The following is a 265,420-nucleotide window of genomic DNA, read 5'->3' as shown; positions in this document are numbered from 1 at the left end:
ATATAATCTAATCATATTAATGAATGGTAGGTAAGTCATGGTGTAATTTCCTTTTCAAGCACTGATATTGCTCAGATCAAGTGATAGTAGGGGAATAAAGAGGTACGCGACTGGGATTATATCAAACATCACTTCCAAAGTAGAACCAAGGGAGAGAAGTTTGAGAAACATGGACCTCCACAGGTTCCATTAAGGCAAAAGACATGTCCAACAGGAGAACATTACTTTTCTATAGATAGAGAAGGTTCTTCTATGTCTTTAATCACAGCTGATAAAGGAAGGAGAAGTGACTGTAGAGGATAAGAATCAGAACAAAAGACCAAGTGGGCAAGAAGTATTTTTAAAGACTTGGGCTCTTTGATGAAATACATTTTGCTGTACTATATCAGAAAGTATTTCTTAGTTGGACCTATCATTTCTCTTAAAAAAAGATATTTCCTATAATGTGACAAATGTACACTGAATATCCTGCTGCAGGAGAGACGGAGACAAGGCATTGCAGTTTTGTCATGTCATAAAATGGGTTATAAGTAAAGGTATTGTGCCTTGTCAATGCTTTCAAATAAGCTATTCAAATGAAACTATATTCAAAGAAATCAAAACTTGCCCTGTGACTCAACGCAGAACAAGCTATTCCCCAAGCCTTCCTTATAATGCCTACTTTAAAACAGTTAATTGCTTATGAAACAGGTATGTAACTTTAACAGCTGCCTCTGGCTGAGCCCTGTGTCTTATCTCAGTTAATCTTGCTGTGATTGCATTTGTTTGAACAATATAATCAATGAAGGAACAACACACACAAATCCAGTTTCATTGTTTAGTGTTCAACAGACCATATTAGACTGTAAAACAGACTCTGTAGTAGTTCACTAAGTACCACCAAAGCTCCCCTTATTTGTTAAAAGAAAATACCTCCATTCTCCTTATCTAGCTTCTAAAACCAGAATGTTGCTATTTTAGAACTAATTTACAAATAACGTTGTCAATATCTATTTAACAAAAGAGCTGTATCTATGAAATATCTTCTACATAGTTATATGCTTCTAGCACTATGCATGGACCTTTTTTAAACTGTTCTTTATTTTTCAGAGTAAGCATAGGTTTTTCCAAATGATTGTAAATCAACCAGTGCATTATATGCAGCAACATGCAGTAATATGCCTTTACTCTGTGGGAGAAAACAGTGTTTCCTTGTTTTCATCTTACTGTTAAGTAATGTCATCCTCTAAATGGAGTCTTCCTTCATTATGTAACAAAAAGCCCCTAAGTCTGCACCAAATATTGCAGTGAAAGCTTTTTAAAGGTCTTGTTACAAAGTTTGTGTACTTGTTAGCTTGCTGGATGTGCAAAGAACTCTTGAACACAAAATTAGAGTGGAACTGGCAGATATGAAACTCTGAATGATTCGAAGCAATGACTTTTAGACTCTCAGATATTAGCTTGCTGCATGTATGGTCCATCACTTCCCAGTAAGAAAAATAGCTTGCTTTTGTGCTTTTCTGATTTCCTACAAAACTAAGTATTTATTCTTCCATAGACTGAAAGATACCAGAAACAGTAAGTAGGAGAAAAAAAAGAATGCTAGAGACCACTTGGGGAAAAAGGAAGGAAGAAATGAAGGGTGGGAGGAAAATGGAAGAACAGTAAGTTGGGTGGGGGTGAGAGAGAACTGAGTAAAGTAAAAAAGGTGAGAAAACAAATTACTTCATCACAAAGGCAGTATTTTTAGTGCAATAAGAACAGCATTAAGTTGGGTAAATGATCTGTTGCTTGACCTCTCAAGCTTTCACAGAACACTATTTCTACTTAAATAATTCTGAGTGTAATTTTTTGAGGCCAATCTACTGTTAATTTCTTCCAGTTATACTGACAATTTCTGTTCAACAGGACTTCAACCCTTAGGATGACATCTTCTGAACTGGTAGATTGGTATGTACACCACTATATAAAGTGATTCTTCTCTTTACATATACTAACTCCTGAAAGAACACAACACTCTTCCAATGCCTAGCACTATGGGATTTAACACATGTGTGTTGAGTGGCTGGAGCTCTGACTGAGAACTCACCTGAGTTTTTTCTTTTACTAGAGTATGCTTTAATCCAGTTCAGTGGACTATAGCCAGACCTCTAGGGTTTGAGTGCTGTAAATTATTTGCTTGTTTAGCAAGGTTCTATGTGAGTCAGTGGAATGGGCATATCAATATTTACTTTCCTAACCAAAAAAGGGGCTGTTAAAGCTAAGCATGCCTTAATCGACCACAGCCATAAACATCATTAAAATCAATATGACTTAGCATATGCTTTAGTTTTAGTTACCATAAGCTTCATGTCCTCATCAGGTTTGATAGAGGTTAAGTGATACCAGTTACATTAAGGGATCACACCGATTCTTACAGAACTTCTGCAATTTTATTTTATACCTTTTTATTTATAAACACTTCTGGAAACTTGCCCAGTTTTCAGAAACTAGTTTTATTAATAGAATTTGCTTTAGAAGTGAATTTAACCTCATTTGTTATTTCCAGTTAGAGCTCACACTTGGTTTTTAATCTGTCTTTCAAGGAAATAGCAACTTCCAGGCACAAACAAAAAGAAAAGAAAATGACTAAAGGGATAAAACAAAGGAAAGCAAACTACTAGTGGGTCCTGAAGCTACTAAATCTCCTTTAGAGTGAGGAGTAAAGTAATATGATCAGCATTTGTGTTAATTTTTGGAGGTCTCAAATGTCTCCTGGTTGCTTTGAAAAATACTTCATATAGAATTCATATACTTTTTTCCCGAAAACTATCTTAGAAGTTTTTCCCCCTTCATGGATGGTGGGAATGAGAAAGATACCTCCTCCCATTCCGTTTTTATGCTACTCATTGATAGGTTTATCTGTCTTTTGGTGGGAGAGCCTAGAAGGGATATTTTTCATCTGCCTTGGACATTCAAAGGCCAATCTTGTCTAAGTACAGCTGCTCTTCCAGAGGAGTCCCTTATTTGAACAGATGGATAGCTGTGACAGACTTGCTTTACAAATTTGTAATCCTCTCACATAAATGTTATGCCAGAACCATTAGCAAGACCAACATAATTGGTGTCAGTAGATATTCCTTATTAAAAATACATTTGACTTATTAGTCTTAACACAGCCCTTGCAACTTTTTTATTTCTGTCTAAAGAATAAGAAAAAATCTGCAACAAAATGTTCCTGCAGTGAAACAGCCTTCTACCTTCCAGATACAATAGATAAAATTATTTGGCTTTTTATTTAGCTAAAGGAATGGTAGCAAGACGGCATAGTTACTGTATGTCATTATTTCCCACACCATTAACTTCTGGTGCTAGTTAGAGCTTTACTAAAAAATTTCTAAATAATTGTTCATTAGCAAAGACAGTTCAACTAGATATTTTTCCAGTAATTTTACTGATGTAATCCTGAAAAAACCCTGAATATCTGCATTCTTTCACAACATTTTTGCAACATATTTTTATTTTAGAAGCTTCATGCAAAAATATTGGAAGGGACCTGTCAAGAGACTTATTTTGAGAGTTCTTTTCACGTAAAAAATCAGAATTTGTGCTTCTCATATCACTTGAAGATATAGTATCAGGTTTTGCACAGGCAAGATTACCCATTCTCTGACAAGCTCTATTGTTCATGCACATTACTTTTAGGAAGTAAGCTTCCTACAGACCACTAATGACTTCTCAGATCCATTAGTCTGTTATGTATTATTGATTTTAAGCATTACTAATTAATGCTGTAAGTAGATTTATTTCTGCTCCTAGAGAGTAAAGGGCTGTCATCTCTTCTTACTGTTGTTAGATGAATCATATGTTACCGCTTGCTTTAGTCAGTGCCTTGCTATGTCCCCTTCCTCTGCTCTTGTCTGTCCCCTGTGCCACCGTATTGTTCTCCCCTTTACTGTGTTTTCTAACACTCAGTTAAATGTTAGGTGCTTTCCACCCACCTTCTATCTAAGAGGAATTTGCATTAAACTTGGAAAAGTTTAAGGTAGTACAAAAATGGAAAACTCATGCATGTGCAGCAGTATTTTTTCAGAGTTATCAGTTCCACGTTCATTGTTCCTTCCAGGGCCCGACTCTGCCTGCTGGTCTCCAGGGACTGCAGTCTGTTGCTGGCACTGTAGAGGCTCCTCAGTCACTGCAACAGCTCCTCATCCCATCACTTCCAGTTTCCAGAGTCTTTGCAGTGCCCAGGCATGTGCGTTTACTCAGTACTAGATTTGTCACTTTTCACTCAGGACAGCACACTGCACTGTTTGTGACCAAACCCCATACAACCAGATCCAGCTCGTCAGTCTCTTGAATTCAAAGGCTACAAACTCCAGCTCCTATCTTTTTAACTAGTAACTTACACATGGTACACATTCCTCTAGCTATCATCTGCTATTCTGCACTTTTGAATTACTTTATATGTTGAATGCGTACACTTCAGTCATCAGCACCTCCGTTCCATACAGATTATGTATCTTTGGTTATTTTCTGCATGCTATTCTACAGGTGTCTGATAGCTTATGTCTTTGGTAGACCACAGACATTTTGCTCATTGTTTAACTCATCACCTGCACTTAAGTCCCTCACTATTTCTGTTGCACAGCTATAATAATTAGACTTCAAATTGGGCTGTCAGCACTGATAATCCACACCATATTTCAAGGCTAGTTTTTTTAAATACTTAAATGGTATTTTTTGGGAAATCTTACTCAATAACAGGTTACCAAATGTCTGTAAGATTTAGTTCCCTAAGTTAATTCTCAAAAATGAGATGTTGTATATAAAAGATAGTGCAGGTGGCTGTAAAAGAAGAGTTATAGAATAGAAATTTTAAATGTACCTGGTTTCACGTGTCTGGGTGGTGTTTTTCTGTTAGACTTTGTCACCTAATAGCCATTATTTTTCTGCAAGGAGACTGAGAGTCAAGCACTCCATATGAAGTAGAGCAGAAAGTTCCTCAGTTTGGGACAGGTTGTTAAACAGGTTTTCTTGGTAATAACTGTGAAGGAAGAAGATGGAAGTAAATTTAAATCAACTGAGTAGTGTCTGTCTTTTGGTAAATAAATCAGTGTAAAGTTGTTTCCTGAATTTAAACAGTGTTAATCTCTTGCCTCATACAATACTAATTCATTCTTTCCTTGGCACCAATACCTTCTCTTTTCACTCATCACCTAGTGATAGTACATCACATAACAGAAAGAGAGTGGTTATTATCTGATTACTGTTAGTATCAACTTTTTCCTCTTGTTTATCTCCCCAGCTTCTGGACCCTACAAGAGATTTCAGAATACACAGGAGGACATTTAGGCACTCTGTTCCTATGTAAGTGGCAATCCATGAGAGACTGTCATCTAAAACTATTCTATCCACGCTACCTAGCATGTACTGTCAGATCTATACAGTTGCAAAGCAATATATTTCTAGATGTGTCGTTAGAAATACAACTGTCACTTGCCCAAGACATTTTGGACCTCAGGACCCCAATGGAATCTTAAAATACTACAAGGACTTTCTTGATGAATACTTTTTCCTTCTTTCTTGATTTCCTTTGCCTATCCTAAACCAAGAAGTTGGGGAGAGTAAGTGCAAAGTATTTTGAACTCCATCCCCCAGAGCTATGAGAACAAGTCTTGATTTTGAGGTAAATACAGTTGCTATTAATTCATGTTAATATGAATATATAAGCAATATTAACTTGGAAAATATCTATTTGCTCCCATGTAAATAACTGCAGGAAAAAGTTTGCCCTAAACTTTAGAATTTCTAGCTGCCCTTACTAGCAAACCAAAGGATATAGTCAAAAGATCCTATTTCTTTCTATCACTCTCCTTGCAACCACAAAGAAAATGGCACTTGAAAAATAATTTCTGATTTTCTCCCACTTTCATTGTATTCCTCCTTGGTCAAGCAGAGGGGTTCTGTAGCATGGCTAGAATACAAGGATCTGTTCTCATTCTAACCCAGTTTGTTCCCTTCTATGACAAGATGGAGTGCCACCATAAATGCAAGTCAGACCCTCAGGCAAATTCAAATTTCAAAAGTTGGGCTGTGGTGTTCTCTTAAAGAGCACACGGTGAACTGTCTGTTTGCACAGCAGGAAAGCTGTACTCCAGTGCCTCTGCTCACCTCTGGGAAACTCAAGTATGAAATTGTCCTCCTGGTCTCCTACTAAAGATAGACTGATTTTGACCATGAATGGGAGATGTAAAGATACAGTTAAAAATCAGGAGTACCTCTGGCAATTTAAGGGCTTCTATGATAAATAATCTGTTTGTTGTACACTTGGTTACTTAAGAACATGTGCCATGTCAGAACTGCACTGCTGGTTATGACAGGTCATTTTGTTCCTCCCTAGTATCTAGCCTGGCTTAACCCCTGCAAGTTGATCAACCTCATTCTTTAGCTCCAGCAGTAGAAGCTCTTTTTTTTTAGACTCAGTAATACCACATTCCTATAGATAAGCCACTGAAATAAGTCACCACAGAAATATGAAAATAGAGTGAAAGCAAGGAACCTATTCAAATGACACATTGCAATGACTCTGTATTTGCATTACTCTTGTTATTTACTGGAACTGTTTGGAACTTATTTCACTGGCTCCAGCACTGTTGATTTTTACTAGTTTTTCTTGCAGACGGGAAGATTCTTCAACATTTCTTTAGGAACAGATGCAGTAATTTTCCTGTATTATCTATCATTACAGTGGTAAGTCCCTTATGATTTTTTTGATGACAGTGTCCCATCATGAAGGTTTTTAGGTTTTTAAGGAGAGATTTGGGTTTTTTATGTAGCATTCTAATACATTGTTTCCTAAAAAGGAATCTCTATCAATACACAGAGTACAGTCTCCTGTATAGTTTGAACGTACAACATTTAAGTAAGAGGCTACTGTTGAAGTGGTATCCGAAGTGGTCCAAATAATAATGGAAAGCTCAAGAACAGAAATATTGCCTATAGAACATCAATAAAGACACTACTCATAAGTCAGAATATTTATTTTATCAGAGAGCATTTATTTTAACTAGTGAAATCTTATGTCTGTTAGATGGACAAAACAGATGAGTTTAAAATTGGATGTTATGAACAGGTGTGGGGAAAAAAAGTGTTCCATTGTGATTTCTTAAGTGCCAGAACAGGAAAACAACTTGTAAATGGCAGGACAAAGGAAATAACTGATTTAATTTGATTTTTAGTATATTTTTATTTTAACAAAGGAGGTATTAGTATATGGGAATATTCTGGAAAAAATATACTTTGGTTACTATTTGCTCATGCCTATGAAGTCAACAAGTTATAACTGAATCTTATCAAATTCTGTGCTATATTATTTCAAAAGTATTAAAGGAGTTCATAGTCTGTGAATGAATATCCACATGGCTAACTCCTCATGTCAGCATTCACTTTTGGGTTAGGTTCCTTGTGATAGGAGAGAAATTTTTTCAGACTTTCTTCTTCCTAAGATTTTTTTTTTTCCCTGAAGCTGCATTCTCAGCTCATCAGAGTGCAGAACTGTTATTTTTTTATCATCCATGTTAGACTTTCTGAGCCCTGCTATGTTCCTACTGCTGTTCTGGCCAGCAGACCCTGGTCAACGAGGAAGAATTCCCTTTCCTTTCTATAGCTAGAGTCAGAACAGCTGAGGTGTGACAGTGCTTCTTTAGACCACCCCCCTTCTCAAGAAAGGGCAGCTACAGCAGGTTGCTCAGGACTGTGTCCAGTTGGGTTTTGAATATCTCTAATGATGGAGATTCTGTAACCTCTTTGGGCAACCTGTCCCACCATTTCACCACCTTCATGGTGTTTTATTGTGTTCAGGTGGAAATTACTTGTGTCCTTTGCCTCCTGCCCTGCCGATCTCACTCTTCATATTAAAGCAAAATGTCTGAAACAAGATTTTCATTGTACTCTATTTGTTAACGATAATTATCTAAATAACAGTTGCACTAAACAATCAAATCCTTTCAACCAAGTTAAATCTAGTTCTTCAGAAGTATTAGGTTAGTATAGTTTTATAATAATGTGACTATTAACACAAATATTCAGGTGAAATTTTGTGGGGAAAATAGCATGTTTTTTCAGACGTGGTAAAGCTGTCTGTTCCTTTGACTTCCAGTGGCGGCTGGAAATATGAGTTACAGACCTTTTTTGGTACTCGGTCCTGCCCAGTCACTAGTACGTCATAGGGAAAATCTTTTACAACACTCATTTTTCAAGGAAATTAATAGCTAGGAAAAATTTAAAAACTGTAAAAAAGGCATTTTTTGGCCACAGTCATCATTACATTTAATAATGTAAATTGCTAACAGGAGTACTGATATCTGAAGTCCTTTTAACAGTACAGAGCCAGCATGATCAAGGGAAACTGCTGAGTTTCATCTTGGCTTATACGTTGTCATAAAAGTTGCTAGCTACATATGACTGAAAAACATTATTCCTGGAGAAATGGTAGAAATCTTAAATAATCCAGCTCAGTTGCTGAGTTCCACACACAATTTGTAAGACTCAATTGAAATGATGTACTTGTGCATTTGTAAGACCTAGAACTGATGACAGAGAGCAAAATGTATCATCACTGGGATGTGGAGCATCTGCCATTCTGTAATAAAGCTGGAATTTTCATCATTCAAATTTTTTGCCCCAGTCTCCTAAAGGCCTACTTTCCAGTTCCCAATTCTTTTGTTGAAACACAAACCTTTATTCTTATAGAAGGCCAAATGGTTCATGCTTTATCCTGTTTGTCACATACATTGCCTGCTATTGGATTTAATGTTCTTCCACAGAAGCTGGCCTAAGTTCAGCGGTGGAACAATTCATTATGACACTGGAAAACCAACTGCAAATGGTATCTGTGGGCTGGTGTGATGGGTTAACCCTGGCCAAAATGCCAGGTGCTCACCAAAGCCACTCTGTAACTCCCCCTCCTCAACTGGACAGGGGAGAGGAAAAAAATAACAACAGGCTTGTGGTGTTGAGATAAGGACAGGGAGATCACTCAAAGGAAAATGTAATTTATTGCCAATTAACTCAGAGAGGAGTAATAAGAAATAAAACCAAATCTTAAAACACCTTCCCCCCACCCCTCCCTCCTTTCCCGGGCTTAACTTTGATCCCGATTTTTCTCCCTTCTCCCGCCCCCCAGCGGCACAGGGGGAAAAACAGGGAATGAGGGTTGGGGTCAGTTCATCACACTGTTGTTTTCTACCACTCCTTCCTCCTCAGGGGGTGGTCTCCTCACATGTTTCCCCTGCTCCAATGTGGGGTCCCCTTCACAGGAGAAAGTCCTCTATGACTTCTCCAGCCTGAGTCCTCCCACGGGTTCAGCTCTTCATGAACTGCTCCAACATGGGTCTCCTTCATGGTGTGCAGTCCTTCAGAAACCAACTGCTCCAGCGTGAGCCCCTCTCATGGGGTCTCTAGCAGCAAACCTGCTCCAGCGTGGGCTTCTCGCTCTCCACGGGCCACAGGTCCTGCTAGGAGCCTGCTCCGGTGCAGGCTTCCCACAGGGTTACAGCTTCCTTCAGGTGTCCACCTACTCCGGCGTGGGGGCCCTCCACGGGGTGTAGGCAGTCCTCTGCTCCACCGCCCATGGGCTGCAGGGGGGCAGCCTGCCTCACCATGGTCTTCACCACAGGCTGCAGGGGAATCACTGCTCCGGCGCCTGGAGCATCTCCTCCTCCTCCTTCTTCACTGACCTTGGTGTCTGCAGGATGTTTCTATCACATATTCTCACTCCTCTCACTCGCTGCAATTACTGCTGCACAACAACTTTTTCACTCTCTTACATACGTTATCCCAGAGGTGAAAAACGCTGTCGCTGATTGGCTCGGCCTTGGCCAGAGGCGGGTCCGTCTTAAAGCCAGTTGGCATTGGCTATATCCGACATAGGGGAAACTTCTAGCAACTTCATACAGAAGCCACCCCTGTAAACCCCCCCTCCGCTACCAAAACCACGCAGACCCGTTACAGCTGGATTACAGCTGCACCTCTCCTTTGTGTCTCCATGTGACACACCCTTTGTTTTTAATGATGGTACTCCTGTGTTTTATGTTTCTGGTGTAGTTTCACGGATTTTGAGGAGGGATGCTGTCAAGTCAGGAAAACATGCCATTACTTCTGTTGGCATTTGCTGTAACTGTTACGGTGTAAAGACAGGCTGCGCAAGCTCTGTAGGTAAATGCCTTTCATTAGATGAACTGGCAGTGTTGGAAAAATTAGATAGTTTTCAGACACACAAGTTAATGTGTGGTAACATGTTGACAGGGCAGGTAAAAGCAGCAGCTTTCAAAACTAAAAACAAATTGCAAATAATTCCTCAGAGTTTAGTTAGAAAAGTACCCTGCACAAAAGACCATCAGCATCTTTGAGTCCTACATATGCACTTTCAGAAAAGTGCATCAAGTGACCTCACAGTAAGTATATAGGTGAAATTCCAGAACTAGCGCTCCAAAAACCATGTGCATAGATGATTACTGAAGGACTAAAATACCCAGCTCCCTGTGGGTGAACATTTCGGATAGAATGATCTCTAATATGACCTCTCAATATTGATTGTTAAGTAAAACTTGCAAAACACCTTCCAGTTTGGGAACATATATATTCATAACCCTACTGGCTACCAAAAATTAAGAACTCGGCCCCAGTGGAATGGTTGGAGAATGCAAAATAGTTGCTCTTTTTAAAGTCTCCCCTCCATTATTTTTCTGCTCTCAGTAAATCACAAAGAGCCATTTACTGCAGTAATGTCTAATGAGTGGAGGTAAGAAATTCAGTTGAAGCACCACAAAGTACCACAAGAAAAGTCTGAGAAACTGCGGGGATAGGAGACTATTCCCAACACAGCAAATGTTAATGTTGCATTACTCTGTTAGAATTCTGATTTTACTCAGCCTCTCGGTTCTTAAAGCATAATTCTTATACAAAACCCATGTTCCTAAATCTTCAGCTGGGTGCTTCAGTTGCAGGCAATTCTCTGGAATGTGAATCTCAGAGTTCTGACCATCAAACCTTGAAAATCAGAGATTTTAATAAGGCTATTTAGGATCTGTTGTATTTTTAAAAAAAATATTAAATGTTGCATTAAAATTTGTGAACCAAAAATTAATTTTAAGAGGAACTATTTTTCTTCCAATCATTAGCAAAATGGAGGGAAAGTAAGCTTGTGTCTCAGCTGGTTTGTTCTGGCCACTTTTTTGAAAGGCACTTGCATATCATGAAAAGAGCTGCTGAGATGAAAACTGGTTTTGTAGCATGACTGTGTTTTAAATTATACAAAGGTTTCCAAGAGAGGCTGTGTTAGCTTTCAGATTTCTGTGCTTGTGCTCAAGCTAAGGAGTAATTTGGCTTGGATCAAAATAACTTCATGGTTCAGACTGCAGCCCTTTTTTCCCCTGCTTTTATGTTGACAACTTGAAACTACATTGTTTCTTACACCCAGAATCCTTTTACAAACCCACAAAAGCCCCATCAATATTTGATTTAGATCATTGAAATATGGTTTGAGAGAGAGCACAGATTTGGAGAGTTGCATACTGTTGGAGGCTGAAAGAGTATTCTAGGGAAATCTCAACTTACCCTTGCACTCTTTCCTGGCATGCTGCTTTTAGCCACTGGATGTTGGGTTAGACAGATCTTTGGACTGATTCAGAAAGGTCATTGTCATAATCTTCGGTTCTTAGAGATACTTGTTAAATACCAACATCTTTCTCTAATGCAACAGATTATTTAAAAAAAACCCCAACCACTAAATGAAAAAAATCCCTCATGAGATCTCTTGCTCTAAACTTCTAAAATGACAGAAGATTCCAAATCCAGACTTAAGATCCTAAATAAATGGCCAGATGGTAAACAGGTGTTCAGGGTGATATCAGTGCTCTGTATTTGAGAAAATGTGCTCATTTATTAAGAATTCAATTTAGCAGAAAGTAATGTGTCCAGCTCTGGAGTCCTCAGAACAAGAAAGACATTGAGCTGTTGGAGCAGGTACAGAGGAGGGCCACGAAGATGCTCAGGGGGCTGGAGCACCTCCCCTGTGAGGACAGGCTGAGAGGGTTGGGGTTGTTCAGCCTGGAGAAGAGAAGGCTCTGGGGAGACCTTCTAGCGGCCTTTCAGTACCTAAAGGGGGCCTGCAGGAAAGGTGGGGGGGGAGTCTTTACCAGGGAGTGCGGTGATAGGATGAGGGTAAGGGTTTCAAACTGAAAAGGAGTAGAATTAGATTAGATTCTAAGTTCTTTACTGTGAGGGTGGTGGAGGAACAGGTTGCCCAGAGAGGTGGTAGGTGCCCCATTCCTGGAAACATTTAAGGTCAGGTTGGACGGGGCTCTGAGCAACCTGCTCTAGCTAGATGTCCCTGCTCACTGCGGGGGGGTCAAACTAGATGACCTTTAATGGTCCCTTCCAGCCCAAACTATTCCATGATTCTAATTTAGTAGTGAGAATTTAATAAGAATTTGAGACTCAGCGTCTGTCAGGGACCTGAGTGCACTAATAGGTCTTAATTGCCCTGACCAGCCCCACCTGACACTCCCATCAGCCCCTCTACTCATGGGGCTAGGGGCTGCATTTAAGCTTAGGCCTGGTCCTGCACTCCCTGCCTGAGTCTACCACAGCTATGTCTGTGCCCAGCCACAGGCCTCGCTGATCTGGCTCTGGGTATGGTCACTGACTCTGACTTGCTGCCTTTTGCTCGCTGGTTTGCCTCAGGCCTGCTTTGCTGGCATGGACTTGCCTGATAGCCCAGTCTCTCAGCTGATCCTGGCTACCATCCCCAGGTCTTCCTGGCTCACCTTGCTCATGTGCTGTGGGATGGTGTCCTGGTGCCCTGGCTATTGAGGCTTCTGCCCTCCTGATCTATTACCACCCTCCTGGCCCCTCCAGAGCAGCTAGCCTTTGCTGTTCCCTGATGTAGTGTAACACTTCTATTCTTAAATTCTTGCTTTTTTTTTATTCTTAGTTCAATTTTTGTTTCTTTTCTTTAGCGTTTGGACACCTGACTGCTCAGAACATCCCCACAAGAAAAGAAATGCTACTTTTTCTTCTCTCCAGGTATTGAACAGTGGAACCAAGTCACTTGTTAACCATCAAGAAGTTCCTCTGGAGAATGAGGTCCTGTAGTATTAAAATCAGCAGAGTGAATGGAAAAAAATCCTACATTGTTTTCCCATTGTTAAAGCAGCTCTGAAGGACTCATGCAGAAACTAGAATCTGTCAGGTAACAAGCACTGCTAAGAACAGAACATACTTTAGCTTTTGTACAGCACTAGAAACTTCTTCTGCGGCAGAATCTTCCTTGGGCAATTTATACTAGCTTTGCAGTTGCTTTGTAATGGGAAGCCAAGATCCTCAAGTGGCAGGAGCTGAGTTAGTAGAGCCATAATGACTTATGCTATCTGAGGGGGTAGATCCATCATAAAAGCACAAAACTGCTCAATTCTGTCAGGGCAATTAGACCTGGAAGCTTATTGTATGTTCTGTGGAATATATATTTTGGCAACTGCAAAATTGAGTCCTAACAGTTATAACTGTTCCTTAAATGTGAAATGTTTGTGCTCAGAAAATAGGTTTGAGTTTCTTTGGTATCTAACTTCAGAATGCTGCCATGAGATTATTTTTCTATTGCTTTTACAGAGTAACCAACATGATCACTGTTGACTTGCTGTCTGCAAGACACTGGAGCACACTGAGATCATTGCAGTTGTCTGATGATGGTAAGTAGTTGTGATTGTTGCACAAGGACGTTCCTCTGTGAACTGCAAAATAAACAGCCCTGTTCTCTCACTTTAAAAGAAATCCAAGAAAGTAACTCTGCCACAAGCCAATTAATTTGAAAAGAAAATGACCAAGTAGACTGTTCAGTGTCCATAGTCAGGAATGTAATAGCAACAGTTTTTACTAATTGCATGGTTAGGATTTTTTGAACTTACCTTCACTTAAGTTTGTGAAGACAGAAGTGACTGTCTTTTTCATTACCTCTTTTCCCTGGTAACTAGTTACAGCAAATAAACACCGAAAAAAATGTGCATTTTCACCTCCTGTGTCAAAGGCAGCAGCAATGCATTTGTTGAGTAAAATATTCTTTCTGTAGTAAGGGTAAAGGCTTAACTTTTTGGCTGAGTAGAGTTTTTTTGCAGGGGAAGCAAGAATTTTACTTGTAGTGAATTACATTTTGTTACTAAAGCTGCAAAAAGGCGTAAAAACACACAAAGAAAATGTTTTTATAAACAGGAGAAAATGCCTCTAAATGACCATTCTTTATCGAGGTGTTCTGCAGTCTTAAGTCCCATTACTGAAACTCTGCTTAGAAAAGAGCACGCTGATTTGCTTACTAGGAAAAGAAGTAGATGAATCATTCACTCAGAAATGAAATAAGGCCTGTCTAAATCTCATGTCCCTTATTATGGGATCCACTTGTTTATTATCCAGGGAGAGGTCAGCTACTTCCTACTGGTGACACTCTTAAGTCTCAGTTTATACAGGAAGAAAACTGTATGGGGGTGTGCAAAATAGCTCAACTGCTTTGGGGAATCAGGCCCATAAATTAAGTCCATATTCAAGTTCGCATGTTTTTAATGTTTTTAATGTTTTGGTGTTTCAAGCACATTTGTAGCCATCTCAAGAGAGCAGAAAGAATGCAGTGCCCAGCTTTCCCAATCACATATACAAATTTCAGAATATTCTTTCAGTGAAAAATTCTTACAGTAAGTAGAGATGACATGTTTGTCTATGTTTGTCTGCTGGGCTGCAAAATTATTACCCAACTATGTTTTCACTATTTGCAGCATCATCTGCAAGTCACGAACAGGAATGCCACTTCCATAGGGAGCAGGCAGAATTATAAAAGTAAAGTTGGAAACAATAGTTTGGCTTTCTGAGATCAGTGCCAGTGTTTTTTATCACTTCAGTTCATATAGGTTTGCTTTTGAGATGCTTGTTTAATCACAAGGCTTTCTCTTTTGCTTTTTAAACTCTGAAAAAAATCTTCAGACATCCACATTTTCATTAAAACAAACCCCTGAGCTTCAATTGACTTTTCATTGTAATCATACTGAACTACTCACCAGTTCATCACCAAAAAATTAAGCACAGTATATTTGTTAAGGAAATACATGACACTACCAGAGAATAGAAGCCCACCATGTTTGCATTACTCTCATGCCTAAAAATGTTAGGCAACTCAAAGCACTACACCAGCATAGAATAAAAAGTCTCTGCTCCAAAGAGCTTGTTATCAAAGTATAGGAAGACAAGAAATGGAGGCATACTGGCAGGAAAGTAGCAGGTAACAATAAGACAATATAGGTCAGTGCTGACAATACTGCTAGCAGTCTCTGCGTGCCTGCAGCCTAGCTATTGTCAATGTCTCTTGTTGCCATTGTCACCAGCACGAGGAACTGCATGAAGACAAGCAAATCATGCATGTTGGAAACTGTTCAGTGAATGATGGAAATGAGCATCACTGGCAGACAGGATGTGAAAGCTGGCAAGCCAGAGCTGTTGAAAGATGATAGGTAAGCTGGAGATAGATAGATAATCCAGGAAGGCCCTTGGAAGTGAAAACCAGCAATATATATCTGACTTAACAGAAAAGGGCTGGTGGGGGCGGGGGGGTGTCAAAGAAAGGGATGCATGGCAATAACAGTAAAAGAAATAGGCTGGGAGAGGACAGGATCGAGATGAAAAGGGCTCAGACTGAGCTGGACATAGTTGCACTGGCACACTTGCATCCTGTCCACAGCCTTCTGATAATTGTCCTGTACATTCCATTAATTAAGGTCAGAGAAAAAGGATGTCACCAACTGAAACAGAAGTCAGTAAGGATCCAGAGGAAGCATTTAGCAAAGTGGGTATTAATAAAGGCCACACTGCAGAGTTAAACAAAGAAGAATCTCTGTTCATTTAGAGGCCTCATGTGAACACTTGGGAAATCAGAGTCCAAGGGCTGGATGATAGCCCTAGCAGAAGAAGTTATAAGGAAACGGGCATATGGCTTTACATCTCTGTACGTTGAGAAGCTCTGGTTATAGAATTGCAGTGGGTTCTCTTCTAGCTTAAGAATTAGGTCTGTTTAATGTTGGACTTCGTGTGAAAGGTTTCAAGTAGCAGCAGGGAGAAACTCATCGTAACGTCTCTGTTCTCAGTGGTCATGACAGAATCCTGCCCAAATCTTGAACACTGTTGTAGTCTGAGCCAAATCCTGCTTCTGCTTCAGCTGCTGTTGGCTGTTTTGACTTAGGCAGGGTACTTGTCACCAAAACCTCTTAAGACTTGGCTAAAATAGCCTCTGGTATTTTTAATTTGCACTCATTCTTCAGGCTGTTTTCAGAAACAATTCACATAAAAGATTTCAAAAATTCATTGATGTTAGTGAGTGGTCTGTCCCTCCTCGTCCTGCCCAAATCCCTGGAAGCACTGAGCATAGAGCAGTCTAGAACAGCAAAGTCCAGGGCACCTTCAGTAGCTGTGAGCTGCTGAGACTTAAGCTGCAGTCAGTGATAAAGCTGTCTGCTCATTAGTCCAGTAACATAATTTTCTCCCACCCATGGATTGACAATCATGTATTTTCTTTTTTTTTTTTCTACAGAGTCACTGATGGCATTTCTAGAAAGGATAGAATTTCTTTCACAGGAATGTTGTAAGACACGACAGTATGAGCCAGGAAAAATAGCTGTATAACCATCAGGGCAGTAAATGTATTCTCTGTGGATCATTTGAAGACAATAGTGTTATTATCTAAGGAGAAAGATGATAATTCTTTAATATCAAATGAGACCACACTTTGTTTACCTTCTCGTTATCATGAACTATTATTTCTCAAACCCCAGGGTTTTCAGATTGATTGTTGTGTGTGGGTAAAAATTGCTTCTTATTGTTCCTCTTCCTTTAGTCTTTTCATCAGAGACCTGGCTGTCTCCATTACTGTTCTCAATCTCACTTAAGATATTTCTGCAGCCCTTCCCCATGACAGGCTCTAGTCAATGAGTTTTTTCTATTTAAGAAGTAACTACTACATAAACAGATGAGATTAAAAAACAAGCAATCAAAAAACAAATGGTACCAATCTTTTTTCCTAATGCAGTACAAGCTCTCCATTAGTGCTGACACAAACCTGGCACCGCTGTCTGTCACTGGCCACTGTGTGCACCTCTAATGGCAGTCAGTACTTGACTGGGGGAAAATGCTGGATAAATAGAATGTCTCTGCAATTTTATTTTCACCCCTTCTCTACCAATAACCTTTTTTTTGATCTGAGCCCTACCCTAGCTGGGAAACACACTATTCTGCTGTATCTATCTCTGCGTAAACAAATCTTTCATAATGCCTGCTTCTGGCAAAGACAACAAGGCAGTGTGGAGACCGCTATGTGCTGACCCCACGTTTCAGCCCACTGCAGACTGAGCTGCCTGTGGCACAGACCTGAGTTATTACGAGCAAGAGAGTAGCAAGAGAAGTTTCCTTTAAGTTTTGTATCTAATTATTTCCTGAAAGATGGGGAGGTTGTTCTTTCTGCAATGATACAGCAATTTTGATTCTAACTTTTCTGTTTCTTTTAAAATATTATTTGTCCCTGCCTACAGTAGGGACTAAACTGCACCAGCATAACAGCTTTATTTCATACATTTGAGAAGGGCTGGAAAGGTGAGAGCTCTTACTTGGAACTGGAAGTAGAGAAGCTTCCAGATGAAATTATTTAAGAAGACTTTGGTTCACCAGAATTCCCTGGAGAAGGGTAGGCTCTGCACAGAGGTTAAGCCATAGGAGACAGGGAAGGATGGATCTGAGAGCTCAGCCCACAAAACAAGGTAAGAAGCTTTTTTTGGAGGCACTGCAAATCCAACTTGGCTGGTCTGGAGAGCTCTCTGTGTGACTACTTTGTCTTCAGACTGTGAGGAAGGATAAGAGGGACAGAGGCGGGTTGACCTTTTCAAGCTACCTGGCCTTGAAGCCATAAGCCACTAGAGTAAGCTGTAAATACTACTGGGGAAACTAAGGCAGAGCACCTGCTAGATTGTGTCTTGCCCATCGAGTGGCAGTCTAATGCCATGTTACAGAACTAAATTCATGCTGTTGAGGAGGTCACTGATACAATCTTCTCATCTCAGTGGAAAAGACTTTTTCATTATTGTTATTTTTTGGAAAGTCTTAGAAAAAACTTGTGTTTGAGTGGACTTTTCTAAACCATGCTTTCTGGTCTGGCCATTCTGTATTAGACCAGCCCTGGGATTCTCAGTCTCCTGCTGTGGAGCTAAACAGCTTCACAGTGTCACATGCTTGCTGGCTGCACCCTGTGGTTTGTGCTTTTCCAGTTCACCGCAGATGTTGGCTACCCTATAAAATTAGAACTACCTGTGAGGTGAATTATTAACTTCTACAGCTGAGCAGAAATTGTGTTGATTTGATTTACTGTTTTCTATTTTGTCTATTGATTTTCAGGTAGTCCCAAGAGTGCACTCCCATAAAAGGCCATGCAGAACTTTGTACTCAGTTTAACAATTTTATTTACAAAGGATGTTCTTGCCTCCATGTCCCCTTGCCAAGTTACTCCAGGCATGAAGAACTAAATTTAATTTCTATGATTAATAGAGCACAAAGAAGATATATATTACACAGCTCTCTCCCTGCTTTGTTATTTGGGATGCCAAAATTGCAGTACGCTGTTTGGGAACAGCTAGGAAGTGGGAGAGTTCCCACCTGACACATCTTAGCTGTTAAAAGGCAAAAAGAACACAGATGGTTGAAACCAGATTTCTGTATAAAATGAGCAACCAGTTTTCACCTGCACATCTAAGCAGGTAAGTTTTTTGTAAGTACCAGTACAAAAGCAGGCCTCTGAAAATGCTTCTGAGAAATGTGTTTTCAGATGTTACAGCCACTGACAAGAGATACCACACCGGATACTCAGGACTCACAGCTTCTATACAGGAGAGACTGTATAAGGAAGGCTGCTATGGACTCAGATTTTATAGTGTGGTATTGCCTTTTGAAAGGCAGATACTGAAAATGGACAGGCTCTCAAGTGAAAAAACGATAACTCCTCTCTCTGTCCTATCACTTACAGGAAGACCTAGCATGTCTAGAGGGCAAGCAGAGCATATTTCAAGGGTAGCATTGTTACCCCAAGATGTTTTACAGGGTTTATCACTATCATTCTCCCCATCATAACAGGAAAAAAAATCACACAACTTATTAGCAAGCCTTAAAAAAACCACCCAACTTCCTTGCTTTGTGCATTCCTCATTTGTGGTAACTCAAATCCCAGAACTGTATCTGCACTCAGTGAAGAGTGGGAGTTTACCTTTCCCATTACTGAGTAGTCTAGTTCTCTTTCCTTGGAAACCAAGGTGATCTTTTGGAAAATTTAAGGAAGCCCAGGTGAACTTCTGTAAATATGTCTTGGGATATTAATGCCTGGCTGACCATACTCCTGGTCTAACTCTCCTGGCATTTCCCAACAGCAGTCTGTTTATCTTCTAAGCAGCAGATTACCTGTTCTTTCAGTCCACTCTGCATTCCTGCAGATGAGCTAAAACATAATTCCACACAGAGCTCCCAGCCAAAGAAGAGGACGCTGTTCCTCTTCACTCATTGTGAAAGAACTCCAATGGTCATTTGGACTTTAAATTTTACCCATGCATTATCTTTCCCTTGTCCTGTAGGTAACTTTCTCAGTTTCATGGAAGGGCCCCAGAGCCCATGGTCTTTCTGCTATGTCTGCCTGTAGTTTATAAAAAGCTATGAACAAAAGTTAAATATCAGCAGCAAGAGATGCAGGTGAAAGTCAGGATTCTCAAAGTGGGAAGGATGTTCTCATAACACTTCAGTGTGACAGAACTCAGAAAGATGAATTCTTGGCAGGTTTTCTTTTCTCCAGAAGTGACTGGAGGGCACTTCAGACCTGGGACATAAGTCAGGTGGGCTTCTGGTGTGTTTCACACACAAAACTGTGGCAGAAATGTTTGAAAACTTTAGGATGAGCCAGATGGCTTTAGAAAGTACCTGGGGTCATGAACTGATACATTTTCAAGCTTCCCAAAGATACAACAGAGGTAAGCTTTTGGTGGAGAATAAACAAGGGAGAGACAGAGGGCAAATTTCCCTCCAGATCCGTAAGTCTAGCATTCTGATAACTTTAAGTGAAATAGCCTTACCTATAAAGAAAAACAATTATAGCTCAGTAAAATACTTTGAATTGTTATCTCTGGTCTAACACTGCATATAAAACAAAAGCAAATCTGAGAGAAAAAGATGTTGTGAATTATACTCATACTTCACACCTTGTGCAGTTCTAAGACATGACCCCTCTCCTTCCACGGAAGCTGAGGCATCACATATAAGAGGTCAGCTGAATCCCCTATAGCAATTGGCTATGACACAGAATCAGACAACTGTAATCATATGAGAACATTTCCATTGACATGAATCTTAGTTAGCATAGAATTTCCAGAAATAATTTCACCTAGCTTGCAAGTGCTTAGCATTCACAAAAGCAGGCCCCAGAGGCTAAGGAAGGATACCAGCCACATCAATGGCCCTTTTTGGAGCAGCATCCACTTCTCACTGGTAAAACTTTCTTTCTCTCCTTTATACTGTATATTCTTTCTGGACCTGCTGAACTAATCAAATTAATCTATCTGGAAAGGCATGTACAACACCACCAAATCTAATGAAGCAAGAAGGCACATAGTTCCTATAATGTCTGATTTACTTTAAAAACAGCTACCTTTGTTCCATGATTTGATTACTCTGCCAAATATATTATGGGCTTCCCTAAAAATACTAAAAGTTGGACGCTTCCTGCCTAATTGGAAATGAAACATTTTCCATGCATTGACTTGTTATTAAGATGAGAGGAAATATGAAGAAAAACAAACATAATCTGTGACCCAGGGAAAAGGAAAACTTAATGTACAAGCTGTACATAAACAGATTGAGTGTTGGCATTGTGCAGAACTAAGACATAAAGCAGAAAACTAAGAGCATTTGAGCAAAGAAAATTAGAATACTGAGTCAAAACCCACCTCTAATCTAGTATTTATGCCTGTCCTTGAAGATTATATGTCTCAAACTTCATGTTTTATCAGTTTGATAAAAGCAGGATGTAACTGTATGCAACTTCTTTGAACTTAAAGTTCACACAAATGGGAGATCTCCCATTGCCTCCTTTCTCCATACTTTAATCATTAAAATGTACTTTCTGCTCTACTCCCTTGACAAGCTTTATTTGAAGATAGTACGAGCTTTTGCCAACTTAACATTGTGGCTTTCTGTAATGACATCTCCTGTCTTTTTAGTAGTAAAATGCAAAATCGTCTTCCAAAAAGGTCCTGTCCCTCAAAATGTCCAACACCATTGTTTGCTGCCTCATACCTACAGTGTTTTGTGTGCAAGCACTGTGTATGCAGGAACACAGAGTGCTGGATTTGGAGTTCACATCAATGTCTTTTGAAGTTCGTATCATTAATGTCACATCCACCACTGCCGTGATATTCACGTGTCTGATGCCACACATAGAGAAGAAGGGAAGAGCACACCCTAGAAAATGAGACCATAGAATCTCAGATATTGACAAAGTTGAAAATTGTCAGGTGATTAGCCACCGCTGGGCTCAGTTCTGTCACAGATAGCTTAAATCTGGCTTGGTTGTCTACCTAATGCTGCAGGGCAGGGATGCTCGATGGAATCTCTCTGCCTTTCACAACAGGTCTGCTAATAATTATTTTTAAGGTCTCACAGTTGGAAAGCCTGTAGAATCTAACAAGTGTCTCCTCTGGTTAATGTTGAGTGGCCTGGTGCCACAAGGTAAATGCTACCTTCCTTTAATGACTATCAAGAAAAGGGAATCTGCAGCACTATAGGTGAGTGCCTTTGATACAGCAGCACAGCTCCTGCTCATGTAATCACTTTTCCCTCAATTTAAGGTTAGGTACTGCCAATGCTAATTTAAGGAAAGGTACATGAGAAAAGGAATCCGTGCAGAGCTGGGGGAATACAGTTCCCACTGTTACTATCACAACCTTCTCACAAAGGCTTTCCAGAAACTGTTCACACTGTCTATATTTATTACCAACTGCAATGAAGCTAATAGCTTGCATTAGGGTCATTTTGATGGTGGGTGGAAGGCCTAAAATCTGTGATATTCAGGCTGCAGTACCTGCTGGAACAGCTTTTTCACACTCTGTGCCTAATTCTTTTTTGCAATTAAACTTCACTTTACCACAGTAATGGGCCTTCAACTGGGAATACAGCAATTCATACCTCTTTGCACAGTGCAATGTGAAAGAAGATTAGTGTGAGCAGGAATCTGCTCATGTATGCCCTAACTAAAAACATCTGAAAAAGCAAGCAGACAACTCTTAAAACAAGTGGTTATTTGCTGTTCTCTGCCTAATCTGTGAGTGCTTTTTTTTTTTTCACTGAAGAGCAGAAAAGGATGATGTCAGTGGGTTATATCCCTATTTTTCGTTTATTTTTAGAAATGGACCAACAAATAACCATGACCTAAATTCTACAAGACAGAAGTGCATGCAAGCACATTGTTGAATATCAGAGTCTATTGAGTTCAGACAATTTCAGCAGAACTGTACACACATCTTCTTTAAAAAACTAATTCACCGATATAGTGAAAATGAACAGTAAGGTCTAATATTTAAGACAGATAGTGAAGTCAACCTTTTAACTTCTTTGTCTTCATACAGGGATGATGTGGATATAGCATTAAAATTCAGACATAAATCTGTCAAAGGCAAAAAAGATAACAGCACTTTTAAGTGAGCATCAGTTTTATATTGTCATTAAAGTGAGGCTGGAATCTGGATGGAACAAGCTTCAAACTGGGCATGTGCAGCCCCTGCCGTCTCCTGTATTTAAATGGAAGCTGCTGCTGCTGCCTTTGCTAAGCTGAAGATGGAGTGAAGCAACCTGAAGCTCTAGTGAGAAACTCTGCACTGGATCTCACGTTATTCCAGAGAACCTAACAATCTGCTTTACACACACACAAAGAGGTAAACTGGCTGACTTTAGAGGAGAGCTTTTCTTTCTTTGTTTTTGCTCAGATTTTGTTCACCTGAACAATCAGCCTATTCAAAGGGAGATCTCCTGTCCCTCTGAGGATCTCAACAGCACAAAAATTGAGGAGTCCTTCAGTGCATGGAATGAGTTGGAAGCCAATGCCTACACTCTGATGGACCTGCCTCTTAGAGCCCCAACAGTAAGTGTTTTCTGTCACTAAAACTGTAGCAAGTAGTTCCATTGGCAAAGATGGCATTTATAGAACTGTAAATGGACATTTGAGGTGCATGTACACATTTAATGCTGTAATGCAATAATGAACAGCATAATGAAAACTTTAAAATCTTCTTTTTATTTCTTTAACTATTTATTTACAGCAGAAAAGACTGTAGAAGCAGTGTTTTTCAGCAGAGTTATATGGGCAGAAGACAGGGAGGAATGTCTAATAGCAAACTACATCAAATATGTTGCAAACTATCAAAACAGCATATTCTTGTGCATTAAACAGCTGTTGAGCAGTTCAACCACAACGCTTTTGTTTTATTCAAGACGGAAATCCCTGTCATTTCTGTACTAGTCTTTAAGTGCAGTGGCAGTGCTTATGTAAATGTTAGAGTTGTTATTTGCAGTTACCCAAGAAAGCTGTTCAGAAGGTTTTCCCAAGTAAGTTCTATCTAAGCTCTTTCCCAGTTGTTAAGTACTAAACAGAAAGAAAATTTCCTTAGAAATGTGAAGGTGAGAAACTGTTGTGATGACACTTCAGGATGGAATTTCTTTGGGCTCACAAGCCTGAACAAAAGAAGTTCTGAAGTCCTCTTCCTGGTCATGTATCTCAGTATACTATTAGGACTACAACATTTTGTTCACCTGCTGTTTATACAAAAGTCTGCTTAAAAGTAAAGACAAAAGCAATGACTCAAGCTAATTTTTAAAATTTTTAAAATCCAAAATTGAACTTAAAATCTTGATGTGGTCACACCAGGTGTTTCGGTATGGCCCACATAGGACACTGAAAAATTGTATGTAAGTTTCAAACACTCCAAAAGTTTTTATGCATATAGGATGTTGGATTGGGTGTTTCAGTTTGATTCTAGTTTATAATGGAGGACTAGTAAATATTTTATTATTTGCATAGTAAAATCCAGTCCATTTAATTTTTTTTAACAAAACCTGGATGTGTGCAGTGTATTACAGAAAAATAAACAGAGTAGTGTCCTGAGCCAAGGTGCTTACAAACTAAATTAGATGGATAACATATGAAAGAGGATAGCAGAACATAGCAGGGACAGAGAAGAGGGACTGGAGAGTGCATGGCAAAATGGAAAAGGATTCTGGGGACTGTGATTTACACTGGAAAATTAAAAATGGATTTTTTCCTTATTCTGCTGAAAGAGGCAATTAGTGTCCATTTCCTCTCCCTAGGTCAAGGGACTGTATTTTCAACCTTTGGCATTTTAATTTGACACACAGATTGGTTTAAGAGAGTTTTAGGACTGAAAGCAATATGTGCTGCTTGTGGTTCAGATCAAATCCAGAAGATAGGGTTTATCCTGTGCTATCCAAATTGCTCAACAGGACAAACATCATCTATGGAAAGCCCTGCTGTCTACTGGAAAGAGGGCTTAGCAGTTGGCGTCACCCTGCTGAAACCATAATTGAGGTGGGATTACACTCCTCTTTGTGCTGCCTGTCATCACAGAGCAAGTGCCTACAGAGGCAAGCTCAGAAATCAGAGCAAGGAAATGTGAAGAAAAATAAGTGCAGTTTGATGCCTCTTGTAGGTAGGCAGTACAAACACTGCACCTAGAAACCCTAGGAAATGACAGTATTTCTGTTCTGGCAATTTTTCTAAACTATATGATTTGTTGTAATGTAAAAGGTCCACCACTACCATTGGCTGTCCAAATCATACTGTGTAAATAAGCAGCTTCACTACCTGTATTCGTAGGAAAATTAAGAACAAAGAAACCTGATACACTGGCAAAGTTAATGTGGGACTGCCAGAACTTGCAATGTTTTGGAACTGGGCTCTAGTCCATTAAAGCATTCATTCTGCAAAACCAATGCTTACAGTTTGAAGCCAGATGAATTCACGAAAGCAATGACATAGCAGCCCCTATTAGCCTTTCCTTGTCTCGTTTTACACTAAATTAGATACAATCCATCTGATGTCCAGGCAGAAGTAGCTGAAAAATGTCCTTGTCCTAGTCTTTTCTGTTTCTGGCTTTTGAAGCAATGTCACACAAATAAATCAATTAATCAGTCAGAACCAGCATTGAAACACATTCAAATCCCCCCATGACCTTATGAGGGTTTTGTCTTTCCCTATAAGTATAAACTGAACCTTGCGTTATACTCTTGCCATTGGGAGAATGTAAGGAGTGAGCTATATCAAATATGATTTATATTGAATGCAACTATTTACATGCATGGCCTTGTTCCTACCATCATCACTGTTAACTTTGGTAGGACTTCAGTAATTAACGTCTCCAAGTAAACAGTAATTAAGTGATGCGATTTTTTTTCTTAATCTGAAAAAGAACAGATTTTTTTCCCCATAATAGTTGAACTGTATTCTTTGCATGTTGTCCTTTTTTCACTTATACACAAATATTTTTTTCATCCTATGGGCGGGGGGAGGGTTGGACTTTCAAAAATTGTATGTCCTCTACTAGAAGTTATTTAGAGGTCAGCTGGTTTGGTTGCTTGCTTGTTTGTTTGTTCATTTGTTTTTAAATCAAATATGAAATAACTGTTTAGAAAATCTTCTCTTTAGGAAAATGTGTATAATAAACAAATTCCCAAGACAGAATAGATGCAGGCATCAAATATTCCTGGGTTTTATATCTGATCTAGACTTCCTCCTAACCTGGGCAAATCACTTAGGAATCATGCTTTTTTCCTAGACTGCAAAGGAATTCCTTTGTCATTTTAACTCTCTTCAGACCAGTATCTTTCAGGGTATTGACAAACTTCATGGTGAAATACAAGTTCTGCCCTACACTGGTGTTCCTTATGGCTGATTCATTCACTTCTCTGCTCGCACCAAGCCTTAGCAGAAGGGACTGTGCACTGCTCTCATCCCGAAGAAGGAGACTGGCTCCTCAAATTTGCCCTCCAGGAAGAATTCTGCCTCCCTTGTAACCAGCTGTGGCAGCAGGCCATAAACGTAGAATAATGATGGTCCATGTTGTGCTGCAGCCTCCACAGACAAGGCCAGAACAGCAAGGATTTAGACATATTGATCTATCAAACATTTTATTTTCTCCAAGCTCCCAAAAAAGCATCTCAAGTTTGTAAGTCTCAGTCAAGTTTACTGAATGATAACTGAAAGCATGGTCAGTTTTGGTTTAGCTGATTTGTTCTAGGCAGCAGTCAAGCACTCCTTTAGGGAGAATAATGAGCATTTTAAGAAGGTAGACTGCATTAAACCTATCTGTTTCCCTCTATTCTATGTTTCCACAAGGACACAGTTAAACCTGCTGGAAGGAAATACACTAATGTAGAGCAACTTCATAACTTCTTGCCACTGACTATTAAGGCAAACAATAAGAGTAGGATTTAGAAAAGGATTACACCTATATTTGGAGGATAAAAATATCCTGCACTAAGATTATCCTTTCAAAGGGATAACCGCCCTGTTTTAGGGTACAAACCAACTGCTAGGACTGTATACTGAAAATGAAATTCCCACATCACTGTTCATTATGCATGTTTCGCAGCTCTGTGAAACACCCAGTCATGGCTAAAGGCAGACCAGTGTTTTGTCAGGAATCCTGGTCTGAATCAGTCTGGCACTTCTCAAGTTCCTAAATACAACAAAATTATCCATCTGATTCTGCAAAACTACAGTGTAAATAAACAATAAATAATAAATGACACGCCTATTAGAGATTAAAACCACAAATTCTTTTACAGTTCTAGCAAAAGGCCAGTTTTTATATACACCCAAACAACATTATAAAACCTGCTTTTAAGGTTGACTAGAATGCCGTTGTTGGCTAGTGATATGTCCTCCACCTGACCCTCAGTACTTACTGTGAAGAAATTTTGTAACATTACAGTTACTACCTTGATGTCCTCCACAGCTTCCATAACCATTTTGTTTGCTTACTTGACAAATGTGCAGTATTTATATTGACTGACAGTCAGGAAGTTGTGCTTCCCAATGAGTTTTTTCCTACAGAATTAATACCAAACTAAGATACCTACAGCACAGTTGGTCTGTGGGTATACTGGCACCCAGTGGTTCAGAGCCTCAGGTGCAAGCATCCTGTTGACTCAGGAAAGCTGTAGTCCATTGTCCATCCACTGGAAAACGTCCAACCTCTTAACTTCAGGTTTCTTTGTGTATTTGGTGATGTTTTGAACCACGTTACATCAAAAAAAATGTGTTGTCATATCACTTGGAAGAGAAATAATGAAACGCTGGCTTTGTCTGTTCATTTTTCTTACCTTCATTATGAGCTTTTTATAGAAAGAAGGCTGAACAGAAAAACATGCAAGGCAATAATGCTATGTATTATGCAATTGAATGCAATTGAAATAGTTCCGAGAATTCTCAAAGGACAATTGCTACAGTGGGGACTGCAGAAGTGGGACTTTTATTCTCCCCTGCCAACCAAGTACTCATACCGTGCGGTGACAACAGAAGACAGAGACTAAACAAGGCTAATCTGCTGGAAAACCTGAATAAAGAAAAGCTTTGGGAATTGTCTGGTTTCCTGATTATCCTGCTGACCTGATTTCCTCAAGCACTATCTTTTTCTCCGTGTCCTCCCTTTTGATGTACAATTCCCATAGAAGATCTAGAGCTGAACTTAATACAGGCACATGTTTTCATCCTCTATTAAGGAAGTTGTATGTATGCAACTTAGTGACGAATTTGAAGTGCTTAGGTGTGATCTAATCCCTTGTTGATCAACTAGTACCTTTCTTTGACTTAAAGAAGCCTTGAATCAGATCTGCATTTCTAATAAAAACCAGTGAAATTACTTTTTTTAATAGTTGACTTTTTCCTCTTAGAGAACAGACACAGTTGGACCCTGTGGTAAAACTCCCAGGCCTACAGGAAGTCCACACTAAAATTTGAGTTTATTTCTCTTTACCACAGAACTTTTTTTCCCCCATATATTTAATATTATTTATGTCCTATCACCACTCTAGTATAAATATTATTCCTTTGTTTTATTCACACTTGACATTTTTATTGACTCTGAACTTGTTTCATTCCTGAATAAGTAATTTTAAAGTCTTCTACTGTCCCTTAAATAACCTTTCCTCTCTTGTGATTTCTCTGTGTATTTGTATTTATCTTTTAAATTTTTCCTTGTCCTTAGTCCTCCACAAATTTAATTCAAATTAAAGCCATTTTAATCTGTTCTTTGTAGACAAAACAAGCTCCTTTAGTTGCTTCATTTCTGTTACCTTGATCCAGTTCTGATTAAATGGATAGCTACAGGGAAAAACATCAGAAATCACCATTCCATTAATAATCATCATTAACCCTCTGTAGAACAGCAGTTAAAAAATGTTCTGGTCACAGGTCCCCCCACCCCCAACAAAAGAACACCCAACCTCATTGATTTAAAACAGTTTTATCTCAGACTCTCCCTCTCCACTTGCTATTAGTATGGGATATTTTTTTGTTGTTTGACTGGCAGTATGCTAAGCACAGCAATTTCTACCTAGGCAAGATGCCTGTTGATGTCGATGATGTGAAGCCAACTTACACTTGCTGCAGGAACCTGAACATTCATTTAGTCAGTGTATCAACCTCAACATTTTGCTTCAATTACAGTAACAGCCAGAGCCATTTTCTCTCTCTAAGATCAGAGTATTTGTCCAGCATTTCACTGCTGCTAATGTAGAAACCCATGGAGCGTGCTCTCATTGTTGAGGATTGCTGTGGACAGATCTTCAGCACACAAGCAACGACAACCTCTTCCAGAATTCCAGGTGCTTCTGGGGTTCACCTCCTGCTACTGGCAGATTAGTTTTAAATACACACTCTCTCTAATAACTTCAGCCCAGTCTCACAGATGTATTCAGAAGTAATGTCTGCCTCTATTGTCCAAAACCACCCATTTTCTTTGATAACTGGAGTGTTGTCAACGGCATTTCTAGGTTGCATTCTAACAGTGAATGTCAACTACTAACAACTGTAGCATAAAATGGTGAACTTCATATTTACCTCTGTGTGCTTTTCTCCATTCCTAGCAGCAACCTTCTTTTTCTGGGAAGGAATGTCTCTGTATGACAGCTGTACCACCACCTGCCAGTACTTGTGATTGGAAAGAACATAACCAGCCTCATAGCACTATCTAAGCTTGGTACAGGCACAGACCTTGGTGTAGGCAACTCCCTTGTCCTGGATCCTAGGCCACAGCCAAGCTGACAGTATTCACAGCAGGCAGGCTACAAACGACTCAAAATATTTCCTATGCTTTTCTCAACCCTGGTGTGACTCTTGTAGCTCAGCAGCTGAGGAATGCCATGGCTGCAGCTTGCAGTCTTGAGCTATGAGCAGTGGTGGTGGCATGCCATTCCAGAGTGAGTGCCACCCTTGATGAGAAAAGCCTAGCTATGAAGAAGAGACAGGACCTGTCCAAGCAGATGAATGAGGACAGGGCTTGGTGTCTTTTGTGACTCCATTAGCTGGTTGGAGCTGATGCCAAGACACATTTAGGACAGTGTCAGTTGCACAGAGGTGAGTGTTTAAGTCTCCTTGCTTGACCTTATATCAAAAGGCAGCAGAACAGTGATGGTTTGGACAGCTGTTCCTCTCTCCTCAGTTTCTATCAGATCATCCTGCTTCCTGGGCGCAGCCTTATTGTTTACTTCATTACTAATCTGGGGTCACTTGGCCTAAAATACGTTTGTGTCTCCTGACACTTAAATGTTTTAAAATTATTATTGAAAATGCTGTAGTCTTCAGATGTCGCTACTGATTTTTGCTATTAGTCGATTAAGACACAAATGCTTTCATCAAGTGCTTTATCATACACTTCACAGAGAGCAAAATACCTTCACTTAGTCCAGAGCAAAAATAACCAGTATGGAAACCAGGCATAAGGTATAAAGGATTTGTGGTTTAGTTTTCTGATCTTTAATTTTTTTTTGTAACCAAGTCTTGAGGGCAGCTTGCAATTCAGTGTTGTTCAGTGGGAGAAATGAAATAGCTGTACTACTAGACATAAAAGCACGTTTATCCATAAAAGAATGTTTCTACTTAGAGAAGTCTAGCCAGTGATGTCAGAGGACAACAGAAATCATACTTCACAGGTACAGAAACCCTCCTGAAATGAAAACTACAGAAAACTTACTTGTTAAGTACTGCATTACTTGATGTTGGATGCAATTAAAAGGGTCCCTTCCTGTCTCTCTTCTCCTCCATATCCTTATCTTTCTTTTGGGAGAGAATAGATTGATTTTCTTCACCAAAATTCTAAATGATCAGTAAACATATAAACCATCCTTTGACCTTTGCACTGCTGATGGCATATTTATCCCCTGAAGACGATCAACAGCAAATGTAATTTGAAAGCAATTGGCTTATTTCAATTTTTTTTGCTTGCTGTCTTTTTGCATTCTTGACCGTTTCCTCTTCTAGGAAAACACATGCCAGCTTATTCAGTAAAGTCTGAAAACATACCTATGGCCTCTTGTTTACCCCACAGAAGATGACAGTTCAAGAAGTTCCTGGTGCCTTTCCTACAGTGGATGTCCCAGACCATGCCCATTATACAATTGGAATAGTCATTCTTATAGTGGGGATCACAGGAACTCTGGGTAATTTCCTGGTCATCTATGCTTTCTGCAGGTATCTTTCTTTTGGATTTTTTTTTTTTTTTTTAATGCTCAGATTTATGAACTTTAACAGTATTTTGACTGTGCTCTGCAAATGCAGCATAGGCATCTATCAGACTGCTACACAGACATAGTAAAATGCAGCAAGAGATATTGCTGTAGGAAAAAAGTCGCAACCTGCCATTTCTCTCTGACTTCCTCCCATTAACTGCAGCCATAGCAAAATTGTTAGCAAAATTGCAAAGAATCACCCAGATATGCCAAGCAATCAAAAACCAGCCAAAGCAGAAAACTTTTAGTGATTTTTTTTTTTTTTTTCTACTGGCTGAACTGTGTCTGCACTGAACTGACGGGATGTTTTGCACCTATGTCTCCCACATATCTTCTCTGGTTTAGATGTTTCCTTCCTCCTGCTGCTTCCTACATAGTTTCTTTTCCCCCTCTGTTCCTTACTGGCCATGTCTCTTGCTTTCACATTTCCTAACACTTGCCTTATTTCCTTTTAAAGCCACATTCCAACTTTTATATCTGAGGAAACTGGACCTCTGACAACAATGTGATATTTTCACCATTCCTGTTCACTCATCCCGTTTCTGTTTTGTCACAGTGGGGCAGAGCATTGGCATGATGTCCAGGCCAGTGAGCTTCTCCTTCATGATTGCTCTTTAGGCACTACTGTAATATACCAAAATAACAGAGATTGTATGATAATTTGGCTGTGTTCACTTAAATCAGCGTGGACAGAATTAGTCTGGGTCTTGAGCCTATATTCATGTGGTGCACTAAACGGTAGGTTTCAGTATGGGCATTCACAGTAGATACCAACACCTATGTGTGAATGGCATGGTCTTAAGAACAGAAAAGGTGTTGGCCTGCAGACCAGATACGTGAGGATGAAGTACACAAGCTGGGTTAGCTCTTTGGCTGGTCCCATACAGGAAATGCAGCCATGGCAGTTGCAGTTCCACTGGAAGACACAGCTTGTCTTCATTTGAAGATGTTATGAAGGCAGACAGGGATACTGATAGCAAAGAAACAAGTACATCAGAAGTTCAGGGAATGCATCAGCTGCCTACAAAGCAGCCTCAAGTAATGGCAAACTGTAAGACAGCCAGCTGCCTGAAACAGAAATACGTTCAGTAACTCTGCAGACTACTGAAAAAATACAAGTGGCCCACAAGCATCTACTAATATCTCCTTGCTCCTAAATTGACAGATAGGGGACAGTAGTCCTAGCAATTGATTCTGGATCAGTGTAAAGAACCCCTCACTTATTCTGGTATTTTTTTAGTTGTGTCTAAGACTGAAAATTTGCAAAACGAGCTAAAAAGTTACACTAAACCCAAACTGAGGAGCTCTCAGTTGAGCTTTTATGTGTACCCTTTAAAAGACTGTATTATAATACTATGAATAACATATACAAGCAGGATAGACTGAAGGCTGGCTCTCTTTAAAGTCAGGGTCTGGGCCAGTGAAATGAGGGTCATAGAGTAGAACTGATGTGAGTTTGCTTAATCCCTGTATTTGGAAGTCACTCTTGATGTTATCAGCGCTCCCCTCCCCCTGCTTAACATGACCCAGATCCAGAAATCCACAGAAGTATATCAACTTTAATTTCCTGTTAATCATGGATATGCAGTGCATTGGGTCAGAATACTTAAAGAACAATATGATTTATCCCTATCACTGAGCTGGTTATCCTCCAAAGTGCACAGGAGTATAAAGGTGTAAAACTGAGCCTTGCTTATGTTCTCTCATGAGGGAAAAGAGAAGCACTCTGCTCTAGCTTGCTATGTAGTGTGTCTTGGTATTTGTGAAGCTGCCAAGGCTCACAGGAAAGAGTAACAATGTAATTAACAGTGCAGCAGTGTTTAGCAACGTTCCTTCTGATCTCTGTAGGAGTAGGAGCCTTCAGACTCCAGCCAACATATTCATCATCAATCTAGCTATTAGTGACTTCCTGATGTCCATTACGCAGTCTCCAGTCTTTTTCACCAACAGCCTCCACAAACGCTGGATTTTTGGTGAGAAAGGTTTGTATATATTCTTTCTAAGATATCACTAAGTATGTCCTACCACAGTGGCAGTTAATCTATTTCCTTGTCCCCAGGTATCTTGCAGTGTTGAGACATTTCTCAACATTGTTTCAATGTTGACACAAATGTTTCTTTGAACATTTTTGTCTGTGTGCAATGAACACATTCCCACCACGGAGAGGAAAATTACACACATGGGATGGATACAAAGGCGACATTGGCAACGTAATGCACAGGACTAGTCTTGCCAGCACTCTTCCCAAATCATCCCATAACTTAGCTACGGGCAGAGTCCTACAACAAAGCAGCACCACCCCTCAACACACCAGCTTAAAAGCTCTTCTAAATAGCGTGCTCTGGGACTTGCACCTGCCAAAGTGGTGCAAGAAAGCCTGGCAAAAGTGAGTTTTCACAACAGAAATATTAACTGAACATTTCCTGTGCAGTAAGAAAACGTAGGATGAAGGTGCTTTCATTCTTCCTATATGACTGTAGTAAGAGTCTTTGCCTCTTGAACGGGTATTGACAGAGAGGAATGTCAGAGAAGTAATGTTGATGTTTTGATCTCTGATGACCAAAAGCACATTTTTTTTAGTTCCATGAAGTGTTAATTGCATGCATGTTAAAATAATAAACCAAACCAAATGCCTGCTTTTAATCATTAGGTTGTTTGAATAATTAAAACCAGCCATTAATATATTTGTAGTCTTCTTATTTACTTCAGTTATGCTGACCTTGAGATATAAATGGTTACATGATACCACAGTAGCTATAACCCATTGTTAAGCAAAACAGCTGTTTCTACAGGAGCTGCAGTAAAACTGGAGTTAAACAATATATTAATAGACTGCTGAAATTATTCCACTAGAAACATCAGAAATCAATGAGTGAAAATATGTAAAGTACCACTGTCTCCAGCAATTCAAGCACACAAAATCTTTGAGTTTATCTCCATGGATAATGCAATTAGCAAGACAGAGAGCAGTCGTGAAATAGCATTACAACTGCAGGAAAATTGAAGTTCCATTGCTTTACAAATTCCAGAAGACATTAGTCCACAAGAAACACAGACTTGAACTCTCCCAGAAAGTAATTAGCATGAGTAGATTAATTTCACTGCTACTTCTGTCATCTTCATTGAAAGGCTGTGAGCTGTATGCCTTCTGTGGAGCTCTTTTTGGCATTACATCTATGATCACTTTGATGGTGATTGCCTTGGACAGATATTTTGCCATCACAAAACCTCTGGCTTCTGTTGGAGTGACGTCTAAGAAGAAAGCCCTAATAATCCTGGTAGGAGTCTGGCTGTACTCTTTGGCTTGGAGCCTCCCGCCCTTCTTTGGATGGAGTAAGTGAAATGGAATAGAAGTTTTTTTCCCTCATAGCATTGGATTAAAGATCGCTTACAGGTATAGAAGAGGGTTGAATTAATGGTTTGCATATTAGGCTTGAATAAATCAGTTTGAAGAAAACTGATAAAATCCATATTGAAACTGAAGATCTCTACTCAAAAGAAAAAATCCAGCATGTAGCACAGCATATTATGTGACAATGGCATTTTTCCTTAAGATCATTCCTTACTGAATAAAAACCAGTAGACAAAATCAAGGCCAAAATGTATGCAGGATGTGCCTGCCTCTTATCCCATACCTACTTCATGGAACCAAATTCAACAATATAAAAGTTAAATAAATGTATTTGCGGGTTTTCTGATTACTTTTTTCCTCCCCTAAGGCGCTGTGTAAGATAGTAGTGTTAAGATAAATTTCTTTATTCGCATAAAAGAGGAATACAGTCTGAGTATTTTGTGCAAGTACATCTTCAGTAAGTCTTGACTGTGTTCCAAATGGGCAAATTGCACTAAGTGTTGGTCACATTCTCCATTCAGCCCCTGGTATCTTCACTAAGGCTTCCAATAAGGATGACATTTAGTAATAACTAACTAATTTGCTTTTGCAAATGTGAATTTTACACCTGCAAACTGGAACACAGATACAGCATCTTGATCCCTGCAACTTGTAACAAAGAGAGTTTCTGTTATTCCTTTTCATTTGAATCCACCTCACTACCATTAATTTGTTTCCTATGAGTCACCAGTTTCAGTCAGTAAATTAAAATGAACTCATCATTCAAAACCCCAGCCCATTATTGTGCTCCCTAATTCCAGAAGAGAATGGGTCAGCTCAGCTGAAGTGAGAACATAGCGATGTTTGATTTTCCCAAAGGATGCTGCAACCAACTCATAGTTACTGAGTAGAATTTCAGCAGATTCTTGTTATTGTCATTCTGGTCCCCCATAAACATGAAGCATGTTTAAGCAGGCAAACTGCAGTACTGGGAGAAGCAGCCTTCAGTTGAACAAGGAGCTGTTAGAGCAACAAAATGACAATATAGTCTTAGATTCTAGATTCTTAATTGGAGAAGGTGGAGTAATTACTTGAAGAGTGTTGTATCTTGTAATTACATTCTAATAGTACCCACAGTACTAACTCTCATATGGTAATTAGATGCATCTGAGCACATCTGGGGCAATAATTTTGAGAGTTCAACAGAAAATATCACTGTAAACAGTGATAATTAAAATAGAAACATAAAAAGACATTGCTGTTGATAATTACTTAACAGTTTGACACAGTTCGTTTAAGGAGATTATATTTTATTTCAGGCAGAATATTACATATGTATGATTTTTCTTCACTTGTACTCAACTTTACTTCAGGACAAAATTAATTTGCTCTGCACAGGAAGTCTTTCTCCCTTGCACAGTAAATGTCTCTTACCTGCACCAGTTTAAGAAAGTGGTAGCTATAGCAATCAGTTGCATTTCACTCCTTGGGAAGACAGCAATTTGGCACAGAATGGAGATATTTAAAAACAATACAGGTCTGATCCAAGACTCACCAAAGTATTTGGAGAGATACACTTTGACTATGTTAAGCTTTAAACAATATTCAAGAACCAAAACAAAATAATATTCAGTTTTAGGATCTGAAGCCTTAGACTGCTAAACATAAATACAATAGGGCAACAGAGTAAAAGGAAATAAAAAGAGGTACTTTAAATGAAGAATCATGTATCCTTTAAAACTTTTTTTCCCTTTAAGAGGATAGGACTAAATCCCATGTTATTCTGAGTATCTTTCTCTAACTTCTGCGCTCAGAATAAGAATCACTTCATGGTTTATGCCTTCTCCTATCTTTCCTTCTAGGTGCCTATGTTCCTGAGGGGCTGCTGACTTCCTGTTCCTGGGATTACATGACTTTCACACCATCGGTCCGCGCCTACACCATGCTGCTTTTCTGCTTCGTCTTTTTAATTCCTTTGATTGCTATCATATACAGCTATGTCTTTATATTTGAGGCTATTAAGAAGGCCAATAGGTAAGTAGCCAATAGTCTTGAGTTTTTATCCTTCTGTATAAGTGACTGCTTATTTTCTTAAAACAAAGAAAATCAGGAAGTTTTTCACTTTTAATTTGTATGCATGACTGAAACAGGAAACCAAACAAGAATTCTGTCAATAGTCGACACGGTAAGAAGCATGATCCTTACAAGGGCCATTCCTGATTTTAAGCCAGAGCTGTTCAGTATATTGTCTAATGATGCAGAAAAGGGTACAAGTAGCAGGAATAGAAATCTGAAGGATGAGAAAGGACTGCAGAAATTAACCAAAAGAAATACTAAAGGGACACAAGAGACACCTAACAATAGTGTAGCAACAACTATTCCACGCAAAAAATAGATGGAATTGAACTACAAATTCCATGTTTGATAAAGGATGAAAAAGAGGTAAAACATTTGTAATCTGTAGATATCTGTCCCATAGGTATCAGCATATTCAGCATATCTAGTCACATGGTGCAGAAGTACAGAGTGAGAGTAAGGTAGCAAAATAGGACCTAGGGATGCAAAGACTTCTCTAAATATATTTAATACAGCTTTGTTCAATTGGTTTGAATACCTGATTTTTGTGGAAATTCTTCTGGTACAGGACTATTTTCGTCACTGTGAAGAAATGTGAAATTTTGACATTGATTAATGCAACAAAAGTGCATTGAATTGTGAAGGACTGGTCACATACATAGAATCACGGAATCACAGAATGTATTGGGCTGGAAGGGACCTGTAGTCCATCCTCAAGGTCACCTAGTCCAACCCCTCTACAATAAGCAGGGACATCTCTAACCAGGTCAGGTTGCTCAGAGCCCCATCAAGCCTGACACTGAATGTCTCCAGTTATGGGGCTTCCACTACCTCTCTGGGCAACCTGTTCCAGTGATCCACCACCTTCATATTAAAGAACTTTTTCCTAATGTCCAACCTAAATCTACCATTTTCTAGCTTAAAACCATTACTCCTCGTCCTATCACTACAAACCCTTGTGAATAGTTCTTCCCCTGCTTTCTTATAGGCCCTTTTCAGGTATTCGAAGGTCGCCCCAGAGCCTTCTCTTCTCCAGGCTGAACAACTCCATCTCTCTCAGCCTGTGAGAGACATATGTTAACACACATTAAAAGTACATGACTTTTAGCATAAACTAGCATTAAGAGTATTTGTTGCCCCATTTTAATGAAGCTATTTACTCAATTCCCTACGTCTTTTTTTTGCTGTTGTATGTTTATTTCCCCTAGGTCTATTCAGACATTTGGATGCAAACATGGAAATAAAGAGTTCCAGAAACAGTATCAGAGGATGAAAAATGAGTGGAAGATGGCGAAAATTGCACTGATTGTCATCTTGCTTTATGTCATTTCCTGGTCACCATACTCTGTTGTTGCTCTGGTAGCTTTTGCTGGGTAATTATGAAAGTATCAGCAAAGGAATATTCAGTGAAAGCAAAAGGTGTGAAATTGTAAAAGACAGATGAAAGTCAAAGCTACTTGTCAAGTTTAGTGCCTGAAGTGCATCCAAACCATTCACATATTTAGGAGTGACATGTTACAAATGAGGCATATGCTGACTGTGATTTTTTCTTAGTCTGACTTTTAAAAAACCTGAAAGTAAAACAAAAAAAAGAAAATAAAAAGAAAACAGGAAGATTATTACTGGCAACATAACATTACTGTGCTGATGATTTCTGAATGCAGGTTCTTTATGCTAGGATATTTGATTTATCTGAACTTTATTTAGCACCTAAATGCTAAATAAGGAGCCCAAAAAGATCCACCCAGGGGCTGATTCTCTTTTCTTTCTCCGTTCCTTTTACTTTTAAAAAAAGTCTGTCAATTTTCTTGTGTAACATCAAACTGTTGAAATTTCATACATATATATGCAAGTTCAAAATTTTTGATGCTGGATATAAAAGATAGTATATATAAACTATCTAAGCATGTTCTTAATTTATTTAGTTGTCAGGCTTTTATACGGTAATTTCAACAAAAGCATGATACTATTAACACAGTATCTGTATATAGCTTGACATCAGACTATAATTGACACAATCCAGGTACAAGTAACAGATTGGGAGTCTGGATGCCTTGGCTCTATGTGGATATTTCTCCAATGTTAACACGTGAATTTTCCTGTGCTTCAGTTTAGCCTTGGTAAAATGGGTGTGACTACCTGCTCTAGAAATCAAGTGGAAGACTCCTATGACAGTACAAAACACTTTTATTTGTATTTTTCAAGCCAGAAATAAAAAGTAGGTTTTCCTAAAATTGACACAGGATAAAATAAATTTACTTATGATGAAGCATTTTGGGAGGCAGTGGTGATTTTTGTTACACACAGAAGGAAGAGGCCACAACAGGGCCTATTCTCATACATAGCTTAGGAAGGTAGATTCTTAAACACAGCACTTCTAAAATCTTATCCTTACGAAGAAATAATGCTAAGAGAAGAGGATTCTCTCCCTTAGTATCCAGAGGGCAATTCCAAGCAGCAGCAAACATTTTCTCCCTGAAGGTAAACATGTTCCTCACTCAGAAATGAGAATCAGGATGTGTCCCAGTGTCCCATTTCCTGTCACAGGGGGACTTAAATACTGGGCACCACCACTGGGGATACGTGACCAGCTAGAGACAGAGGAAGAGCAAGAAGACAAAGAAATGCAGCACCGCTACCTTGCAGCACTACTTGCTCTAAGATACCACCACCAAAAAAAAAAAAAAAAAAAAAAAAAAAAATTAGGAAATGCTTTAAGTTAACCATTTTAGCACGTAGAACTGTCAGGCTATCCCATATGACCAGCATCTATCTTAGGATGATCGAGTGCCTGCTGAACTTGATTTCTAGCCCATGTCTCACACTGACAAAAATTTGAACACTGGAAAATTTTATGACTCTACAGCATGTGACAAATGAGCATTTGCAAATTTTGCTCATGAAGACATCGGATGAGCAACACAGTTTCATTCAGCTTTTCTTCTGTTTCTGAAATGAAGGAAGAACCTTAATTCCTTTAGAAAATATTTTGAATGGGGAATACTGAGCTAGCACACAGTCATGCTCACTAATATTACTGGTCTACAGGTTGTATTCTCTGGGAATGGCTGGTTTAAACAAAAGGCTTTGCCACTGTTTGTTTCTGTTAGCTGAACTCTCCGTCAGTCTTACCAGAGCACTATCTCCCATCTCAGGGTCAAAAACTCCATCCCAGCAAGGTCATACTGTTGTATATTCTCCAGAACCTGCAAAGAATTACACCTCTAAGCAATGCTTTAGAAGTATGATGAGGAAAAACCATGTTAAAAATTGTATATAGAGAACATGCTTATCAGAGAAAAATCTTATATTAGAAGTCAAATAGCATCTCAACACTCAGACACCTGACAAAAGGATTCCAGCATTACCACTGGCAAACCACTTCCACCTCACCACAGAGCACAAATATTCCCATAGTATGATGAAAAATTTCCTCACCAGGAAGATGAGCTGCCGCCTACTTATGCAATCCTCTCTGTTGTTTGTTTGCAGCGCTCACATGACAGACCTTCTTCTGAGAAAGGATAGAGATGAAAACCTGGTTTCCCCCATAATATCACAGGAATATAAGGCTAATTGAAAGATGGAGCTTAGACTGTCTTCTCAGGAAGAAGAGCAGTGATAGAGAAAGGATGTTACCCTTTGGAGGAAAGACTAACTTATTGGGCGATTTCACTTAGAACTCTTTCTACCAACACAGGAAGAGGTCTGCGTAGCCTCTATGCATCTCCATGGGAATTTGCCTGGTAGAAACTGCCTATGAGTGTTATTGTTATTTCGGTCTGAGCTGTTCTATTGAGTTTCTTCTGACCAAGACCTTATGGGCTACTTCAAGCTATCTTCAAATATTAAGTGGCTGATAGCAGCATGGCAGATAGACATCAATCACAATTCTTTTATTCTTTAGAGTCACATCACCTGCATATATGCACAGTCACAGCAACACATGAGCGTAACATATGACACCTGAAAATACTTTCCCTTCACTGACTGTTTAGTTCAGAACAGTCAACAAATAAAGTTTGAACAGGAAAATAGATTTATTAGTTATATTTCCCTGTAATGCCTCATTCTGCACACCTGTTTAGCGACATATGACTCAGCAAGTATATCTGCTGAGTTTGGAACAGAGAGATACTCTGATAAATGCACATTCACTTATTGAAGGCTGACTTTGTCCCTAGGGTAAACACACGGGAATTACCACCATCCTGAGTCCTAGCAGTGAAGTTCTGCAAGAGAAGCCCCAAGAAAATAATGTCTGTCAGAAATGCAGTTAGGCTGGTGTTGATCTTTACTGGCAAAGGATGTAAAAATTGTTCTCTCACTGTTTGGGTTCAGAACACCCCCTTTTACTCCCTCTGGAACACTAATAAAGCATTGTCCTGTCAGTGTATAACTGCATAGACTACACAGAACTCAATACTAAATATATAATGCATTTGCATTACTCTAGGTATTCCCACGTCCTAACACCCTTCATGAACTCCATACCAGCTGTGATTGCCAAAGCTTCTGTCATCCATAACCCCATCATTTATGCCATCACTCACCCCAAATACAGGTAAGTTTACTCTTATAAGCTATGTTCAATATAGCAAAGCAAATCAGACAGTTACTTTCCCATTTTTAGGAGTAGCACCTGAACTCTGCTTCACCTGCTCATTTTACTTCTGAAAGACAGCTTTGCCCTCTCCAAGAAAACTTCTTAATGCCATATAAATGTCAGTGGAATTTGTATTTGGAACAAATTACTATGCAGATGGGAGCTAGAGGTGTTTATGGATATCGATCTGTACCTACAGATTACATGATAAGAGACACACCCACCTCAAGGAAAGCACTGTAAACTTAACTATCTTCATGAGAGATGCAGACATTTGTCAGTGTTGCAAATAGTTTATTACATTAACTAGGCCAGTAAGAGATGCAATTTAGTAAGTCAGTCCCCCTCTTCCCTATTTTGTGTGTCCTCTCCACCTTTCTTTAAGCTTTCATATTTCAGATAGTATTTCTTCTGAGTTGTAACATCTAAGGTCATTACCATAGCAGGTTCAGGTGCAGGCTGTGAAATCTGACGGATAGCAGTAAAGCCATATATATGCTGTTGTTTCACCCTTTACAAAGACCTACTGGGGAACTGGATAGAGAAGAGGTGGGCATGAACATCTAAGTGGGGAAGGCTGGAAGGAAAAGGAAAGGTAGATGAAAGAGTTTCCTTACGCTGCATATGAGGAAAGAAATACTGTAACAGAACTGCACATTTTGTACAGATAGCCAGCAAACAGATATGTAAGAGGAAGCTAGAATAGCTGCTTAGGGGAAGATTAAAATAATTCATTATGTGGTACTTCTATGAGGTTCGGTTTAAAGGGACAGAATTTTATTTTTACCCTGATTAAGCTGAAAGCAGATAAAACATCATTTTAATAGCTCCCTTCAGTTTGAAGAGTTATATTTTAATGTCCTTATCCCTGCCAAGCAATAAATTTGATTTCTGCAGAACAATGTGAATAAGTGATCTTGTAGGATGATTGTATATGAGATACTGGATATCTGGAAAACTTTTTTCATACCCAGTAATTTTCCAGTCCATGCAGCATTAGTTCATCTACCTGAATAAATGCATTGTTTATGATGACTTTTGTGCTAACAGAAAAAATCTGACTGGTTCTTCCTCTCATCCATTAGAACAGCCATTGCCACACATGTTCCTTGCCTTGGATCCCTGCTGAGAGTGTCTCCTAAAGACTCACGATCTTTCAGCAGTTATCCCTCCTCCCGACGAGCGACTGTAACCAGCCAGTCTTCTGAGATAAGTGTGCTGCAAAAAGGAAAAAGGCGACTGTCTTCTCTCTCTGACAGTCAATCAGTAAGGGAGACACTTCCTATACACCCATTTTACTTGCAAAGTAATCCATTTTCATATAGAGTCCTTCAAAGTGGTAGATTCTTTAGATGAAATGCATTACAAGGTGAAATAAAAGACAGAAGGCCGAAGTGTAAAAGCAGAATGTAAATCTTTGTATTCTTGATGGTTGGCGACACTGAAGGAAGCGTGGAAAGATGGAACTACAGGAATTTTAGAAAGTAAGGGAAGCTTGGAGTCAGAGGACCCTTGAAAGTCTGATCATACTTCTAGGATGTACTTGTCTGACCACAGATTTGGAGTCTGGACACACACAAAAAAGAAACCGCTAGTCACTAAATAATTCTGTAGTGAAAGCAAGGTTGTAACAAAACAGATATGCTTTCTGAAAGTGAAGTGGGATGTATTTAGAAACACATTAATAATCAGATTTAGACAAATCAGTAAATCCATCACTCACAGAAGACCTCAACAGCTTGCTGCTGCCAGTCCAAGTGAAACCAAATGTTTTGCACAACAGCTGAAAACGGCAAATATTTGGCATCCTAGGCTCTTTCTTGCAACCCAAAGTCACGTTACTAACTAACAAAGCACAGCAGTTATTTCATTGCAATTGTTACAAATGAAATTTCCAAATACATGAAAAGCCATAATTTTCTTGGTTATTCTTTTTCATAGTCAATGAAATAATTGTATCTAATCCAGCCAAGTGCTGAATTCTGACAGTTGTTTTTTTACACAATTTCTTTGCACTCTATATTTTGACTTCCTGGTCCAATCAAAATGAAATTCTTCTGGCTATCAGCCACCATTCAGATGGAAGGTTTTAAAACTGGCTAATAATAAAAGGAGCATTTTTATACTGCATCTCTTAAGACTGTGAATCCTGATGCTTAAAGAAACCCAACACACCACTTCAGTGACACTCTGGGTTCTTGTACTACTACTAGTGCTGGAGAAGGGGAACCATACAAACAATTCAACAATTCTTTTTGCTCAGGAAAGGACCTCTTAATACTCAACGTAAAACAGTGGAAGAGAAAACGAAAATTACCCAACATAAAAAATTCCAAGCAATTGGCATGCTTCAGTCTGGAATTTTCTATAAGCCTTGAGTACGTCTGGATTTTGTTCAGAACAATGATAGAGTCAGGATTTTCTGACAATGTATGTTTCCCTAAACTATTTCATCTGACCATAGAATACCCTGATTTATTAGTAAGTAATATCAGTTTAGCTGAAGTACAGAGCAGAGAGAAGGGCTCACGTTTAAAACAAATGAATAAAATTGCTTTGATGCTCGCTGATAATTTATTTTGGGGTTTTTTGCACCATATGTGGCTCAGTTAAGCTATAACATTTCTAGACAAACTCATAATGCAAAAAAGGCAGTACATATGCTGCCATATATTTTATGTCAAGGCTGGTCACCAAACTGTAAGCCAATAAATTATCTTTATGCAATTTTTTTGTACTCCTGTGGATGCAAAGATATTCTGCACCTTGGAAAAAACTAAAGAAACAATTTCCGCCCAGTTCCTTGCAATGAAAACAAGCCAATCTCCAGAACAGATGCTCAGAAAATAAAGTTGCTTCCATTTTAAAATTCAATCAAATGGGACTGTAAGCACTAATACACCCTATGCATAGAATGGGAAGCACAATACACATTTTTTATAATGTTGGGATCCAGAAAATAGCCTAGCCTAACCTCTTGTGCTTCAGCAGGAAAACATATATTTAGATTGTTCTCCTAGATGTTTTGTTAAGCTTTTCTAAAAAATCTTCCATGGAGACATTTCAGTCTGGAGACACGACACCCTGTAGATGCAGTTCATCATTGCTTCCCCAATAGTTAGAAAGCTGCTTTTGATAATAAAATCATTATTGTCACTATTCCAAAATAAATTATTTTTTCATTCCCCTTCTTCTGTATTCCCCTTATCCTTCCTCATAGTTACACAGAAAAAAAAATGATCCTGATCCTCCTTAGAGCAACCAATTTGTTATGCATCAAAATTCTGGTATAGCAACACCAATTGGGATTCTCTCTTAATAGTAACAGACTCATCAGGCCAATCTCTCCAGTTCCATCAAAGTTCACGTTTTTCTACACTAATTTTTATTTTCTTTCCTGTGGAAAGTTTATCAAACTACCAATAATTTGAAAGTATCAAATATTGAAAGTATCAATAATTGCTTTGAGTATTTTCAAGCAATTATATACTCTCATCTGATGGAAGCTACATCCAAAGCACACACATTGCTTATGAAAAACCCGTGCTGCATGGAAAAAATTTATATCACACTGTTATGTTTCCCTATTTTAAGGCAAGTTACACTGTCAAACAGAAAATAGGCTGGTTTGCTGTGAGCTGCTCATCACAACCCCATTAGCTGTTTCATTGTGATTCTTCATCATTGTAGCAAAAAGGCTGACAGAGTGAGGAAAAGGAACAGAATTTTTGACTTCTAGAAAACTCTGGTGGGTTGGGTTTTTTTTTAATTTTTCGTTTTCCCATTAATCAGAACAAAGTTTATAAAATCAGTGTTACTTCACGAAACAAAATGTTTCTAAATCACTGATTCTGCAGACCCCAGACATTTCCTTGTATTTATTTCTGCTTCCACCCAAGCCACTTTGGAAACTTTGGCCCTAATTGCTCCAAAGACCTGTGCTTCCTAATTGGGTACTACTATGGAAACACTGTCTCCTCAGAGCTACGAGGTACATCAGAGAAGTTTCAACAATAGACAGTAACAAAACACTATTTTGTTTGAAATTTTGCACTGCATCCTGTGGAGGTTAAAAAAAAAAAAAAAAAAAAAAAGCTGAATTTTAGACTGAATAGACTTGATAGTTTTGTTTGTACCTCTTATAAACAAAGATTTTATGAAGTCATATGCGGCATAACTTTTGTGAAATGTCTTTTATATAACATCTGTCTCTTACAATTTCTGTCTAGGTAAAACTGATTCTCATGGGGCAAGTTGGATGGAAGTCTAAGGAACCCAGAGTGATTATATTTTTGCTGTATTAATTTTAGGGCTGTACTGACACAGAAACTGAAACCCCCAGTATGTTCTCCAGACTTGCTAGAAGACAGATTTCTTATGAAACGGGTAAAGACACAACTCAAACTAGTGACATAAGAGCCAAACCTAAATTGAAGAGCCAGGACTCTGGGATTTGTGAGAAGGTAATACACTGCATAATATCTAAATTCTCTGACAACTGGTAGGTTAAAAAATCTGCACATTTCACCATAATTAATCATGAAGCTTCCTGCCAAGTAGATGGGAATAACCTATGAGTTAACAAAATGAGTAATGACTTAGAGGCTGTAAAAGGTCATCAGCTTTTTATTTCCACCCTGGTTCATTATTCAGCTGTCTTTGTTGCATTTTTGCCAAGCAACGGTGCTGTTTTATTGAACTTAGCACGGGAATAGTACATTGTCTTGTGTTTGGTTTTAAGTGTGCGTTCAGTAATATTTGTATTTCACTGTCCAAATTACTTGGTCAATCTTTCTGTTGTCTCACCATTTGCTATCAAACTAACACATATGGTGACAGGTAAAACCCAAGGCTATCTTTAGCATATCACTACTACTACAATCAGTCCTCTGCTGTCCCCTTTTTTTTTTTTATTTTTCCAATACTTTGCATTTCACATACATAAAATATTGTGACATATCTATATGTCATTTATGTCTTTCTTATCTGTGTTCATTCTTCAGACAGCTGTAGATGCTGATGACATATCCATGGTGGAACTGAAGGCCATAGAGTACACTGCTACGCCTACTGTAAGAATTATTATTTTAATATTTGGCATGCATCTTACTAACTGAGGGAACAAAAACTAATAACAATCCCAGTCTCTGAGCACAAATTATATTATCTTTTGAGATGTAAAAATCACACGATACTCCCAGCAGTATATAGAAAACATGACCACAAGGGTAGATCATTGCTGAAACTATGCACTACAAGGTTCTCCTTAAGTCCAGCTTCTTCAAGGAACTTGAATCTTGAATTCAGTAGGTCCCCTGACGAGGTCTGTGATTTCCTTAGTGGAGCATGGAAGCATTAATTTTGTTTATCTTTATGTGAATAATATACATAGTAAGCTGAGACAGCCGTTCTGATGGCCGTACCTTTAAGACAGCCATAGCCTTGTGGCAAGTACTGCTGTACAAAGTGACATTGTTAACTATTTATGTTCTCTGTTTTGGGTAGCAGCAAACATCTAAAAAATGCAACTTAGAGGAAATCAAGGAAAGTTTCCAAAACATGCCGCATCACCTATTCAGTAAGATGTTGTGCTACTGTCTGTTTCTTCTTCCACGTAACAAAGATACAGCATACTGATAAAATTTTTTTGACATCTGCCGCAAGTGAGTCAACTTGCCTTAATTCTTAATAGACAAGGAAATGAGAGAAAAGAGTTGACAGATGGAAACAAGCCAGTTTTATCTTTGAAGTATCAACCCAAATGCAATATAAACATCTTAAACTATGTCTTTATTGTTAGCAGTGATCCTCATGAGCTATTGCTACGCTCATCCTAACACTCTCGCTTTTTGGTCCTGGGCAAGTGACAGCTAACATTGCTATTGTAAAAAAATGCTAATTAATCTTTCCCTCAATTCCTCTTTTCACTTCATTCTCTAGTTTGCTTCCTTCTTCAAACTATCCATGCTGTTACCACTACCTTTTACATCATCTCTTGCCCCAATGAACCTAAACAGTCCCTCTGTATGGTGGGACTCCTTACTTGATTGAATTCATTGACTGTCTGAGCATATTCACAGCACTTTTGTTCATAGTTGAATGTGCTGTCATTAGCCTGGTTTTTCATCAAAGTAGACCAGCTCTAAGTAGCAAACGTAAAGTCTGTGCTTTACTATATTAACTTAACAGGTTTATTCTTATAAGTTATTAATGAAATACTAAAAAAATGTTCAGATCTACTTTTTCCTCCATCCTTTAAGTTTGGTTTTGAGCTAGTCATGGGCATCGGCAAAGTGCTTATCTAAATACATGCTACTTTTTCATAGATGATACAACCTGATCTCCTTGTAGATGTTTCTGTTTTCCATTTCTTTTAAATCCTTGCATCATTTAGAGAGGTGAGAGCCTGAACGGTATTGGACAAAGAAAAGGAGAGTCTCATCATGGACCATCTGCAGCCCAGATACCCAGCATTACAATAACATACAGCAATGTCCAAGGGGTAGAGCTGCCTTCTAGGTACAACTCTGGTTTCCTGTGCCCTAAGATCAACAGCCACAAGCAGAACAAGAAGTCCAATAGCTGAGTGGGTGGTGCAAGCCAAAATGTCACCTTAGCCAATACAACTATGGACCAGCTGAATCCAGAATACCTTCCTACATTGTTGTGAAATGCTCCTACAAACACACAAGACAAGCAAAGAATAAAAGCAAGAGGAGTAAGCTTTTCAGCATCAAAACTCCCTCCAGTGGTTTACTTCTTGATCTAAGTCACACTGTAATTTTATTATTTCTTCTTTATGCAGCTTATGAAACAATTTCTTTCACCTAGATTTTACTCTGCTCAGGTATATTCCACCACTGCATGGGCCGTACCTACAAGGCTCCTGGGATTAACTTGAGAGGAAAGCAAAGTATGAGATCCAAAACTGGCCTTTGTTCACTTTGTTTAGTTTAACTTCAAAGCTATTACAGAGGTAAAGCTGAGAGATTTGGGGAAAAACATTTATTACTTCATGAAGATAGTTTCTTCATTACTGTGAAGTTCCTCAACCAAATGAAAACTTAATCACATAGTCAGTATTCCCTTCTCTCATTAACAACACATTTCCCCCCACTTTCTTCTACAATCCAATTGAAAGGCAATGCACTTGAGCAGTAATTTGAAGTTTCAGTTCTTTATTTTAATATCTTAGATTCTGGAGGAAGAGAAAGGAATAACAGTGAGGATGAGGCTATGGTCCTTTCCACACTTAGCTTCTTTTTAGAGGATATGGTCCTTTCTATTCTTAGCTTTCACTTAAAAGAGCAGTTTAACCCACTCTTAGCTAACCTCCCTCCCCAGAGCTATAGGGAAGTATCAGGAAACTCCTTCCAACCTTCCTTTAGCAGGTTTCATGAGAGGAATGCAGAATTCAAAGCAATGTTTGTACTGAAATGTCTTGTCTAAGTCAATACATCTGCCTTCTAATACTTCGAAGTGGTTTACCTTTAGATGTGCTTTTCTAAAGTAAATCTTGGGAGGAGAAGTTCTCAAAAAATAGTTGTTCTAGAGATGTGTGGAATACACACCATCCCCACTTTAGCATTTCATTTTTTCCCTTCTCTAAACAGCAGCATTCTTACAGCTGAGGGGTTTTTTCCACAGTGACTAAATCCATGAGATTGAATTTATTTCCCCTAAAAGAAAAGGAAAAGAGTTATATGAAATTGTGATTTTCAGCTTTTCCCCTGGTGCTTCTTCTAGCACATGAGAATAAACAGACAACATTCATTTGCAATCCACAGCAGACTACATCACAAGAATTACGAGGTATAGAGAGTCCACAGTGCAGATATATATACCTTCTGAGCCCAAAAGCATAGGGCACAAAAAGCTATTGAAACATTTCTTCCCCATGGACCCTCTGGTAGTTCTCCCTTTGGTTGCAATAATGGTGGGAACCCAGCAAGTCATTTTGTCCTAAGTGAACTAGTTCTTCCTTATGTCACATCAGAAGAAGCCATAAAATAAAATAAAATGTAACCAGCTTACTTCTCTGAGGGGAAAAAAGGTAATCAGTGGGTTCCAGAAGATCTGGGGCATTGTTTTGGAGCAAACTTTTGGAAACTTACTTCAAACTGAGGTTTATTAAAAGGAAGGTTACCAAAACTAAAAACAGGTGATAATGACTTCTGCAGCAGCTGCATGATAGATCATAAAAAAGTGGGCCATTCAGGCTGGTAATAAACTGCCAAAAGAAACAAACTGTTCAAAATCCAGGATGTTTTTACGTAAACAAAATCATACAGCATTAGAGATGTAAAGACGCTATTACAGTTCCTCCCTTCACCTACCACAACCGGATATTGTCTCCAGGCAGAGGACAACATTAAACTGATAATATATTCAGGTAGCAATAAGGAGAAAGAAGAGAAAAAACATACCATCTTCAAACAGGAAGTGTTCAAAGATACTCATCAAGTCTAAGGAATTTTATTATGACTCGTTGCTTGGGCTTTTAAAGGTATTTAAAAACACAAAGTATGTAATTCTTCCCCTCCTTTGCATTGAAGGCCATTCACACTAGTGAAAACGGGGAAGAAATGCTAGTGAGTACAGCCCATTTCATATAAAAGGCTGAACCTGCCAAGAAAATAGGTCAAAACTCACACATGCTGCTTCATGTGTTAATAAGAAGTGCATGGTATGTGTCATTAAGAACTAGACCCTTTGCTCTTGTCATGATTTTGTTCAAGAGTAGTATTGTTGAAGACTATACTCTTCTGCATTCCCTTCCACTTTTAGAGGGTATAAAAAGAATGCTTCCATGGCTAGAAAAGCCTTACAAATCCACAGCATGTTGTTCTCTATATCCCTCAACTCCAACATGTACTAGAGATTAGTTTCTATCTATAAAAAGAACTACAGCTGTTCGTGCTCCTCTACTTACAAGAGGCTTGAAAAGCATATATTAATTAGGAGAATTTGTTTGGGAGCACCTCAAAACTCTTGTGCGTACTCCCTGTGTAACTAACATCTTTGCCTTCCTTTCACCTCTACTGAGACTATAAAAATCATTCAGGGGAAAGCCTACAAAATTAATTTCACCTGAATATCTCTCCAAGTGATTCACACTGTAACCCCAGTGGCATTCAGAATAAATCATTATTAGTTCATATTTCATCTCATTTTAGCAGCTTTATTTGTGTCATGTACCCTCTACTTGGCAGTCATTCTTTCCGCTTTGCTGTCTCTTTACACCCTTTAACACAGATGACTGATTAGATTAAAATAATTTAGAACTGAGATGATTCATGTTTCAGTTAAAGTCAACTGTACAGCCTGTTCTGCACTGGAGAGACCGCCTGTAGTTTACCATGCACTTGGGTATGTTCCAGTGACTTGGAGGTGTGAAAGGACTAAGGCAAAACTGAGGCGCTTCCCTTTGGCCTTTTGTACTACAGCAGCTGTTCACAGAGCAGCTTGCTGCCAAAGGCAATAGCGCACAGTGTTGTAAGTTAACAGACAAGCTCTTCACCACCTTGAGCTCAAATGCACCTGGGTCACAAGTGAAAATGTTTGTCTGATGACCCAAGCAATTCTGCAAAACTGCTGAGCAATTGGTCACTATTGGTGGTCCAGCAAAGAAGGTGCCAAGAGCCAGTGTGATAAAAGGCTGTTGCAAGCCAAGATTGGAGTACTGCATAAGGCAGCACTCACAAGTTGCCAATCTTTCCAATTTTTACATTCTGCAGGGATCTTCGCACCTATGTTTTGCAGTTACAGCCTCATTTTCCATACTTTTGGAAACTGTTTTTCATCCACCACTAGACTAAAAAGTGTCATCATAGCATGTGACATTGAGTAAATTTTCACACATTCTCAGGTAGTAAGAGCAGAAAAAGTATTTTTCTTGAAGTCATATGCAAAACTAACAGGAAGCTTGACATTCAGAAAACAACAAAGGCACCTCCAACGCTTTCCTGGGTGTTTCTACAGCTCTTCAGAGCATAACATGGGTAAGTCGCATGTGTTCCCATATTCCTGTGTGCCTGGTGCCATTTTTTACTTCAGCCATTCCAAGGAGTGCTGCTCCTCCTCTGATCCCTCAGTGGAAGATATTATCATCTCAGTAACTCTGACATGCCATCTGTCTGTCTCTGCTTCTGAAATCACTATTTCCACAGGGCTCTATTGAGAGAGGGCCTTTATCTGCAATGTTAGTATCCGACAATGGTATTTCAGTGGCTGAGCAACAGGTATCTCAGTTCAAACACTTGTGCAGTTGTTAATGTCACAGGAATGTGAGGAGTCCCATGTTATAAATAGGTTTATATAAAAGCAGTCTTAAACCAAAGAAATAAATTAGTACTGTCATTCCTAGCAACCCTAGACATGAGCCACAATCCCATACACTGTATGTTTCATGTAGAACAAAAAGATGACTATACCTTCCTTACCCCATTGAATTTATAGCCTAAATTCTCATTTTCAAATCTGTGCAAAGTTCATAGTTGTCAAGATTTATAAGTTGTCCTATTTACATCCCTTCTAAGGACAGTAGACTGAGTAGATCATCAGTGCAAAAGTTCCTCTAGAGCAAATCTAGCCTTAACAGTCTAATACGAAGCACAAACAGCAGTAGAGAAGAATTTTTTTTATTTTGGTAGGAAAATACTTCTTTCAGTTACAGCAGCCCTGGCAGCAGCAGGGTTCTGTTGGAGACACAGCACAGGAATTCTATGTACCTGGCTCACAGAGTAAAGCAAATGCTGCAAGAGTCATGGCAGTGTAGGAAAATGCTAGTACATTTTCCAAACACTGCTATCACCTCACTGTGTATCACTGCCAGGATCTCGTGATATTAGGCTACAAAGCTGGCCTTGCGGTGATTGGATCACATATTACCTACAAACACTTTTTGGCAATGAAATGGGCTCTCAAGATTAAGATTCACCTGAAACTTGGGGTAAACAGTAGGACCAGTGCCTGGGAAGTATGCAAAGGGATTCATCCCTCTTTACAGTGAACTTTTCCTCCCTTGCTTTCTGTTTTGTTTTTTTTTTTTTTTAAATTTATTTTATTTTTATTTTTAAACTTACACAAACAGCAGTATTGATGCAGATTTAGTACCAAAGATTTTTTTGATCACTTTCAGGAAAGTTTTAATCAATGCTTGCCAAGGAGACTTTATGTGTGAGACCCTTTTTAAAACCCACTTTCATTTGGACTACTACGTTACATAATCCATGAGATCTATGGCTCAGAAGCACAGGAATTCACAGCAAAAATGGCCTAAGTAGGTCTTCTGATGATGACTGCAACTTGAAAGATAATTAGAATTTGTAAAAACACCCATTTTAACTTCATGAGGCTCGAGTCAAGCCTTAGTATTCTATAGAGCAGAGTGAGCTGCAGCTCAGGTTAAGCTGTCTCAGCACACAAACACAGAAATAACCTGAAAGTAAAGCTCATCATATGTGCCTCTTAGTCCATTATTGTTTGGTGTTTTCTTTTATTAAGTTGTATGAGATTTTCTAACATTATAGTTTATCCTGGAGATAGTTATCTCCTACATTAGGAATGGGAAATTTTATGATGGCGCAGTCGCAGTACATGTTGCATTAGATGAATTTGTGTTTCTCTCTCCCTACAAAGAATCTGCTCTCAGTATTATCAACCAACTTCAGCATTCTACCTTATTATGAATAACTGGCTTCAGCCACTAAAAAAATGTATGACACATACGTAAAAAGTTGCTAAGGGGAACTTTTGTGAACGATGTTTTAACCCCAATGTAAAAACAAAGCCACTATTAATTTCCCTCAACATTTAGACTTCACTGTGACTTGCACAAGTGCACAAGGAGATGGTTCAGAAACAGACACAAAAATCTGAGACCACATCATTGGACAGCACAAGCTCTCCCATGTAAAGTCTCATAAAGGACATTGCCTGAATAGGCCGTGGGACACTTACGGGCATACTGACAACTGCTACATGTTTTCCACTGACTGGAAAAATAGAATGGAAAATCCATACCCTTCCACACAGTGACATGCCTGAAGGGTCATACAGAAAGTGAATGTACCTCTAATTTAACAGCACTTCCTTCAAAAGCCCCAGTGCTTTAAAAATGTACTATACATTCCCAGAAGCATCCTTTGTATTTGTATATTTGATTTTTATAAAGTTTTGCAGATGCCTACAGTTAATCATGTGCATCAACACTTACACAACCTCTCAAGACACACAACTGAAGGATTTAAAAGTATGTTAGGTCAGTACTGAAAGTTACTGAATTTTTAAAGTAATTTTCCAGTCTAGTATTTGCTGCTAAATCCATGAAACTGTACATTAATAAATCTCCTAAGTTTCATATTTTTTAAAGCCAAGGTTATTATTGACAGATAATCTGGGCTGCAAACTGTATTGTTATCAGGCCTACTGTGATTTGATGTAGAAAGCAGTGGGCACTTTGGCATAGCAAATCCTTACAAAGAGGAGGAAGGACAGTCCTGCAAAAATGCACAAAAGTTGGAATCAGAAGTTCATGATTCTATTTTTGCGTTTTTCCATGGTTTTTCTGCGTGACCTTGGGAAAATTACTTAATCTTCTCATATCTCAGTATTTCTACCTGTAAAACAGAGATAATACGCTCTTCATCATCATGAGACTACTCTCAACTAGCTTTTGCAGTTCATTCCAAGATTCACAACTGGAAATACAATTTCTTTTTTCCACTGTTCCCATTTTCTTCCTTGATGGTACGATTATCAAAAAGTCTAAACTATACTATTATATATGGAAGTCAGAGACTGTAACTAAAGTGGACAGGGGATGCATAGTAATTCATTTTCTCAACAGAAATAATTTGCAGACACCCACCACACTGCTTTGAGTTATCATTTACACATATATTTTACTTTGTAACATGAGTCAAGTAGAATCAATAATTTTAATGATAAAATGTAACTAATAAAAATATGTATCATGCAACTGTGCACATTCTTTGCTCAAAGAGCCTGATATGTAATAATGTATCCCCTTGACGAAGCTGAATATTAAAAATTACTGGATCAAATTTTGCTCTATGGTACATAAACAAAAAGGAAGACCATCTGTGGCGAAGGTGCTGAAACAGATCTATGGGGAGAAACAACCAATTAACAGGAGATGATTTAAGAGAGGAATCCTTGAAAGAGGGCCAAGACTTCATAGGTAAGGTTTGTCCCTTGAAGTCAACAAAGGCAAACAGTTGAGTATTTTTTACTGTTTTCTGCTTTATTAATGGGGCAAAAATTGTCAGTGGAAGAAAGGAGTCATTGGCCAGCAGTGTCATCCAGGAAACAAGGGCAAAATTAACAGGATGAAGCATTACAAAATCAAACCATCAAGATTTTCACAAGCTTTCCTGGATACTGCCTAGAACGAAAATCAGAGAAAACTGTGTAGTGCACCCTGCTCTGAACAGCAGACAGTTGTTTCTGTCCTGTCCAGCCACGAGCTCCCATTTTCAAGGCCAACTTCTACTTTGATGCACAAAAGAGCTCCATTAGTGTCAAAGGATATAAAGTAGGGCAATTCATCAAAGTTTGAACTCCAACAAGTGTTAAGAATACAGCGAGGCTCAGTCATAGAAGGAAGGAACGAAGGAAAGAATAAGACTATATTCTTAAAAACTAATAGAAGCTTTTCTAGTGCCTGGAGCATATACCTCAATGTTTTGGGTAATACCTCTCCCCTTATTTGTCTATATTAAACATGATATGCAAGTTCATTTAAAAAAAAGAGGAAAATAAGAAAAACAGGTTTAAAAACAAACCAAGAAGAATTGTTTTCCTCTTTGTTAACCAAAACTTCCAGATCTGAATTTAGAAGTTCTTTCCCAATGCTACTGCTCACCTTCTTTCCGTTGTGCAGACTGCAGAGAGCTTGCTCAGCTCTGCCCACAGCTCCTAGAGATTCTTCTTATTTTCCCTACCTACTCCCAGCAATGAGTGGCCAGAGGGCAAGTCTTTGCTTACCCTTTCCAAGGACCTGGCATGAAATAGCTGTTTTTCATCTCACTTCTCTTTGTAACCCTCATCTTCTGAATGCCCTTAAGCCCAGGTCTCAGGTTCGTTCTACCAGTCAGATCCTGAGGTCAAGCATTCCTTGTCACTCACCCCCAGAGACATTCCTGGAGCAGTCCAGCTTTCAAGCCCTGCCAGCAGAATCACCATATTCTTCTAGTTCTCACTAATTCACACTTCTAGTACCCCTTTCCAAGCAGCCTCAAATGCCCTCAGGTGCCAAAGCCAGCAATAATGAGACACAGCCCCCTCCTCATTTTTAAAGAAACCATGTATCCTTCCACCTTAGTGTGTAAACAGATGGGGTCTGCATTTATAATAATCTTCCAACTGTTATATAAAAATACCAATTCTTTTGATGCTGCTGTCCTCAGCTGAAGTCTCTGAGTAACAGAAGTACATGGCAGAACCCTTAGTGTGTATTGATACATCTTATTCCAAGTGCTGTTTTCCAGATGCACTGGTCAAAACTCACTTTCTGCTTCTCAGTGAAGAAGAGAACTTAATCTGATGAAGGACCGAGTTGAGGTAGTAGCATCAGGCATCTCAGTGGTTGGTCATATTCACTGCATAGATTCCTTCTGAAAATCATTCCTCTGAAAAAGAAAAAACCCACACCAATCTTTCAGGTCCTGGATCATTATGTTCAGTCAGACGAGAAATAAATTTCATGCAGTAAAAACTTCTCTTTGGGCACTGCAGAGACCATTTATTTTGACTGAAGGAATTAAAACCATGAAAACTCTGTGAAACAGCTCATGAAACTCCATTTCAATAAATTACACCCACTTTAATTCTTGCTTTACCCCAAATTGTTACAGTAGAGGACGGCCAAAGGAAGCAAAAAAGAAAACACAATTCAGGATACCCATTAGCACTGCATCAAAATAAAGTGATTGTAAATAAGTTAGGGGATCCTGAAGTGTTGCAAAACACAGTAACTTCACACAAGACACGCCTCTTCTCTTTCCCATTGGGGGCTACTATGAGAAAAGGAACTTAAGAGTTACCATCTTGTGTCAGATTTTTCCTTGCTTTCACTGACTCAACCCTCCTTGATTTTTTTCTCATGTGTAGGAGCCATACCATAGTGATTTCAGAGACAGGGCTAAAGAGGCCAAAGCATGTGTTAGAGAGCTGCATCTTGCAGCTTCCCTTTATTGTGCCGTTTCCTGAAATAGAAAGAATCCCCATCACAGCTGCACCTGCTCCATTTTTACTGGGTCACAGCACAAAGGCAATTGCTCATTAGAGCAGCTCATGAACATGGCAATAGCGTGAGCTGCCTGAATTCCAGCTTTTAAAAATAAAATTACTGCAGGAGTTCTCAAAAACCACAGCTGACTGTCCAACATCATTAGAAGCCATTCCTGGGAAGCCTAGGATTTTGGGTTTAGATGAGATCAGTGTATTTCTTTTGCCAAAAGATGGCCAGGGCCACATGCCTTACCAGAACAGCCATACAGGTAGGAATGGCATGGATACCAGTAAGGACTTAGAGCATAATGATTCTGCCACATGAGGTGGATCCTGATGGAAGCTGAGTTTCAGAAAGATGTAATTTCTCATCCATTATTTAAGGAGGATTCTCTGACCAGAAAACCATGGCAGTTAAACCACTTCACAAGGATCTCAAATCAGTTCTGAATTTGTCAGTTAAAAATGTGAAAACAAAACAAAACAAAAGGTCCCATGGCAATAAAGCAACATCTCCTACTAAGCACTTTGTGTCTTAGTGATTACTTGCTTAAGACTTTCATAATACTAGTATTTATTCCCCAGTTTTGGATCTCTCAGGACTGGAGAAAGAGATTTGAAAAGGATTCTGCTTGTGCAAAGGATATTCAATTACACTTCAGCAACTGAAACCCTTTGGAAATCCCAGCCTAAGTACTAATGCAACAGTCCCAGCTATTATAAACTCAGTGCAAATCACACTCAAAATAGGGGTTGATTTGACAAGTCAAGAGGACACCATAATATTTCTGTTTCAACATATGACTAACTTGTAGGCAGTTGTCTTTGTTTCTTCCCTCCAAGAGCTAGTGGCTTGGTTCTACTTAAGACACACTTGTCCAGCAGAATTAATTTACTTCAGTTATAATTTGACTGTTATCATTTTACCTGATCTCAATTTGAAAGACATCAAAAGAAAAAAGTTCATCACAGAGCACACATTCCATTGGAACTTTCATTCCGGTCCCTCTACAACTGCTATCCAACATGTAAAGGAAAGGGCTGAGGAACAAAATAAGATAAATGGAATAAGGAATAAGAGATTCCTGTTGACTTCTCTTGTTAACTTGTGCATTCCTTTAATCATGGGGCAATTCAATCAGGTTACTCATATAATACGATCCTGAATTTCTATCCCACTTGTCCTCCCCTAGGCCACAGACACTCATTTGGAAAGCTTGGCTGACCCTACGCAAATTTTTATTACTGAAATTGCCAACAAACCTACATAATAAATTGCTTATTTTACTTATTGTGATTGAACAGAGGTAGTTAAGAACATGTACCAGCAGTCATTCTCCAGTGGTTGCCAAGTTTATTTTAAAATCATCATTTTCTTTAACTGCAACTACAAAGTGGCCAAAGCATTACTTGTAGGCCACCATGAGAAGAGCCACTGAGCCAGTTTGCATGTTCTATTTACAGTTAAATGAAAAATTCTCAGAAAAGAGTGGGTCGTTTTGCTCCTCCTTTACTGCTTTGCAGTGAATGTAGCAGCAGCAGAGCAAAATATTTGTCAATTCTGGTTTGTTAAAGTGAGCAAGCTGGGCAGTCTTTCTTCATTTGGATAACCTAGAGGTCATATATCTCTTTGTAAATACCTCTTTTTAAAGGTTCTGGGAATGTATGTGTTAATGCTCACACAATTTTTTAGTGCTCAAAGAAAAGTGGTGCTTGAGTTAAGCACTTTTTTGGAAGAGCCAACTGGCTCACAATTTTCTCAGCTTACCCTAGTTTTCAGATGTCACAATTAAAATGGTCTCAATAAATCAAGAGGCTCAACTGAACAAATCATCAGATCAAGGCACCAAGTAATCAAACTGAACAAGACTGATACTCAGTTGACACTACTCCGTGATATCAAATATAATCAGTTCTGGCTCTATGGCATTAATGCCCTCTGTGACCTTGACAATTCAATTTACTGCAGTGCCCAAGTTTATCTGTAAATGGGCATATCGTTTACTCTTGGAGTGCTGCAAGGCAAAATTAGGAAGGTTTTGCATAAAGGTTGCAAACTGTAACCTTTTTTCCATACTCAAACAGAGGATTAGCAGTGCCTGCCTTAAGAAAGATGTAATGATAGATTAACCAGCCTTCAACTGAGAGATGCAGAGGGATACCGAGTGAAACAGGTGGGAAGAGATTCACCTTCCCCTTCATACGAACAGCATGCATTTACAACTGAATACTTAGTCAGTTGAACAGTGAGCTAGAATTAATAGGCCAACATTTATTTAGACAAACTAACTGAAAATAGATCAAGTTTAAACTTACAGAGAATTCCAGCTTTTCTTCTGTCTAAAATGGGAGCACATATTGTGTGAATATTGTGTAGTCCACACTGACATTTTGAGTCTGGATTGGTCCCAAGTATGAAAGCAGCCTGCGATACGAGTCAAGTTATCTTGCTGGGATTCATCCTGCTGACAGTCCATCTTGAATTACCTACTGCCATAACTCTGTTTTTACCCTGTACTAGGAATGTCATGCTAATAACGCAGCTCAGGGAAATGACAGGAATAGTCCAAGGAGGTTACCACATGGACAGCCTTCTTTTTTATGTTTGAGCAAAACTCTAGAGTTGCAATTCACAATGTTTTATTGTGCTTGACTCTTTGATCATTCTGTTTCCTTGTTTGTTTGCCCTTGCCTGCGGGCAACATTAGGAACTTTGCAAAACTGCTAAGATAAGGCTAAAAATGGGAATGATGAATCTCTGTCTTATAAGGGTGAAATTACCAGAGTAGAGTCACTTTAAAAATAGGATTCCCCTCTGAGCTGTGCTTGCTACATTTCCCTATGACTTCCTGTAAAATTTCTGCAAAATAAATTAATTTTGAAGATCCAAAATATTAGAGTCCTTTGGCAGCTTTTTTTGCCAACACCAGAAATTAAGCTACAATCCCACATGAATCAGACTGTTAATTTGACATATCTATAGTCCTAATTTTAAAGAAATTCCTTCCAGCCTTTTATCAAAACGGAAGTGAAAATTATGAATTGTTTTGCAAATTGCTCATTCATTCGCTAATGACAGAAGGCACAGCCCACTGAATCTCCTGCCCCCTTACACAGCCTGTGCGAAGGACAGTGGAAGTCAGAACTGCTAAGTAATAGGTGATCATAAACAGAAAGGCCTCAGTTACTGGATCTGGTGTAGTTTGGGTAAATGACAGTGCAAATGCACCTCACACCTGCACTCCTCTAAAAGTTAACACTCCTGTCTGAACAGTCACATCGAAGTCATCCTAGAGAAATTACACCTACACAGCCCATCAAAGCCAAAGGGAATATCTTGTTATGGGTTGTAATCGAGTAGAGGCTCCCAGAAAGCCACACTCATCACTAGTTTATTTCTGAACTTGGAATTGTAACTCCTTCAGCTGGGCAGGGAATGAGATCAAATGTCAAAAGCATTATTCTGGGAGAAAGCATGTCCACATCTTGTGCTGCAGTGTATTTACACACTCATTTTCCTAACACCATCATTGGTGAGGAACCCTTCAGTAGCTGCAGAGGCCAGCCTTGTTGGGCAGCAATCATTCTTTTACATTTCCATCCATATGGCTGTACCTCCAGGTTAGAGTTACTGTAATGAAACTGTGCAGATAGCTTATTAAAATGCCTCATAACCCTACTGAAATCATGTTGCAGAAATTTATGAAAAATGACGGGCTTATTTATGAGGAAAACAATCTTTCTATGACTCATCTGAGGCTGAACAGTTAATGCAACAGTTGGGGAGATCAGACTGTGATTAGAAGAAAGGACAAAGGACTTGGGAGGAAGACTTGTGGAAAACCCAGAATCAGCTCTTGACAGAACTATCTGAATTTCCCAGGAAAGGAAATTGCCCAGGCTGCAATGAAACTCATGGGTCAAAAGCAAGTCACACTGAGTAAGTCATAGAGAAAAATGGACAGCTAAATCTACCAGGAAGCTACTTTCCAGAAAGCAAATAGGATTGTTTGCACAGGATGGCCTGACCACAGTAGTCTCAGCCTTCAGCTTTTCATACTAAGTGGTGGTGGTGATCCTGAAGGTGTTTCACAGAACTATTCCAAGGCCACTGGTAGGTCAGCAATGTATTTTTGAAATGTTATTTAAAATGCAAGTTTAATACTGTCACTAGTGCTTGCTAGAAAAAGAGGACAGAGGATTTTGTCCCTCCCAAAGACAGGCACAAGTTTGTGGGAACAAGTTTGTAGGCCTTTTTAGAGAGTGCTGAGCAGGTGGAGTTCCCATACTTTCAAATTCCCTGGCCTTGACTGTCTTAATGAGCAAAACAAAAGCTAGTGGATTCCACCCTGTTTCAAAGAAGAACAAATTCTGAAGCAAAACTGATCCGCCACTTATCAGAACAGGATCATGGGCCAATTTGCAGTCATCCTTGCTGATGTGTTTACCAGGGACTAGAAAATCAGGTTGCTAAAGGCCTTGCAAAAGTTCAGGTATAAGCCCTTAAATCTAAATATGATTTTTTCTATCCCATGTAGAATGGAATAATCAAACAGATCATCAACCTATTCATAATAAAATAAACATAATTTCTCTCAATCTAGATCATGTTTTCCAGCCTAAGTCACCCATTGTGCTACTTGACAAGGCTTGCTTAACTGCAGGGGAACTACTTGTGGCCATTTTTCAGCTTTTGTTATTTAAAGAGGTCCTCTAAGAGACAGCAGAGTTGATCAGGAACTGAAAGGATGACAAAGAGCTACAGCTAACTCCAAGGATAACAAAGCACACATTTTCATTCTGATATTCATTCACACAGATCCCACCGCAAAGAGCCTCTGACAATCAAAATTCCTACCCCGTAAACACACTACTGATGGTCCGAGGAGGGTTTTAAATGCACGTACATACAGCATATGATGAAACTAGTACAGAGCACACAGAAGTGCCTAGCCATGTGCCACTCAAAGTCAAATCAGATTCTGTCCTCATTTATTCCCACCTAATCTTCCTAAAGAGAATCAAATAGCCTTGATGAAAACAGGCTATGAACTTGCACAAGAGAGAGGCTTACAGCATGGTAAAAGCATTATTCAAAGCCGAAAATGAAAAATCTCTTGAAGTTCTGAAAAAGAAATGATATTTAGGTCTTTTGTATACCAACTTCAGGATCAAATAATCACTTATGTGAAAAGCACCTCATTGCACAGTTACCCCTTGCAAATATCCTTTATTTTCATTAATGGGTACATATAGAAGTATCTATCATCATCAGAGTTGGTTAGCATCACCATTTGTAAATAAAGATACGCAAATTTTAAATAAATTGATTTCAGTAAATTTCTTACATTTTACCATACAATTTCACTGCTGCCGCAAGACTAATCTAACAGGCAACGGTTCATAGTTCTGACAACTGTGTAATAAGAAGCAATTATAAAAAAAAATACTTTGGTATTTCCACAGCTCAAGGCATCAACAGCCACAAACAGCCATTTCAAAATCAATTTCCTAATTGCTTTCTTTATTAAAAGACAAATTGAATATACTGCCATCAGCATAATCACTTTTTTCCCTATGAGATGCAGAATTGTAGCTAGGAACAAACATTGGAAAAAGTGGTATCTAATATGCTGTTGAAAAGTAAGTGATCTATAAAACTGACTGCACAATGCTATGGTATGGTTTTCTCCCTTCAACAGCAACCATCCCATTATTTTCTGCTTTGTCAGATTTTTTTTGGAAAAAAAAAAAATTTGCAAGGATTTTGTTTTTCTAATCCATGGTAGAACTGATCTGCTCTAATTGCACATTGCCTTAGATCTGAAAAACCTTTCATATAAACTACATTGTCTTGGGATAACTATTGATAACTTTAATGCTCCATGAAAAGTAAAGTATTGAGGCATTTGACAAGATGCAAAATGTTTCCTTTGGGGATGTAAGCCGACTTGTCAGTGGAATGTTTCTGCACCATTAAGTCACAATCCATATGAATATGAACTTTTGCCAAACATAAATATAGATCCTGATGTGCTGGCCTGTCTACGGGACCAAAAGTGCCCACTTAGGCATGGTGCTCATGTGGAGTAAAGTGACTTGAGGCTCCATGAGATGAGAAATAGTAAACCTCCACTGCAATTCTTTTAAGCTTTTATTATATAAAATTCTATACAATTCTCGGATGCACTGAAAAAGCATCCGAAACGGTGGTTGTGGATTTCAGCGATGCCACTGCTGGATTTACTCCCGTCCACCGTCGGGCACCGAGGCACCGTCGGACTCTCATTCTCAAGGTTTCGTTCCCCGCTGCCACTCGAGACCCCGCGCACGGGGAGGCGGCCCCGCCCCCCCCCCCCGCCCGCCGCGGGGCCAGGCGCCTGTCCCTGGTGCTGAGGGGCCGCCCCTGTGCCGGGGAACCGCCCGCCGGCCGCCCCGAGCGCGGGGCCGCGAACCGCCCGTGCTTCCATCGCGCCCCCCCCGGCACACCGCCGTGATCCCATCGCCCCCCCGGCACACCGACCGTGCTCTCCCAGCGCCCACCCGGCACATTGCCGCGCTCTCCCAGCCCTCTCCCAGCGCCCCGGGAAGGCAGGCGGGCTCCTTGGGGAGCCGACCTCAGCGCAGCCCCGGGCATTTTCGTTCCTGTGAAAATCCCAGGCAACTCAGGCGGGACACCGCACGGGCTCGACTGTTCCAGCGCTTGGGAACAGTTTTGCGGGTTTTTTTAACAAACTCATAAAGCTCAGTCATTGGACGGAGAAAACAGCTGTCTTTCGGGAAGATACTTTTGGGAACTTACCGTATAAAAAAATACATTATTCAGCATTATCTGCTGAACAGAGGGATGTGTGTAGTGGGTAGCTTAGGTCTTAATAGAACTCGGCCATCATATGAAGTTACCACACGGCTAAGTATCCCAAATTCAGGTGGGCAATTACGTTGTTTATTCTGTATTTTTTCTCGAAAATTGTCTTCCACACCCTTTGTCTCCTCTTGGGCTGTCGTTTTAACTTTTCCACTCAGTTAAAACGACCATTACCTATAAAGACCAGTGAACCACTGAGGGAAAAAAGCCACTTCCACTTTTCGCCCGGGGAAATCACCGATGTGACACGTGTTCCGACGGTGGGCAACGGGGGGCTGAGGCTGCGGGCTCCACGCTCCCAAAGCCTTAAACCACATGCCTGAGAGCTGCTGCAGAGCTGGGGCAGGACACCAAATTCCCACCTGCTCCTCCGGTCCGTTGGCAGACGAGGAGCCCGGTGCCGCGGCAGCATCCGCCTCTGGCGCCGCCTTCCAGAAGGTTCTGGGTCCCTTCGGAGGGCGCAGGCCCGCCCCGCCCCCCCCCCACCCCCCCCTCACCCCCCCTCCCCCTCCCCCTCCCCCTCCCTTTTCCCTGCCGCCGCCATTTCTTCCGTCGCCGCGGCCATGAGGGCACCAAGACGCGTAACGCGCGGCGCCCCGCGATACCTGCTCCCCCGGCGCTCAGCCGAACTGCTCCCCACAGCTTTGTGTCACGTTCCTCCTCTGCCACTAAGGCCAAGAGGTGATCCCCCTTCAAAGCCGGGTTTTTTTACAAGTGTTCGGGCACCGCAGATAACGGTTTCTCGGCTTACGGTCACTCCACAACCGCCCGCGGCGGCAAATCCCCTCACGCTGCTCCTCGCCCGCCCCGCGCCCCCTCGCGACGGCCCCGGGGAAGCCACCGCCCCGCTGGCGGGCAGTCTCCTCAGCGCGGCGCTGGAGGCGCCCGCCGGGCACCGGCGCCGCGGGCACACCACGCCCGCGCGCAGCGGAGGCGCCCGGAAGGGCCACGGGAGCCTCGGGAGGGGGTGGTGTCGGTGGCGTCGTCGCTTGTCCCGCTCCTCTCGGCCCCTGGCTGCGGGGCCGCCCTCTGGCTGCGGGGCGCGGGGGAGCGGCGGCCAGGACGGGGGGGGGGTGTGTGTGTGTGTTTGTGGGGTGTGTGTTCGTGGGTGCGTGTGACCGCAAGCGCCGCCTGCTGAGGGCAGCTGCAGCTCCTGCGGGGGCTGGTATCTCCGCCCGCTGGTCCGCTCGGGGGCGCGGCGGCGGCGGCGGAGCGGCCGTTCCACGCCTACCGACGCCCCAGCGCGGCTGCGGCGCGGTAAAGCGGTGCGTGGCTGGAGGTGGCGGTGGGCTCCCGCCCGGCCTAGAGTTACCGGTTGCGCCACCCGAGATACTGCAAGTAGGCAAGGTGGGTCGCGCCGCGGCGCTGAAGGAAGGAGCGGCGCCAGGGCGAGGAGCTGAGCTGTGTCACGCAGAGCAGAGCCGGGGGTGGCGGGGGCTGCCCGAGTCCCGCAGCCTCCAACGGCCCGCGGCTGCGTGGAGCGAGCGGGCAGCAAGGGCTCTCCGGTTAAGAGGTCAGCGGGAAGCCTCACGGGCAGAAAAACGCAGGTGTTGTGCCAGCCGAAGGCAGCTTGCAAGCAGTGACTGTGGAGTGGGAGCCACTTGCTGTCTTTAAAAGCTTCCCTGCAGGTTTAAGGAGTTTTTCTAGTGGAAAATGTTACCCAGTAAAGCCTTTACTGGGAAGGCAGAAATGAGTAGGTGAAATCTATTTTTGGGAGCCTGCTCAATTTGAGATTAGATCTTACATCCTTGTGTGTACGGGCATCTGCGTAGGGGCACACTGTTACATCAGGGTAGTGTAGTGATCCTTCAGGAATCTGTGCGATGGACAAACTGACAGCAGAGGGTCCCTCTTCTAAGCCTTGTTATACGTTCATTGGGCTGTGCCAAACCCCAGGCTCTCTGGAGACAAGCCAACACTGTAGAGGTCCTGTGACATTGATGTCATAGCTTAGTCCCTGATCTATGTGGAGCTGACAATGATCTGCATATAGCCTCTTTAGCCAGTTTTCTGTGTGTGTTCGGGTTTGTTTAGTTTTTTTTTCTTTTGCTGTTTTCTACCGTAAGCCAAAACAGTCAATTAGGAACCCCCGCAGCCCGACAAACATTACAGTAGTCATGGGGTTGCTATAAACTTTCCTGGTTTCAGCTCAGAGTTGGGGAAGAACAATAAAAACAGAACAGCAATGCATTTTGCAACCTTCTCTTCTTGCATTTGTATTAGAAACTGAGCCCTGCGTTTTAATCCAGTTGACTCATTTTGTGACCTAAAGCTGGTAACCAAAGTGCTATGGACTACGTATGTAAAAAAAAGGACATGGTAACAACAACAGATGTTTAGGTGTTCTTTACCTTAAAAAAAAAAAGAGATTTGATAGCTTGGCAAGGTAGATGCCAGAGCAGTGTTAAGTATTATGTGCTGTAGTGAGTGTCTTTAAAAACAATGACTGAAATGCCAGTAAGGTGAGAACTTAGTAACATACACGTAGGTCTTTTTGTAATATAGGGGTAGAAAAGTCTTTGTAGACAGTCTAGACAAGTATCTTTTCCTCTTCTCTTCCCTCAGTACCTGTCTCTCCACAGGTGTGGTTTCCAGTTTAACATAGTTAGCAAAAATCTTCAAATCTTTTAAAGATCAAGTCTGACTACACGATGGGGTATACCCAGTCTTTTTTGTGGTAGTGAAAAGAGGTCATGGCAGGGGAAAAAAAAAAAAGGCCACCTAGCAGGGAAAAAAGTGTGGAATGTCATTTTCCTGTAATGGTGAAAGCAGTCATGGTGAAGGATCTAGAGGTGAGGATATTCAGGCTGGATATTAGGAAGAATTTCTTTACTGAAAGGGTTGTCAGGCATTGGAACAGCCTGCCCAGGGAGGTGGTGGAGTCACCATGCCTGGAGGTGTTTAAGAGACGGGTAGATGTTGTACTTAGGACATGTTTTAGTGTTGTTGATAGAGCTAGGACAAAGGTTGGACTCGATCTTGAAGGTCTCTTCCGATCGAAACTGTTCTATGATTCTATGATAAACAGCAAATTTGATTAATCAGTGAGGTGATACTAGCAGCAGCAAATGGCCAAACAGAAAACAGTTTGAGCTGCATTTCTGAAGTCATTGTGTTACAGAGAAGGGAGATATTCCATCATTATATTGCTCTAGCATATCTCCCCGGCAATACTATGTTCTCTTGGGACCCACAAACCACTTACTGGAAAGGTATCGACAGAGCAGAATTTGGTGAAGCCAAGTGTCATAGAATATTTAGCTTCTTAAGATCAAAATACCGGACTTGGGACAACTTGATAAAGGGACTAAGAGGAACTCAGAAATACAAAGTTCTGTGAGAACTGAAGGACTTTGATTAAGTGGATGAAACAAAGCTGAACATGGAAGTACAAATAGGAGCAGCTCAACTTAGTTCAGAGCTCTGCAGCTAAGGAAAGGAGATGGCAATGAGTTCTTTTGCATTGTAGAATAGTCTTGCTTTGGAAAAAATATTGAACTTGTGGGAAAAATCTTTGCTCTTGGTAATTTTATATTCAGTTTCACATTGGCAGGGTAGGAATTCAGAGCTAAAAAGCTTTTACATCTCTAACGTGTCAGTTTCAAATTCTTTAGCACTCATTAGCCAATATAAAGTAAATATGTGTTGTTTTGTCCTGTGGATTGCGATGAAGATCAGTCCCCAAATACAGCTGTTGTTTCCTCATTATTCCATGTGGAATATAATTCATATTGGCTTAATTCAAAATTTTGGAAAACTCTGTATCTGACATCTGGTTCAAAGCTTGGGTTTTCGTCATGCATGCGTCTAGGTGAGTAGTGTCTTTACATGTTCCTGATCCATGCTCTTTGCCTTTCCGCTCTTCTGAAAGAGTATAGATAATCTTACTGGGGACAGCGCAGGAATCCGTGGGACAAAAAGAATGCATTTGTCATGAAGCTGAATACTGCCTTCTCATACTGCCACTCCCTCAGGTGGGGGAGACTGAAACATAGGCAGCCAATATTTTTGTCTGATTTTTTTCTTTAAAAGGAATGTCTATCCAGGTTGTTGAGGATTTTTATCAAAGAAATTATGTTTATTCTGCTGCAGGGCAAGTCTTTCACTTTCCTGAAGAAAGACATAAAAGGTTGTTGAAACCTGTGACTGCATGTGTCTTTTTATATGTGAAAGGTGCACAGTCTATTGCAGATCAGAAGTCTAACTCTCAAGCAATCTACTTCTGAAATGCTTAATGATACAAATGATACAACCTTGTTGCTGCAGTAACAGTAATTCAAGACTTTTCTGTGAGCGCATCAACCCCTGCAGCTAAAATATAACTGATGAATAATGTAGCCAGCTTAATGAAGTAGTAGCAACTTCAACAACTGGAATTTCCATTACTGGTTTCCTTCCACCTTAATTTAACATTGACACTAGTGGGTTTTATTTCATTTGCTTAATGGCTATGCACTCCCAAGCATGCAGTTGTAGCTTTCCTAAAGTCGGTTCACTGTAATACAACATGGTCTCCTAGCATATGTGGATTGTTTCCGCTAGTGTAACATTTCTGATGTAGTCCTGGAAGGACGGCTCTGCTCAGGCTCCGAGGGATTTGCTGGAGGTGGCAGCACTCTCCTCTGCTGTAGAGCCCGCAGAGATGGTACCCATTCAGCTTCCTCACAACTGTTCCTGTCAGTCAGCTGGGGACAGCTCTCGAGGGACCTGGTGAGCTCTGGACAGTTTTCTGTTTCGGTATCTGTAGAGAAAATGTCACCCTGCTCCTGGAATATTTTTTTTCTTTAAATGTCACTCCTTACACCAGTGACCTCATCTGACTCAGCATAGTGTCTGTCTGAAGAGAACGAACTATAAGCAAGTCCTGGATTTTGACATAGCTGGAGAATGTAGGGAAGAAGGCACACCAAGAGAAACAAAATACTGTTATTTAAACAAACAAAAAATTATTTTTGGAACAGTCTAAACAGCGGTTACGTAAAGCAACTAAAAACTAATCTAAACATCACAAGCTCCTGAAGACAAGGGGATTGTCTATTACGTACACACAGTTTGTCTCATCCTTAGGTTTCCCAGAAGGGCCTGCTGGGGTTTGTGCTGGTAGCCATACCCGTTCAGCTGGCACTGTATCTGCTGCACCAATCCAGTTCCTGTGTTGCTCCGGTTGTTTGACACAGTGAGAACACCCACGTCTCTCACCTTTGAGAACAGGGCAGGGTTGAAATACTTCCTTATTTAGAAGCTGATTGTGTTAAAAGTCTGTAGAAGACAAGTGAGACCTATGCTAAGAGCATCCCCAGCAAAGCAAGCTGTGACTACAGCATGAGCTGCTTTACTGTTTGCACTTCATTGTTTGGCACAGAGATTTCTCCAGGCAGGCAGAGGGAAAACAGAGGAGGAAAAGGACTTAGGGAGGCCTAGAGAAAGAGAACTGTGGAATATTTGTCCTTCAAAATGCACCTGGTGGTGATAGTACAGACACATGAAAGAGCTGTGGTGCTGTTGTGTTGAAGGGGAACATTGGCCAGGACATTGGCATATTCTCTATGCTTTCTTTTTTAAAAGTGCCAAGCTGTGCTGAACGGAACAAGTGACCTCAGTTTAACATTTAATTCAGATGACATTGCCCCTAATGAGATTACCACACTAGTTTCCTAGCACACCACCCAGGCTGAAGGATCTCACAGGTCCTTCAGATGTCCTAAACTGCTAAGCAAATGGCATGTTACACATGTGAAAGTAGGATAGAAGCACATAGTGTTTGATTAAACAGCATCTCTGCTAATGCTTAGCTCTGTTCAGCTTGCTGTGCAGTTTTACTCTGTTCTGGGTTTTGCTCTCCTCTTCTACCCCCCCGTTTTGTGGTTTGGTTTTGTTTTTTTTTTTTACACAAATGACTGAAGATTTAGGTATAGGAAGGTAACTTGTGCAGAATTCACAGTCCATAAAAACATAACCTCTCTTCTAATACTTTTTTTCTGTGATGCTGTCTTTACTAGTGAAGCAATGACATGCTATGTTTGTCTTACTCCTGAACCCTTGAAATGAAGCCAAGAAAGGGCAGTAGAAACATAACTGAATTCCTAGGAAAAGGAAAGAAATAGTGCAATGAGAATTACCTTCAATCTTTTGTGTGTGCGTATGACTTTTTTAAAAAATATATAATTCAGTATCAGTGTTTAGAAAGAGACCTACTAGATAAACTGGCAGGCCTGAAAACTCTGCCGTTTACTTTTGTCTTCCCTCAAAGTCATCATCTGAACATCACTGGTTCCGGACTCCTATAGAGTAGCTTACAAATGCTGTTAATGTAAATGTGCCCTAGAGGTATTTTTGAGACATCAGAAACCCATTTTGTTTTCAAGCTGTGTCTTGCTATTTGCTTTGGTTTTGGTTTGGGCCAGTTCTACTGGCTTAGTGTAACTTTCGTTCAAATCCATGTGATTTGCTGTGGTTTAATTTGGACCTCTGACTAAAAAATACGGTTACGTGGTTTAGTCTCGTGTCTATAAGGGGATTAATTATTCCCTTGTACAAATGGCTTTTCTGCCACTATGAATACTAAACAAACACTTATATTGCCTCATGAAAAAGTACTGACTGTCACCTCAGGTAAAGACTGAGGCCCTGGTAGCGTTTGCTCTCTGTGATTTCACCATCAGTTTTTCTATTATGTTTTAAGGTAGGTGTGTGGGCAGAGTGACCTATTATCAACACAAACTGTGCTACCTCACTCTAGCGTGTTACGTGATTTTGGTTGTGGTTTTGATTCGATTATCGGAGTAGGACCCATGCTTTTTTTTTTTTTTCCACTTTAATGTAACAGGAATTTCTTTCTATCTGGAGGGTAAAGGCAGGGATGCTGTGGAGGCACAGGAGAGTGGTTCTCAAGGTCCTACACATGTTGATGACTTTAAAGGGGTGAGCGTTATTTGTTTATAGCTTTACCCTGAGAGCAGAAGCTTTTTGTTTTCACCTGTAGCTCTCCCCTTCCTTCTTGTTCTCTGTTTTAGCTATTCCCAATCTAAGGCAGAAATGCTATCCAGCGTTGCTGAGCAAGGGTTATAAAGTTTTGTGGAACACCTAACAACTGGAATATAAACTATGAAAAATCAAGGAATGAATTAAGGAAGCAGTTAGCTAGCTATTTGTATTCTTAGCCTTCCACTTAAGTGTCATGCCTTTAGAAGACTTGTATCGAAATAATGAGGCAGGTATGTAGTGAAACTGCTTTTGCAACAGAAATTAAGTGCTGATTAGAAATAACCCATAATACCTCTTTCTGCATTCAGGGAGAATAAATTTTAATTTTCCCTTGAGAAAGCAAGAGCTATGGAACCAAGAGCCAAACTTGAAGTTGTGGGGTGTTTTTGTGTTGCTAAATGCATGTAGTATATAATTTTTTTCAGTTTAACAAACCAATTCAAAAGAAGGTAAACACTTTTTTTGGTGTCTTTCCTGCTACATATGAAAAGATCTATGTAAAAAGAACTTGCTGTTAGTACGTTCTATATCGTGATGCAATAAACATAGGTTCTAAAGCAGAAGTTAAAAATGACTATGTAGTTGTTCATAGCTTAGTAAAGAGGTTTGGATGTTTGTGATTTTAGCATGGGATTTTGTTTGCTTGTTTTATTACAAAATGTGTTTTACCCATAAAGTAACTGAGCATGAAGAAGAGTTTGAGAAGCCTAGAAAGATCTGTCCCCTTCCCTGGAGGCTATATTAGACCTCTGAGTCATGAAGTCTTTGCATAGTAGGTGTCTGGTTACAAACCTTTTATGGGCCCTGCTCAGCTGGGATATCAGCATCTGCATTATAGCTCCCATCTATTCTTAGGTGGTATCAGAACACAACTGAACAGGCAAGGCAGAAAGAGAATTGCTTTCGTTATGTAAAACTCTTTCCTTTTCTCATTCTGTGTTTTCATGCTTTCTCTGTCTATCCCATCCTTCTGTTCTGCAGTGCCTTACTGCCTTGTGAAAGAGGTACAAAATGGCTTACAGCGTGACTCTGAATGGACCTGGACCATGGGGTTTCCGACTGCAAGGGGGCAAGGACTTCAACATGCCCTTGACCATCTCCAGAGTAAGTGAGCAAAAAAACCCCTCATTGAGCTTGTTTAGGTTGGAAAATAGCAGTGAACTAGTCATATGTACGCTCTGACCTGGCCTAGCAAAATAGAAGATCTTTGCAGCTAGGTCTGAATAAAGGGAATATAATGTGGACTTCAACTATACCAGGTCAAGGTACAACCTGGCATTGATGATGCCTCAGGAAGACGGTTCTGGTTAGTACATTAAGAATGACGATACTCTCTCTTTTGAATAAGCTTCCAGCTTTATTTTGTACAGTGTTGTCCCTTTCTGTTGATAGGAGCCTCACTGGTGCTGTCTATTTCGAGGGGAGTAGAACAACTATGAATGGGAATATAAAGTTACTTTTGCAGAAAATAAATGTGTAACTGCTTGTAAATACGTGAAGTCTAGGTGTTAAAACTGAACAAAGATAGGGATACATGTCTCCTCTTTTGAGGGGGAGAAATAACTGGATGAAAATTAGACATGTCAAGCAGAAGACTCAATAGTTCTTCAAGTACGGTCTTAAATTATGCAGAAGCATTCCATTTGCAGCTGACAAACAGCATGTGATTTAATAATTAATTACCTGGTGTATCTGTAGATTACAGATTAGTCCATTTATTTCCTAGCAGTCCTTTTTTTTTTTCTTCTTTTTTCTGTAAGAGCAGTATTTTAAGGTGTTGCAGTGGAGTGCTCTTATTATCTAACTAGTTCAGTTTCTTAAAAGTTTTTAACATTGGATGGTTTTCAGGAAATTTGTGAGCATTTCCCTTACCTACTCTTCTCTTATCAAACTAGATAGTTCTGTGTAATTTCTGGTTTGGGAACTCTGCTTTCTTCTACCTCTTGCATCTTCCTCCTCTTGTGGTTTTTTTTGGTTTGGTTTGGTTTGGTTTCGTTTTTTTCCCCCTTTTTCTTTCTAACAGTCTCAAATCTGTTCCAGAGTGTTCAGATCTTTTTAGAGACATCTTGGTTCCTCCACAAATCACCTGCAGAAGGCTTATTTTGCAGTGCAATGACAAGAGAGGTTACTTACATAACAGTATTTAAAAGGAATACCAGAATTATTTAATTAAACAAATAGAATGCAAACAAAAGGTCTGCTCCACTGCAAAAACACCACCTATGCTACTTTGAAAACTTTTTTTTGTCATGAAAAAATACAATCTCTTGTACCAAATTGATACCCCTGCAACAATCATGATTCAGTCATCAGTGAGCTTCTGAAATCTTAACTCTGTTATTTCCTATTCATAGTGTAAATCTCTGTATTATTTGATCTCCTTTATTCTTGTGTACCGTATTCCTCTCTCTGAAGACAGAGCTGCATTTATCTTAATATAAATATGACAATGAGAGGAACTTTTCATAACCCCTTTTGCTGAATCAGCATAGTAATTGCAAAGAAGGCTGTTCCGTCAGTGTTATTAAAAACAAATAAGTGAAAAACAAGAAAAAAAAAGTCTGTCCACAAAAGTAAACTTACTTCTTAAATTTATATTAATTTCACTATGGTAAATAGTTTTGGTATTTCTTTCCTTATCCCACCCAAGGTAAGTAGAGAGAGGTGCCAACATATTTTTGTAGGCATTTTCATTACACTTTGCAGCCTGCACTATGTGGTGTTGATTATTTTTTTAATAAGTAGTTCTGTCATACCTAGGGGCTGTTAGTCAAAGGCTGAGGCTGTGGCACTTGCACTGTATATGACACAATCAGGAATGAAAAACTAGTTGTTTCCCAAAGAACCCATTATCTCAGATTATAAGGTATACTCACTATGCCCAAGGGCTGTATGATTCTCATGGGGCTTTTGAGAGCATATGATGAGCAGTAGTGAGAACTGCAATGGCTGGATTCCCAGAGGTGTGGAGGAATTACCTCTTCATGCAGCTAGCTTAATTTCCAGCAGTAGAAGTGTCAGAAAGCACTGTTGAATGTTTTGAATTCTTTCCTAGTGAAGCCCAGTTTTTAGTTGGGAACATTGCTTTGGAACAGGATTGTATTTTGTAGCCTGCCATAGCAGGGATGAGCAGGCATGCAGAAATTATTGTAACCTCTTTCAGGGGGAGCTGTAGTAGGAATGCCTGCTGGTTGTGATATTTTGTAATTGTCACACAGTGTAATACATGGCTTTTGATGATAATCTTAGTCTTTTTTCTTTAGCATGTTTTGCATAAATATATCTCCAAACAGATCAGATATTGTCCTTAATCAGCGATTTGCAGTCATAAGTGAATTGAGCTGTGAACTTAGCCATAATTGTGCGTGGGGGAAAAGGAAAGCTGTACTTACATTCTCAAGATATTTGGGTGTGGAAGTGGGGGAAGGGAGCTAACTGTGAGAAAAATCCTCTTCTTGGCAAAGGCACGCAGCTCTAAATGTTGCTAGTAGATGCCATACACTTATTTGCGGACTGGTTTTGATCCACAGCTGCCCTGAGACAGATTAGACTTTCTATGTGCAAGGTGAGTCCTAAACCCCAAACACTTCAACTGAGAGGGCCTTGTAATTGCTTTTAATACTAGATGTGCCATGGCCCTTTTGCCTACATATGTGTAGTATCCCTCTATGCAGGCAGCTAGGGTTTACGTGCGGACATGCTCATTATACTCTAACTGCCCCCAAGCAATAAGGCTGTCTGTGGGTTTAACAGTAAGAGTCGTCATTTTTCATGGAGGCTCTGCGCTCTTCTGTCATGCCGTAAGTCATGCTGTGAGATAGTTGCCTCAGCCCCTGAGAAGGATGACAGCAACTGTCAACCACACCAGGATTGTTCACCCCATTTGTAGTCTTATGCCCGCATGCTTCCAAGGGCCTTCCTGAAAGGAGAAGCTAGTATTGTGCCAGTACAAAGCTATCCCACACCTAGACATAAAGTGGGCACCCTGAACTTAGGAGCTAGAGTGTCTATTGACCTGCACTTGGTCAGCCAGCCTCGTACAATTCCCACTTAGCTTGCACTTCACCTGAGAGGCAGGGGAGAGAAACCTAAAGGTCTCTGAAGCCTACTGACAAAAGCACAATACAAGATTGTGGCATTGCTAATGATTCTCTTCAGGAAAATGCCCTTAAAACAGTGGGCAAGGAAGGGAATTAGTTGGAGCTGTTTGGCACAACAGGTCAACTTTAAAATGTTGTCTGAGATACTGTATTTTCTTCCCTTCAGGTAGGCCCAGGTGGTTAGCTCAGTGCTGAATAGTCAACAGAATAAGACACAGGAGTCACAGTCAGTCAGCTGGGTGACAGGTGATGTGTTCCCCTGAAGTTTATTGTTCTGCTTATCTGTTCTTTATCTAAAAATAAGTGCCTGACTATGGTAGAGGGGTGGGGACAGGATAAGAGGAGACAAGAGTTAAGGTCACTCTGCAGCTTTCACACTCCTTTAATAATGGCATTAGCAAATTATCTGGGAAGACATAAAGAATATTTTCCAGTCCCCACCCTGCAGACCATCCTACCCTCTAGAACAAATTCTGTCATGAGATGTCATGGGCAGGCAGGAAAACAGTTTTGACAGACTCACTATAGCTGAGCATCTGTCAGTCCTACTGAAATGAATGAGACCTGCAGGTTGTTGGCAATGCTAAGAGCTGTCACCAGTGGTGTGATCATATGCATAAATCTGGTCTTTCCAAATTGACATGGGCAGTGAAGCAGGTTATTTTATCCTAGTGCTTGCATGAACTGTCTGGAAGCCAGCAGAATTCATTAATTTTATAGACCTAATCCTCTGTAAGAAGACTTTTAGGCATAGTTAATTAGCTAAGTGCCGTGTTGCCCTGATGCCTAAGATGTTATGATTGTATGTGGATGGACGCAATAGCAGAGCCTCTTCATGTATTTCTGAATTATTATTGCTGAACAGCAAGCTTTTCTAGTGAGACAGACTGTCTTGGAGGTGATCCAATGAGCTGAAAGATATGCAAGAATTATCATCGTCTGAGATAGCAGAAATATTTTTCAGAACAGCGCAGTAACTCAGGACTGATATATTCACTCTGAGGTTATCCATACTGTTTTGTATTTTCTAGCAGACAGGTTTTTTTAAAGTTGCCTGGGTTCCAAATCAAAAGCCAGAGCCTGAAGGAGACAGTGTTTAAACAAAACAAAAATGTTAGGAAACTATTTTGGCTTTATTCTATTAAGTGAGGAAGAAGAAATCTGGTGATGATGTAATCACAATGAGGGGAAACGGCAAACAGTAATAGGAAAAAAATGAAATTAGCTGATCTGTATACTTATTCTGAAACAGCTCTTTAGGGGGGAAAAAAACCCCTATTCTAGCATTTTGCAGTTCATGTCTCTGGAGAAGCAGGAAGGCTTTTCTCACTTTGTTGGGATCTTTCCTTTTATCAGCATCTTTTCCTGGTTACTTCCTGTCCCTTCTCCACCCCCTAGCATACATACATCAGTCTCTCGCTGTGACTGCATTTTCTTTAGAGGAGCTACGTGAGACTATTCCTTTCCTGTGGGCCTATTGCATATGGGGTATCAGTGCCCCACAACAGTCAAGGGATGAGTGAAGAGAGTCCCTCTTTGCTTTTTTTTCTTCTATTCTTGAATGTAGGGAAACCTCTGATTATCTGGGTTGGGCACTATGCATTCTGCAGCTATCATTTAGATGGCCATGTGGTGCTGTATGTAAATTGTAACCAGAAGGGTGCAGTTTACCTGTATTGACTCAACTGAAGAAATTTAACAAATTCGCTTGAAATGCTGAATCCACATTGCCTGTTAAACATCTCTGGTGAATCAGACTGCTGAGTAGTTGTCCTACAGCAACAACTGCAACTGTGAGAGGTTATTTCTCATCTCCAAATGTGAAGTTCTTCACAATACTGAAAGCCATAGATTAGGGTTTATAATAGTTGGTATTCTACAAAACTAACAGGTAAATCTCGTGTCCTTTAAAAGCCTTCCTTTTCTACTGCTGTGCAGTAGAGATGTTTCCTTTTCCCCAAAAAACTCAAATGACTGTGAGTCAGCTTCTGAGAGGGGACTGAGCCATTTAATGTAATGACTGTCTTTATGTCTAGATAAACTGTAGTAATTTCTTACGTCTGAGTGGTTTCACATTCTACCAGTCTTCTCCAATTTAACTCAAATTAGTTCCTTGAGAGAAGAAAGTTAAATACTTCCAAGCTCGCTTTTAAGAACACTCTAAAACTTTCCTATCTGTTTTTGATAAAACAACTGCTCATAGTCATCAACATTTCTTTGGGATAATCTGCTTCATTGTTAGATCACTTCTTGAGCAACAGTCACTGCAGTCAAAGTTATAGTGTTCTGAATTTCATTACGTGCAGTCATTTATTATATGTACGAATGTGTCATTATCATGAGAGAATGCTGGTTACTTTAGAATGGTATCTTTGCTTTCAAACTAAGGTACAAGCCAATCCTATGTATGTTCACAGCCACAGTTATCAAAAATTATTTTATTTCTGTGAACTTGAACCCTACAAGTAACTCCTAAACTTCACGATTTAGTATTGTTTGTTTGAGATGTTCCAGTAGTCGGCATTTACACTACAAGTGACAGTATATAGAGCATTTGTATGATATGGTTACATCTCTCATCAAACACAAGTGGTATGTGTATGTTGTGGTATGTGTATATCCACAAGGAGGGAGGAAGCAAATTCTCTAGTTGCATTCTGTTTAAATAATATGTATTGAACCAGAGAAAGAGATGGGTTCTGGTGCCTGGAGATCAGAAAATCACTGAGGACTCGATTAGATTCTCTGCTCTGAATAAAGCAGAACAGAGATTTAAAGTTGGCTGTGCAGCTGCTCTAAGAGGTAGGGCAGTAATTATTCTGAGCTAGACAGCATTCCTTGTCTTGACCAAAAATACCACATCAAGTCTGAGGACTGGTCTCAATGGATGTCTCACCTGAGCCACTAACAGTTTTAAAAGAAGGTTTGATTTTAACAAATACTCAATTTTTGTAATACAAAGCAGTTACAGCACAAGATATATTATTTTTTTGCTTCTGGTTAAACAATCACGATATAAGTAAGAAGCTTTTGTTTTCTTTGTGTGCAGAAAACATTGTGAAAAACGCATGCAGCTTGTTGTATCTTTAAATTCAGGGTTTTTGGAGGAAGAGTCCTTTTATTATAATTTTTACTTAAATATTAACGTCATAATGCAATATGATTTGAATACGTATTCTGAACTCGACAAAATAACTTTGAGGAAGGATATGGAGCTAACTACAGCTCTTGGTCAAATGATTTCTCCTTTAAATGAAGTATGTGTTTGGAACTGAAAGGCAGCCCCTCTTATCTGTTTGTGTGATTCAGTTATCTCTAAATACCAAGCTCACTGCTGAAGGCCAGGGATATATTAGTCTGCACAGCTCTATTTAAGGTTGCATTTCTCAATTCTATCCATGTTTAAATTTCAGGAGAAACATTTAGCCCTGTTAGAATGTAGGCCAGATTAATAGGAATAATGGCCTGTAATAGCTGAGGTACTGGCTTAAATGATGTTACATCCTCAAACCCGACTATTCTGACACAATGCATAATCTGAGAGCTTGAAGCCCTTTCTTTATTTCACCTGCTAAATGCAGTCTCTTTGGGATGTGATCGTATCTGAATCATCAAGGCTCGTGTGGCATTATCTGTGAATAGAGTTCAGTGTATGAAATAATTGGGTTGAATGGCATCTATGCAATTACCAACTCAGTTATGCAGTCAGTATTTATTGATGCGAGCTTACTACTCATGCCAAAAAACACTGCACAGTGACTTTGCAGCTTGCTTTCCTCCAAAAGGAAGGGGAACATAACCCTTCCCTTTAACAGAAGGCATAGTGTTAACTTTGAGAAACTTGGGCCCAAGATTGGTGAGAAACCGAGAAGTTCACAAGTGAGGATAAACATAGTTGTTGTGTCTTTATGGAGGAGGAGGAGAAGGTTTCTTAACCTGAGGAAACAGATCCACAACTCAAATGAGTTATATTCCTTTTCTTCCTATTTTAACACTTAACGATGTTCCCTGGCAACTGGATATTCTGGTCTGACAAATTGCTCAGCCTCTTCCCTAGAATTCATTTATTTGAGAATATAGTTCATGTAGTATTTCAGGAAGTCCTCAGATTTACTTAATTGTTATCAAAGTTAATAATTTTGCAGATCCTTTGGAAGTGGTAAACACAGCAGGAGGTAACCATTAAATTATGAACTTAAAGCTGCTGAACTGTTAATGCTTTACAATAAAATGCACAGTAAGCTTTTTTGAGGTAGAACTTTTTATTAGTGTCTGATATCTGAACTCTGTAAATAGCTGTCTTCATAACACAGCAGGTAACCCTGTCATTAGCTCCATTCTGCGTACATTATTGCAAAGTGTTCTCCAGCCAGTGGGCACAAAGAGGGAAATTAGCTCTGCAAGTATGTTAACATTAATTCTCTATACCAGCAACAGCAAGTCCGATCTGGTCACTCTTGTTGTCTAATTAGTAGCATAAAGTGTATGTTATTTTATAACTCTAGAAAATGTGGGTATTAAAAAAACCCACACCAAAACCAAACACAAACCTTTAGTAGCACTGTGAAAGCATCAAAATGATGTACAAAATGCAACGGTCTTCACTATAATCTAGCATTCATAGTGGACTAGAGCCAGCTGAGAACACGATTTGATGTAGTTGATTTGTGTGTAACTAGAAGTTTCTGCACATAGGTACCTGAGATGTCACCATTTTAATGCATAATATAGCATTAAATAGTGTCCGGTATGATATGAGATACCACTCTTCTTTTTTCACTGGGTTTTGTTGCAGGAATAGCCAGATGCTCAATGTGCAGGCATCACGAGTCCACTGAGTGGACCGTGAGAGCAGGTAAGTCATTGATCCCCATCGAAAGATCATGAGAAGGGGAAAGGAAGGAGGGAAATTTTTGCTGAATGTGGTAAAAATCAATACTTGCAATTCTTGGGGAAGGAAATTAATTTAAAACATTGTCTGGCAATGTCAGCTATGGTATGCTTTGAAATGAATAATGCTAATTGAAAAAGAATGGCTTATATATATCACATTTTAGAGGGTTGTTTCTTTTGTACTAGTGTAATTAAAGCCTTAATAAAAAGGTTACCTGAGCAAAATCTCAGAATAGGCTTTTTGTTAAAATTGTCTGAACTCTTAAATCCTAATTTGATAAAAGTATGCTATGATACTTAATAAATGTCACTTCATAAAGCATGTCATTCTTGCTGGTGCAGACTAAGGACAAGGATGTCAACAAGTGTGCTGTTCAGTCACATTGGGTTGACCCATAATTTACATATATTTAAAAGCAAACAGATATCACCTGTCAAAATGTACTACGTAGATGATGAGAAAAAGATGTACTTTACTTAGCTGCTATCATAACTTAAGGTCCTAAATGAAATAAAAGCTTCAGCACATGAATCTGGCCCTGAAGCTTCGTCCAACCCTACTGTTGGGTATCCTTTCGCAACAGTTCTAAAAGCTTTAATTTTCAGATCCATGAAGACTATAATTTTTTCCCCCAAATGTGAAGCTGTTTCTGTGTTTTTCTAAGGGATTTTCAGGAACAAGAGCACTCAGCTCTTATTTCTAGGGGTAAGAAAGAACTTTTTTTCACCCACTGACTTCTAGTGAAAGCAGTCTGTTTCTGGAATTAGGTACCCTGGAAATAATTAATTTCCCACTTATGAATGGCTCCAGATGACAACTTGAACGTGCTTCATACAAGGTGACTCCTCTTTTTGTTAGTAGTGGCTAGCAGCCATTTTTCCAAAAAGTCAATGAGATCTTGCTCTTCTTTTAGGAAGACATAATGGGTCAAATGTCTTAAAGTCATGCAAATCCCCTGGTAAGGGTAGAGTTACTTTCTGCACCTCCCACATGCATAGCTGGTGTTGTGATCATCTATGCTGCAGGTGTTCAGTGCCTGGACACTGTGCATAAATAGTTTTAACCTTTCCCCAAAATCTTTCCAAATACACTTGATTTGTAGCAATGGCAGCTGAGGATTAGGAGGAATGCAGCCTTTCATATGCTCACACCATATCCCCTCCTTTTCCTTGCTCAGAGTCCAAATTCCAGCTGCTGCAGTATTTTGGCTCCCTTACTTGTGGCTCTTGGTTAGCCATACATGTTAATACAGATACAAACTCCTATTCTCAGGAAAGGTAACAGGCTTAAGGGCACACACTTACATCAAACAATTTATGACTCTTAAGTTTGAAGTCAGCATTAGTGACAACTAGTCTTTGTGGCATGAAGAAAGATGACCATAAGATATTGTAGTACTTATTATACCTGGTTAGGGTGCCATGCACACTTCAGAAGCCTCTGTGGGACTCTCATGCTATATTTAAAGCATCCTGTGACTTAGGAAGCTATTTTGAATTGGAATGAATGCTACATTTACCTCAAGCTTCTGGAATGGGGCATGGTATCCAAAACTCCAAAAATACTATGTGTAACCCCAGATTCTAGTACATAGTGCCAAATCAGAATGCTCTGGTATTAGGGTGAATTTGGGCTGCCTTTTCTTGATCCTGGGGGTCACTGAGACTGTCCTGCTCTATTTGAGAATGTCAGCATTCTCTCCTTACCTAGTCATAGCTAGTTCAAAAATGGCCAAGGGCAGTTGATACTGTGGCTGGTGTTTAAAAAAGAAATAGGCATCTGAAACAAGATGTTCTCTTTCATCGGAGTTGGCTAAGATTAACTACTCTAGGGAATAAATGGATAGTCTTTCTGTTAATTCTTTGACAGGAGTTGCAAAATACAAATACCCTCCTGACCTACTGTCAAAATTGCTTTCCTGTCTAGAAGATTCTTATCTCACGTACTTAAATTATCTAAGAAATTATTCAAGTTTAAATCCTATTGTCAACTGTATGGAGTGGAGCAGATGAGGATCTCTCTATTACGTATCTGCTTTGCTTTCTTGATAAGTGGTCAAAAGTCTGTAAGTGCCATCATTTTTTTTTGTACCGCAACAAACCAAACCTGTTTGAACACAGTCTCTTCTCAGTTTAATTGCGTACTGCTTGGTGCTGCTTCCATTCAGTGCAACATTTGTAAAATAAAAATACGTACTGTGTTGGCATATAGTTGTCTGTAGTTCAGAGTGCTCAGAGATGTGGGTAGCAGGCTGTTGGAGCTAAGCCCCTGACGGAAAGAGTGAACAGATTACTAGGGTGACAGAATTGTTTGGCTGTTTCATCCCTGAGACAGAGCAAAACTATCCTCTCTTTTGAGGGAGGAGCTATCCCACACTTGAGAACTGTATGCCTTAGTTGTAGCAGTTGGCTGCATGGACAAGTACTGATATTGCTGTGGAATGTGGGAGACCCCTAACATGGGCTCTTGGATTTCATCTTCTTCCATACATTCGGGATGCTGATGTGGGCTTCCTCCCTTGGCTGCCTTTCCTTGCTCTACCCGACATGTTCTCCCTCATCAGTCTGCCATCCTTTCTTTGCTCGCAGCTTTCGGTGATATTCAGATTACATGCACTGTAAATGGAGGAGCAGAGAGATGAAGACTGGATTTGGAAAGTGAAAGTGACAGACCCTTCCACAAGCTCTTATAATTTCTTACAGAATAATGAAGGGAAAGAGAAGGAGTATGCAGGATGTAAGGGTGCAGGAAGGCTTTGCTGTATCAATCATCTTTACCCTGTGTTGGGGAACCCAAGCTGTAACTAATACCAATATAATTTCTGTGTTGAGAATAGTGTATATCTCTACTGAGAGTTCCTGGAAGAGACTTTTCTCCCTTTACAACCACACATCCTATGGTCCACAAAATGATGTTTTTGTCCTGCTCATCAGCAATTCCCTTTTCCTTCATTTCTGTGCTTAAATTTCTGCAGAGCTCTGGTTCATCACCATGCAAAATGTCATTTAGACCATAATCTCCAACTTTTTCTCTGAAGAAAATACTGAGCATAGGTAGTAGGACATATTAATCTTTAAAAAAAAAAAAAAAATTAAAAAAAATTACAAGCAGGTAGTGGTTGTGAGCGTTTCCACAAGTTCTTCATGGCAAAATGCGGGAGTATGTGCGTTGTTTCTAAGCTGATGTGGTATCTTCTGAGGCTAACTTCATTTACTTGATTGAATTTCTAGAAAATATTCTTTAGGTGACCTAAAGAAATAGGCAAATCAGTGAAACAGTTTAAAAAAATCTGCCCTGCAAAGTAATAAAAACAACAAGCTTTTGTGGAAAATGTGCGTGTGTGTCCTAAATGGCAATGGAGAGACCCCAATGACTCACATCAAACAAGTCTGGATCTTCAACTCGCGCATGTCTAATATTTCTTCTTTTATACAATAAGATAACGTGTTTCTAGCTTTAGGAGTCAGAGGTGAATGAAGTGGGGGGAAAAAAAACAAAGCAGAATAAATCTTCTGTAAGCTCTAGAGAATTTGTGAATTTATTCAGTTTTAATTTCAGATCAGTTTTGTCTACACCCAATTCTAACTCCTTTCCTAGTAAGAATGGGAAGAATTCTGAGGATTGATAGTTTACATGAACAGGGTTGCTGTCTGGAAGAATATGAAATGGTTTTGGTTTTTCCCTGTGTGTGTGACTTGTCATAGAGGTTATCCCAGCTTGTGGGAACATTCCTGGCAAAAAAAAAAAGTGATCATCACTTCCACAATATTGAAGACATATTTGCAATACGATTGACAAGATGAGGAGGTGGTATATCATTTCTTTGCACAGCAAGGGACTGGCAGCGAATGGACTAGAACTTAGCTGCTTTATTTATCCCTTGAACAGGTGCAGAACAAGCAACTGCAAAAGATCTTTTATACATTCCACCCATGATTACTTGGAGTTCATGTGTCCTAAAGACAACCTGGAAACGAGGCAAGACACTCTCTTGTACAGTATTATATTTTGTAAGTACAGTGTGAGATGCTGGTCCTTCCCATGGGGAAGCAATTCAAAGCTGGATCTGAGTTTCATGCCATTTGATGATATGGGTAGATGTGTTTTCTCTTGCCACACTGAGTGTTTAGCTTAATTTGGTCTGTAGATTTTTTTGCTTTATTAAAACTCTTTATAGGCCAGGAAACAGCACAAAGGAGTAGTTTTAATATAATTTAACACTTAGAATTGTTTGCCTTGTTGACTGGACATTTGATTAGTTATACCTGAGGAAAGCATTGCTAAGAGGACTTGTAAACGATGTTACTTCTTTGTCTATGTTAGGTCTTGATCCTCCTCCACTGGTTTTGCGGAAGTTGGATTTGGTCTCAGTATTAAATGCATCTCCAAGCCTAGGAGGCCAAGGAAAAGCCCTTGCTGTGTAGTTGATTGTTGAGCCTCTCTATTCATGTGTGGATAAAGGCTTTAGGAAGAAACTTTTCTTGTTGGCATTTAATTTAGAACATCCACAGTGAATGTTCTGGCCTGAATGCCGGAAGTCCATAGTTTCAGTCTTCTTCTAAAGTATCTGCTCTCAGCCACTGTCTGAGTAGTGGCTATCTAGCCCAGTCATCCACACTAGTATGAGACTGTCCTGGGGTATACAAATGCTGTAAAGAGACATGTGTAGAAAATACTGTCTAAAACATTATCTTTTTCCACTGCAGACAATCCAATTTTATGATAACAAAATATTGTCAGGAACTGGCAAGAAAAGCCCCTAAATGGCCAAGGTCTCTCTGAAAAAAGAAGAGGGTGCACACCATCTTTTGAAGTTGTTCATATCTTCCTACCATTGCTACAACTACATTAATGTGATATTCAGTAAAAATCAGTTTTCTCAGTGTGTCATAAGAAAAAAGCATTTTTCTAGCTAAATTCTAACACCGTACAAGAGCTGATGGTGACCACCTTGAAGAGATGAAGTTGAAACATCTAATTGTTTCTTAATATTTATTTGAATATTTTTATATATTTATTAAAGCCATAATATCAAATCCCTATGTTTACTTCTGTTTAAAAAAAAAATAAAAAATAGGAAAGAAAGGGAATATGGAATCAAGTAAAAGCATGTTTGTTTAGAAAGATATCAAATCCTGAGAATAGATGGAGGTGCCAGTGACTTGCAATGTCCTTGGTACATTTTTAGTTGAGCTTGGATTTACAATTTTGGTTGCTACACAAGAAGTGTTTTCCCTGTTTTCCCTCCTGAATGTGTACTGCCTGTGAACTGTGTATTTATCTTTGGATGCAAATGAGCTATAGAAAAATCTCTCCTGCTTTTTTTCTTCTATGCCTGCAATGAACAGGTACTCTTGATATATATAATAATATAGAGATATATAGATATATCTCCTTCCTCTGTTGTTTGTCACACTGACTTACATTTTACCCAGGTTATCTTGCTTTGCTACCAGAATAACTAAAAATCTAGGCTGTTTTGATGGTATCTTTCTTACTTTTTGTCCAGTTTCATTCCTTTAGTATTCAAGAACATGGAGACTTGGCTTTTTCTTCCAGCTGTAGTGCTTTGTTTATTTTTGCTAGTCTTTTTGCATGCCTTGCCTAGTTAGACAACAGTTTTGATGGCTGTTGATGTTTTCTTCTTGGATGAATTTGCAGAACTTGTCCAACAGGCTTCACATCTTTGACTGAACCTGTGGGCACTACTGTGACACCAAGAACAAATCGCCATTGGTTTGACTGTGCCTCTTGAGACTTTCCTCTCTTCCTCTGGTGACTTGTACACTTCAAATTGCCAATAGGTTGCAGTGTGAAAATTCTCAATTTAATTAGGTAACGGAACAGAGTGCCACAGCTTCGTGCTTAGGGAGATAAGCTGCCTATAAGCTGCACTTAAAAATTGATAGTATGAATCTTAACCTCTGCTTAGCTCTGAAATATGGCTTTCATATCCTGTAGTGCCTGACATTGTCTTGAAATTTATTGACTTTTTCCTTTCTATTCTCACCTCTGACACCTCCATCTTCTGTTTTTTATTGCTAATTTTCATGGCAAAGGCTAGTGAGAGAGAGAGAGAGACTAGGACAGGTCTTTATTTTTTGATTAAAATATACATTGTCTGTTTTGTGATATGAGAACACCATGTTAAAGATGATGTGATATCCTTTTTGCTAGCTTCGGTCCAACCCACTCTTATCCTTAGCCTTACCATAAACGTAGCTGTTTATATCCTCTATGTAGACACCCAAGTAAGAAGTTACTGCAAGACTGGACAAACTGCATGAATACTGGAAATATAAGCATATATTCCAAGATAGTGAGGTTGTTAGCAAGCTATGTATATACTAATGGATATCTAGGATGCATGTGGAAATGACTGGTAACTTTTGCTGTCTCCATCTTTCACTATCAAAGCATTCGTGCTAGGACTGGGGTAGTATATTGAGGTTTAAGTTTGGATTGAGTGATGTCAAGAGAAATGCTCAACTCTGAAAGAAGAGAGAGCACTATAAGCCTACGTGCTGTCGTAGGACCATAAGGAGTCTTGCCTGGCACTATCTTCCTTTAACAATTCTCCTATGCTAATGAACACAAGATTAATCTATTTTAATTTAAACAAGGAGGTTGGAATCTTTGAGGAAAAAATAGTCCTGCTTCCACTTCAGTACTTGCTCACAATATTCATATTTGGGTTTAGAACAAAGATTAGTTGGTTTGTGTTGATCTATACGTTATTTTAAATATATTCTGGTGTTGGTAGCAAGAAGGAATGTTCCCTAGTAGGGGTATAGGAAAAAAAAAAAAGATAAATTCTCAGTAGAGTGAGAAATGATTGGGCCTTTAAAGAGCCAAAGCTATTCAAGTCATAAAAGTTTAGGTGGAATATAATTAAAAAATTCTTTTGGTTTCACATACTTTGGACTGAGTACTAAGTATCTGTGAGATGCCCAATTCCAAATGTCAAATCTCTTTTTTATTTTCTCCTAGTTCTATCAAAGTATGAAAGTATTGACTGGGTGAGATGCTATTGTTGGCAAGCCTTTGATGGACACTCCTGGAATTTCGTTGCAGGAGCCATGACTTCTGTTTTATCTGAAATCTCATTGGCTCTTGATGACAGACAGACTCTGTTTTTAGCATTGCACTGAAGGTCAGGCAAATGACTGGTTTCCAAATAGAGTAACTGAAGATACTGGAACAGATTTATTCCTAGTATAATTCCACTAGTTCTATGAAGTTACAGGGGAAATATATTTGTCAGGAGAGCCTTAGAGTTGAAGGATAATACTGCTCTTCTCAATCACTTGTGTATAAAAGGAGGTTGGAAGAAATATCATTTAACATAAAGTTAAAATTCCTTCTGTAAGAGAAATGCTACACTCAGTAAGACAAGAATATTATTTTTAGCTGGTATAAACCAGCATAACTACATTAAGGCAACAGAACACCATAGAATGTGGTATTTTTTCTAATATCTGAGAATCTAGCTTTAGACTTTTAGTCAGAGATGAGGTTGAGGTTTTCTGGCTGTGTAACAGGTAAATCTAGGAAACATATACACTGCTTAGGCTGTTTTCCCAGTGGCATTTGGGATGATTCTATAATTTATCTCAGATCTTTAATTTTAGCTATAGTTTTGGCATACCTCATATCTATAAACTGACTGTCAAGCAGACTGGTTAGATATTTTACTTCATTTTTACAAGTTATCTGTGACCTTAATTCATATACAAAGCAATAAATTGCTTTTGCAGATGGATCAAGAAATGTTAGTAGTAATTTGAGAAAATGAAAACTAAATACTGTCATACCATTGTTCAGGTATTAGGAAAGGAATAATCAACATCTTTGTAGAATGACATTGCAAAGGCCAAAACTACTAGAAACTGCAAAAAATTTCCTGTAGGAAAAACTTTGTTGCACAGACCACAATCACATTGGCTGTTTCCAAATCACTGTGAGAAGTGAAGGAGCATATGCACGCTGTTGAGTCAGCAGGGAGGTATAGCTATGGCTATAGGAGGGGCTTTTCATCTCCCACGTGGTTAGAGTGAATTGGTCAGTCTAAGTTGGGGACATATAAAGTCATAGATTTAGAGAGATCCTTTGATTTGTAAAAGCTGTTGTCTTCTATGCCACTTTGTTACACTGAATACTCTTAAGTCAGGCTTTGGAAATGTCAGTCTGTATTACTAAATATTGAAAATACTATCATAGCTTAAGCTACAAGTTTATAAGAAACAGATCCAACTTTTTTTCCTTTACTAATATCAATGTAGTTCAGATGATGGGTTAGCAAAATGGTGTATTATAATATTACTGTGCACTATGGAAATGCCTGTGCTGTGGACTGACAAATACTTGTCAATAGCTTACGCAAAAAAATACAGATCCCTCAGCGTCTTTGGCATGTTACATATTATGACAAGGTTTGCGAGTGTGCACTGTCTAACATGGATGATGTTTCCAGGTTGATTTTTATATCTATTACATAAAGCTAGAAAGGGAAGCAAAAGATGTTTTAAAGGGGGAGGGGAATTATTTTCTTAGTAGTAACTCAAGTTTACCTCAGGAGTTTCTGAAGTCATCCTTTCTTCCCACTGAGATAAGTGTACAACTCTGAAATCTGAAATCCGATCTCTCCTAAATCCATTATATCGGGTTTGGGGGGGGTTTGCTGGTAGTGGTTGTTTTTTGTTGACTTTGTTGTTAATAGATGACCATGCTTCATAGGTTTGTCATGACAAGGAGTTGCTTAAGTGAACTACAGCTAAATGTAGATAGATCCTTTTGATCCTGTGGACCTTTCTCCTGACTTCAAGCCATTAACATGGGCTTGTTATCTGCATTCTGCCAACACAGGCATCTTCAAACTTTAATCTCTGTGATTTAGGCTTATGTGTCATTCAAAAGGTTGCACAGATTGTGTGCTTTGAGTGTTCACATACTGGAGCAGAAAAGGACTGTCTGGTACAGAGAGGAAGGTGTGCTACACATTGACTTTGCAATATGGCCAGTCGTGTGTGAGTTCTGCCAGCTCTTTCTTTTGTGAAGCAAGTTTGCTGTGGCCCTAGCCATAGTCATTAGAGAGGGCTTCTCAAAAGGAAAGGTGAGATGGGCTTACAATTGTTACTTTTGACAAGAGCAGTGGCGGTATTGGTTGCTTTTCAAGAGAGAAGGAAGTGAGGGCACAAGCACCAGGCTGCCTGCAATCCTTAGTTTTACTTCCATACTCGTAAAACCAACAAACATTACCATAAAGCTGTAGAGGAAATAGAAGAGCTTTTAGAACACTATTGTAAATTAAAAGTATGTTTTCCAAATGTTGTTTGAGAAGAAATCATTGATATTTTGTCTGAGGTGAAAATGCAGACTCTAATTTACCATTACGAGGCAGCTATGCAGTCATTTGAGGTGCTACGAAGCAGTTAACAGAGAAACTGAAATACTTGCATTTACACTGAAGAGAGTAACTTTGTGCTAAGTAATGGGGAATTGGGACAATAATATTTTTGCTGTGCTAAAGCTTTTTTTCTAGTGTGTTGACAGACAGGACAGAAAACTAAAATCCCAAGAGATAGTTCTCTGGTCCTCTAAGCAAACAGGCTGGAATCACAGGAGAAATATGCACAGTGGAATTAATTTCCTGCATGAGACTCCTTGACTCGGTAACTTCCGTAACAGCTTGATTCACACCTTACTTGGGGAAGTTACTTGTAATCATGCTGTTTTGAAAGCTGTTAATCTTAGAGCAGTTCTGTTCTTTGCTCTTCCTTCTTTAGAAGGATTTATCCACTTTTGCTGTCCAGACTTTTAATTCCCTATTCTGGTTTGTTGTTGTTTTTTTGTTTTTGTTTTGTTTTGTTTTGTTTTTCCTGAGGGCTGATTATCAGTGTACCTACTAATACAAGCAGAAGAATTTCTAATTACACACTGATATAGCATAAACAGCCCACAGCCTTCTTATCGGTCTTTACATAAGACTGGCATGACTTTGTGTCATATCTGAGTTGCAGTCAGCAAAAGCTTAGCTTGACAGCCTCGTGCTTTTTCCCTCTGGACTATTGCATTGCACATTCTTACAGGGTCATGCGTGATAAAAAAGGACAAGGGGCCTCCAAAGAGGCATGACTGATATCTTATTGTCTGTGGAGCTTTTACCTCTGCACTATCACTGCAAATCTCTTCACAGAGGCTGCAACAGATGCTAGAATTATTGTCTAGACTACAGGGCAGATTAGTATAGAGCTTGAAATCCATGCTTTCATGTCAATTCTGTCTGTCTGTGGTATGCACACAGAGCAGCAGAGTTAGATGAGATGATGTTAGATGTTTTGGAGAGTGAAGACAGTGTCTTGTTCTTCTCTGACACAGCCAGAATCTTGTAAAAAGTTTTCTTTTACGTCTCAGTTTCTCCTTTTTTCTGTTTGTATTTTTATTAGGAACTGATTTTAATACCTGAATGATTTCTTTATACTGGTGTTCTGTATCATTTGCCTAAAATACTACTTGATGTCTTATTTGGCACTCTGAAACATGTTGATTCTCTATTTGCAATACTGATTACCCTGAGGTACAGGGCCAGGGAAGGTCTAGGACCCGTTATGCTAGGCACTGTACATCCATGGAAGAGAGACGTGAATGCCTCACTATTTAAAACCAGAGAATTTCCTTTAATTTCTGGTGGGTCTCTTCATCAGAGAAGACAGCTAGATTGATCTAAGCTTATATTTACATTTTCTCTGTGTGGTTGATGCATATAGCTTTCATATTGGCTACTGTTTATGCTTAATATTTCTCTCTGCAACTTTGGAAGCGTGTCCAATTTGATAAAACTTTGCTGGTAAAATGCTATTCCCAGCAGTGACTCAATATTAAGAGTGAATAATAGGGGTCTTTTTCTAGTTCTGACTTTGAATAGCTGTTGAAGAATAGCATCATTATGAAATTGTTGCTTTCTAGATATAGAATAGGAGGTTAATGTCACTGTGTGGAATAGAAATTGCTTTTACTTGAATATATGCTGGACTTGGTATGACCCAGAAGACTCATTGGTATGATCTGGAGTTGTAAAGGAGCTTTTTTTCTGAGTATTTTATGTAGGAGATAAATACACAGGAATCAGAAGCAGAAGGTAGAGGGTGAATTTCTTTTAATCGTGGAAATGATACAAAAAGGCAGAGGGGAAGGCCATTCAGAAGAAAATGCCTGTTACCAACTGAGAGAACCAGATGGACATACTCTGTGGTACTATTTAAAACATGTCTAGTAAACATTTGGGAGCATCTTCAGACTTTATTAGGCAGTTACATGTAAAATGCATATGTTGCTCCCGTATCATATATGTATGTAATCTTACAGTCTCTTGAAGAGCCGAATAATTCTATAAATAGAAGACCCATCCTAGGATAAAGAAAGATTACTAATACAGCTCCATTTGGCACTTCTGTCTGCCCCAGGAATCTCCCCAGCGGCCCAATAACCATCCAAGCATTCTTAATTTTCATTTATTTCTGCTCCTTGGTATCTGAAGTAAAGCCACCTCCTGTTGTTAAATAGGTGCATAGTCACTTTGAGAAATGTTTTCTGCTGCCACTGCAGTTGGCATGGTCTTGATATGGAGCACATCAAAGTTCCATCACTGACAGTTTTAAAATATTTTCTCTACAAATGTGATTCATAAGACTAAGCAATGTTATTGAACAAGATGCTGTGAGAGAAAGAAACATATAAAAAAAGAAACATGAAAAATAAAAACTAGGGAGGGTGGGAGCCAGTCATCCACTAAGTAATCTCCTGATTTAAGAGGGTTTAGAGAAACTTGGCCGAGATCAAACTCTGACAATGTATTAAAACTCCAAAATGCCTACAGATTTTGTTTACATGTGGGTGTACAGCTCTGAAAAATATTACTGTAAATATAACTCTGCCTAGAACAGAGAACTTTCATAATTCCATTAGTCATAATTCTGGCTGGATCTGAGATTTACATATTGGTATTGGGGAATACATCAATCTTCTTTAAAGACATTTTTGCTTTATGCATTCCAAAATGTCACTTTAACTTAGCCATTCAGATGCTTGCTTGGTGACAGAATAGAGTAATGAAGCTCATTGTCCTGCAGTTTAGCTACATCCTCATTTGAGATTGAAGTAGAGGATTAACTCTTTTCTATGTGTTTCTTTCATTCCTCATTTGTATTGGGCAAATAACTTTTACTACCAGCAGGAATCCCTATTAAAGTAACTGTCATATTTTGTCATATAAACAATTCATTGTTTAGCAATTCGTGTGGTGCCAGATGAAGGAAAAAGGACAAACTGGGCACAGAAAGGCAGACCACCTTAGACTTTCTGAAATTCTTTCTTGGTCAAACAACAACTTTCCTGCTGCCTCTTCCAAACCAATTATTTTGACATGCTCCACTGCAGAAGTTACAGTGTCTAAGGCAGCCAAGGAAAACACTGTTAAGCCAAATTTTGAACTTGATTGCATTACTTCTGTGGACTTAAATAGATGTCCTGTAAACATTTTTTCCATAAAAAATATGCAGTCAGATTGTTATAATTAGTGTATTTACCCTGGACCAAGAGAGGAAAAGTCCTAATTTGGACACGCAGAATTTTGAAACTCATTGTGGCTAGGTGTGTAGCTCATTACAACCTCTGCTTCCAATACTTCTGAGAAAAATGTCTGCAGTTATCTAGGAAGGAATGAAAGATAAAAGTACAGCTTTGAAATGGAAGTGAAGCATCCTGAAGAATAATTCTGTTATGCCCAAGCTATGCGTAAGTTACACAGCTTGATGATCCATAGGGAACCGTGCTCTGAATCAAGGATGAATTAATATCTTAAACTAAGAATCAGAACCTTATTCACCTAGATAAAGCGTGGCTAAATATACCAAGTAGGCTAATGATGATTTTCACATGTAATTTATGCAGCTAACCTTTGTTAACTAAGAGTGTTTATTAGATATGAACATGTAAGCCATTTTTAAAAATCTACCCCAAGCTCCTAAACCGCTGATCACACTGCCAAACTGGTGGAAATCTTTGATTCACTGTTACTTTCCTTCCAAGTATAATTAAGAACCCAAAAGAAATAGGAATGTAGAGAGGAGTGAGAGTTGCAGATGTATATGTAGACAGCATGCTTCAAGGCCCTGCCTGAAGCACTCTGTTAAAACCTATGTGCTCTGGAAGAATAATCCTGCCTTAGCTTGGTGCTGCTTATCCCAGTAAATGATGAACACCAAATCAAGATAAGGAAAAACAGGAGAGAAGCAGCATACCCAAAAAGGAGTTGGCAGAAACATTGCTCCCCAGGTAAAAGTAGTTAGCATTAGAGAGCTTTCAGTTTGTGTGGGGAATGCTAAGTAAGATATATCCCATCTTAATAAAGTCTTCAACTTTATTTTGTACCTACATTCCAGAGCATCCAATGAAAAATCTCCATTGTTTTAATTACAGATAGCAAAATGGGCAACGATCAATTGTGAATGAACATTTTCTGTCTAACCAAAAGGCCCCTGCAAAACACAGCCTGCAGATTTGCCTGTGATGCTGACATTGCTGGTCGTGGTTTAACCCCAGCATTCCCACTGCAAACTGAAAGCTCTCTAACCTTCACCTGTGATCACCAGGTGGGGAGCTCAGAAGGTTAAAGGCTGTCCACAGTAGCCTGGCAGCTGGATAGGAAATACTCATCACACTTCTTTTCTTGCCTTAATACTTTCTTTCAAGTATCGATTTCTGGTCATAGTCTTTGCATGTTGAAGTCCCCCTCCACACACACAAGTGCTGGTAACTCCTCAGGGAATTCAAAAGCTGCTGTCAGAGACAACAGATCAGCTTGTCCACAAAGGAGTGCTTCTGTGGGCCCCTAAAAGACTGGTGGATGAATGTTGACAAAGTAGGTAATACACCTGGTATTACTGCTGACAAGGGCTCCAGATGTCATCCTTGTCACAACAATAACTAAGTAAGTTCTGTGAATGTCAAAAAGTTTCTGTTTTTTTTTTTTTTTTTTTTTTTTCTATTGTGAAATTAGTTCTACTTTTCCAACAGTGAGTGTTGGGAATACGTTGCTGAGTGGGATGGTCAAGTAAACAGGCTTTACCATTTTAGAGAACTCTAGAGGGACTGGGAGTTTGAATAAATAATTTTCCCTCTGTAAAAAACCAAAAAAACCCAAAAAAAACACACAAAAAAAACCCCCAGTAGCTTGTCCAAAGATAATTGAGGCTGCTTGAACTATGCACTCTGCTGAATTAGGAATCATAAGGTCACAGACTCCTGCCTTTATCTGGAATGGAAATTCCCCAAGAATAGCTTTCTTTGTAGTGGTTGGGAATTTTTAAGTCAAGTTTCAGCTGAAAACTTGGGCATAAAAATAGAGAATACATGATAAGATGAAGGTGAGTGGCATTTTTTGGGTCTTCAAACACAGGGCAGTTTAAATGAAGAGCCATTAACCATAGGCAAATTAATATTAACTTGCTGAGGTCATTTATTTCTTAAAGCTCTTTCTAAATAACCTCCTTCTAAATCAGCTTATGGCTTCTCAAAGCTATGGGACTATCCTGTTAAAATCTTATTTCAATGCACCCTTCTTGACATCACATTTTCTCAACTTAGCAGTATTTTCAGTTGTATCTTTCAGGTTGCATTGGTTTATAAACAATATTGAAGTTTAATGAAGACTTTTTGTAAATTTTCAGAACATAGTATCTTTGTCTTGTGCAATGTTTTTTGAAAGATTGTTAGTTCAGATTCTTGCTAGGAGATGGTGCAGGTTGGGAAGGGGAGCTGATGAAGCAGCACTCTGCGGGGAAAGAAGGCTATGTGTTTAGCACATCCAGCTGATCTGACTTCTTTCCGACCACAAATTAAACAAGCTTTTGTGCCCTAGATGAAAGTAGGAGCCACTCTGTCAGGGTTTACTTGGCCTTCTGTTTCATTATAAGCACGATGGTTTGTAGGGGAGAGAAGTCAAGTAGGTGAAATGTTATGGTCACTGAATGTTGCATTAGTAGTTGAACAAAAATCGCTGTATCTTTCTCAATAAATAACACTGTTTCCACCGTACTAATTTGATTTTTTTTTTCTGTTCTGAAATAGCCTTGAGCTACAGACAATACCAGTAAGTTAAAACATTTCATTTCTATTATTTGACTTTGTCTGTTTACAGACACATAAAGTCTCATCAAAATTTGTTATTGTAGAGTTATGGAAAATAGTATATGGAAAAAAGACAACATTTTGAACACTTTTCAGCTTAATACTGCTATGTGCCCTGAAGCCACTGTGAGATGTGTGGGAAGGTACTCAGCTACATTTATGCAACAGAGGATTATAAAGCTGATGGATGTAAAATTCACTTAGAGGGATGCTTTTACCTTGAGAAAAATATATATGTCACTGGCTTCTATTTTATCAAATAAAATCTGGCAAGTTTTGTTATGCTCTGCAAGCTTTAAGGGGAAATTTTCAAAGGTTGCTGTACCCACCACTTTAATGGGTTAAATCACCCAAAACCAGCTTTGGCATCATCACACTAAAAATAAATTTCAATCCTTGTCCTCAGCAATAGCCACATCCTGCCTCAGTCAAGGTAAAGACACAGTAAAACAAGATGCTTCCTTTTTTAAAATTCAGATTGTGTTGCTTTTAATTACTGTTTTGTCAGACTTCACAATCTTCAACATAACAAGTTTTCCCTTTTAGATTTGAGATTATGTCAACGTATTCGAATTATTTCCTGTTGAACAAATGTGGTTCCTGTGGCTTCACGAGGGAAGTGGCATCTCTGTGTTGATTGAAAAGCTAGGCAAACAAAGCTTAAGCTATTACATTTTAACAAGTAAAAGAAACATTGTCAGTCTCTACAACTTCTATTGCTTCCTGAAACATCCAGCAGTTAATGTAACTGTTAAATGTGTCAAAGTTGCATTTTAACTGCTACATCTTTAAATTTCCAAGGAATCTGCTGGGATACTTGGCAGGATGTTATGTTATGAACTACACACAATACAGCATATTACAGAAGAAATTTGCATTGCGTGTTCTCAGGGGAACTTTGCTTCTGTTCTTTTTTGTTCACTTGGATCTTGAAAGGAATTCTTCACTCAGAAGTTTGAAGCCTGTGCTTTTGTTTATTCTCTCACAGAGCATGGATGAATGCTACAGGTACAAAACAGTTATTTTTGTGGTTAAGGAGATTGTTTAATGAGTAATTGATGCTATATGGTGGATGGTTAGTGCTGGGCCATCCAACTGAAACAGATTCACATTGGGCAATATGGCCTCTTAAAACCTTAGACACAAAAGTAATGGCATGATACCGAGCGTGGTTCCTGCAAATTTAGTTCTGATTCAACATCTCTGTCACCGTGGACATATGCTACATGCCATCTTCTTTAATACAGATGCCTTTCTGTGTGTACTATGCTAGTTTAGCCTCGGTAGGCAAAGCGTGGAGTTGAATACTGTGTACTTCTGGTTTAGAGACAGGACTGCTATTTGCTTTGTCAAACTGGCATCTTGTGTTTTAGTGATTAGAGGCAGAATTACTCCCCTGGTACTCTGGTGTCCAGAAACAAAAAAAAAACTCAATAAACAAATGTACATTTAAAGAACATTTAAAGCCTGCATCAATGTAATAAGTACTCTAATTTTCAAATACACAGGGGAAGAGTCGTGACATGTATCAGTCAGATCTGTGCTGGAACCTCAGGGCTTACTCAAAGTCAAAGCTATTTTAAGTTGCTTAATATCAGAAGTGTCTGCAGGCCACTAACTGCCAAACTAAAACTCTTAGTATTGTCTCAAATGCTCTTTTAGTCAGGCCTTATTGTTGCTGAACCAGTAAAAAGCCCTTCAAAGTTATAAAGCATTGTGGTCTTAGTTATATACAATGAAATGCATTAAGCAGAATGAACTTGGAAAAAAAAAATCTTACCATAGTGGCCAACAGCAAAAGGCATAAAGCTTTCTGTTTATTGCTAGTGCTTATGGGGAGAGACAAGACAAATTGTATGAGGAGGTCAAAAAACTGTACAGAAAGTAGAATTAAAGAAGCTGATAGCTGTGAAAATGTGAAAAGCCATATTGATAACTGAGATCTGTCTACTTGAAACACAAAGAAACGTCCCACCTTACGAAACTGCCTTAAAATGAATTAAAATTTGAAAAAGAGAAGTAGGGAAGAGGAAGGGGAACCTTTGAAGAAATTTGGCCGTTCCGATCCTGCAAGCACTTACAAGCTAAGCATAGCTTTGCTGCAGGGAGTTGTCCTGGGGAAGTCACATTACTGCTCACACATGAGACTGCCAGAATACTAAGGGTTGGTACCTCAGTTATATTCTCAGTTTTGATTTGCATTAAGGTTATTAAACTCTTTGATACCAAAGAACTTACTGTTGCTATAATGAAACGATCAACAATTATTATTATGTGACTCACTTTTCTGCTTCCATTTCATTTCTGCAAGATACACAGCACACACTATCTTGGCATAGTACTTGATGCTGAGAATAGACTGAATAGATCGAACAGCTATTTTTAGATGAAGACTGGGAGAAGGGAGATTGCTATTAGTCATACCATACAAGATTTAGAGAGCTAGCTGTACCAATACATCCTATTAAAAAGCCACATCCTCATTTTTTACTATCATCTGTATATTTGGTGTACGTAGAGGAGTCATGCTTCTAAGAGGCTAAGCTGCAAACTCAAAAATATTTCCTTTTTTCATCTATTAACAAAAAGGGAGTTGAGGCAGGGAATGGAGTGATCTTCCTTTCAATAGGGACAGGAGCATTCACACTAGCTCTCAAAAAATGCCCCAAAGTCATGCCTAGGGCAATCCCCTAAGCATTGCCTATATGCTTCCTTTCATTTCCCTGCTGAAAATCTTTTACGTTTGACTTATTTTCACCACCTGGGTCTATTTATCTTGGCAAGAAAGGCTAGCTGTCTGTTTCTTGAGGAGCCTATATATTCTGCATGAACAGCAGCCTTGTAAAGGTATTAAGTAGAAGGAAAATTTCTGGTGTTAACTGAGGTGGTGTTATTCCAGCATGGCCTGGCATACCCGCGACTGAGGTAAGCTGGATAGCTCAAGTGCCAATAGCTCTTCTGCTCTTGCAGTACAGATTGCAGCACAAGGTGTCCTGAATTGTAAGTGCTTTAGTGGCTGTCCCACAAAATCTCTGTGCTGCTGTGGCATCATGGCTCCTGGTACCCAAGAGAGGTAGATTAAAGCCATATTGGGTGTTCTCACATGTGTTGTAATCTTCCTTCCTAACTATAACTGAGCATAGCCCAAGAGGCCACTTCAGAGTGTCTCTGCAGCTTGCCAGCTCAGCTCTGTTTAATATAAATGGAAGCTCTTCAAGGTGTCAGTTGCATATTTTGCAGATGCTGTGAGTGTTTATTTAAGGCAGGTTTTGTTGTCTCATTAAAAACAAAAAACAGAAAGGAAAAAAAAAGTAAAGCCTGGTAGTAAATGGAAAACAATGAGATATATTCTCCAGGAAAATGGTAGCTGCAAAAAGGGAATTTTCTTTAGGTTTGGTTAGTGATACGTGCAAGGACCTTCATTTCCAGTTTTCTACAATCCTCTGTCTTCATGTTTAATCAGTCTTGCTCAGCTCTCCCATCTGACACTAAAAGGTATAAAGGCTGTCATCAAAGACAGTGGGATGTTTGCTCTAGGGTTATCTAGGCTGTTTCTTTCTTCGTTTCTGCTTTATGCCTTCTGGAAATACTGAATTTCTGCCTGATTACTTACCCTAGTGGGTTTTATTCCTTTTCTTTGCTGGTTTCTCTTGTCCAGAATTGTCTTCTAAGAAAACCCATGATTTCCCTTTTGGAGCTGTAACCCATTTATTGTGAGGACAGGGATGGAAAGTGACTCATTTAGGAAACGATAATATAAATTTCCTCAATTAACTTGTTCACGATGGGAGAGGAACTGAAGTCTTCAGTCCAGAGATAACTGCTTGAATTCATATGGGCATTCACCATTTCAGTGTAACTGTTCTGCAGTGGGATTTCAAAGCACATCTCTCCTCCTTTCAGTACGTTGTGCGTAAAGTGTGTAAAACAAGGAAGCTTTGCAGCCGCTCCCAGGCATTGTGAGCCCCAGTGCTTAAAAGGCCTGTGAAGATTTGTTGGAAGCATCTATACAAAAACCCTCTTGCAAAAATTTGACAGAGCGAGATTTAAATGCTGTTTTCTCCCTGTAGATAACATACTGTATTTTCTAGTGATCTTTTACTGTCTGTCCATTTCTTTTCTTGTGAAAGTATATTGCAGTTTCTGGTAAATGATCGCTTATGACCTATCTCTGATTTCTAGCTTTTCTGACGATGGAAAGGGCTAAGTTCTTTTAATATTTTCTTCTATTTCAGAGATCCTGAGGTGGAGAGGGTATTCATTCCCAGTGCTTCTGCATATTTCTAGTGCTAGTGAATACTTGATTCTCTGAAATGTTATTCTTAAATGAGAAGCAGAAAATATAGCTTGTTGATTTTGGAGTTGAGGTCAGGAAGGTGTCAGGCATAGCTCACGTCCTGGAAAAAGAAGAGGCTCTGGCTAGTGCTGTGAGCTACTGTATTAACACCTTCTCAGTTGTGTAGGCCTCCCTATGTATTTTTGTCTGCCTTGTAAGTTAGGAGTTCCTTGGAGTAGGAAAACTGTGTCCATCCATCTGTTTATACAAGCATTCTTGTTAGTATTTTAACACTCAGCCACTCAAATGCTGCCTGATCCCTATCTCCCCCTTTGGAGTGTAGCTGCGGGGGCTTGGATGGGAACACATGCTGTTCTCAAGGTGGTGCAGCAGCTGCACTTTGTACGCTGCCTCTCAGAGCTCCTGCTAAGTAGTGGTTACTCTGAACCCAGTGCAGACTTATTTTTTAGAACACAGCTGTCACTGTCATGCTATATATTCACCCAGTGTACAGATCTGCTCACAACAGAGTGTAGTAAGAATTCTCTGTAGTATATTGAAACCAACATGTGATACTCTCAGCCTGCCCACTTCCTTTAAGCTGGGGATATTGGAAGTCAGATGTCTGCCTTGTAGGAAATTTGTGAGGGCTGAAAATTCACATCCCTGAAGCAGCAAGTGCTCTTCTGCTTTTCCGAGAGAGGTGAAAGATGCTTGGCTTTTCAAGAGGAAGGCTGTGCTTGGGCTTGAGACACTAAAGTAATACTATTAAAATTAGATCTGTCAGTGGTACCCTGGCTTGGATTTTGTAAATCAATTGACAAATAGCTTTACCTTAAATCTCTGGTGAACATTTCACTGCAGCCTTAAATAAAGGCATTTGCAACCCCTAACATCTGAAAGCTATTTTGTAATCCAGAGCAAGTGAGTTAAGACAAAGGTTTTCTGAAATAGTCCTGTCTAGATCATTCCTAGAGATGTTCTAAGGAAAAAACCATTGGTGGTCAAATTGAAAAACACATTTTTGGCCTAGGCAGTACTATATTTCTCTACTTTTGTTCCTTCTGTTAATAGAAGAGAGGCTGAGATGAGAGCAAGCTAGAACTTACTGTGTAGACAGATCTGGATTTGCAGTCTAATTCCAAGGGTTAGTAATCATTTACCCTTCATTTAAAAAAACATTTCTTAAAAATTTTTAAATGCAAAATAATCCCTAAAGATTTCACAAAGTCACAGAATCTTCTCTCTGTGGTTTTGTTTAGTAAACTTTTAGTAGATCAGAGATGAATTTTCAAAGGAAAATACCAACAGATGAACACTGCATTCCATTCCTTTCTGCTGGGTCTTTAAAAATGGGAACAAGATAGTTTTGAATGTGCCTTGACACTCCAGACCTGTCTGCCCTTTATCTCCATTTGTACACTGGTATTTTGTCCCCAACAATTACTGACTGTAATGCACACAGAGAAGCCTGTTAGCTTCTAACTAAAATGGGTATAATTCTGTACTTTGATTTGAATATTTTATACAGACTGTACATCCAGACTTTAATAATACCTTCTATATATAGCTCTACAGAACAAAATTATCTACATAGTGTGCTTTTAGCCAGTGGGAAGACTAGGGGAAGAAGTAATTCTTTCCTGATACTTATTATGATTCCGAATTACAGATACAATAAACTAGATCCATCTTTTATACTTGTGAGTCTTACTGTCTATGATGCTAGGGTAAGCTGGATTTTAGAGGTAAAGTGACATCAGTGGAGTGCTGGCCCCTGAAATGGGAATTGGAAAGGTAGAGCTCTATGAAGGAATCCAGACCAGAATTTGTTACCATTATACTTAGACGAAGAGATGACTACAAATCCCTTTCATTTCCTTTTCATATAAAGGAACACTGGCTGGTAAGCTGTGGTTGAGACAGTTTTCTTATCTTTCACAGTATGGTTCTCCTGCAGCTCTTTGCCTCAGAAAGGGTGTTGCAATGGCCATAGCTAGAAATTCATATAAATCACAAAGTTATCTAGGACTTGTTGTTTAACAGATTTTTTCTGATTAATATATTTTTCATTTAGGTAGTGTTTTCTAAAAGTGTGAAGTAGAAAATATCCTGCTAGAGTAAGTGAAATCAGGTCACTAGTTACAACTATCCGCTCCCTCTAAATTTGACTCTAAGTCTAGGACAGTTGTAGTTGCCTGCTGCATCTTTATTTTAACAAATAACATTTAAACTTGGGGCTGTGAAAAGCAGAAATCAGAGAAACTGAGAGGGAAGTCAGTATGTTACAGCTATGTTAAACTAGCCCCAGATCTAGTTGTCTTTATCCTTTGTGTGGAAGCTCTGCTTCTCTGAGGTTATTTTGTTTGAAGCATCACTGGGGAGTGGAAGGAGAGATGTATGTGTTAAGTAAGAATTCCCAAATTAGAGCAGACATTTGACTTTCAGTAACTGGGTTAATGTTCAAAAACTAGTCTTTGTTCTTGATGAGAAAATGGGGGAGTTCCCAGCATGTAGAACCAGCTGTCTGGAGACCAGAAGTATCAGCATCACACAGTTAACATTTTGTGGCAAGAACTTGCATGTTTCACGAGGAGGTAAAAGAAAGTAGTGTCTTGGAAAAGTGATGTGAGAAGGTTACTTGTTAAAAAAAATCTTTATCAAGAAGGCTGAAGCTTTGGTGTCTGCCTGACTAGCAAACAGTTTATGTTAATAGAGAAAAGGGATAAACTGAAAAAGACTGAGGTGTCCTACTTGATGAATTCAGGTCTTACTGACTGATATCTGAGTTTGGCTTTTGTTCGCATTTTGCCTTTTCCTGACCTCTTATTTTATTGCAGATTCTGTTTCTTGACATATTTGGGGGACTAGATCAGTAACTGTACAAGTACATGTGGGTATGCAAATAATCCATATTCATTATAGGCTTCTGGGTTCTGTATACTTTACACAATGCAAGTCAATGAGATGTGTAGAAGCTAATGTTTGTATAATAGGTTAGGAAGACTGTACTTGCAATATGAATCTCTTGTTTCCACTAATCTCCTTCTATGAGGGTGCATTAGACTCCAGAATAAAACTCCATCATTGAAACTTCTACCAAGTATTTCTGCCCCTACTCAATTCCTTACCAGGAAAATACATCAGAGAATGGCACTGCCATCAACTCTGCTTTGCATGAGAACATTGTATCTGTGGCTGTCATTCGTTCAGAAAACATGCAACTCTCATTGCTTTTATGTCTAGTCAGAAGGTATAGAAAGCTGTCTCTTCCAGTCAGATCAGTTCTGAAATGTTATTTACAGTGCCTAATTCCAGAGTAATCTCTGTTATTAAGTAGAGTGTCTGAGTATTCACGGTGCTGTGTTCTAGCATCTTGATATTAGAGCTTGTGTTCTAGCAAATTAGCAACTCCCATTGTAAGGCTACACTGTCAATTAGACTGCCAGACTCAATATTTGAGCATCTTTAATGGGGTGATAAGAAAAGAAGTTTCCTTGCCTTGGAAAAGCAAAACCAAGCAGTCTAGGAAATTGTTTTGGAAGGACTTTTTTTTGAGTATGTACATATTTTTAAGTGTTTTGCGGTCATATTAAGTAAGGCACGTTAAGGAATTTCACTTCACACTTTATGAGAAAGAGTGTTTGGATTTCTGTTGGGTTTTGGTTTCCTTAGGAATTTAACTTCACAGTTGCAGCCTGACTGAATTGACAGGGGAATTTTGGCTCATAAGCAGACACGTCATTCTGTTATGTTCACTATGCTGAAGGAACAGAGTTTTTGATTGCAGCCTTTGTTGTAGTATTTTAGATTATTGTTGAGCTTTCTTAGAAGTGGGGAATGTCAGGAAGTGAGTACCTAAGAATAAGAGCAAAGACCTGTAGCTTATGTCTGTACCCTTTAAGTACTGAGCGCTAAAAGCAGAAGACACCTCTGCTCAATAAAATTTGTCTGGTTGATGGTATGTGAAGGCTCTTCTGTCTTTGTTTGAGTTCCATAATGGAGTCAAGTTTCATAAGTAGCCGTACTGTATCAATGTTATCCAGATGCAAGCTGAGAGGGCTGTGTAAAATTGAGGTCAGGATACCGTCCGTTCGGAGAAGATGGAATTCACAAGACATCTGGAGCTAACAAAATGTAACGCCATAGTGAACAACCAGAATTTCTGAATTGTTGTGTCAGTAGTTGGGTTTGTAGTTGGAGCATTGTAGCTTCTTATTTCTAAAAGTGCCGGTCTGTCTTTGGAGTGTCAGGTCCAACAGGTTGATCAGGTCATCTCAGGTATATAGTAATCTGTCTTGGTAATGGAGCTATAGTTGTATGTAAGTTGTGGGTAAGGTTAAGCAGAATGATTTCTTATAAAGCTCGCTATAAAAGAAGCAAAACATGTCCAAGACCCCTCCCACATGTTTATTTTCTGTACACTCAGTATAATGAATTAATTTGGGAAAAATGGCTTTTAGGAGGAAAAATACAATAAAATCATACAGTAGATAGTGGTTCATTAGTTTTCCGCTTCTGAATAATGTCTCTGTATTCTACTCCAATACAAACAGTGATAATTATCCCCTTGAGGAGGCGATAGTATGTTGTAAGGGAACCACTAGATTGGGCTTAACCCCTCAAAATGGAAGTAATGACAAGTAGATGTTGTCCTGGGCCTTTGCAGAAATGTGAGTTAGCTCTGAGTTTGTTTAATTTCCAGAAATTTTGTTGCTCCACCCATACCATAATAGATACAGCTAGTGTCATATCTGTTACTGTATTTATTGCTGTATCTATTCCTCATTGTAATTCTGGGTGAGTTCTCTATAAGGGTTTTGTGTACAGAATGACTTATCCTGATATGATTTTTTTTTTTCTTTTCCCAAACAGATCACCCCTGGCAGCAAGGCAGCACAGTCACAGATGAACCAAGGGGACCTTGTGGTAGCCATTGATGGAGTCAACACTGACAGCATGACCCATTTAGAGGCCCAGAACAAAATCAAGTCAGCCAGCCACAACTTGAGCCTCACTCTTCAGAAGTACGTTGATATAAGCCAAAGCGTTTGCATTCTAAGGGCATCCTATGAAACTTGTGACTATGGGATATAAGTGTTTTATCTCTGTCTGTTAGATTTACTTGAAGTGTTCATAGCACAGATCTGAGATGGAAAGAAAACAGTCTGCTCTGATTCTTGTAGAAATCAGCATGGGTTCTTACAGAAATCAGTGTGGTTGATATGTTGAGCATATCTGTGTTGAATTTAGCCTGTTGGATACAGGTGTGATCCCATATCTATTCAAGCTTCTGTTAAAAAATAAATCCAACAGTGATGTTTCTTTTGCTTATTCCCATATGGACAAAACACGGTGTTTTGTTGTTAATTTATGAAACAACAATCGTAACAAGTCTTATGAGTGCATGGGAGGAACCTGCCATTCACAGGGTGAATAATCACAGCAGGCTGAGAATTTGTGTTAATGATCCTGGCACCTCTGAGTTCGAAAGTGGCCTCTCTGCATCTGACAGAGTAAAAAAGGTGTAGCCTGAGTGAAGGAAAGGAAGTCAGTAGAAAATGGAGAGGCCAGACTTAGGCCAGACTTTCTCATAGAGATGTGATAAAAATTGTCTTGCCATTAGGAAAGCAGAATCTCTTCACATAACAGGTCTCTTAACTTTTCCTGGTTAATGTTGCTTCCATGGAAACTTGTTCTCAGGTCAGATAACCTTGCATAGAGATTTTCTGTAATAGTTGTGTAATATTTAAAGCTCCATAATTATGTAAGTAAAGTAACTGCTATTTTTGTTGCATTGTGGAGAAGATCATTTTTACATAAGCTAGCCAAAGACTGGTACAGAAGGCAAGTTGTAATGTGGAAGTACAATTTCTAAGACTGTACCAGAAAATGTCATACATGGATGTGCAGTAGAGCTAAGCAGTATCAGGAACAGACTAAGGGAAAAAGATCTTTAGCTGAGGTTTCCAAGACAGAGCAGAGTCCTCTAAAGCAAAATGTATGGCTGAATTTTCCAATGGCTTTGTAACTCACAACTTTGTCTTTAAGTGGGTGTTCTAGATAATGTGTAAAATAAGTATGCAAAGTAGAAAGATGCTAACAAAATTGCAACATATTTGTTAGCTTACTTGAGAACACTAGGTAGACTTATGTATTTCCTGGAAAAGAGTTTAAATTAAAGCTCTTCAGATTTTCAGATGTTCCAGATTTTCTCAGAGAAAAATCTTTGAGATTTTTCTCAAAGGGTGTAGTCTAGCTGTGTCAGTGAATGCAAGGCAGGTAGGGAGATGCAGGGAATAAGTTCTGACATCTTGTATGATGTGCATGTGTGCCTCTAGTGTGCTTAGGCAAGATTTTCAGCCAAAATTCAAGACAGACTAGGAGCCTAAATGGACAGAAATGGGCTTTATATCAGAAGCCAGAAGAAAATAGTCTTCCAAAGTTGTTGAGGGAAGATGAGGCACTATCTTGATGCATGTAGATGAATTCTCATCTAATGGCCCACTCCAGCTTCTTTTTGATCTATTCTAATGAATATTAGTGATACTATGAATATAGAAATGTCTTTTTTAAAAAAGACTTACATTGTTTTGGATTATTTTTGTATTTGAAAGTTAAGGAAAATCCTTTCTGATAATTTATTTTAGAACTTATGTCTGCTTTTCTATTGGATCCTTGTGTTTTTACATTGAGAAAAAATGTTTCTTATTGTGCTTTGGCTTGTTGCACATTTGGAGTTAATTTGCCTGAATATTGGACCTGAAAAGTAGTCCAGTGGCTGCCTCTATGGCCTGGCATTTAAAACTACAAACCGTCACCTCTCCTTCCCCACAGAGGAAGGATTCCCGAATCTGTGGCAAATAAAACCAGATTATCCTAATACATATCACAGGTGCAAGTCACTTAAAACAGTAATTTTAATCAAGTGTTGGCAGAGGTATTTCATGTCACTGTTGTGTTTTTGAACTTGCTGACCTCTAAATTACAACAACAGCAACTCCGATGGCCACATTATTAAAAAAAAAAAAAAAAAAAAAAAGTGTTTTACAGCATCCAGGACAAGTTATTTTATTGTTTAATGATCGAAGTAATTGTTAGTTTTTCTTAAAGTATTTCCAGACTGCTAAAGCTTTATTTATTGTGGTATTTGCCTACATAATTCTAATGGAAGTATCATTATTTATTGCTTTCTTGCTCTTTCTATTGTTTATTTTATTTTTTTAAGGCTTGCCTTGTCTCTTGGTTCCAAAACAGTAGTATGTGATTCAGATAATCAACTTACGTGGATAATGAGCAGCCAAAGTAAGCGGTAAAGGGCTGTGCCACAGACTCAGACATGCTTCCATAGATGTAACGTAGATGAGATAAGATCCATTTTGAAAAGAAGAAAAATGGCGTAAAGTGACATGAAATACTATTAAGCACAAATAGGTCAGACAGCTTCTTTGTTAGCAAGTAAGAGCTTTCACAGATGATGCTTTTGCTCTAAACTCTTACAATTCGTAGTATCTCCTCTTCAGTATGACAGTTGCTTTTTGATGTGAGCTATTAGTTTGCATGGGTGACCCATTCAGCCTCACTAGAGATATTTTGGAAAAGCAAACGACAAAGTCCGAAAAGTAATTTTTTTTTTAATAGTGTGTTGTTTCTTAGATGAGATGGGGCTGTTCAAAAAGTTGTGCTCAGAGGCATTAAACTGGCTTCCACTTTGCAAAATTCAGTATTTATACGAGCTAAAGACTATCAGCATGTGTTCTCAGCCAACTGACGTGTGCATAGAACCCTATTAAAGATCCAGTATCCCAATGTCTTGAACAAAAGGCATCTCCACAGTGTTTGGGAAGTTAGATTAATCTCACCTTGAAAAATCATTTTTCCTAGGCACAAATAGGTTAATTTACCTAAGTACAAAAGGATTGTGGCCGTTTAGTCATCTGTCCAGAATTTAGAACAAATATACTTTTCTTCAACAGAAATAATTTTACAAAGATTGTATTGGTGAGAAGAAGACTAGTTAATGAAAAATATGGGAGCAGTCTCTGGTGATAGTAATTTTCAACCAAGTAAGTACAAAACAGGAGAAAGGCAAAATCTCCTGAGACTTGGTTATCAGGTAAATGGCTGTGCTAAGGAATCATTTTTACTTTTTTAGTCATGGCTCGCAGCAATGAAACTGGAGTGGTGTGCTCTACTACTATGGAAAAACAAAGCTAGTTCCATAAAGATCATAGAGATGGGTACACTCAGTTATCTAATTTGCATAAAAGTTTGGAAACATGGGAAATCCTTTCAAATGGAAAAGGCATATATGTGCATTAGGAATTTGGCTGTTGTGATAGGAAAATCTAAGCCCTAAATTTCAATGATCTTGGACATTTATGCGAAGTAGTCACGTGGCTCTCCAGAATATATTTCAAGGTCATGGAACACCTTACCTGGCAATCTGTGGCTTGGTTTTACTGTTGCAGCACTGGAAGTAGAAGTGAACTTGCTTGTTCTGTAGTCTGTCGGCTATGGAGTGGAAAGTGAAATCTAGATATAAACGCTCTGAGACAGAAAGCTTTTTATTTTTCTAATGGCTCTTGGCTCTTAAGAGCGGTGGCCTTTCCTTTTATTGATCCTGGCTATGGAGTGGAAAGTGAAATCTAGATATAAACGCTCTGAGACAGAAAGCTTTTTATTTTTCTAATGGCTCTTGGCTCTTAAGAGCGGTGGCCTTTCCTTTTATTGATCCTGGCCATGAAGGTTTCATGAGCATTGTTTATAAGCTGACAGTTCAGACAGTGTTTGCTGCTACTCACTTTTATTATCACACCTAAGTTCCCTGTGGGATTTCTCTTTCAGGGTGGGGAACTGGTTATTTTTTATTTGGCTGTCAAGAAAGGCTGTATATGGTGTCATCACTTGTGCAGGACATCAAATTGCAAGACATCAAACGTAGCAGAAGGGAAGCATTAAGAATGCCCATTCATACTTGCCTGCCTAAACAATGACAGTCTGTACTTCTCTGGCTGTATGAACTCAGTTTTTCTTCCAGTACCATCAATCTGCCCTGTTCAAGGTACACTAACATCGCTCTTCAATGAGTGCTTAGTGCACAGTGCTGGCCTGAGTGGAATTCACTGTTTCAGTCAAGCAGATATCCCATTATGGGTTCAGGAGTTTGTGGATGTCAAGTTTTTTTTCTGACAGCTTCCTTCCCTAAACTCCCTGTTAAATTTGTTCTTATCACTTCACCCATGCTATGTTTTCACAGGAAACCACAAAATTAGGATGGAGGTCTCCCCAGCTATGTCAGAGGTTTGATCACGTAGCCAGAACTTGTCTTGTTGCTGGCATGAGCGAAACACTGCATTTTGACTGCTCATTTTCAATGTCTGGCTGCCTAGTTCTCCAGAGTTGAAGTATTTGGACCATTTCTAGAAAAAAAGACCTGTCATCCAGTAGTGTGGAAAGGTATGGGACCTTCCAGACCAGCTCTGCTTCCTTCAGTTAAGAAGACAAAATACGTCTAGGAAGTGAATTATCTTTTGCTGAAGAAGAGAGAGCAGCAGTGAGGGAGAAGGAAAGAAATTTCTTTGGCACTGTGCAGTATTACCCAGTAGAACTCCATGAGGCATGGTAGTATTCAGGCAAACGAGGCTGATATTCTAAAACATTAGATACTTACATTGATGCAGCTTGTTCCTTACGAACCTACATTACTCTAGATGAACCAAGGGGGGGAATGGTTCCTGTTCTGCTAGACAGTGCTATGGAAGGCTATGCTTATACTCTATAATGAGCTCAGTTGTAGTGGAAAAAGACATTGCTTTGCTTTTGATCTTTTTGTGACCTCCTGGAGTTTAGTAATTTTTCAGTATCCGTTTCTAATCAGTTACCTGATCTACGCAGCTGCCCCCAAGCATTTTAGTTGTGGGCCAGTTAAAGTTCATCTTTAACTGCTTGGTTGTCCCATAGATACTGGGCCATAAACATTACTGTCCTACAGTATTCAGTTCACAGGTGAAAAACAAAGTGCATGCAAAATCTATTTTTATTTCGTACAAATGGGTTTCTTTTTTAAATGCAATGCACGAGAGTGCAGTATTATTTGTCAACATGTTTCACTGGAGCATCTACAACATTCATTTGGTCTTAACTCAAGGAATCTGATCAGCCTCGTTGGAAAGGATTCACCAAATGTACTGGCTTAGTTTTGGAAAGTGCTGTAACATGAGCGTGCCTCATTCTGCTGGCACAAACATTCCTGTGACACTCTAAGACTCCTGCCTTGGTGTCACCCTGTGCTGCTGGAGAGGAGCAGCGGAGGCGCAGACTTTCTGTGCCTGGTGTGCATTGACACAGCCTCCCCCACCCAGGGCATGCCAATGATGCTACCGTTCACTTCCAGACAGTCACAATTTTGCTGGAAAATCATGATCTAAATAATCCTTTTCTCTAGTGAAAAGGAACGCGTCAGAGGCAAAGCTATGAGAGACTTAATGTAAATATTTAATAACGTTCCTTTTTTATGCAGCACCGAAAGATGGCTGATCCTGCAGTATTTGTTTCAGGCCTACTATAAATAAAGCATATGGTGACAGCAAACTGCAAGCAAGGGGAATTCAGTGGTTGTTGTAAACTGCTTTCTTTTGTCTGAAGCTGTGAATAGTAACGAATTCTGTGCATGTTTTAGGTCTGCTGATGGGTACATTTTAAATCAGAACCAGATTTAGCCTGCGTTTATGCTCAGAAGAATTAGAAGAGGGTATCTATCCCAGTTTAAGAGTAAATTAAAACTATATAAACAATATAGATGAAAGCATGATCTGAAATAGTGGTACTCAGACTGTTCTGTAGAAACGTTGGAGGAGATGATTAGTAAAAACAAACAGAAAATGAAAATATGGATTTGTAATTTTTTTCCCTTCTTTGAATTGATTCCATTACATTCATCAGACTAATGATGTTTTCATTCAGAGATTGCTTGAATACTAGAGGCAGAATCTGAGCCCATATGAATGTGACTTTTTTTTTTTTTTTTAAAGGCACACTAATGCTAGTGATAATTTGCTAGTGTTCATGTTCGGCATTGTGAATGTATCTCCTGAAATCCATTCTTGGAGTGATTTAAGTTTCTCCTGTTTGTTCCTGCCTTTCTGACTGCAGTCTTAAAACTGTGGAATCTGAATGCCCAGTACCAAATGACTGCTCCTTCGATGAGGCTGCAGCAACTCTTTTAAAAGAACTCTCAGGAGTCCTGCCTGGAGCTCAACAGCTAGCATAGCAGCACTTGGAAGTTTAGGAAACAAGGACCACATCAAGACCGCAGTACAGATCTCTGAATTACTGGATGCAGAAGTGAGATGGTTGTGACCATGTCAGACTGGATTAAGGGTGTGAATGCCTGCCTCCTATCAGAACACTGTTTAACAACTCAGCCTTAAGTGTTGACAAAAATGTGCCATTTGCATTCAATAACTTTTCAGTAGAAATGATGGACTCGTATTTTCAAGTACAGATATGGGCATATTGCCATAGAAATATAGCCTGAAATTAGATGATACTTAAAAAAAATTGAGTATAAAAAGAAAAAAAAATTAAAAATTAAGCTCTGTCCTTTAATCCATTCCCTTGAGTTCTACAGAAATTATATTTAAATATGCCAATATGCTTTTCAGCAGGATTTAAAGGTTAAATTAAGAAAATACTGGCTAAATATCAGAAAGAAATAAATTCAAAGCTGGTGCAATGTTAGGTATTCCACTGGAATAATTATGATCTAGACTGGACCAAGTACTGAGATCTGTGACCACGTGGACAGTCTGTATTGGAGCCCTGCACAATTCACTCAGTGAGCACTTTAGTCTGTAGGTAACTGCAGGTACCTGTACTCAGGAGAGGTATTACAAAATCTCCTTTGGAATGATAAGAAAAGCAGAGTAGTCAAACAGCTGGTTACATGCTTACTGAATTACAATGTGTATAAATTCAAAATTTTAAGCAGAGTAGTAGGAAAGGGAAAGGAACACTAATGGGACATGTGACATGTCATAGAATCATAGAATAGTTTGGTTTGGAAGGGACCTTTAGAGGTCATCTTGTCCAACCCCCCTGCAGTGGGCAGGGACATCTTTAGCTAGAGCAGGTTGCTCAGAGCCTTGTCCAACCTGGCCTTGAATGTTTCCAGAGATGGGGCTTCTACCACCTCTCTGGGCAGCCTGTGCCAGAGTTTCACCACCCTCACCGTAAAAAATTTCTTTCTTATATCTAAATCTGCCCTCTTTTAGTTTAAAACCATTGTTCCTTGTCCTATCGCAACAGGCCCTGATAAAAAGATTGCCCCCATCTTTCTTACAGGCCCCTTTAAGTACTGGAAGGCTGCAATGAGGTCTTCCCGGAGCCTTTTCTTCTCCAGGCTGAACAACCCCAATTCTCTCAGCCTGTCCTCACAGGGAAGGTGCTCCAGCCCCCTGATCACCTTGGTGGCCCTCCTCTGGACCTGCTCCAACAGCTCCATGCTTTCTTGTGCTGGGGGCCCCAGAGCTGGATGCAGCACCGCAGGTGGGGTCTCACCAGAGTGGAGTAGAGGAGGAGAATCACCTCCCTCGATCTGCTGGCCATGCTGCTCTTGATGCAGCCCAGGATGTGGTTGGCATTCTGGGCTGTGAGCACACATTACCGGCTCATGTCCAGCTTTTCATCCACCAGCACCCCCAAGTCCTTCTCAGCAGGGCTGCTCTCAATCCCTTCATCCCTCAGCCTGGATTGATACCGGGGGTTGCCTCAACCCAGGTGCAGGATCTTGCACTTGGTTTTGTTAAACCTCATGAGGTTCACATAGGCCCACTCTCAAGGTCTCTCTGGATGGCCTCCCTTCCCTCAGGTGTGTCAACTGCACCACTCAGCTTGGTGTTGTCTGCAAACTTGTTGAGGATGCACTCAATCCCACCGTCTATGTTGTTGATGATGTTAAACAGCACTGGTCCCAGTATGGACCCCTGAGGGACGCCATTTGTCACTGATCTCCATCTGGACATCGAGCTGTTCACCACTGCCCTCTGGATGCGACTGTCCAACCAATTCCTCATCCAGAGAAAGGTCTACCCATCAAATCCATAGCTTTCCAATGTAGAGAGAAGGGTGTTGTGGGGGATCATGTCAAAGGCCTTAGAGAAGTCCAGATAAATGACATCTGTAGTGACATCTGACATGTGATACTAGTTATTTTGGTTAGACATGTGACTCTAGAACTTTTGAGGGCCCTCTGCCTCCAATAGCCATGGTTTCCTCTCCAAACTTCTGATTATGCTGTGTGCTCAAAGCATTAAAAAAGACGTATCCTACTAGTGACTTAAGGAAGCTACCATGTATTACTGTGAGCTGAGAGATATGGTCCTCCCTTACTCCTTGTGAAGTAGAGGAGAATCCCCTTGCATGCCCAGTTGCCTGTGTATGCAGGTATGAGAAAACAGTAGGATTTGTTAATAGATGTCAGGCTAGCATTTGGACAGGGCTGTGAGTTACTGTCTTTGAGTAGTAACATTTAATGCTGTTAAAATTAATAAGCAGCTTTTTCCATGGAAAATGAAATAAAATATAACTGTTAGTCACTGCAATAAATATAAATCTATTCCTTACATGAGCAGTTTAATTGAGTGTAGTGCTATTTACACTCACTGCATAAAGTGTTCTTGTTAGTTTTAGAAAGAAAGCCTGGAAACTGTGGATATATGCCAAGGCTTTAAAGGGCAATGAAGTTTTCGTTAGAAGATTCTGCTTAGGGATTAGAACTGTTATCAGAGTGCACCTCAGGTTTTTTTCCCCCAAATACCAGTTTAGAGGTGAGATTAAAAATCATCGTTTTATTTGTCTGAGAAATATTCTCTGGATGAGCTAAAGATAATCTCCATGTGAATACTTTCACATATTATATTGCACTCGCCATGGAAAGTTTAAGAATGGGTATCACGGGCATATCTCACTAGAGTCAGTGGGCTGACACAACTTACTAAATACACGTGACAGTTGTAATCTTTCAGACAAACAGTTACTGGTTGCATTCTGCAATGAGGAAGTTGATACATTACCCAATATGTTACGGTAGACAGGAAGGTCACAGTGTATTACGGCTGGGACCTTCCCTTATTGATTATCATTGATTAGTTTAAGCGTGGTCATGTCAAAATGTAAATTACACACTTGAAGCTGATTGGAATGGACGATACAGTATTTTTAAGAAGTGGAATGAGGAATCGTTCAATCAGGTAATATACTAAGGCTTTACTAGATCAATCTCGTAATGTGTTATTTGTGCATGTGAGGTTTGTAGTTTCCTATGGATCTGTTCTACTGAGGTGTTTCTTCTCACCTACCAGACACTATAAAATCTGTCAGGCCTCATTCTTTTTTTCACAAAGTCTTAATCAGTGGTGCCCCATTGTTTCTTACAGCGAGAGCACAGATACACCAAGGTCAGTTTTACCTGGCTTTCTGCAGGGCATCTGCAGGGATTGGCCACCTTCTCATGCCTGTGCTTTCCCTGGCTGGTGTCTGTTACGGCAGGGCAATACTGAGCACTGGGTACAGGCTGGCCCTGTGGTGTTTCTGCATTACTGTTATGACAACTTCAAACAGTATCTGAGTACCTCAAATGGAAAGAATTCTTTTGACAAGTCCTGGCTACCTTTCTTGACTTAGCACTCTGAAGACTTAGAGGTATGTTTCCAATCAAATCTCTCAGATACAGGCATTAATGGAAGGGTCATTGAAGAGTTTTGGCTTGGAAACAGAAAAAGTGAAGGCCTAAATGGGGCGGACTGTAGTTAAGACCTAATTATCCATGTTCGCAACTTTTTCTCTCCCATATATGTCAATTAGAAATGCTCTAAAAGCCATGTGGCACACTGTAGGGTCCACATCTCAAGTAAGAGGAATTACAGGAAAATCAGCTAAGTAAATATGCTTCATTAACAGCTTCAGGAAACTAATTTGTGGTTAGGATGCTCGAAGTATCCTGAGTTAGACTTGTGTTTTTAAAAAATGTTGAGTGGCAGGGGAGAAAATAGACTTAATCTGCATAGTATTAGAGATCTGTTTGGATTTGGATGACACTTGAACTCCTCTAGTTAATAATACAAAGCTTTGTATTATTCTTTTGTGAGTCATCATATCTTTGAAGTTCGGCTGTGATTCCTTGATTCTGGAGCTGATTCTTCAGGGTGATGCTCTCCAGCAGTCCCCAGTGCTGCTCTCAAATCTGTACCTGAATGACTTTGACCCTTAAGGAAACTGTTAAGAAGCCAAGAGTTGGAGGACTGCAGTGGAGCCTGATGATATTTAAAAGGGGGTAGTCTAAGTCTCATCTTCACTACCCACATGGCAGGTGAAAATTAAAAAGGGGATGTCACTATGACTCACTTCAGATATTTTTCAGCCAAAAAACTTATATAAATATTTGATGCTTGATTCTTGAAAATTGTTATTTATTATTTACTGGGGAGAGTTGAGTCACATCTCAAGACCAGGGTATGGTAGACTACTTACAAGCACTGAATCTTTATTCAGTACCTCTTCTGCTCTTTATTAGTAATAGCTAATTCTTTGCTCTGCACTGTTAGATCCTTTCATAACCCAAAAATGTTTTTTTCTGTTCCTCTTAAACTAACAAATTATTTTGTTATTTGAGTGTTTACCTTAGATAGATTTCTTTTTAACATCTCTCAGTAGCTATAGATAATATAGTTATGAAATCATTAATAATAAATAGCTATGCTGAACTTAGAGGTTTCAAGTGAGACACTATATCTGAAGGTTATATACCATTAGGCTTTCATCACTCTCTGATTATTTTGATTGTATTTCAGCCTCTCACTTTTGATTCTGTAACACCATTCTCTGTAGCTAGGCAGTCCAAATTCTGTATTTAGACAATTATTATTGAGGTGAGAATAGTGGCTTCCTATTTACAATCAACACCTGTTTATATATTTCTGAGTATTTGAAGCACTGTGGTTTTGCCTGCACTGTGCTGAAGGTACCACTTCTATTCATCTTAATGTTTCTGCTGTTAAGTTAAAGCAAGCTTTGAGAGGAACATCTGATGCTTTTATCTGAGCAGTAGTAGCCATAGAAAACATGGAAATGAAAAGTAGAAAGTCAAAAGAACCCATATCCTCCCCATCCAATAGAATCTCATTTCAGCCTAGTTAAAATGTGTTTTACTTGTGAATCCTGTGCTGTTCAAACTGAGTTAGTATAGATAACTAGAAAAGCTGTGCAAAACTCCTGTAATGAAATCTGAAGTCAAATGTGAATTTGGATTGGGTTAACATTAAAAATTCAGGTGCGTAGCATCGTGGTTATAATCTATGGATGAATGGTCTCAAGCAAAACTAGTAAAATAGCATATTTTATCTTAAAGCAAAGCAACTTAGCTGTGTGAGAAATTTGAATTATAATATAGTGATGTCAACAAGGTTTTGCGAGCTACAGTAGATCGTTGTATAACTGAGTGATCTATTTGGTAATTCAGCATTAAAGCAAGCTCATTTTCAAATTATGATCTACCTGTTACTTAGAAACAAGGTTATGGATTTGATCTAAATTAGTGTATTTTTTCAGCAGTGTTGATGGCAATACACCTCTACTTACAAATTCAATCCATGACAGCATAAACAAGTTCTATAACTGGATGAACTTTCCTGGGGATAAACCCACATTTCTTTACAGGTTACCTGAGTTTTCGGTGGTGATAAGGAGAGGAAAGGTTTGGAAATTATTTAAAAGTAGTGCAAAGACAGGAGGAAGAGGATGGCAAGAAAAATAACCTCCTTGAAAAAAAGGTGTCCATGCTCCATGGAGGTTAAGTGTAGAGCTTGCTGTGTGCATTGGGTGAGTGCCAGGCATGTACTCAGCATCCATACTTGATACTCTTTGGAGAACTGTCACCCACAGGGCAGAGCTGCAGGGGTGCTGGCAGAGCCTCCCCATTTGCCCCTAGGAGCTGCTGGGATGGCGGACCTCCAGGGTTGGTACCAAGTCATCTAAGAGGAGGCAGCGGTAGCTCCATTCAGAAGGGAGCAGGCTGGAGGGCAGAATGTGCGGTAGTTCAAGAAAGAAGGGATTTTGCATAGCAGGAGGGAGAAGAGTTAAGAAGATGTGACAGGCACTGTGCAGATGCCATGGAAGTAGAAAGGGCCAAAGAGAAACCAGGAGAGTAAAAATCCTCTTTTGTAGTTTTGTTGGGTTTTGGGTTGGGTTTTTTTGATAGCAGCTTCCCTTTAGATTGGTGCCATTTATGCATAAGAAGTTTTTGTCTGTATTTTGCTGTGGGTATGAACATTAGGTCTGGAAAGCATAATTGCCTGTCTTGCAATCCAAGTGCAGCACAAAGCAGGGAAATAATTAACAAATCAGTCATCCAGCCGAATGCTAATATTTGCATTTGCCTTTGATATATAGAGAATAAAACTGCTGATGGAAATACTTTTCAGTTTTATTGCAGGTGCAGATGATATCCTGAGAGAGGGAAAGTAAGTCTCATCCTAGCCCCAAAGTAATCACAGTTATATTTGAAGTACTGTGAAATGTTCAGGGGTTTGTCTTTGTGGTTCTCATTGGAGTCACTAAGACTGTTTGCTGATGTCCCAGGCAGGGCTTAGAGAATTAAACCGTGGTATCATGAGACTGGAGCTTTTCTGTGCAAGACTTAGAAACAAGAAGAAGCTTCTGTTTGGCTACTTAATTCACTGTTTAGCTGAAGATTTAACTGACATATTACTGATCTTAGCACTTATTAAATGGACACCTCAAATTGATAACCATGAGTAATATTTAGTCTGTCCCATTTATGTCTCCCCTGCCCCCCACCATTGTGGGGGATGTTATTGCATTAAAGCAGATACATATCAGAAGCCAAATTCTACATGCTGTATTGTTTTGCATCGTGCTATGTGCTCACCCGCTCCACTCCAGAATGACTCCATTTCAATTAGGTGATAAGTAAAGTATGTAAAATGTTTTCTAAGTGTTCTAACCCTAATCTAATCTGCTTTATTACCTTTCCATGCATTTAACCCCTTTTCTTTTTCTAGTGGTTGAAATATTAAGATACAATTATTAAGATGCTGAATAAGGTATAAATAAGTGCTCACATGTAATAAAATGAAAGCAAAAGCTTACTGTAAGAAAATAAATGTTGTTTTTAGCTGTCATGAGAATAAGAAAAGAGAGGATAAACACTGACTGGTGAAGATATGAAATATAAAAAAAGCCACATGAAGATGAAAAAGAGCTATTTTCTCTTAGATCATGTCACCTCTCTGCGAGTACAGTGTTGTGCTCCCCTGAGGACACAGGTTAAACTGATAATGCATTACAGAACTCTTTGCAGCCCTTCCTTAGTCAGGCAGCTCCTCTTAATGCAGTTGAATTCTAATGAACTTCTGTTGCGAGTGCAAAGGTACCAGCATTGAAGTCAAGTGCTCTTCAGATAAAGATATATTTAGGTAGGTGGGAACAAGTAGAAATTTTGACAGCCGTATCAGCAGTCCTGACAAAATTGAACTGCTTTGCAAAACTATATCCATCTTGTTTTTGAGTTCCTTAAGAAAGAGAACCAGTATTGAGGGAGAGGGGAGGGGTATCTGTGGAAAGGAGGAGAATTTAAAAAATACCAGAATGATGTATTTGGTCATCATTAAAACTTTTTTGAGTTTTCATTTTGAAATCAGGTTTTTGTTTCCACTTTTAACTTTGAAAGTATAGAAGAAAATGTTTAAAAGTTGAAATCAAATTAATTGCTTCAGAAAAAGATGGAACTTTTCAACATCAAATCTAAAATTATCTCAGTCATTTGTGAAATTTGGACTTTCATCCTCCTCATAGTCCTACAAAGCAGGTACACTCCCTGAGAGTTTGCAATAAAATAATTTTGCAATCAGTGGATCAAAATGTAAACCTGGACACACACATTTACAGCAGCACCATCGTCGCTTGAAAAGCAAACTTGTGTTGCTGCAGGATTTGATTCATCTAGCAAAAGAGGGAGGAAAAAAAACTGTCCTGAACTTGCAGATGTTTTTCCTGGAGGAGTAATGGCTCTTATGTAAATAATCACTTTATTCTGTAAGTGCATACACTTTCATTCCACAAATTGACTTCACCTCTTCTGCCCTTCTCTCTGGTGCAAGCCTCTGCTAAATCTAGCAAGCCTTATCATTCTGTTTTTAAATATCAACGCTATAAACATCCAGGGCAGAGCTATGTAGGAACCTCATTGTTTTAAAGAAACGTCTTGAAACCTCAAAGTCAGTGTGAAATGAAAAGCTTGGTTGGCAATGACAGATGTAACTTATCAGTAATGTGGAAGGAATACAGCTTTTTAACGTCTTCTCTGCTCAGGTAATGAATGAGGAAAACTAGACATACAGTAAACAACGGAAGTGATGGAGTAGTCTGGTAAATAAATTCCTTTCCTGCAATATGAATATTTTCCAGTTATGCATCAAACATGCAGTGTGTGGTTGTTTGCTGTACCTCTCACTGTACGTGACAAACAACGGTTACAAGGCTGAGCGACTCTGGCACTAAAATTCATGACCAGTGTGCAGAGCAGAGGGGACACTTAGTGTCTGCTTTGCCCGGCTGTCGTCTTGAGTGTGCCCAGGTCCCCCCATGTAACTTCACAGAAGTAATGGCGTGTACCCAGAAATTACACCAACGGAAGGAGGATGATAATCTCCCCTAAATGTTTGCCTGTTTAGAAATAGCCACAGTCAGTTTTCAGCAACTCTGACTGTGTTCCAGGCTGCAGCTGATTTCTTTTCTTTCTCTTTTTTTGCTGTCTTTCATGATACAGGTGCATGTCTCATGAATATGATTTATTGTTTCTCTTTTTAAGCTAAAATGGTTGGAGGAAGGGTACGGCACTTGCTTCTGAAGGAAGATCAGTTAGTGACTTGCCTGAGGAAAGTTTGTTCTAGGCAGTTGGAGATTAGCTCTTGTTCTTAGAACTTGAAGGCTATATTTCCCAGATAATACTGGCTTAGGGAGTATATTGTAATACATTCAACTGTATCAACGTTAGTGCCTTTTACAATTTTCTAGCCTCTTATTTCACTTTGTCAGTGAATTTCAGAGGTTATTTACCTATTGTTTAACAAAATGCTACTTTTCATTGTCTCCTCAAACTGTGTTCATTTTCATAATTTCCTATTGTGAGGTAGGCATCTATGACATCATCTTTGTTTTCAGCTCTCAAAGTAGCATAATTTCCGTATCTTCTGTATGGAAATCTTCCAGTTCCTGTAAGGATTACTCCTTCTTCCTAGGTTTGTTTTGTTTGTTTACTCCTGTTTATGGAAATATTTTATGAGTGGTAGCTAAAGCTAAATACACAGCTCAGTGTGAAGCTAGATACTAAAGCAGGGATTGCCACTATGGATAAGGCCAGTTTTTGTCTAGCTCAGCTTTCTGTCTCTGATAAATGCCTCTGCTAAATATTTCAGAGGAAAATGCAACACAGCCCTCAGTAAGGAAATAATGAACCTAACATAGAAGGTCTTCCACTATCAGTCTTTTAAGTTGTGCCATGAAAAATGAGAATCTGTATGGCTGCTTATTTTTACCCAATCTAAAGCAGCTGTCGGGGTTTTGGTTGTAAGTATAAATACCTAATCCTTTCTGATATCCTGCTATTCTCATAGTCTCAGTGATGTCTTGTAACAATGAGTTTCACCTCAGGTTAATCAAGTACTCTAGGAAAAAATGTTTGCCTTTATCAATTTTATATGTGTTATCTTTTCAATTTCACTTAATGTCCAGGAACGTGGCTTTATTTCCCTTTTTCTACCAGTCATTATTTTCTAAGCCTCAATAATGTCTTTCCTTATTTATCTCCTGACTAAAGCAAACAATTCCAAATGTCTCACTCACTTCTACTTGATTTGTATGGTTTTAAGTATTTTTTTCCTTTTTGTACCTGTCCTAATTTTGAAATGTACTTTTTAAAGATGAGAATTCGGGAATAATCCTGATCTGTGGGTTGGCAATAGGAAATTACTTGTATAATTCTGATTCTTTTGACTATTTTTACATTTTTAATTTCATTTTCTCTGATGATCCCATGTGTAATGGAAAGATTTCAGAGGGATGTTTAGCACTACGCAGGTTCTCGCAACACCTCCCACAAATACATCTTCACTTACCTGAGCATCCTAGAGTGCTTCAGTTAGCATTTGTCACTGTGTTTTCTTTGTTATGTTCCAATGAAAGGGCAAACTGTGTGTTTTGAAAGCATTTTAGTGGGGTTTATTTTTGGTTTTTTAAGTGATCATGCCAAATACAGGTGAAAGGCAGGCATTTGGAGTGGAGTGATCTGCTCTTCTTGAAACTAAATTGTCTGAAATGAAGCCCATGTTTCTTCCTGCAGAGGTTTAAATTATGGCAGTTGCTACACAGTTTAAGCTATTAAATAATCTTTTGAGGAGTTGGTCTTGAGATGCCTCAGTACTGAAGTTTAGTCTCTGCATTTTAAAACGCTTCTAAATCCCTTTTTCCAGAGTGCTGCCCAAACCTGAATTTATCTAGTTGTGGCTGATTGTCATCTATGAAAATGCAGTTTGTTATAAGGTACTAGAAAATAGGTGATCTCCCAGGTCAGAGGCTGCTTCCGTAACTGGTGGCTTTTCCTTGCTCAGAAACACTGTATCAACCTTTTTCTCACATTTAAGACCTTCGTAAATGAGGATGTAGAAGAAAGATGATGATCACTAGAAAAAGCCTAGGCTATGCTCAGCACTCACTTCTGATGAAGCAGCATTTTTGTGTGAAATTAGAGGTGAAAAATAGGAGTCCAGATTGCTAATCTTTTTCCTTTTTTTTTGGGGGGGGGGTGTGTCCACAGATCTAAACGTCCAGTGCCAGTTTCAACCACAGCACCCAGAATTGACTCTCCCAGGGCTGTAATTCCCCACCAGAAGGTATGTGACACATTTCTCCTCAGCCACAGTTAATACCATTTTTATCTACCTTGGTGAAGGTAAATACCTACTACAGGAAATAGCTTTTGCCCACCCCAAATAAGTAAACACTGAGTGAATGCAAAAAACCTGCCACGATGCAATGTATTAGTGATCTATATTTTACTAATTTCTGATTATCAGAACCAAAGCATCCAGCTATCCTCTGATGTGACCTACTCTAACACATTCTGAGCAGTTTGTTTTCATCTAGGCTACCAAAGCTTCTCAAAATACACATTTGCTTTTGTAGATTCTTGGGGGAAAATCATTAGACAGTGCCTCAGTGTATGCAAATCCTGACTACAACTGAAAAGACACTGATTTGGAAAGATGACATTCAGGCATTTGAAAGCTTGCATCATATTGCGTTCTTGTCACATTATTCAAAAGAGTTGAAATAAAAAATAAAAGAGGGTAAGTCAATTCAATGAATAACAGCAAGTGGCAGAGGAAATGGATGGTTTGGGTTCTGTTGTCAAAGCTCATTATCTTCCATAAAATAAATGTTCATATTAGAATAAAGAGCATTCATTGACTGTACCTGGCAACTCATCATCTGTATCTTTGGAGGCACTGGGGAGCAAGGATACCTGAAAGATGGTATATATCCTTAGACTTGAGCACTGGGTAGGACATTTGTATCAAAAGATCAAAATACCCGGGGAATTCGGTGGTGTTCTACAGGTTTTGGCAGTTCTGACTTCAGAACTGCCAAAAAGTAATTTTTATAAACACCGTGTTTTCCAAATTCAGAGCTCAGAAAGTAACGTCATCCATGTAACTGCTGCAAATATGTTCAAACTTAACAGGAGGGAATGCACTGGGGAGAATAATTTGATTTAATTTTATTTTGTCAAATTTGAAATTAACCTGTCTGGCTATTAATTAGTTGAGACACAAATAATGTTATTTCACTCCGGATCTTGTAGACTTTTCGGCAAGGGAAGGTGGAATTAAGAGTTTATCTTGCTCAGGGTTGTTTCTGCTTATATCATGATTTTCTAAATGTAGTCTTGGAAAAAGTTGTTGGAAGAGTCACCAAACAGTACTGTGAAAATCCTAGAACAGAAACGATGGATCATGCTTTTAGTTAGGCTGGTGTTTGATTGCACCAGCAAAGTGATAGGGACAGGAAGGGGGAGAGAGTACTTATTTTCCCTCAAGAACTACACAGAAAGCTGTTAGTTTTCAAGGCAGCAAATAGACATGTCTCTTCAGGGTTATTCACCAACAGCAGACTGACAACTATCTTTTGAGACCCTCAACAGCATCTGTGCAGTGTGACAGATTTGCCTATTTCCACCATGGCCACACAAAAGCTTCCATACACAGGATTTTCGTTACTCTGTATTAGGTGCATTTCTTCTCTGGCAAGTGTCAATTTTAAAATTACTGCTGTAGGTATTCAAAGCTGTTTACACACAAAACATTTTTCTCCCTTAACTATCTACCCTGTAGAAAATTTAACTCCAGGCACTGTAGGCTTTTTTAAAGGTCCTGAAAGTGCCTTTGGTGTGAAAGCTATTAAGTCACTTCACATTTCCAATTTTAACCCTTCAGAGAGAGATGAGGTTCAAAGGACTCAACCCTTTGTCAGGAGCATGTTGTCTCACACTTGAGCATTCTGTGCATCAGTGCTTAGGACAGGTTTACAGGAGCTGTTGGAGGCAGCCTATTCAGAATGGGCTACAGGCAGTACTTGCAGGTGGAAAGAGATTTACTGGAACCTTTCTGCAGGAAAAGGGTAGCATCTAGGAGAAGGTATGGTGGAAAACAGGATATCTAGCAGTATTCAGAAAGGTTGTCTTAGGTATAGGGTCTTTGGTGCAGGTGGAAGAGGTAGCAGTAGAGTGCTGGAGTGGGGAGGTCCTTTGCTGGTCAAGAGGAGTAACATTTGTGTCACTAGCATACGCTGGTAGACAACTGTAATTTTTAACTGAAGAAAAATTCTTCTCTGAGGGTGGTTTGGAAGGAAATGAAAGCATTGAACCATCGGAGAAGTCTCAAAATGCAGAATAAAAAGTCTTTACTGAGAGTGGTATGGGCATGTTGCAAGAAGGTATGTTACTGTAAATATACTTTAAAAATCAAGGTTTCTTTGCTTGTCCCTTTATTATTTCTAGTAACAATATCACTGTAGAAATGAAGAATTCCGTGACACATAGGCAGAAGCTGTCACCTCCACATCACTGCTTGACAGTGTTTGGACTCTGATGGTTCACGTGAAAGGAATTCAATTGCATTTCAAAAAACAGCAAAAAACTACATTACAAGACATTCACGACAGTGTTGTTTTCAAACATCGAGAAGTTTTTCTCACCTTTCTCCGAGTCAAGGTTAAGGCATGGCAATGTTAGCTAAAAAATCTGCATGTGCAAGTTCAGTGTCTAGTTTAAACCATAAATTCTCTTGTACATTATTGCTGATCTGATTGCAACTTCCACTAATCTTCAAGCATGTACTTCTTCTTTGACTGCTATGGTCATGGGTTTTCATGTTTTAGAAAAGTAAGCGTATGTTATTTTACAAAGATGTAAGGAAAGTATAAAACCCCAGAGTTCTTCACTATGATAAAATATTTTCTACATTCCACAAGTAACATGTATTCTCTCTTTGCTTTCTTGAGCTGATCAGTGTTATGGATGATACAGGTTCTGCAACCATATGTATGATGTCAATTGAAGTGCAGGGCTCTTATTGGAAATAAGTTTGACTGATATGCAGTTTCACTATTTCCTTATCTGACATTAATCTCAACTTGAAACAATTTTCATTTAGTTCAGTTAAATCTTTTTTTATTTAGTAAAAAGATTTAGTCATGTCTTTTGTACAGGTGTGGTATAGCTGGAAGAAAGGGCATAACTAATGCTGAAAGCATTCATATAACAAGAAGAGTAGGCAGAGTCCAAGGATTGAAACTAAGCCATCATCAGTCAATGAGTTCCTGCAGCCTTTCAGGGGGGCACAACACAGGTGAAGAGTCAGCTCAGTATAGTTCAAAATGTTCAAGCTGAAGCTTTAAGGCTAAGCATAACTTTAACATTTATCCCTTTGCATAAAGGTACTAAGACAGCGTCTTTACTGTTAATGATACGACTATGTGTTGTCCTATTTGTGGAACAGAGCTGAACACACTTATTTCAGAGTCCCAGTGAGGATCTCGTAATACTTATGATTTGTTTCCTGCCAAATTTGGGAACCTATGGGGCGAAGAGAAAATAGTTGAAGACATGATTGACCTTTTAAGTAAAGCATAGGATGGAAGAGCTCGCTGAGCCAAAAGCTGTTCGATGGATGTGTTTGAGCAGAGTCACTTAATGCCATGATGCCTTCATTTCCTTCTTTCCTTGAAAAGTTTAAAGCAACAACTGCTTCTTGGGCAAGTTGGGAGGTCAGATTCATTATTATAGCGTTAAAATTGTTGTCCCAGATGTGCAAAAGGTGAATAAAGCCTGTATGGTCATAGCAATAGATAGATAGAACATGGGCTGTCAAAGGAAGAGGACCTGAAAAACTGGTATTGTGTCTTCCAATATAAATTTGTTTCTCACTTCTCTGATACATAAGGAGCATTTGCCTTCCGTTGAAATTGAATATTTATAAAGAAAGGAATAATAATATTTCAGAATGGAAATTAAGCTCATTCATAGCTTCCTTCTATTCCCAAATGTTTGATACTCCTCTACATTTATCAGGTTTAAGCTTATTCGCTGACGTTACACTGGGAAATTAAAATGCAGTTTTCCCCTCATAGTAAGGGACTGCTGCAGGGTCACAGCGTCTTTCTCGAGGAAGGAAGCCCATTGCTCAGGATCAGAGCCTCCCCTTCTGGTCAGCTGAAGGGTAGCATCACACTTACATAGTTTGAAATGTTAGCTTGCTTTCCCACCCACGGAGACTGAAACAGAATGGGATGAGAGCGATGGCAAACAGGGGAACGTTTGTTACAGTTGGCTGCATTGCATGTGATGTAATGCTAAAAGCCGTGCTGCTGCTCAGTATTAGAAATCTGACCTTCACATTCAGAAATGGTTTCAGAAATGCTGCCTTGATCTGCTTTTGCCACTGAACTGGAGAAAAAGAAATCCTAAAAAATCCAACCAGGAATAAACTGAATGAGATATTTTTTTGTCAGCTGCAAAAGGAAAGAGCTAAATAAACTCTGATTATTGGGCAGTAATTCTTCAGAAGAAGTTATACAGCTGCTCTGTTAGACACTTCCTCTCCCATCCCTTCCTGCTGAACACAGGGAAAACAACAACCTTAAAACTACCATGAATATTAACTCAAAACAGAGAATGCTAACCTGGCACTGCTGGGCCCCTAGGAATTCTGGTGTGGAGGTACCAGCATGCTCTTGTTCCAGCTAGAAATTGTTTGAGGAGTGAAATCAAAACTCTGTTCATGTCATAAAGGTGAGCAAAATCATCAACCATTGTGTTTTATGGCAGTCTTATAATTTTCCCTTTGCCCACTTTTAAGTGTCCAGTAACAGCGGCACTATGAAAACACATTAGAATTAAGGAAATACCTGACATTTCTCTCATTAGCGGTTGAAACTGCTACTTTATAATCAGATCTCCTTGCACATCCTTTGATTATGGGGTTTAGAAAGGAAACCCTTAGGTAAAAGCCACAGAGTTTTCCAAACGACTATAACTCTGGCATAGCCTTTTTTTTTCTCTATTGCCTCTGTATTTTTTTTTAAATATTTGTTTTGTCCCTCTCTGCTAGCATGTATAAGTCATTTGCACAAGTGGTGACTCAATTTATGAACATGGCCTTGTGTGTTTGTGCCTCTTCTACAACACATTTTTAGAGAGAATCCATGTTTTCTGTTTGTTTAACGATACTTTGAAGCTTGCAGTAGGCCACGTAAAGTTTTGTTAGTTGCTGTTTTCTGTGTCAGGGTATAATGACTGAAGTACGTAATTCAAATATATTTATTTAAAAAGGCGTAGTCTGAAAAATGCTTTTAGGATTATCTCTTTCTACAGCCTCAAGCAGCTTTTAATGCCAGCTAAAATCTCTTCCTGTTTATTACTAAGAAAAGTGTTCTCAGTTTATTTTATCTGCCTCACATTTTGATTCAAAACATCTTAAATGTACTTAATGTTATGATTAATTGTATCCTTAGACCTTTAGGGGTTTTTTTGCAATTAATATTAATCAATCAGGCCATATTATCTTGATTTTTCAAATATAAATCTCCCTAAACTTTAAATATGGAATATAGAAAAATCCAAGGGGAGAATATAAAATATTTATCTTTCTACTGAACCTTGGTATCAAAATCAGTAAATAACATTAATGATAACCAATACTAGCAAAAGTAGAAAATCACAGGCCAAATTGTTCTCAGGCCTATGTTTCATGCAAGGCTATAGGGGAGATGGATGTAAGATGTTAAAGATGGCAACTGAAAAGCAGTGCCAGCCCAAATGAGGCAAAGTGTCACTGCAGGCCAGCACCTGCTCTTGTACTGGTGTGGCGGGTTGACCCTGGCTGGACGCCGGGTGCCCACCAAACTGCTCTGTCACTCTTCCCCTCAACTGGACAGGGGAGAGAAAATGTAACGAAAGGCTCGTGGGCAAAGATAAGGACAGGGAGAGATCACTCACCAGATACCATCACCGGCAAAACAGACTCGACTTGGGGAAATGTTTGATTTATTACCAATGAAATCAGGATAGGATAATAAGAAATAAAACCAGATCTTAAAACATTTTCCCCCACCCCTCCTGTCTTCCCGGGCTCAACTTTACTCCCAATTTCTCTACCTCCTCCCCCCTCAGCAGCATGGGGGGATGGGGAATGACGGTTGCGGTCAGTTCATCACACGCTATCTCTGCCACTCCTTCCTCCTCAGGGGGAGGGCTCCTCACACTCTTCCCCTGCTCCAGCGTGAGGTCCCTCCCACAGGAGACAGTCCTCCATGACTTCTCCAACGTGAGTCCTTCCCAAGGGCTGCAGTTCTTCACGAACTGCTCCAGGGTGGGTCCCTTCCATGGGGTGCAGTCCTTCAGGAACAGACTGCTGCAGCGTGGGTCCCCCGTGGGGTCACAGGTCCTGCCAGCAAACCTGCTCTGGCACAGGCTTCCCATGGGGTCACAGCCTCTTTCAGACATCCACCTGCTCCCATGTGGGATCCTCCACGGGCTGTAGGTGGATTTCTGCTCCACTGTTAACCTCCATGGGCTGCAGGGGCACAGCTTTCCTTGCTGTGGGCTGCAGGAGAATCTCTGCTGTGGCACCTGCAGCACCTCCTCCTCCTCCCCCTTCACTGACCTGGGTGTCTGCAGAGTTGTTTCTCTCACATATTCTCACTCCTCTCTATGGCTGCCATTGGTGCTATGCAGTTTTTCTCCCTGCTTCTTAAATATGTTATCACAGAGGCGCTACCACCATTGCTGATGGGCTCGGCCTTGGCCAGCAGCAGGTTCATCTTGGATCCAGCTGGCATTGGCTTCGTTGAACATAGGGGAAGCTTCTAGCAGCTTCTCACAGAAGCCACCCCTGTAGCCCCCTCAGCTACCAAGACATTGCCATGCAAACCCAACACAGCTGGCTTTCATTGAGGGCAGATCGTGGACTCCATCCCTTCTTCAGGACCACGTACCCTGCCTGTCCCTGTGCCGCAGAGCTGGACTGCAGCATGTTGCCAGCGTTACTGGTGGGCCTTTTAACTGTGAGCATCACAGCATCTGGGTGCCAGTTATGGCTGCAGTGTATCTGGGTGCAGAGGGAGAGGCTGAAGTGATCATTCCGATGTAGCAAAAGCAATGTAGCCCAAGTTAGGCTGGATCCAGGAGCTTCTGAGATAAACCACAATTTGATATTATGGCTATAGAGAAATCTGTAAATTGCCAAGCATTCTAATAGTTTGTTGAGTATCTTAGGGATAGGTTTCTTTATCCAAAACACATAATTATGGACAAACAAAAGTGAAGAATAAAACAGCTTTTAAAACTGTACAATTCATTATTTTAAAACATGTGCTAATGGATTCCAGTACTCAGGGTTGATGCTAGGTTCAAAAGGCAAACATTAAAGAGATGTTAAAAATAATCGGTATTAGAATCTTGCTGTACATGTTCCAGTCACTGACCCTTTAGAAGTTAAAGTGTAAGAAAACTGAGCGTAAAGGTATAAAATGCCCACCTGCAACTCATGTGACAACTTACTTCCTGCATTGTGTTGCTGAAAAAGCAGTATTTTTTTTTTATATTACCTTTTGATTTGGTTTCACTAAGCTGCATTAATAACAGATCATTTATGAAACTGAAGCACAGTGCTGTGTTCTTCCAGGATGAGGTTTTGGTAGAACATTTCTAATTTGAGCACCAGCACAGACTTCCATGGGTATAGCGATTGTAGGAGAGATTCCTGTGACTTCAACTAAGACAATACATCCTGCTGTCCTCATTAGGAATATTATCTGGGACATGACTGACAGGTCATGCACTCATCATCTATGTATTCATGCACATGTTTCTTCCGGTGGAAACAACCAGAATAGAAGCATCCTATCTGTTGAGCAGTACCTGTTCCCCCGTCCTGTTACTCTACCTGCTAACCGTGCTGCATGGCCTAATTAGCATGAACCAGAGCCTACAAAAGCAATGCAATGTGAGGGCTTCAGTAACTTGAAGTGTACTCATGGAAAGTAGAAAGGTGTGGTTTAGAATCATTGTTTTTGTAATAATGGTATTGACTTTTATGTTTCTATATTATCTCAAATGATTCTGACCTCAAGATATTTTTTTTTAAGATTTCTTAATTATCCTAGAAATTAATGGACAGTGTTGTCTTTATAGAGAATTATTGCTATGGGGTTGACTAGTAGCAAGTGCTCTTTTAATGTTAAGCTTTGTTTGTTGATTTCAACTAAAACCCAGTAAAAAAGTGCCTGAGTATGTTTTGCTTCCCTTATTTGGAATCAATGCCTTTCTTCACTGAAAATCTTCACTGAAAGGTTGGATGCTTTGGCCTCAATCTATTTATTGCAAGTTTATTAATATGTTTAGAAAGCAGTAATTGCAGATACGTTATTTTTGCATGTGTTCTATGATTGGTCTTTTCTTTTTTTCTTTTCTTGGCCTGCATGTTTGCTACTACAGGAACCTGCTTGGGAAATCAATGGCAACAGAACAACCTTCAGTCCTCTAACTAACACGGCGACTGGGCCTATGGGTAGTATTTTAGCAACCAATGGAGCGTTTTCAGGCTACCTCAACAAGCAAGAGATCAGCTTTTCAAATAGCTCTTCCTACTTAAAGACTACCACAGTTAGATCTTCTGTGTCCTCTCAGTCTGTGACTCCTGACGTTTCACCTGCAAAGAGTAATCTAGGTTCAAAACTAAGCCCTGTATTGACTGATGGCAATAGCCCTATACACCAGCTGAGCCCTGCAAAGCAGTATAACAACCCTATTGGCCTTTACTCAGCAGAGACTCTAAGGGAAATGGCTGAGATGCATAAATTAAGTCTCAACCGAAGGGCTTCGGAAGGTGGACTTCCTAGAGGGTAGGTAATATGGTAAAATATTTACTATTTCAAAAAGTAATGAATTTGCTGAAAAATGAATGTAATAGTGCCTACCCTGTTGAGCATTTGTCTGGTAATCATGATTAAGGTCTGGAACAATCATTAAATTTTCCAGTACCCCCTGAAACATATACACAGTACTGTTACATAGTAACTGTTGGTCTTTGGCATCTGAATTGCAATATGGATTGGCAATAGTCACCGGAGCATGTGGAGGAACACTATGACTGAAGAAGCTGTGATCATCTCGAGGTTCTGGCATTCAGCAATTTAAGCCAATGCATGTAGTCGCATAGGACCAAGTATGACTGTCAGCCCTTATAGGAGCTGCTATAAAAAGATTGGATCTTTGGTACCTTCCTAAAGAGAAATTGCTTTGACCAACAAATCTGACGTGCCAGTCTGCTGGAGTGTCCCGCTGTAATCCCTGTCTTCATGTATTGGCTTTCCTATGCAAAATGAGTCAAAACTGCGATATTTTGAATTGTCTGGTTTGAACATTGTCTGTCTTGCATCTGTTAGCTTTGCTCTTAACTTGTGTGTAACAAGGAATGATCTCTAGATACTACCCAGATAGTTTGATCCCATGCTGTCAAGGTTCTATTACTGTACTGCGGATCAGCTGTTTTATTAGTAGGTTTGTGAAGGGAGAAGCTTGGACTGCAATACATGAGAAAAAGCAGTGAGAAACAGGTTTTCCTTCATGTATTAATTTGCAAACAAATCTCAGTTTATTTGTGTTTATTTAAAAGGAAGAGAAATTTATTATGAACGTGGGAAAAAGTATACTTTTGACACTAGGGACTTGGCTATATGAGGAAAACCAGAAAGTTCAGACAATCCACTTGAGGTCTGATAGCAAACGCATATTTTCAAGTACTTTTGTGTCCCATTGCAGAAACTCTTTCTGAGAGTAAAACCACGGGGGTTTAAGTTGCAGCAAAGTAAGGATATTTTATCTTTATTAAAGAGAATATATACATGTTCTAGATGATTCAAGCAGTTCAGATGATTCATTGTAACTCTCTTGAGTACTTGGCATTAACAATCCTAATTAACTTATCTGAAAAAGTCCTATCCTCCCTTGTCATACTGGATAATTAAGAAAGGTAATTAGGATTTAAAAGAAAATAATTTCAGTTAGTAAGCAAGATCAGCAAAATAAACCTCAGAGTGCTTCTTTCAATTTACAGTTTTCTTGAAGAAAACTAATCCTTGTCTTATTTCAACATGCAGAGTTTCCTGGGAGCATATCTCACTATCTTTCTCCCACTATCTTCACAATCCTCCTTAACGTCTGCAAGGATGAGGGTGAAGGGGCTGTATTTTGGATGACTCAGCATTCTGACTATTTCTTTGATATCAAAATTGTAAGACAGCTGCATCCATCACTCACCGAAGGCAATGTGAACCATTCTGTTGATCCCAGAGGGCATTGCGATAGGACTAGATAGTATGACAGTGATTGTTGGGGTGCAGGAAAGGTGTACCCTCAGAAAACACTTCACTGTCTTTACTCTGTTGCTTTTCCATGTTTTGTGTTTCCTTTATATATACATGTTAGTGTACACCTGTGGCAGTGCACTGAATTACAAAGCAAGGTTTTACCTTAGAACAACCATCTGAGATTTTATTTTGTTTCAGTTTGAACAAAATTTTAGGGAATTGCTGTCTATCTGCCTGTAATATCTGTAGCACTAATGAACAAATAAGGAAATTTATGAGAAATCATCTAAATGTTTTGTCAAAACAAAAGTCAACCTCTATCCTGCAGTGCAGGAACAATCTGAAAAGATGAAAAAGCCCAGAGCTACTAAGTACAAATTTTCAGGTAATTTCTCTGAGATTTAGGCAATTGTACATCTCAGTTTATGTGCAGAGTTCAACAATCCTGTCACTCCCACTCCCACTTCACTGTCACCTATGAAGTGAGAGGCTTCCCTTCTACTGCTCTGTGGAGAGTAACATGGAACCTGTAGCTACCTCGGGACGTGGTATCATCCACGATAGTCTCAATCTCATCGTGAATATATGTGAAAGTGCACAAGTAAAGCACTGTGAGCTCTGCAAAATCAGGTCTGGACTTTGTTGTGGATGTTCTTATCATATAGTACAACATGAAATGCTGCATCAAGATGATGAAATTATGTGCTTCAAAACTATGGATTTATGTCTACGTTTAGCCTGTATCCGAGGCTAAACTGTAACAGTTGCTCTGTCACCCCATGACCCCTCACCAGCCAGGGAGAGGAATTGGGAAAAGGAGAGCAGACCCATGGGTTGAAGTGAAAACAGATTTAATGAAAACACCACCAATACCAACAAAGGCATATAATGACCATGATGCTGTGGGATGGGCTACCCCTGTAGCTAGCTCAGGTCAGATGCCCTGGCTGACTCCAAACTGCTGACGGCCTGCTCAGTGTGGCTAGGCGCTGATTCTGCCCCAGCCAAACCAGGATGATTTATTATGCATTCATGAACATGCATTTAGCAGTATAGTAAAAGGGGATTGATCGTAAACTACATTTCGTGTTTCAGTTTGGTGTCCTTTTCACCAAATCGTTTAAACTTAATTGTGTGAATTGCTGTAGAGGTTTAGTTAAACCCCCTAGAAAATCCTGTCAGGAAGCTAAAATTAATTTTGAGATTATTTCCTTGATCTGCAAAGAATAACAAAGCATCCATTTCTCTGATACACTTTTATGTTAAAGCTTTATCACCCTGGCCCGGGGTGAAAAATAGAGGTGGCCTGTTAAGAGTGTGGAACTTGATGTGCTGAAAGCTCTGGAAAGGGGAATATTAATAAATACAGAGAGTGAGTCATAGCTTGTAACATGTGATTCTTTTTCATTCCAGTGTAAGTTATTTTTCACATTGTAGGTCAAGGGCAGTAAATACCTGTCCCACAAGTACGTGCCAGGTGGCTTGGGTTACTAGCTTCTTACTATGTGACCTCTGTGAGAGTAAGTTGGGTGTTTCATACATGTCCGTATTTAGAATCAAGCTAAAATAATGTGTGGCTCTGAACTGGAGGGAATTTTCTCATCACATAAGGAGAAGTAAAGCTCTACTCTTTTTGGAGGAAGCTGTAGTAGCCTCTTCACATCTAAAAAGCCTTTACAGAGACATGTGGCTGTTGAGCTGTTTGTGGTGTGTGCGCATAATGATTTTTATCTTCAAACATATTTTTATATGCAAAAAAGTGGTTCCTCTGATTAAGGTGTATTTTAGGGAGAGTTCTGCCTTTAAAATATTGTTTTATGTGTAAAGCAGAGGCCTGGATTAGGAGATTAAAGCAGACATCGGAGTCCACTTCAGAAAATGATACTATTACACTACGTTTCGTTGTAAATGAGTGCCCAGCTGTCCTGCACATACCTAAAATGGATATAGGATCACTGATGTGCTTACAGGCTACAGCTTGTTCCTAATATATCTCTACTGATTCCTGTAGCAGACTGATATATTTGGCTTAATGTAGGGTTTATAAAGTTAGAATATTCTCAAATCCTAGAGTCTGAACAACAGTAACTGCAGAAGGTGATCTGTGATTGCTGTTCCACAGAAATGCAGAAGTGCAAAGCCTTTACTGCAGCTTTGGCTCATTGCGGCGGTTTTGATCATGAAAAAGGCACCTGGATGAGCCAATGCAAAAGCACTGTATGTAAGCCCTTTTACGGTAATAGCAAAGGTTCCGGAAGGCAAAAGCAGGAGACGACAAATCCACTTTGAATGTCACTCTAACAGTATAACATTGCTGCCCAGGATTTTGTATCAATCCCAGTGTTCCAGCAGCAAGTTGGAAGGTTCAGTACCCAGTTCTGTCAACAGCGCTCTGTGCAGCTAAATAAGAAATGGGTATTCACTGATCCTGGACTCTCTTCCTTTTTCATTTTGTGCAAGATATGATGAATTACTCCTCACTTAAGAATATAAGAGCAAAATGTGGGTATTCTAAGCTTTGACAGAGCGAAGTTAAAATAAATGTCATAGCCCATTTATGCTATTCGTGCAACCAACAGAAAAGAGTTATTAGGAAATAATATAATATTACAGTCTGAGTACACTATCTATTCATCTCTCCCAGCTTTGGCCCATGTAAGGCCTACGCTGAGTTTTGTGTTGTATTTCTTTGGGATTACTGTGCAGGCCACTGCCACTTCTTGTTTATGCAGTGACGCAGGATGTAGAATGAACATGTTTTTTCATACCGTGTACATACCAGATGGAATAAAATATCTTTATATGGATACCAAAACCCCCACATAATGCATGGACTTACTTCATTTCCCATGGAATAAATTAGGAATGACTATTCTGAAATTAATTGGCTTACACCATAGTAGGCATAATGTAGGTACAGTCAGATTTAGGCCAATTGTTAAATACGAAGGCATTTTCCTTAGGTTTAGATTTAAAACATCTACCAATATATTCCTGGATATTCTCCAGCATGCAAAAGACCGAAAAATCAGTCTTGCAATACCAGCTCAGAGTGGACCAAGGAAAGCAGACTTCATCCCTGAATATTTAGTATCTGAGGGAAGAATATAATCCCTACCACTCATTTGCTATTTTCAGATGAGAATCTACCCTGCGAATGCTTCTTTCTTCCCTCTACTCCCTCCCCCCATACACTTTGATAATAGTACTTTTAGGGATGCACAGCAATAAAATTATGTTCAAGGGTCAGCCAAAATGCCATGGTACCCTACTAAGTCCTAGTGGATCAACTCTAATCCCTACATTTTTTCCTTTCTTAATCATGCTGGGGTTTTCAGGCATACATTTACTTTTGTTCGTTTGTAGACAGTCTGAAAAAAAGCTTTAATAAGCTTTTGTAAATACCTTTTGCCCTTTGCACTCTAAAAACTATTGACTTTTTCTGTTGGGTTGGTTTTGATGTTGTTTGTTTTCTTTCTCTTCTTTTAGGTCATAACCAACACTGCTGCCAAGTTAGTATCACTTCTATATAGCGCCAAGTATTTGCATTACGCTGTATGTGTGAAGATTTGTTTATTGGGGTGGCATGTTCCCTTGTGCTCCTGCTGTGTCTGCTTGCAAGTGGAAGTACTTTTTAAAAAATCTTACTGGTATGGCAAGCGTCATGGCCTGCCACTGGTGTCCAGAGGTGCTGCCTTCTAAGCACACTACGTGTTCAGCATTTCTTGGTGATGTTTTAATGCTGCAAATGGAGTTGGCATCTGGGCTTGCTCAGCTCTTGCAAGTGCTTTCAGATTTTTTTGTCTCTAAAGTCTGGGTTTAATTCCTCCTAACTCTTTAAGTAGTCTTCATGCCTTCAGGATTTCAGGAGCCTTATCTGAGCCTTTTTCAGTGTATTATTATTGGTGTATTTTTAGCCTCATCATTAAATTAATTTCCAAAGTCCCACTCCACTAAAATTCCTATTTAGGTTGGTCTGAGATACTGACATGGAAAAGATCTAAAAAGTGATTTACCTTAGTAAACATATTGCCCAAACAAGAAGCAGCTCTTGATTTGAAAATGTCACTGATGTGCTTTATTTAGGAAAGTTCACAGAGTCCTCAGCTTTGATCTTTAATTTTCTAAGGGCAAAGGATTGTCTCTAAATTCCCACTTTCTGTCTCTGAACTGAATGTTGTCCAGAAATTGCTGGAGAGATGGGGTTAAATACAGCATAAAATAAATAATTATATTAGTTAAACATCAAATTTAAACTGACAAGAGAAGGTAAAGAGTAGTAGAATACAGAAAGTTGAAATAATATTTAGTGCATATAATTTACACTGATCTGGCATTCTATGTCAGCATAAAATAAATAATTGTATTAGTTAAACATCAAATTTAAACTGACAAGAGAAGGTAAAGTGTAGTAGAATACAGAAAGTTGAAATAATATTTAGTGCATATAATTTACACTGATCTGGCATTCTATGTTGATTTTAATGAGGTGTGGGTGTGATATGCAAACAACTCCTTTGGAGTGATGAAACTCTAGACAGTTTACATTGATAATGATTCTTTTACAATTGTCTTGGAAAGCAGAAGTCACATTATAGGAGTATTTTTAATCTTACTTGCTTTGGGATTTATTTTTCCTGATCCATTCTCAGCTTGGTAGAAAAATCCCATTCATTTTACAGAGGTGCTCCAGCTGTCTCTGGGGTCTTACCTCTGCCCTTAGTCTTAGAGCACAGCACCCCTTACAAGCACTAATATCTTCTCTTTACTTCCAGAGTTATAAATAAAACTCTGCAGCTAGAAATCTGTACCCTTTTCTGTTATTTTTATAGGAATCCTGTTAACTTCAGTGTAAGTTTTGCCTTGGTATGGGTAATGTGATTAAAACCTCTCGAAAGACGTCACTGAAACTGTTCAAATGCCACCAGTGAAGCCAAAATAGCTACTGCTGCTCCCGTTGGGGACGTTTAGGCTGTTCTAAGGTTACTAGCTTTTATTTTTGCAGTTGATTGTGGAAACCAGTTGCTTTGAACTTTATTCTTTAAAAGTGGCATATTTAACCCTGTCATTCACACAGTCTTCTCAGATCTTGGGTTTAGAATCTCTTCAATAGTTCTAACAGTATGGGGGAAAAAGAACACTAAATTCAAGATCTCGAGGACCTGTGTATTCCTAATTATCACGTGATCGTTTAGAGTATTACGAAGAAAAGAGATACCATTGTTAAAGTAAGGCATGTGCATGAGTATAACAACCTGCACATCTGCACATCACCCTTCAACAGATGATGTCAGTATAACAATAGTATCGTCACAGTTGATGAGTAGTTAATGGTGACACATTTTAATGTGGAAATGTCTTTGTAAAAAGAGGATTTTCACTTTTTGAATGTGTAACGCAGCTTACTGGTTCCCTCCTTTATCATGTGTGCAATTAAAGACTATGGCTGTAATACAGCATGTGCATGTTTCTGTCTCTGTTCCTTGAGCATGGGGCTGTTAATGTTATAGAAAGCGTTTTGAATGATGTGTGACTGTATCTCTCTGATTGTCCATCTTCAGTCAGGGCACCCCACCAAACAAAAGGCTGAAAACATAGTGGATTCCCCTGGCTGGGTTCAGAGGTGGCACATCACCTTTGATAATCTCTGGAAGATTGTCAGATGACGTCCAGCTTGACTTGATTTTCCTTTTTTTCCTCCATGCCGGGTTGAGGGTTTGAATTTAACACTCAAACACAGACATTCTCAGTTTTGTCCAGGTCGGTGAGCATACGGAATCTACACTGCTGGCATCCTCCTGCTGCTGGCAGGACAGGAACAGCAGACTAGAGATCCATCTGATCTCCCTTTGGCAAGAGAAGAGCAGCTACTTCAGTGACTGACAGCTGAGGTTTAGCTTGCTCATTGAAACTCCAGGCAATACTCAGTCCTAACCCGAGGGCTAGGGCAATGTACAACTAGGTGCTACAAGGGAGCTGGGTGCTCTTTAGCAGTCTGGCATTAAACTGACTCATTCTGTTGCAATGGCAGCCTCAGTTAACTTGCTCCCGGCTCAACTTCTCAAGTAAAAACCCTTCCTCATAAATGGAGCCACTGGAAAATATGGTGGCTACTCTTCCAACGGCAGTGGTCCCGTTGATTGCAGTGTAGGGTGTTTTGATCTGAGACTGAGCATGTATGATGCAATGGCAACACTTACGGCTGGCTGTACAGAGGTTTTTGGCAGCATTAATTTAGTCTTTGTGGGGAAAGCTTTGAAGATTAAAAGGTGCAAGTACTGAATTTCACTATGATTAATAATCCAGACAAAAGTACTGGAACTTTCTAAATAATAGAGGACCTGACATCTGTTCACCCCATTGCACTTCCTAGCACTTTGTGAGACCCTTCTGAAAGAATGAATGGATGCAGTGAATAAACTGGGAATTCTCTGCAGTATGTATGTACATCCACGGGCATGCATATATACGTGTGTGTGTGTGTGTGTGTTTGTATACACTTATATGTATATATGCATGTAAGAATAGAATTTTAATATGGGTAAGTATCACATAAATAATTAGGGATTTGTCATGATTATTTTATACAATGACAACTGCTGCACATTTTTTTCTCTTTGTACATCTGTGAGCCAACACAAAAATGTCATCCCTTAGTGCAGCCAGCTTTTAACTGTTACTTGTTACTTGTGTGGTCTCTTACTCTCTGACTAGAAGCTTTTGTGGTGAGATGCCATGACCAGACATGCACACTCCTCTGGTGGTGCTTTTTCTCTCACTTAACTGTCACGCCTTTCTGCTTTCTTCCCCTCCCTCCCCTGTTGAACCTCACTCTTGCATAACCCAGCAAGGAGCTCACAGAGCGTTTCAACCCCAATGCCCTGAAGGACTCTGCCCTGTCTACACACAAACCCATTGAGGTGAAAGGCCTAGGCGGCAAGGCTACTATAATTCACGCCCAGTATAACACCCCGATCAGCATGTATTCCCAGGATGCTATCATGGATGCCATTGCAGGCCAGGCACAAGCCCAGGGTGGAGAATTTGCTAGGTAAGGTTATTTCCTTGTGCGGAATGCTGTTTCTCTGCATGGTGCGTCTAACAGTCCCTACGCGCATGACACGGCAGCTCTTCCTGGACTCTTTTTTTCTGGAGTATCTTACGTGTGAAAAGTACAAATCAACCAATCCTAGATAGTGTTTGAAAGCACTTCATCGTTTTGAAGTTAAAAAGAAGGATAGTTAGAAAATGTAACATTTCTTTTTTGGTATTTTTCCTAGAACTGGTAAACCCCACAAAAATGTATCTAGTGCTCTGTATGTGATATTGAATGGCTTTTCATTTATGATGCCTGTGCTCCGTCATAACCACTGTATTACGTGCATAACTTAGAACAGGAAAGGGGGGTGGAATTTTTATGGCTACGTGAAGAACACAAGGTATTTATTCAGTACTGGCTACTGTTTTATTCTTCAGAATGTTGTGCTGTATTATCCCTATCCCTAGTTCACACACTATACATGTGTCTTATGCACATCCTTTGGACTATGGCAAAATCCACTGATCTTTAACAATCCTGCTTTTCCAATGCATGTTTCTGGTGATCGTATCTGATAAACTTATTCGCAATTGTTATGACTTAACTGAAATTACATGTGCGATGAATGTAGCCAGATTTCTCTCTTATTGGGCATCTTTCTCCCCAAGAGGTAACTTACCTTCTTTTCATGTGACATCAAAGTATAGATACAGCAGCACACTTTAACATAGTTTCTCTTCAGTGCATTAGCTGCAGGCTTATTCAAAATGTAGATGTTTTATGTATTTGCTTGTGCTCACCTTTACTGGCCATTTCTTTTATCTTTTTTTAAATTCTTTTTTTTCCCCACTAATTTTTTGCACCAATATTATTCAGTTGTTCATCACAACTCTCCCTAGTGATGGATCCCAAACAATAGCTTTAGTTGGTTTTGACCATGACTCAGTGAATCTCCACATGTGTAAGTAGAGTCATATTTCCAAGTAACAACATACAATAAAAGAACTTCGTTCTATCCGTGTTCTTTACAGCCACGGATTATGTGAGACATTTCATGATGTATTGGCATTTTCTACTAAATGCTGTAACATTATATAATGCAAATAATAATGCTTAAAAATTTTACCTGTTTTAAATGATGTGATGATTATAAAGTTTCACTGCCGAGCATATGGATCCTTTTCATTTTATAAAGAATCTCTCAAGTGCAGTTCCAATCACAGGAGTGGCTCTGCTGGACTGGAAAACATCATCTTTTCCCACCTGTGGAAGAGACCAAAACACACTGTGTTGTGGGGAGAGGAGAATTTCCTTTCTAGAAAATCCCAGATAGGGTGGGAGGAGTCCGAAGAGTGCAACTAGAACTGGAAGATCAGCACACTTTCCCAGGGGGTTGGGGATTTGTGTTAACATGTAGAATTGTGAAGTAAAGGATCTGAATAATTAGAGAGGCTCAACTCATAGATCATAAGGTTGTGATGAATTATATGAGTATATACAGGTATCTTGAAAAGAGCCAAATGAAAGGATATGTAGATAAAAAATAAAAAAGCTTTTCATGGACTGTTGAGTCGCTGCACCAGTAGCAGCAATAGCTGTGTTAAATGCCACTAACAAAAGCTCTGTTCTAGTTTTTCTCATTTTGAACATGGAATCCACCTATCCCATGGGTGTTTTTGAAATGAGATTATTATTTCCATTAATCCTTTTGTATCAGACACTTCTGGCGGAACATTGTTCTTTGCAGATAACTCCATGTCTGTGTTCTCCCCTGTAACATTGCAAAAAAAGTTTTTCTGCAAGATCCCCTATATAAACTACTGTTTAAGCTTTTCCTTCATTTTGGAATGTGACTCCTAAGCCTGTGTTCACCTGGCCCCAGAAGGAACTAATGTTTCTATTCTTATGTGCAATCAGGTGCAGAGGACTCTAAATCTACTGTGCTGTGAGCACTAGCCTGTTTTGTAACTTTTTTTTTTAAACTCATAACACTTTGTGACTAAACAATTTTCTTAGTAGATTGTTTTATTACAATTTACACAGCATTTTTAGGCTAGATATAAAGGCACCGTTTGTGCTGATATAACAATGCCCTACCCATTGACTGATATTCTTTTGATTAAACCTGTAACTCATTTTCCTTAAGGTGTTGCTTTGACCTGTGTGATAGTCTGAACTTTAACTTGCAGTGGAAACTGAGGATGTTCTTTCGTTTGCTTACTTGGTCAAGTCTGCGATAAGATGAAGAAATATTTATATGAGAAGTTCATCATATAAAAGCAGACCAAATTGTGTACTGATTCATTTTGTCTTGATTCTCTGCCTATAATTTGGTCTTCTTTGGGCTTTTCATTTTACATTAGAAGTGTGTGTAAGATGGTAAGCATACTCAGACTGCAGAGCTAAAGGGCTTCTGTTCTTTTTGGCAGACAATAGCTGGAAACACTCCTTCTTTTATCAGCGATGAAGAATAGACAGGCTTAAGAATTCATTTTCTAGTTTGACCATTTGAAATCAGTAATGTCAGTGGCATCAGAATCAGGCTTATATCACTTAAAAAATAACCCACACATACTGGATCACCATGGAAAACATAAAGGAAAGCATATAAATCACTCATACTGCAGTTATTCTGCTGGAACTTAAAGGCAGAAAAATTTGAATGCCCTCACTTTGTATCTTTTCTCACTCACTCTATGTTGCTATGTTTTAACTAATTTTGCTATACCAAGAACCAAGAGTTAGTTGCAGTAAAACCATGTGGTCAGTACATTTCAACTACATTTCTGTCAAACCTCTTCTAAATTCCATTATGCAGTTTTAAACAAATTCAGAAGTCATATAAGCAGACATAAATCCAAGACCTTTATCAGGGTTAAGATCTAACCATTCTGGTAACGGAATCAGTAATATGATTGTACAAACTAAAGTCTCGTGTAACCTCTACAATAAGTCAACTTGGCTGGATAATTAATTTACCAATCTGCATGGTTTGTTTGTTGGGTTGGTTTTTTTTCTTTTACCTCTTAGAGCTTTTTTTTAATAGTTGGAATCAGTCTAATATCCAAAGTCACCATATTTCGTTGTATATCTGCATCAGGGGTAGAACGCTGCAGTGTTCCTAAGTTTTTACGTATTATCTACTTAAGTTAAATACGAATAATAACTCCAGGGAGTGATTCACATGGTAAACCATAGTTTATAATGAACTCCAAGAAAAAAAAAAAAATCATGTAGCTACTTCTTCAAAGAAGTTTGACTGTCTTTAAAGCTTTTTTAAATGTTATTTATGTGTGACTTGTATCAAAAAGGGGACAAGTTTTTATTGAATACTACTGAAACACCTTAGGCTATAATACGAAAAACCCTCAAAAGCTCTAACCCACTTGGAAAGAATTTTTTTCCAGTAACATCAATTTAAAGTAATATGCTTAAAGATGAATGATATTTCTGCACATACACACCCAGATGGAAAAGAATTAAATTAAGAAGAGGTATAACAGAGGTATTAACATGGTTATGTGCATCTTTAGGCTGTCTGTAAGAATCAGCTGTCACATCTATGTTTATGAAATGCTCATAATCAGCAATGCGCTCTATTTTACACTTCCATGCTGATTGGCTCATATGTCTTAGTTACTCAACTACAATATAATTATGATTTAAAAAAAAAAAGAAAAAGGCCTGTTGCATTAAAGACAGAGTTGGAAATATTCCAATGTATTGCATTAATTTAGTTCAATTTATATGAGCGTGTTTCACTCTGCTAGGGAAGGTTAATCCACCAAGCTCCATTTCCTGCCTTAATCGTCTACCGTAAGGATATTAATATGCCATATTAATGCCACACATTGCTATGTGGAACGTGTGGTCCTGCTTCTAGCATTTTTAACTACCTTTGAGCTAATGGCATATCTATACATACACTTTTAAACTGCTTTTTTGCATATTGCTCATAATATAAGAACTAAGCATTTCAGCTAGAGGATTTAAACAAAGGAACTTGAACTGACAATGACTTCCACACTGCTGATGCCACAGTAGTCCATGGTTGAAATCAGCAGGTCTATCTATCCAGTGGTTTATTATCCACTCTACAACAGTCTGCAGCTGTGAAATTGGCTATCACCCACAGCAGTTTTTTAAGCTTCAGCAGGATTAAAAAGTAAGTCTGGGGATATAAAGTTAACTGTTGGCCAAAATGAGGAGTCACCTCTGACAGTAATGCAGGGCAAGGTACTGTGTGTTCAGTCAGTGCTGAGGCATCGGTCTGAAGTGCCTCTGGGAACTTGAAAACTGGGCCACCTGTTGGGGAATTTGAACTGGACCCTTTACAGTGACAGAACTTTTCAGCATAGCCAAGAGTAAGAAATGGCAGCAGAACGGTCACGCAGGGGTTGCTGACTTACTTTTGGTATTACTGAGTATCTCTGCTCCATATAAAGACTATTTCTGCATGAAGTTGGCAGGAGGTAGAACTCGCTGCCTCCCTTACTCCCTGCCTCAGCAAGCCCTTCTGCCATGTACAAAGGGCCGCAAGAGGAGGACTACTGTTCTCTCTCCCATCTTCCATCTGAAGAAGGATATGGCGCTAATTTGTCCATTTGTGCACACGGGAGCAACTCTAGTGAAAGCCACTGATGGCACACCCTTCCCAAGATAAACAAGTCCACATTATGCCTTCCGTACCTGATAGTGTTTAGAAATTGTAAAGATAGTTGTTTAGGAAACATGAGCTAAGAAAGGAGCTGGAAAATGACGCTTCCTCCAACAGGGCATCTGTCATACTGAGAGAGTTTTTGATGTAACTTTTATGTTTTGTGGCAGAGCTTAAACTTAAAAGTCAGGTTTTTTTGTAAGCCATGCTCCATCATGTAGGTGATTGTGCTGAAACATATAAAAGAAAAATAACTAGCTTTTGTACTCTGCTGGGTCCTTAAGAAAGTGAGAAATTTGCATCTACTGAGGGTTATGAGGAATATAAATGCTCCTTTAATAAAAAGATAATCCTAAAGAAATAGGGTGCTTTTGGGGCCATAGCATATATAAGCACATATCATGTTTCTGAGCCCCTTGCAGTCTTACTTGAACATATCCCATGCTATTGTTAGGTGCGAGTCCATTAAAACAGCATATATTATACAGTGCGGAAGAAGATGAGTGTGTCAGCTGGAAAATACTGGTATTTAAGGCACTACCTGGTAATATATATTTTTATTACAGTGTATGTTATTGCTGTATGTAGGACATCAGACACTCATCTTGGCTTTTTCATAATTCCTCCCAGGCTTTCAAATCACAAACCCAACTTCTTAGTAGATTTTCTCTCCACAATGGTATCTTAGAGAGCACTAGCTTTGAGCCTGAACCAAGAAAGCCACTTTCGTAGCAGGTGACTGCTCCCAGAACTTCATAGCAGTGACTTAGTCGGCCCAAATGGCCCTAAACTTTTAACAGAGCCATTCCTCAATTTTCATGAAGTCAAGCATGGCTTGCAAAGCTCTATATGGAATACCATGTTAAAGCTGTTACAATAAATCACTTGCTTCAAAAATAGACCTTGTAGAGAAGCCATGGAGCCAAGTTACTCCAAGCACACATCAACCCCTCAGTGTATATTTAATTTTAAACGTATGCTATGCAGAAGTTATTTTTGCAGGGGAAAAAAAAAAAAGCTATTAAGTTACTAAGTCTGTTTCTAGCTTGCATCGTAAATCAGAGGGGTTACCTCACTTGGGCTACATACAGAGCTTCATAGCTTTGACTTTAGGTGTGCAAAATTGGAAGTTTCTTCCTTGATTTATCACTTTGCAAGGTGATTAGAAATGTCATAAGACTCTGAGATACCTTCTGCTGTTAAAGATTTCAGATACAAAATAAGTATGCAAGTCTTGAGTAGAAGTCTAGACTTCTTATGCTTCACACGTTTAGTAGACAATGAATCTAGAGTTATGGCAGCTGAAAGTTTAATTCAGAGTTTGGCAAACAATAATAATCTCTAGAAAAAGCTATAAAAGCCTATCATGTTATTTTTATAATGAAATATGGTTTTTATTTCTAATTGCAACCTTATAATACACTGGCCCAAAACCATAGTATGATACATAAAGCAGTATCAACATGAAGATGTTTTTATAAGAAATAATATGGGACAAGAATTCTCAGAGAAATAAATATTTTCACCTGGCATACTCTCCTTTATCACCACACATTATTCTAACCACCGTAAGCTTGTGGCATTGGCTGAGGAATCATGAACAGACCTTTCCAAGCATTCTCACTCTGGTTTGTATATGCAGATTTGAATGATAACAGGCCATTTCAAAGACAGAATGAGCCATAACATTCTTAATTCACATAAAATTGATCTGTGTATTTTTTTCAAAGCCATATTTTGGATTGCTGTTATTCTGGATGAGAAGCTGTAAGACCAGAGAGAGGTTGGGATGAAAGCTACCCTGTGCTGTTTCACAACATGTCACTTTCTGAATTGCAGTACCCTTCCTATTAAAGATCCACACATAGACAGTGCCTCTCCGGTGTATCAGGCTGTGCTTAAAACTCAGAACAAGCCTGAAGATGAAACCGAAGACTGGAGTCGCCGTTCTGCCAATCTGCAGTCTAAGTCTTTCCGCATCCTGGCCCAGATGACTGGAACTGAGTACAGTAAGTCGAATAACAAAACATCCCCCTCATCCTGACTTTAGATTCGTGTCTTTATTTTCTTACTGCAACATTAGCAACTGATACTCGAGGAAGACTCATGTCCAGCTTGTAGTCATTGTCAGTGAGGCTAAGATCAGAGAACCCTGGATGTAATTTGAAGGAGCTGGGAAATCCAAGTGTTCAATCTCACCTTACGCTTTATGAAGAAAATTCTTTGATCTGCCAGGGGTCTCCCCATGAAAGTATAACAGACTATACAGTAAAAGAGCATTTGGGACCCCACAGCTCTTACTTACAAATCAAATCTCTGCAGTGTAGTCTTTCATTTTCCAGCAGCCTAGACATACAAAGCTGTCCATTCATTAGAAAAAAAGATAAACAACTTGTATCTCTTGGAACAGTCTTATGGAAGTGACTTCCAGAGGCCAAAAAAATCATGGATCACCATTGGTTTTGAACCTGTGGTTCTGTCAGCGCTGTTACCTAAACTTAGATCTGCTATGAATGTCATGGGAGCTTCAACTTTATTGCTTGTTGCCTATGGAAATGTTTTTCTGACCCCCTGTCACTAAACTCAGAGCTTGTTTCTGAGCTAGAGAGAAGGACGTTCGGGACCTTTCCCACATCAGGGGGAATCTGCTGCTGCCTCTCATGCTTTCCTACAAAACAGCAGGCCCTCTCTGTAGAAGCATTGCCTACAGCTGTGAAAAATTGCTAATAAATGAACAAGAAAGTGGTTGTAACAGCTACTTTCCTACTAGCAGCCTTTTTCCCAGCTCTAGGGAACTGCTCCTGTTCATGCTGTTCTTACAAAATCCACTTCTGCAAAGTCAGCATGAGTGCACCTTTAGACAGGCTTTTGATACATTTCTAAGGAACTTATAACTTCATCATAAAGCAAATTCCTTTTTTTTGTTCTTTCTTTTTTTAACTGAAACATTTTTTTGCCTGCAGTGCAAGATCCAGATGAGGAAGCCCTGAGGAGGTCAAGGTAGGCAACTCCCTGTGAAAAATATGGCTTTTTCCTTATTGATGACCAAAGAATGTTTTAAAACAGCATTAATATTGAATGTATATTATTATCTTTCTGTCTTAAAATATTCTAATACATCTACTTAAAAAATCACTAAAATGAAAGTTCTATCAGTGAGAGGCATTTGAATGAAAAGATTAACAAATTTGCATGTTTTTAGGAAAGGCACTGCAAAATTCCTGAAGTGTGTGTTCAAACCCGAAAGGTCTCTGCACACACAATTTTCAAGTACTTTACTGGATGTATGAATGCCATGAGCTCCTAAGACCAAGCCCTGTGTAACTACTTGATTGTGTAACTGGATGAAAATGTATAATGTTGTGATAGCACTGAAATCTGTGAGCAATTTATTTGGATGACCCTTGATTGATATTTGATTCTCCTGAAATGATCCAGGAAAGGAGTTGTTTCCATCCATATCAATAATCATTTGCTTCTGTTTTGTTTGGAATAAATACAACCAAAATTTGTAGAGTATGGAAGCACAGGACTGCTTTTGCTAGTGGATAAATGTATTTGTTTCATACGGTCTATCAAAAACACTGAAAAAGTGGATATGTTCAGAGATATAATAAGGACTTAAAGATTTATCATCATCTTATGTCTTCCCGTATAGCCAGGAAATAGGTTTATTAGAGATTCTTATGTTGAGCTTAAAATCTGCGGCTGAATTGGAGCATCCTGCATGCAAGCCTGATTTTCTGTTTGCATACTTCAAATCCCTATATCATGTTAGCTACTCGAAGCTGCTGGCTGGGTTTGTGATGTCTTGGATACTCAATCCACTTTCTCTTCTTTTTCTTTTCATTTTTTTTTGTTAACTGGCTTCTATAAATGTTCTGAGCTTTTGATCCCAGTGCAAGTTACAAATGTTGAATCAGTGAGAAAGATGTCTGTTATCTTCCCTGTGAAAATACAAGTAGACTTTCAGCTTATGTTCACTATAAACCTTCCATTGCGGTTCACCAAGATTCATGGCTAAGTGCCTGAACAGCAGGCTTGACATTACATCCCGCAGGGATTTATTTCTTCCCTCAAATGTGCAAGCCTAACTCTTATTAAATGTATTGTGCATTATCTGTTTTGACGTAATAGCACACATCCAAATCCTTATTACGATGGGATTTAAAGCGTTGTGCTGAACTTAACAGTCCCCCTGAACACATCTGAAAGTAATATGTTGTTTTAAAGAAATAATCTTTCTAGCTGTATTCTGTGGCTTTGGAAAATACTAAATATTGGAAACTTAACATGGTATCAGCTACATTGAAAATAATTATCTAGTAACACATCAACGTGTGTAAATTGCACGTTCTGTTCAGTGTAACTTATGTACATGACTACATCCACTGCACTTTGCGCATTTGCTGCAGTTTTGCGGTATCACATGTGTTATCCTTTTTTTCACAAGGACAATTATGGTTATTGTCTTGGTTTGAAAGACAGGTGTCTGCTGAGGAAGGCAGGAGCCTCCCTTGAAATGGAAAATGCAACCCCCTTCCCTCCAAATTATTATAATTTTGAAATTAACGGGCCTTCAGGCAAAGATATGGGGAATAGGAATAACAATTCTTTACTAATATACATATATATATATATATATATATATATATATATATAAAACACAAGGCAGGAAAAAAAAAAACAACCCACTGATTTACACTGACAGAGTCAGGAATACAACCTGACACCCTGTTAGGGTGGCAGTAGCAGTCCAATAAGATGCTGGCTGCAGTCCTCCTGAAGTGATGGATGTAGTTCTGTTGAAGCAGCGATCTTGTAAAAGGGTCTGGTCTTCCTCCGAAGGTCCAGTGGTAGATAAGTAGCTCTTGTCCTCTGGAACTCCAGTGGGGGGAAAAAAAACTCCTCTGGGAATCCAGTGGAAGAAGGCTGCTAGGGTGTTTGAGATCTCAGTTTTTATTTAGCATGGAATGCTTGGCTCCTTTCCCCCGGGCGGAGTATCTCACAATGGGATGGCGAGTCGTGAGGCAGCTCCTTGACGGGCCATTAACAGGAGACAGTCCAGGAGCGAGTTATCGATGGGTCAGGCGATAAGGCATTGTTGTGCCCATTAACAGAAGATAGTCCAGAGAGGGGAGGCAGGGAGCACCGCCCCACCTGGTCTCAACAGCTCCTGAAGATGGTAATAGAATACTTTTTTGGGGGCACATCTTACACTGTAACCTAGGATAGTTATGAGTATATTTAGGCATAGCTGTACTACCTAAAAAGGTTGAAGGGCAGTCGTTGGTAGTAGAGGCAGAAGGGAATATATATTAGGTAGTTATGCAGCTACAGTGCAACAGGCACAAGCTCTGGAGTAAGGAACAAAATGGGGTCTCCTTCCCACCTGAGAGTACTTACCCCATCTTGGTGGCTTGGTACCCACCTCAAATGTGCATGTACTCCACTGCAGATTTGGTAGCAACAGCCCTGGTTATGCAAGCATCAATCACATACCACTCTTTTGGGCCTATTTGACCTCTTTTGTTTAATCATTTGGCAAGGGCCCTCCCACTTTAGATTTTGTAAATGATGGCATGACCTATGTCCGATACACAGAACCCATACTTTAACTCTGTTCTTCCAGCACAATAATACTCCTCTTCAGTATCTACTCCAGACAGCCTGTACAACCACACCTTTCTCCATGCTCACAATTTGGGATCACCTGGAAGGTTTCCTGGGCTCCCAAAGCAAAAGATTTCCATGGAATTGTGGAACTTGAGTCTTGCCAGATTCAGTGTTGCATTAATCCCATGCTGTGCTGGCATTCTGGAAGGTCCTCCATGTTCTAAAAGTTAAACTGCCAGAGATTTCACAGTGCAGGGAGTTTTGGTTTTGGGGTGTGCTGTGGGCGATCTCTCTCTTGTGCTTTCCCTTGTCTCTTTGTGTCAGCTCTTCAGTGTAGTCAGCAAGAACTGCATGAAATGGTGATCGGGTTTCTTCCAAACACTTGAGGGGAAAAAAACAACCAACCAACCAAACCAAAAAACACCCTAAATATGTAGCTTATTTTTGGCAGAACTGTTTTATGTAAAAATAGTCACTTCTAACTTCATGACACGTGCTCTGAACAGAACCCATAAGGCTTGAGAATTTTTAGGTGGCAGAATACTCCTTCCAGTCAATATTAATGAGCGCATTGCATGACTGTCCTTTGCTTATGCTACTGCTATTTTGAAGGCACACATAAGATTATAACTGGCTATGAAAACTTTACATTGCTGTTGTGATGATTGTTACAGGATATTTTCCAGAAAGATGGTATCCATTTCAAGCCAAACAGATGTTCCTAAATACCTTTTCCTTGAATGGAGGTGTATATCTGTAAAGCAGTAAGGGAATTCTTAAATTTCATGTAAGACCCACCGTATGCTCCCATGTAACTTGAAAAAATGCCACCATGAAGTTTCAGCATTTCAGCTAGGAATACTTTTTGTCTTAATTACTTAAAAACATAAAGATAGTTCGAGAAGTCGTACATCAAGACTCCTTTAGGAGTGTTACTTGCATGACACTGTTATTAGGAACAGAAGATTTAGAAATATCAGTGAATTTGTTGGCGTTTACTCTGTTTATTGTTTTGTGCTTTCTTCAGCCTGAGGAGTAAACCCAGCCCAGTCTGGTCATTTCTGTTGGGCTGGTTTCACTCTCGGGTTCCGCTGCATTAACATAATTGTCTTGCATTTTGGGTGTAAATAATGAGAGGAAAATTACCTTGTTTGTAATGAATCAAGTACATTTTGCAAATAACAAGAACATTTTATTTTCCATTCTGTTCGATATACTCCTTCTTGACTGTGCTGTCATCCTACATGCTCTCCTTCCCCTTTTTATTTACAAAAACTGAATTTAAACTATAGAACACCTAGAAGACATTAAATCCAGAGAGATGCTGAACATTGCTTACAACTTGCTTGAGTACTCCAGCCTGCAGTCAAAGGTAGCTAGGGGTTTGCACGAGGTAGACAATACTTCACAGGACTGTGCTTTGAAAATCCTATGTTATTCTGCTTTTTGACACAAATGACCAGAAATATTTATGCAAACGTCAACACTTGTACTCACTTTTGCTGAGAAAAGCCATAGAAAAGTACTGCTGAAACCTGTGGCTGATAGTCCATACAGGAAGGACAGCAGGGTATATATAGGCTGACCTAGGTATTGCAGAATGGAAAATATTTGCATCAGTTTTGCTCTTGTATGGAGTTAACTTTCACTGACTGCTCAGTTGGTGGGGAGGGAGGGAGGAGCTGAGAGAATCTGCTGGCGGGACAACAATGGCATCACACTGCATTTCTAGCAAAAGCAGCCCTGTAATACCAAGCACAAGTCAAAGAACATGAAGTTGTATCAAGTTACTTCTCAGAAACGAACAACTGCAAAGCCTTTCATGAGTGGTCCAAAAAGGATCACCCAGCATTCTTTGCACTGATTTGAAAGCTAAGGAAAAAATCCAAATAAATTGCCTTTGCCCTAGTTATAGGGCAGAGGAGTGGTAGCCATGGTCCCTAACCCCTTTCTTTCTCCCTCCTTTCTTTCTTCTCTATGTGTGTCTCTGTGTCTCTGTCTTTCTCTCTCTCTCTCTCTCTCTCTCTCTCTCTCTCTCTCTCTCTCTCTCTCTCTCTTTCTTCATGCCACAGGGAAAGGTTTGAAACGGAACGTAACAGCCCACGCTTTGCCAAATTGCGCAACTGGCATCACGGCCTATCAGCGCAAATCCTTAACGTTAAAAGTTAAAAGCCCACATTTAGCAGACAAATACAAGAGACAGAGAATTACAGTAAAAAAATTAACTGCTGTCCTGAGTTATTGCCTAAGAGTGTCAGGCACCCAGGAAAGACTTACTGCCAGGGCCTTTCTCTGAGTGCCTGTCTTCTGTAGATTTCAGTTGTTAGCCTGTAATCCATTCACTGTCACCAAGAGTGAAAATAATGATACAACCCAGTTCGTGTTCTTCATTATAAAGTAGATTAGCTTTTGTCCTTTACTATATCAAATGTAACTTCAGTATACAGGAAAACATCACTATTGTACTCTCTTGACTTTAATCCTAGGAGAAAATGAGAGGGAAGTTATTGACAGTGTTTCTTTAGGAGGAAGAAGAATGAGACTTTTACTGAGTTTTACTGCTGTAAAGATAATTAAGTAGGAGAAAGACAGACTGAGCCTGGCCTAGACTCTGCTAAATGTACAACATAGTTTGCATAATTGAATGATGCCATTTGAAAAAAGATATTAGCAATGTCAAGTTATATTTCTTCAACATATTATACTGGTAGAAGTCATTTGCTGAAACCATTGCTGTAAGTTTTCTGTTGGAAACCTGAATTTGTCACTATATGAAAGGTAGAGATAGCTGTGGTTGCTCAGGACCTGTGAGGAAATTACATTTTGCTAGACATGATTTATGAGCGCGAAGAATCTGTAGTACTGCTTGTGCACTGAAGTTTTTGAAAGCATCTTGTAAGTGTTAAGGAATATCTAAGTGTTAAGGAATACGTTGCCCATTCTGTATTGCTCTTGCTTTGACCCACAATTTTTTCTGTACATAGCAGCATGCTTTATCTGAAATAAAAGGTTTTAAAACTAAAATAATTATGTGCCTGTTTTACACAGTACTTTATTCTGTTTTAAAACAATAACTGCTTCAACTGATTATTGAAAGAAGGAGAACTTTTCTTTCCACAAAAGAAAATTTGGTCAAAAAGCTTTCCCCTATTACCTTTAATTTTTACTGACCTTTAAGTTATCTGAATTAGAATAAACCTGACAAAGCAGTTGAAAGAACAACAGAAATGAACAAACATTGTATTAGGTGTGAATGAAAACACAGCATAATTAATAGATGTTAGATGACAACCTATTGATAATGTCATTTAGCATTTCCATATGAATTATATGCATTCTCTGGCAATAATTATTAATTTGTGCCCGCAGCAATTGAGACCTTGCTCATGCTTAGAATGGGATCTTTTTGTTTCAACATTACAATGCTTTTGCTTTTAAGCTGTGTTAGTCAGGATATGGCAAACCTATACCAAAGGCTCCTAAACATTTCTGTTTTCTGTTTGAATTGCACCAAGTGCAATGTCACTTCCCTTACTAACTTATGCTCTGATCATTAAATGCAACTAAATTAAACTGTTTGTTGTTTCCATAGAAACAGTTGATGTTAGCCCTCAACGATCTCCATTAGGTGTCCTTAGCATTGATTGAAGCAAAATTTTCTGGTGGTAAAACACTAGTCTCTGCAATGGAAGGCTGGCTCTGTTGCAGCCCTGCCTAGAGCCCTCAATAATTACTTTTTTTTAATTGACTTCTATAAACTGCTAATTAGGTACCCTTTATCTGGTAGCAGTAATTCTGATCAAAGAGATTAGTGCGTGAGATCAGATTGAAACTCTTACACTTTTTGCTGCTTCCAAACACCTGGAATTTCTATCAGCAGTCCATACAAGAACAAAGTTCATTCAAACTCCAATTGTTTTTCTGGGTCATAGATGGAAGGAAAGCTATCATTCAGGGAGGATTTTGCATGAATCAACCAAATACTGGAGTGTTTAAAGGAGAAAAAAAAAAAATCTAGCATCATACTTAATACTCAAGAATTACTATCTTTAAATTTATTTAAGAGTATATGAGCACTAGTTCCTTTTCAAATGCATTTCACTTTTCTATATGTAAGTATCATAGCAATTCGGTAAGCATGCCATTTCATGCACAGCCATCATTTCTATTTTCCTTATGGGAACAGAAACAGATTCTGATCATACCAGCTTATGAATGCCTGTGGGAAACCAGCATAACTGCATGAAATAAGAGCAACATTTTAACTTTTCCTGAATGTTGCTAAGATCAAACTTTGGTTCAGAGCGGGTGAATTTTATTTATATATGGGAAGTTTTTATAGAATTTAAAATATCAATAGGCAATTTGCTTCTTTTTCATAAATATCAAAAGTACCTAATTAAACAATCTTTCAGTTCTAATTTTCAACCAAATGAAATGGTTTTCTGAATAAGTAATAACACAACATTTGCACTTAAATAGGAATTGTGTATCCTTAGTGTTTTATGAACATAATACAGATATTATTTGTTTTAAATAGTCCTAATGCATGTACTATAATGGAAAAGAAGAGGTCTAGATTATATCTAAATGTTTACACTTCATGTTGTTATTAAAGGTATTTTTTAATAAGCAGAAAAGCATAGTTTGATCAGATATTATATTAATGCAGATGTAAATAAGGAACCCCTTCCCCTTAGCTCTGCTTCAGTGGATTTCATGATAAAAATTCAGTGCATGTAAACCATGCAATCAGATAGAGAAATAGCTGTAATCCTTTTTTCCTGGAGGACACAAAAGAGACTCTAAACACTCTCGAAGCTTGTAGAATTTCAATTCTTTATGTAATTACAGAAAAACAGTAACAGAAAAAAAATCTTCAACAGTTAGTAACTTTTGGAACTTTTGCAATGATAAAGACCTTTTGTGCAGGTGCCGTCACTAATCCCTAAGGCAAGAGTGTTTACTACAGCACATTTCTACTGCTTAGTCTGGTCCCTCTCAATAAATCTCCCAAGTAATGGGCTTTGTTAATTAAACAGTCAGTCAAATTTTTCTATCCAGTTCTGTGTTGATATTTAGATTAGTAATTCCTTAACCCTTACTCCTCAAAAATCTGCCTTTATGTTGTCATGGTGATCTTCAAGCCCAGAAACTGAATGTTACAGATCTTTCCTTACAGAACTATAAAGAGACCTTGTTTTTCCCTCCTGAGTAGGAGGCAGAGCTTTTCTATAAGGTGGAGAAATTGGGCTGGATTTGTCATTCTACTACATCTGATCGCTAGAGACTGTAGCAGACTTAGGCCTGATAAGAAATCAGTAACAGCTGTAAGAAACCAATAGCTTTGTTCTAGCAAAAGGTCAAGTCTGGCCTGGTTATGCCGTATTTTTAATGTGTGTGGGCTTGTCTCACTGTATGTTGCTTCTGATTGACCAACCCCATCCTGCAGTGTTTCTTGACCATTTGTAGAAGTCTGCTGTTTTGCTTAGAAAAATTAGTCTCAGTTAATGACAGTGAGGCTTAAAATAGGTTCCTAATTGAAGACTCGATGAGTCATGTAATTCTTTAAAATTGCACTGATGATAGGCATGTGTATCTGTCCTACACTGAATATATTTTGGACTGTGTCTGTTCTGCTAAGCAGAAGACAATGTTTGCTGACAATAGTCTTCTAAATAGTCTACACGCTAAAAATAAAGTAAAATGCAGGATGTGGTTAGTGATATTAACCCCCTGCCCTTCCCAATATAGCCAGTAAAGCATAGTGTTATAAGCATTTAATGAAGATACAGCAAAGCTGATGCCAGTAGGAAATCAAAACCAAAAGACCTTCCAGGTAAATCTGCTTGTCTGGTTATGACACAGGGAAATGCTCATTTTCTGCTGTGGTATAAGACCATTTGATCTGAACTAACCTGTACCTGAATACTGCTGCCTTGCTTTCTACTCAAATGGGCTGCTCCTCACCGCCTGTGGTGCTTAGTTTGCAGCAGGAATAGCTGACTGCATGCAGTGTGTGCTGATGGGACATGGCTGGAGTGTGACTTTAGGAAAGCAGGCATGAGAACTCAACCTCTCTTCATGCATGAAAAAATTACAAAAGGAGAAAGGTTCTGTGGCTCCTTCCCTTGCCTCCCTCTTTTCACGCCTGCCTGCATGGGAAGGAGAGTCAGTTTTTCTATGTAACAAATATAGGGGTTGTTTTCTCTGCATTGTTTCTCTCGTTATGTACAACTGTGTGGAGTACATCTTCAGAAGCAAGGAACAAGTATTTTTGGGACTTTATTTAAGTGTTTGGGGACTACTTTATCACTTTTGAAAAGTCCAGCTCTTGCATATCACAGAACTGCCTGAAGCCTTCTTCAGGGGCAGAAGTGGCAGCACCAGTTTTTCTCTTGAGCTCTCAGGTTTCGACAGGGACTAAGGTGATTTTTTGCTGCCTTTACCAGTATCTACCATGAGTTTCAGTGACTGGGACTATCGTTACATGTATCAGAAAATACATGGATACTTGCACAAATTTTAGTTTGCAAGGTTAAAAAGCTAGAATTTTGGTACAGTACATGGTAGTACCAGATACTGACTTTCTTTAACTAGTTAGCCTTTAATCAACAGCTTTCTGCAATATACACGTAAATGAACGTGTTCCTGTGTGACCTACTCTACGTGGTCCTGCTCTGGCAGGGGGGTTGGACTAGATGATCTTTCGAGGTCCCTTCCAACCCCTAACATTCTGTGATTCTGTGAATTGACTAAAATTTGCTCTCAAGTACAATGACACTCTTTGTTCTACTGCTGCTTATGAAAGCCATCTGACACCACCAAGACAAGCTAAGGCACCTCGATCTCCTTCCTTCATTTGCTAGAACTTCCAGTGATCAGCATTGCTGACCTGCCCAATTGCCAGAAAGTGCCTATCTATACGCTAATCAGATTACCAAAATCGTTTTGAAAGATATACCTTATTTTTCCACAACAGCCCATGAAATAAAGTAGACTTCTATGGGTGGCTTTCTCATTTAAGAAACCTAACTGTAACAAAGAATAACAAGCACATCAGTTTAATATATTCCAATTCCCCTTTACCTTTTAGCACCTAAAGAGTGACAAGAACGTAGGAATAGTGAAATAACTCAATTGTCTCTATGGAATTCTGAGTGAAGCCAGAAGGGAAAATTGATCAAATATAGTGTTTTTCTTCCCCAAAACACTCCTGGAAGTTCACTGGGAAAAATTAATTCAGAGATCATAAATTCCTTGTTTTCAAGCCAGTTCTCTGTAGAACCAATTGATCAAAGAGGGTGACTGTAAGGTATGGTGTATCCACTTGAATGCACTCACTTAAAATTGAAAGAGTGAGGCCTCCAAAAGAAAGCAGCAAATACCATGAAGCTTTTCTCAAAATAGCTCTTAGAGAAGTAATGCATAAGCTAACAGAGCTCGTTAAAGCTCAAGATTCAATTTTGGGGGTGGGGTGGGGTGTGTACTGACCTACATTTAACACCTGGTCTTTACCATCTCAGTCTTCTGCACGTTCCTGTCTGGCACTTCATTTTGCATGGGCCGAAACTCACATCACTTTCATCCCTGCTGTGCAACCCTTAAGGTTCTCATGTGCATCCTTCTGCTGATGCAGACAGCCAGCTGAGGTACGGGTGCACACTGCTCCCGTTCTCTCTGACTGCTCCCTTGCCTTGCCTTCAGTCCAACAAGGAAAAAGCAGGTCTTGCATGTCGCAGGCTTTCCAACAAGCACGTGTAACCCAGAGGTACTCAGTTGTGGTCTGTAGATCATCAGCCTGGCTCACAGAGCTTTGCTTAGGGTGAGCTGGAGACTTGGCTGAGAGCATAGCACCGGCACTGCTTCCTTTTATGCTGCTCCTAAATTGTGTTAATGTCAGCGAAATTGCCCTAAATACTAATAACTTCCTAATAGTTCATTTCCACGTAAGCATTTGTTGTAGTTGACCCAGAATGTTATGTGATTAATGAGAGAGAGGGGAGGTAAGAAAATCCTTAAGAGAATTTATGAAATAAAATGTAATCCACATTTGGAAAGAATGACAACTGCTCTAATTCATACTGCTTACTTATTTGGTTCAGGAACTGAACAGAAAAGACACATTAGTATATTTTGGATGCTTAGGAAAATACCATGCAGAGAAAGTACAAATTTTCTTATCATCGATGTGCACAAATTAAAAAGGAGCTCTAAAAAACTACCGGCTGAAAGTGAGATCTGTGGGTTCTTGTTTTTCTCTCGACTTCCCTGGAGAAAAGTGAAGTTATAATGAGAAAAAAAACTTCTGTGGAAGGGGAATAATTTCCTGGTGTACAATACCCGAACTTGTTGTGCATCGGTTTTGTCTGGCATGGTCACAAATACAAACTGAGAGTCCTGAACCTGCATTCAGGTGCCTCATGCCAGATACCTGCACTTTACAAGTGGAGCTATAAAAAGCTAAAGGGAACCATTCAGATAAAACCAATTGCATGCTTAAGGCCAAGATAGGGAACTATCTGAAATATATCTCAGCTCAAATTGCTCCACATACTCAGAATTTTGCGGTCTTTGTTCTTACTAAAGTGATGTGTTTACCAATAAGATAAATTGGAGTACCTATACTTGGATGCCAAGTATCACTATGTAAATCTTGGAACAGAGTTATCGTAACTTTAACCAACACTGATGCTGCTGTATTTCCAGCTGCATTTATTATTTGACTGTTAAATGTAACAGCGCACCAGTGGAGGCCACTGAAATGCATCCATAGGAGGTATTTGCTTTGATTTTAGTGAGCTGCTTTGATTGAGTTCCATACTGCTTGCTAAGAATAGTTGTCGGTTGGTTGTTCCTCACTGAATTTATGATAATGCTTTTCCTATTCTGTGGCACTGTCTGAACAAACCAGGATACCTTCTGGGAGAAATGTATTTCCCTGTTTTGGAAAGCAGACATACTAGTAGGATATATTGCAATTGTTTTGGCGTGGGCTGCTCACATTTTTAACTACAGTGGCTGAAAAAGAGAGACTAGCTCTTCTCCCCTTTTTTCTGATCCCAAGCTAAAATTTTAACTAAACCAGCATGATAGTTGTCTTCTGTCCTCTCCAGTTAACCACCTATGATTTCCTTGTGTGTCTTATGGTGTCTTTGTTAGGATAACAAAAATATAGCTTGGTGGGGCAGGGGGAAAGACAAACAGTCTTTTATATTCTTATGACCATGGAAAAATTCTCAGCTGCAAATACAGAAAGGTAGAAACAGCCTCACTGGATCAGAACAGCAGTAAATCTAGCTCAGTGTCCAGTTTCCAACAGTGTCAGTGTCTCATGCCTTTGAGACAAAAATGTTTGGAAGGCAATTATGAAATACCTTTCAGACAACTTTACTCCCAGACACCCTATAAGAATTTTTAAAAAGTTATTTTGTGACTTCTAATTCTTAAAATTAGATTTTATTTGTAGACAAATATGTTTATGTAAGTATAAGAACACGTTAAGATGAAATCTATTATGTCTAATAAGGGCAAGTCCTGCAGATCCACAATATACTGCTAGGAAAATGGATTTTTTTATTTTAATAGATATAGTACCTTATAATCTGTAAGTCTTAATAACTATTTCCTCTTTGACAAAAGGCCAGTATATATATATGTAAGACTATTGGCTGATCAATACAGGAAAATATTGATAAACTGAATAGTAATATTCAGTTAAATAAAAAATCCATAATCTCTCATTTAAGAGGGTGAGCTAATATTTTAAATACTCATTTGGGATTCAGGAGAGCTTATTTCAGTTTTTTGCCCTGCTGCGGGCCTTCTTTTTGACCATGAGCAATTCTATTTAGTTCCTCATTTGTAAAATGAGAAAAATAGTCTTAGTCAATTAACGTATGGAGTAAAAAATCAATTATAGTATTTGCTTATTGCTTCAGTACTGAAACAGAGAGAAGAGTTAAAGGACCATCTGGTCTCTTGGGATGCATAATGTTCCTTATGTCGTCACATCTTCATTACAGATTAAATTATTCTGTCTCTACAATATTTTAATGGAACAGAGGAACTATTCAAGAGAGAGAGTCTAGCTCTGTTATTCTCTAAGGAGAAGGTAGATGGAAGGTATACAAGCTCCACATCTTGGATTGCCTGTTAAACGTACCTGTTTGTTTGGGAATCTTTTACATTCGGTTTCCAAAAATATAATAGAATGGGAAAGTATTCCAATGTCCAGTGCATACAGTTCAGATTCAACAGACTATGTGATGAAAACTGTCTGAAGTTCCTTCAGGCTTTTTTTAGGCTCCAATAGCACAGACAAGCTCGGCTTACAAATGAATTTTAACATTTCGTAACTTAAACTATTATAATTCTCACTAGTGTGTGGGAGGGAAAGACTCAATTTCTATCATTTCATTCACTCTGTCTTTATGACTATATCATGCAGCATATTTTTATGAGAAGGAAACTTTTCATAATTTCCATTGTATAATATACTGTGTAATTGGGAAGCCAGTATATTGCATAAACAAATCTTGAGATACACGTCCGATATTAAATAAAATCTGTGGGAGTGCCACTGTTGTCTCAGAACAGTCATTGACTAAAGCCCTTCTATCAAAAGCCATTTCAGCTGGGGACTAAAAGGGCTGCAGACTAAAAAATTATTAATATTAAATCTCTCCCAGGTAGCTCAAAACTACTATCCACTACTGTCAGTTACTTGAAGAGCCTGTGTAGCCACAGAGATACAAACTGTTCACAATATTCTGAGCCAAATTCTTTCATGTTGTGAAAGTATTGATTTCACTGAGCCAGGGTTGTATTTGTCTCGAAAGTAAAATTAATTCTCTATTTAATTAGCAAAAAACGTTTGATTTTAAAGGCTGGAAATCCAATAGTCTGTTTCTCAAAATGCAAGTATCGCCAATAAGAGACACATCTGATCTTGAGCCTTTCTCACTGTTAGCCAAACAGGAATTCCTCCTGTTGACTGCGAAGAGAAATAGTTCCTGGAAGCAAAACCATCAAGAAGTATTGTGTGCCTTTGAGCTCATCTTTCCCTTTACTCTCTGCCTTTTCCTTTGCTTTATTCTATGGAAGTATGGTTACTATACTTATCTCTCTTTCTAAACTTCACATCTCCCCTGCCACTGTCACTCAATGTTATCCTATACGTGTACGGTCATGGAAAAAGCTGTTGTGAAATCCCAACCTCAAAGTCAAGAGACATTTTTCTGCACTCTTCAGTATAGCCACAGCTAGCGGAGCAGAAAAGTTTGGATCAGATTAATAGGAACAAGAGAGGCCTAACGCTGCTTCTGGCTGACCCCAACTGCCTGCCTTTTGGTCTTGCCTGACTGTAATTTCTCATAGAATATTTGATAACACTGGAAATAAAAAATGATTCATTCTTTTCAGGCTGTGACTGTGTTTTTTAACATTCTTGCATGATTATGGCTCTTGGTATACTAACGCTTCCCTCCGCCATGGACACTTTCTAATCCATCCTCTTCTACCTTGTTTCATCCTGGCTTTCCTATACCTGATGTTCCAGTGAACTCACGGCTTGGTTACCATAAAGATAGTGTTTGGTTTCTCATTGCTTTAGAGTGGTGAACAATTGATCTTACTGGGGCGTTTACTTTCAAGTCAGGTTCTTCTGTCCTGACCATAATAACGTTCTTAGCCAGACAGCCACCTCTGAGGGTCACTTCATATCTGCTTCTGGGTTTGAAAATCTGTCTTGAATTCATGTATTTTAGGGGTTACATTTTAGTTAGAGGTTTTTAAATTGGCAGAGAACACCTATGCCCAAATTTTTGCTGACTTAAATTGGACTGGGTTTTATAACTGTATTGGAGCTAAACTAAGGAAAGAGCATGTGACTATATGTATATATGTATGTGTACATACAGAAACGCAGAGAGAAATGTAAGAAATACTCTGATAATGTGGAAATATTAAGAATAGTCTTCCAAGCATAATGAAAGATAATGATTGGAGCCCAACAAATCCACATAAATAAATACATGTATTCCTTTTTTTCTAAGGACTTTTCAGAAAGAACGTTCAGTTGGGTAAATGAGGACATTTGCTTTGTATTTTATAATTTTAGATCCCACTTAAGAAAAATGTTCTTATTTGGCATATTTCAACTTTAAACATGTTGAAATTCCGTAAATAGCAAAGGATGCAACCACCCACTCAATTGCTAAATATTAAGATAATCTCAATTACTTAACTGGATTTCAAACTTAGGAGTCTAAGGCTAAAAGATTCTATTCTTTATGAAAATACCTATGTCTTAACTTCTTACAGATACACAATTGCTTGCACTTAAACTGCTCAGTTATTTTTGTAAGCGTATATGTGTGTTTACAGAATAACTGCCTAGTTCTCTGTTGCTGAAATTGGGGCTGACCTACTCCTCACCTCAACGAAGGAGTGATTTCACTTGTTTCTGATCTCTTACACTGAGAAAACTAGTACTTACTTGGGTAGGACAGAGAATTTTTAAGTGATGCCAGACATATACAATCCACCTTGTATGCGTTTTTGTTAACCATTTAACTGCTTATCACTTCAAAATATTGGATCCTTGAGGACTGCCCAAGTCTGATTATTTTTACTGTTTGGAGTTGGCATCAGAATATGTTCTGCTGGAATAGTCTTGAAATTTTCTTTTAAGAGGGAACTAAAGTCAAAACTATGCCTGAAGTTATATACATAGATACAATATCTATTTTGTAACTGTTAATTTTCCTTCATTTTACTTTAATATTGAAACAAAGCTGTTTGCAGCTGAGAAGAAGCATACAGTAAACTTGCATATTTGGTGGGTTTCACTTGGAGAGCTGAAGAGGTTTCTCACAACTATATTTTAAGCAACCACTCTAGGATGCTTTTTGCAACCAAACATTTCTCCTCAACCCATCTTCTTTCTCCCTGTTTTGGTGGGCGTTTTGTTGGGGTTTTTTTGCCACCACTGGCAATTGCATTTGTTTTATTCATGCTGTATCCCCTCCTTTCACAGAGAAAAGGAAAATGTTGCTGCAGCATCAGAAAACAGGTAATGTTTGCTCTGCGTGTTTGGCTTGCCTCCTATTCAGAGTTTACCTCCACTTTTCCTATATTGTTCTTACCTCAAAAACATGTACACTGTTTAAGCAGATGATGAATGTAGAGGTTTCAGCTAAGTGGGTTTCTTAGGCATTTCTTTCTAATGTAGAATTCAAAAAACCTCTGTGAGATGGGGCAGGTGAGGATCTTGTTTCTCAGAACTTCTAAATCTGGAAAAGAAGAAGTTTTTATGAAATGTATTGAAATGGATTATTGTCAGTTTGTAATTGAGTTTTAGGAACAACTTCCATTTTAAACTTTGGCCTAGATTGTTCAAAATGTTCTTAAAATCTAAATCAGATTATCTTTCTGGTACTTTAAGAACATTTACATATCAGATTCTTGCATATCTTGATTGATCCTTGATGGGTTATGAGGCTCAAAACATAGTATCTCTGTAAGTAAAGTCTTATGTTTCAAAAGTTGTTTTCTTCCAAAGAATCTCAGCACATTTTGCAGTTACATATAGAAATTTATTGTTTTCTATTGGTCCATATACTAAAACACAGAAGTACTGAAACACAGGTACTTCTTGAGTGAATCTGACCAATTGTTTAATGGACCAAAGAAATGCCTCTTATTAGTTTGTCATGAAAGGAATTCTGTCTCCCTGCTTTCCTCTTTCTTGTTGATTCCTGCCTAAACAATGTGCAACCACTTTTTATTTTTGTTTTTTATAAGACTGCTCACGTTTGAACAAAAGTTGCATAGACTTAAAATCCAAGTGCAAGCATCATCATTACTAATGACACGAGCAATGGCAGCTGGCACTTGGAACAGTAGGGAAAATTGATTTTTATTTTTAATTATGCCAAAAGAATGAAATAAACCCCTTGATTCTTGTATAACAACTGTATATAAATTAAACGAAAAAACAAGTAACACATGTTAGCATTTCACTAGCAGTTTCATTTGTGTAAAATCATCTACAGGACTATGCAGCTGTTCCACTGAAATATCTTTTTTTTTTGTTATTTTTATTTTATTTTATTTTACCAGGAACAATTTCTGATGTATGACTGATGTTAGTGTCATACTACATTGCCTTCATCTTGCATGGTTTGTCACACCATGGCTTTTCTCCACATCACAGCTCTGCTATGTGTCTTATTTTGATATTCCTAGCAATATGGTTTCCAGATTTAACACAAGGTACCTTTTTTAATTCTTAAAGCCTTTCTTGGTCTTAAGCAGTAATAAACTAATAAACGATCAAAATTGGCCATGACGACTTCTGCGATATCATGATGATCTCCTATGATATAAGGAATTTGGGCATACAAAAAGAGGACACTGGATATTTACAGATATAAATCTTCCAGGAAAAAGACAGAAAAGTAAAGCCTTCATTATTAAACCTAGACTTACTTTGACTTTTCGGTTATGAGATTCAGCACTTTTCTTAGTTTTCCTTTTTTTTTTTTTTCCCTGAAGGCTTTATTCCGTATAAATAACAACTGCTGTCTTAAAGGGCCAGCAGTATTAGCATTCCAAAAGGCTCTTTACTTGGTATGGAAGGCAGTAAGCACACGTATCTCTGAAAACTAAAAAAATTGAATGAGCCTTTTTCTATTAAACCATCGGCTTCTTCTGTGGCTGGAATTCTGTCTCTCCCTCAAATACCCGCCGTTCCCTAGGAAATCGGTGTTAATAAATACCTCATTTACAAATCCCCTTGTAATCTTTGTTACCCAGGCCTACAGCTACTACGCATGTGCCACAGTATGTGACCTCAAGTATTTGGCATCCTCCTAAATCATGCACCGTGGATGCCAACACTGACAATGCTAAGCCAGTGGTCTCCAAGGGGTCTGTGAGGCTTGGAGCAGGTACAAGTCAGAGGGAGGCCAGTTTCATCACTACTGGCCAGAGAGTCCCTCTTACTTCATCCAGTAATCAAAGGTACACTGTGACGTGTAACAGCATAACTGACCTGCTTTGGAGCTTTGGAATGGTTTGGTAATAACAACCTCTAACTCCTTCAGACAGGAATGCCCGTTGCCTAAAAGGCAGATGTCGAAGTTCTACAAATTCCAGCAACTTCGAGTTCATGTGCGTTTCACGTTTTAAGTGGCGCTTTTAAGGATCGCACCTACAGCGTAGAGACAACAGTCATTAAGCACCTTCTGCAGAGAAACAGCAGCTGATATAATTCACTGTATGTCTACAAACATTCCCATATTCAAATGCAAATCTATCCCATGTTATGTCTTTCTCCAAACACCTTCTTTGCACTTTTTTCTACAAATGCTACAATAATATAAATTTTGCCTATTCATTTTTATTTTTTGTCCCCTCTATTTCCAATTCTTACAAGAGATCTGTTGGAGTATTTGGAACAAAAAAGAACTTCTTGCATTACTTAAAAGAGACTAAGTACTGCTTTAATAATCCACTCAATTGTTATTTGGACACAAAGTCTCAGAACTTAGGATTTTACTGAGAGAAAGAAGTGTAATCTGCACTGATTTTTTTGTAAACGTTAGAGTGTGTTTGTGCTGTGTTTTCTTATTATGTTTGTTAGCCATTATTATCTTCTTAACTTCTACTGATCTGTGTTCCTTTTCATGAGTGCAAATCAGCTGTGTGTTTGTTTTCATCCATGTAACTTACTTACATTGTGCATTTTATGTTTATTTGTTGCCACAAATATGGAGATGTTTGAGAACATCCATTTCCTCTGAGTTTCCTTAAAATACAAAATACTATAAAAGATGAAAAGTGTACAGAATGACTGTATTAAAACCAAAAAACCCTCTATATTGTACGTAAAACTGAAGCTTTTATAATAGAAAATCTTTTTTATAAAGCAGCATTCACATTTATCAGTTCTTAAAATTCTTCTGCACCTGAAGCACTAAAAAAAAATACCAGATTGAAAATCTAGAAAGGAGGCAATCTTGAGAAAAAAAAAAGAAGTTGTTATTTGAATATCTAAATAAAAGCATTTTAAAAGTTATAGTGGTTAAACTGAAAACAGTCAAGTTAGTCTGAGTTCTTTCCATAAAACCGAGTAGAGAATTAGTTACCAAATGCATATAACTTACGTAGCCAGATCACTCTGATATTTAAGGTTCCATCTACTTAATTTATCTTTATTCAAATTCCTTGTTAATATCTTCTACCCTGCAGGAAGGTGATCAAGCCTCTAACATTTCAACCAGAAATCAAAAAAGAACTATTACGAACGGCATGCGAGATAACATTTGTTTGTATTTCTTTTAATTTTTAAAAGTTATTCCAGTATATTTGTATTTATTTTATTTATATGTGTTTGTCCAGTTAAAATCTGTCTCCACACAGGTCCATGTCCACACATATTCTTATTTTTTTTTTTTTTTCCCTCTTTCTTTTAAATACGTATCACTGAGTACGGGTTTTGGTTAACATTTTAGAGGTCGTTACAATTAACTTCACTGTTTTCTTCTATTCAAGGTATGAGGTCTTGATTCTTTTGAAATCTGTAGCAAATTCCCTTTCACATCAGTGAAAACAGAAAGACAAAATAGGTGTAATCCTAGTTTGTATTTGGTTTTAGGATGTACTTTAAGTTCCATTTTGATGTGCAGTATAGTTTCAGTCCTGTCTTGTTTGCAAATCAAAGATATGCAAGTACTACATTTTGACTCTACACCTTTTAATGTGACGGTTCCAGTACCCACTGTTGCACAGGGTGAAAAAAATCCTGCGAGTATGAGACCTCTGTAACAGACTAGCCCATAATCCATAGCTGTGGAGTATAATATACCACTACTCTGCTACACAGTCTATGTAACTGATACTGTATTAGCTAAGTGGAAGAATTTACATCATAAAGCAAATGCATCAGGATGGAAGAACTGATCTGAATTTCAAATGCATATTATGATGGACAAACTTTTGCAAAACTGTTGCATAACTTTTGGTTTAATGAGTTGCAAACAGCGTGAGTGTTTTCAGGAGCTCACTTGTTACATGTTAGTTGCAGATTGATCTCGTAGGGTAGAAAATACTGATTTTCTGCTTTTGTCGTGGGTTGCATTCAACTTTGAAATTGGTGGGCATAACAACCACGCTTCCATTTCAGCTACCAAGATGTGGAAATATACTTATGAGTTAGGTCAAAAGAAATAAGTGTATCTGTTATGTTCTTATACGACTGCTCATAGACAAGACAACTGTCATATACAGTAATGCCTTAGTTTAAAAAAAAAATAGATGTAATGGGGATAAATTCTAAAGAAAATGAATCTACAGCACAATAATAGGCATCCAGAAAAATGTCCCTTATGCCTGGGGGACATACGCTTTTATTTTCACTGAAGTTTGTGCCTCAAAATAGTATAATAATATGAAAAATCAAATCACAATTAGTTGGTTTTCCATGGCTTGCTCTGTGGGTAATAATTAATAAAATCACAGCAAAATCTGCGTAAACATAAAATTAAACTTCTCATCTCCCGCTTTTAATTTTAAAAGACCTAGTGATTTTCATTCAGTTTATTGACAAGTAAATAGTGAACATACATATTATTATTCTGTTGTTGATATTGTTCTGATGTTGATACATTCATTGAAACAGTCACCAAAGAACTTGCATCTTGTAAGTCCACTTTGTGATTTTTTTTTTTTTCATTTGATGTAAAGAGCTAGCGGAACACAATAAACTGAACTTCCCAAAAGATAGGTTCATTTCTTCATGGTGGATGGCTTTGACTAAACTATCCTGCAAAGCTATCTAATAGATAACTTTGAGCCATTTGTCTATCTGTCAGAGACGAGTAATACTTTCCAAATAAAAAAGTGGGGCTGCAAGGCTGAAATATGTATGAAAGCATTGGGTGCTCTGATAGCAGGTGATGAAAGACACCAGTAGTTCAGTAAGTTGCTAAACTGGCCACAGGATACAAGACTAGATTTTTATTATTATTCTTCATTTCAATTAATCTATTTTGCAATCAAATAAAGAGAAAAAAATTTAAACATTAATATTTCTCTGCTCGATGTTACCTGTGCCACAATAGCACTGGAGGGCCACAGGGATAACAACTCATGCTCATCACCCAAATCGTTTTAAAACTGGTGTAGTATAATTTTATGCTACATCTTCTGCTTGTATTTTGCACAGTTCTATATTTAAAAAGGCATCTTATTGTTTGATGGGATCGCCAGTGTAAAGTAAGGTCAATTTAGGGCAGAGATGAATGGACTCCTTTTAGATGTCTTTCCACTACCTGTACTGCACAAAACTGATTGAACCCAACACAAAACCGTTCTGACTGGATTTCTAGACTATCAGACCTTGCAGGAAACCTGCTGATACAGGACTATGATAATATCCTTTAAATTGCTTTTCTTCATCTAATTAAAAAGTTTACTCCTAACACAAACTTCAGCTCTAGGAGTAAATATTGGGTGAAATTTATCCGAGCTAAAAGAGTTTGTGGCAGGCTCTTCGCAATCATTTAATACTGCGTGCCATGTTCCCTGCCACTGCCTTCAGTGGGAGCAGGACTTAACTGCTGTATAACACCTGGGATAAATTTCAGTCATGGAGGACCAAAACTGCGTTACAGTCTTAACTACACATCCAAAAAGGCCTAACAAATGTCTTTTTCTTTTGTTTTTTTCTTTGCATAATGGTGCTTTTCCCGCAGTAATACAGCCTGCTACTATGTTTGTAGGTTCAAACATAGTAGGTTTTATGCTGTACATTTAAATACACACCTTCTTAAGATGCTTCTTGTTTTATTTGATTTAACTCTAATTAGTACCCCTGTTGAGCATGCTCCGGTGTCTACCAGTTCTGTCTCTGCTCCTGCACCACATGCTTCAGCACATCAGCCTGCTACCGCTGCTCAAAATACAGCCAGTCTGATGACACCACCAGCAACCACCTCAGTAGTGCAAGAGTCTTTCTCGTCCTCCTTCCAAAGGTAATGCTTCATTGCTTTGTCCTTTTGCAGATACACCCCTGTATGGCTCTGGAAATGCTGCATATACATTCTTAACTGAAGAATGTAGTATGTAAAAGCTGTAACCTATTTTACATGCTTTTGTATATTTTGACGTGTTTACTTATTTTGAATTATGTTGTTCATGTTTGCAAAGAATTTGCAGAGTAAAACTGCCCTAGAAAATGTAGCTTTTGGTCTGCAATACGGGTTACATTTTCAGAAAGCAAGTCTAGGATTAAAACTAGAAATAATTTTTCACCACTTGTAATAAACAAAAACAACTCCTCACAATAGTTAGAGAGGTTGAATGAAGGTTCTTTTAATAGTGTTTCTGCAGTATAACATGAAATGGAAAATTAGAAAATGACATTTACTCACATGATTGAGCTTACCATATCATAGCAGATGTCAGCCAAACATGGGGAACAATGAGCAATATGTCAATAAAACCACACATTTGATGATTGAGTTGCTCTGTAATGTATTTCAATTAATTTCTATTAGATTTATCTACTGTTTTCTGTAATGATATTTAGCTATAAAGTGGGTTTCGAGGAGGTGTGTGTTCATAACACTTGTGGTACAGTAGGAGTTACAGCTGTTTGTTAAAAGTTGTCAGACAGTCTGTGAAGAAACACGTGGGATTTATACTGCTGTCACTTACATTATAGTCATTTTGGAGACAGAGTGAATACTTTTGGTGCATATTATTCTTTTATCTTTGTTTTTTGCTACATGAATATTCCTAAAAGGTGTATATTTTAGTGTGCTTTAAAGATCCAAGGAAAAACACCCTTCCAGTAATGTAAACTACTTTAAATAATTGAGACATAAGATGTAGTCTGCCATATCTTAGATTTGTGTAAATGGAATTGGAAATGTTCTCTTGGCTCTTTCTTGTTTAATTCTTGCTAGTTAAGTTATTTATGTATACCAATTACTTAGTTTCTCGCTTTATTCACTCTTTACCTAACCATGACCTACTGGACTCCAATGTTTCTATTCCAGTGCAAGAAAATCAATCATCCAGCCAGCAAAGGAAATTTGAATAAGGTATTATTCTGTAATTTGGAACTGTGCTGTAAGGCACTTTCACATGAAATAATGATACCATTTAAGTAATTTTTATCCCTCAGTTGAAACTCTAAAATGAAGGAAATGGATTACCTAATATACAATTCAAAAATAAATGCCTGTACTACACTAATCATGGCAATGACTTGTGTTTTAAATGGGAGACTCTTGCATTTTAAAAAGTTTAGCTTGAAATCAGACTCAAACATCTTCAGATCTTGCAGATAAAAACATGTATCATTGACAAAAGCCCTGTCCTGAAACATTGTCTTTCCTAATTATCAATAGATGCTGGGTTTAAGATTTTTACATAATGTGTGTGTTGTCTTGCGTTCTGTAGGAACGTGCTCGGTTGTGCTACTCTGTAAGTCTGTAGATGTATGCTGCAGAAAACCTGTTCCTGGTAACTATGAGCAGTCCTCCTGTATCTGAACTCCGACAAACCTTGATTCTGATGTCACTATTTTGTCCCTGTTATTTTGTACATGCTTTCATGCTTTTACTGTGTCTTCTGCAGAGTGCTTGCAGCCCCCAGCTCTCTTGCACAGCCTAAGCCTTTCCATGGGTCCAAGAACATGTCATTAGCAGCTTCCACTATTTCATCTGCTCTCTCATCTCAGTCTAGGTATATCTGTAAAGCTCTCTTTCTTTTAACTTCATTTGGTTTTATTCTCTGTTACTCTCTCCAGTTTAAGGTTTTGAGCTTCTTAAGAGATTCGCTTGGCAGAGACTGCTGAAAAGCACGATGTGTTTAAAGGAATAGCCTTCTTGCTTATCTTTCACATTAGAACCAAGCTAGGAAGCACCGAAGTTTTTTAGATTCAGGATGTGTGATCAAAAGATCACTTTGGAACAGCAATATTTCAGTTGGTTGGTTTGTGCTGGTTTTGCCATCTTAAAATTAAAATATTTGTCTAGTGACACTGGGTGAGAATGACAGACTTTTTTTTTTTCTTGGTGAAAACACAGGATCACAGGAGTCGTACACCTTCTTTTATTATGCTCTTAATCTTGACTAATGAAAGACCCCTGATAGGGGAAGGTAGCATCTATCACTAGAAAGAGAGAATGCTGCTGTACTACCTCACTGCTAAACCTTTTCACTGCTTTCATTAACACTTTGTCAAGACTAACAAAGGAGAAAGCAGTAGATTTTAAGATTCATTATTCGAACACAATCTTCAGAAATAATGAAAAACTGAATCAGCAGTACATTTGAGATTATAATTATCCATGTCTTTCTTATCTTGATATAAAAAGGTAGTTAGGAATCACCCAAAGGTGATGTTTGAAAATGGAACAAAGCGCGCAAGTTTGAAGGCTACACATCGAGAAGTATAATGATCTTTCTCAGGAGTATCATAGAAAACAGCAGTTAAGTGCTATGCGTAGGTACATATGGAAGGCATTTTAGTTGGCTTCACATCACTGAAACCAGTGCAAAAATGAAATAGCTACAGAACAGATCAGAAGAGTTCTGAGTTTTAGAATGTAAACATGTCTGTTTACAGCCATGGGAATTACATAGGGGATGTAATTCCTGTATGGAGCTGATAAAGCATAAGACAGAAATTAATTGCTGATGTAATTCGATTTATTTGAGTGGAAGTACACTGATCATAACTTTAGTTTCAATTAAGCTATGAAGTTGGTGAATGTCACCAGAATGTTACCAGGAATAGAAGGTAAGAACAGAGGCAAAGGTGTTTCCTGCCATTGACATCTACTTTTATTTATGAACTTTCAAAATTCCAAAATGATGAATTATTTAGGGAATTCATTATTTTTGGTATCCATCACAAAATACCTTAAGAGGACCTAATTTTCACATTGTGAGAATCATAGAATCATTTAGGTTGGAAAAGACCTTTAAGATCATTGAGTCCAACCGTTAACCCAGCACTGCCAAGATCACCACTAAACTATGTCACTAAGCACCACATCTACACGTCTTGTAAATACCTCCAGGGATGGTGACTCCACCACTCCCCTGGGCAGCCCGTTCTAATGCTTGACAACCATTTTGGTGAAGAAATTCTTCCTAATGTCCAATCTAAACCTCCCCTGGCTCCACTTGAGGTGATTTTCTCTTGTCCTATCACTTGTTACTTGGGAGAGTACTCTGTGCATTTCAGAAGCAGTTCTCACACTGCTGTTTTGTTCAGTCCTGTGGTATGATTAGGCTCTTGAATGTCACCAGTACTATTTCATCCAGTGTTGGTTTTCCTAACACATCTCTTTTAGTCAGCTGGAATGATCACATATCTCTGTGAGAAGAGGGTCCTACATAGTTGTAGGAGACAGTTAAAAATCTCTTATAGTGAGGGAAAGTCCCTTGCTTCCTAAGCAACAATAACTGTGCATATTTGAGCTTGATTAAACACTGGCATGCAAAACCTATTTATTTCCTCTGAGCCACAGAAAAGACTCAGTTTTAATGTTTCTCTCGGTTGAGGAATGAAATGTATCCATCAGTCAGAACACCAAATTAAATTGAAGCCTTGATGACGACTCTGGCCAGACAGAGGACATCTATTCATGTTCCATCAGTCCATACCTTGGGACCCGTATTATATTTTTACATACCTGCATAAGAGATTTCCTTTGTATTCTACTAGCTTCAGTGAGAGTTAATAGTTAATTAATAGTTAATAATAGGTCTCTGAAGTCTCCATGTAGTAGTAATACTGCACACAATACTTCTTATTTCTGCAATATATGCATAGTTCATTGAGATTAGCATTGACGTCACAAAAGGCCCTATACTTTTTCCCCCTTCAAGAAAAACAATCAGATAATGACAGACTTTCATTTAATGAACAATTTTGGAGGAATGCAGAAAGATAAAATCACAGATGCATTGCATATATCACTTTCAGGACTCCATTGGTAAAATCTTAATCAGATTTATTATGTTGCCCATCTGAGACTAGAAAGGCATTTTTATACTTCAGTGAAAAAAAAAATCTACTCATTGACAATTTCTTAGTATCTAGAACAGGTGGATATAAAGGGAGAGCTAAAGAACATATCACACTTTTACAATGTCAAAAGTACAAATTTTCCAGTTTTAAGAAACGGCTTTATTTCAGAAATAAAATTTCCTTTGGATGTTGTTTTTATTATTCTGTGAACCTGTCTGACTAGGTGAAGACAGACATAGATTTGAACACTGAGAATGCTGCTAGTCAGAGGGACCACTCTAAAAATGAACTATTGAGTTGTAAGACTGTACTCTGAGTGATCTAAAAACCTCAGAAACCCTTATGAATACGTGAATCATAGCACTGTGAGCTTTTAAATCAGAGTTATAAAACTGGTAGATCTCTAGAAACCTTTAATTAATCCTTGAAATAAGGCTGCCCAAGTAGGCAGAAGACATGTTTTCAAAAAATGGTTAATGCATGCATACTTTTTTTAACTGAAGGTTATTCATTTAAGAAGCTCATAATTCATCTGTATTAATCCCAGAACACGCACTCTTCATGTTGAAGTATGGTAGCTAGGTTGGTCAGGAATAGAGTGTAACCATTACTTGGGACAGATTGACAACTGCTGGCATGGCTTCTGATATAAGAATTAGAGGCAGATATCTTTTGTTATGTATTTTATGGGATAAATCTCCATAAAAGAGCTAGGTTTTCATTGCTGTTTTGGAAATGATAGTTAAGCAATAATTATGTATAAATTCCATATAAACAGCTAATAAATTAATATAAAGATAGCCATTTTATTTGCTGACACTACTTGCATGGCTATCTTAGACCTAATACAATGCTATTTCTTGATTGAGCCTTTATCCATTTCACTTTCATTTCACATTCCTTTAATGGCGAGAAAGGAAGCAGTGTGAGGCCTTGGAACTATAAATCCGTTTGTAGTTATGTATCAACATGGACTAATCAGTGTGAATCACAATTTTAGTGAGTAATGAAGATAATAAGACCACACTGAGATATTAAAATTTACTTGCAATTCAAATGTCTTTTATCTCCTGCATTAGATTGGCATGGACCATTTTACCCTTTCCTGCCCCTTTGAAAGGAAGCAGGTTGTCTGGGGAGACTATGCAGCTCCATTCCTGAATGTTTTCAAGACTCCACTGGATAAAACCCTAAGCTGACCTCAAAGCTGCCCTTGCTTTGAGCAGGAGCTTAGGTGAGAGACCTCCTGAGGTCTCTTTCAGCCCAAAAGATTCTGTGAGTCTATGAAACACAACTGTCAATTTCAGAAAGCAATGCTTGCATCAGACTACTAAACCCTATTGCTTGTACCTGGCAATTATTTAAGTCAAAGATATAAGATCTGCAACATGTCAGCTTTATATGCTACTGCCCTAAAATCTTACTTGCCAGTGGATGACACAGGTACCATGCTGACACACACTTCAAGCTGTTATCAGCAGGCAAATGTTATTGTCTTAGCTAATGCCTCTCTTGGACGTTCAGTAATTCAGCAAGCCTTGGGCCATAAAGGCAAATCAGAAACTTGTACAGCCTGTGAAAAATGTATAATCAGGTACAAAAAGCAAACTCTGTTTGGTTGTTTGTTTTTGGAGGGCTGTGTTGCAGCTGAAGTAGGTTCTTTATCTTTGTGCGCTACCTCCATGTTTGTTTTAAAAACTGTCATGCATTAAAGCTAGTGTTTTCAAACATAAGGGACTAAAACTGGCTTCTAAATTAATTTATAATTCACATTTTTGAGCATCTGATAGTTTTCAGTTAGAAATCAAGCAATGCATTAGTGCGCCAAAATACAGACTTGAAAATCCAGTTTCAGCTTGACATATTATGAGCATTGCAGCATTTAATATAATTTTAGTTCAAAATAAAATGTGGATTATCTTAGTTACAAGTAAGTATCTCCATCCTGTCAAACATGCTCAGGTAGAATGAGGCTGAGATTTTACCACCATTGTTCCAGTGTTTGTTGGGGTTTTCTTCATTCTAGGTTCCTTAAAGAAGTCCACCAAGAAAATGCAGGAGCATTTCTTGATCAATGTCCTTAACTATTTAAATCTGATTTTAAACTTTGGTAGATCCAGTTCTATGGTGATTTTGCTTTTGTGAGCAAGGCCATACACATAATACCTAACATGAGTAAAATCTTTATAATGTTCCTAAAGAGGAGTGTTTGATGTCATTAATGCTTAACTGATTGTGTTACTCTTACATCTGCAATGTTATCTTACTTTTTCACTTACTTACAAAGAAAGCATAGAAGGAGTGTTTTAAATCAGCTATGAAGCCCTTTATGCAATTGGTTGTTCCATCTGGAGGGTAAAAGCAGGGCAACCGGTGAGATAGCACCCTGGGAATACGAAAAGAGGAGAAACAATGGAAAGAGTTATGATTATGGTTCTGAAAGGAAGGTATAGCTTCTGTGATCCTAGGATTTTAATCCAAGCACTGTGTCTGTAGTAAAGGGAAGAAAAACTCTTCTCCAGAAGCTAGTAAAATAACTGGCATATGATGGGCTTCTGGTAATTCTGGCAAACATGGGCTCCGCTGCTGCGAGATGTGATTGATGCCATGTAGCCCTGCACTGCTCTGCATTTAGACAGGAGCTGTGTTCATTCTGAATCCTCTTGTTTCTCAGATCATACATCATGCGGGCTTTTATGTACTTTCTGTATTTACATAAATGGATTGTTTATGTTCTGAAATGATGCTGCTTCCCCAAGGAAAAAAAAATCTACCTGTTTACCAAAGACTGTTTAGTAAATGAACAGTAGAATGGTACTGCAAGGGAAGAGTTGAACATGACGGCTTGATGTTGTTGCTTCAACTACTTCCAGCCTGTCCTTTCTGTGAGGCTGTCCTAGTTGCCTCATAAGCTAGGAAACTTAGCTGATCTTTGGACTTTGGTTCATTTAAGATTTGCTTGACAAAAAGAAACTCGTACTTACTTTTCTGTGCTAATACAAATAAATGGTGAATGTCAAAGCAAACAGTCCAGTGGTTGAGTTAGAATTCCACAACTAAAGAATGAGCAAAAATGGATGAGAGTGATTTATGGGGCAATATACTCAGCTAATTTCTTTACGTTTCCATTATTCAGGTTTCCCTATGATTCACTCAGCTCATTTATTTACATTTCCATTATTCAGGTTTCCCTATGATTCCTAGCTGAAATAAGATAAGCAAAGTAATACAGATCTTATATAATTATAAATATGTACATGCTGTTTAGCACTTAAGAGCACCTCTTCTTCATAAGGAAATTCACTGTAGGATAAGATATCCCCATTTTCTTGGTATATTTTTTTCAAGTACAACTTTTATCTCATTTTAGTTTCAACCGGCATTCTTCCACCTCCATCAGCTACCAGTCAAAAAAGAGGTATAAAAATGTTTTGTGCAGCTACTGTACTTTAAAAGCACTTAACAAACCAGTTTATTGCTGCTAGTAGGCATCTAGCAAAGTGTTAACATAAAAATGATCTGCTTAGAAATATTTACTCTTCCTTTTTCTGACAACTAATAGTTTTCAGAGCCAGTATTTAATTCGCTGCCTGTCACATGCCATTGCCTGCTACAGATAAATTCAGTAAGGTTGCTTTCACTGCTTTTCAAGATGCCATTGCTTCCTGTTCCATTAAAGCATCTTTGATCCTCAGGACATCTTTTTATTCTTTCTTTTTTTCTTTTTTTTTTTTCTTTCTTTTAATCCCATGCTATTTCCTTTTCTTCAGCAGAAATTCTGATAAATCTTTTAACTTCACTAAACCCCTTAATGATGTAGTATAAGACTTTATTTCTCTTTGACAAGCTTTATATCTTCCTTGCTGTATTTAATATGCATCATACACTTGTAAAACAGTTCAGTAGTTGACTTTTTAAAATTTTGCCATGATTTTGGTTCTATGAATATGTTTTGTGTGTGTATGTGTGTTGTTTTTGTTTTTTTCAACTTCATTTCCCTGAATGTACAAGGAAATCTAGTGGCATGGTTTTACCGTGCTATTAACTTTGGGAAGCACTTGAATTTTGAATAACCATTTTTCTTCATGACCATATAAGTGTCACTAATCTGGTTATCTTGTGGTAAAGATACACAAAATCTTTATGTATTTTGTGCATTAAGAGAGCTTCAAATGAATCTTTCTACCACTGGACCTGCACATCTAGGAGCAGACTTTCCTGAGTGTATACCATTCTCAGATAAAGGCTGTATGACACATGATTTAAAATCTTTTAGCCACATTGTAAATATTGATCACTGATCTTATAAAGGTAAGTATGTTTTACTGATTTTGTGTCTAGTTGCCTTGAATAGTAGATTTTAAAACAAGGAAAAGTCTTTTGATAGTGTGTGTTTAGCTAAAGCTGTACGTGAAGCCAGTGTACCTGAAGCGTACGTTGTCCTGCCTGTGCTACGGCAGGAGCAATGATCCTCTGCCCAGTGACCCCAGGCACAGCAAGTTCTTATGCACTACAGATGAGGAAATAGATGGTGAGAATGGAAAGTAAAAAGTCTTACTGTGCTTAGAACAGCTTCGGTGGTTACAAAATCATGGCACAGTTCACCCTAGAATTTCCAGTGAATACAACCCACTAAAACAGTTTATCTTGGAAAGTCCTGTTCACTCATGGTATAGTGGACACAAATCCAGCCCTAAGCCCTGTACTAGGTACAGAAATAACTAGCTATAGTCATTGTAGCTACAGCTATGTTTCTAGGTCTAACTAAATAGACAAAATAAATTAGCCTGAGGCAGCAGTACTATGCAAACTAGATCTATAGTGTAAGCACTGTCAGAGTAGCAAAAAGCTATGTTGTGAGGATAGCTTTACTTTGTTCAAAATTAAAAATCAAAAGTTTACATTTGTCAGAATGTTTTTTACCTGTACTGGAAGGCATTTGCTGGGTTTGCCATATGTAAAAATTATAACATGTTCGCTCCAGATGGCATCTATTTCCCCTGTTAAAGAAAGTACAAGTCAAGATGGACCAATGGTCTGGCAAAGCTGGACTCTTATTTTCTTCTGCTGACAAATGTTTTCCTGTAGACAAATCACTATGGAAATAACTCCTAATCTGTCAGCACAAGTGAGTAGGGATCTGGTTCATACAGATAGTGAAACTGAAGGGAAAAGAAAGTAAAACTATGTTTTCAGGGTGAGTAAGAATGATATTCAGAATCAGTTATGTTACTGCATGCATCTTGGTATCTGTTGCTTCCCTTTCATGTACTTCTTCATTCTTGCTTGCTTGCTTTGTTTGTAGTGATCTTTCAGGGTTCTATGAAGCAAAGTCACTACAAATGGAATCATGCTAAGTAGTAGGCAAACAGAAGAGGCATATATTTCAATTACTATAATCAAACTGAGAATTGCCATCTGAGCCATAAAATAGAGAAAAACTATTTCTTATTGATGTTTGGAATCCTGAACAAATGTTTTCAATGTAGGAATGCAGAAATTGCATCATAATATTGCATATGACATGCTTTTCGGTTAGCTGAATCTAAACATTAGAAAAAATAATGTAAATTGTGGTTTCAGGCTACATAGGGAAAAGAGTTAGTTTCAGAAATTTTTTAACGTCACTGCAATCTTTCTGAAAAGAATACAATGCTTATAAACAGTACTTAGTATTTGTAGTAGTAGTAATTGTGCTAAGCCAGTATCTTTTTAAGTCAATGAGACACCCCTCATTGATTTATCTTAGACAAGAACAGGCCTGTTTGTTTGTAGAGGGACGTAAAACTCAAACTTTGTGTGCATGTTCCTGAAGGCTGATCCCTTGTTAAACTGAGTGTTTCTTTGATAAATTTGTCATATCCCTTCAGTAAGCTATTTTCTGTGACAACAAGAGCAACTGGGCATTATTTAAAATCCTTACTCAGCCAATTTTTCTTTCCAAAGAATTGTTCAAGCCTGTCTCAGCAATGGTAAAGACTAATGAATCTCACAGTATCCTCTCTGTAGCTCTCAAGGACAGTTTGGCTTGGAGTGCTTTGGAAGCTGCCAAATCTGTTATTTCATAATCAGTAACTCTTGCTCTTTATAAAGTTGCTCATACCTTCATTTTGCTTTTAGAAACACAAGCCAGTCATATACACCAATGCCAGTTTCTGGAAGCTACGGTGAAAGTCCTGCTGCTTCTGCTACTTCAAAACAAAGAGTTGTTACTACTGCCAGCATAAAGCCCTCTGTGTACCAGCCAGGTAAGGTGTCTTCGAAGTACTGAAATGATTCAGAACAATGTACTGAAAGGATTCAGAAAAGAAATGCACATGCATATGCATCTTTAGCAAAAGAAAATGCAAATAATGAACATTTTGCAATAGGACACACACATATCAGGAAACATTTATGTACATGGAACCCAATGCTGCTAGTTGCTAATTTTGCTTCAGATTATCTGAAGATCGAGGATTATGTTGTATTTGTATTCTTTGGAGTGAAAATGTGGAACAAATGGAGGAAGAAGAATAAAAGCAAGGGAAAAGTCTGTAATAAAAAATGCATAGCCTGATTTTTCAAAAGAAATACATTTGGAAAATAACCCAGCATGCCCAATTAGGAGCCCAGTGGCACTTCAGAATGGATAAAATAGCTTAAGAATGCATAGCTCAGGAAGGAGATAAGTGAAGGTAGCTTGAATAGGGTATATTTACAAGATAGATAAGGCCATATACTGAACTTCTGAAAATCAGGCTTATATTTGAAATAAAGAATGACCTGTTAAAGTACTTCATAATGCTATGCTTCCATTTCCCAAAGATCCAGTTACTGAAGGAATATATTTGATTATTCATTCATGTGGAAAATATGCTCCTTGATGGTCTTTAAATTCCCTTTGTATTAATGTGTTACAAATGGAGTGAACTTCTAAAACCATTGATGACCAAAATGTGAACCTTCAAAATGAACAAATTAAATGAGGCAGCAGTATAAGTCTACATGCAATTCTGTTTCAAATTAAGCTTGTTCTGATCTTAGCAAGAGAATTAAAAAGTTGATTTATATCTTGACAGTCAAGTAAATATGAAAAAGCCAGGAATTCTAACAGTCTTAAACTCTGTCTTCTGTAATGCTCTATCTCTGGATCTATTGAAATTAATCCAGTGCAGAAATTTTACTTGGATGTAAAGCAGACAGACAGATCAGTTGATTGATCTTTATATTTGAGATATAAAGGTGGAAAAAGCAAGTGTAGAACTGTCATGAGCTATTTAAGGGACTCAAATAAAGGTTTCAGCTTCTCCTCATTTGCTTTTGGTTAAGTGTGTCAGCAAATACCATGTTCTCACTGAAGGCAAATGTTGGTTTTGTCTCGCAAAAGAAGGAAAGATGAAGGCAGAGGATTTACTTCCATAATGCAGAACAGAGCAAACTGTGACAAGCCAAAATATCTCCTAAATACATTGATTGATACTAAGCCCCATGCTCATTTGGGGGAAATATAAACTCCAGTTCTCAATATACAAACCTGCCACAGAAATAAATCTGTAGCTATATCCAATCAGTAGCCATATCTGTTAAAGAAAAAGCTAGCTGTTGAATGAGACTCAGAATAAGAGGTTTTCTCCTGTGATAGGCATCTTCTTTGCAATTCCTTATAGTGCTGGTTTTGAGCTCCATTGCCTCCCAATAAAGGTTTGAAATACACAGTATGGAAACTATGTTCTGTGTCACTATGTATACAAAAAACTTACTTCAACTGTACATATTGTCTACCTGTGTGTGGAAAATTCTTATTTTGCAGGTACTGCATGGATATAATGTACTCTAGAGGGCAGGAGAAAATTCAGAATTATATCTAATGTGATATATTACAAAGGCAAGATTCAAAGAGCATTAAAGTTCATAGAGAAAGAAACAGTAAGTCTCCTGTGCTGTTTGGGAGTTTGAAATATCCAATGAGGGATTCTAAAATACTTTTGTAATTGAACCCCAGAGTGACTCGCATACAAAAGAGATTACAGACAGAGATTTTATTGAAGATGTTTGGCATTTGTTTTGGTACCTTTTTAACATTCTATATACTTGATGTAGTAGCACTTCATACTGGTTTTGGAACATGAGCTGGCCCTAGAGGCGGTTGCAGTTGCAGCCCTGAGAAAATGGGAAATTGTCACTTGGAAGAAATGGAGGAAACTGTATTTCCTGTCACAGATGGGAAAGATCAATAGTACTTTGAAATGAACCAGCAAGACAGAAAACTTCCTCACCCAACTTTGTCAATGTACATACATTCTGTCCTGCAGTGTAGAATGCAACCTCAATCTGAGAGGACCAGCTGTTTACAAACTATGACATATGAGATCACAAAATCTTCCAATCTGAGTGCAACCTGAAGCTGTTGCAGTAACTGCACTCTTACTTTAGCATTTTTATAATTTTTGTAAATCCACTGTGTGAAAAGGCCAAAATAGTGGAGATTTCTGTAAGGATTTGCTGTGTAGAATTTAGAAGTGGGATGTCTTCATGCTAGCGACCAGTGTAATGGGAATGAGATGACTTGCTTCACTTAAAATTGGGGCCCAGCAACTTCCAGATTAAAACGCCCACCAACAGCCTCATATACACAATATCCAGAAACCTGAAGGGTTTACAATACTATTTTAATCTGTCTCAGATTGAAAAAATTAATGGGGCTAAATCTTGAACCAATCTTGAAATGAAACTGCATCGCTAAGTGTCTAGTTTGGATGGGAGTAATCAGTAAGTCTACGCTTTAAAGCAAAGAAAGAGTACTACTACTTTGACTAATCTAACTCTGGTGGGAATTTTCTGCTGCTAAAAATCTTTGTTTTCTTTCTATAGGGAAGGCTGCAAACTCCAAAATCTTTCCCCTTCTCTGTCCCGTAAATGTCATAACCTGTTTTTAAAGGAACATAGACTTCTTTTTTGAACAAGGTCCACTAGATGGCAGAAAATACTTGTGTCTTCCTTTCTTGTGGGCTTTCCCAGACTAGAATAGTGCTTTCATATAGTCCAAGCAACTCAAATGCCAGTTTTATACTACAAAGTAACATGATACCTAAAAGTAAGAAAGCAGACCTTTCCTTTGAAATCCCTAAGTCCAAGTAGGACTACTCACGTACGTAAAAGCGCTCAAGCATAAAGGGTGATTCGCTCTTTTAGAAATTGGTAGAAAAATTCCCACAGGTCTCAATGAACTTTTCACTGAATCCTAACTACCTTTGATAATAAACCAGCAAGTTACATACCATCCTCCATTTTTAAATTCTTCTGAATAGGAATAATTTCTTCTTATAAAATACTTGTTGAATTATCTGCTTTGTCTCTCATCTACTATATACTGGAACAGTATTTAGGAAAATTTTGGGCTTTACAGATGTGGCCACTAGGTGTAGAACAAGCCAAATCAGTTGTGATTATGAATTACATTTGTTACTGGAAAATTATTATTAAGAATAACAATTATGTGTTCTACTAAAACAGAAAAAAAAAAAAAAGGCAAGCTACTATGTAAGACTAAAGCATTTGAGACTGTGTGAATCTTTACTAAATGAATCTTTGGTAACACACCTATTTTTCTGGAGGGAAAATATCCATTGACTGCAAATGAAGAGCTGATGGAGAAAATTCCAAATTCCCCAGAAGCAAGGAACTGGCTTGTTTCTAGCGCTGTTAAGAGACCTCTTCTCCTGCCATTCTCTCAGGATAACAGTAGTCCCATTCGTTCCTACTCTAAAAGAGTCTGAAGGCTGAGAGAAAAAAGGTGATAGGGGCTGGGTTACTGAATTATTTGAAGTCTTAATTTTTGAACAGTTGAGGGTCAGTTCAAACAATACTGATATTTTGCAAATCTGTTCTCTGAAGTAGTGAATCTTAGTACTTTTTTACCAGCAAACAGCACCTTTTATCTGCTGTGTCTATGTTGGAAGACTTTAAAATACATAAACATGCACGGTGAACTTGTAAGGCCATAGCCACTAAGACAAAAGAGCTGTTCATATAAGCTTAGGGATATAGCCATAAAATAAGATGATTATAATCCCCTCTTAATAGCTAACATCTCAAAGTTAGTGAAATTGTTCTAATATATTTCAGTGACACTACTTTAAATCAATAGTAATTCCAGCCTGTTCACATGGGGAAAATATGTTGCAATAAATCCATCCTGTCAAAGTAAATGGTAATGGCTGAAAACGGAACTCGGAGCAGTTTGGCAATAATTCCCCTGTTATCCTCTTTCAGCAATTGGAAAGAAATTTATTTTGCCGCAGCAAGTAGAAAAGATAGGGTAAAAAGAAATAGAAGGTAGAAAGAAAGAAAGACAAAGACCCTTTCCCAGTGTTCTCGACTTCGAAGGAGTCTAGATTAATCTGAACCCAGATAAATCATATGCTGTCTACATTGGTTGGAATAAACAAACTGAAAAAATAAAACACTGACATTGTGGGATTAAGGAAGAAAAAGTGAAAAACCAAGAGGCTGTAAGTAATTTACTAAGGACAATCATAGAAGAACACCCTAAAAATGGTAGCTGGACTGCATTTGTTCTTCACTTCTGGAACTCTGGATTTGAATATCTGGCCATTTTGTTGGGCCTTCTGTGGGATACACGGACGAACCTTGCATGAATAAGAATTGGTTTTTGGGGGAGGAGAACCCTTTCACAAAACTGAGTGAGCTAGAAATCACCTTATTTAATTAGAGTCTCATAGGTGAGAGCCTTTTGAACTCACCAATTAGAGATGAAATATTGCCTTCTAATTCTGCCTAGCTTAATACCGTAATACATAAATAGCAACAGCCTCAGGATTTAGAGATTGAGTATAAACTCTCTGTTCTGAAAACTTTGAACACTGTTTACCATTCCCAAGGAAAAAAAAAAAAAAAAAAAAAAAAAAAAAAGAAGAAAGAAAGAAGCCTCAAGCTAAGGTGGGATACAGTTTTATGAAGCAGAAACTTTATTGATGTTGTAGCACAATAAAGTTTTATCAAGAAGATGTATTAGATTCAACTCTGAACTTGGTAACAAGAAGAAAATCAGAGATCACTAGGGTGATCACAGTGGGTTGATACATGTGTGATTTAAGCACTTGCAACTGCAAATGATCAGTGTATGCTATTCTACGTGGCGGGGGGTGTGGCCTACAGGAGGAGTGTTAAGTAGAATGCAATCTTCTCACCACATAATTATCCAGAAAAATCCATGTTACATTCAGAACCCTCTTGGTTGAAATATCTGTCTACCTGCAAGCCACTTAACACTGTAAATGTGGTATTTGGTCATCATTTTATTGGCACTGGGATCCAGTATGCAGAGTGTTTGCCTAGACTGCAGGAGAACTCACTTCTGTTCCCAAATCTGTGCACTCTCATTTGGGCAAAACACTTCAACTCTCCAAGCTTCTGTTCCTCCTCACACAAACCAACAATCATTCACTTTGTTTTCTTTCAAAGGAAAAACCGCTTTTAGTGCTCCTGTACTTGGCAAAGTGAGGCGGTTTCGTGGGCAGTGACTTCAGTCCTACACAATGCAAGATCTGATGCTTAGAAAAGAGCAGGGCAATGGGAAAACTTGTCGGTATGTGCAGGCTCTAGCTTCTGCTTATTTTTATGCAATAAAGCTCCACCCAAGATTAGAGCCTGATGCATACAACACAGAGGCAGTCTGCACTGAAGATTTTATGTGATAGTCAAAGGGTGGAAGAAAGGAAGTGTAATATTTCTATTTGATACATGGGAACTGAGGCACAGAGATATTATGCTTTGCTCGAAGTTATACAGGAAGTCTGTGGCAGAGCCAAGAACTGAACTGAGATCAGTCATAACCGCAAGTCTGGCCTTCCTCTAAGTGCTGCTGGCTTTGTCTTGCTGGTCATGTGAGCTGAATTGGCTCCCTCAATATTGCTTCCAGTGTTCTCTATCTCTGTGTTCCCGGTGGGAGCCTGTTTTTCTTCAGAAAACCAGGAGTAAAACCTACAAATGATAGTGACAGCTGTGGAAAATGCTGCATTTTAATGAATATAATGACATGAAAATTTAAGCAAAACTTCTTATTGAAATTATGGGGCATTCTGTCTAAAACTTTATTATGTGATCTGGCCTTTCTATTTTTAACCTGTCTTAAACAGATTATATGGCAGTCTTTGAAATTATCACAGAATTGTCATATCCAGTCCTACTAGAAAATGAAGAGATGCCCTTGAAAATGGTCTCCATAAAATCTGTAAAAGCCAGTAGGCAATGACTTCTGTAATGCATGTGGGTTAAAAATCCGTGATTGTGCTGATATCCTTGGCTTGATCCAGAATTAATGAGCAATAATGGGACAGACTATAATTGTCATCTGAAGCTTTTATTTTTTGCGTGTTGTGGAGTACCCTTTGGTAAGTGTTGCTGTTTTGCCATCAGAAGAAAAGACTTTAAAATACTTCTTGGTTTCTTTTGGGATACTTAAAACAGCACCAGCACCAGTTCATTCCTACTCCCCTGCCAACGCTGAGCCTGCAAGTCGCCCTCCCTGGGTAACAGATGACTCCTTTTCCCAGAAATTTGCACCTGGAAAAACCACCACCACTGTCACAAAGCACATCCTACCAAGGGGTGCTCCAGTACCATCTCCTGCCTCAACTTCTGCTTACCCATCTCCAGTTTCAACTTCTTCCCAGGCTCCTGCAATAGCCCGGGGAACAGTTCAGAGGGCTGAACGTTTTCCAGCCAGCAGCCGAACTCCTCTCTGTGGGCACTGTAACAGCATAATTCGGTAAGGTCATGAGGCTTTGAAGAGGGATGAAGCAGAAAAAAAATATCAGAGACTGGTTATTGTACATTAATATACAGTACCAGAGCCTAAGACCCAGTTAAATTACCTAGCAGGGATGTCTGTTGTCTGCTTCATTAATTTAACATTTCCAGAGCTTGTTTTGCTATTGTGTGGTTCCCTTTTTATCACTGCAAAGTTGTACATGCTAATTGTTTGTTTCTTGGATGCTCTGGCAAATCACTGTTTGCTTTTTAAAGTTTCTGGTCCTAAGGCACGCACTGAAGGAGGTACATACAACTTCACTGGGAGAGCGGGGCGGGGGGCGGGGGGGGGGGTGGATTATGGAAAGAAAAGGAATGAGACATCATTTTGGAACAGCAGCCAAATGTAATTGTTGCTTTTGTGTCTGGAGAAAGATAATGCCTACACTCTGTAACCAGTGATTCATAGCATGCCTTTCCCTTCTCCTCTCCCAGTTCATTCTGTTGGACCGGTGCCCATTATTACCCTGTGGACTGCTAACCAACTTTAAGTAATCCATGTTTAGTCTCCCCCACTAAAAGGGTCTAGTTCGGTGATGTGGAACTGCTAATTATTACCCTTTATATATTCAGAAATGGAAGGACTCTAGTAATAAACACTGTATCTAATTACAATCAAGAGTAAATCACCAAAACAAATTTAATGTATCTTCCATATTATCAAACAGCAAGTTGTCTGACATTTCTAGAACATGCTGCATGCAGTCCTGTCTCAGGTGAAAAGAAGGCAGGAGACTTTAGGAGCTAGGAGTGAGGTGTGGGTGTGTAGGTTTGGAAATTTGACTGCTTTTTCACGCTTTCAAATAGTAGCATTATCTTCTGTGTTACAACCCTTGGCCTTTTCCTGTTGGCTTTGCAGCTGTTTACGATGCCCACTTATGGCTATGCAGATATGAAAACAACTGATGATTTTTCCAACAGTTGTCTATAAATCCAATGTATATGACTAAACCATAATGAAATATTTTGAGCAATTGGCAAAGTGTTTGAGTAATGATCTTGAAAAAGACCATTTCTGTTCAGGCTTCTGGATCTTATTTTAATATGCCCCTTCATGGTTCAAGTAGAATGCTTGCCATACATGTATGTGGTGTCTAACAAAGTGGGTTTGTAAGCAGGGTCATTCAATCTTTTTGCAATACAAATAAGATAATGACAATTGTTTTCAGGGGTCCTTTCCTGGTAGCCATGGGTCGCTCTTGGCACCCAGAAGAATTCAACTGTGCTTACTGCAAGACATCCTTGGCCGATATGTGCTTTGTGGAAGAGCAGAATAGTGTGTACTGTGAGCGCTGTTATGAACAGTTCTTTGCACCAACCTGTGCCAGATGCCACACTAAGATCATGGGGGTAAGAAAACAAACAACCCCTTCTCCAACTGCATGGTTTACTGAAATAGTGAAATAGTCTAGACTGTAAGCAGTGAATGTAGATATCTAATTAGTTCCCCTTTTTTAATAATAATTTCCCAGCCTGTTGATTATATCAGAATAAGAAATATATTATTTTGTAATAATTTTTATCTGTCCAAAATCTCAATATTTCTGTACCTTATTCAACTCATAGACAGAATATGTAATCCAATTACCATCTCACTGAGGGTAAAATAAGTAACACTTTCTGGATAGTTCTTTGCTATCTGATACACACTATGATAATTTTATCTATCTTTTCCTTATATTTATAGTAAGAGACTTGATGTGTGGGTTTTTTTCTCATACATGACTTAGTCTAAATTTCAATGGAGAAGTCAGTGATCTTGGGAAGAGGCCCATTGCTCTTGCTGCACCTCACTGGTAGCTAGCTAAACAGCTGCCAAGAGGAATACTGCTGACTTCTTTGGTTAAGAAAATACAGAATAAATACAAAGATCTGAATTCCAGAAAGGCAAAAATAGATGCCATTTTGTCTTAACGTACTCATGCTTAGGTACAAGTAAATTTGCTCTACATATACCTTAGATGGTGATGAGGCTGGAATACCACAAGATAATTTTAGCAGTGTATCTATGCATGCAGTTATAGTGAATATATGACATGATTCTCTTAAATGAGGAATCAAGGAGTACCACACTGGTTTTTCACTGCATAGCTGTCGCCTTTTGACATCTGCCTAAATGTTGGCATTGACAGACTAGATGCTTTTCTCTGCAATTGCCAGTTAGGGATAGCAGCACCAGACATCTGTGGTGAAGCTCTGGCTCCAACCAAGTCTTGTTTGCTTTTGCGGCAGTAGGAGTAATTTTACAGCAGAGTACTGACTTAACTTACCTAATTAACGCTGGCACAAATCAGTTCCCCATTATGGATTTTCATCAGGAAAATAGCAAAGATGCCAGCTGCCTCTATTTATATTAATAAGATTTCTCAATCTGTTTTTTGCTTCTTAACTCTGTGAGGTTCATAAATTAATTCAAACCTATTTATCAGTGCTAGTTGTTTGCAACAGTAACAGAAGTTAATGAATCTCAAATGGTGATTCTCTAATGAGATGTATCACCAACATAAATTAGACTATTTTGTCTATTCACTGAATTGAAAGCATGGAAGAAGACTTCAATCCCTTTTGTCATAGTCAATGGAGATTTAAAATAGTATTTGAAAGAGAATCAGAGTCTATGTATATAGCTGGAAGCAACATAAAATAGGATCTAGATTCTCAGCTGTGTAAATTGATGCTGTTTCACTTAAGTTAACAGAGTTAAATTAATTTACAGCAGTTATGCAGCTGGCCCTTTGAAATCTGGAGTTTTTGACAGAGATACGCTGTTGAACATCGTCTTAGGCACGAGTAAGATTGACAAATTAGCAGGTAACTGTGTATCAGAGCTCAGTACAGCAGCTTTTGGACTTGGAGGATTTCTGGAGGACAAGATAAGAATGAAGCAGTAGTAAAGATTGCTCCATACTGGATAGAAAAAAGATGATGATCGAATCTGGATACTCAGTTTAAGAGAACATTAGTTGTACAGAATTTTTTTTGTGATGAACACATGGCCTAGGAACAGACACACAGACTCATTTTCACTAATCACATAAGTTAAAATTTAAGAACCTATTTTTAAATTTTTTTTTTTTTTTAGATTTGGACATTAGTTTGTGAAGCATTCTTTGAGAAGCTTAAAGAAATTAGTACATAATCTAAGTTGCTTTGAAACATCAGACTTGGATCACTTATCCCCTGCGTGCATTTCTTGGTCTTAGAAAATTACTCTTTAAAATTTAACAAACCATACTCTTGCATTGAGGAGTTCATACTAGTCATGTCAAAACAAAGGAGAAAATAATCAGAATCTTTGTGCAGAATCTCTCCTGCAACAGCGACTGGGCATGTTGATACAAACAGCTGGCTGAATGATGTTGTTTCGTTTTGGCAAATACATTGTTCTAGAAAGTTTGCAGTCTTACTTCCTCTTTCTTTCCAAAGGAGTCCAATTTCTGGCATACTTCTTTCTTTTGAGGAGGGAAATTGGCTTACACAGAAGGGAAAAATTTCAAGCATCTCTGCCTTGTGTTTGTTCTCTAGTAGGTAGTTGAGGGCATGCTGTTCTGCTGGAGATTTTTGTGTATGCGTGTGTTTGTTTGTTTGTTTTACAGGAAGTGATGCATGCCCTAAAACAGACTTGGCACACAAGTTGCTTTGTCTGTGCTGCTTGTAAGATGCCATTTGGTAATAGCCTCTTTCACATGGAGGATGGGGAACCTTACTGTGAGAAAGGTATGGCAATCCAGACAGTTCTGCTCAGTAATCATGTGCTTCATGTTGTATGGAAGCAACATAAGAATAAAGCAGCTGATGAACAAAATAAAATCAGTTACCCATCAGTTACCCATCCAGCATGGATTTTGTTTCCACTCTCCACATATCCAAGTGTTTCCCTCTCTGTATTTGTCTCCGCTTTATATGATACACTGGCAGACTGCTGGTCTTTTGCTTCTATGTCCCAGAATGCCTTACCTCATTTCTCTCCCTTACATATTATGATACTTACCTTCCATTTCTCTCCCTACACTTTTTTCCCTGTTCCCCTCCCTTCCTCGGTAGATTCTGCTCACTAGAAATCTACACGTTATGGGGTGAAAAATTCTCCTTTTAGAGTTCTGGTAGTCCTTCTATACAGTACATGTGGGTTGCTGCCCACATTCTCTCTACTAAGTTGATTGAACTATGATTTCTGATACCGCTGCCTCACTCTAAAACTGATCAACCATCATATGTGAAAAGAGAGCTCTGCTCAGATTTGCCACACATGGTAGTGCAGATTTAGCTTTCTTAGTGCTGCAACAAATGAACAGCTTCTTGTCTTCTTTCTAAGAAAGGAAAAGGCCACATTTTCCCGAACTATGAAAAGGGTAATATGGTTTAATAAAAGGTGCTTGCCATGCAAATGAGTTGTCTGAGATGGCCAGGAAGGAGGTTAAGGTTTAAGTTCTATTCCCTCTGTAAGCCCTGCCTTGTTCATTTAATGAGCTTCTGGCCTACTTCTCTCTGGAGATTCCTTCCTTATGGTTGGACAAATGAAATTTCACAAATCAGAGTAACTCTTAGTGAAGAATGAAAACCATACGGCCATGACTGAGTTGGCACCTACCCTTTAAATCTGGAGGTTTTGCCATAACCTCTAATGACTCTCATGAATTCCATATACCGTTAGAATTCCTGCTAATCTTTTTCAGTGTCAAGTCTTCCTAAATTGCACTCGATAGTCAAAGTACAGCTGTATTAACCAGCCAGTATGGGGGTTCCATAATATTCTCTCTTAATGCAGAGAGAACATAAATCCAGTCATGGAAACTTAAACTATACTTCTATACCACCCTTAAGGTAACACTCACTGGCCATTATATTGTGTTTTATATGACCATGTTTGTCCTTATGAATAGCTTCCACATACATTAAAGCTAATTTAAAACTAACGTGAGAAACTTAACTTCAAATTTAATGAATTTTTTGTTTGTTTTCTATGTTTGTGATGACATGGGGTTTTGCACTGAGTTTGTATTTAAATAATGAAAGAAAAGAAGCAAATTTTAGTGTGAGTGTTTCAGTGAATGTAGTAGGAAATGGAGCAAAACCAATCCAAAAATTCATCTTCTGGAAACTTTCTATTTCTCTTGGATTTAATACAACTATGATAAGAGACTTTTCTGAGTTTGCTTTTTGTTTTATTTTAGATTATATTGCTTTGTTCAGCACAAAATGCCATGGCTGTGATTTTCCTGTTGAAGCTGGAGATAAATTCATTGAAGCTCTTGGACACACTTGGCATGATACCTGCTTCATTTGTGCTGTAGGTTCTAAACCAAAACCTATCTCATTTCTTTATACTCATTAATTGTGAAGTAACATCAGAAGACCTGAAAGCAGGAATGACTAACATATGCCTAAGGATGCTGAGAGATTGAATTTCATTTTCATTTTTTACTTGCAGATGGAGAAGGCTGGGAGTAATTTCTCCTCTCCTCCATAAACTTTTACTAGGATTATTAAATTTGACCATCACAAGTCAGTGCTTTCTAATAAAACATCCAGTTTTAGAGAGTACGTACAGCAATACATATCACTATTGCTGTTTTTCTTTCCAATGTTTACCAAATACAGATACAGTAGGATTTAAAATAAATTAACACCATACTGAGCAGTATAGCCATAATCTTACTTACAAAGCAGTGCAGTTTCTATGTCCATGCAGAATGCTTGATGAAACTTGCAAAAAGAAGTCCGTCTAGAGAGAACGAATAGTAATTAGCATAAAAGTTGCTCAAACTTATCAGTCTGTAGTGTGTGTACAGCTATATAGTGTGGCCATATTCCCTCACTCTGCACACAAAGTAGTAAAATCCACATGATAAACAGTACTTTTCATATGGTTCTAATACAGCTGTTCTGCTCTACAAAATAGTATTCCTAAGGTAATAATACCTAGAACATCTAAATAGCTAAAAAGAGTATGTTGGCCACACCAAAACTGACAGTGACAATTTCTAATGTTTGTTGAACTTTCAGATTTAGGTTGAATAGTAGAAAGTATAAAAATGCTTATAAATATCTAAAGCTAAACTAGCTACTGATCTTTCAAGGGTACACGGAAGTGAGTGACACAAAAGTGTCCTGTGGAAATTGATGTCTTTTTGAAATTCTAACATAGAAAGGAATATTAAGACAGCAAGTTTCCTTCACAGACTAACAGCTATTAGTCACTTATAAAAGACACTTTCTCTGAATATTTCATGATCCTTTTTGCTTGTCCATTTAACTGCGTTCTTTTATATATTTATTTAAATTAGCAATCTGATTTTCTGTGGAGGTGATAGTTTTGTTAATGCAGTTCTCAAAACTTTTTTGTTGGGAGCTAACTTTATTTCTTTTGGTGGGTTAAGTCAAATGCAAACAATGACTTAATTTCTAATATGCTATCCTCATATCCTTTCACGTGGTTTTCCTTCCACTTGCAGCAGCACACAACTAATGTAACCTCTCACTGATCTTAAGCCTGCCGTAAGCATTAGGGACAATGTTTATTCTTATTGCTTGATTCTGATGTGTTGACTTCCTTGAGTGGTTCTGGTCAACTCTGACCTTGCAAGTGGTGTTGCAGTACGCTGCGTAGATATCCATACAATTGCGGGGCAGTTTAAGCTGATCTAACCCTGGGCTGCCCTGCCTTGGCCATGCTTTGTTATGTCAACACCAGCACTTGTGCAGCCAGGCAGAGAACTCTGGGTTGAAGAATAACCTGGTAAGAGGAAGTAATTAGTTTTCAGTGATACTGGCTGTCTGAATGACTCCCTCTGTGACCACATAAGCGCCCATACCAAGACAAAGTAGTAACAGGAACGGGTATCTAGTGGTACTGTGGAAGGATGGCATCATGGGATGGGACCATGGCATCTAACCAGAACTTTTGTAAAATTATTCATTAAAGGATCAGAATCCAGGTCTTAAAGACTGAGCTTTAGACAGACACAAGCACTGCTGGGACATGCCAAAGCTCCCTAGGAGATCGTGTATCCAGACTTCATTTTACTGGAAACTAGTGAACTTAGTGGGTAGTGGTGGCAGGAAAGTACAGAGAGAAGAGCTGATGCAAACCAGAGCCTAACCTCAACACAGAGTAGGAAAACTACCAAGGCCTGCACTTTGATCCAAGAAATCAGATGCCAAAGAAATGTGTGGGCAGAAGATAAATACAGTTGAAATTGACAATCATGTCTTTCTCTCTCTTTTTTTTCTCTCTTTTTTAAAGTGATTCCTGATTGTATGATTATTAATTCTAGGTATGCCATGTGAATTTGGAAGGTCAGCCATTCTACTCCAAGAAGGATAAGCCACTGTGCAAGAAGCATGCCCACGCCATCAATGTTTAAAAGAAGAGTTGGTAGCCAGTAATGCTGGGGAAAAACAGATGACTAACGGCAATCATAAAGTTGATAACCATGGCTAGTATTTCTCTTGGTAAACGCAAGGAAGTTGATACTTCTGAAGTTTAACTTTAACCTTTTTCATAAATGCAGAACATACTTTTGCAAAGTCCATACAAAAACCTCCTGAATGAACAGTCAAAAACAAATGAACTAGTCCATTACTATAGCAACCATTGGGGGAAATATTGAAATTAACTAAAAACTGTAATATAAGAAGTAATGCACAAATACAGCTTCAAATGAACTACCCACAGCAGTTTTACTGCTTAGACCACACACTAGTGTTTAAGAACAACTAGAAAAGTCCTTTTGTAATAAGTAATTTTCTTTCATAACAAGAATGAGTAAGTGCCACACGTACAATAACCGGTAGAACCAAAGGCCATGGCTTTCAAAGGGAAATAAATAGATTAGGGTTTCCTCTATGCAAAGTGAGTGCTATTCCATTATGTTGTGCTGTTACCTCATAGCATCAAATATTTTACATTCTTTGCAAATAAGAAGTCTGTCTTGAATCCATATGTCGCTGGGAAGCCTAGGAGACAATCTGTAACTTAGTTTGAAAATAAAGTGGAAACAGAATAATGCCTTTCATAACCCAGTAAGATTGAGAAAAGCATGTTGGCTCAAGCTTGCTAGTGCACTTGGCTTATACATGCACAGTAGATTAGTTCACTTTCAAATCACGATGGAAAAGGACAACTGGCTTTCTCCAAATTGCTCTTACATTGAATGGAATAGAGCTTTTATTTATTTTTTTATTTTGAATTTAATTCAAAACCAGTTTTCCTTTCGTCTTGTGGAAAAAAAATACTCAAAGTTGCTTTGGTTTCTAATTCCCATTGATATCAGTGGGAGGTAAGAATCTACATCTGGACCTTCACATTGATGAACACACAAGATACACATCCGTGTAGCACAGCTAGGACATGGGAGGTGATAGCTTGCAAAAGTTCCCTACTCTATCCCACATAGTTAGGAAAAGGGCATCTTTTTTTTTTCCTAAAGTAAATTAACATTGATTGACAATTCATAAGGCAGCATAACACCACAGGCACATACTCTATTACTTTTGTTAGTTTAAATGCAACACATCCTGAATTGCAGTAGTATTTACCATTGTAAAACAGTAGATAGGCTCCACCAATTAGGAAAAACATCTTTTCTAATATTTTAAGAACAACTTTCAAGTTGTTCAAACAGTTATAAATAACACTTTTTTTTTTTCCACAAAAGAGCAATACTTGTAGGCCTGATAATACATTTGAATTTTTAAATATCAATGACTTTTGTATTGCAGACAGCAGTTCTGTCTGATTAGAAAATAGAGTTAAAATGGAAATTCTGATCACTATTCAAATTGTATTAATCTGTTTTAAGTGAGAATTATGATGTCTGTGTTGACAGCTTGCAGTACTGAGTTTTGAAGTAGTATTCCTGAGGCTGGGGATGCATTCTGTGGGCCACATTCTGGTGCCATCTGCACCCTGTTTTACCTTGTCTTTTGAGTAACAAGAAGCATTGTCTGCCTTTTCCCTCCTATGGGCAATGCCCATTTTAAGAAAATTGGTGCGTCTTTTCAGGGATGAAAAACTATACTCGGATTGGGGGAGGAATAAAAGAAATTTGGAGTTCTAATATGCAAAATAAGTTAGCTGCAGGCAGTCTGCATCTTGGACTAAAATAACAACCTGAACTGCCTGTGGCAGTTTTGGCATGCGTGACCTGTATCTGTCCAGTAGGTATCTTAGTTCTCACTGATCTTAGCAGTGATCTGATCTGAGTGCTACAGGGTCAGATTTTTGTATGCATGAATTATTCTAAAACAATAGTACATTATATGCAAAGTCTTTTTTTTTTCTATAGCAAAAAAAATTTCTGTTTTCAGTCAGTGCTGGGCTGGTATGAATATGGTTCCATTGATTACAAAATCCAAAGATCTGGCTTATAATATTCTCTACAGGAATAAACTGTAATCATGGAAGTTAAATATTTTTTCACTCGTATTTGACTTCATTAAATACCTTTCCATAACAGTGAGACAATTCTGGATTTCCTTTTAATTTATGAATGTCATTCAACCAAATGATGTTTATTGTTCTCTGTTACTTAGGAGAATTCATATCAGAGTATTATATACTAAAACTGCATTGAAGTTATTCTTTGGGCAGACGTCTCTGTTACCCACTGACTGGGACTAGTGTCTTACTGTCAACATCAAAACAGGGAGTGAGACTCCTTGGGAGGACACAAGGCACTAGGGCTTGTGATGCCTCAGGAGAATTTCATGAGGTCTTTCACCTCTAATCTGCATGCGTGTATACGTGTGTGTCTCACTCTCCAACTTCCCCCTCAATCTCCCTAAAAGCTCCCTCTTCACTGGCAGTGTGATGGATAAAGCATTTTAGGAGAGGGCCAGAGATGGCAGGCTGCAGCTAAGGCAGGGGTGCAGGCTGTGAGGGGATGGTGGTAGGCAGCACAGCTGGGGCTCTCTTCTTCACGACCACAGGGGCACCCAGGTTGCCAGCTGAGGTGGCCTAGGTCAGCCTGCGAGTTGCTGGAGTGGATAGGGGTGTAAGAGACAGGGGTCTTGGTATGGGCAGGGGAAGAGGCTTGGATCAGTGAAGGGAGAGCACCTGTGGCAGCCAGAATGTAGGGGCTCTGGGGGCCTCTGGCTGAATGTGAAAAGATGAGGCATTGAGAAAATGTGAAGCCCTGACCAAAGCTGGGGTTGGACGAGGGGGAATAGCTTGGCAAGGCTGGTTTCACGAAGTTGACATCTTAGATAGTTGGGGTGGGGCAGAGGGTGGAATGGGGGAATAGCCAGGATGACTCACAGCAGTCAGGGAAAGGGCTTGAAGCAAGAAATTAGGGTACAAGTAGCTCACCACAGTCCAGAGAGATAGTATGAATATGTTTAGAAGGGGCAAGCAAGGGGGATACAGGATCCTATCTAGTAAATTTGAAGTCAGTACTGCAGAAAGGTGAATGCAATGTATTTCAGAACAGCTGAGCTAGCTTGCAGAGTAGCAACAATGAAAACACAGCAGCACAGACTTCAGTGGGAGCCGTACTAGCTTGAGAGTCCTGAAAATTTCCTTTCTAGTGGGAGCCGTACTAACTTGAGAGAGGCCTGAAAATTTCCTTGGGCAGATAACCTGCACTGTAACACATGCCCTGACTCCAGCTGGTGTCTGAGCAAGTGAGATTAAAGCTAGTTTACATATCACTATATGAGGTACAGTGATATCTCTGAATGAAGAACAGAGATACCCTGAGGATTATCATGTAATAAATTTCTTGTTTTGACTTGTGCTGCTTCATAATGTGGTCAAAAAATAGGGAATCCAGTTACCTGCTCTTGATATCTATATTAAGATATAATTTTTGCACATATCTGAACCAGAAATTTGTGAATAATAATGTCATATTTTAACTTTCACGGGGTAGAATACCACATACCTGCTGATACTCTTCTGCCTCATGTCACCTTCGTGATATGGAGGTGGGAAAGATGCATAGAGATAGATATATAATTCAGAATAGGGCCTTTCAGCTATCACTGAACATAAACACTGTACAAAAATGTGCAAGATGAATAATGTGTACTTGTTTGGTTTATGTCTTGTAATAGATGCCTCGGACAAGTCCTAAGTTCCTCTAAGTATTCCTTTTCATTCTAATTAACATGAGATTTTACATAATAAAACAAAGATGCTGTACCTCTGAATGATCAAATAAAAAGACCATCTTTAATTAAAAAGTGTTCAATAACTCTTCAGTCAAAGGCTGCAAAAATTATCTCAATGCTTTTTCTCTTTTTCTGTTCTTTTTGCAGAACAGGGTAAATTAAATGTTTCCAAAGATGACTGCTTTTATTATCTGGAAAAAAAAACACTCTTACGACTTCTTTTTTTAGAAGTTAGTTTTTACTATATTGGATCTACACATTACACGTTTCTAAAATCAATTCAAAACAAGGGAAAAAAATTTACTTTGGTCCTTCAGTGGTCAGTACTTTGGGCGATATGTTTTGTTAAAGATTATTTGTATTTATGTTAAATAATGTCAATGTCCACAGCACTGAACACACTCATTAGTGCCTAATGCTGGGTACACTAATGTTTATTTGCAATATTTGTCTCCTGGTAGTAGATATTAATTAATTTGTTTAGTATTTATAAACATCGGAATTTGAAACTGAGTGATTTCTTGCCTGCAGTGGTCATGTTAGAAGTCTAGGTTTTATAATCTATTGACATGTTGACTTGATGCCACAAGTGCCCTTGCGTTTAGATATGTATTTTCTCCTAAGTTCCTAGTTATTTCAGAAACAGAATGTAGTGTGGTTTATGAGGTGTGAGTAAGTACCTTGCATGGATTATCTGTGCCAATGTGAATAAACACTCTAGTAATAAAAGCATTGTGGAAATACAGTTAAAGCTTTATGATTTGGGCATATTTATTAATATGGCATGTGAACAGCTGACAGCTTTCAGCCATGTAATAATGATAAGAAAGCATACACAAGCCTGTACTCTCTACTTCAGACCTGAAAATAAACATTAAAACCATTGGTTTCAACTTTATTGTATATCAATCTTGAATGTTTCATTAACCAAATAAAGCTGTTTTAAACAAATATTAGTATGCTTAAAAGATGTAGTGTACCAACAGTACATGTTGTAACTTAGCAGGACTTGTACAGTCACAGACCTTACTGTGTCAACAAATACTGTTTATAGTAACTTTATAAGGAATGGGTAAATTCTGTCTTAGGTTACATCAGTGCATCTGAGAACAAAGTTTGATTGCCTAAGTTCAGGTGGGTGTTCTTCCATTTCTTAGCAGAAGTGACTTTAAATAATATACAGAATGTTTTAAACATCTTCATCGAGCTCTAGTGCCAAGAAATACTTCCAAATTAAAGGATATCTTCATACAACAGTGTGGCTTATAAAAACAGCCATTTTGTGCATTCCTAATGCACACCCCTCAGGAATGCAGGATCTTAAAAGATACAACTAATTATATTAAACCTAATTAAGAAGTTAGATGATGAATGGACGGACTTGGCTTTAGATAGCATTAAATGTACAGCATCAGGAATCACAATTTTGTGCACTTCGATTTTATTTTACAGCCCTAATTTCTGTTTACAATGTGCATAAGGAAAAACACAATTCAAAAGAATGAACAGAACATATGAAATTTTCTGTCAGTTCAAAATTGCTGTTTTTCAGATTGTCTGTTCTGACCTTCAACCTTTGCACGAGACAGTGCTTCCTAAACTGCGCCCTGTGATCCCTGGAGAGTTCAGCTGTTGGAAGTGGAAGCACTAGGCAAAAGCATAGTGCTGTGCCACCTAATAGGGTGCAAAAAGTGAGTGAAGTTCATTAGAAGAGGACATGGTGCAAAATAACTTGACAAATGTTGCACTAAAGAGATTCTTAACAGAAGGGAGATTATTATTTGCTCTGAAGAAAATGGTGATTTCAAAAAGCCAGGCTTTGGCATTGTCACAAAACACACACCACACCACACCCCCCCCATCATGAATCTTAAATTCAGCCAGTTTCTGTCGATTAAGAAAGGAAGGAATGTGTGAATAAGATTGCTGAAACCATTATTGAATACACAATGAAATGCTTTGTTCTCCCAGCCAAATCAGGGTTATGGATGAGATTCAGGTTATATTCAGGCATAAATTCTGTGCTGTATGCCTATAAAACATGCCCTTAGATAGCTGTTAAAAATACAGTTCTTCCTCCTCTTAGGAAGTTTACATCAAAAGAAAACAGTAACAAATGTGTGTTATACTAATAAGGACTGTCAGACTGAGCCACAAGACTTTTCTGTGTAATAAGGACAAGCACAATGAATTTTTTTCAAACGAAGCTAAACTTTTGAAGAAAACATGGTTTTCCTTTAAAAGTTTCCAGATTTTAACTGTTAGGGAATAATAAATCAGCACGCATAAAGTATCATTAATAAATCTGCCTCCACTACAGAAGTATTTACTAATCTTACTACTTTAGAATTCAGATTATTTATGTTAATGACAAAGATGTTATGGAAATGCTTCTGCTGCCACTTATTTTTCCTATGTGTAGTGTTACTGAAAAAGAGTTGAGGACTTTAGAAGATACAGATAAAAATACAACTTTGAATTGAATAAAGATGATGGTCCTTCCAGTGCTTGTGGAATGAATACTGCTTGCTACAAGAAAGCTAGGAAACTTGCTGTTCTTCTGGAATGTTTTATTCTTATGGTGCATTAAAGAAGATGTTTTGGATTTTTAGGAAGCTTAATAAATATCTATAGCCGTAATTAAGGATCTCATTTCAGAACAAAAGAATGATTTACAGGAGTTTAATTATTTTGAGATCTAATCGTATGTAGACTGGAAAATAATGTTGAGATCAAGGTTTAGTTTGATTTGAAGAAATCTTAATGTTGACGAATGCAAGCATTCCTATATGCATGTATGGAATGTGTATGTAGACTACAACACTCAGAACTGAGGCTCCGATTTCCTTTAAGTGGATGTGTTTCCTAGCTGCAGTATTTGAGCCTAAATTGTTGTCATATAGTCCATTTACTATACAAAGCTTAATAATAATGCATTAAACTGAGTGCACCTAGAGACCTAGTTGTTACTCTCAGTTTGGTATTTGTGCTTTGTGAGGTAACATCTATAGAGTTCTGATAGTGTAGGAGATGTGGGAGCAGAAAGGAGGGCACACTTTCCAAAATCCGGCTTCATATAAAAAATACACATTCTGGAATAAAAATTTTATTCAGTCAGCCTACCACATCCTGGAAGTACCAGATTTACTGAGATTTATTGTGGATACACAACATATACGACACCGATTGGAAGTTTCTGCTTTATTGCATGTAAGCTACACAACATCTATGCTACACTGCACATACTTCTGACCAAAAAATCCTTGCAAGAAATGAGACAGTGCTAGCCACAGAGATTCAGGTTCTAGCTATCACATCAAATTTAGCATACCTGAACCTAAACTGTGGTGTTACGGAATAATGACAGCACACAGTTACCCTTTGAGACTGCATTCCCAGCAGCAGCTGCTGCAGCAAAGGGAGAATAGGGCTGCAGTTTACGTGGGTGATGATTTCCTGCCGTCTGTATTATGTAAACCAGTTTCTGGAACGGGAGCTTTTCTGAGTTACCATTCTTCTGTTACCTTGTTGTGACACCAACTAGACTGAATTCAAACTTGCAAAGATTTCAGTTCATTTGGCAGAATTTATTTGTGCTCATGTTGAAGGACTCCACGGTTCCCCCACATCACTTACTCAGCTTTGGGTTACACATCTTATAATGGATTTGAAACAGTCTGGTGGTGTTGATTACACCTATGCACACAACCACTTTTAGGACTTTTAGGTTAGGAGGAACATCCTGAGAGATTAAATTCTTAGCAGCAAACACATAACACATTATCCACCTTTTAAAGACTTAGATGGCTGGTGCTTGTTGGATTCATGGGTTTCACAAGCAGTCACAGAAGCTGCTCTCCATTCAGAAGTTCTCTAAGAGAGTCAGTGTTAAAAAAAGTAGATACTAAAGTCTGAGGGCAGTATATCCTTAGGGTCCAGATTTGTACAACTTCTAACAGTTTTTGCTCCTATGCAATTCTCACCAAAAAAAATTAAAGAATGCATAGCAGAGAAATGCTGGGCTGTTACTACTCCTCCCTAACTTTGGGTAAGAATCCTCATCACCCTCCAGCTTAGGGAAATTCACTGGCACAGAAAGGTATAAATTACAGCTCTGTGTGCCAGCTTCAGAGAACCTGGCCACAAATACTTAAGATGAGAAGATTTTACTCATTCCTTTAAAGGACAGTTTTCTGCTTTCTCTGATCTCATAACATTGAAAAAAAACCCAACAAAACCAAATCTTTAGGTCAAAGGATAGTTAAGTCATCGTTTATTTTAGACTTTCATTATTAATTGCAACTACTTAAAAGCCAACAATTGCTATCAGAGGGCACATGTGAAAGCAGTAAAATGAAGTAAAAATGTAGGAGAGTGAAAATGCAAAGAAAACGTAGCTTTTAGCATAGCAATTAACCACCTACCCTTCCTTCATCCATTTCAGGATAATTCATTGTAACTGAATTAACGGTGAAACATTCGGTAATAGGCCTTGGTAAGGAAATAGGAGCAGTGTATCAGGATATCCTTTTTCCGCCCCAGAGTACCAATACTTTCAATTTTATATACAACGGAAGTAATTACTTGTAACACAAAGAAGCACAGCTGTGTTTCCTGATGGTCACACATGCAATAGCTACTATTGTTTAGCACTTTGAGTATGTACACTGAAAACTGTTCAACTGCTTTGAACATTTTCTATTTTAGGGATTTAATTTCCATTAATAGCTTTTGAATTTCTACTGCAATATTAATATGATATTATCTCAGGTCCAATCCTGCATCCCTAAGCAGGTAATTTTTTGCTGATGCCAGTGGGAGTTTAAACTGAATTAGGTATACCTGCCAAATCTGGAGATTTGCTGACACAGGCCAATTTCCCATTGGAAGCAAAGGAACTTATAGACTATTTGTCAGGATTTGCTTTTAGCTGTGTTTATTTAACTTGCTCAAGTTCCTGTTCCAGTACATATTCAAGTGACTTGGGAAAAAAGGGAGAAAAGCTTTATTGCTATGCCTTTAACTTCATTACATATTTTCCGACATATTAGCTGACTGCTGTGACTGATATACAAGCATATCCTTTTCTTATTGTCCGGGTTTGGCTGGGACAGAATCACAGCCCAGCCATGCTGGGCAGGCTGTCAGCAGTTTAGAGTCAGCCAGGGCAGCTGACCTGAGTTAGCTACAGGGGTAGCCCATCCCACAGTGCCATGGTCATTATAAAGGGGGAAGGTTTACTCCTGTGGGGTTCCTCCTGCTCCTTCTCTGGCTTCTCTCTGCTCCTGAGTACTGCTCCCTTGTTGATTGTGATAACTGGATACTCATATGCCCAAGTATAACTTTGTACACCTTTGTTGGTATTGGTGTGATCTCGTTAAAATCTGTTCTCACTTCTACCCAAAAAGGCTCTGCTCTCCTTTTTCCTGATTCCCCTTCCTGGCTGGTGAGGGGTTGTCGAGTGACTGTTAGAGTTTAGCCCTGGGTACAGGCTATTTTATTATAACACTAAATTATTGTAATACTACATTATTAATTTTGTAGACCTATGTTGTTCTGGCTTTGCTAGAATATGAAAAAAGAGGAGAATAAGAGTATTTTGCTGCATTTGTTCTTATTTATAACACCAATGCATTCATGGTTAAAGATATATTTAGACTAAGAAAAAAAATAAGGATTTGATTAATTGAAACTATTTGGTTTGTTTGTTCTGTATAGGATTCAGATCTGTTTTTAATTCAGAAATTATTTCATTTCAAGCTTGGAAGAACATAGCATTTTCAGTCTCATAAATGTCCACCTTTGTAAATCTTCCAGCTACCCACTACAGCTGCCAGAAACACATCCACTTGAATCCACACCTCTTGAGGACAAAGCTGTTATACACACCAAGACAGAAATTGTCTGTATTGAAAAGAATTCTCCCTGTTTAACAACAGGTTTAAAAAACATTTCCTCCTTCAGCATTGGTTCAGTTCCTGTTGCTGAAAAGGATTGTTATCAAGTGAATTTCTTGTTAGAAAGACTTGAGGGGATGAAGCCTCAGCATCAGTAGGTGAAATGTTAATACGGTGTGGGTTTGGATCCAAGGATTACTCAAACGTGTAAATGAAACTAACAAATACCTTAAATAATAAAAGGTGGAGGAACACCAACATAACTTAGATATACTCATCCTCAGAAAGAAGCTAATAATTAAAACTTCCTTGCAGATCATTCGGCACTGCAGACTGATAGTTAATTCAGAATACAGATTCTAAAATCGGCACTAGTCTAACTCTAAATACTTAACCTTCTCAGAGCAAATGAAGACTTTCAGGATTTTATTTGCATGCATCTAGGGGAAAACGTGTTACTAATTCTCCAAACAAACTGATGTGAGTGAAGCACCCAGGCAAAGCCTCTGCTGAGCCTACAAATATTTTCTTTTTCTGTGTAAGACTTTTAATGTTCTTACTACCCAACATTGCCTTTAAGAAAAACAAAATAATTTGCAATATTTCTATATATTTATCAGGAAAGTTGTCTCAGAGTTTGCTATGGCCTGGTGAAAAGACTGCACTATGGTTTTATGCTCCAGAATCCATAAAAACAGAAGCATACAGCTCAACTAGGCATAGAAAGAAAAAGCAACAGGAAGTTTGGTTCTTGACTGGCAAAATGTCTCCTAGAGCACTTGTAGCATCTGGCAAAGTGTTCCCATTACTGCAGCCCTTTGCAAGTCGTGACTGAGTACCCTACTACGCAGCTCAGTAAGGAATCGATCCACACCCTGCAGCAGCTGCCTACGGCACATGACAGGTAGGGCCATTGTGTCCTCCTTCCTCCCTGCCCACCTGCACAAGGCTGAAGCGTAATCCAGTCTGCAGAAGCCCAGAAGTAAGCCCAAAATACAGCAAGTTTCCCATTTCCTTGTGCCTGTGCTCTGCACATTGAGCTATTACTCCTCGGAGCACCTGCACAAGCGCTTTCCAGCGCTGTGCTGCGCTCCGTTCCACACCACGCCTGTTGGACTGAAGGCTGGCCGGGCCTTGTGGTGCTGACATATACTCTTGCCATTCTACTACCAGTGACTTACTAGCAGAAATTTTTAAAAACCACCTTTCTTCGCAGATTTGATTCTGCCTTATTGAATTAATTATGCTTACATTTAAAACAGTAAAATCCATGACAATTCTAAGTAACAAACAGCTGAATGAATTCATAATCAAAAGAATGTGCTTTCAAGTAAAATAATTCTGAAAAAACGACAAAGCCAAATTCATGTCATTTTAAGTGAAAAAATTGTGTCCCTGGCTGGAGGGTAATAGTCTTTTAATATGTAACATGGAATATTTATTTTGGTAACAGTAACAGAGAAGTACTCATCTAATTGCAAACAGTTTTCAAAAATACACTTGGACCACAGATTTAAGACACATGAATTCCAGAGACTGAAGGAAAGAAGGATCTACAAAGATAAAGTCCTATCACGTGGATTACCTTCTCCCTATATACACCTCTTTGTTCTTAAAGATCTTTTGATATTTAAGATTTGCAGTTCCCAAGTGATTCCAAGAACTAACAAGAAATTCCTGGAGAGGAAATGACAGAGAAAGCAGCTGCAAGACTAACCAACTCATGATTTAATTTTTTTTTAATAAATACAGCTCTCTTCATCATGACAGTCAGTCTTGAACTGCTGCTTCTATATTTCATGTTAAACTTACACATCCCACCCTGGCCAAACGTTGACTGAGCATATGTTTATTTTCAGGCTACAGTGTCTTTGAGTCTTGCTCAATTAACAAAACAAATATTTTGTGTTACCTGATGTGTCTGAGTTTTTGCAGATTCCTAAAATCTTCACCAGGTGAGATGCCCGTTACTGATAACTAGCTCACTGGAAACCTGTGTCTTTCTGAGTGCCTATCACCTAAAGTGTTCATCATCTGGTTTAAATAGGCATCTCTACCTATCCTGAAAGGTAAACGAAGCAAAACAAATCAGGTTTGATTCTCTGATCATCAAATACAATCTAAATACTTTCTAAGGTTGTTATGATTCATCATTCTGGACGAAGATTCAGTTCTGTCTCCTGCAAGCCCTAATATTACTATAAAGTAGTTTACTTTTACTGACTTTATTCTGGGATTGAGTATTTACACAGTGCTCATTTACACAGAGAATAGGTATAATGGCCATGGCAATGCAAGCTTCATTCTCAGCAACACTACTTTTGACCTGACAGGGACCATCACTTCTGGTATCTTCAGCGCTCAAGTGCCTGGAGAAGTGCCAGCCAAGATGGCAATTTCTGTGATGGGCAAACTACTCACCAAGAACTGGATGAAAATAGTTGATCCATTTCACACAAGGGATCAAATAAATTCAAGGCTAGAGGCTTTTGCTAAATTCATGCAGACTGGATTTAAATTAATATCCAACATCTGAAAAGCACATGACTGTCACCACACAGATTACTACTTATAGATGCTAGCTCTAACGGCTTTGGTTCTGGTTGGAAGCACACACATGCATGTTGCATTCTTCTTCCATACTGAGTGTCTATTCCGTTGCTATAATCTGATAGTACACAGAGTGGAAGATCAGCAGACTCATATTTTCCTTTGAAATTATAAACATAAGCATGGAAGTTCTGTATTGCTTGGCATGAAAGCCATGATTTTGTCTTTCTTGCAGGCTGTCTTTGTTTTGGACACTGACAGATTTTTTTGGGATGATGGTCATTGGAAAAAAATTTCTAAAAGCCTAGTAAGACAAGACTTGTATTTTTAAATGCCTGTCACCATAGTATCTGGCCACCTGTACTTCCTAGGTGTGCCTTTAACTGCCTGCATTTTAAAGGAGTCTGTGAAGTTGATAGGCTTGAAATTATACTTCCTCTTTTGTTTTTCTACATGGGATAGTACACAAGCTAAGCACTTGCCGACCAATCCGTGGGTATAATGCATGTGAACGGTATCGCAGAGCCAGTGCTCTCAGCTTACATTCAGAAGTGACAACTCTGGAGCAGAGCACACGTTACAAGTTCGAGCTGAGACTAGTACTCAAAGATAGAGCTAGACTATGGAGAGGTCAATAAATAAGCAAGCCCACGTTTCCCACAGCATATGCACAAGTGGCTTACACCGACAAGTGAGATTGCTTCCCAATTGGTTATTCTCTAGAAACAGTTTATCTGGGCAGGCATCTCGACACCAGCAATTGCTGGTGTGTCCTGAAGGCCTAAAGGGTGTTTTGGTCTGCAGCAAAAGGAAACTGAGCAGGTCTGTATGATCCATATGATCTTCATTTCCCCCTATAGTTGACTTTGTGTACAAAGTTCTTGATGCAGAATAACCAAGTGCCAGGACAGGTGAAAGGCAAGACCATGTCAACAACAAACTGCTGCCACTTCGTTGAGTGAAGGATTAAAAACAGCAGCCCAGGTGGGAACTGTGTGGTCTCCTTGTCATATGACATACTGTCATTAAAGCTCCTTCTGCACTGCTGCTGGGAGTCCTCACTTGAAGACAGACAGACAAATTATTACTTCCCTAATTTGTCCTAATGATGAGGAGCTGGGAAATGCAATGCAAATCATGGCCTTCAGCAACCTTATCAGCGAGCAAAGCAGCTCATTGCAGAAGTTGTCATGTATTCCAATCTACCTAACTGGGCTTATTTTTTTATACAGGAAACGAAAAAAGCAAACAAACAATTCCGTCCTTCGCGATGGAACTCCATCCCTCATACAGCACTGCAATGTCAACCTTTTCAGAAGTATTCTTCCGCAAAGCTCAAAGGCTGCTGCCTCCATTGCCTGCCCATTGCCCACACCAGCTCACACACAAGCCCCCTTTAATGCACATCAAAGCAGCTACGGTAACCCTCCACCCCACCTACTCAGTGAATCCTGGCAGCTTGTCTATTTTCCATGGCGCCAACTCCGCCAGCATCTGGATGGAGCTTCCCGGCCCTGCAGCCATATCCATCCTCGGCTGCTCCTCATGTCTCGATCCCTCTCCTCGGCCAAAAGTGCCTCCATGACACCCACTTGGCCGCTTTTTGCCCTCACGCCTTCCTGGCCTTTCCGAGAGGAGCTCCCCCACCCTCTTCACTGGGAAAGCCCTTCTCGGCGGCGGCGTAAAACAACGTCTCGGTCCCGGGGCGCTGGGCGGGTGCCTAAGCGGGGCAAGGAGCCTAGCGATAAGCCTGCTCAGGCGGCGGCCGGCTGCGGCCTGTGCTCCCGTCCGAGGAGGGACCACGGGGGAGCAGAGGCAGGCCCAGCGGGTTCCTGCCGACCAACTTTTTCCCGGGGTGCCCCGCCAGCCCTCCCGCCCACGGCACGTGCTGACGGAGCGGCGGCGGGCGGCGGCGGCCGGGAACGCGACCCCCCCCGCGGTCGCTCTGAGGGGCGGCCAGCCCCACGCCACCGGCCGCGAGGCGGGAAGGAGAGAGGGAGCGCACCCGGCGGCCCCTTAGGGGCCGCCGCGCACTGCGGGTTGAGGAAGGCCGCGCGAGGACGCCCGCCGGCGGCCGTGGGTGTTGCGCGCGCGCGCTCGCTCCCGCCTCCCCTCAACCCCCCCCGTGCGCGCGGCCGGAGCCGCTGGCTGCAGTGATTGGAATCCGGCTCCTGCCCGCCCCGCCCTGCCCGCGCGCCGCAGGGACGGGCCGCGCCGGGAGCGCCTGCCGGGACGGAGCCTGCGCCGAGTCCGCGCCGCGCCGCGCCGTCCCGCCCTCGCCCTCCCCCTCCCCCGCCCGACACGCACCCGCCTTCGCCCCCGTCTCACTAGAGCCGTCGGGGCCCCGGGAACGGCCGCGCGGCGGGGGCTGGGCCCCCTTCCCTTTCGTCTTCCTTCCCGCCGCGGAGGATGAGGAGCCTCCACCGCCGGTGAGTGCGGGGCCGGGCTGGGCCGCGCCGCGGAGGCCCCGGCCGTACGTGCGTGCGGCTGAGGAGCGTCGGGGTGTCCCGGGCAGCGCCGCGCTGCGCCGCCGCACCCCTCCCTCGCCCGGCCGGGTCGCTCCTCGCCGTCGGCTGTCTCTCCCCGCCGTCGGCTGTCTCTCCCCGCCGTCGGCTGTCTCTCCCCGCCGTCGGCTGTCTCTCCCCGCCGTCGGCTGTCTCTCCCCGCCGTCGGCTGTCCCTCCCCCGGCGGCGCCCGGCGGGGTCTGCGCCCCCGCCCGTCCCCGGGCTCGCTCTCCGCGGCCCGGCCGCGGGCAGCGCCGTCGAACGCGGACACCCGCTGGGGCTTCCCTGTCTGGCGGCGATTTTCCTGCCCCGGCCTTTCTTCTCTGGGGGCCGGGGAGCGCCCACCGCCGCCGCTCCCCGCGCCGCCTTGCCCCGCCGCGGCGCTGGGGGCGCCGCCCCGCCGCTGCCCGGCCCGGCCCGGGGCCGCTGGCGGGGGTCGGGCCGCGGCCCGCGGGAGGCTGAGCGGCCGCCGCGTCGGCGCGAGGCTCCTCGGGGCCGACGGCTTGGTGCGTGGGCAGGGGGGCCGCCTGCACGGCGCTGGCGGGGCCGTCCTGCCTGGCAGCCCGCGTTGCGCTCTCTCGCCGTGCGCTCCCTCCCCCCGCGTCTGCGCCCGTGATGTTGTAATCCCGGGCTCGGTGCCGAGCGTCCCCAGCCGGAGTGAGCGGCAGCGCCTGTTGTGGGAAGGGTGCGAGGAATAAGGTGCTTCGTCTTCCTTTTGTGCGAGTTTTAAACAAAGCTACGCGCCGGCTTTCCAAATCCGTTGCTGTTTAGCGGTGCGAAATAAAAACTGAAGAAAAAATAAATCGAAATCATCGTACATACTGCCTTACCAGTAAATGATTGTACTGTCGAGTACAGATTAAGTACGGTGTTTTCATAACTGATTACAAAGTCTATTGGAAACATGAATGGCCCGTCACCATCTTTCAATCAACCACCCTCTGATTTTGGTAAAATTAAGAGTGAATTCAGCAGCAGGGAATAGTAAGTTGTGGTATTTCCATTCAGCATTTGCCTGTGACTTTGTGTCGAGAGTTGTATGATGATTCTTCCCAGTGTAAATTGATTGCGATTCTAATTTACATTTTTTGTTTTCTGTGGACAGGTAATTATTTTTGAGTTCTTTTATCAAGTTAGGGCCTAGGGATTGATTGTTAAGCCATGTTACCTGTAGGAATAGAGAAGCACCTTTTATAGACGAGGAAGACTGCTGGATTGGAAAAGTTGCCTGATTTGTAGTAGAACCTAGTCCCGGAATAAAAAAGGTAACATGAGAGCAATTTATATTCAGATACTTTATCCAGTACATAGCCAGAAATACCCCACGTTGTGACATTTGTAGCAGTCTAGATAAAATTCTTGTTGGCAATGTATTTTTGTCCTTTGTTCTTGTACTTTTGTTTCTTTTGTAACTTTTTCTTAGGTTGTTCGCCGTATTTAATTTGTTATGTAAGTCTGTGTGTATTTTATATTTATTTATATAGAGACGTACAACTTAGGAGGCTTTGATTTCTAGTATGAAATTTTGTGGACGATCTTCTCACACAGCTGCAAGGTTCAGCTGCCAGTCCTTAGTGTGTCCTGCTGCCTGGACAATGATTATATGTGGCTGGATCTGATTTTTTTTTTTTTTTTTTTTTTTTTTGATTGTGAAGTAATGTAGGCTTGAAAGGGACCTCTGGATGTTATCTGACCCAGCCCCTTTTCAAATTAGAGAAGAAAGCCGTTGGTGAATTGCAAGCCTGAAATAGCGTTTTACTTGGAATTGAGTGATCAAATACGTGTTTACTGAAACAGTACTTAGCTACAGCATAGAGTTTCTTAAACTCAGTGTATGGGGCCCAAATCCTAATGCTTTTGACACTGCTCTGCAAGATCCTCGCAGTGAGAAATGTGTGCTTTGTTATAAAAATTAAAACTACTGAATATGGTAGGGTGTGTGAATGATACATGTGCTTTTTCTGGATGCCAACATTCAGGAATTGAGGATCTAAAATGTAAGTGATGTAACCAAAGTAATTAACTTTACTCTTTGTAGTAGTTGGTGTATTTATTGAACTACTCAAAGTCAGGGCTAAGAAAATTTTGGTCCTGTTTGGGATTGAATTTGGTGCTTGTTCAGATATGCAGTAAACATCTGCTAACTTCTTCCAAAATGGACATGTGTTTGCCATAGATGAGCATTGCTGTTGTATGAAATGTTGCGGAGTATTGCACTGGAAAGAGAAAAGGATTTTGAAGAAGCGATAGATAGCTTTGTCTACTTTCCAGAGTCCTGAAAGGCAAGCAATTGATGGATAAATTTATTTTTTTTAAAAACTTACCTTATTTGTTTTTCTTGGTTTTAAATTAGGAATGATGATGATGTTTTATTTGTTCTCCAAGAAGCAGTATAAGATTCTGTGGCTATGTCATATTAGAAAAAAAAAATGTAGGAAAGGACTTGCTAAGTATTCACTAAATTATATTTGTATAATGAGAAATCAGTGCAGGCTATATTCATAATTTAAAAGAAAAAAGTATTTTGAAAATAGTGCTATTAAATAACTCTGAATTAACGGAATCTCTCTTAAATTGTCCATCACTCAGTATAACTAAGGACCCTACAGCTTTCCAAGGCATAGCAGGGCACAAATGTGCAGATAGGTGGATCTGAGTACATCCCCTTCACAGACGAGATCAAAGAACAGATATTAGTGCTTGTGCTAATTTTGGTATAGCCAGGCTCCCAAGAGAAACAAACCTGCCTTCTCCAAAGCCCTTAAAAGCTAACAGACCAAAGGAAAAAAACACCCCTCCATTTCTTTTTTGTTCATCGTAACTGGTAACGTTTATGATGAGGACAGTATCTCTTTCCAAGAGCAGGTAAAGCTCTGACACATGGAGCTGCAATAACTGCTTTGGTAAATTCCTGAAAAGCGTAGATGGGTGAATGAGACCAGAGAGTTCGTGGCAGGGAATGTGTTACAAATGTGTATGTTTCTCCCTTGCTTATGTTAAGTACCAGTTGAAGATCTGTCCTTTCTATTTGAGGATCTGGGAAAGCATCTGGTATTTCTTGGTTCCTCAGTAAAAAGAGGGCATGTTTTCAGTGCCTGAGATTTTCTTCACTTACCCTACTGTCATCTGTAAATAAACGGGAGAAGGAACTCAGTTGCATGAGGGTGCAGATGGAGTACTTAGAGTCTTGTTTCACTTGCAAAATGCACATTCTCAAAATGCAGGACTTGGGGGCCGGCACAGGGTGCCCTGACAGCAGGCTTTCCCTTTCACTACTGATTTAATGGTTCCACTTTTTACTTTCTTGGACAAGATCTGCAGAACCCTCTGCAGTTGCCCCACCACACTCTTGCTGATGATCCCCAGTCTGTGCCTTCCACGATGGTTAGTGCTTTAAAGGGAAAGCAGGGAATTTCTTTCTGCCTGGTTTTCTTTCAGTCCCTTAAAAGTTGCTGTGGAGTATGTTGAGGGTTTGATATTCTCAGACATAAAGTAGTTTTACTTTTTTTTCCAGTTTTGAACATTTTTCAGAATAAGTAAATTTAACCTATTATATTGTGTCCTTTAAAAATTACATGGAGACTGGAATAGGTGATCCTTGAAGTTGGGCAAAAAGTTTAAATAGTTGCCTCATTTGTCCTAATGGTACAGAAAACATCATTTTAGTGTTCTGAATGCTCTTACTTAGAAAGTACATGGAATAGCCATTTTGTGAGGGATTCAGTCCAGAAACATCTGTTCAGTACTTTGTACTCTGGGCATATAATCCCAAAGTGGTTTAGTTTGGTGCTAACAAATAGCTGTCCCAGTGCTGACCAAGCAGTCGTCTAGGGGACAAGCTGCCAACTTACTGGAATGGGCTTCATCGTGAATTGGCTTCCCAGCACCTCACCAGATGCGTTTACAGAGCATGTTAGGTGTGCTTTATCCCCACTCTACCCCAAAAGCAAAACAAAGCAATTATTCTGCTAGTCTTCAATATGTCTTCAGTATCTTCAATATATATTTTGAAATTCATTGTAGGTTTATGACCCTGAAGCATTTTAGGTCGTCATATGTTTGATACATTGAGAAGACAGAGAACTTCATTCATGTTGTGGTAGTGATAAGATGCATGAGTTTCTGGTTATGAACCTGTTGTTTCAGCTGTATACAAATGGTATAAAAATACGATCATTCTGTTTCAGATTTATAATCTAAATAATTTTTGTCGCCATTTTTCTGTTGGGTGTTCTGTAGTTGCCTTCACATTTCTTTTGAATTCTGTGTCTTTCAGTTAGGTTTACCGTTTTGTGATGGTCTGGTTAATAAAATTCAAAATAGGTATTAAAGTAGGAAAATAAACTCTAGTTGATGACTGTGATAATATTCATAGATTGTATGTGCATGGTGAAAGGAGAAGCAGCAGCAAAGCCTCACTTAAGGTCCAGGGTGTTACCACCTCAGAATTTCTGCGGTAACATCTGTTGTTACAGTGAAAGCGATTGGCTTGATGGAGCTCTTCCTGCAAGTGCTACCTGTGCAGAATTCGTGGGTGGTTGTGTTCAGTGGGGGGGAAAGCGTCTAAGTAGCATGAAGGGTATGAGCTTCATTTAAATGTTTTAAAAGGTTCTGGTAAGACAAAAATCTGTGAAGTTGTAGTTCATAGGGTACATACCTGCAGCATGTGGCTGAATGCTCTGATGCTTATTTTTCGCCCAAAACAGAATTTCCCTAAATACAGAAGAAAATGTAGTAGGTTTGATTTGTAATTTTAGTGTATGATGAGTTAGTTATGCATTAAAAGGAAAAAAAATCAGTATTGCTAACTTAGCTCTGCAGTACTGTAGCTTGATTTGCATCATATAACAGCAGCAAAGCTTTTTACAAAAATTTGAAATTTCTTAAATTTTTCTCAGTGTCTTCTCAGAAAGTTGCTTTAGATGTTGGCTTCAAGTCAACATTATTAGCATAAAATATGAAAGCACCTAGCAATTTTTTGTGTCTATTTCCTCAGTTCACCATCGTAAAGAGAAAACTGTTGATCTTGCAATGTTTTGGCCAATAAAAATACAAGCAGATGTAGCAGGGATAAGTCAGAGAAATATCAAAGAATGTCTTAGAAGATACACACTGGGATACAGACATGATTCATGGAAGTGATTTCTTTTTCACTGCTGCAGCTGTTGAAGTGGACTAAATTTGTTTTTCTCTTGTCTTTATCATGTTAATTATTAACAACTTTTACTTGATTTGAAAAAAACACCCTAAAAATGTTCATAGTCCTTCACGCTTCCTCTGTGAGAGCCTGATCCTGGAAGACAGTGGGCAGAGCCCAAATGACTTCTGGAGGACTGAAGTCATCAGAGATTTCACTTCTGCAGAGAATTAATATTCTGCTCATGAAACGTTTGTTATGCAAAGGAGTACGTTATGTTCTTGGAGTCAGAATTTCAGGGATATAGAAGTAGTGAATAAGCTCAGATATAATCTTCTAAATTAACAATTCGTTTTCATATTCATTGTTCAGTTGGAAATTCACAGTGTGGTGGTGATGCAGAGGCATAGGCACTGTCCCATGTTGTTGTACAGGGGTATAGAGGGTTTGAAAAGGAAGCATGTACAGGTAAGTTGTGAGAAATCATCAGCAGAAAGAATGGATACTGGAAATAGGAAATACTGTGTCAACTTTTGTCCCCTACGCTTGGAAATAAAAGAACTTGAATAGTAGTATGAGAACAAGAGTGGCTTATTGGAAGAAGACTGAGTGAACTTCAGTGACTGGAAGTGTGAATGAGAAAACCAGAAAGCTTTGTAAAATGTGCTCCTCCTTGCTGCTCATCCTTCTTTGTGGAAGAGAAATTAATCTTTTACAGAATGCCTTGGAAAAGGTTTCAAAACCCGTCCATACCCTTTTCTGTGTGGTCTGAGGGACAAGCCTTGCAGTTGGGCTGGACAACTGAGAGTTAATTACAAGATGAGGTTGGGCCAGAGCACAGGAAGGCACTGCCAGCTGATGTGGTACAGCCATTCTTATTAGACTCAACACCCAAAACATGGAGTATCTTCGGTTCAGATTATTGGAAGGGTTTTAGCAATAACAAAAATTCAGCAGTGGTACTGAGTGTTAAGGGGAAATGTCCCTGATGATAGAGGATACAGGAAGTTTTATTAGGGATTTTATTTGTATTGCTTTAAGGTATTTTTTTAAAACATGTTTTGAACGTCTCCTCTCTCAGAGACAAAGCACAATCAAAAAGTGCTTTTTTGGTTTTATGTATTGATGTATTTTTCTGATTTTGTCTTCTGTATTCACTAGTTCACAACCATTTAATCTTTTTTTGTGGAAATACCCTGTAGAAAATTTTCTGTAGGAGTATTCTGAAGTGTATGCCATTCATTAAGATTGAAGATTGTGCCCTTCCTCGCCCAGGCAAATTATTACTGTGAGCTTAAAATTAAAATAAAAATTTGATAGGTCTTGCTGTCAATCTGTTGCATTTGCTGAGCTGAACCAGTGATCCTGCTAGTGATAATTCTTCTTTAAAACTCATAGTGTGGTCCAAAGTTTCAGACCCTAGTCTTCTACTTCGGTTAGATGAGCAGAATTTTTTTTGAAAGATGCTAATTCCATTTAAATTTTCTTTTTATTTACTACTTTTGCATTGATTGATTCTTTGCTGAATTTATTTGACAACCACTGATACTGGTTTCAACTAATCTTTATAGGTTTTGTAAAGCTCTTTTGGTACATGGCAAGTTAATTTTTTTTAAGTTTAGAACTATAATTAGTTTAATATGACACTAAGAAGAAAGAATCAAAACCTGGAATGTTGTCCTACTCGGAAGTTGGGGCAGAAGGCTCTGGTGAAGTGTAGGAACATTCCCATATAGCTGATATTCTTCAGTTTCCTGCTCTTAAAATTTCATGGAAGGAATGCAGTTAGAGACTCGCCGGTTTGGGTTAAACCAGGAACTGTGAAACAAAACCCGACCCAGACAGGACAGTTTTTATTCAAACCCAAGCCACTGTTGAACTGTCTGTTTTTGTTCCGCCCCTGACCATGCTTCACTCCCCCACCTCTCTTCAAATTCACAAGTTTTTAAATGTAAAGATGTTTCTAATTTAGAAAATTATTTTGGCATAATGAACTAAAACAGAAAGGAGGGGACTAAACTGAGGGAGGTCAAAAAACAGATGGAAATAGAAAATCTGAAAACATCTAGTAAAAAAAAAATCACCCTTGAAATAATGGATTCTAAATACTGAAATTATACATCTGCTCAGCAGCTGTGCATTCCTTAGCCAGAGATTCTGCTGCAGCAATTGCATTAGTCAACTTTTTTCCCAAGTTTCAAATTCTGTTGTATAATATTTACATCTCTCTAATACTTTTGGTTATAGTCTTAGGAACCTGGAGTGGGGGAAGAATAGAGGTGGAGGGAAGAGCTGATGTAAGAATTTCCTTCTTTGTCCTTAAGCATCTGTAGCATGTGTGGATTGTTCACTACATTTCTGTGATTTTCATTCTTGGCAGTTCTTTATAAGTATCTTTTAATTTCTGTTGATGTAATTTCAGAGGTGAGATTAGTTACAGGAAAAAAAAAACCACATAAAAATATATGAAATGAGGGTGCACTAGTGAGAAAAGAATGTTACAAATGAAGAAATCTGCCTCAAGTGTTTTGCTCCCAACAATGACCAGTGGTGTTGCTCCAGAGGAAAGCACAAGACAGTCTGCAGCAGACAACTGTGGCGTTACACCACTCTGAAAGCTTCTTCCTTCATCCCAACAACCAGGAGCTACTTGAGACTGTAATGCACATTAAATATGTCTAAGTATATCCACAGTATGTTTCTATACAGTATCTTAAAACGTTAAACCATTTTATCTAGAAAAGGTCTCTAAGCTATTCAGCAAGTGATAAAAATATGTAACTTTACGTTTTCCTTTGTGTTCTTTTTTTTCTTTGTGCTGTTTTGACAATGTTGGTGTTCATTGGAGTTACCTGTTGGTACTGAGATTTACATATGTCGGAGCGAGTCTTTGAGCAGGGGTTGACTTCAATGCTGATGTAAAGGGTGATTTAGTTGGTGTAAGAGCCTGTGATTATTTTTGCTCTGTAGAAAGATAACAATGAAGGTGACTCTCACTTCAAAGACTTTTAGACAAAATTTTAAAGTTTGAGGTTATGTAAGATAAATATCGTGGTTTTCAGAAATATTGAATATAATTTTAAAGTGTATCTGATTTTTGGAAGATAAAGTCATTACAGGAAGGTATTTTTAGTTACATGTACTTGGAACAACTGAAGGTAAAATAGTTCTCTTTCAGGTTACTTTCAATGAGAAGAGAAGCTGGGTGTGCTGCATTAGAGTCTCCTGAGAATTTGAAAGTGCAGGAATGTGGCTTGGGGCAGGGCAGTGGGTGGGCTCAGGTAATGGGGGGGGGGGGGTGGGGTGGGCAGAGGAGCAGCAGCATGATGAGAAAGAGTTGCTGGGTCTGAGCCCTGGAGTGCAGCGAGGAGGGCAGGGTAGGCTACGGTGGGACTCGTCCTTCACCAGGGCCCTACTCTTAACAGGGTGTCTTATGCAGTTCTGTCGTTCCTACCCCCAGGTATCTCCTTTCTCTGTGTGTAACTGCATAGCACCTCTTACTGTATCTATCTGTACGTTTTCTTGCTGAAAGTAGTTATCATTCCATTGACACTATTGATTTTTCCTTCCAGCATCTGTGACTTTGTCATAGTGTGAAATGAGGTTTCAGGCTATTAAAGTGTAGCAAATACGAAGTTTCTGTCCCCATAGAATAAGTTTAACACTTTATTTATTTGGAATTCATTGTTTGCCATATGTTGTGGAAAAGACTGGGCACAAACAGGAGAAATCAGAGGTCTGTGTGCAGTCACATGGCTGTAATCTTGTTGAGATAAGAGATGCAGTGGGACAGCTGATGTGGCTGGAGTGCTGCGGGGGACTGGTTATGGGCTCTCCAGGAAGGACAGGCTAGGATGGCAAGGGATGCAGGGTGTTGGGGGGGGGGGGGGGGGTGAGGGAATTATTGGAGCTCTGCCTTTTGGGTGGATGAGGGGTCAATTAAGAGCTTATGGGTCGGGATTAGCAGCAGGTCAGCACGGGTGATATTGGTGGGTGTCTGATAGCCTTCTGCAATTCATCATAGCTCAATGAATGAGTGGAGAGCAGTGGATACTGTTTATCCTGACTTCTATAAGGCTTTTGACAGTGTCTCCTGTAACATCCTCATCCACAAACTGATGGAAGTACAGACTAGATAAACGGGCAGTGAGATTGAAAACTGGATGAGCTATCAGGTTCAAACAGTTGTGATCGGCAGCATGAAGTCCAGTTGGAGACCAGTCACTAGCAGTGTGCCCCAGGGGTCGATGCTGCGTTCCAGTATGGTGCAACTTCTTCATAACTGACCTGTATGATGGGACAGAGCGCACCGTCAGCAAGTTTGTAGGCAATACAGAACTGGGAGGAGTGTTTGATAGGCCAGGTGGTTGTGCAGCTGCTCAAAGGGACCTGGTTGGACTGAAGAAGTAAGCAGAGAGGAACCTTGTGCAGCTTAACAAAGGGAAATGCAAAGCCCTGCACCTTGGGAGAAATAATCCCCTGTACTGGTATAGACTGGGGACTGGCTGCCTGGAAGGCAGATTTGCAGAAAGGGCCCTGGGGGTCATACTGGACAAGAAGTTGAACAAGAGCCAGCAAACACGCCTTTGTGGCAAAGAAGTCCAGCAGCCTCCTGGGCTGTCTTAGGGAGAGCGTTGTGGGTAGGTTGAGAGAGGTGATGATGCCCTTCAGCTTAGCACTGGTGAGACACATCTGGAAGGCCCTGGCCAGTTCTGGGCTCCCAGTAAGGAATCGGCAGGTACCCCTGTGGCAGAGAGGTGCTAACAGCCTTGCTGGAAGCAAGTGACAGGGCATGTTCTGGTCCTGTGTTTGGAAGTAGTGTGGAAAGGGAAGTGGATGGAGAGGTGGTGAAACTTGTAGCTGATGCATGTATTGTAAACTGGCTGTAACAGTACTGAATGCCTGGATGGTAAAATACCAGCTGAGGTGTACACTAAGTGCAATGTAATTTAATTCAGACAGAGGAACACCAGTAATAGGCTCTAAATTAGGTGTTAACTCTTCGGGAGATCTTGGATAGTTTTGCAAACAGCTCTTTGCTGTGAAGCTCCAACTTTAGATTGTACCAATCTACTTATGGTGTTAAAAACTCTTTTTCACCTCTCTTCCCTTTGGCTGTGTGTTTCCTCTGTCACTTTTGTATTTGTGTGATTGTGGCCAGGTGGAAGGTTGGATTTGTTTGCTAATCTGGCTGAAAACTAACCCTATTAAAACCCCTTGTTTTTTGGTAGTTGTAGCTCACCGTGATACCATATGAGGAGTAGGGGGAGAGGAGAGGCAGTACTTGTCTTCTTACAATCAGCACGGTCTTAAGTAAATTTAAGCCAATTTTGAAGCAGTTTTCTATAGATTAATTACAAGGGGTTTTTAAAATGTGAATGTGCAGCTGTGCACATTCATTATATATGGACACACATGTTATGTGGTTCTGGTAACACAATTTCAACTATCCCAGTAAAACTAGAAGGTAACTTTTTGTTTTGGTTTTTTCTTCCCCCAGCTGTACAAATAGGATGCAGTACTAAATAGACTTGGGCTTCTTGAGTCAGGGAAAGAGAAACAGCAGAGAGGGAAATGGTGATGGTGGTCTATCAAACTTCAAACGAAATTCGGAAACTGATAGGGAATGATTTTTCACCACTATTTTTTTTTTTCCTCCACGGTATAAGGGAATGGCAGATGACAAGCACAGTAAAATGTGGTATTTCTTTGCTTCCTCACAACAAATCCTTTAGTTGAAGAGTCGCTGCCAGAATATGTGGCTGGGGATGAGAGACTGCAGGTTTGCAGTCACACAGATTTGTTGAAGGGTGTGTCCATTGATGGCAACAGCACAGTCACTTGTGTCCAGTTGTAGGTCAGGAACTACACAGGAGCAAGAGAGGATCCTGTTTTTCCATCTTTCTCAACGGGTCTGATAGCAGGCGGTATCCCAGAGCGCTCAGCTAGACATCTGCTCCAGTGCAGCAGGCTAATTTGTATGCCTTTTATCACACCCACACGCACCCAGGCACGTCAGTTCCTCTGCTGTTACATTCAATAGCGTCTGTAACGCCTACAGCTTTTTTTTATATTGCACTGGCATCTAGCTGCCTTCATTGACACGTTTGTTGGGTTTGGTTTAATGATACTGCCATCAAACGTGAAGTAACATGTTTTTAGTGTCTACCTTATCTTGAACGTTTTCTGTTCAGGTACTTTATTTTGCTTAGTGTGGAAAGATTGATAGTATAGTTTCCTAAGGACTGGAGCAGTGCAGCCAGACTTCCATTGATGTCTGCAATGAAAATCTGCTAGATGAGTAACTAACTAGCAGATGAAGAGGGCAGTTCTGTGCTACAGATAAGCAAGCCTAGCAGCCAGGCACACTTGAAGGGCCAGTTCTACTCCCTGTTAATGCCACCCTTGTGCATCCTTGCCTTTTCCTTTACAGCAGCACTGGCTGGCACTCCTCTGATGCTGTAGGAATTGAAACTGACTGAAAGCCGATTACCTTTTTTGCCTCTTTTTTTTTTTTTTCTTTTTCTTTTTTTTTTTTTTTTCTCCTTTTTAAATAGGCTTCACTTCTTGCCAGTCTAGCTGCAGTTGTGGGGGCAGACCAAGTGCCAGTGTTGGTGTACAGAACAAGAGTGTCCCTTCCAGATGCAGCTTAGTTGTAGTGTAGTGTGCTTGTGGGTAAGGCTGCTGTTTGGGAGTGTTACTGTTTTGGAGCACTTTTTTTCATTAGCTTGAATAATAGTGATCCCATGTAACTTCTTCGTGTCTATTGAGTATATCCCCCCCCCCCCCCCCCTCCCCAAAGCAAAAATGGGTTGAGCAGAAGCTTTACTTTCCCGTCCCTACATTCCTCTTTGCTATTTTCTTTTTGCAGTTGTGTCCTTTGTTTTGTAGTTTCATTAAGTGTTTCTGTCTCTGATGTAGTATGTAAGATTTTAGATTTTGGCAAATTCCTAATTCCTAAAACTTCAAAGACAAGCTGCATGTATCAGCAGGCTTGAAAATTAGATGTCTGGTAAGATTATGGAGTGAATGTCACACTGTTTTGGTTTCAAAGGTCTTGAGCTCTGTTCATGTCCCAGAGGTGAAGGATGTTATGATCCGAAGTGTTCAGTAAACTTGTTACGCCTGATAGGGGGGAAGTCAATATGCACATACTGTCCAGCCAGTGAGACATATTTGGCACCAGAGAACATGGGAGGGGAAAGGGAGAGAGAACTGTGGTTATAGGAATATGCATGAGAGTGAGGAAATGGATATATTGCAAAGGACAGGGAGGGTGAAATCATACAGGATATAGGGAGAGAGCTGGGGCAATTACGTTGGGAAAAGATATAGACCGAAATAGAACATAAATCTGTAGGAAACCAGACCTTCCTAGGTCTGTTGCTCGTAGTGCATTTTGTTTGATGTGTGATGACTTTTTTTTTTCCTTCCCTTGGATGAAGAGGAAAGTTTGAGATGAAAGAATCTCTTGAGGTATAAGAACCAGAAATACCATAGGTGTGTGTTTGACATCGCTGCCAGGGCAGAAGGGATCAATTCAACCAAGTTTTTTCTTCTGTTTTCCTCATGTAACCTAGGCTTTAGTAGAACAGAGAGAAGGCACAATAAAATCTTTATATAGCAAGGACAGCTATAACAACGTGTATGCTGTTCCCAAATCCAAGGAGTTTTACAGAGTTGGTCAAAAGGAGCTTAAAGTGACACAGCATCTAGCTAGGGAAATGTGGATGCTTCTTTCTGTGTATTACACAAAGCTGGCTTGTGGCTATGAATGGGGAAATGTATTTGAGAATTAAATGCAGTCTTTTAAAATGTATTTTTCTAAGAACTGCAGTTGAAGCAGAAGACTAGCTTTTTGACAATGGATGTGATGGAATTAAATGCCATCTTAACAGTGCAGTTGGTATGAGAGACTAATCTAAAAATACAGTGTTGAAATGTCTGGCAAGGTCATAGTACTGATGCGGCCACATGTTTATGTATTAGTATGTATGCAGTCCACAGTCCTCCACCGACTGAACCCATTACACTGTAACAGAAAACAGATTCTGTATAAACTGCTTGTTGCAAATTCACTTGGTTTTGAAATGCTGCATTTTCTGAATGCTACTTTTTTGCACCCTTCTTCTCAGTGGGAAGCATTATCATCCAGAACTTGGGCTTTTGGAAGGTATGTTAGGAAATGCTTTATCCTCATGCAAACAAATTTGCCAGTACTGTCGAGGTTTTAATTTTAGTTTAGAATGCAAGTTTCTAAAAATATACTTTAAAAATATTTAAAACAGTGATTTTGATACATCTTTCAGAAGATTGTTTCTCTGTGCTTGAAAGCAGTAGCGCATAGGCTTAACTTCCTCTGGCTAGACTCAACAGAGTTCAGGTATAGCTCAGTGGGACTGCTTGTGCAGTTAGAGATTGGTGTCTAAAGTGGCACTTGCTGAACCAGTAATGTTCTCAGTCACATTTCTCAGTTGAAATGAAGTGTGTTCAGCAGAATGGTTCATTTAGAATGACACCCGTCAGGCTCTATATTGCTCATGCACCAAAGAGTAGTACAATTAAAAAAAGTTAGAGGACATTTTCCATTTCAATACTCCTTTTTAGCAGTACTTTATGTAGTCTGTGTTGTGTCTCTTCTGCAGATAGTCATTGTTTGACCATGTATGTGTTTTTCTGTGGTATGTGGTCTGTAGCTTTCAAAGAAGGTTGTGATTGTGAGAACATTAATGTTATTATAAGCAGGTATATCTCCTGACACTAGTTTTCATTTGTTACGATTAATCTCCATCATTGACAATGGGAGTTTAGGGTTGTTGGGTTTTCTGGTTGGGTTCGTGTTGGGTTTTTTGTTGTGTGTGTCGTTCCCCCCACCTTGTGTCCAGTGACTGCTTGTAATATTTGCTTGTGTGAAACTTGTGCTGATCTGAGGACATTTTGTGAATGTCCTCATAAAACACCACAGTCAAGTTTTCTATGTGCTCTTTTGGAAAACAATGCATTAGCAGAGACTCCTCAGTAAAGTATGTGTACATTGTTTTATTTTTGGTGCAGTGGGTTTGACTCCTGTTTAAGCCTTTGGGATTACTTTGTGTTTTTAGGGCTGTCTTCATTTTCTTTATGTATACTGCTTGTGTGAAATATCCCAATAACAGGTCTTGAGACCAAAACACAACCTGTGGGAGTGAGGGGGAAGTTTATGTTAAAAAAAGACACAACAAAGTGCAACTACAGGGAGGATGCTAGAGGTGGAACTGTTATGTAGGCCTGCTGAAAGAGAATCAACACTAATAACGTCTTGCAAGCCATTTAATAGCTGTCAGGTAATCATGTTATGATGCTTTGAGCTTCAGTTTTAATGTGTAAACATACTTGCTCTTGCACTTCTCACCAACAATTTGAATAAATTCTATTCCAACAGAGTAAGCATTATTGAATATATTTTAAAAGAAAAATAACTGATGATTTGTTAGAATATTTGGGGCATTTTCTGTTACCTTGAGGTTAATAGAGAAATGCTGAGTAAAACAGAAAATACTGTCAGTTGGAAATAGTGATCCTTCTTTGAGTTTTAGTTATCCAATACAAATTATAAATCAGAAATAAATGATCTATAAATAAATTCTGTATATGAGTAACCGATAAGAGAGGTTCTTTCAGGGAAAGATTTAAAAGATTTAGAGTTCTACATAATCTGAAAGATGAAACATACTGTATATGATGTATGCAAGCACAATGACTGTATTTTGCCCTCTGTAAAATAACGAGGTCTTGCAAATGTAACTCAGTATTTGCAGCAAATAAAAATATTTGTGTTTAAAGTGCTCATATTCTGTGACAAAGGCATCTGAGTACAGTTTTTGTTGCTGATACGTAACAAAAAAAAAAAAACCACCCTCAACCCTGCGTTTACTTTGAGTAGAATATAAGGGTGAACTAGCCAGATGTTAGTGCTTCTGATCCTTGACCTGTGATAACCAGGATTAAGAAATGTTCATGGTTAGGGGGTTTTGTAAATGTATTAGTATATTGATAAGGGTGAGTATTTTAATCATCCTGCCTACTGTATTTTTTTTTTTTTCCCCAGATTTAAAGTGTTTTGGAAGCCTCCATCATAGTGATATTTGACATTCCTCACTGCATTTGGGGGTTTTAGCATGAAAACACTCCTTCAGTTCAACATCTCTTAAGACTTGGAGTTTGTTCTGGTTTTGTAGTTGGAAACCAATATAGGAGAAACTGTGTGAGTGAAGGACCCTGTATCTAAAGATTCCTTAGTTCTGAATTTGTGTTTTTGACTTCTTAAATAGATTAACAATCTAGGCCCAGAACTTGATGATAGTGAAGAGTTTCTGGCAGATTTTGCTGGTGAGATGTTTATGTGAACAGAGTGATTCTGCAGATACAGTGTATGCTGGCCAAAGGTCTGGTCTTTGTAGAGTTGCAGAAGGATTGCCACCCTTACCAGTGTTTTTTCAGTGTCATATTTAGTTAAGCCAACAAAAGTATAAACCACCTCCTGTGGAAAGCATTCAAGAGAGTCAGTGTGAGTTCCTTATTGCCACACTGATGCCCTGAAGACTTACACCCTCCTGAGATACCTTGAGGGCTTTTTTTTCTGTTCCTGATAGAATAACATTTGGCACTGTGTTTAATGAGCAAAATTATTCCTGCTGGAAAAATGTTTTTCAAGTTATTCTTTCTCTGTTCTTACACTGTGCTATCACTGAAATGATAAAATTTTTCTCAAGTCTTTGTCTCTTATCTAGTAGGATAATGGTATCTTAGTACTATTTCAGTATGTCCAGAATGGTAAAAATCTTGGCTATTTTGTTTACAGCAATAGCCTTTTTTGTGCTACAGAAATACTGTCTTTTAGAGGAAAATAGATGGAGACAGTTTGTGTAGCTGTAAGATCCGCTCATATGTTCTCTTGAGGGGTAGCTTCATTGTGTTCACTGTTAGTTCTGTGCCTGCATGTAATTGACTTATAAACTTAGACATTGTAGTGGTGTTGTATCCTAAATAAACTATGTGCATATAGTTTGAAAAATAAAGTGAATTAACAACAAAGTTGCCCCTTTCATTTGGGTTTGTGAAGTGGCGTTCTGAATGAAATTCTGCCTTACCGATGCGTATGAATGTTTTTGTTGCGAGATGGAAGGTGGTTTAGATAAAAAAGAGCTGTTCCTACTAATTCCTTGCTTCTGAGTAAGGTCTGTTCTGCTTGTTTCTACGGTCGGTGACAGTCCGGTGCATTTCGAGCGAGGGCAGAGGTGAACTGAACGGAGACCCTCGTGGCGTCGCCACGCAGCAGCCGTGGCCGGTGGCGCGGGCAGGGGCAGCCGCGGGGCCGAGCGGGCAGCTGCGGGCGCGGCTCGAAAGGCTGCGCTCCCCTCTCGCGGGAGCGGCGGGAGCAGCTCGCCCCCCGCCAGGCCGCGCCGAGATGCCATTTTAAGAGGTTAAACGACTTTGTAAAGGCGGCGGGGCGGGAGGCGATCGGGTTACTGCTCCGCATTCCTGCGCCGCCGCTGCGCCGGGCCCGGTCCGACCCCGTCGCCGCTGGCCCTGGCCCGGGCCTGCTCGGAGGGGTGAGAGCCGGGGCGGATCCCCTTGCGGGGCCCGGGCGGGGGGCGCGGCGCGGCACTCCTCCCCGGCTCCCTGCGCGGCCGCGCCGCTTGGGGCCGGCCTGGCCCGTGCGGGCGCTCCGGGTGTGGGAAGGGCACCTCTCGCCCGGGGTCTCTCAGTTCTCGAGGATTTCGGGGTCCCGGGTTGGCTCCGAGTTGGCGTAAGAACTTAGCAGGAAAAAACTTGCTTTTGAAGTATTTTTAGGTATCAGAAATCCTTGAGGCTCTGTTTAATTTGCTTATCTGTAACAGTGTTTATAAGGACTTTCTGGAAACAGATTATTGTGCTTAAAACATTTCTTTGAGGGCTACGAAGTTAATTATCTGATGCATTTAGTGCCTTCTCGTTTTTCAAGTTGCCACCTATATTTACAGTATTATGTAAATTCTAGGTAAATATTTTCTTTTTTCATGGCGATGTAGGCTTGTGTATTTTGCTTGTTTTCTGTCTCTTCCCATGGATACAAAAGCGATTTGAAGTAATGTGCTTTAAAGATCGTTTAATTTCCATTTAATGTTTGCACTGCAGCAGTACTCAGTTGTTCCTTGGCAGGGCAATGGTTGTGTACTTAGTGCACACTTTTTAAAGCTTTCACCGTTAAAAAAAACCCAACAAAACCCTGCAGGAGAATATCATTAAGGCTTTTTATAATAGAACTGTGTTTGTTTTTAAAGTTTCAAGTTGACTTTGGAACAGAATGCTCTGTGGAATATTTATTGTAGTTACAGTGCGAAGATACAGCAATGTCAGCCTGTATCTGCTCTTCCTGTAGGGTCATTAACACGTGTCTGTGCTTCTCTGAGGCCGCATAAATATTTTCAGGTAAAAGAAACTAAGGAGGAAATCTTAATTTGAACCTCTGACAGTGTTGTGGGTTTTGGTGTGGTGTCCCCCCCTTAATTCAGGTTGTAAATCATTCTGGCAATCAGGTGTCTGTAACTTGACTTTTTTTTTTCTCTACCATCTGTATGGTGTCACAAAAATAAGATAAATAATGACTCTAGATTTCCTTCGAGCTAAATACAGCTTTGTTCACGGGGAGGCTCAGCAAGGGCATGAGATACGGCATATATTGGAGCCTAAATGATGAATACTGTATATCGAGTGCTGTGAAATGTACAAAGCAAATCAGCTGCAAAAATATCTTCTCTAGCAACTGGTTGGAGTTGCATTATTTGTAAAAATAATATGAAGCTGTTAGATCATGGGATTTTTCTTCATGGCATGTAACTTCTTTGTAGCAAAAGAGGTAAAATGATCCTGGTTGTGGTTAGCAATGCAGCACGCTTGTCAAAGGAATTCCTTTTATTCACCTCCCTCCTCCCACAAATAAAAGCAATCACCCATTGAAATGGGGAGTCCTGTGTCAGAATTCTGCAGTTGTTCTAGTTTAAACGAAGCACCCACAGACACTATCTTGTTCTGACAGAAATCCTTTCTGAGAGTTGCTGCTGCTTCATCCCTGAGCTCCCCCAAACCAAAGGGATCAAACTGATTCTTTCTGTTTCACTGCAAGGAGTCTTTTGCATCTTTTACCTCTCCCAGCAGAAGTATCTCTGATACAGGTTGCAGAATTTTTCTTCTCCTTGGCCTGAACATGAGAAGTCTAATCTCAACTGGTTACTGTCCAATCCACAAGTTTAAAATCTGAACATAAACTTTCAGGGAAGATTGAGTTTGCCCTAAGGTCAATAAAATTTTACCTTAACAGCAAAAATGAAAATGGATGCTCTATTTAATTTTCTTAATAAGACTATGTATAGTAAAAATAAATTACTTGATCACCTCATGTACTCTTTAGCCAAATTCTTCTCAGTGTTTTCTCAACTTACTGTGTCCCGTGCTGTATTTCAAAATATGTGTGGTGTTGGTTAAAAAAAAAAGTTTATTCCAAAAAAGCAGTGTGCAGTGAGTGTAGCTGCTGTTGAGAATATAGAAAGGGAGCTAATATTTTAAAAAATCCACCTCTTTGTTTCTGTTCCAATGTGTACATCTGTAATGGATTTCAGTGCAGTTCAGATAGTGTAATCATTTTCAAACTAAGATCTCTGTGTGTATAATGCCTAGAAGTGAGAAAGGTGAAGCCCCTGTGCCTGAGATCCAGGATAAATTAATAGATGCAGAGCTCTGGATAAAATTATTTCACCAACACCAGCTTTTTCCTTAGTTGAAACAGAGCGTAGCTGCTACAGTCACACTGTAAGTTAGCAGCGAATATATCTGAATTATGTTGCTTCTGCCCACGCATGCTTACCTTGCAAGATGTTTGCATAGATCTTCATAAAAATACTTCCCTTAATCTGCTGTGGCAAGCAGCAAAATTATTTTGGCATTGAAATAACATGGTATGTGAGCTAACCACCTTGCAAATGGAAGATACGCTGTATGTTTCTAGTGCTGCTTTCACTGTGAAACTCTGTTATTTGTTCACCTATCTGATAGGGCAGTGAGGTAATGGGTGGTTCTGTGCCTTTCACTGCTTTTGTTATATTCCATTATAGTTAGCAATTGTGGTGACCTGGTTAAGTCATGTCATTGTCCTGATCTGTCAGAAATCCAACCTATCAAAAAAACAAACCAAACAAAAAACCCAAGACCTCAACCATCTCATCAGATATCTGAGCAACCTCATCCTGTGGTTGTGTGGGGTACTAGCTCTGGTCTGCAACTGAGGGGAGAATAGTGGGATCAAGACTAAACCTTTTGGCTTTGGCTCACTTCTCCTGAATTAGAACAGAAATCATAGCCAGCAGGCTGCAGGCTCAGTCTTCCTGGTCCAAGTCCCCCAGTACAAGAGAGAGACTGGTGCAATGACGTGGCCTGCAGCAGAGGGGCTGCCGAGTGCCAGGTGTGTTTTTTTTCAGCCTGTAGAAGGCTGAGGAATGATCTCTTTGTTGTCTTCAGCTACCCAATGGGTGTTTTAGAGAAGGTGGATCTAGAGTCTTATCAGGAGTGCATGCTGAAGGAATGATAAATTAGTGGTTACAAGTTACAGCAAGGTAATTTTTTACTAGATTTAAAAAAAAAAAAAAAATCATGATGGTGGGGTACTGGGGCATGTTGCTGAGAGAAGCTGCGGAACTGCCATTCTTGGACGTGTTCAAGTTATTACTGGACAAGTCCTGAGCATCTTAACCTAACTTTGAATTTTGCTTTGTGTTGGGCAGGAGATTGGACTAAGCGACTTCTAGAGGTCTCTTCCACCTTCTGTGAGTCAATAGTTCAATCTGACAGCAACTTGGATCTGTAGGATTGACACTTCTTGTGAATTGTCTTCCTCCGGAGCTCTGACAGTTTGTGTCTCATCTGATTTGTAACCCAGTCTACTAGGTTGGTCCTTTTTAGTTTGCATCGTTTTACTCGACGGAGTTAGTGAATGGAGGACAGGAGCAAAAATTGCTTGACTTTGTTCAACACCAACCATGTCCATTTATCTGGCTGCAGTGGTTAAATTTTATTTGTATTGTGTATCAGGGGATTAAAATGAAAACTGTGACTTCAGTGTGTAGTTTGCAAGAGTACCGCCATCTTCCTTTTGTTTCACAGCTGAGGGAAGAACTCAGCTAATAGATAGGGCACTGAGTGATGGCCCTTCTTTTAGGGTCAGATTGGTGAGTGTTTCTAGTAGATTTTTCTTTAGAAGGAGACTTCACAGAATTTTTTTTTTTTTCAATACACTTCTAAAATTAGTTACTTGTAACTAAGGTTTGTTTATTTCAGATGGCCTGAGTTCTAGCTTTCTAAAGGTCTAGATTAGGGCATGAAGAACTATGCAGACTATTTTTTCTGTTTATCCCTTATTTGTGGTAGTCTTCTATTCCCTGATGTAAGTCTGTCTTTATACAAAGAACTGAGGCAGGAGAGCTGCCAAATGGTTTAGTGCTACAGGCTATCTCAAAATCTCAATCTGAATATTTTGTCAGTGGGAGCTATTGGGTGGATGCCTAGCTCTTCTTTTTTTTTTTTTCTTGTCTGACCACTTGTCTAAATAGATTTGGGCTCCTATTTTATTTTAAATCCTAGCATTTGTATAAACAAAAGTAACTGTATGTAGTCTTGTGCTACACCAGTTACTATTTATGTTTTTAAAAATTATGGGTGTTTGTGACCTGGGAAAGATAACATAATACAATGGATGTTAAATGTTGTTTGTTTCTAAAAGCATATTTGAAACAATGGAAAGACTTTAAAAAATGTCAAAGTTCTGAAATGTTTCTTCTGTCAGTGTTAGATTTGGCAGTGGTTCACAAACATGAGAAACAATTTGCCAGGAAAGGAGTAACTCTTAACGTACTTCTTATGAGTCTCATGATTTTTCTGCAAATGTTAAAATCCTATTGTAGGACTTAGAAGGGGGGAGTTTACTTCGAAGTGAACTGAAAGTAGTTTTCTTTCTTCCTTTTTGTTAGGTAGGATATGAAAAGTCTGTAGATTGAACTGTTGGCCTGTAAGCAATTATTTTTATATAGATATAATCAAAAACTGACAGCAGATTTTTTTTTTTCAGCATAAGTTTATGCACGTTGGGTTTTCAAACTCAAGATAGGACAATGGTATCATTTCTGTAATGATGTGTAATAAGCTCTGACAGGTTTTGAACTGGTGTTCTGGCTCTCTGCAAGTCTTGCACAAGTAAATCATTACATTCTTTTTCCAGTTGGATTTTTCTTGGCTGTGTTATCAAATGTGTATGTTATCACTCAACTCTACATAAACCTTTTTATTTTAAAATGTTAAGTCTAATTGTTAAAGAAACTGTGTTGGAACTTGCTGGATTACCAGAAACCTTAAGGTGGACCACTAAACTAGAGAAAATTCCCCAAATACTAATGGCAAGAATCTCTTTCATCTGTTCTTTGTATGTTTTCCAATCTCTTAGCATTATCCTCTTGTTACTACTTCTTTCAGTTTTGACTGTTTGAAAATTACTTTCTATACTACACATATATAAATGTATGAAGATAACTTCAGAGGACCACTGTTAGCTTGCAAGTCATGTTTACTTGTAAGGTGGTGTGCATGAGTTAAGCTCAGGCCCAGAATATTCACAGAATAGTTTAGGCTGGAAGGGACCTTCAAAGGTCATCTAGTCCACCCCCCCTGCAGTAAGCAGGGATGACTTTAGCTAGAGCAGGTTGCTCAGAGCCCAGTCCAACCTTGCCTTGAATGTTTCCAGGGATGGGGCTTCTACCACCCACTGGGCAGCCTGTTCCAGTGTTTGACCACCCTGATCATAAAAAATCCTTCCTTGTGTCTAGTCTGACTCTACCCTCTTTCAGTTTAAAACCATTACCCCTTGTCCTGTCGCAACAGACCCTGCTGAAAAGATTGTCCCCATATTCATTTATTTGTTTACATTGTGCATTGATAGCAACTGTGCAACCTTCTTTTCTGTAGCCTGTTTTTCCCCCAAGAACGTCATTAGAAGGTGGAAATATAAGCATTTAGTAGGTTTCTTGGCTTTTGTTTAAAACTGTGCATTTGATGTTTTCTTTTTTGTTACTGTTTTTAATTAAAATTTATTGCAACATCAACAAGAAATAGAATGGATCTGTAAACTGGAAAGCTTTCTCAAATATGGCTGTAGTTTTATTAAAGGAAACTCAGGAGACTGTCAGGCAAATACAACTGTGTTTTTTCATTAGGTGTTTTTGTTTTGTTGTGTTTTTCTTTTGCATTAACGTGGGCTGTAAAAAAACAATCCATTTACTTGGAATTTTGGGCTTTCTTCCGTGTCTTGGTTTTCTTTTTTGTGTGTGTGTATCATTTAAATTTGAATGATCAATTTCAATGTCATTGCTGTCAGAACTAGAGGTGCTCTTGCAGAGGATTATGAGAGAAGTGAAAATTGTTACTCCCCTGATATGTTATTTGTAACAGCTGTATTTGAAAATTTTCTCATCTAAAAAGTAGCTTTTTTGATTATTTTTAGTAGCACATAAACTGAATAGCATCAGAGGAAGACTTTTTAAGGAGGCTAAAATAAAGATTATAAGATAAATGTAATGAAGATAAGACCGCATTATTGGCAACTTCCCATTATAATTGTTGTGCTGTGTTTCTCAGTACTGTGGTAGCAGAAATCATGATTTCAGTAGTTCCTAGATTCTCCATAAACTATTTTAGTTTCACTGTTGCTGACAGTGGCTTGGTAAGCTTTTTATCTGCTTTTCAGTGGTAGCTGTGTATCCTGCTAGTGCTGTGTAATTGGCGTTTCACACAATGATTTGTCCTAAAAAGGTAATATCAGAACAGTCTGAAGTATTAAATGGGCTTTTCTGTTTGTCCAGTGTTGTATCCTGCCATGCTTTTAAGCAAAAAGACTTTGTAGCTCATCAAAATACATCCAACTTTAGATAAAAAGTTAGACCTTAAGCTGTGAAAACTTCTAACATTCATGACCACGTGAAAGAAAAAGCAGTTGACTAAAGAGTGTAAGAATTGCAAAAATCTAAAATTATTGTGGTTTTTTTTTTAAATGTAGAAAATATTTTTTAAAATAATCCAGATGCTGAAAGACCTGTAGAAAAATAATGTACTATTACTGTGCAGTAATGGAAAAGTCATTACTGCAGTTTGCTCTTTTGGATGCTGCCCTGTAGAGTCAGTGCACCTGAAGCAGCATGGCAGGGTTGAGGAGCTTTGGGGTGAGTGCTTGCCTTGCTGTATTGATAGCTTGAATTCTGGAATATTTTAATTTCTGTCTGGAGAGGAGCAGTGGCTAAGACAAAGCTGTTCTCTCTCCCCATCTTTTCCTTACCTCTTTCGTTATCCTAAATAGTCTCCTTCCTCTTCATCCCATTCACAGTATAACTATTTTCAGTTACTCAATTATTTAAGACACCTTCCTATATATATTGCTGATAAACTTTTCTTTGTTATGACCTTTGAAGCTGATGGGGAGTGAAATCTTATTCTTCCTCCTCCTATCGAGATACCTTTGAAAGTCGCATCTATCAAGTCAAACAGAAGGGTATTGCTTCATCCTGCTAGTGTTTTTCCTGTATTTGGTGTAACATGTTCTGTGTCTTTAAGAGCATCTTGATTATGCCATTTTCAAATGATCGGGTGACTTTTTTCTCCCCCCACCCCCAGAGGCAGGTAATGGGGTTCTGAAGCTTCTTTGTCAATTCTAGGATCAAGTTACAAGTAGCGTGACAAGAATTACGTATTTGAACTGCTGCTACTTTTAAGTATATAAGAATGTTCCTCTTGAGATAACTTAAAAATATTTTGCTACTTTTAACAAGGAGTAACTACGGGCAGGTCTCAGTTTATTTTAAAAAAAGGAAACACACCCCCCACAACTAGCCAGGAAGACTCCACATCCTCCAAACCAGTTTGCAGGACTGTGCACGGAACTCTTACTGTTATTGTACAAACTGCAACACTTCAGGCTCTGTTGACAAAGAGTAAGCATGTAGACAAGGAAAGCCCACAAGCTCTGCATTCATCAGAAGAATTCTGCTCTTCGAGCAGTATCTTGAAAAATATGTATTGGAGGTGTCGCCCCCTCTCCCTCCCAAATTGGTTCAGGAAGCACAAAGTGAGGCCATTTTATGCCTTAGCAAGCCTTGGCAAGAGTTAGCAGTCCTGTTCAAGGACTCTCTTCAGAGCTTTTGTTTTGGGTCGTGCACATGTGTGTCCTGTATCATCCTTGTTTCCTCTTTATGTTCCCCACTCCCGTCTCTGATTTTAGGAAAGGCCAAGACGCATATAGTCTGATCTGCGTGGGGGATTGGCAGTTTGACAGTCTAAAACTCCTTTAATTACATCACTTAATTACCATATAACAGTCTAGTTTATTAGAGACACTTTATTAGAGAACTTAAGAATTTCTGGGTCTCGCCTGACTTCCAGACATATATGCATAAGCAAATATATTACAGCATCTTGAACTCACCTTTTCCTAGGTTTCCTGTAACTTCAAACTTTTTTTGTTCTTACCACAGATACTCTTTTTCTTTCTAAATAAGGATGAGTTAGGTTATGGAGATGCTTACATTACTCTAATGGCAGGTATCTGCTCTAGTGACTGCTAGAATATGATTGCATGCTTCTTCGATCAAGATCTAGTTGCATTGCTTAGATCTTTCAAGTTCTGTTTTCTTTTTAAATATAAAGAGCTGTAAGCTTGTTATTGAGTCATTGTGTGGTTCTGTTTAAATATATTCAAATATTTGTTGTATTTTAGTTTTGAGAAAATACTAATGTGAGAAGGAATGTGCAAGAGTACCACCGTTGAATGAGGCAGGTGCCCTGGTGACAGAGGATACAAGGAAGGGAGAGTTATTGAATGCTGCCTTTGCCTCTGTCTATACTGCTGGAGACTGTCCTCAGGAGTCCCAGACCCCTGAGGCTCCAGAGGAAGTCAGGATATAGGAGGAGTTTACCTTGGTTGATGAGGACTGAGTTAGGGATCAGTTAAGCGAGCTGGACATACATAAATCCATGGGCCCTGATGGGATGTACCCACAGGTGCTGAGGGAGCTGGCGGAAGTCATTGTTAGACCCCTCTCCATCATCTTTGGTAAGTTGTGGGGAACAGGAGGGGTGCCTGAGGACTGGAGGAAAGCACATGTCACTCCAGTCTTCAGAAAGGGCAAGGAGGAGGACCTGGGTAACTAAAGACCGGTCAGCCTTACCTCCAATGCTGGAAAAGTGATGGAACAACTTATTCTTGGTGCTGTCTCTAGGCATATCAAGGATAAGAGGGTCATTAGGAGTAGTCAGCATGGCTTCACCAAGGGAAGTCATGTTTGACCAACCTGATAGCCTTTTATGAAGACATAACCAGGTGGATAGATGATGGCAGTGCAGTGGATGTGGTTTATCTTGATTTCAGGAAAGCATTTGACACCGTCTCCCACAGCGTCCTTGCAGCTAAATTGAGGAATGATGGTCTGGATGATCAGGTAGTGAGGTGGATTGTGAACTGGTTGAAAGAAAGAAGTCTGAGAGTTGTGGTCACTGGGACAGAGTCTAATCGGAGGCCTGTATCTAGTGGAGTCCCTCAGGGGTCGGTACTGGGACCAGTACTGTTTAATATATTCATCAGCGACCTGGATGAGGGAATAGAGTGCACTGTCAGCAAGTTCACTGATGACACAAAACTGGGAGGAGTGGCTGGCAGACCAGAAGGCTGTGCTGCCATTCAGAGAGACCTGGACAGTCTGGAGAGCTGGGCGGGGAGAAATTTAATGAAATACAACAAGGGCAAGTGTAGTCTTGTATCTGGGAAAGAACAACCCCACGTAGCAGTATAGGTTGGGGATTGAGCTGTTGGAGAGTAGCGTAGGGGAAAGGGACCTGGGGGTCCTGGTGGACAGCAGGATGGCCATGAGCCAGCAATGTGCCTTTGTGGCCAAGAAGGCCAATGGCACCCTAGGGTGTATTACAAGGGCTGCGGTCAGTAGGTTGAGAGAGGTTCTCTTCCCCTTCTACTCTGCCCTGGTGAGACCGCCTCTGGAATATTGTGTCCAGTTCTGGGCCCCTCAGTTCAGGAAGGACAGGGAACTGCTTGAAAGAGCCCAGTGCAGAGCCACAAAGATGATTCAGGGGGTGGAACATCTCCCTTATGATGAAAGGCTGAGGGAGCTGGATCTCTTTAGCTTGGAGAAGAGGAGACTGAGGGGTGACCTCGTTAATGTTTATAAATATGTGAAGGGTGAGTGTCAGGAGGATGGAGCCAGGCTCTTCTTGGTGATGGCAGATGACAGGACAAGGGGCAACGGGTGCAAGCTGGAGCGTAGGAGGTTCCACATTAACATAAGGAAAAACTTTTTCACTGTAAGGGTGACAGAGCACTGGAACAGGCTGCCCAGAGAGGTTGTGGAGTCTCCTTCTCTGGAGACATGCAAAACCCACCTGGATCTGTTCCTGTGTGATCTACTCTAGGTGGTCCTAGCAGGTGCTCTGGCAGGGGGGTTGGACTAGATGATCTTTCAAGGTCCCTTCCAGCCCCTAACATTCTGTGATTCTGTGCAGCAGATATCATGTTTAAACATATTTATGTATTTCTGCTCACTTCAGTAACTTTTATTGTTTTATCTTGTGACTCTTCTAGAGCCAGCAGAACCTAGCCAGACTTTATAATCTTCCTCGTGTACTTGAAAGCTGGTTCCTGACTTGCAGTCATGTATACTTCAGTAAATCACTTGGAGTAAATGCAGGGACTTATCTTGTTGTTTCATCCTTCCTAACATTCTGTGGTTTGTAAGGAAGAGGCTACATAAATAACATTTCTTTATGTTGGTTTACATTTTAAAAACATTAGAATATCAAACTTGTTCCTTCTTGGCTTTGCAAGACATATGTTTTTATAAATTTCAGATTTGAACAAGCAAAAGTGGTCATGATAATGTGTATGTATCTCTTCCTTTTATAAACTTGTTTAATTATACAGTATACATACAGGAGTTTTAATTGATGCACCTTGCTGTAAAAAGAAAACAGAGGCAAAACGTAGATAACCAGTCCTTTACAAAACACTTCAGGAAGAAAATTACTTTTTTTCTGTTGCTTACTTTCAATTTGCTCTTCGACAGTCTTTCACCTTTCTTCACCCGAGTAAGGAAGCTGCTACACTGGACTGGGATTCTTTTCTATTTTCAATGAATACTCTTGGAAACTATCCAGTGTTGAAATCTATCAGCACTCGTGCATGTCTTGCATTCTTGTCAAACAGGGAATGCTGAAGTTCCAGTAAGTCATTAGCGAGCTGAAATTTGTTTCTGCAAGGAGTGAAGAAATTCCGTGGCTTTCTGTTTTGGTGGGAATGATGTTGTGCTGAAAAGGCCTGCCTGAAGACTGATGCTTCAGTTGCGTTGTTGTTATCTGTTTGAAGTGTGAAAGTATTCCAAGGAATGCTTCTGTTCGTGAGGTTTGCAAGTCACATGCAAGTTTGTTGCTTGAGTGTACACCTAGATGAGGCTGAATTTCTTTAGACCCCAAGAGATATTCATCTGCAGTTGGGCTGTTTTCTCACTGAATCTTTGAGTAGTGCTGTGTATAGTCTGTGTTCTGTGTTACAGAAGATTAAAACACAGAAACAGCTAAGATAATCTGACAACCTTATATGGAAGTCTTTGTTGCTTTCCCCTAAATGTCATGCTATTGATTGCTATTTTATAGGTAATTCTCTAAGGTGCTTAGGATGAGGTGGCAGCTGCTCTATAAACTAAGATAGTAGGTGAAAACTAGCTGCAGTTTTGCCTATACAATTTTATAAAATAGATGTCATGAATCTGAATTGTTAAATCAGCTGAGGGTTCATATGGAGCTTTAGCCTAAAGATGCTATCAATGTTAAGCATTTTGCTGGTTCTTTTATTTCTCTATTAGCCCTGGTACTTGCTTGACAGTTTAATAGAATCCAGATGATTCTCAGTGTAGAGAGGGACAGAGGTTACCTGTATATTTGAACTCCTTTTTGCATTTTTTTTCTTGGTTAAAATAAGAATTTTATTCACTTATTTGTGTAGGAAATTAAATACCTAAGTTGAGGAAACATGCAAAGGTTCTGTTTTCCTTTCTCTTGAATATCCCAGAAAATAATAATGGAACAGAAATTACTTAGGGTAATTAATAATTTAAAGTGTATCTGTAAAATTGATTTTAGCTTTCTGTTAGAAGTTATATGTTACAGGGTGTAATAATATATACATCTGAAATAGCACTACTTCCATCTTTTTTTCAAATATTTTTCTTTTTTTTTTAAAGTTTAAATATTATTAATTAGAGCAAATGGGACAGTGCTGGAAAGATAAAAGATCTTCCTGTCATGGTCCATGCTCCATGCAATGGAACTCTGTCTCCACTAAATTCAGAGTGATCCTGTACATTGGGAGCTCTGTTTGGTTAGTCTGAGCAGAAGTGTGTGTGTCCTTTTCAGGTTTGAGGAATTTTACTTGAGATTTTTCTCTGTTCATGGACTTCAGGGCAAAAGGAAACCCACATAAATGCCTACTCCAGTGTGCCGTAAATGCATTTAACTGTAGTATATCCAGTATACCTTTACCAGTCATCTTGCGGTGGAGAATGCACTGCAGTCATGGGTGAATCAGTCTATAATTGATAACTCTTTAAAGTGTGTTTCCCGTTTGATTTTAGATGAGATTTAAATGTCAACTGCTGGCCGTTGTGTCTTCACTAAATAGAAAAACCTACTAGTGTCAGAGGGTTTGGGGCTGTTGTGGGTTTTTTTTTTCCTTTTTTTTGTTAGAAGTCAGATTAAAGCAACAATGTAGAGTATCATAAGTTTCTTGCAGCAGGGCAAGGTTTCCAGAACTCAAATAAACATGAAATTTTTGAAAACATTATTGAACAATGTAACTATCACAAATGTACATATTTTTCTGATGGTGTCTCTCAATGTTGGTGGAGAAGCTTTTACGTTACTCTTTATGCCACTCTGGAACACAGACAGTGAAGTGTAACCTCCTTTCTCTACCTCCCAAGAATAAAATAATTTCTCAGTTGGAGTGTATTTTGCTATAAAGCATGTATTGAAATGTGTGGTTGTATCTCAGGAGTCTTCTCCCACCCCAAGTATGCTTAATGGCTAAAAACCAATTGCCTATTTTCTCCCTTTTGTCCCTTCTTCCATGAGCCTTGTGCTCACCTCTGTGAAGTGACATGTCTTTAGCAAGTGCAGCAGAGAATGATCACTTGTACTCATCAGGTCTACATTGGAACACCCTCTTCATCCACAAATTGTAGGATGATGCTTTAACTTCTGTATCAGTCTATTAAAATGTGTCTGAAGGAAACTATCTGTCGGTTAAGTTTGTTAGCATATGTCAGCATTGTCAGAATGGTTAAAGGTATGTACAGAATACCAGGCATGTTGGAGTTCTCAGCAGGCTTAAGCACATGGGTGCTTTTTAGCTCAGGCGGGAGCGCACCTCTGGTGCGTGTAGAGCTTTGTTGACAAAAACCTCTCCCTGGCTGAAGAAGCTATGGATTTAATTTAGCCATTCTTTTTAAAGTCCAGTTTTTCAGGATACAGCCAATCTTTTACAATATTTCTTCACAGAAGGTGGTTTTGAGATATGAAATGGACCTGTTCCCAGGTAGTTAACCGTAAGAGATCTGTATTGTTCTCTGTAAGTGGCCTGTCACCAGTATTTACCACAATTTTTTTTTCTTGGGGCGGGGGGGGGAGGCAAAGCTTAGTTTTCTCTCAGATCCTTGAGGATGGCACCAGTAGTCCTGTGCATGTGGAGAAGAGAAATTGAGATGAGATGAACTGTAATTCTTTACCGTTGCGTCTGAATATATAAATTGGTAGGAAATGCGAGAGGCCATCTTAGATACTTGGATAACTATATGGCATGTCTAAGAACTTGGTGTTGAGTTTTCCTGCCTAGTTTGTCTGTGCCCTTCAAGTCTATTCTGTATGTAGTATTTTTTTCAAAAATCTGTCATTAGAAATCTTAGGTCAAGTTGAAAGGGTCTCTGATTTGGTGGCCAAAGAACTACGGGCAGTATAACATTCCAGCGTTCTCAGTGTATAATTGTTAGACTTAATAGCTAAAATGGGTGAGGATTTTTGAGCAGCTTAGTCTCTACGCTGAATTACCCATGTGTATTGCTTCCTACATGATGCAGCACTGGCTTACTCTAACCTGTTCACCTCAGCTGGAGCAGAAGTTGAGGCTGTGGTGGCCTGAGTTTAGACTTGCAAATGCTAAGGATGGAAATTCTTTTTATGGTCATATCTTCTAAGATCCTGATGAGTAAAAGGATACTTCAGCAGTATCCAGTTTGTTTTATTACTTGGGATTTTTCTTCTAATTCCCATCATTAATTTTCTTTAGAAATAACAATGTTTGAAGAAATTTCAGGGACTGAATGTGCAGGAATAAGTCCCTAGTACAAACTTCTTAATAAAAGACTTCTGATTCCATAATTACAGCTTTTTTTGGGTTGTGTGGGTTTGGTTTTTGAGGTGGTTTTTTTTTGTTGTTGTTTTGTTTGGTGTTTGGGTTTTGTTTATTTGCTTTTTTAAATGTGTCACCTCTTCTATAAAAAAAAAAGACGACTTGTATTTTCTGGGGATGGGACTAATAGTTGCGTGAACAACAAATCAGGCTTACTGTATCAGGAAAATTACCACCCTGGTTTTTTAAACAGCTGAAGGAAAGTTCAGTCCACTTGAGATCAGATACAATCAAACGCTACCAAGGAAATTTCGTACTGTTTTCTGGATTATAAAGTGCGCTCTCACTTTTCCATATATATAGAAGGGGCTTTTTGTACCATTGAATTATGAAAAATGGTTAAACTTTTAGTTCTGTATCTCTTCTGCCAAAGACTTACAGTTTTTTCTGTGACAGAATTGTGTAGTTAGTGACTTTAAAGAGAGCAGGAGACTGCATGTAATGTCTTTTATCTTCAGCTGAAAGCCTGCAAAAGGCTCCTGTGCTTGGTTGTCTCCTCTAAAGACTTTTTTGGGGAGTTTGGTTATTCTCCACATGCCCTATCACTATTTCACAGACATGAGGTTGTATTCTGGGGAATATGCATGGGCCTACTGGGAACCAAACATATATATCCTCATGCAGATGATTGTCAACAGCTGGAATCTCCAAAGGATGCACCGGTCTTTTGCAGCGTTCTAAGCGGCCCCATCTGCTTCTGATTTGAGCATCTTTATTGTAGTCAGTTTTTCCCAAAGCAGAATTGGAAGTCATAACTAGTCTGAAGGCAAACACTTTGCAATACATTTTAATAAAAATCTAGTGTTGATTACAGTATGACTAATCAGTTAGAGAAAATTATGCATTGTGTGGTTGTTTTTTTTTTTACCAGGGATTACATCAATAGGAACCTAAATTCAGGGTTTAGCGTATAATATGAATGCTCTTCTCTGCATGAATTTCATTTAAATGTACTTCCCTTGCTTTTGTAATCACTGCCAATGTCAAGGTTTAATGATAGTTGACTGATTCTTCCATTTTGCTTTACAATGGTGGAAACAAATGCAAATTTTAAGGTTTATATGCTTTAGGAGAAGTTAAACAGATTTTATTGAGCGAGGCAAGAACTCTGTGCTTTTGTACCTCTAATGCCAATAGGATTTCAGTTTCAGTACAGGCCATTTAATAGAATATGTGCAGTTTTATAGCTCCAAGGGAAAAAAAAAATGTTCAATTCTGTGCCAGCTGCTAACTTTTGGGCCTTAAGGTTTCTGTATTCTTTTTAAATAGTTCTCATTGCTGACAACTAAAACGTGTGAAGACTGACCTTCAACTGTTTTCTATCTGTGAGAGCCAATAGGGGAAAGCATTCATACTTGGAGTGTTCTGTTGTGAAAGACCAAATTATGATGGAGACATAGGTGTCTTTTGCTTTTAGGGAGGAACACTTTTGAGGTAATATAAAAGTGTTTTTATTATTTTTAGAATAACATTAATTGTAAGGACTCCTGGTACTTCAAGTATGTTTAAACTGCCAAAGATGTCTAGATACATTTGTGTTCTCATATCTGAATGAAAAAGTAATTTTTTCAGCTCCAGCACATGTTGCTTGGTTCCCTCCAGAGTTATTTTACTCTCTTGAATGTTAGAGTGTAGTGCATATTATCTTCTTTAGGAAAACTTATCCATCTGGTAAGTCTGCTCATGGTGAAGGCCCTTAACCATGTGGGGAGGAGGGGGTATGTGTCTGAGGTGTCTCCTGATTTCCTTAAAGATGCTGTCATGCTCTCATGTGTTTGGAGCTGTTGAGATGATGACTCTGACTAGTGGTTTGCTGAAGGCAGTGATCTCCTTGGAAAGGTTTTCTTATTCCAAACTATGTGTTCCTGTCATCTGTGTTCCTCGTCAGAAGTTACCAACCCCACAAGCTGTGTTTAATACAATTCTGTGTGGCTATGTGTATTTGCATGGCAACGTTTTGGTTGCAGGGGGGCTACAGGGGTGGCTTCTGTGAGAAGCTGCTAGAAGCTTCCCCTATGTCCAACGAAGCCAATGCAAGCCAGTGCCAAGATGGACCTGCTGCTGGCCAAGGCTGAGCCCATCAGCAACAGTGGTAGTGCTGCCTCTGTGATAACATATTTAAGAAGGGAGGGCAGAAACTGCATAGCACCAATGGCAGCCATAGAGAGGAGTGAGAATATGTGAGAGAAACAACTCTGCAGACATCCAAGTCAGTGAAGGGGGAGGAGGAGGAGGTTCTGCAGGTGCCAGAGCGGAGATTCCCCTGCAGGCCGTGGTGAAGACCATGGTGAGGAAGGTTGTCATCCTGTAGCCCGGGGAGGTTAACAGTGGAGCAGAGATCCACCTGCAGCCCGTGGAGGACCCCACGTTGGAGCAGATGGATACCCGAAAGAGGCTGTGACCCCATGGGAAGCCCACACTAGAGCAGACTCCTGGCAGGCCCTGTGGACCCATGGAGAGAGGAGCCCGGACTGGAGCAGGTTTGCTGGCAGGACCTGTGACTTCACGCAGGACCCATGCTGGAGCAGTTGGTTTCTGAAGGACTAAACCCTATGGAAGTGACCCATGCTGGAGCAGTTCATGGAGAACTGCAGCCCATGGGAAGGACACACATTGAAGAAGTTTATGGAGGACTGTGTCCCATGGGAGGGACCCCATGCTGGAGCAGTGGAAGAGTGTGAGGAGTCCTCCCCCCAAGGAGGAAGGAGCGGCAGAGACAACGTGTGATGAACTGACCATACCACAACCCCTATTCCCTGTCCCCCTGTGCTGCTGAGGAGATGGAGAATTCAGGAGTGAAGTTAAGCCCAGGAAGAAGGGAGGGGTGGGGGGAAGGTGTTTTGTTTCTCATGATCCTACTCCGATTTGATTGGTAATAAACAAATTTCCCCAAGTCGAGTCTGTTTTGCTGGTGATGGTAACTGCTGAGTGATGTCTCCCTGTCCTTATCTTGGCCCCACGAACCTTTCGTTATATTTTCTTTCCCCTGTCCAGTTGAGGAGGAGAGTGATAGACCGGCACACTGGTTCAATTTTAAAATGAAAGAAACCAAACGTTAATCCTACCCACAGATGCAGAGGTGTAAGACAGTGTGATAGAACATTTTGGGATCTTGTTTGCTCTATAGTATTTTGACAGTGCCCAAGACCATGGGATTTTAAAGTTGTGGCAGAAATTTTTTTTTCCTTAAATCAAAAGGTTCCTGAAAATGTTTCTCACCGTTTGAACTACTCTGTAAAAAGACAAATTGAAGAAAAACTTGACCTTTTGCAGGAATCTTAGGGGGAGGGAGAAGATGATCACCTATCAAAATGTCGTGTAATATGTCCTGCAGCACAGGCAGAAGCTAGATTTCATTGGCTCTTTTGTCAGAGAGAAATTGAAGTCTGGGCAACATGCCCAGGATCAGTATTATGATAAGAATGCGTGCCTCTGGGACTGTGTGCCAAGTAATCAAACTTTATTGTTGCTTCCATCCATGCAAGGCAACCTATTAGCCAGGTGGCGAGTAGGGCCCAGCAAGGATCTGAAGTATGCTTCAGAAAGTTGACTATGAAATTTGCCAGATGGCTAAATGACGTGGAGCCTAGGTATTTTTTGATAAAATTTTGAAACTTGGGAAGGCTTGAGTAGTTTATTGTATGACAGTTGGCCTTATGTTTTCAGGGATGTCAAATGCAGCAGAAGACTGGTAATCGTGGGGCCAGTCTGTCTTCAGTGTTCTGAGAGGAAGTTCGGATTGTGGATGGAGGAGCTTTGGGTTGGGTACCTCCAAAGTTGAGGTAGAACAGTTGAGTTTTAGATCTCTTGAAAAGAAAAGTACTTGTTAGAGAACTGTTTTGGGTACTTGGAGAGCTGTGGGATATGGTGAAAGCAGGAGCTGCACAGCAAAGGCTTTAGCCCACTTGCTTTTTGACAACGCTTGGCAAGTCTGATTCTGACTTGACATCTCCTTGCTGAATGAACTGTCTGGCTTTGATGCATCACCAGTGCTGCAGGCTGATGGGACTGCCTTTGAGGCTGGCCTACTATATAACTTCTTTTGTTCTGACAGCAAGCTGTTGTCAGATTCCTTTTAGCCCCAAAGTATGGAGAGTCAGCTGATTTTTCAGCTTCTACTGACTCATTGGATGAAGAACACTTAAAGATGGCTGAGAGGAATACTGCAGCTTTGCTGGGAGCACAGGAGCTGCGCTTACAGCACAGCAGGCTGTGGAGTCCTTCAGATGACTCCAGATGAGGTAGTTAGGTATGCCAAAATAAAATGTTGAAGATTATCCTCTAAGAAAGCAGGAGGCTTAAACTCTTTCTACTATAGGAAATTACATCTGCCAGGACAAAGTAAAAGCCTGGTGGAATTTTCTTGCCCTACTGCTGTGGCACACTTTCATTATGGGTCTAAGGAAGTTTATGTCTGGATTCTTATGGCCCCAATTGTGAATTCTTTGTGTCACTAGATGCGGTGGAGAGTACGGTGTGTTATGATTTATGCAGACTTATGTCATTCTGGAAAATGCATCCTGTCTCTCTGTCTGGTACTGCACAGTCCCGCCTTACTTGGGAATTTATTTGTGTTCTAATACTTCTGGATAGGCACTGAGGCAATGATTTTTCAGGAGCTTGATCATGTAGAACATTTTCTCTTACATCTCAGCAGGAAACTCAGATGATGAAAACAGAAATGTTTAACAAGGGCAGGGAGAGCGCCTAGCTGTGAAGCAGTATGTTGGTCCTTCAGATATTACCTCTTCAGGGTGTCTTCTGTCTGTATGAGCTTGCATGGTTATAAGGCCTCAGAAGAAAAAGCTCACGTTGTTCTAGGGCGTAGCTTCTGTTGTGCTATGTAAAGGGACCAAATGATGTGATGTGTGAAGAGTCCTCTGATACCTCCTGAGTAGACAAGTTCTCTAAGGACATAGAAGAGCACCTGTCTCTGTTCTGCAAAAAAATTATGCCCATGTGCTTGGCCTAGTCAATTGATCTAACTTCCAACTGATAAAGTTCATGAAAGAAATAACAATTCTGTCTCGGTAAGAAGAAAGCTGCATGCCTCTGATAGAGAAGAAATTTTTCCTAAGAAGAGGGAGATCTGACTTTAGTAGTTGATGTTTGTTTTTTTTTTAATTGTACAGATTTGTCCTACATTTTCTGTCAGACTGGAAACGAAAGGTCAATCGAGATATTGCATTAGTGGCAGCAGCACTTGTTCTGCCTGCCTGCACAACCAGCTAGGTTGGATTAGTGCTTAAATTGACCAGTTAATATTTTAAATCTGTACTATTTATATGTGATACCTTGTTTTCATCAAATTATTGCAAGGTAGTGTTTCTGAAGTTCTGTAAACCTCCCCACAAGTTACTACAAATTTCTTCTGCCGTAAAGAATCCATGCAGTAATCAATAAAGACAACAAAGCCTAGGCTTTCCAAAAACAACCTAGAAGTGCTGGAAAAATCAGTGGAATCCTGAACTAATTTGAGAGTCTTGACCAGACACATAGAAAGGCCAAACCACTGTAGTGTAGATGTGAAGAATAGTATGACATGAAGTGCTGGAGTATTGTATTATTACTTGCATTTTTAATACCTTGTAAGAATAAATTTGTGATTGGTTTATTAAAACTCAAGGGAGTGTAGGCATAGAATCAATTTTAAAAGTTAGCTTTCATGTAGGTATATTTTTGCTGAAGTGATTTTGAATGATTTTGAACTAGCTTGCCTCAAGGATTGGATAAATCTGCTTGAACCATATTTCAGGCTCATATCTGCCATCTTGCTACCTGGAAGTCCAGAGGCTGGAAAGTGATATGTTTGTTCATTCAGTTCATTTTATTTCATATGATGGTTCTGTTGAATTTGGAAGGGCTGTTTGTTTAATGAGATTTTCTTGCTTATATACCTTCAGTGTTCCACAGACAAAACCATCAAGCCCCAAATGCGCTACAGGCCGTATGATGTTTGCTTCTCCCATCATGCTGAGGGGTTTTTCTCACATGTAAATTTGTTGAAAAGGTTTTCCTTAAGAAATTCATACCCTTGGATGTGAAGTTCGAAGTACGATTTGGAAATTTGGTGTGGCTGCTTTCCCTTTAAAATTCCACTCAAATTTCACAACTATAGTAGACTTCTAAAAGTAGTATAGTCACTATTTTACAAACTCTAGCTTACGGCAACTCTGGCTAAATGTTCTAGTGGCAGTCAGGAGACTGTTAACTGAAGCATCTTCTAGGCTGACGTCAGGGCCTGCAGTGTATTTTCTTTGTACATGGATTTCTAACAAAAAGCCTTTTGTTTAGGTCTATAGTTTACCTGAAAAAGAATAATTCTGCTTCTGAAACCTCTCCAGTCTATGGTTGACAGAGCCATTAGCTGGCCATGAGCTCTTTGACACTGCATACATCACCTGCTTTTCTCCTTCTCCCCTTTGCTCCCACCCCAAATCTCAGATGCTGAAGGTTATTGCCCCCCCGCCTTTTTTTTTTTTTTTTTTTTTTTTTTTTTTTTTTTTTGAGTTAACTGTTTGTCTGTTATCACCCGAGCCCATGTCTGTGACATGATCTGAGTTTACAGGAACTTGAAAACAAGATCTGTTCCATAAATTGGGGTAAAGGTATGATTAGCTGAGCAGGAAAGAAATAACTGGAGGCTGGAGTGAATGGAGAAGTATTTAACCCAAAGTCTGTACCAATGAGTCCTTGTATGATCATGTGCTTAATTGCAGTTGGATTATAACATAACAGCTTGTAACTGTTACGTTACTTAAAGTTACTTTCCAAACTTATGTTCCTTATAAATACATATAATTTTGCATTTAAAATGTACACCTTAGAGGTGTCTAATAGCACAAAGATTTGACATTTGTACCCTTCTGTTTCCCAAAACTCTGATAAGTCAATTTTCATTTAAAGATAAAGCCCTTCTGAGCATCCTGTCTTCCTGCAAGTGCTGATCTCCCACGTGCCAACCTTTCTCTCTGTTTCTGGGCTAAAACCAATGGTGCTTATTCAGCTATAGATTTGTCAGGGTAGTGGATATTTATAGCCACATCAGGAATGCTGTTCATCTACCTCTTGTGTCTTACTCTGCTGTAAAATTTCTAATTCATACTGAAAGTTACATTTTTTTTTGTTTCTTCTCAAAATAAAAGGGAATTTTCAAATTTTGGCATATTTTCCTGACTCTTAACAAAGTGCTTTCAGGAGGGAAGGGATAATTTAAGATAAATAAAGTAATTGAGCTGAAAACTGGTGAGGCAGTTGGAGCACAGAGGGAATGAACTGTAGGAACAGAGTGCAGGGAGAGTCAAGTGCCAGGAAAGATTTTTGCTTCAAAAGAGGAGGCAGGTGAGGGGATGAGCTGGATGTGGCCCTGGAGCTGGAGGAACTGGAGGTACTGAGAAGGGAAGCAGGATCTAGAGATAAATGGGAAGACAAGAAAAAGGAATCCACAACCTGAGTAGTTTCCTCCTCCAGGTGAATCAGTCTGGTTCGAGCTTTGCCACTGCAGGTCCCTCCTGTCTGGCTGGCTCCTGGTTGTTGCGTCCTGCCCTCTGCCCTGCGCTAGCAGGATGGACACCCCCACCCTGAATGAGGCTTAAATCGGCTCAGCTTAGATACTCTGAGTGTTCCCTGGGACCTGCCAGTGGCAGAAAATTTACAGTTCTCTGGGTTAACTAGGTATTTAGTGTATTAATGTAACTCAGATTTTTCGTTTTCCAGATTGGGTGCTGATATTTCTGAGTTAATAGTCTATGAAGATCCCGAATTTAATTGTAACATTTAGAAAAATTCCCGGATAAATCTGGATTTAATATGTAACTAGTGACAAGCACTGTGAGGTTCTGACTTCTGAATTTGTGCTTCTTGTAGTCCTTGTAGTACACCACATTCTAATAAAGTGAAGGTGGAGTTGTGCGAATAATTTATTCAATAGTTTTATTTTGTTCTTGATAGCACTCCTCTGGAAGATGCCATCAAGAATGACACTAAACATTTTGAAGAACCAATACATTAATTCAGCATTTTGGATAAATGTATAAATGAATACTGAAGTCAATTTTTAGAAAATAAAGTATGTTCTTAAATAGCATCTTGTGCTGATGAAGAAATGAAAGAAATAGTAACATAGTGAGGTCATTTGCATACATTAATAATTATCATTAACCTCAGTCCCATCTCTGTCAGAGGCTTTGTAGTTCCCCTTTTAAAAAGGGAGAGATGAATTTGGAACTGACACAAAAATTCAGTAAGTCATAAAAGAGGCTATGTCCATGTTACTGAGCAGTGTGGTGTAATAGGATCAGATCTGTCATGTGCTGGGAACCTGGCATCCACGCTATACAGGTTGTGAAGGTTTTATTTCATGCTGGTCCTCATCTGATTCTGTGGCTGAATTCCTGTTAGTGACTGAAGCATGTACAATGCGCACCTGAAGCTCATTCTCTGATCTAGTTTTATTCAAAAGAAATCTGGTTCATGTACTTGGAGACTGCTTTGCAATGTAAAGCAAAGCAAGGAAAATAGGACTGTTGGGAGACTGACTTCAAAAGTGCAGTCCTGATTTGAATTAAAATGCTAATGTAGACATACCTAGAGATGTGCAGATCAGGAAGTTCACTGAAATCATTTTGTTTGGTAAGAGAGCTTGGATGTATGATACATGAGAGTGGGATCAGGAAGTGCAATGAATGCTGACATTAACAGTTACTAAGAATTTCATCAATTTGGGAGTTTGTTAAAAGTATCAAGAGGACATAATTTTAAAAACAAAAAGAAATGACCAGCATTGCTCAGAAATGTCTTTAGCCTTGTAAAGCAGCCTCTTTAAATAATACAAAGTGGCCTTTGTAGAAATCAGATACTAGGTACAGGGGGATTGGAGTGGTGTAAAAACAGAAAGCACACCACCCTTCTTCTGTAATAAAGAGTCTAACAGAAGATGAACTCAAGTTCCCTAATTATAGAGAGAGAAAGAGATGGGTATATTTTTCAGATTCTTTACAAGCTTACTTTAAAAAAGTGAAAACAATCTCCACAAACACTTTTGCATGGCAAGAATGTTTTTTCAGTTTTACCATGGAAGAAACAGTCAAGTGTCAGCCTGTCTGTTCAGTGGAGACAGTTGTCTTTAAGAACTGGTGCTATCTGATACTCAGGATGGTTTCAGGTTACCATTTTACCCAAATTTATTATTTATTACCAAGACTATTAAACCTCAGTGTGTGAGGAGCAGTGCTTATAAATTGACATGGGGACAGAAGTATTCTGACCTTCTTGTAATGGCAAAGGTCTTTATGGTGCTTAGAAAGGAAAAGGAAAGGAAAGTGGATACTGAAACTGTTTCTCTGCTGGGAATCGTGCAGGCACATGGTTTGTCCATCGCTATTCCCAGTGCTTCAAAAATAACTCATTAAATCTCTACACTGTAAGATTGGTTGTATGATTTTTAACAGTATAGCTGGTTTACTGGTGTTCGAGCTGTTGTGTTACTTTCAAGGTTATGTTTGCAGTCAAGAGACTGGGACCTCTAAATGATAAAATTCTTGTATGAATTTTTTGAAAGCTTTGGATGATGGAAACATTCAAAACTTGTGACACTGATAAAATGGGAAGAGTTGGCAATAGGTGGCGTATGCTCAAGATGGAATCTAAGTAGTAAAGCTGATAAACCAAATTTAGCTACCCACAATGCGTTTGAAAACCTTGGGACTTGACACAAGTTGGGCTCGCTCACGATTGTCAGAATGCCAGGTAAGTGCCTGCGCCGTGCTTTCCTCTAATGCTTGAATGTATGCCAGTTCAAAAACACAAACAAAAAACCAAACCCACCCTATTGCCAGGGCTCTTTTTCCAAATTCTTGGCTTGCTTTTTCTTCCCAGGAGTAATCATGCCTGTGTGCAGCTACAATAAACCTACTGATTATGTTTCAGTATAGTGCAGTTACTTGTGTACTGGAACTAATGGAGTGACACCAGTGGATTTTTGTTGTGAAGCTGCAGTCTGACAGGTTCTCTGGTGTTTAATAAAGATAGACTCGTGCATTGTTTGCTTGGTTTTTCCATTGATGTCACCAACAATGTGTCCTTCCTCTAGTCTGCTGCTTGTTTAAAAAAAAAAAAAAAAAATTGGAGAAACATGGTGTCTGGAGACTTGCAAACTTGGCTCATGTAGACCATGTGAATCCAAGAGTTATTGGGAGAGATCAGAAAGGCTTATTTGCACAGGAAAACTTAGCTACAGGGATTTTTAAGTGTTCCTCCCTGACATCACCGTTCATGAGTGAATAATGATGTAACATAAATAAAATTAATTTTAAATGCTTTTTAGTGTTAGTATTTTAAAAATATACTGCAACCGTACGACTATTAGAAATGCAGGAGTCTAAGAAGCTTTTTCTAGCTAGGAGCAGTTCATAATAGCAGGCTTCCATAATTCCAGATACCAGTATCTGCAATGTGCAGTTCACATTATGTACTATAAACTGTCAGTACAGTTTCTTCGGATATCTCTTAAGTCAAATTCTCTTCCTGTTTTACAGATTAAAAGAAATATGCATTTCCATAATATCACCTTTGAACTAATGAAGTGGAAGTACAGATGAAAACAGTCTGGAGGAAGCCTGAAGTACAATACAGTTTCATTCAGTTTCTTAATTCTGCGGTAAGGTTAATGCGTGCAAAGTTTTATTTCAAGTATTTCAGGGGTAAAAAGCATATGATAAGCAGCCACCACGTCTGTCTTATAAAAATTTCTGAGCCTTCTTTTTTTATGCTAGTGACAATCTTTAATACCATACTGAAACAGCTGTTTGATCTACTCTCTGTCCATGTTTCAGTTATGAAAAAAGACAAAACAGCGTCAACTACAGATACATCCGTTATAGAAAGTTATATTGGAAAAAAGTTACCATATCAGCCAATTTTATTTGGTACAGTCTGTGCTTGTCATGGTTATTCCTAATGCTTTAGTTGAAATGAAGGACTGGTAACACAATGAAGTGACCTACCTGTTAGACACCTTGTCTTCTGGCACAGTGTTTGATTGGTACAAAATGTTGTTATGCTGTTTTATTATTACTGCTATTAATAAAACGTTACAGGGGTTTTTTCTTACTAAATTCCACTGCCTCAATATCTTAAAGGCATTCCTGTGATTTATTGCAAGTGATGGGCATGTTTGGTTCATAGTTTGCTGCTTTTTTTCCTTTGTGTAACTAACAGGATAAGTAGAATAATCCTGAAATGACAGATTTCTGACATACTTCAGAATTCTGTTCTGTAACATTAAATTTCTTTAAAAAAACAACAGTGGGCACTGGCCCTCCTACATCTGGCTTCTCACGATTCCAGTTTTGCTTAACTGGAGCTGAGGCAATACCCACATACAGTGTTTTTGAAGCTGTGATGCTGTGGCCCTTCTCACTTTTTCCCATTTAGGTAGAAATGGGGTCTCTCTTAACAGGGACAGCTTCAGAGACTTACACTAGCAGGTTTCACCAGTCATCATCTGCTTGTTCTCAAAGGAAGTTTGCATCTCAGATTATGTGATCTTGCAAATTTTGGCCAGTGTTAGGAACAGATGTTGAACCCCTTTTCAAGAAAACGAACTTTACTTACAACAGGACTCTGCCTCTTTCACTTATGAAGATCAGCCAAGGAATTCTAACATATATTTGATGTTCATATATTTGACTGACAGAGAGAAGCATGTATCCTCTTTTGAGGTCAAATTTTAGAGAAACATCTACAAGGGAAAGATCAGCATTGAATTCCACTAACCCATAGTTTATCTTCAGCTTATTTAACTGCTCAAAATCTGTAACTTTCTGCACACCATAAGCAAATTCACAAAGCTGTGAAATTAGAACTCATGTTGACAAGTGCAAAATTTGTAGTCAGTCTTCAGGTGAGGAAGATAATCATCTGCTCTGGGTGCTGAACACGTCTTCATGATGTATGTTAGCTTCTTTTACCTGTGTATTTTACTCAGGTTATTTTATGTCTGACAAGACAAGAAGACAGCTAGGTACTATTTCTTCTCATTCAATCACATATTCCTAAAAAGATAATGTATAATTCACAGGCCAGTTATACTACACATCTTGCAAAAAAAGCAACGGCTAGCATAGATTTAGCATACTTGTGTACTACTCAAAAGTAAAGGACTCTGAGTCAGTGCTGAAAATTATGGACTTTGCATTAACACAAACCCAAGAACTAATTTCCTCCGTTTTTCTCTCTGATGAGAGCAGATCATTCTCCAGTGAGAGAGACAGTTGAATAATAAATAACAGTTCTCAAATTGTTTATCAATGGAGGACTCTGCAGATGAGGCACTGTCTTGAAAGATCACTCTTTTGTCTACCAGAAAGAACAGTTTCTATTCTCAGGCTTATAATTACAAGCAAATTTCAAAATTGAGATTAAGTGTTTGGGGAACAAACTGTGTACTTTAGAGCTATTTGTAGCATTAAATAGCTTCATTAACCTAGATGATCTGCTGTGGACACTAGAACCACATCAGCCATTTAGAAGAGCAATAGATATGCTAAAGTGAAAGGATAGTCTGTGTTTGGGTAGATCTCATGGTTTTATAGGATTAGAGGATGGTAGACCATAGAGAATGGGGTCATCATAAAACAGTTCTTCCGTCAGTCTGCCCTCTGTTCTCAGTAATCACATTCCCAAAGCATTTAGAGCTGATACAGTATTTAGAGAAGTAGTGCTGTAAACTTTATTAAAGAGAAATCTCACTCCTTTCATATAAGAGATTTGAGGGAAGGGTAATACTTGGAGACGGCATGTATAGGTGAGCTCTTTGAATAAAGAGTACCAGTAAATGGTAGTTAGTATGTCTTTGAGATACCATCTGTATCTCCCTCTTAAGTGTCTTTCAGATGCTCTCCTGAATTGAAATGAACTGAAAAATGGGTGGATGCCTTTCTATTACACAGAGGGAAAGAGAGAACGGCTTTTTTTGCTGATAGTTACTATTTTGCTGATATGGCTGGGCAAAAGCTTTCTGGTGTCAAGTGGCATAAGCATATACAGTTGAGTTGAAAGCTCTGGATGCAATGTTATTTTAAAAAGGGAAAGAGGAAACAAACCAAATGCTGCCCTCGCCCCCCCAACCACCTGCACAAGTTACCTTCTTGTCCACTGTCTTTTCAAATAGTAATACTATTAGCAACAATTAAGGGAGGAAGGTTGGTTTGTGCTTTCCCTGGAGGTAAATAGCTGATTTGGCAAAAAATAAAATGGCAACACCACTCCACCACAAAATTTCCCTATCTTGAAGCAGCATGTCCTGTTTTTACTAAGGATTATGGGCTTGTGAGTCAACAAGCACACAAATGGCAAGAAGGGAGCTTATCAGAACCAAATAAAATCAAGTCCTTTTGCTAATCACGTCTGTTTCTGTGTATGTTCTACCTCCTGTTTTCATACTTTTATATTTGAATTTCAATAGCAACGTGACAAAGACAAAAAACAAGGTTACCAAGGCCGAGATGGAATAACTATAAATGAGATGTGGACAGAGTACATCGTCCCAGGTGTTGATCAGACATTTTATGTACTTCCTGAGTGAGAGATCAGAAGTATTGTATTTCATAGCCTGACCTCCTTTCAGGTCTATTTTTTGAATCCGTTTATGCTTTTGATATCCACAAAACCCAGTGAAAGTGGGTGCTTTAGTTTTAACTATTACATACAAAAGATGATTAAATCTCTCTGGTTCTCTCCTCCGTGTTAAGGTTCAGGGAAGAGTATCATACATCTCTGACACTTCTCAAGAAGGTTTATTTTACTCTGTCTTTTAATGTTACATGTCTCTAGTGTGGCCCTTCATTGTACTTTTGCGAGTTCTACACTGTTTTTTGAGACAGCGTAAAATTTTCTTGCATCTTACTTAGTCTGGTAAATGTTTGTCTTTTAATCGCAACTGTGAATCTGTGCAAGTCTTCAGCATTTCTAGTGTGACATAACTGGAGAAATACAGCTTAGAATATTACACCTAATCAGTATGGCTATGTGTAGGCTTAATTAGCTTCTGCAACTGGTCTCCTGTATCATATTGTCTTTATTTAACAAAGATTTTGTTTATATGATTACTTTGTTTTCTTTGGGGCACTGAAAACTGGACTTGGATGGCTCACAAGCACCCTCCCATTAAAATGTAAAATAATTCTTTAGTTTGACTTGCCTGCAGCAAGGCATCAACTGGAAGGAGGTTAAAGACCTCTAATGTACAACTACTGAAGCAATAATTTTAGTTGACAGTTTAGGAATAACTGCCTACTTTTCAGCTTCTAGTGCCTGGTAGAGTTGTCATCTTTCTGTCTCCTTCCAAACCAGTGGTGGTAGAACCATCTCGTCTCATGTGATGGAGCTTGTTTGTTCACTAGCCAGGAACACATGCCAAGTGTTTCAGAACAAAATCTGCCAGTGATGAAATGGTGTTCCTGCAATGGTTTCCTTATTAACCATCAAGACTGCATAAGATCTCCTCTGTTCAGTTAGGAAGCAATTATTCTGTAAGGCTGGGTTAGCTGCCACTGAATTGCCTTGGTGGCAAACCATTTGCTAGGAGTTAATTCCGCAACAAACAGGCTGAGACGCTTCAAGCTCGAACCACAAGTGGGAAATGCAGGTCAGTGTGCTGAAAGCATTTTCTAGGAGTGGAGTAACCAGAAGTCCATGTTGTCTTTTGAATCAGTTGATCAAAACAGGAAGTGCTGGTGATTCCACTCTGGAGCTGCTCTGTTCTATGGCATGCTGTCACATATTTTGCTGGTCCTTTGACCTGTATCCTCCTAACAGTGCTTTCCTTGCTTCCATTTGGCCTGGCTTAGCCCAGGTTGTTCAAGTAGCATGACCGTCTCAATCTCAGCATAAAACAAGAGCCTTCCCTATTGCTAGGCCAAGATTGTCAAGTTCAGGAAGGCTGAGTTAAGCTGTCCAATAATTCCTTCATTTTACAGGGTTTTTTTATGTTGCCTCTGTCCAGCTCAGAAGCTCCTGTCGAAAGTGCAGTGAGTAACATATCTCAAAGAAATCTGGGCAAGTTCCTATGTAGTAAGAGGAGGCTAAATTTTGTATTGGATTTCTGTATCTGAGGATAGGAGTTCTATGGGGTAGGACAGAGAACTAATTCTAGAACTTATGGTGAGAAAAGTATATAGGAAAGGCATTCACAGTGCAGTCCTGATATATAGGACTATATTTTACAGTCAGATTATTGTAACATAGATATATAATTAGAAACATACCAGACTTTCTTTTTTGCTTATTTGCTGACTTAATGTTTAAATTAAGAATGGAAAGATGTGGTTATCTACTAAACATTAATACAGGGATTGTTTTTGTTTTAATTTCTAGAATGGCTTTTCCTTTTTCCTTTTTTTTTTTTTTTTTTTTTTTCTCTTGAGGCAAAACCAAGCAGATAAACATTTCTTTCTGATAGTACTATTTTGAAGCAGTCGTAAGAAGTCAGTTATGGACTATGTTCCCCTGAACTAGGTTTAAAAGTCAAAAATGTCCTTCTCCAGAGGTTCTGAGTTTATGATATGATGGTAAGTTTTACGAAATGTTGGGTGAAATGCTTCTGAAGTGTTGTAGTTGAAATGGAATTGCATGGAAATACATCTAGGGGTCCAGTTGAAATTTATTTAAAAATAATAAACAGCTCCTGTTAACTTACGAAAATCTAAGATTTAAATAAATGTCCTTGTATAATATCCTTAATCTTAATAAAAAAACTGTATGATAGAAACTTGCTAGTTTTCTTATTTCTAACCCAGATACGTAATATCCTTTAAAAAAATCAAATGTGTACCATAGCTAAGTCCAGGTAAACAAGGCACGCTTCTATCATGCCCTTAAAATGTGTATGGTTTGTGTTTGCAGCATAGTACAGGAATTTCAAGATCTTGAGTAATAATTTGAATCTTCTAAAACTTAAATATTCTGTTCTGAATTTTTTCTTTGTTAAAATACTTATGGTGAAAGTTATTCTGAATAAATAGGAAATAATTAATAATTAATTGGTTAGTCATATGACACTTAATTTAAATATTTTGCCATTTTTTGAAAACAGGAAAATCTGTTAATACCATACAATGGAAGATAACTTGTTGATAGTACAAGTTAAAAAAAAAAAAAAAAGCAGGGTTTTTTTTTTTCTTCCATGTGCTTTGTCATGAACTGACTTGATGTGATAATGGCAGTAGTTATTTCTAATAATGTAATCCAAATCTTAGGCTGGTGTGCTTTATATGTATAGGGAAGAACAGATGTAAAACATTGGTTCGTCTACTACATGCAAGTGCAGAAAGTCTTAAAGCGTAGGCACCATTTAGAGTCTTAGGCTGCTAGTAAGTTTACTAGTTATAGTTAGAAATAAGCAGAAGTTGCTTGGAAAATGGGTAAAAACCAGAATAACAGTATTCTAGTGGAAATAGAAAAAAAATAAAAGACAGGTGAGGTGGCTATATGCCTAAAAGTAGTAATACTGCAGTTGTATTTACTAGTAAACTGAAGAGCAAGCTAACAGGAAAAAAGGCCAGATAATATAGTTTGAGGAAAAATAAAGAAAGTACACAGCTCTTGAATGACCAATGAAGGAAGGATGATGGAAAAAGTTAGGTGAGCTTTTTAGTATAAATTTAGGGGGAGGAAAATATAACTATTTATGTAGGATGAGCTGTAATAAAATATTTGCTTTAGGGGAGAAAAGGGGAGCCTTGCTGGTGTCTCCACCAGAACAAGCATTTCAGTATTCCCACAGTAGACAGTTCTTTATTTAGTTAAAGTAGCAAGGCAGATAGTTGTAAAATACTAAAATATTGCAATAGATAAGAAATGGAGAAGTAGACATTACAGTGTAAGTTTTAGGAACACGATGGCATACCTCTATCTGGAAAGCTGTGACAGACACTGTCATCTTAGTAAACAGAGACCTGCTAGAACCTGAATGTTGCCCATCCATTCTCCTGAACCCCGTTACTAGCACCTGGAATGCATGCATAAAGGTAATGAGATGGCTGTCCCTATCTTCTGCAACTCTGAATGCGCAAATCGGAAAGACAGCTTATTTAGGACTAAGTACTCAGTTTACATAGTTCTCTGAGTTCTTGCCTCTCAGTGAAAACTTGTCTGGAGTAGTGTTTAATATGTATTTTAAAAGAATATTCATGTGGATGATCAAATGCGTAAGTTACATAGAAAAAAATTATGCATATGCCTGTATTTGTGTATGTTGTATATAAACTTTTGAAGAAAAGAGCAGCCTCATGTTCTTGTGTTTTAGCATGAATTTACTGGAAGCTGCGGCTCACTTGCAGTAATGAGGAAGTTTCTGTGCACTGATTGTTCCAAGTTTTGATATAGACAAGGCATCTTAGGTTTTAAATGTCTGCAGTTGATCACAGTGACAGAAAATTTGATGTACTAGATTAATGCTAGAGGGGTCAGTAGCCCCATCCGTTAGGAGAGTTTCCACAGTGAAGATGTGCAGAAGGGTCCCCAAATGGCTACACTTGACTATGCTTCAAATGCATTTTATTGTTCTTCTATGATCTAAAATTCCTATTCTCACTCAAACATGTTGATTCAAGCTGCTGGTTTTTGAAAAATGATCATTTGTGTCAGTTGTCAGGTAAAGCATATGAAATTTTTTTTACAGAAACAGTTTGGTCCTAGGCTTTCAATGGAATGAATGTGATTAGGGATCTGCCTGTACAGAGGAGACTTCCTGAAGTCTTTGAGATGACAATGAACGAGAAGAGGGGTGTTTATACAGGTGTCTTTGAAGTTTTGTGCACTTTAAATTATCATAAAATTTGTGAATGTATGCTTGTAATCTGCTCATTTTTTTCCCCTCAGTAAACTTGTTTGGCAATGTCCCCAGTCATTGAATTAACAAGACTTTTTTTAATTTGAAAAAAAAAATTTAAAAAAGGTTTCTCTATCAGTCTTACAAAACTGGCATCAACAGTTCTGTTGCTCTTGCCATCTGCTGATGTATGGAGACAGTACCTTTCCCCCTCCCCTGCCTATTACTCAGCCAGAGCCTGAGCATTAGCTGAATCCTTATGTGGACATGCAGTCTTATGAAAAAAAAGCATATTGTCACCATTCCTGTGCCTGGGAAGAAAAATTTAAAAAGCATCTGAGATCTTTTAGAAGCTTGAACTTGTGAGAGTGGCTACTCTTGCTGTTCCCTGTCAACTGGGTTCAATAGGAATTCAAAATCCAGTATGAAATGTACTGCTTACTTGAAAGCGAGTAAGTCTCCAAACTCCTTGGTCTTGTAAACGTTACTTTTAAATGTGTTAATGCATCTGAGAATTTTACAGGTGATTAAATTGATAAGCTGAAATGAATTCTTCAGAAAACTAAAACATTTATCTCTGTGGCAAACAGATACTTAGTTTGACCGTTCACTCCTCCAAATAGAAAAAGCTAATTATGTAACTCGTGTTGTAACTAAAGGAAGAGGGAGAAAAAATAACAATTGAAAATAATATTTTTTTAAAAATAATCATGCATGCTTATGTAGATATGTTTAAACTTGAGATTTAAGCTACTGCTACTACGAGGGGATGTAATGCATTTATAGATTTGTGATCTGGGAGAAGTATATTCCTACAGTCTGCTGTACTATTTCTCTGTGCCAGAATATCAAGCATATCAAAACTGTGCTTCAGATAGAGTAGATAAACAAAAATAGCTTACTGGATGTCACTCACTGTCCTGGGGGATGTGAGTAGCAAAATGCTTCTAAGGATTATGAAAGAAGTTTTACGGTTTTCTTGTAAAAGTAGAATTTGGATAAAGCATTTTCAGATGCCTTGTGACAGCCGATTGATTGCTATTCAAGAAAGTTTTTGAAAGCATTAGCAATGTTAATGTATCAGTTTCCATGTCTGCAAGGGTTTTTTTTTAGCAGAGGGGAGAACTACATGGCGATAGGCAGTTATTGCAAACTATTATCAAGACCAGCATTTTAAATGGATTTAAAGGGGGTAGATGGGTACATTCATGGTGAGTAAATCCCTTTGTGTATATTGGTGATATGCATAAATTTTGCAGCAGAGGAAATGAGTGAAGTGGGATATCCAGAGAAAGAGCATCCTAATTGTTCTCTGGGTTTTATAGTCTTGCCCTAAGTACTTCCTCCTGACTGCTCTTAAGGTCAGGGCATAGGAATGATAGACTAATCTGCCCCTTGAGTAGAGCTATATTTATACTACAGTATTTCACCTGCTGGTTTTGTTTCAGTTCAGTTCTTAACTCAAATGTGTGAAAAATCTCAAAGAAAAAAGGGAATGGAAAAAATACTCAGGATGTGACAGAGGATTGGCCATTACAGGATGCTGTACAGCATTTGATAGAGAAGGTTCAATAACAACTTCTTTGTCCCCTTTCTTTCTGCCAAAAGTAATTCTTTATTCTCCTAAAGAATTCGAATTCTTTATACTCACAACACAAACTTGTTGTGGAATCTGTGGTATTCCTGTAACCCTCAATTTTTCCTTCACAGATTTAATTTCAGTCAGCCTTAATTCTGTCCTATTGGAGGTGATTAGTGTAGGCTGAAGAATGATGAAACATAGGGGAGATGTGGAAGGAATAAATGACTTTTAGATGCAATAACGGCTTTGACAGAAGTAATGTAAGAAAAGGCAGAATGAGATGGTTATAAGAATGTCATTGTGAATGATTGGGGAGTAATTGAATTCCCACAGTTAATGACGAGGTGACCTAGGATGCAGATGGATTTACTTTTAAGATTTTTAGCATAAGGATCTGTTGAGACATCAGAGGAGATACCTTCAAGAACGATGGAGTAATGAGGGAAATATTTGCAGTAAAAAATGGGTATCCAAATAATTCCTGTACTACTGAGTATGGGTAGTGTAAGACACATACCACAAAAGTCAAAGAGAAAAAGTAGGAAAGTGAGTGAAATGGATAGTAGAAGGAATACATGGTATAATCTCTGTACCACCTTAGTTTCCTTTGGTCTTAGTCCAGTTGCTTTCTTACAGTATGGAGAGAAAAGATTTGAATGAAAAAAATTAATGATTTTATTAGCTGAATGTGAAGTTTCATTTAATCTACAAACAAACTGCTACCTTACATGTTGATGTTTTGCAATTCTTAGCTTTACTGTACAACAGTTGTTGAAAAACTTTTCTTTGTTAGTATATTTAAAATAACCTTTTTGCACTAAGAAGTTGTGTAATTGCTTGAATCCTGATGCAAGAGATACCACCAATAAAACTACTAAACTCTAAATTTAAGTACTTTGATCTCATTGAGCTTTTTAGTCTTGCTTCTTGTGTGTACATTTGTTTTTTAATTTTGCGTGAAAAAAAAATAATGGTATTGCTTTAGCACTTCAGTGCAGGGAAACAGGAACTATAACTGTTGAAGTATAAACATTACCTTTGAACTCTGTCTACTTATTGAAAGTTTACTGGGTTTGGATTTAGAAATGTCTTTGAAGATATATTTGGTGAAAGTACATTGTTTAAACTTAAGAGGAGTAGTTTGTGTACATGTGCATGCCATGTTGTTTCTGTAGTTATTTAACAAGGTGGATCCACAATGCACTTAAGAGTTTAACTTCAGTTTGTATTAAAATGTATTTTCATCTCAGCAAAACTTGCAGAATATTGACAGTCCAAGATAAGCTCAGACACATGCATCTAGAGTCCTGGAATTTTTTTGCAGAGCAATACTTTTTTACATACTTCACAATTAAAAATTAAGTATCGCGGATGAAAGTAGAAACTGAATGCAGCGTAGAACTCATTTTAGATTACCTGTACCGTGGAAGCACATTCTTAATATAGCCTTCTAATATCTCCAGTATTTGTGAAATAGCTCAGTTCATGAGTGTCTCGTGCTTCATACATAAGCATTTATCCCTCTATGATATTGAGAATAACTGAATACTTTGCAGGTTCTATGTAAGGTAATGAATAGTGTAATTACAACATATTTGCTTGCTGATGGATTTGAGGTTTTCTTTTTTTCCCGTATTTTTTCTTTTCTTTTTCCTTTTTTCTGCTTGGGCCTATTGAAGGTTTGTTAACCTACTTGTGTGTATCGGGGTTCTCCTTGAAAGATCTGGGAGTTACTGGTGAGACAGCTTGTGAGGTTCCTACCCCTAGCTGTGCACTTTGCTCTTTTGCTGGAGGTCAGGGCCTCTGTGGCAGTATCAAGGAAGCACCAGCTCATCAGCCACAGCTGTTCAGAGCCCAGCATATTAATTTAAACTGCCATTGATTCTGGTTTAGACTATGCTAGACTTGCTACGGACAATACTTGCTCACTTTTCTTGCCCTTGCTGTGGAGGTGGTAACCTCCTCTTGCTTTATGTCTGGAGCTTGTAACCTCATAAAAATATCCCAACATGAGTTTCTAGGCTGAGTGTTGAGGCTCACAGATGACAGGAGAGCTGTTAGCTGACTATTCATATAATTCCAAAGAATCATAAGAGAGGTTGAAAGGGCGCATTTCAGCATTTTAAAGTTAGAAGGGCAGTATAACTAAAACGAACAAACTTAACAGTTAAATGTAATTTGCAAAGTATATATCTTAAATTTTGTTTCTGTAGTAAGAACACTTTAAAGAATAATTTCCCTCTGCCACATCCATGTTTTAGAGGTGTGTAAAATGCATCTACTACTATGTTTATTTGGCTTGTCCAGCTATCAAATGGCCTCTTTGGAAGACTGATGGAAGTTGCTCCTTTGAGAATATCTTTGTTATTTACAGGAATTTGTGAGAACAGCTAGACTAAGAATTTCTCCTGTCAGTAGAGTATGTTGCTTCTGTGGGCATGGTAAGCAGGTAAGGAAAATGAGGATTAAGGCTTACCTTACCAAGCAGTGTTTTGTATTAGCAAATCGTGATGAAATTGAACTTGCAGTCCTGTCTCTCCTGTTTGTACGTATTGAGCAAATACTGTTAAAGAAAGCTTTTCTCTTGCCCGTTGCAATAAGGAGTGCTGAATTTGATTTTTAAATTATGTGGCTTATTTATGAAGTAACATTTGCAAGTGCGTTTTTTCTCTTGTTCACCAATTGATGTATGAATTAATTTGGACAGCAGTTATCTTATGGGTGGAACAAAAACATACATCCCATGTTGACAGTTTTAAGCATTTTCAGGGCAAGCAGTTTGCTTCTTGTGAAATGCTCTTCTGTTGGCCTTTTTAAATCATAGAATAGTTTGGGTTGGAAGGGAGCTTTAAAAATCATCTAGTCCAATCCCCCTGCAGTGAGCAGGGACATCTTTAGAGCTGGTTGCTCAGAGCCCCGTCCAACCTGGCCTTGAATATTTCCAGGGATGGGGCTTCTACCATCTCTCTGGGCAGCCTGTGCCAGTGTTTCACCACCTTCATTGTAAAAAAAAAAAAATCTTCCTTATATCAGGTCTAAATCTACGCTCTTTTAGTTTAAAAGCATTACTGCATGTCCTATCGCAACAGGCCCTGCTAAAAAGATTGCCCCTATCTTTCTTATGGGTCTCCTTTTTTACATACTGGAAGGCCACAATAAGGTCTCCCGGAGCCTTCTCTTCTCCAGGCTGAACAATCCCAACTCTGTCCTCACAGGAGAGGTGCTCCAGTTCCCTGATCATCTTTGTGGCCCTTCTCTGGACCTGCTCGAACAGCTCCATGCTTTCTTGTGCTGGGGGCCCCAGAGCTGGATGCAGCACCGCAGGTGGGGTCTCACCAGAGTGGAGTAGAGGGGGAGAATCACCTCCCTCGATCTGCTGGCCACACTGCTCTTGATGCAGCCCAGGATATGGTTGGCATTCTGGGCTGTGAGCGCGCATTACCGGCTCACGTCCAGCTTTTTATCCACCAGCACCCTCAAGTCCTTCTCAGCAGGGCTGCTCTCAATCCCTTCATCCTCCAGCCTGTATTGATACCGGGGGTTGCCCCAACCCAGGTGAAGGATCTTACACTTGGCCTTGTTGAACCACATGACATTCACATGGCCCCACTTCTCAATCTTGTCCAGGTCTCTCTGGATGGCAACTCATCCCTCAGGTGTCAACCACACCACTCAGCTTGGTGTCATCTGTAAACTTGCTCTGAGGATGCATTTGATCCCACCATCTGTGTCACTGATGAAGATGTTAAACAGTACTGGTCCCAGTATGGATCCCTGAGGGACACCACTTGGCACAGATCTCCATCTGGACATTGAGCCGTTGTCCACTGCCCTCTGGATGCGACCGTCCAACGAATTCCTCATCCAGTGAACAGTCCATCCATCAAATCCATAGCTTTCCAGTATAGAGAGGAGGATGTTGTGGGGGACCATGTCAAAGGCCTTACAGGAGTCCAGATAGATGACATCTGTGGCTCTTCCCTTGTCCACTGATACAGTAACTCCATCGTAGAAGGCCACTAGATTGGTCAGGCAGGCCTTGCCCTTGGTGAAGCCGTGCTGGCTGTCCCCAATCACCTCCCTGTCCTCCATGTGCCTTAGCACAGCTTCTAGGAGGATCTGTTCCATGATCTTCCCAGGCACAGAGGGGAAGCTGGCGGGTTGGTAGTTCCCAAGGTCCTCCTTTCTAAAAATGGGTACAATGTTCCCCTTTTTCCAGTCACCAGGGACTTCACCTGACTGCCATGACTTTCCAAATATCATTATACTAGGTCATGTTACTTGCTTTACAAGGGACACCATAGTGTCCTGGTCAGATGCCAGAGCGAAAGGATTTGCAGTTATGTAAGTAGGCGGCAGCCATTCCCTTGTTTAAGGCATCGCTACTAGCGGTTTGGAGGGGGTTGGGTTTTGGTTTTGGCTGGGGGATGTGTTGAGAAGTAATGCTTTCTGTCTGTTCTCAGTAGTTTGAAACTGCATCTTCCAGGGGTAAATAAAAAAGGAAGAGGGGGGAAGTTAAAGTCTCCCTTCTGTTACTTTTTCCTAGAACTTCCTTATTCTCTGGTCTGTTTGAAAAGTACTTCATTTAACAACTAAAATCATACCCACAATGTCCGTGTGAGGAGTGAAGGCTCCGTGAATAGCATTATCAAGTTGACTCTTTTGACTTTGGTGATTACTAATCTATCCAATCCGGTATTTCTGAGCCTTGTCAGCCTTGCTTGTTTAGCATTTTATTTATTTTATTGGTTTTTACGAGTCTTGAATAGGAAAAGAGAATTTAAAGAGAAAATCTGAAAAAAAGAAACCCAACACCGTATTTATTCTTAAGGGGTAGAGGTCTTCTGGAGGGGAGCTGGCTTGCAGAGAGGGGGAAGACAGTATTCTTATGCTAATCCACGCTCTGGATAAGGAGCAAAGCAGCCGTGCAAACAATGGAAGTGGAGCCAGAAAGTCTGCTCTGCAGTCTAGCACGCCTTGAAAAGCATGTCAGGCAGGGCGCCTAGGGCTGCTCAGGGGAGGGGCCCGAGCAGAGGGGAGAGCTCCATCTTACTTTATGGAGCTGGCAGCTAGCCATAAGACTTGGAAAAACCTTACTACCTAGAAAACAAGAATTAAGGGTGAAAGTGAGGGAAAAGGGGAGAGCAGTAGTTGCAGTCTATTTTTCGTGTTTAAAAAAAAAAAAAAGGGCAAAAATGCAAACTGACCACCCAAAGCAAAAATCCCCATTGAATTGTCCCAGCTTTGTTGCTATTTTCTTCTTTATACCAACATTGAAATTGAAGTGATCTGTTTCTTAAATAATAACCACTTTTTCTAAACAGTGTTCTGCGTGAGAGATGTAGATTTTAGCAGCGTGCCCCTACTCAGAAATTAGCTTACGCTACCCTCATGCGGGCAAGATTTTCAGACTGGGAAGTGTGCTGGAAGCTGGAGCTGCAGGCTGGCCTAAGGACTGCATTGGGGGACTTCTGGTTTTCCGTTTCTTGCTCCTTCTCTTGTAGGAGAAACCCATGTCAGTGACATCGGGTAAAAGCGTGGGTTTGTATAGCATACTTTGTTACTGATTAAATTCAGTAACCAGAAAAAGGCTGTTTTATTCGGGCACCATGAAATGAAGAATATGCTTTGTAACCACCAAATAAAAACCCAGATTCTGGAGAACTCTTCATGAGTCCCGGAATTTGCATAATCACCTTTGCTTTGGAGACTAAAAGTAGTTGTAAATTTCTTTTTCTAGATTGGGCAAAGGTTGTAGGTGTAATAGAAACCAGCTAAGACCATGGAATCTAAGTACAATAAAAGCTTACCCTGTCAGGTTTTTTTGGTTTGGGATTTTTTTTGACATAGATTAATGAACAATTGTCCTTACATTATGAAAAAATTACTGTAAGGTTGTGAAAACATTCATTAGTCTTCTTTATAGTGCTCAAAGAGATGCTGCACTTTAGAAACCCTTCCTATGAAAGCATTTGTACTTTTAAAGTCACTGGTACTGATTTTAGGGTCCGTTGTTCACTTTTCAAAAAGTGAGCAGAGGCCCTGCTTTTTCCCTTCCTCACCCTAGGTATATTGTTTGTATAGAATAACTGTAATTCAGAGCCAAAATATGTGGTATGTCTTTTAGGCAGTATAGTATGACCATAATATTTTCAATAGTGACGTGTGAAATTTGTAACAATTTTAATGTCTTTTTCTCTTGCTGTTTATGTTTAGTGAATGAAAAGCTTTCTTTAAGTAATTTTTTTGCAAACAAAATTTCAAAGGTTTAAGTTACATTCCTGGTTTGGATTTGTTAGATTTTGAGATGGAATGTATTACATGTGGAGACTTTTCTGCTCATTCACATTGACTGCAATGACAGTAAGGAACTAGCAAAAATGATAAAAAGATAATAAAAAAAATTAAGAATGATAGCTTCTGGGTAGAATAGCAAAAGTTGATGTCATTTATCGTAGAAGGCGCATGTATGTTCATTTGCCAGTTGTCTTAAGGGAGAAGCTCTCAGCCAGGTAATCACCAAAGTGATGGAGTTGAAAGAGAGGAAATGGGTGAAGATGAATAAAAATTGTGTAGCAAAATCCTATCTAAATATGCTCAAATAAGAGAATGTGTCATGTTTATAATACACTAGGATATGTCTGAATACCTAATGGCACTGGGGAAATAATTTTACTGAATTTCATTACTGTTAATGGCAGAAACTTTGTAGCAGTTAGTTAATTGGATTCCAGAGTAACAGTAAGATGGGCATTCAGGAGTCCAATAAATGGCGTCCCCAATTACCTAATTGTGCTGGGCATGGCAAAAAGCAGCTAGGCTTTAATTTCTTCATGGTTAACAACTTTGTTTATGAAGCAGACAGCTATATCATAATTTAGTAGTTTGGCTTCTAGATTCTGCAGTAACGTACGTGCATTTGATACTTGCAAACTGTGTGAAATACTCCTTTCATAAGATTTCTGTTGGAGCGTCCAGGGTGGATTTTGCTGACTTTCCTTCCAGCTGCTCAAAAATAAGTCCTTTTCTAAGACTGTGAACTCTCTTGCTGCAGAAAGCAGTTGTTAGGGGCTTGTGGGTTTTAAATTAACAAACCCACCATTACAGTAGGTGTGTTATGAATGTCCTACAAATAAATCTCCTATATGTTTTTCATTTCAGTCTTTTGAGAACTGTATAATACACACACGCACAAAACCATGCTTCATTTAACATTTCAGAATTTGTTGCAGTTTGTAGAGGGGGAAAAAGAACATTGAAATAATTTACACAATCTTTCGGCTTTAAAATTTGTGCAGTCACTAACAGTTCTAAATAATTCTAATACAATCTGCAGTTTAATGGAATTATTTTTTGTGAGTTTGCACAGATTAGTGTCTAAACAAATAGGGCCTTACTTGAAGTAATTTTTGTTGATGGCCGTGCAACCAACTAGTTTGCAATAGCCAGCAGTCATCTTCATGAGCTGCATTATTTCTTCATAGATTTTGGTGGTAGATTTACCTGTGTTTTTAACTTAGTATATATAACAGTACTTAGCATGGCTAGTTCAGCTGTTTCAGTATGACACTTTTCTACAATTTGTGTAGGCATCCCTTGCAATAAAATAATAGGAACATGTTTTAAAAGTAGGCTTGTGCAAGTATTTGACAGAATTACGTAGTATAGAATCTGAAACTTTTATTTAAACTTTCTTCTTGTTGTGGAATTGGTTAAATTTGACTATTTGAATAAGATGAAGTTAACTATAGCTTTTTTTGTATTATTAATTACAAACTGGAGTTGTGAGGGCTCACCTGGATCAGAGTCTGCTCCTGTCCTGTCACCTGCAGCTGCATGGGATGGTGGCCTTTCTAAACTAAAGACTAATGAAGTTTTTAGACTCTATTTAGTTTGAAAATCTGCCCTAGAACCTTCTAACCAGTGGTTAGGAATTGTCTTCTAGTTTCTGATCTGAATAAATTTTAATGGCTAATCCATACCTACTTGTTGAACCAGTAATTTTCTTCATGTTGAATATCTGTGTTTCTTTCCTTGTGTTTATTCATATGTTACATTTTCAAAAAGTAATCATTTCCTTGCTAACTTCCACTGTATTAATATTTTTCTTTTCTTTTTGTCTCAATTCATAGGGCTTTACTGTTCTCCAGGTAGTATTATCAGTCCTTCTTGGCACGGGCTGAATTTATCAATCATGTTGCCTCTATGCTGTCCATGGTTTACAGTTTCCCCTGGGAAATTTCCCTAGGAAATCCTAGCAACATCACATGGGTGTCTCTGATGTTCTGTAGTCGGTTAATGTACTTGAGTATTTGGACGTAGCTGTCTCTTGTGCATGAATTATCTGTGCGAAGGAGAAATTCTTCAGAGTTCGCAATATGTGTAACTTACCCAATTTCATGCTGTTGTATTTAATTCCATTTCTGTTACTTCAGTTCTTCATGTGATCCGGATCTTCCTGCATAAAAATAACACTCAACTGAATTGACAATTCATGTTTGTCAGCAGGATTTATCAAAGTTTTACTTTCTGTGCTTAGTTTATTCATGAAAAGGGTACATATTCTTGAATCAAGCCAATTCAAGAATCAAGGTCCTTGAATGTCATTTGAACTACACTAGTAACCTCTGTTCTTGAAACTACTTGTCATGAATTCCTTACTGTTCCTACTATCCCTCTTTTCTTCATCCAAATTAATTATTTTCTTTGTGTCACCATATTGGGTTTTTTTAAGCTCTAGTAGTAAAGTTGTTGTTGCATACTGGCTTAGACTGACAGTCTAATCTGTCTCTGGCATTCTGTTCCACCTTGAAGTTGCATTCAAAACTGTACATGTGTTTGAGGTAGTATGCTTATGGTTACCAAAGTAATTTCTTACTCCCATTACACATAGGAGAAACTTTTAATATTTTTTGGTTTTGCTTTGTAAATGCATTTACTTGGTATTATATGTACTGCTGCAAATGTATTGAAACATCTTGTATGTTGAAGTGGATTTAATGTTCTAATTCTTGTGATGTCCAAGATTGACATTTCTTTTTTCATGTGTTCCCTTTTACAATACTGTCTTTGTTGTTACGTTCAGCACTATCATTCTTTATTGAAATTTGGGACAGTGCAGCTCATTTGGTTTGGGGATCATGCTGTTAAAGAATATTACAGAGCCACATCTAAAGAACAGTTACGACTGAACTCCCTGCTTTCAGAATTGTTTTGGACCATATGACAAGTCTTGCACACTTGAGCTTCACAGTCATACAGAGTGTAGGGCTAGACTGCTGTGATAGTGCCATGAATTCACAGCTGAATTCCAGCTTAGAACATCATTCTTGCCCCCCGCCCCCCCAGTTTTAATAACAAAAGCATTTTCTTCAATAAACTATTTTTAGGAAGGATAATAAATTACACTGTAGACAAATGGAGTGTTACATTTGATGACTAAATTACTTCATAACAGATTATGGTTGAATGCTTCTTCATGGCTACGGTATATTTAAAAAAAAAAAAAAAAATTAAGGACTTTGAAATCAACTGGTTAGCTTACAGGTTTTAATTGCTTCAGCATGACTTTGGCAGAGTAGCATTCCAGGTGTTAATTGGTGCT

The 265,420-nt window shown here is 39.2% G+C and overlaps 2 protein-coding genes across 5 annotated transcripts; both read left to right on the top strand.

Moving 5' to 3' along the window:
* The first annotated feature begins 23,179 nt into the window (after positions 1-23,179).
* On the top strand, positions 23,180-47,466 carry OPN4 (opsin 4). The gene is made up of 12 exons (XM_086466411.1): positions 23,180-23,206; positions 30,687-30,829; positions 32,716-32,849; positions 33,997-34,200; positions 36,061-36,232; positions 37,483-37,647; positions 40,731-40,838; positions 41,966-42,146; positions 45,191-45,343; positions 45,884-45,952; positions 46,389-46,428; positions 47,279-47,466. The coding sequence occupies exons 1-12, from the start codon at positions 23,180-23,182 to the stop codon at positions 47,464-47,466; spliced, it is 1,584 nt and encodes a 527-aa protein (XP_086322537.1).
* Positions 47,467-70,998: 23,532 nt separating this feature from the next.
* On the top strand, positions 70,999-190,998 carry LDB3 (LIM domain binding 3). 4 transcript variants are annotated; one of them, XM_086466406.1, is made up of 16 exons: positions 70,999-71,091; positions 103,319-103,470; positions 120,336-120,411; positions 128,574-128,980; positions 143,983-144,152; positions 145,107-145,143; positions 160,799-160,834; positions 166,635-166,799; positions 168,412-168,519; positions 174,189-174,236; positions 176,939-177,066; positions 183,290-183,590; positions 184,801-184,981; positions 187,228-187,348; positions 188,806-188,921; positions 190,909-190,998. In XM_086466406.1, exons 1-16 carry the CDS (start codon positions 70,999-71,001, stop codon positions 190,996-190,998), a joined length of 2,229 nt encoding a protein of 742 aa, XP_086322532.1. The 4 variants fall into 4 exon arrangements, with proteins under 4 accessions (XP_086322532.1, XP_086322531.1, XP_086322533.1 ...); XM_086466405.1 differs by lacking the exon at positions 166,635-166,799 and adding an exon at positions 162,580-162,786; XM_086466407.1 differs by lacking the exons at positions 168,412-168,519; positions 174,189-174,236.
* Positions 190,999-265,420: the final 74,422 nt, after the last annotated feature.

Source organism: Leptosomus discolor, chromosome 6, assembly GCF_034619465.1.
Source record: "Leptosomus discolor isolate bLepDis1 chromosome 6, bLepDis1.hap2, whole genome shotgun sequence".
In the NCBI taxonomy this organism is placed as follows: domain Eukaryota; kingdom Metazoa; phylum Chordata; class Aves; order Leptosomiformes; family Leptosomidae; genus Leptosomus; species Leptosomus discolor.
The sequence above is the reverse complement of the archived record's forward strand: the minus strand, read 5'-3'. Positions and strand labels throughout refer to the sequence as shown.

Excerpts from the sequence above, each read along its gene's own strand:
- OPN4 (XM_086466411.1), top strand. The coding sequence starts at position 23,180 with ATGGACCTGCCTCTTAGAGCCCCAACA. Across the intron at positions 37,648-40,730 it reads GCTCTGGTAGCTTTTGCTGG|GTATTCCCACGTCCTAACAC; the intron begins GTAATTATGAAA and ends GCATTACTCTAG. Across the intron at positions 45,953-46,388 it reads AGTACACTGCTACGCCTACT|CAAACATCTAAAAAATGCAA; the intron begins GTAAGAATTATT and ends TTTGGGTAGCAG.
- LDB3 (XM_086466405.1), top strand. The coding sequence starts at position 70,999 with ATGGCTTACAGCGTGACTCTGAATGGACCTGGACCATGGGGTTTCCGA. Across the intron at positions 128,981-143,982 it reads GAAGGTGGACTTCCTAGAGG|TACCCTTCCTATTAAAGATC; the intron begins GTAGGTAATATG and ends TCTGAATTGCAG. Across the intron at positions 145,144-160,798 it reads GAAGCCCTGAGGAGGTCAAG|AGAAAAGGAAAATGTTGCTG; the intron begins GTAGGCAACTCC and ends CTCCTTTCACAG.